The 245,922-nt window shown below is 40.4% G+C and overlaps 2 protein-coding genes across 20 annotated transcripts; both read left to right on the top strand.

Annotated features, from left to right (window-relative positions):
• Positions 1 to 12,491: 12,491 nt before the first annotated feature.
• On the top strand, positions 12,492 to 58,101 carry RRAS2 (RAS related 2). Of its 2 annotated transcripts, none has more exons than XM_068944989.1 (6): positions 12,492 to 12,649; positions 45,585 to 45,672; positions 46,405 to 46,507; positions 48,232 to 48,340; positions 56,061 to 56,179; positions 56,641 to 58,101. In XM_068944989.1, the coding sequence occupies exons 1-6, from the start codon at positions 12,545 to 12,547 to the stop codon at positions 56,726 to 56,728; spliced, it is 612 nt and encodes a 203-aa protein (XP_068801090.1). In that variant the 5' UTR covers positions 12,492 to 12,544; the 3' UTR covers positions 56,729 to 58,101. The 2 variants fall into 2 exon arrangements, with proteins under 2 accessions (XP_068801090.1, XP_068801091.1); XM_068944990.1 differs by lacking the exon at positions 12,492 to 12,649 and adding an exon at positions 13,004 to 13,265.
• Positions 58,102 to 79,757: 21,656 nt separating this feature from the next.
• Positions 79,758 to 237,312, top strand: TUB (TUB bipartite transcription factor). Of its 18 annotated transcripts, none has more exons than XM_068944977.1 (13): positions 79,758 to 79,786; positions 80,133 to 80,218; positions 196,324 to 196,375; positions 197,846 to 198,008; positions 221,732 to 221,899; positions 225,568 to 225,639; positions 226,636 to 226,757; positions 227,652 to 227,843; positions 228,391 to 228,503; positions 229,617 to 229,731; positions 234,947 to 235,045; positions 235,454 to 235,625; positions 237,022 to 237,312. In XM_068944977.1, the coding sequence occupies exons 2-13, from the start codon at positions 80,163 to 80,165 to the stop codon at positions 237,153 to 237,155; spliced, it is 1,458 nt and encodes a 485-aa protein (XP_068801078.1). In that variant the 5' UTR covers positions 79,758 to 79,786; positions 80,133 to 80,162; the 3' UTR covers positions 237,156 to 237,312. The 18 variants fall into 18 exon arrangements, with proteins under 18 accessions (XP_068801078.1, XP_009683006.2, XP_009683007.2 ...); XM_009684711.2 differs by lacking the exon at positions 79,758 to 79,786 and adding an exon at positions 209,972 to 210,109 and having other exon boundaries at positions 80,035 to 80,218; XM_009684712.2 differs by lacking the exon at positions 79,758 to 79,786 and adding an exon at positions 209,975 to 210,109 and having other exon boundaries at positions 80,035 to 80,218.
• The last annotated feature ends 8,610 nt before the right edge of the window (positions 237,313 to 245,922 follow it).

Below are 245,922 nucleotides of genomic sequence, written 5' to 3' on the forward strand. Positions count from 1 at the left end.
TTCAATGAGGTAGCTAAGGAAAGCATCCCTTTAAGCACGTGAGTAACTAGTGAATTCAAAGCATGATGGATGACTGCATTTCAGCACCTTGCTGGTTCAAAGTGTAAAAGCTCCTCAATGCAGCTGTTTATTCCAGGTAACTAACAAAAAGATACATTTAGGCTTAATGGTAGGTTTATTGATTGACTATTTTGATTTATTCTGTTATAATTTTGATTACTACTTATTATTTTTTGTTGATATATTTTTCCCTTCATAAAAGATTTGATAATGAACCAAGGTATGTTAAAAATTTTACTTTACTGTCATTGTGAACTTTTGAAAATGAGAGTTGGAGTCACTAGTAATGCAAAATCCTAGGGATGTGTTTGTTCGATTCTTCTGAAGGAAATTTTTTAGCAAGTTGAACATTCGTCTTGCGCTATCCTTACCCGAGAAGACAGAATTTAAAAAATTTTATGTTGAAAAAAATAGCATCTGATTACATACAACATGTTCTGCCAGATATTCTGAGACAGCACCAGAAGGCACCGCATTTCAAGTGGCAGCAACATGTCATGGAAATATCTGAGAAGTCTCCTTTTTGTGTAAAATCTGTTTATCATGCACTTGCTATCAAGCTGGCCTGTTTTTTTCCTTAATTTCCTCACTCTTCATTCACTAGGTACACTTTCACTTTTCAGATGGATTTTGATTTTCAGTTATTTAAGAGCATAAAAAGTATCAGCAAAATGTAATATGATTTTTGATTTTTTTTTGTTTTGAAAGGTAAGATTTTTTTTTTTAAATGAATTCATTCTTACTGCAGCTATATCGATCTCATTGGTCTGTATTGACTCCAGTCCCTAGTTCTCAGGTATATGAACAGCAAGAACAAAAATAAAGTCTACTTCCACAGCTGCTTCAGCTGTGGTGCTGCTGATGGTGAATTAATAAGCTGATTTAAAGGAAGATATAGAGGGTCTGGAGAAAGAGCAAGTAGAGGGCTTGTCTTGTTTATTCCCCAACATGGCTCACATCACTGATAAAGGCTTCCTGCATATCCTCAGGGATTTTCCTTAGCTTGTCTGTGCTTGACTGCCTTGTCTGCGAATGGGTAATAATATTTCTTTTGTCTATTCAGCCCCTATCTTCCATGTGACAGGAACTGGGTCTTATGACACGTTTATACAGAATCCACCAGTGTGATCCTCTGATACTGGTTCTGTAGATTGACAGTAAAAGCCAAGTTGGAGAAATATGAAAAAATTATGTTATTCCTCAGCTGAAATCTCAATACGAATTAACTTCAGATTTTTGAACAAGTGCTTTTCTTCTTGGCAATAAGCCTCACCGGTCAAAATCTATCTCAGAGACATGATAGAAGTCTGGGGAAGCCTGCCAACATCACCTTTGAACCAAAAGCATTTCAAGTGCTTCTGGGGCCTAACGGAGGGTATTCTGAATATAGAGTATTGGAATATAGGGTTTCCTGAGGTTTGTGGACAGAAGGGAAGAGTAATAGAAGAGGAATTCTAAAGGTCTGAAACAGCTTCCTTTCTGACCTCAGCAATTCTTCTTCTACTCCTTTCCCCCCATGCCTAAATTGGAGCAACCCAGGAGAAACGACTTTCATTTGGGTACTGTCTATTGAGTTTTGGCAAAACACCCTTCCAGGTCTTTAAGCCAGCGTTGCGAGGTACCTCAGAATACCCTGTATCCTGAGAAAGGGACTCCTTGGCCCGTTGAAGGCAGGAGGAAGATGGAAAGGGATATGACTTCATTGTTGGTTGTGTGTTGAGATGTACCTGGCAGCGTGATGAGAATGCAGGACGGAAGGGGAGAATCTGAGGACAAGATCTGTGGAAGGAATTGGTGGAGAGAAGACTTATCATACAAGTAGTCCTCTCCTTGTTGCCCAGGAGACAAGGAGAATGCCCACAGAAGGGGAAATAAAACAAGAAGAAGGGTAAACGGGAGAAAAAGACACATTTTACAGGATTTTTACTTTGGCATCTCAGTTCTCTTATATCCAAAGAAAATGAACTGCTGAACCCTCTGCTGTTCACCCACCACTAACCCTTACATAATGAAATGACAGCGCTGAGGCAAATCATTATAGGCTGAGAAAACAGAGTTTCACTAAGCAATAGCAGTGATTTCAGTGAACAGTGACATTTGAAAACACAGACAGACTAGCCTTTCCTTTACTAGCAGTAAGTATACCCTGTTATGTTTAGCAAGCAGCCATGGCCGATAAAGTTGACAAAAATAGGAAGGGAAGCTTCAACAATTTGGGCAACTGTCATTATAGATCTTGGATCTTTAAGGAAATGTGGCATTTTGGTGATAGAATGCACAAAAAAAGAGAGTAGGCACAGGAAAAATATCTGCTTGAAAGAAATTCATGTCCCCAAGTAGCCTTTAGCCTTTAGCCAGACAAAGAATAACGTATATTTATCTGTGAAGCTGTGTAAGGACAGGACCTCACTGTACAAAACCCATTGCTAGCAACGCTGTTGCTTATAGGCTCCACCTAGGTGGAGCCTATTCTTAGCGCTGGAGAGTTCCAAGATGATATGACTATTTTGAAGGACAGTTCTTTTGACCCAGTGGATTCACTAGTGAACCCATATTATATGTATTTTTAGTTACCAAAAGATGGGAACTTAACATCTTGGAGGACGGCCACGCTAGTGGGATTAGCCCCAGCAGACCTCTTCTGAAGTTCCAAGAAAGAAATCCACGTTCCACTTAAACCAGCAGCACACCTTCCACTATCCTGAGGATGTACCTACATTGCACAGGTTAAGTACATGCTGTAGAGACAAGGTGGGTGAGCTAATCTGGGGACCAAAAGCATGGATTCACATATAAATATGCTTAGTTATATTTACTTCTGGTATCTGTACTGCAATTTCAGTTGTTTAAACAACTCTGAAGCACTGACTCTTTTAAATCTCATAATTTTGTAGCATCAGACATCTGGTAAACTCCATCTGTGCTATAGAACTATGCTATTTCAAGGTCATGCATTTCAGTAAATGGTTCCTAATGTATTTTGCTCCTACGTGGATTTAGAGTTCTCAGAATTAACTAGACAGCTCTCTGCGTCCAAGTGAGGTACTGAAATACCATGACGATAAATTCTAGAAAAATCCTATCAGAAAATTAATCCAGAAGAAAGAGTAAAGGGAAATAGAAATGAGGCTGCAAGTGAATGGCCTTATAAAAAGTAAGTTTATAAGAAAAGTAAGAGTTTGCAGTTTGCTGAAGAAATGCTAAGAAGCACAAGCACACACCATCTTAGTGCAAAAGGAGGACAGGAATTTTAGTAAGACCACCGCGCTTGAACTGCTAGCTCTTCTTTGATCTCGGTGTAAGAAGGAAACATGCAGAAACGAGATCTAGGTCATCATACTGAGGTTTTGTAGTAAATGATAATACAAGCATTTAGGGTGGAAATTACACTGTAGCTAGCAAGAGAAATAAAATGTAAGAAAGAAAGTATATACTTCTGAAAGTATATTTGTAAAGAGGAAGTTCAAGGTAGGTGTTATACAATACCAAGCAGGGAGGGAAAGCAATCAGTTGTGTCAGCCCTCGGTGAAGGTTAAGTAATTGTTTTGTTTGTTTTGCTTCAGTATTTTATAATATGGCTAGCTGCAGTCAGGTAGCTAACACATTCTTGTCTACGTATGGAACCGTGCATGTCTTGTTACTGAATTACAGTCTGTCTTTTTAGAACTTTTCTTCAAATTTTTTTTGATGATTTAAAATTCTCACCTTGTCCACCAGCAGGCAGCCTCTCTTTGCTGCATGTTGTTTGAAAATGGAGGAAGTATGCTTTTTTGTTTTGTCATTCAGGTTGTTACTGAAATATTTAATAATATTAGATCACGTTATATCTTCTGGATTGTCGTGTGATACTTTCCTGAGTTTTGACACTGAACCATTGAAAACCGGAGTCCACTGTTTCCACCTGTTCTATTCCCACTTGGTAGTACTGCTGTCTAATATAACCCAGGGAGATGAGAGCATCATGTAAGACAGTATCAAAAGCTTTACTAAAATCAAGATGTAGAACACCTACTGCTTCCTCCTACTCAAAGGCCTGTTACTGAATCATAGAAGAAAAATATTTTGATTTGACACAATTTGTTCTCAGAGAACATCATACTGGTTGTCAGTTTTCTCCCTGTTTTCTCCCAGGTATTTACAAATAGTTTAATTATTTATTTTAATATTTTTTCCAGAAAATGAATCAAGCTGATCCATAATTCCCTATCTTTCCTTTTCTCCCTCTTTAATATATTTACCATCTTCAGTCTCCCCAGACTTCTCACTCACCTTTTATAAATTGTTAAAGGTAGTCACCAGTGCCTCTGAGACTGCATGACCTGTACTTTACAATGAATCTTATCAGGCCCAGCTGATTTAGTCCAACTTACATAAGTAATTTCTCACCTTTTCTTTCTCTATGCAAGCTTAAATGTAATCATAATTAAGAGAATCTAGATGAACAGTATTGATGTGGGAACTTCCTATGAGTAGTGGAAATGTGGCTTTATGTGATAGCTAATCTCATGGCTATACTATCTTACTGACTCTAGTAAAACAAAAGAAATAGAAAAGAACTAAGATATGCCCACAAACTTCTCAGATTTTTTTTTTGTTTTTTTGTTTTTGTTTTTTTACAAAGTGAGTGGCAGAGGTTTCTTGAGGCAGGTGATAGAAGTTAACTCCCTCCTTCCATTTTGAGGCAGCAGGATCATGACCAAAAGCTGTGCAAAAACATGGCTGTTCCAAAACTTGAGATTCAGAGGCTGATTTGGATATCCAGGCATTTTTTAATCGTACAAACTATCTTTTTGTTATCCTGCCTCTCCGTTACTCTGTGGAAAGGTCATAGATGAGAGAAAGCAAATAGACTTAGGAGGATTAGGGGAAAATAAGGAGCTTTTTTACATTCTGTTTGAGGGGAAAGGAAACCAGTGGTGTTTTATCTTTTCATGGGAAAGAAAAAAAAGCTAATTTCTGTGGGGGAGAGACTCCAGTCTTGCTATGGTACTCAAAGTGGCTGCACACATTGATTAAGGTAGCTCATTTTCTGGCCATGAAAGTCCAGCTATGGTTTGTGAGACTGTGTTTAGCTGCCTCTGAGATACATGTGCAGGAATAACTCTGCACCCTCCCCTGCTGTCCCAGGATCCTGGGCGCTGCCCATAGCAATGCCAGGGAGGCACAGACAAACGGGAGGGCGCAGCCTGGATACAAACACTCCACGTGGAGCAGCTCTGTGCCAGACAGGCCCTGCTGCGTGCAGCCAGCTGGCCAAACGCACGTGCCGCCTTTGCCCTGCTGTGGCTCGGGGAATGGTTCGTGTGTGTGTTGCCTTGGATGTTGCTGTATGAGCCAAGAGAGCCAGACACATGTGGCACTGGCCAGGACATAGCCAGGCAGCCTGAGTCCCTGAAAGCTGATGTCCCCTGGGGGGAAGGAACGAACGCCAGCTCATTCCCATGGACTGCAGCAGATGAAGGCACAGGGAGTTTGGCTGCTGGGCACAGTCAAGCTGGAAGGTTTGTGCTGCAAAATGAGTGAACGGGAACCACATGGCTGATGTGGAGACATGAGCACGTCAGGCTGTGGAACCCTCATATTGTCCTTGCGTAGATGGTAGGTGGTGCCGTTAGGAAAATGCACTGTGACAAATATGGGGACAGAGGATTTGCAGGTGTTATCTCAGATTTGAGCCATGAACTCACCAGCCACGGGTTAACTGTGACAAGACAAAAGTTGCAAGGCTGTCCAGCACCATAGCAACCCTCTCATTGACAAGCACTTCCCAGTGTTGCATGGCAGCATCTGCCCCTAGGAGAAAGCCCTGGACACATGCCTGCATCTGGGAATTGCGGATGCACAGCTCTTGTCTGAGGCGTGCGGATGATGGCACAGGCTCCTCCATGGTGCTAAGCTCCCCCTGCCCAGAAATGCCTGCTCTTGTCCCATCTCTCTGACTCAGAGACTGGTGTCAGAAGATGTCATAGACCCCCGTGGTGATCTCATACTGCCTGAGCAGCAGCACAGAGGCAGCTGCTGCGAGCAGTGCTCAGCAGTGCCTGGACACCTGTGGGCTCGCCACCCTATAGCAGGGCTCTGCTGTAGCCCGCTATCACCACTAGCGCAGGGCCGAGGTGGGTACAGCAGACACCAAAGGCTTGCGGTGGGAGAGCTCAAAGGTACCGGTTTTCTCCCTGCGCTGTATCGGTGTGGACGTGCCCAGGCTGCTCCGGTGGGCCCTGGCTGTGAGCAGTGTAGAAAGGAGCCTGTCCATGCCATTCATACAGGAAGCAGAGCTTACTTTCTGGGATGGGCTGCGGAGAGCAGTTGGAGCTGTAGTTACACAGCTGATCTGGAAAGAGAGCAGAAAAGGTACAATTTCCTTCCAGTAGAGCATGGTGGTTCTTGCAAGAAGTAATTTAAAGATGATCTGTGGAGAATTTTTCTTTTTACTGAAGACGTGGGTGCTTTTAGGGGTCTATAGGTAAAGTCTGAAAAAATATTTTTTCTTTAGTTTTGAGTTTTTTTCCTGCTTGTGTTTTATTTTAGCAACATCAAGAAATTCTAAATGTATATATAAACAAATACCAAGATTGGTTCCCTTGTTTTGCTAGAGGATTGTCTGAATGTCTCTGTATGGAAAAACCTGACCTGTTCGCTAAATAAATGATGCTGCTGCATTCTCTCCAAAAAAAAAATTTTCTCACGTGTTAAACGCTCACTGCAGTTGCGCAAGTGTTAGCAAAAACATATACCAACAAAATTTAAACAGTCTTGTCCAAAAATCCCTTTCCTACTCAGTTACTCAGCCAGACTTTTACTCTTTTTCTCTTGGGATGCTATTGTTTTGTAATTGCTATTGGGTATTTTAGAATAAACACATCTGAATTTCTAAAGTAATACTAATAAAAATTTTCAAGCCCTATTTATAAATTATAGCCAAAAAGGGGGACATATTATTTTTCCTTTGTAGATCAATCTCAAGCCTCAGTGAAAATGACATATTCTGAAAAGTGCATGTGCGTGAATATTTACTACAGACCACTTTACTGGAAAAGGTAGATACAGAAATAAAAAAGTGGTGAACGTTTATAAAAAGCTGTAGCTGCTTGGCCGAAAATAAGTTTTGCTTCCACACAAAAGCAGAGCATAGCAGGTTTATGCTTCTTACTCAGATAGAAACTGGTAAGTACGTTGGAGGATAAATATTTTCTTGTCTTTTAGTTTCTGGGTGCTCATTATAAATGTAACAATTCATGGTTTTTATACACAGCAAACGTTATTATACATTTAATCTGAATTCAATGCTATATTCTTATCCCTAGGACAATCAAACCATTTATAACTAGCTGCTTGTATTATGACTTTGCAAAACCCAGTTACCTCCCATGTTCTTACACCCAGCAGCAGAGTTTTTGCTGGGAATCGCAACACGTGGAATTGGTTAGGTCACAACACCCACACTGTGTTAGGAATGATCTTTAAGGCCTGATTGAGCAAAGTAAACAAACAAGTGCCACCTTTAGGAGCATGCCTCATACTAAATTAATGGAATAAGTCAACATACCTAGTATGCTTACTCATGTCTTAAAGATTTTGTAAATTCTTTTTCTGTGATAAGCCCATGAACAAGTTTTCTATAATTAAGTTATTACTATCTCACATAGTACTTTTTAGCTTTTAGTATGTAACTTACCACGTACATGTCTTCTGCCTTCTAAGCTCACATCTTTGCCAGACTGCCAATGTAAAATAAAGTTCTGGATCATTTCCCCAAGCTCTTCCTGAAACCTTTTTTTCTGTCACTATATAAAGTGCTGTGGTACTCTGTCTTTTAAGCTCACCATCTGGATGTCATTCTTCATTTCGTCTCTCTTTAAATATATATATATTCAGGCTGGATCTGAAAGGATGCAGCTTCTTTCTATGCAACAGTTCTAAAAGCTGTACTTTCTTTTCAATCCACTTTATCAAAACTTTGGCCATGTCTTCATCATCTCATGTCTTAATATTGCAAATCCTTCCTCTCTGGTAGGAAACACTGCAGTTTCTTCCTCCTTAATGATATGCAAAATGGTACTGCAAAATTATTTTCCTGGCTGCATGGACCACACAAAACCCCTTTTGAATCATCTTCCCCTCCCAGCTTGTATCAGTCACAAGTTTCTTCTCTTTACCTCTAAGCCCCTGACTAATCAGCCTTTCTTAGGTTAGCTGATGTCCAAATCAGCTGCTGCTTCCTCTTCTCATACTTCAGTCATGTACTTCACAGACCTGTCTATATTGCCTAGTAGAGGAGAGAATCTCTGTATAAAGATCTGGGCAACTGCTAACTTGCTCATTCTCCCCTTCTTTCAGCTCTGTTTTGCCTCAGAATTGCACCTGGACCCTAGCATGTGTGCCTAGTCCCTTCCCGTGCTCATGGACCTGCTTTCACTTAGGAGTATAAAGAAAGGAGGTCATAATAACAGAATTGTGTATGCATCATTATTTGTTTATATATTGTATCCTCATCTTCATTTCTTTATTCATGCTTCTGTAAACTCCTTGTTTCCTGAAACCAGGGCTCAAAGGGTGCTCTTGTGGGGGGAGACAATACTCAGTCTCTCGAGGCTCTAGGTGCAGAAAGTAGAGAGATTAGCACTTGCGGGGACTAGTTCTGCCCCCGCTGCTCTCACGCTCCTCCGGAGGCCTCAGCTTCTCTCCATGTACTGCATAGGGAATGTAAGACAACTGTTTCCGTTATAGAAAATTACTATTACACATAGGTTTTTGAACACCCAAGATTTAGGCTGCAACTTCTCTGTGCTAGGGACTCTCTCTTTACCTATATTTATACAACACCCAACACAAAGACAACACAACTCTTACTGGGATCTTTGGATACAGTTATAAACCACAGTAAAATGCTGCTTAGTTATTGCTGTCCGTGTCTTGCTGTTTTGTGATCGCTGCCTTGTGTTTTGCAAGAATATCACTTTATTTGTGAAACCGGATTTCATTACCAAAACAACAAGTGCAAAGAATTGTAACAGTAATAAGTCTGTTTTAAAGATTTTAAGGTATTCTTGTGGAATTCACAAGGTTGGGTGGCCACATCGGCAAGAATAGCTATTTAAAGGATGTATAATGAAATTGAAACATAAAAAAAGACAAGGGAAAGTATAAATGTTTGTTTTCTATATATCTGTAAACTAAAGAATTCAAATATTCTGTTGCAGTAGTTTTTACAGAGATTAATATGTTATTAGAAATCTAATAGCTATGAATATGCTTTTCAATGAATATGCTTTTCATGTTAGTTCAGTCTCAGTTCCAGAGAGTATAGTTTACTGGTTACAGTACTAATAGCCAATTGTGAAATCTTACCTGTAATTTTTTTTTTTTTAGACCTAATGCTTGATAAACTAGCAGCAACTCGACTTTGTATATCCTTTCTCTTCATAGTAAACTTCATACTTTGGATTTTTGTAAATTAGAGAACATAATTAAGAATGAGAATAACTATTCTTCTGGCTTAATACTTAAACAGGTCTCTGTTCCTGACAGTGGCTACTAACTTAGGGGGAGTACAAGAACTAGGGCATGCAGAAAGTAACTTATTTCTCATAGCAAACCTATCTCCTGACTGTCAGTGTCTTAGAAACTTCCTGAATCAAAACTGTGTCCCTGATCACTTTGTGTAATACCTGCTCCATGACTTGGTCTACTCCTGCTGTCAGCTCAGATACAATTTTGTCTTCCCCAACGCATTGTGGCAGTGAGTTCCACAATTCCATAATTTTTTCCACTGCAGAAAATAATCCTTTTTGTTTATTTAAACTTGTTTCTTCATACTATCTCTGGGTTTCCCTTAATTCTCCTGTTATGAAACTTTATTCAACTTCTCTGTGCTGCTTAGGACTTTGTAGATCTCTATTTTCCTCTCACTTTTCTCCTTTCCAAGCTAGAGAATCCTAGGATATTTAATCTCTCCCTTGGAAGCTGTTCCTTATTTCTGATCAGCCAGGGCAGGGAGGAAAGAGATGTGCAAAAGGGGCTAATAATGACAGGAGTGTACTAAACTCCTGAGGGTCCTGAGTCCTAATATTCCTCTCCCAAAATATAGTTGTGAATCCTGGTGGCAAAGCATCTCTCTCATCTCCCTCTCCTACAGTTACCCCATTGACGCACAAGGTATTGGTTTGTGTCTTCCATGCGTCAAATATTCCTCCGCTCCAGATGCAGAAGGGGTGTTCACAGAGGTTATTCATTATGTCCTTTTTGTTTGTACACTTCCGTTTTTTAAGGAAAGGAATGCAGTGTAAGAGTTACAAAGTTCAGCTTGCCAAATTAGGAAATGATAGAATTAAGATTACTTGTACCTCATTGATTTACCCATTTGTGCAGATGGTATCGTGTTAGCTCTTAATTAGCTCCACAATATATGTTATTTTTCCATGGATTTCTGAGTTACTCACTGCATCAAATGGATAGTGCTGTGGGAACGAACCAGATGCGTAGAGAAGACGACTCCTGCCTATAGGACCCTTGCCTCATCTGTTGCAGAGCTGAAATGCATGTCAATTGCAGAAAGTCAGGTTTTTTGAGGTGAATAAGTTGAATGACACCTGGATTGCTATCCCTGCAAATCACTTTAGCAAAGCTTTTGTACATGGCCACTAATTCTGTTTTCCTTATTTTCTAGGTGAGAGGAGGAGTGTGTCTACACTACAAAATTTTGTTGGCGTGTCTATGCTGTTGAGGAATGTGATCACAACTGATTGTCATTCTGTGCTGACAAGAGGCTGCTCATATATGTAAGCGCTTGATTTTGCTTCTCCCTTTTAAAAGGGAGAAGGGGAAGAAGGAATTTCCTGAAATCAGGTATGCTGCCAAAATTCTGCTTCACTGTTATAAGCAAAGTGTATGCCACCTCTATTCATGGGTGGCTCCAAAACCAGTTGATCCAGCTGTCCCAGGTCAGATATACTGGGGATGCTCAACATAAGCCAGTCTGTGTATAACAGGTCTAATGTGATCTGGAACACTGAACTCATGAAACCTGTATAGAGCAATTTGACACTGCCTGTGCAGTAGCCATCTGCTTAGTGTTTTGGATGTCCAGAAACATGTCAGACAGTAGATTATTACCCAAATCAGTAGGGCAGTAGGTCATCACTGAAAGCAGTAGTTTACTGTAGCAGAGGTAGTAGAGAGACAGAGGACCAAATTTACCACAAAATGTTCTCCGTGTAGATATTGTCTAATATGCCTATTTCATGTCCAAACTGAACACATGGAGATATCTGCGCTAGCTTCTCTGCAGCTACGTTGTGAAGTATAGGCATATCCTTAGAGTCTGCAATAAGGAATGTATATGATGTATGAGGCTGATACTGCGTAAGAGAAAGGATAGCTTGTGCTTAAGCTGGTTGAACATTGCGTGGGGGAACTGGATCCCCTCCCTGCTGCTGCCCCAGAGCTCCTGTGGGATGTTAATGAATTCCCAGAAGCCAGCGTTTTCAGAGGTGATCCATCATTGTGCCTTACCTCGTTTTCTGGATATTTGACTTGCAGCGCTGGTGGCTCACTTGCAAGAGATGAGCGCTCCCGGCAGCAGCTGCACGCAGAGGGCTCCGACCACATGCACATGATGTGTCCTAGGCCGCGACACCCAGAGGTGGGTGATGCGGGGGAAGAATGTAGCCTTCATCTAAATGGTCTAAATGATCAAGAAGCCCGTTCGTGTGCACGGGCACAGGCGTATTCGCCACACAGCAGGGTGAGGCTTTGGCTGGTGGTGGCGGCGGCTACTGAAAAGTGGGGGAGGGCTGAGGTCTCCCTGCACTTACTTTCCCTCGCAGTAGATCCGTGCCTGACACTCATGATGTTTTGGCACTCTGTCTTGGTTCATCATCTCTGCTTTAGGGGTAACAATACCTCTCTCTCACGGGTATTCACGGTAAGTTCATTAACGCTTACGAAGCACTCAGTATCGTAAAGGACAAGTTGCCACAGTGAAGCCCATGAGGAAATGAACCGTTGTCTATTTGTGGGTGGTGGGGAGTAGATAACGCGCTCTGCCGTGCCCGCCGCAGTTAGGAGCGTGAACCCAGCCGCGAACAGCCGGCCGCGCCGGGGCCAGCGTCGGGCCCGGGCGAGCCCGAACCCCCGGCCGCCCCGCGCCGCCGCCGCCGCCGCCGCCGCCTCCTTCCCGGCGGGGCGGGGCCGGGCCGGGCCGGGCCGCTCACTCCCATCCTGAGGAGCGGCCCCGCCCCCGGCGGCCATTAGCGGGCGCCGCCCCCTGCCGCGCCCCGCCTGCGCGCTGCGGCACGGCACGGCACGGCTCGGCTCGGCACGGCTCGGCACGGCACGGCACGGCACGGCGCGGCGGGCGCAGCCGGCGGCTGGGCGCACACACTCCCTCCCGCGGGGCGCGGCGGCGGCAGGGAGGCGGCCAGCCGGCCCCGGCCCCGGCGGCGGCGCTGCCGCGCTCGGCGCGGCCCGGCTCGGCTCCCCCATGGCCGCGGGCTGCAGGGACGGCCCGGGGCAGGAGAAGTACCGGCTGGTGGTGGTGGGCGGCGGCGGCGTGGGCAAGTCGGCGCTCACCATCCAGTTCATACAGGTGAGGGGCCGGCGGGGCGCGGGCCGGCCCTGCCGGCGGCGGCGGCGGCGGCGGCGGCGGGGCCTGGGCGCTGGCGGCGGCTCGAGGCGGGGCGGCGGCGCTGCCCCTCGCTGCGCAGGAGGCCCGGCCCGGCCCCGGGCGGCGGCGGCGGCGACGCCGCGACCTTGAGGGGCCCCGGCGGGGGGCGGGGCCGGCGGCGCCCGGGCCGAGCAGCGCTGCCGGGTGCGGGGCTGCGCCGGGCCCGCCGCCGCCGCCGCCGCCGAAGCCGCCGCCCGCCCTGCCCTGCCCTGCCCGAGCGGCGCCGCTGCTCAGCTGCCCGCCCCGCCCCGGGCCGGGGGCTTCAGTCAGACCCTCGGTGCGGCTTGGTGAGCGGTGTCGGAGGGGAGCGCGCCGGGCCGGTGCCGTCCCGGTCCGTCTCTGTACGGCCTCGCTGAGGAGGCTCTTGCGGGCGTCTTATGGCTGAATAAGAGAAATATCTGCAAACCTGCAGAGCACGCTGTGCCAGCTCTCTGAACGCCTCTGCATCTGAATTATTGTTCTCGATGCGGGCTTAACCTTCTAAATAATTAATTTTTTTTTCTGTTGACTTCCACTATAGGGAAAAATGACAGGAAAGGTGAGGTAAATTGTACATAACAGTCTTATGAGGCAAGGTCCTTTTGCTCTTCTGCTCTCTTAATTCAGCAGCACCCCTGTTACTTACCTTTCCCTTCTGTACTGTCGCTTTTAGCATTGCTGCTGCTGCCGTGGGAGTATTATTAATCTGTCTCTTTGTGGTGGATGGAGGAGACCACTATTTGTGTTCTGTTTGTTGGTATTGTTGATAACAAAGTAACAAATCTGGAGAGAATGACTTTTTTCTGTTTACTTTTTAGTTCCTCTGAGGAGAGATCTTGATACTCAGCCTACCCTTAAGATAGGTTGTCAGACATCAAGACAAATCATTGCCTTTTAGCACTTAGGGCAATGATATTTTCAGGGGACGTTCTGTGAGGGCAGCTGATCTGGTTGAAAATAGACTCACTTTTTTATTTCAGAAGCTCTTTTCTAATCCTTATGTTCATTAGCTGTTATGTTCTGGTGAGAATTTAGGCTCTGCAGCATAGACTAAACAACTGCATGTAAAACTGCTTTCAAAATGTGGGTATTAGATAACTGAATGCTTAGAAAATGCAGTATATCCTGTAGGACGTTCCAATAACTGACACTTTAAGAGAGTCAGTTCTTGAAAAATTATTTAGAGGTGTTTGTTTGAGATGGAATGGAAGTATTTGTTACACTTGGGGCGTGTAGATAGCTAGCTGATCAGGTACCCTATTTAAGATATTGAGTCTCTGCAAATCTCAGTCCTGTAAGATATTGACTGGCTGGTCTTTTTGGAGGGATAGGACTAGAATAACTCACAGTTCTCCCGCTGTCTTGATTGAGTTCTTCCTTGCTTGTACAGGCGGATAATTAATTTCAGTGGTTGATTGAAGCTGAGGTTTAGAGTGCCTTTCATACTTAAATACATTATTATTGCTTTAGATGGTATTGCCTGCGTGTTCTTGTGGGCATCTAACTAATTCTGACAATAATATGTGCAGCTGAACATGACCTAACTTCACTTTTGAAGTGGTGCTGTCTTGGAAAACATTGCTGAGTGGATTTGTGAATAGTCCTTGGCTATGTTAAAAGCTTTTGAACAACTTTAACTTGACAGCTGGCTATCAAGCTATTGATATGGGCTATCAGCTACAGTGAACTTCCATAGGAGGAGTGATGCTTTCAGTACTCTCAGCTTTACAAGGTGGAATATTAGACTACTGGCTGTTTGGAAAAGACAATATTTTAAAATATTGACTGTTACAATGTCTGATGGAAGGTACTTATATTTGGATAGGTCTTGAAATCAATGAACTGTTTCATTACTGATTTTTGAAGGTAGAAAAATAAAGATGCTGTCATTTCTATTAAAGACATGAGAAAAAAAAAGTGAAGTCCGCATACTGCCTTGGTGCTTTCATTTACTTTAACAGCAGTAAGATTCTGCAGTATATTGGATCATTTTAGTGTTTCAGCACCTGTAGAAATTTGTTCTTTAAATAACCAATAGCTTGGGCTACATCCCTATAGAAATAAAAGTTTTGGTTCAAGTGCTGCAACTGATGCTTGTCTTTCGGACAAGATCTGCAAGCAAGGAACTTCCGTCTGTTTTGTCACCTGTAAGGATCTCTTCAATTTAATAGCAGAAAAAAAAATAGTTTAGTTTTAAAGAATAATCAGCAAACAACGCTGTAGCATTCAGCTGAGGTGTTGAGGATGAATTATTCAAAATAACTTATTGTCAGTTTGTATTAAATCATCTACATCTTTTTGCCCTTTGCTCCTTAATGTTGAGATAAAATCTTGCTACCACAAAGTGATCTTCAGCAGACAACTCAACCTTCTAAACAGGGAGGGAGGAAAAAAAAAAATCTGGGAATTAAATGCCTTTTGAGCACAGCCTCAGATGCTGTAGAGGAAAGTTTTGTCTCATTTCAATACTTGCTATGTAGTTATGGATAACAAGAGATGAGGCTTGGTGGAAATTCATATACCACCGTATCTTCCTGAGCTCTTAATGTTTATGATGTTATCAAGTGTGTGTGCTGTGCAAGTTCTGCCACGCAATCACCTCTGTAGCTTCTGTGCAGCAAGCATATGGCTGAGTATGTTTGTCTTTTAAAACTGCATAGGAACTGCTGCAGATTGTTTTAAAATTGATTACAAGCAAGCCACGTGCTTCATTTTTGAGATTTCTTTGGCTTAAGTAACAAACTCGGAGAGCTGCCTTCCTTAAAACATGGATCAGTACTAGATTTGGCCACGTGACAAATCTTAATATCAGTTAGAGATTTCAATTTGTTTGCTTCTCTGTTGCTCGTGTTAAAACGTGACTCTCACCATCTTAGTTCCGAAGCTTAAAAGGGAAAGTTTCTCCTTACTGGTAGTAGGAAGTATTTCCGCGTTTGGATCAGCTTTGCTACAATCCTGTATGTAACTTTCTGTAAATCAATGCTTAAGAACATTTATTCTATGTAAGTAATTTGTTTTCTCTTCCTTCTACCTTCAGTCCTTCTTAGTATTTTCCAGTAAACAAGGCTACAGTGATGATAGATCATGAGAAGGCATGTGGCTTTGAGGTTATTTGCTGATTTATGTTGTATCTTTGAAAGACGAAGGGGGATTCATGTCTGAAAATGAGAAAATTATTCCTTTATTTCAGATGAAATAAATGAAAGGGAGAAAAGAGGAACTGCGAATGCGGAGAGAACCAGTTTAACTTCTTTCTTTTTCTGGCTATCTTGTGTACGGAATATCCTTTCCAGCCTTGTTTAGGTGTTGGTAGGGAAACCAGTGGCATTAGCTCTTACAATAATAACCGTTGTGAAAGTGGACTCCTACTGTGGCACCCATCAGCATCTAGGTGCTCCTCTGTACAGAGTATCAGTTCCTGAAAATTGTTGTACTTAAATCTGCCCTGGAACAACAGCGTTCTTGTAATAAGGTTGTGTGAGAAAAACAATATCATGGAAGTCATGTCATATAATGGAAGTTGTTTTACAGACTGAGTTCAGCATCTTTGTGCTAATTAGTACATTGTGCTAAGAATGGTACAAGAAATGTAACTATTAACTTGTGTTTAATGGCATGTGATCTTGTGTTCCCTTTCTAGAAGTTCATCTTCCAACTTTGGGAAATTTTAGATCACAAATTAACAGATCAAAGCTTTCAGCAGTGAAATGACTAGCGTGTTCTGTCCCTCAAAATTCTTTCTCTGTTAGAGATAGATGGAGGCCAGTAGGGGTGTTGGTGGGCCAGGATTTCATCCTGGAAATTTTAAAATCTTTTTTCTTTAGATCAGGATGTGAAATACGAACTTACTGCCTTGCAGTCTGTGCACTAAGACAGAAAGTGAAGAAACTCTAATTGTGACAAATCTCATCTACTCATCTCTACAACTATGAACTTGAAGCAAGCAGTGGTGAACTGTAGTTAAACTTTATACCACAGTCATTTTAAAACCATGAGTGCTAGAACTAAGCATTCCTTCTCTTATTAAAAATAAACAAATAAATACTCCATTGTGCTCATATCCCGAAAGAGGCAGAAAACTTTTAAAATAACTTGCAGCCAGTTAACTGGCCCCTTGGTAAGCTGAAGGAGTTGGGAGTATGAGCTGTACCGAGCACACAGCTGTTGCCACAATAGCTTTTCTCCAGCTGTCATGCAGAGGTCTGTCACAAAATGCCCCGCATTCCCTTCTAACTCAGCCCTTTGTAACATTCAGGTTCCCTTGCTCAAAGGGAATAGAGGCTAGCAAATACTTAATCACCCTCTGCATTTTTTTTTAACTCGCAGTTGCCATTTACTTCATGCATTTTTCTGTTAAACTGAGCAATGTATAGTTAGTTTTAGCAGTACAGTGTAGGAGTGCCACTAATGTTTCAAATATCTGCTTTGCAAAATAGTGGATGCTTTAGATCAGAAATCTTTTTCCACGGATAAGAGATGTTCAGTGTCTCTGGAGAATGTTACAATTATTTATCACACTGTTTTGCCTCTTTGTAGAGCTATAGATCTTGTTTTGTGACAAATACACGTATAATTTTACATACTGAATAGATGCCAGTGACTTACAAGAATGTACTTGTTTATGTTGCGAGAGCCTTGAGATGGTATTGATTGGAAGTAATTCAGTGCAGCTGAATTGAGCTTAGTTGGTCAATCAACTTCATGTTAAATATGGTAGTGTAGCAATGAGTGTAAGACTGTTAAAATGCTTAATGTAAATATAAAATGTATATAGGGGTCTGTTTCATTTTCAGGTACTGATATCATGCTCCGTTTGTAAGTGAATTTTTTTACTGCCGGGTTTGCAAAATAAAGTACTTCTGCTCTTAAAACGGTCAATTATGAATTCTGATTACAGCTGAGCTGATTGTGATACTGATAACAAGTGATTAAAATGAGTGGATGTAGCTTTGTTGACTCTTTAATACTTATATCAGACATATGTCTAAAAGCAAGCATATATGACTTGCAGATGGGTCATGAGCAGGTGTTCAGATATCTGGTTTTTCTTTCTCTTTTCCTTTTCTAAGCTGCTACTTCCAGAAGAATGTTAGTTCTCATTGATTAGAAATAAGTTAAAGGTTGGTTATCTGAAAGTATGTTTCATCTCTGTTTTAGCTGCTGGGCAAGAAAATAGCCTGTTCTGAATTTTATGCTGAAGCTGTAAAGTAGAACGGTAAAGTAGATTGAAAAGCAACAACTGAAAATGCAGCTGGTCTTCAAGGCGACATACTGGATGTTTGACAGACCCTGATGTCTGTGGTCTGTACCACTTTTGTATGCTATACTTGGTGAATATGTAAATCCCTCTGCTTTTTCTAGGTACTCTTGACTAAAAATTGCTGACCATCTAGAAAATGTTCTTCAAATAAGCCCATAAAATTCAATGCAATAAAATGCCATGAATTCCAGCCTGCAGATTCATGTAGGGCTATGCCAGGACTGGTATGCTTACATTTTGATAAAGAGTGGAGCCTTTTTACAATGTAACCCAAGAACACAAAAAAACACATTTCAGGAGAGTGACCAGCTTAGTTTAGTTTTGGCATCTATTGAGGTTAAAGGTAGCGTGCGTGTGCGTCAGGAGGAGGGAGGAGAGAAATAAAAATCCTGATCAGCCCAAAGCACTTGCGACGTAGTCACCTGGAATAATGCGGGCTGGTGGTTCCATTTCTTGTGAAACTTAAACTGTATGGCTCCTTGCTTCCCGTAGTACTGCTACCGAAAAAAGCTCTCTGGCTTGCGCTAGCTGTAGATCTGCAACCTGTCTGACAAATGTAGCAGATAACTTCTGGCTTAACTTGCAGGCAAGAAAGAAGCATTGGATTGCACGTTAGTGTTCTGGTATAGCTAATGTTCAGAGTTGAAAATATGCCAAGAGTTGCCAAGTATGCAGTGTGATACATTAATGTCATGCATACATGACAGCTTGTTCAGAGGACTAAGCCATGCAGTTGCCCCAGGGGGCTGTCTGATATTATTGACTAGGTGTCGCAAAGAACAGCATCAACTGATGGAGGGAGTTCGCCGACTTGCTTGGGCTGTCTGGAGAGTGTGGGAGGGTGTGCAGAGCAGAGATGTTTAAGCTTAAGGGCTTTAGCAATGGTGTAATGCATCAAACTTGCACAGCAGAGATACTGTACGTTAATGTACGTTTAAGGTAGAACTGAGCTGCGTTCAGAGGCCAGGGTACATTCTGAATAGGGCTTTAATTTTTAGATACTGAACATTCCTATTTTGAGGAATTTACAGTCCTTTTCCAAACTGAAATTCTTTTAAGATATTTTAAACCGACCCTTACTGCGGTCAGGCAGCGCCTTTCCACGTATTAACCCCTCGTGGCAGTTGCTTATATAGTAAGTCAATATTGACATACCTTTTGATCCTTGCCCAGAGTACTGGCGCTGCTTCCGGGGTGACGGACTGCTGTGCCCTTTGCACTTTCAGGGATGAATAGGCAGCCGCTGGCAAGTAGCTCTGTTCCTCCATTCCTTGCTAGAGGAGAGGCTCCCAGTTCTGGTTTTGTCTGGGGCTCTGAGAGCAGTGTCCATTCCGCTATTTAGCAGTGGGAGCAGAAGGTGGCTTGGCTCGGTCCAGCTCTTGTATTGGGAGAGTTTTGAAGGACCTAAGTGGTTCATATTTGCATAGTTTAAAGTTGTATAACTTGTCTGTATTTGCCAAAAGCATTACTAGCACAAAAAAGGTTGCGACTTAACTCCTTGAAGTACTCTGAAATAAATACTAGCTTCATTAAGTAAAAGACAGTGGTAGCTTGGCTAGCTAGTAGACAGCTAGACTTTTTGCAGGCCTCCCTAAATTATTCACTTTTCAGGATTAGACTGGTATAACACAAGTGGATAACTTCTCAGTTGGTTTTGACAGCTGTTGCAATGGTTCAGACTGCGTAACTGCACTGATTTGGTGTCCTTATGTTCAGTTATGACTGTAAGTATTCAGTGTAATGTAAAATTCCAAGTAAATGCAGCTTTTATTGTGTTATATTTCAAGGCATATGTAAAATCAATATTAAAACACACAATTGTAATTGTAATTGCTTTTAATTTTTTGACTTTTCCCAATTGCTTTGCATATAATGTGTCCCAAAGATATCTGAGTGTAACTTTGGCTAACCTTTGCAAATTTTTACTAAAGGGGGTAGAGTGTGTGTTCAGATTAAATAATTTAGTCACAAGTAATATTATTAGGCAATATTTACCAGAGAAATGGTTTACCGGGCAAAGCTGCCAGAACCTTGTTTTAAAATGCTGACAGATACGTAGTGGTAACCTATCATTACAAATCTGGAGAAGTGAATTGGATCCTAGATGAGGGAATTATTCGTATGTGAGCAGAGAGTGAGGCCCTACCTACTTGTCTTGAACTGTATCTTTCTTGCCCTGAGAGATATACCCTGTGATCTTGAACAAAATCTTTTTCTCAGCTCCTTTTTTATATTCTTTGCCATTTTTATGTTCTCACAGCTTCAGTGTGGTTGCAGCTGCAGCCTGGAATAGCCTGTAAGCTGCTTTCAGGGAACAGGTAATATGAAAGAAAATATTTCTTTCCTCTCTTTTATAACATAACCGCTTGAAGCAGGTAGCAGATAAAAAGGATGTTTTCTAGCTCTGCTTGCTTTGTCTTTTCTTACTTATTCTCCTCCAAGGACATACCATATGTATGCTTAAACTAGTCACATACCTAAGTCAGTGCCAAAGTCAAACGTGTAGACTATTTGATGTGTATTACTGCTTTTAGATGGAATTCCATAGGATTAAAATTACTTTTTTTGTAGATTGCTTGCTTTTACTGGATTACTTCTAAGAGGATTGGGGTAGAATGCAGTGCACGGACTATTTACAGTTAACTTGAGGGTAATGTCTTCATGTTTTAAGTGCTTGATCTTATGAGTAATCAAGTGTTGTGCGCAACACTGCCCCTCATTAAAGTTGATTATAGTTTCTTATCTGTCTCTGATAAAAGGCTATAGAACTTGCGCTTTAGCTTCCTGGAAGTATACGCAGAGCCTCAAACCTGAGTTGGGGAAGGGCTACTGGGGGCGGATTTTAATGCACTTCTCTGGTTAGGTAAGGAAGTGCATGTAAGTTCCAGTTACGGATCGAGATCCTGTTGGATGGCGAGTTCCTTGGTAACTTCTGTGTAACACGCAGCTGTACAGGCATATAGCAGAAAGCCCTAAAGAGGCAGTATGGTGGCGTGGACAGAAGAAGCGGGGATCCAGCTCAGTGACTGTCTTACCTTCGTGTTGATTGTAGCAATGGTGAACGTTCATAAAGAAAGGTTTCGAAAGAGCAAGTGCTTTTCCAGGGAAGTATATAGAATCCACCTAATGTGCAAAGGAAAGCAAATGCTGTGTGTGAAGACATGAGAAACATGTTGAAACTGTCAGCAGGTAGGAGCAACACAAGGGAGAAATTGAAGCGCCTTGAAAGTGAGGTCAAGTTGATAATTTGTTTGCCCTTTGATAAAGGGGACAGACACTGGGGAGGTGCAAGGCTAGGGAAATGATGTTTTTACATTTCAAAACTAAAGAACCAGGTTTTGCTGTGATTAAGGATTTCATTTGATAAGCTAGTATTACCACTAGGGAAAAATGCTCTGCTTCATTGCCACAGCAATTGTACCAGTATAGCTATTTACTCCACCTGGTTCACTGAAGCTCCGCAGAGTTAAAAATAACCAGGGAACACTTTTATCTGGCATCAGTTCCCTGTCTAGTTCGCTTTGCAGCTCTGCAAACAACTTCATCTGGCAGTAGTGCTAGTTTAATCAGACCTGCAGCAAGTTCTCTGTTGTGTCAAGAAGTTGTGTTCAAACTATAGCATGTGGTGAATCTAGCTAGTAGTTAGCGCTTTAGATGGTAAAAATCTATGCAGAAGTACTCTATTAAAGGTAGTATGAAGTATCAGTTGCTAGGACCAATGTGCATTAGTAATTAACTAGATGTTAGCACGTGAAAATGCTACAGTTGAAGCAAAAAATTTAGTCCAGGAATAACAACTGAAATATTCTACAGCAATCTTTATGCAGAAGATCTATGAGAAGCTTTATTTTTCAGCAGAGTAACCTTAGGTATATGTTCATAATTATCATGTGTATTGCTTTCCTCAAGCTTAAGTTTTTTCCTTTGCCTAAATGACTAAGTGAATTATTTTTCCAGTCCTGTTCTGAGTATTCTGCAACTGTAGTGATTTAAAATGTTGAGTTACTAGTTATGTTTGTTAGGAAAAAGTGAAATTTTAAAATCACTTCTGTTACAGGGTGTTCAGTTTCAGCCCTTCTAGCAAAACTAACTTGCTCAGTTCATACCACAGAGCATCTTCAGGATTCCCAATTTAAGCAGGTACAAATCTGTAAGCCTGCAAACAAATCTGAATGTTACTTCTTACATGGCAAGTAGAGCGTGAAAAGGTAGGATGCAGTGGTAAATCAGTCTGAAGAATCTAGCATTTTTGGATGGAGTAAGTCTCATAATAGAAGAGATCGCTTTCCTATGTAAAGAAATGAAATGGGATTACAGCAATATGTACTGCGTGTGTGAGTGTTTCAAAGCTGTACGTTCGGAGTAGTGTTTCTGTGTGTATCTTTCCTTTTAAGAAGGTCCTTCATAATGATGTGGAAAAAGTAACTGTTGACAGTATATGTGTGTGTATGCTGCCAACTCTACTACTTAAGAAGGAAATACTGTTAAATCTGCAGTAGAGGAAACCCTTGTATAGCTCACACTAACAAATCCTTGTTAGCAAAAACCAGTAAATAAGCAAGTGATGAGTTTACAGGACTTTGGCCATGCATGACCAAATCCAGCATTACTGAGAACACAATTATCAGTTTGTTTTTGTCTTGCAATTGCAGTTGTTTCTTAAGATTTCTTCTAGTTGTTTGTCTGCAAAGTCTTCAGAGACATACTGTCCTTGCATGTTATTCTCCCGCCTTTCCCTCCTAAACCTAAAACAAACCTCTCTGAATCTTGACTGCATTTCCTGATTGAGATTTCCAAGACACAGAGGTACATGCTGTACCCTTCTTGCTTTCCCATGCTCTGACTTCCCTTTACTGATGTTCCTCATTAATGAGAGACAGGTTCTCACCTTGCTGGGATTTCTCTGATTGAGATTCTGTTTTGGATCTCAAAGTATTATGGGGTGGAGAAAATATCCTGCTCTGCTCCAGCTCAAGAGTATGGACTTTCCATATTTCCCAAGGAGTGTGTGCTTTCCACCTGCAGGGTTGGGTAGTGGTCATCTAATAGTCATTTGCAGTGTGATTATTTCAAGGCCGGGAGCTTTTACATGATCATTGTTTGGCAAAATAATGATAGGTTATGCAGTGGCTCTTAATCACTTTGGTCTACTAGCTTTTATAAGATTTGTCTTCTGAGTATTGAAATGGCAGCCTGAAAATCCTTTTTTTTCCCCTGATCTTTGAGAGTTTCTGAGGATGCTTGGGTATTGCAAGATTTTGCAACACAAATTGCATTATTGACTTTTTTGAGGGTGCGACGGATTTCAGTGCTCGTTCTTTCTTTCCAGCTGTGTACACCCAGTTAAGTGCAAAGTCAACAGGCAGATCAGAGCCTGAAGGGTCTGCTTCTGTTTGTCTGAATCACAAGCCACTTTCAAAGCAAGTAAAGGGCTGAATATTCCCCGTCTTGTTTCTGTGCATGCCTACTTACTGACCTTCTTTTTACACGCAGGTTTCAGTTTGATGTTAGAAATACAAGGTAGCAAACGACGAAAAAATTGTCAGTCAAAGGTCATGTCCAGACTCATTCACCTGTGTCGATAATAGGTAATTGGTTAGTCACTTAGGGTAATCCTATGAAGTAATTGCTATAGCTACCTGCTTTTTTTTTTCTCCCCTGAAACACCTATTCTATAAACTAAAATACAAATCTTAAAGTCAATATATGAAGGACAACTCAGCAGCACTCATAGTGCTTCCATGAATTCGGAAAACTTAGCAGTAGGTTGTTGAATGAAACAATTTTCAGACCCTCATGTTGGAAAATATAGCTATGAGGTGAAAATCCTTCTTAGCATTAGGTTTAATGAATTAGACTCACATGCAAGGCAAAGCAATCCTGTAAAGCCGAGTGTGTCTTGTCCTGTAATCTAAGGATACAAAAATGAGAACTCTTAAACTGTGGAAATATAACTTACTTCTGTCTCCATAGGGTAGATTTTTCTTTCCCTCAACTACTGAAGTGTTCTGTTCTCGACACAGAGGCAGTCCAGGTAAAGTAGGTGGAACGCATCCTGCCTTTTTTAATGCTGGCTCTTAAGAGGTAGTCACTGAGTGACAAGAGTTGTTTACTGATTACCGTTGGTTCAGATGCTTGTGCTTCTAGCTGTTTTAGGTCTAGCAGTCCCTTTTCATAAACTAAGGGAAAAGGCATATTAAACTTCTGAACAGTTTTGTATATAGTGCAACTACTTTTCTAGCTGCTAGTGCAATATTATTTTAGGTTGTGTAAATGATACTGCCAAACCGTCAAGAGTACCAAACCTTAAAGCTCTCATCTTGTTGCTTGATTGCTGCAGTGACTAAACTTGAAGTTGTTTTCCATACCTGGGTTGTTGGAGGAGTAGTCATCTAGATCATCTGGGGGCGTTCTGCTAAGGAAATCGTCAAAAGGGAATTGTGCTGCTTACTCTAACTTCTTGAGGTGGTTTAGTATTAAATGTTATGTTAAAACAGGTCTTCAGTAGCAAGGATAGTTTAGGAGGCTTCTGCTTGTAGCAGTTACGCAGTTCATAACTCCCTCAGCTGCATCAGTTCGGCTGCCTGTGGGGTAGTGCTGTAAACGAGATCACAAAAATCCAGGTAAAATTCTTCCATAGCTGACGTGGACCATCCTACTTACACTGATACGTATGTGTAGGCAGAGCGAGTGGGGGAGGGCTAGGACGGGGTTAACCACTGGAGAAGTGTGTGTAGGGTTACGCGAAGTCTTGTGCAGCTAAGGGAAGTCAGCCTGTTTTAGCTCTGCTCAAGATAGAGAATGAGACTTGAGAGCAGTTGCTCTTATTTAGAGCAAACGTAAGACAACTTGCAAAATACCTCCTGTATGTAATACTGATGAGCGAATTCTGTTATCGTCTGATAAAAGGGTGTTCAGCTGATGTCTTTTCTTCATACCGTGTCAGATCAGCTCACAGAACAAGAGGGCTGATTTCATTCAGGTTGGGCTGCAAAAGTCAAGGCAACTCTGAGACATCAAGCTGTTGTCATCGTCTAACTCATCTAATTAGCATAAGTGTATGTGCATCTCTGAGACCACTAAGCTTGAAAGTTAGTTCATTGTCAGTGAGTGAACTGTTTGATTCCCTAAGGTATTAATTCTGAGAGCATTACTTTCTGGGAGGAGAGAGAATTTTTTAAACTGATTGTGTTCTGATTTTCATGAGGATGTTTAAAAGCTGAAAAACTTATGAATCCCTGTACCTGTGGCCTAAATCTACTAGCTACAAGAAGTGTTTTATCTCCTTTGCAGATACTTTTTTCTTCCACCATCTAGAAGTTTTTGCACTTAACTAGGGTGGATACAGTGTGTTTCAGGTTATCAGAGGACTTGATCAGTTTTTTTTTTTCTGTGAAACTAACTTGAAGTCATGTTTGTTTTACAAATGTCCGTGAAAGTAATGTTTGTAAAAAGTCGAATATCTGAAACTGTCTAATATCTGTTGGTGGAGGCTGTATGGGAAAAGAGCCTCTAGCTCTTAAGTAGCCTACATCCTTGTCTGATGTTATCTACTTCCTTCTAAGTAAGTTGCATTCCACACATTTCTAATAGTGGCTTCTGCTCCTCCGTAGCTGCTTTGACTTGTTTTGTGGGAGGACTTGAATATTTAGATTGATGCTCCTCACAAGAAGGAAACTGATTAAGATAGTAGAATTGTTCAGTTTTTTCCCATATGCGTATGTAATACACGGATGCAAGCTATGGGCAACATTTGAAAATAACCTAACCTGTGCTAACTTGATGTCTGTATAATTGTGACCTGTGATCTTAAAATCCGGCTGAATTTGTGTACCTGAAATTTGGGGATTTTGCTCAAAGTTTAAGGTTATAAGAGGTGGAGTGTGGTTTTTTTTGTTGGTTTTTTTTTCCCTTAAGGGCTAAAATTGCATGTTGAAATTCTGTGATCTATGCATTTCATCAATTTAAAAGTATTCTTAAGTTCAAAAATTTCTGAAAATAAACAAAACCCTTACATTTCTTGAAATGATCTCCCCCAAAAAGATGCTGGCTGCCTCCCTGTGTAAGGGAAGGGATGGTGATCTTGAAGACTTTGTTCAGTCTTAATGCAGAAGTTGAATAATTTAAGCTACAGCTGTTTGCTTCAGATTGAGACTTTGTTTTGTAAGTTGAATAGCTTATGTTAAAACTTTGAAGTATTACATATGCTTCAGCTAGCTATTTTGTACATGTGAGGACTTTTATGCTAATTGAATAGCCTGAGAAATTTAAAGCATCTCTTTCAGATTTCCTAGTGTGAGTAGATGTTATGAGATGTTAATGGGATTGTTTAATACTGTTCCACCAGGCATTTACCATCTTTCTTTAATTTCTTTTTTTAATGGATTACAAGACCTCTCTTTAGTCAAGGAAAATACATTGAGGGCAGCTAGTGAAAGGGACTCAAGTTACTCTGCTCTTCTGGACAAATTTCCGTGTGTGTTGTAAGTTCTTTTCTTGCTGACTGAAGACCTCAGAGTTGGAGAGGTAACTTTATGTCAGCTTTCGTGTAGTACCTTGTGTGGGCTGTTACAAACCAATTACGACCTGCTATCCTAGCAGTGGGCTAACACGGAGATTGATAGGAAGGTGTTTCTAGATTTGCTTTTATGTCTTCAGGGTCTGACAGTCATTTCAAAAAGCTGAAGCAGATAGTTCCACAAATTTGAAATGTATGTGACCCATCTAATTGGTTTTGGTAACTATGAAAGGTTGCTTTTAATACACACACAGGAAATAAGTTAGGAAAACTTGGACTTAAATTGAAACATTCTCTAATGCTGGCAGAAAGCTCAAAAGAGAAACCACTTGCGTTGAATTGGTAGCATCTATTCTGCCCTCATAAGTATCTTAAAATTGCTACACGATAAAAGCTGACGCAAGTCTGTGGCGGTAACGCTATGTTTAGAGATGTTCAAATGTGACTAAGGAAGAGTTAACTAACAAAAAGATCAGGTGTTCCAAAGGCTTTCTTCTTGGATTGATGTACTGGCTGTCCTGAGACTTCACCTGTGCTTACTGGAAATCTGAATAACACTGAATAGTCTATTATTCTAAGTATGATGAAGTTGAAGAACCTGTTTCTAATCTATAAAAATGAGAGAAACTAATGTGCTTTCCTGTGGTTTTTAGTGCAGAAGGCTGGTTGCTTGTGCATTCCACGCTCTGTTTTCTCTTCACTAAGTACTTTACCACAAGATCACTACTCGGCAGAATATGAGAGCGGAAATAGCAGTGGGTTTTTGAAAAAAAACAACAAAAAACCCCTCAGATCAACCCTCGTATATTCTAAAACCTTCTGAAGGTAAACAAATTGACAGTCTTTGCACACTGCTCATACATTTTTAAGACAGCATTATTGTGTTGCTGCCTCTTTACACCTTTTAACTGAATGCTTGCATGGGTTCCTATTTGCTCAAGCAAACTATCAAATGATGGTATTTGCTGTTTATTGGAAGCCATACTTTACTGCGTGGGCCTGTCTGATCAGGGAAAAATATCGCTTAGTACAGTTTAAATTTAGAATTTCTTGTAGGTGACTGTGTGCTCTCCTTCAAGACAAGTTGTTTTAAGCAGTCTTTCCCACTAGGTATATAATAAAGCTATTTTCCCAAGTGCAGCTAACTTGTAGTGTTAACTAGGGGACTGCAGCATGTATCCTGTGTACATTTTATGAATTGAACTGGGTAGTTTCTTGATCAGTTGCTCAGTTTTGATGAATATTAACTTGCCTGGGGAGGAGAGAACTGAATTTGTTTCACTTCTAAAGTTTTTGCTTTGGGATTTTATAATTGCTTTATTTCATGCTATGGAAACTCTTGGATTATCTTTCTTCTTGCCCTTTGTATGGGATAGCTAATTCTTCTGTTGCTGTGCCTTCTGTACTGCAGCATCAAGTGTTACGCAGATTACGATCTGCAGAAATGAGGTGGAGAATGTATGAATTGCTTTGCAGGGGCATGTGAAAGGCAAGTAAGAAGAGAAAGCTTGCTGCTTGAGAGTAGCTGCTTCCCTCCTGGAAAATCTTATGGGACTGTAAGGGAGAGGCTGTAAACGAATGTCTTATAGCTGATCGTGGCACTTGATAGCCTGTTTAGTTTGTCATCTTAAGTCAATAAACAATATGGAACTTCTGGTAGGTTCCTACTAGGCCACTCTGTTACTTCTGTGCTGTTAGTTGGATTCGTGCCAGAATCCTCTTTCTAAGCCTCCTGTCTGCTTTGAGTTAGAAAAGAATATTGGCGTAAGTACCTGTTTCTCATCAGGTTTTTCTATGGCAAAATATCTTAATAATGAGCAAATTGCTGTTTTTTTGGGTTTTTTTGTTTTTTTTGACAGTCACTATCTACAGAATCTGTCCTGAGGAAGGTAGCTTATTTCATTCAAGTTTTGTTTCAACTTAGTGATTATACAATCAGAGATTCGTAATGGCAAGTAGTGGAACTGACTTGTCTTAAGTGAAGAAATATGACTAGCACGACCAGGTTATTTTTCATAAACTTTTGTCTTTCCTCATTTGATCAGCATGAAATATGTACACCTTCATGGTTTAACTAACGTGTTTACTGATGCTTTTCATGACCTATATTGATATGACTCGCCCCTGTGTTTTCCAGATGGTGTTTTCCAGATGGCTTTTCTGATGTCTGTAAAGGAATATTATGTAGAGAACTCATCCTGTATCCTCTGCTGTAATTAAATAAATCATGTGATCTGTCTGTTCTGTTCAGGCTAAGAGCAGCTTGTAAGTTTAGAAAACAAGCTTATTTGAGAAGTTATGTAAATTTTGGTAAGCATGAGAACACATAGGGGACAGAAGGGAAATCACCTTACTGGAAACCCCCTCAACAGATTGTTTGACTAACCATATAGTGTTGTAAAACTGAAGTGTCTGAGCGTATATTTGAACTTTGAATTTACAGCTTTTTGAAGCCTAAAACCAGCTTTTGAACCAGTCTTGAAGATGGGAGGACAAGCTGGTCCTTTAAAACTTGAAAACTAGTTAGTCTGCTGAAATACAAACTTGTATTTTATTCAGAACAGGAATTGAGGGGCAGAGGAGAGAGAATATTATGAATCTATTAAAGTGAATTTTGGTGAAGATCTGTACTTGAGGGTTAGCGTGGACATACATGTGTACCTCTGAAGATTTTAGTTTGCTCCTAATGAGGGAAGCCATTAGCAAAATGGGTGCAAGTGTGTTCAAGTTCATGATGTTGCAAAAGGATGAGGAGAAAATTACTCTGATGCTTAGCTGCATCTAGCTGAGATTTGTTCCAGACAAAACTGGTGGTGCTTTCACCATTTTCTAGTTGAGATGAGGCAGTTCACTGAAAGGAAGTATGTTTAAAAAAAGAAGGGAAACAATGGAACAGAAAGACCTTTGGGTGGGGGGAGTCTATAAAGCTTTGGGACACTGGCTAAAACAGCACTGGAAATATCCTCTTCAACAGGTTTGCATCTTTCTCACGCAAAAAGTCCCCCATAGATTTTCTGTGTGAGGGTTATGCAACGGGCAAAGGAAAAATAGAGAGAGAGAGAGAGAGAGAAGAAAAAGGATTAGTATTTATTGATTTTTCTATTTTGGGTTGTCTTGATTGTCTTAAGTTCTGTAGATTCATTTATTAGTCTCCAGAGAAGTCACCCTATATTAGGGGAAGAGGATTTTGATGTAAAAGCCCTGTTTGCAGTATTAATGTATTAGTCAATTACTTAAGCAAAACTGCATTTGCAAGCGTGAGATGGTAGAGGCGACGGGGAAGAATGCCTTTCTCAGTGTTGTGCTATCGCACCATCTGTGGCTGTGTTAATGTTTGAAGCACTTGTACTTTGACCAACAAAATACAGCACCCATAGTTTCATGAGAAAAGCTCTTCACTGGAGAGAACAGGTTTTGCCTGAGCATCCAGCCCTTTTTATAGAACTAAGGGTTAAATAAAGCACTGTTACCTTTTTAGTAGCTTATGTGTGCTTCTGAATGGGACAGTCCAAACCTTTTAATCTAAATTTGAGCTTTAAGTTGTCCTTCCCCTTGGAGAAAGCTCAGCAGCAAACTGCGGGTAGGGAACTGTTGTGGAACTTGCTTTAGCATACTGTTAAACAGCATGTATGAGAAGAAGGTACTAGTCCTCAGCTTTCATTGATCCTCAGGGCTGCGTGACTTGTCAGCATATGACTGTGAAAAGTGCAAGTGCTTCTGGCTCAAAACTCTGAATTTCCTAAACAATGAGGGTTAGTCTGTGATGTAGTGTTTAATGTAAATTATCATTTTATCTGTTGCTTAAAATCAGCTCCATCATGGAAAGTGATGCTACTGAGTGTAAAACGGCTCCAATCTTCTATTTGCCTTCTTTACTGCTACCATAAATGGTTGTACTGTAAAAACATTTGTTGAGAGCTTGTGGTGTTGGATTATGTAGAGCCTCAGCTGAATGTTTACTTGCAGTTTCTTGATGTGGTTCGCAATAGATGTGGCTTTTCATAGTGTGAAAGTAGGTATTTGCAAATAAAATAGCGTAGTTTGTGGCATAGCACAGTGTTAGGCAGATCAATGTGAGAGCAAGGCTGCTAACTCTTGTCTCTGGCATGTTGTGTTGCTGGTTTTTGTTAATTGAACGACAATGATGCCTTCCAGGAGGTGCGTTTATTTTTCTGTCTCAGTTATAACAATACTTGGGTTTGGGGATAATTGTATTCTCACTGAGGTAAAACAATTCTTGCAATAAGGTCACTCATTCTCTAAAGGTAGAAAAGACAATATTAATGTCTAACTGATTAGGTCCTCCAGCTCCAAAGTTCACATGAAATACTCATCTAAACATTGTTAATGTTGCAAAGGTTAAGTAATGTTGATTATCCATATTTTTTTTTTCTGTTCCATGCAATATCTGTGGTAATTCCAAGCAACAACTAATCTCCCTTTGAGTTACCTACATGCTTTCCCTCTTTCTCCTGCCTTGCAATTTGGAGTGATGCTGACTAAGAGTGGTACTACACCTGCAGGTGCAGAGATGAGGGGGAAGAAATATTGTGGTTGGTTTTAGTATAAGCAAATGTTTTGCTGGTAAATATGCTTTTTTTAGATGAAAAGTGATGCTTGCTTGAAGGCTGAATACTGAAGGCAAAAACTTTTTTGTTAAAATTTGAGGACATAAGCATGCTTCCATTTGACATTATCTCTTTTGACTTGAAAAGCTCAAGTTGCTATGGCTGGAAATTCTGGCACTGCTTAAAAGAATTCAAATAGTGCTTACTGTGGCTTGAGGATCTCTTCCTTTTCCCTATAAATGAGCTAGGAGGCTGATGTCAGCAAGACAGTGCTTGTAACCGGGTCTGCGCTGTGAAATCTTGCTCCTGTGTCAAGATTAGCAACTGTAAAGCCACTTGACTGCTTCTGTTTCCTGGAACTTGAGTCAGTACATCTTGCCATATATAAGTTGTGACAATATAGGTTAGTCCCTCCCATTGTGCTTTTAAAGTCCCCCCTTAATTGGAAAGATAATTCCACTCAAGAGCTTGCTTCAGTCAACATCCCTAGTAAACCCTCCTGATGTAGATAGTATTGCTTCACGATAGCCATGCTCCCAGAAAGGGGGTACGTGCGTGCGCACGCACAGAGCCAGTTGGTTGGTGGAGCTAAAGGACGGACCATCCTGACATGCTTTTCCAGAGACAGATGTGTCTCCTGCTCTTGTCACGTGTCACATGATTCTAGCACTGAGCAGAGTTTGCACACACTTTAAAAATAATTCAAGTAAAATAATTACTGCCCAGTTTGACATTAGCTAAGCACAAGCAAGTACAGTTGGGGAGGGGTCAGAGCGTGCTAGGTTGTACATAAGCTTTAGGTGGCCATCTACAAATTCACTAGTTAAAATTGAATCTGAGCAACCTTGTGCCACTGAGGTGCTGGATATGATTGTAGCATAGGCGTGTATACAGACTTCTAAAAGGAGTAAGCCTGAGGGTCTGGAGCTCCTGAAGGAGAATATCTTTCAGATTTACTTCTGAGGCACTGACGCAAAAATATAGAACAACATCTTTCGAGATTTCATAACCAAGAGCCTGTTTTTTTTCTTCTACTGTAGGACACTTCTGACTACTTAGGACAAAAATTCCCCTACTATCCCCCCTAATAGGAGGGGTACTTCCCTTATTGGGAAGTATTTCTCTATTATTTCCTATAAGAGCTTTAGTTGGTGTCTCTAAGTCAAAAGTTCCAATACAGTCATCTTTGCTTCTGAAGGATCAGAGAAGAAGTAATACATTTCCTAGTATATATCTGCAAATAAACAACCCGAGTGCACTGTCCTCCTGCAACTTACGTATGATGAAAAAAAAGTCTGAAATGACTATGAAGACACTTTCCAGGGACATTAAGAGATTAACTTCACTGCAAGCGCTCATTAGGCTGGACAGAAAGGTATTGCACTCTACTGGGATCTAAGATGGAAAATAATAGTATTTTTTCAAAATAGTTTGTCCAATTGAAGCTTCATTTCAGTTACACAAGTCCATACTGTAGGCTCCTTGACCTCTGTATTCTGAATTTCTGATCTTCTGTGTTACAGAAACTTGGAGTTAAAAATGGTATTAGTTTGAACCACTTTTTATGAAACAGTAATGTCTGCATCTGTGAGACTGATCTATTTTAATTATTTAGGCTTTTCCACAGAAATCATTCATTGTCATGATTTCAGGACAACCTGTAGTTCTGAAATCTGCCTCTGTCAGACATCTCTGCTGAGTTGGGGTCAGATTTCCCAGGTCTTTCTTGTAGACGTGTTCAAGGATGGAATAATTGATTGTTCTATTCAGTTTGTTTGACAGTGATCAAGTTCAGTCTTTTTTTCCCCGATGTCCAAATCTGGTTTGTGTAATGCCGTGTTCAAAGGGCCTAATAAAATGAAGGGACTGCTTGTGTGTCTCAAAGCTTCTTAGCGCACTGTCCTTAATACTAAAATGTCTGCACAGCCTCTTTGACCTGAAGAGATCCTTTCTTTTCACTCTTGCAGCTTGGTGGGTTACCCTGACGCCTTAGGTTAGAGACAAGGCAAAAAAAACCCTCTTAAGCTTTTTCTTGTTTGTCTCTCTCAATTCTAAACTAAGGTTATGAATACTTCTCCTACACGTGTCTGGGTTAAAAACCTGCCACTAAAATGTCAGTCTCTTTTCAGGCTTCTTTGTAGACAGGACATTTAATTTTGTGGAGCTTTTTGCTGGGCTCCAGGAGTTACTGGAAAGTAGGTGGTGTTTTCTTCTTTCCGTTCACTTCAGTTGCCTTTGTGCAAGCTCAACAGATAAATGCCGCTTCTGAAAGCATAGGTCACTTGGAAGCAATATTTCAGTCAACCAGTGTAAATTCTCCCTCCACCTGAGTTTTTACTGCTTAGCCATGCGTTTCTGAGAAACCGTTTCAGAATGCAGAAAGCATGTTTTCATTTTAAAATGTGGAATGATGACTGGTGCGGGTGCGGAAAATTACCTGGTGTTAGCGAATAGCGAGTACTCCAAACTACTGAACAGCCGCAACTGGCGGTGCTGTGGAACGGGCTTCATTCGTGTTGACTTGATCAGCCGCGTTTGGTAGAGTTTCCAAACCTTGCCTCTTCTAGTGTGAAGAAAACTTAGGAAGCTGCCTTGTTAAAAGTGTGCGTTTAATACATTATCGCTAGTGTTGCTTTTTCAGCATGAACTTTTGGGGATTTGGGAAAAGGATGTTTCAGAGTAACTAGCCTAGCTGGAGACTTCTAGTAAAAGTGGATGACTAAGTAGTACTTAAAGTTGCCATTTCAGCGTCCTTAGCCCTTCAGCTTATGGCACTTTCAAAACTTAAAGATTATAATAGTTGTCTGTAATCTGTGAAACACATCTAGACAGTCCAGTCTCAGGCCAAAAGGCTGGAGTTGAATAAATACATAATTTGTGCAAATAAAGCTATTAGAACTGTGCTTGTCTCCTGACACGATAGTTCTTACTAGATTTAAATGCTGTTTTATATCTTTTTCCTAAATAATGAGCTTCTAATGGTCAGTCAATAAATCTAGGAAAAATAAAGTACTGTAGACTTTGCTGAGGAAGCTGAATTGTCCCATGCTTTCATGTTGGATATTGTCCAGGCCAATATTTTAAAAATCCAAGGGATTAAATGTGGTGGTAATAGGAGAAATTAAAGGACAGGAACTAGTATATTGCTAGCTATGAATCCAGTGATCTCATAATACAAATCGGGTGTGTTACTGGCTCTTAATGAGCCTTCTTAACTTTTAGTTATACATGTGCTAATGATTTTGTGTATCTTTTGTGTTTTGTTTTTTTTTTTTTAACAGAACTAGTGGTAAGGTGAAAAGTTCTGGAGGCTTTTAATTCTTGGTTTAATCCTTGTTTGGCACTTTATCTTGTGGAGGTGTTTGTTTTTGTTTTTTAAATATATACTTAATATTTTAGGGGAAAAAAGAAATCAGCTAGTGATATGCTGTAAGATCCCTTGAAGTATCTGGACATCTAAAGGCAGATTTGCAGTTAACTACTATTTGGAGGTGTGATTTTTATTTATTTACTTATTTTAATTTTAGATAGCCATTTGGACTGTTTCATCTTCTGATCCTGCTGCAGGCAGCAGGAGGATACAGGTTAAGGAGGTGGGGGCCGTGGCAGCAGTTGGGGGGAATGACAAAACCTCCTTCTTCCACTGGTAGCAAGTTGCTAATGTAGTTCAGTTGTATCGTGAAATATTAGACTAATAATGAATCCTAATTTGAATCATTCTGGAAAACTATAGTCTGCATGAAACTACATAATAAAGTTATTTAAACAGAGCAGCTGTGGTTCCCTGTGTGCGCTCCAACCTTCCTCCTTGTTTCCAGTTTTAATATGATCCCGTAAAGCCTGGTCAGGGAAGGAGGGTAACTTAAACTCATCACTTCTCTATCAGGTGAGGTTTAGGCCAGTCTAACTGTGTGCACCAGCTTGTCCAGAATTGGACAAAGGTCACTGCCAGCTTGGGAGCAGGAGGGTGTTTTGAGAAGCTGCTTTTAGTTGCTTAGCGTACATATTACTCCCCCCCTCCTGCAACTTGAACGTGCACCTTCAGTTATGGTGACTTGACTCTGAACTGTAAAGCAATCTGTGATTTAAAGGTAGATTGTTCTATGCAGACTTTTTTGCAGTGGTGATTAGCCAGGCCATGCTAATTATTAAAAGTGTTAGCCATCATGCTCTACAGCTTTAAGTAAGGCATGGTACTTCTATTACCTGGCATTGCTGAAAGGGGAAAAACAGGCAAGGTTTCTGGTGCCCAAGCTCGCCTTCGGATTTCTTAAGCATAGTTAATGCAGTCCTAGTATGCTGCTCTCTTTTTTTCTTTTTTTTTCTTTTTAATAAGGCTGCATGTGGATTCCTAAAGACGGTGCACTCTTTTGTGTTCTAGAAGACATTCATTTCAACATATGCTAAAAAATTTTTTTTTCTCATTTTGTTTGACAGTCATTAAAGGGCTGTCTCACAGTGGCTGCCTAACCTGTGTGGAGAAATTTTTTGTAAAATTGTTACTTCGCCTCAGGGCTAAAGTGAGAATTATAAATCCACAAGTTATATATTTCCTTATTAATTGGATGTTAGTATTTAAATGTGTTTTAACTTGGAATCTATAGCTGAACTCTTCATGAATAATTGTAACCTCCCTTAAGGATGGAGAACTAAGCTGAATATTTAACGTGGTTAACAAAGATATGGTCATTCTGGTTATGCATTTAAGTGTAAAGGCCTCTGTTTCTTGGTTCAGTTCTGAATTAAAGAATTCCTCTTCAAAGTTTGTATTAACGCTAAAATGAGACCGACTGTGGATGTGCTGTGTTGTTTCAACATTGACGACTTTACCCTGAATTGACAGATAACTTATTCGCTTCCCAGATCTCCCTGAAGAATGATGGTAATTATATCGGGCTTTGGAAGTATTTCAGTCTCTTGAGTTTCAGTGGACTACTTAATCTGGCTGTATCTCTCTGTCAAACAAATGTTTTAAAAAGGAGAACGTGGAGAACTTACTTTCAGACTTTCTACCTGACTCTGATGAACAGGTCACTGTCTGCTTCCAAGCTATAACCAACAAACACAACTGACAGTAGATCTGGTGTTGTAGAGAACTGAAATGTGATGATGATAAAGGTAGGAAAAGGCTTTTACTACTTAAAACAGATCTTTACATATTGCTTTCAAAATGAGAAATCAGTTAACTTCAGCTTGACTTAAGCTTGCTGCAGAGTCCCAGGGCTCTGAAAAATTTTCTGGCACTTTAAAGTGTGAGTTAACTTTACTAAAACATACTTGACTTCTGAAGTGAGCCTTTGTTTTACTTGTTTGTTGAGGCTTGAAGAACTTCTTGCTGCTTTAATGTAGTTGTACAGATCCAGACGTCCACAATCTAGGCTAGACAATCTGAAAAGTCCAATTAACAAGGAATTTATTTGCAACTTGAAGACATCTTAAAAGTTTTGATTTGACTTGAATGCTTACATTCTCCTCAAGGGTCTGTTTTTTGTGGTGGAATCTACTTTTCCAGTCTGTTCCAGTACTTAGAACCTTTTCCACCACTCCCTTTTTCTTAATAGACTTAATACGTGCTCTAAATGTAGGTCTCTTCATAGCTCTAATCTGAAGTCGTCTGTTGCTGACTATATTTTAAATAGGTTTAGGTTACTGAAGTGAATAGCTGTTTTAATTGATTCTAAGTCTTTCCCTCTTACTGCACTTAAATTTATAAATCAAAACCACTTATCTTACCTAGTATTGTATCTTGAGGTGTTTTAATGAGGCTATATATATGCTAAAAGGTATGCCAGTAACTCGACTTCTTTCCCTGAAGGGGATTTTTTTGATTAACCTTATTTTCTTTTCACTTATGGCTGTATTCCCATTTACATGGTCATACGCATATCCTAAAATCAGATATTCACTTAAAAAAAAAAAAAGTCATGCTTCTTGAGGTAAAAACTAAGGTTGTCCAGAAGAGCTTGTATAGTCTACTCTGTTTAAAAACTGATCCTGAAAAATCTGATAGATGAAAAGATAGTGTAGTGAATATTTTAAACATTCCTTGAATTGCAAGCGGCCAAGATTAGGAAGACTGAGTACTTAATGTGTTCATACCTTTTGCAAATGTTTGTCTTGAAGCAAAACTCAAATTCAGTGAAATCAAGGTTCATCTTTGCTTACAGGATAGAACGCGTTTTATAGTCAGACATGTTTAGACCTGAGGAATTGCACAGTCTCGGAGAACTTTGTAGGTGCTTTCTGGCATTAAAACACACTAATTAAAAGCATTACAAAGAAATCTGAACAGACAGTGAAAGTCTGTGTTTCTCCAGTCTTGAGTAATGAAAAGTGCATCCCCAATGAATTGTCCAAGTCTGAACTTTAATGTTTATACTAACTACTAATGTGTATACTAACACAAAGTATACTGTTAGGTGTTGCTTGATTCTTAGAAATTTGATGAGAGTAGTATGAGGTGAACGTTCATAGTAGGATAACAAGCTGTTATAACTCAGTTGATGTAAAGTGTGGATGGTTGTAAACTAGTAACCGAACAAACGTAAGCACAGTGGATATTCAGTTTGAACTTAACATTTGAAAGCTATTTTTAAAGAAATAGTGCTGAGCTGCTCTTTTCTAAGGAAACTAATATTTTTAAAAGATGCTCATAGGCATTTCAGCTTTTAACTGAAACAAATGATGCTCCCTTCAAAAAATGCATCCAAACAAACCCAACCCTCAGTAGTATTCATGTTATACGCATGCAATCACTCTACCCATAACTCAAGTGTTGAGGCTGCATAACATTTTGCAAGAGTTATTGTAACAGTATATTTAAACTTAGGAAGGAGGCTAGGAAAAAAGCATGCAATCTTTTTCAGTAAAGTAGTTGTAATAGTTACTCTTTAAACCTCTTATGTCTTGGGCATTCACTCAACATTTGTCAGAGGCTGCTTTAACTATATTTCAAAAATGCTTTCTTTTCTCCAAGAGAATTTGCCATTTCTTGGCACATTCTTATTTTTCTTCACAGTCTTGTAATTACCTGGTTAGCAGTTCTCTCTAAAGCTTGTACTTTTAGGTCTGGCTAACCGTTTTGCCAGTTGTTAGTTCTGTGCCAGATTCAAGGGAGAAAAGAAGAGCGAGTCTTTCCTGCGCTGCTGCTGCCCGAGCAGCGCAGGAGAAGATAAAACTGCTTTATTGTCAATAGTAATTAGGGGAAGGCCAAAAACTGATGGGCAGTTTTTAGAAGTGCTGAAATATTTAAAGCATTGGTAGATGTTCCCTTTCAGAGCACGAGAGTCAGTTTGACCTCAGAGTCGTTCATCTTCCTGAGGCTTAGTCTGCTGTGACCTGCAGAGTAAGTTGCAACTCCAGTACCAGTGTCGCTCTTCTATCCCTAATACAAGCCAGTCCTGCTGAATTGTGCATAAAATCTGTGGAATTTCTTCATGTTTGACCATCTAGAAACGTCATCAGAAATGAGGCTGTTTATGAATGCGAAGTTCAAGTGCTCTTTTAGGAAATATCAAAATTAAGGGATGCAAAGACAGAATTCAGGTATGCATGCATGTATTTTCAAATTGAAAACACTTTTATCCTGTACCCTGTTTCTCCCCTTCCCTTTCCCCTCTCCCCTCACCCCATCCCAACTCACATTTCCTGTGACCTGTGAGGGGAGCAAAGTTGATTTTGATCTGTTGCCATAGGTACTGTGGTAATGACCGCTAAGAAGCCCGTAGGGAAACCAGCTGTATTATAGTTGACTATGCAAAATAAATGTCAGTGCCCTGAACACAAATGACTTAGTTTTTTTGCTAATGTGCTTGTTCAGGGATCACTGTACGTGGAAGAGCCAGGAGTGGAGAAAGGGAGAAAAGTAAGAATATGTAGCTATGTTATAACACTACATCATGCTTTGCTTACTATTGCCAAACCAAGCACATGCTTTTGAGACTGCTTGCAAGCTGTATACTGTTTAACATCCCTCTCCTCCCCCCACCACCCCCAAAAAACCTCTTAGTTAAGAAGACAACTTACTTAAACTTAACCTTAAGTCATGTTTATTTTGGATGCTACTGTGTCTTATTCAGAAGTCAAGATTTGTACTACTTCTGTCTTTGAAGTATGTATTGGAGAGGTAGTCTAATGGATGCATCGCTCTTAAGCCACTATTTGTTATTTAAGAACTTTTTTTTTTCTTCAGATGCTGCCTTTAAGATTTCAGTAAGCGGGTGCTTAATGTAATATAATGCTAGTTCTTCAAGAACAGATAAAAGGCCTTTTAGACTTGTGTATTAATTTCTAAAAGTGATACAATGTTAAGATAAAAAGCTGCATCTGTTACTGTCAAGTACTGAGAGGAGACAATAAGAATTGAAGATGGTGCTCTATTATAACTGATCTATTATAACCAAACATATAAAGGGGTCACCCTGTATACAACTCATGACACTTCACTCTTGTTTTCACTATAACTTTCTTCAATTTAATCCTCTTTTGTCCTTGCATCTAACTTTCAGTCTTACAGTGCCTGATTACTGTTGTTATGGTTCCTTAGGGAAATAGATGTTGTTTGTAACTGCAGCTACTACAGTTATGTTGCAGGCTAGAGTGGCAGGAAGCACTGTAAATTGAGGAAAGCATCAGTGGTTGCTTAGAAACACTGTCTTTAATTTAGATTTTTTGGAAGAAAGGAGCAGGTGCTTTTCCTGTTTCTAGAACTAAAAGAAAGTCACTCTTAAGGACCTGTAGGAGCGTGAGAAAACTGGAGGACGGTATACCTGTCCTTCTGTAGCACAATCTGGAGCTTTTATAGCTGTGTCTGCAGTCTGATATTTATCTATAAATGTAATTGCACACCTTATTTCCCTACTCCCCCCTGCCAGTGTTCAACACCAAAATACTTCCTGTAGTTCTGCAAAATAGCTATATTTATGCCAGCAGAGCATATTCAGTGCTATCTAAAAGACTTCCTTTTAAGAGGATGGGTAGCTCCACCAGTCTTTTTGGTCATTTTAGTATTTTCTGCGCAAAATGTCTCAGCCTTCTGCAGAGATGGCACTCCCTCTGCCATTGATCCCCAGCAGTGCTAGTTCTCCTGCTCCCCTAAACACCAGTTGATTTGACCTATCTGTAAGCATCAAGTCATAGGAAATCACCCCTTTATATACCTGTCCTGAGAGCTATACGTCAAGTATTTAGCAAATTTGTCAAAGGCTCGCTAATCAGTTAACTTTTTACTTTTTTCCATGACCCAAGTGTCAACAAAATAATAAATTGCTCAGCTTTGCCCTACGTGTTTCATTATTCTGGAATGCTGTCTGGGTTTAAGTTTGTTCCCATAAATCAGTTTGTTTTTTTTCCTTCTGCCTGTTTTTCTTGTTTTCTAGCCAGCCAACTCTAGTATTTCTAAAGAACATAGTTTAGGAGCCCCCCTCTGTCATGAGAAAGGAGGTTCTTCTGTTAACCTGAGGACAGTGGGTCTCTTCAGGTGCTGGGGCCGTAGGAGTTACTTTAACTACCAGTTCTCCTCAGCAGAATAGTTCTAGGTCAGAGTCAACTTTGCATCTGAGTGAGATGGCAGGATGTTGCCACTCATCCTGTAACAATGTATTGGTGGAAACATTGAACCTGTCTGCGCTCCTCTAGGGATTGGAAGGGAAGTGTAGAGAAAAGTTGAAATTATCTCTAACTTTCCCTGCACTCTGGAGGAGGGTAAAGTATGACTGATTTATAGAGTCAGCTGTTCAGATCTTAATGCATAGTCTGTGTAGGGTTTTTATGCTATAGCCAAGTAGCTCAGGCCGAAAGCTGGCCGCTCATCTTCCTATGGGCTGGCCAGGACACTATATAATCCTAACCTTAAACTGTGGCATTGACTTTGTCTAAGACTTGGAACAAGCACCAGGAACGCTCACTTAAATGAAGAAAGCCTTTTAGAAAGTAACTTGGTCAGATTTCATCCTTTTTCTGGATTAAATATTTCTGATCAACCTATTGTGTGAAAAGCCTGTAGTTGGTGGTATTATTTATTTTATGCCCATAATATGAAGATGTGCCACTGCGTCCTTCAAGTGGGACAGGAACAGCCAGATGTTCCAGGTGAAGTGGAGAGGAAACGAGGAAAATGGTGAAGAGAAAGATCATAGTGTTAGAGAGAGTCAAAGGAGAAGCTTCCAAAAGAAAGTACTCTCATGTAGTACTGAGCCAGGGAGATGTCTTGGTATCGTGGGTTTCAGACGTTTGGGAGTCAACTCAAGTTTAAAGCTGGAGCTTTGGTGTGTAGTATTCACTAACTTGTTTTTTTTTAAACTGTAACTTATAATTTATAGCTGGGAAGGACTTCTGGGCTATTCACAATGCTGAAATTGTAGATGTTATTTAAATCTAAAGCTGGCTTGTAACTTCAGCTGGAGGGTGGAAACCCTTCTATTTCCTTGCCTTCACTGGGTTGGAACCAAAAACACATTTGAACATGTGGAAAAAATTTAAATAAGCAACTAGTAACTCTTTGAAACATTAAGCATATATTTAGTAAATACAAATGGAGATTATAGATGTAGCAAGGATGAATATGTATTTTGGCATGTACCACTCCTTTAACTTAGTCATAGTGGTATGCTTTCACTGTACTGGACTGCCTTTCTTTGCGTGATCTTCAAGTTTTGTGTAACGATAAAAGGGAGCAGATGATGCAAGCAGGCTCTGGACTATAGCTTACAGTACCCTGTTAATAGTGTCTAATTTCTCCTTCACCTTAGAACTTAAATTCTGGGGCAAAACAAGGTAATCCAATGGGTTTTTTTTTCAGTCTGTGGACTGTTGATAGCACTATGAATAGTAAATAAAAAAGCTGCACAGGAGATGTGAAACTTGACTGTGGATCTGTGTCTTTACATGTAAAATATCTTCATTTGGGTAATTATTTTATCATTTTAGGGAGAGGGAATCCTGAGACTGCAAGTTCAGCTAACAAAGAAATTCCCTTCTGTATATTAAAGGCAAAAATCAGTGAATGGGGAAGGTAGTAAGCTGAAAGCAGATTTTCACAGGCTCTCCCTGCCAAAGGACTTCAGTGTTTAGAGCAGTGATTTAAGAATTCCTATCATCTTAACTGCAGTAAGGCTGTAAGAATACTATTAGATATAGTAATCTCATTATTGTGGAACACTACTCATAGGAATTCCTGGGTAGGTGAGAAAATCGCTATTGGAACACATTTAAAGATGACAAGTGTGTGTATAGGAAGGGATGGTGGTGGTGGGTTGCCCAGTTGCAAATGGTATAGGTTTTGCAGGGTTAACTTTCTTCTCCACAAAAAGGCTTGCATCCTTGGCAAGGTTTCCCATCTCTGGACTTGATTGCCCTGCAGTCTTAGAGGAAAGCTAGAAATCTTATTGCATAATACCTTGCATAAACAGAATGGTTAACTGGAGTACTGGGCTCAGCTTCTCATGTCCACCCTAGGAGTTGAGTGGAAACAATCTTTATGTTTACAAGTGGTTAAGGAGGGGTCTAGTGATAAAGGAGATTTAGTTTCTTCTGTTTCCTGTAGCTAGTGGCCGACTGCATTGGAGGCAACTGACTGAGATTTGGCTCCCCAATTCATCATAAAAACTTAGCTACTCCTGGAGGAGCAGATCTGTACACCAGGTCTCTCCACTGGTACTGTAACGAGTCACCCTAGAGAGTGATCTAGTCTGTTTTGTACCAGTTGGCATCTGAGATAACTGCTGTAGCTTTCTGATATTTCAGTGCTAGATATTTTGTAGTTCAGTAGGGCACCTGGTCTGAAAAGTGTTCAATACTTTATATATACAGTTTTCGCGAAGAAGACAACAGTAAACCAGCCTGGCTATTTAAACACTGGAATCGCACCATACTGCTGTGCTAAGTGTGTATGTGCTCCTCTAATTTGTCTGGACTCAGCTTCAGTATAAACCAGTAGGTTGACGGTATTTTGCATCTACTCACGTAGTGCTCCTGTCTTCTAAGAAGTTTGTCACAAGCTCTGTGACTGCCTCTACAAAATCATGTGTGCCACTGTATGGTTGGGCTTGTTGAACGTACAGGAGGCTTCTCACTAGTGCAAGATGGCGTTTGGAGGTAAAGGTACGGTGTCTTGGCGTGTTTTGAGACATGCTTAATGTTCCTTCATTCTTAAAAACACTGACTGTCATACGGTAGCAATAAGGTCCGTTTCTGCCTAGATTGGTGAATTGCTGCATCTAATTTTCCTGAATCAATCCTGACCAAATAAGGTCTGAAAGCTGTGGTTAACATGCTCCCTGTGGCAAATAATCACAATGCAATTTGGGAAGACTCCTTCAAAACCAGCAGCTATTTCAAGCATGTTAGTTTTGTCCACTGCCCGGAGGTAAACCACAATGCTAATTGCCTTGCAAACCTCTACTGTAGTGGCTGTGACAGCAGATTTGGCAGTGCAACTCCTTAGCAGGGAAGAAATTGTTCATGTCAGGCTTCTTAAATAGGGGAGCTCTGGTGTGTGCTCACTCTGAATTTGAGATGCAACTGACACTGGAAAGTCAAAATGCTTTCGTTGTACACGTTGGGCCAGCACAATCCTGTTACCTCTTTTGAGGGAGGAGCCCTCTTCCACGTCTCTGAACCTAGCCTGACTCTTATTTTGTGTGTGGTTTTCTTTTAAGAAAGAAAAGGAGAGCAGGGGTGGGGGGGGGGGAGGACATGGCAGTGAAGGAAGTCAGAAAAATGCCCTGGAGAGTCCAGAACCTGCTACAGTTCTTGGCCATTGGAAGGATGATGAGAGAAAGATGAAGACTCCCTCTGAGACGGTTAAGATTTTCTTTTCCTGACTTCTCTTAGTGAAAAATGTTGTACTTGTTGGATATAAATCTGCAGCTTTGGGTGATCTACTAATACTGATTCATGAGAGTAGAATAAATTGATTCCAGACTGTCCCTTTTGTTTAAAACTTGGCATACTTTACCACTTCATGTATGCAAAGGGTCACATAGTAATTTTGACTTCTGCAGGACAGAGAAATGAAAATCTAATATAGTTATTAAAGCTGGAGAGGGATAGAAAGCAACTTTAGTGTGCTTGCTTAGTCTTCCAAATCAGACTCCTGAATTTTTAGATACAGTAACAGTGACACTACATTTTAGTCACCTAATGCCATTTCTATAAATACCATTTTCTCTTTCCTTAATGAAACATATCGTTTAGACTCCCTTCCCTGTGATCTTCCCTTCTAAAACCAGTTTCTTTAAATAATTCTATTTACATGTTTGCATATCTGGATAAATGAATTTTTCTCTTCCATCTTTCAAAGTCTGTTAATGGCAACAGTAGACTTGAGACCTAATACAGAGTTTATGATTAAATTTGCAAAATTAAGAACAGAAAATCTGTTCGTAAGCTGCTAGATGATGCTTTGAGTCACAGATATCGGCAAGAGAAAATGTTTTTGTTTTGAATACAAGAGCAACCCCTCCTGCTTTTTTTGCTTCATAGGAGCCAATGTGTAGATGTAAAGTATTCTTATTTGCCTGTTGACTTGCAGATTGATTAGCATATGCAAGTAGTACTCTGTTGCTGTAGTGTTCATCTGGGTACGTACACATCTATGTTCTTCATCTCTAAGTAGTCAGAGTAGTATGCGCTGCCAGTTCAGAATCAGCACGCTACTATGATTTAGTTTTGGGTAAAGATACTTCCCTATGGCTACACACAAACTAGAAATTCGTATTGAGAAATCTGAATTTGTGTGTTTCTTTGGACAGTGTTGTTACCCATGCTATTTGGTATCTGGTCACCCGGTCTCTAGAAAGAGGTACTTCATTTGGTGGTTCAGGTTATAGGTAACATGTGATGGTGTCTGGCTGGAACCTTGGCTTTAGGCAACAGGAGATGCAGGTGTTTTATAGCTTATTCTGCTTTGAGAAATTGCCTTGGGGAGGAGTGGTGCTTAAAGCCGTTAAAAACACCAGCTGAAGTAGATAAATCCTAGGAACGAGGATAATTACTAAAGTCTGTCCAGTTTAAAAACTTAAATGTCACTTGTTCTGCATGGAGCCATTGCAAGAAATAGAAATAAAACTTCTAGAGAATTCTAGAAATTGATAAGAACATGCTAGCACTTCCTAGAAACTGCGGGAGGGAGGATTCTGGACACTTGTAGGAATTGTCAAAAAATTCTAAGCCCTACCAGAAGTTGAGAGCTCCCTAGCGGTTACTAGAAGGCCTTAAGATCTACTTAAATTGTAGTTTCTGGGACTTCCTGCTGGGAAATTCTAGGGATCCTTAGAAACTTCTAGAAAAATGCTAGAAATTCTCTAGGAGCCCAGTAAATTCTGGTAATCTGCCATTAATTTCTAGAACTTATGAAGAGTTTATCAGGAATAGAAAAGCTATTATAGCCTATCTTCTTGGATAAAGTGACAAACTTGTATATGGGTAACAACCTCCTCACCTTTACGAAGTCATGACGGTTACAATTTTAGCTATCTTGCTCAATGAGCATCCTATATATACTTGTCTTACGAATAAAATTTTCTTCTGCAGTCCTATTTTGTTACGGATTATGATCCAACAATTGAAGACTCCTACACCAAACAGTGTGTGATAGATGAAAGAGCAGCACGCCTGGACAGTAAGTAGCCTAACTAAAGCATAATATGAAGTAGTCCATAGCTGTCAGGGCCTGTGTTTGCATTTGTATGCGTAAAATGTTAGCACAGTTGAACAACTATGCAGTATGTGGTTTTATGTAAGTTTGCAGCTGATAAAAGCTAGTATATTGTCATTTTTTTACTGAGATACTCATGATTTGAAATGTTTAGACCTCGCATATGTTTAAGTGTCTCTATTTATAGTAGATTGGATATTTTTAGAAGACTTATTCCTGCAACCTTAATACCTACAAAACTAGGAGAACTTATACAACTCCTGTCAGTTACTTGGGTGACACAGTAGAACGAAAAGCAGATCTCCCAGCTCTCATGTTCTCCCAAATAAAATACAAATGCTTTGCGTTAAGAGTTTCAGTTCCCCCTTGTCAAAAATTTCTTTAAGGAGAAAACAGCACCTCTGCCCCAGTCTCTGTACCTTTTCCAGCTATTTCAGCTGGTCATGAATTAGTGAAAACCTGCCCAGACTTCGTCTTTCAGTTTGGTTTTTAGGTCTTGAATTCTTGAATCAGTCCGAGAACGCATGGAAAATCTCATCAAAAATCCTGTAATGTCTATAGAAAGTGATTTTCGTGTAGCTTCTGATGTACAGTAGAGGCTATTGCAATAGCCTCTTAGGAAGGATTTTTTTTTTTCCTGAGTCTGTATTCTAACAACATAAATTGTAGTAGTTAACATTTTGCATACGTGTTCAGTTCTAGATACAGCGGGACAAGAAGAATTTGGAGCCATGCGTGAACAGTACATGAGGACAGGGGAAGGTTTTCTGCTTGTTTTCTCAGTCACCGATAGAGGAAGGTAAGCTTGATGTCTGCTTATTTAAAACAAAGAAACAAAAACAATCCACTTTTGAAGCTGTAATTAAGTTGTTGCTCTAACCTTTACTGAAATAACCTCTAACAGAAATCTTAAGGGATACAATCACTCTTATGTTCTGAGGCATTAACATTCTTTCAGCACTGATGAAAATGCATTTTAAACCACTACTTAAGTGAGCATCTATCCTTTACAATAGATTACTTTAAAGCATAAAGAAAAAATGATGACTCTATTTAGGAATTTCATTACACTTAAAATATTGTCCAGAATATTAGTTTCCTGCAAGTAAATGAGATTTAAAGCAAGTGCAATGTGAACTCCTTTGCCTTGACTGAAAATTTTAAGCTTTTGTTTTGCTTTTCTGTCAAAGGATCTGCCTTGATTTTAAGCAGTTGTTGATATGTTAAACTTGCGTATCACTTTCTTCTCTGAAGCCCTTAAAAGACATCAGATGAAAAGCAGAGTGTTCGTTTTTATTCTCATATTCATTTAATTAAAGATTTAATTTGCATATCTATCAAGTATCTGCTGGTAGTGTCTGTTCTACTTGTGTAGGTGGAAAGTAATTCTGAACAAAGGAGTAATATAGATGAGTTAGTAGCTTTCAGCTCCAGTTAGGACAACACCTAGTTCCTCTTCCAGTTGCTACAGAATTCTGAGCAGGGTGTTAAAGCACCTTATCCAAATGGAGGTGCAGGTATGCTTGGTAGTATATCTTCCTTCTAATTCACCCTTCTGATTGCCAGTCCACCTTACCCATATAAACCAATGTCATATCTGACTCCATAATTTTTTTTTAATGAAACTTCCTTATTGGTGGTGATTTTTACTTTTGAATTTTAGTTTACAGATCTAAGTGTAAATGGCTTCAGGCTGTATGCCTGAAGTTAAACATAATGGCTGGGACGCCTCTGATACGAAGGACGTGCACTTGTCTCCAGCATTTGTACTGAAGCTCCCTGTGTAGTGATACAGCTGTAACAGTGTTCACTGAAAGCAGGATTTTTTTTTTTTCTGCAGAGGTCCTTGTTTAGTTAGTTAGTCTGTTTTATATTCTGCCTTTGGGGAAGCTTTCTGCTTTGCTTACCTTTCATTAAGCACCACTGGAAATATTCCTCACTGGCTAAATATCATCAGTACCTGAAATAACTTGATTGGCTGTCCTCAGCATGCATGAAGGACACTGGAAAGCTTTCTGCTCATTTAACCGTACCATTTTTTTGTTCTTCAAGGAATATAATTTACCAACTTGATAACTTGCCCAGAAATTCCTTAGAGCAGCTGTAGAGGCTTTGGGGATACCAGCTTATGTATTTGTCAGCAGCGTCTCTAGACTGAAGTTTGAATATTCTAACCATAGTTGATCTCCAAAATCAACACTTGAAAAATGGGCTGTTTGCTCAGGTCTCCTTCAACCCATGGGAATCCCGGTGCCTCTGGAATGGGACAAAACAAATGTTCTACTTGCCCTGTGGCGCAAACCAAGTCCAGTTGCATAGTACAGTGTTAACTTGAGTCAGAATTTTTTTTCTAGTTGGAGCGTTGACTGCTTCTCTTAACTGGTCATGCAGTGTCCGCAGCTGTCTGTGTTTGTGTGGCATGGCAGGGCAAGTCCTAATAGATGATTCATCATTCCTGAACTTCTGCAGAACTTAAGAATCTATGAATTAGTACACTGATACTCCAACTTTGTTCTTTTACAGTTTTGAAGAAATCTATAAATTTCAGCGGCAAATTCTTAGAGTGAAAGATCGTGATGAATTTCCTATGATTCTAGTTGGTAATAAGGCAGATCTGGACCATCAAAGACAGGTAAGCAATTTGATATCAGTTACTGCTTACTGTTACTAGTTACTTACTAGTAACATCAGTTACTTACTTTCTTCTAGAAACTTTACAGGTTTCCTCCCCAAAATAGAGTGGGAACAAGAAAAAAAAAATGAATAAGTGGTATTATATTAACTAATCACAATGCAAGAAACACAACTATGCTCACTTTCTATACTTGGATAATCTTAGAAATGTGATGGCATTCCACATACCACAGATTTTCTATCTGACTCGCTGGGGTGATGTTGAGACCAAATCTATTGACATACGGAGTTGAGAGCTTTCTGTCATGACTTGATTACTCAGGCATGAACGTGTCTAATTCCTCTGTTCTGTTACTCACCAAAGCATGCTATGCCAAGCAGAGCACATTCCAGTGCTAGCTTGCATGATTATGAGACTGCACTGATATTGCTTTTATTGTTCCCTGCTGTTATATGTAAATGAGTAGTCATTCGTTGTTTTCTTTTGTTTGGCTATTTAACTTCTGCATAACTGACTTAAAGCTTTTGAAATTGGAGGTACAATGACAGAATTTGTACCTTATTTGAATGACTTAAGATTTTGAAAATAGTAGGTTTCAGCCTTACAGCTAGTTGTAAGAGAACTTAAAAGATTTGGTTTAGAATGGTTTAAAGGAGGAACTTAAATTTGTTTTCCCTATTTACACTTTCAAATTTCATGCACCAAATTGCTGATTTGACCTGAAGTGAAAATGACCTTAATATGTCAGCAGAAAAGGATCAGTTGTCAAACTTGTGTTGTTCTTCAACTTATTCAGAAGTTCAGTCTTTTCTTGATTTAGTGAGATGACTCTTAAACTTTGGTAGCAAACGCATCAATTTTTTTTTTTTAATGAAAGCAAACTAAGAGTTACTTAAATTGTAATTATTCTTAAGAGCTTCACAAGGAAAACAGCTTTGAATAGTAAGAAATTCCCAGATGTGATCACCAAGAAAACATGAATTAATTTCTGTCCGCAAGCATTCACATAGGTTTTGTTCTTTGCTAAATAGAATCTTTTCTGTATCAAGAACTAGTTGCTGGAACAAGATAAAATAAGGCCTGAAATAAATAACATTAAGAGATATGGTGTTTTAGGTGTTTTTTTGGCTGTTGTCATTGAAAGAGTTTTTCTTGAGTACCACCTGAAGTCTTCAGTACAAAAAAGTTCCCTCTGATTATACTCCTTTGATTGTCACAACCTCTTAACCCTGGAACCTGAGCAGGAAGGTCATTAAAAAACTAAAACCTATGTTGAAAGATATTATCTGGAAGGAAATTTTCACATTCAGCTCACTACGTTCATCAGAAGTAACTTTGAATAGTCAAGCGTGCCCAGAACTCTCTAGCCTCTTCCTGAGACAAAAATGAGACTTGTTCACACTTAAATTACCATCATTCCCCATCAAAATTCCTGGTTTTAACTATGCAGGTCCTGGAAAATAATGTATTTTATCTAATACACGCCAACAGGACATCAGCGTGTAAACTGTGTAGGTGAAACTAAACTCTTCTGCACCAAAGCAAATTAATTACTAAAGGGTAAATACCCAAATACTGTTGGAGGGAAATAGCTTCGTCTCAGTCAACTCTTGATTCTCAGAGGATACCTGTAAACGTAGATTGTAATCCTGTAGATGCATTTCTAGAAATAGCTGTGCGTTGTGTTCTCTTTCCTCCATTTTCCTAACGTTATTTTACAGCCTGTAACTTACCCGTTTCTCCCTTAAAGAAGGAGGTGTCTATCACTCATTCTCCTACCACAGTATCCTCTGTACTCGGTCCCTAGCTTCTTTTTCAGATGGTGATGGGCTGATTCAAACTTAAGCTCAAAGCAGCAATATTCAAATGGTTTAACTCTGAAATTTTGCTGCTTACAACTTCTGGGATGTATAGCTGAAATAGTACGTCTAAGTTTTCTGAAATAGCTGGATACCTGTTTTTAACTCTTATACGTACATGCGTGCACACACACTCTCTTCTTCTTCACATGGTACAATCCAGCCAGTGTTAAGTCAATCTAAAGGAATGATTGCGAGATGCTGAGCTGACATAATAGATCTGCAAAAGGGAGAGGTTCCCCTCAGTCTTGCCTCCCCTCCCTCTGGTCTTCATGTTCCCACACTTTTGTTTGCTGGCCATAGCACTCGTCTGAGGCACTTTGTGAGTTGAATCATCTCTATAGACTAGGAGGAAAAACAAACAAGCTGGGATGACTTTCTGATACTTTAGTGAGTTAAATCAGCTCACAGAAAGGTTGAGTGCCAGAGCTTGAAGCATGGGAAGGGGTGGGACTGCGGCTAGGAGCGGAGCAGGGAGGAGTTGGGGTGGGGGGAGAGAGAGTGAGACCTCGCCTTTTGGCAGCAGCAGCACTTAGATGTTATCAGCTGGTGTGAAACGGCAGCCAGAGCCTCTGCTCGTCACTAGGGCTGTTCCTGCTCCATCCAGTGAACTCTAGATACAGATGTCTGTGCAGTAAGTTGGATCAGCTTGCTGATCTGGCTGAAAACTAGTACTGCCACCACACTTCCCCAAATATGGGAAAACTTCAGTTGGACAAGCAGCACCCTGGCTGCCTGTGTGCGGGGACGTGCAGGGCAAGTCTGGGGAAGAGGCGAGAGCGTTCCCTGAGGGAGTTCTCCCTTAGCTAGGATGGGAGCTCTCTGGGGAGTGAGAAGAGCAAAGTGTCTCCAGGCTGTAGCTTTTATAGGCAAAGAGAGAACTGCTAATCTTCTAAACTTGCCCGTTTTCAGTCTGCGGGTCTGTCAGGCATTGTTTGAGTTACTCCATAAATCTAATTGATCCGACTAGAATATAATACCACAGTCCTTTTTCTTATCTGTCAGTTCTACAAAGAATCATCTTATTCTTTTAGACTTGTATAATCACAAATATGTGCTTTTCAGCTTCAGAATGTATAAGTAGTATTTTTTGAATTCAGGAAGTTGAGTATAAGTGATGTTTAGAACAAAACTGCCCCCACCAGGCATCTGCTTTCTGTTTTTTTGAAAGCTAGGAGGCAAATCAGTGAAATAGCAGAGCAACATGTGCTACCTGTGAGAGCATAAAACTAAAGTAAGTCACTGTTTGTTTTGAACAGCAAAGCACGCTTGGTAGCACTAACACAAATCTTCCTGGCGCCCGAGAGAGTTAAACATATATGAATGTGTTTTGGATGTCTCAAGGGTCTGACCACACCTTTATGCGAGTAGCTATTTTGTAGTTGTACAAAGTACTGTCATTATGCTACCATAAGTCTGGAAGCAAATTATGTGCAACTAATAATCCTGGGTGGTGGCAACTGCTTCTCAGCACATACTTAAACTGCCTTGTGCTGCTGAAGTAATAGAAAGTATGTGGAAATGTGCAAGCATTAATTTTTAGGATTTCCTCCCAGGGTAAAGAATGACATTACTGATATTTCCAGGTTTCCCCACTCAGTCACAGGCTGGTAACTGAGGCTGAGATTTAAGCACCTTCTCTCTCGTTGCTCTTCCCTTGAAGTAAGTGCAGTATGGCATTTACTTCTCTTAAATGGGTTAACTCAGTACAACTTGAACAACATTGGATGTTTCTACAGTAGCCAGTTCAATGGAACACCTGATGTTCCAGCTGTAACGGCTACTAGCAGAGGAGTAGGCTTGTCAGTGCAGGGTATATATAATTTTTTGAAGATAAGTGCTAGCTAAACTGGGTCAAGTCTGATCATTTCCCAGATGGCAGGATTTCAAGGAAAATCCAAGTTGCAACAGGAAAGTGCTTGAATTTGATTAAATGCTAGTTTTTCCTTTTGCATCATTACTGAACTAATACAATGGCATAGTGCGAAGATTTTGTATGTTACTAGATATCTTTAAAGCGAGGTCCTTGTGACTTTAGTTATGCATCAGCAAAGCTGACCCCAGGCAAGCAGTCTTGTAGTTTGAACTTAATCAGCCTCGGTCTAGAGGCTCATTCTAGGGGGTGGATGGGTGCAGGGATCTGGGGGGTGGCCTACCTTAACGTATGTAGCTCTGGCCGCTCTCTTCACTGTGAACTCCATATGAAAATGTGACAATAACTTCTTGAGGTACTAGCTTTTCTTTCAGGGAAAGTTGGCCTAATGCATATATTATTTGTAACTGGCAAAACCAGACCAGTTTTCTATATAGTCCTTTGAGTATTTCCTCTAGTACTGTTGAGATGCAGGTCTACAGAACTATTATTCAAAAATTTCTGGTATACTAATATAGTTAACTTCTGTCTTCTCTTTAAGGGTGAGAATGGCCATATGCAATGATGCTTCTGTTATTACAGGTGGAATATCTCTGTGCTTTCTTTCCATGGCTCGCCTTATTGCTAGAAAACTGGAATTTGAGCTGTGTAGGCAACTAGTAATCAGTCATTTGATGCAGTATTTGAATACAGCAAGTCAAGCTGAATACATATCAGTGCTGCATAACCACAATTTGTGTGCACCAGTGTGACTTTTTAAATGAGAATGTGGCCAAAATGCATGTAATGGGTAAGGAACTACCACTGCAGAAATGCATTGTGTTAGCTGACTTTAAGCAAGAGCTAGCAGAATCTGTGAGTGGGCTGGTGAGGCAAAAAAGGTGACAGATCTACTTCTCAGGAATGATGGAACTGTCTGCAGGAACGGAAGAACGTTTTTGGGCAGGGAGCACTGTAGACAGACCATGAGGAAGGTGAAATGGATCCTGTTGAACTTAAAGAAGCACTCAGTGGTCACCACCTGATGCGCGTACAGTGTGACCCTTAGCTACGTAGTTATGGAGGCAGAACGCGTATGCACTGGTGAAGTCAGGCAGCCTTGTAGAGTTTCTTTAGGTAGAGAAAAGAATAGAAACTTGAGAAACGAATACATTTCTGATGCTTCTCAGATATCGTAATGAAGAGGGAGGGCCATGTAGGATACTTAGGGGAGTATATTCGTGGGATTCTTCATGCAAACGTTCAAATGAAAGCTGTTTCAGTAAGAAAGACTGTTACTTGTGCGAAAAGGATTTCCATGTTTGCCTTGCTTGTTTGCGTTCTTCTGTTCTGGTGCTTCATTTGAGAAACTCTCACCAAATGCTGAACAGCTTAAGCAAATGGTATCTGAAAGCAGACAATAAATTATTCTAAAACAAAGAATAAGCATCATAAGTGATTTCTATTCATGTTCATCCTTAAGCTTACCAAAAGAAAGGTATTTTTGCACGCACACACGCACGCACACACAAAATCTGTTTACTTCTGTCAAAATAAAATATAGTGTTCTTTGAAGAAAAAGTATACAGTTTTTATTTTGATAGTGATCTTTAATAAGCGCCCTTATCACCCTTACTCACAAGTCTACCATGGCACAGGATTGTCATACTTGAGGAGGGAGAAGGGGATGTGAAGATGCAAATTTATAGTTTTGTTCTCAAGTGTTTGCTGTTTGTACTTGCTATATTTCCCTCAGCCTTAAAAATTGAACTGGTATGCTCTGGCCCCTGATTTACTACTTTGGCATTGCAAACACTTCTGTAGCGTTCCCAGCCAAAATTGTTTTCGGACTGATTGTGTTGAGGTCACTAAGATTGACCACAAGCTACTTGACAAGACACTTGTAAACTTAAAATGATGAAAACATTATTTGGATTTAAGCAATTACAGGTATTCATGCAAATGTGATAAGGGCTCTAATGCTGCATCTGTAACATTTTAAAAGCAGAATATTGTGGAAGTGTAACTTAACTTTATTACAGTGTAATAAAATTGCATTCCCTACAGCTGCATTTGTCTTGTGCCTATAACATGTCTTAGATACAATAATAGATAGTAAGCGTGTACATTTAAAGACTGGGTTCATTTCTCTTCGGAACTATATATTCCTTTCTGTTTACTTATTTTTATTAGACTTTAGTCTGTCAATGTCTAGGGCTGCAGTAGTTTATACAGGGATGAAGAAAAGTAAAAGGAATTTGGTTGTGCAACAATTTCCGTGTCCATGCTTTAACCTATTTTCATCTGGTCAATGAGGCAAGACGCGTAAAAAGTTCTGAAGGTTCTGATACAAATTTCAGGGGATTCTGCAATATCATTGTCTTACCAGAAAATAGATGTGAATATTTCTCAAAATGCATCCTTCATAGACTTTGGAAAAAGGACATTCAACATCTGGGATTGGAGGGGAAGATTGAAATATGTTTTATTCAGCTAGAGCAAAAATTTTAAGTATCATTCAGTCCTCAGACACTAATGGAGAATTAAGAGATCCCAGTCACTTTTACTTTTTAGGCCCTTCAGCTCCAGTGAGATCAAAGTAGTTGATCTTGAGTTTTTGGGGTTTTTTTTTTTGTTTGCTTGCTTGCTTGTTTTAAGGCTGCACCAAACTGTGACGGTTTAGTGAGAGCTGCTCTCAGTTCAGCAGTAGATGTTTGAGCAGAATTTAAGTGTGGGTGCCAGTGGCACAGGAATTGAACAAGTTAAGGTGCCTTACTTGAAGACTTCAGGTCACCTGCGTAGCTATATTTTGCAAGCTAAGATGTACTTCTGTACCTTGTACTGTGGTGAATGTTCTCAACAATGTTTTTTTGTTTTTATTTCCATGTGTGTTCTCTGTGTAGTTCTCTGTGTTTCCATGTTCACTTCTAATGGAAGTGAATTTCTAACTGCCTTTTCAAAAAACCAAAAGTTTATATTTTAGTTATCACGGTATCAGTCATGTACATGCCTGCTTGACAACATTTTCCTGTTAAACCAGCGTAATCTTTGATATTTCTTCCTCTAGCCACTGTCTTGCCAAGATGTGTTGCTGCTTCCTTTTATCCCTCAAGGCTGCCCTTTCCTCCTTGTTCGTATGGATGAACTTCCCGTTGAAGCCCTTTCATGTGTTGCACTGCTCAAGGCATCCTTCTGTTGGCTGACCTCACTGCTCTCTACATCGTCCAAAAATAGGCAGCAGTCTTTGGTTTTGCTCTGTGACCAGCTTACTCCTCTCTCCTATAAAGTTCCACTAGATTCCTGCCTTCCACCTCATCCTTTGAAATGTTATACCAACTTCTGGTGTAATGACAGATTCTTCTGGAAATAATGACATTCTCGCTCTTAATCTCCCTTTCCTCTGTGGTCACAGGGCGACAAGAGGAAGACAGGATTTCTTTAGTGTCCCTAAACCTGGAGACAGATTTCTTATGACTTCTGTAAAGAGTCAGAGACTAAACGTCACTTTTTGTATTTTAAGTAACAATTGTTTTTTCTTTTGCTCCAGATTTGGCTGAGACAGGGGGAGGGTGAATTTAGCAATTAGTATCCACAGTTGTGTTAGTAATCCGGGAGATTTTGTTTCGCCGAAACACTTGCTTTGAGCAGGAGTGAGGGACTCTTGGCTGCTTATGAAGGAAAACTTGGTCTTGTTACTGCAGAAGTGAAGGGAAGGGATGAGCAGTGAAGGAAATTCCTTGAAGGGTTAGTCTTTATCCGTTGCAGAACCTTTTTTAAAAAAATCTTCACTTGTATTTGAAATGATATCTTAAGTGCATTTGTTTTCCATTTTTATTACGTGGATGGTGTAGAAACTATTCTGTGGTCAAATATTATTTATTGTATTAAAGTGCAACAGTTACCATTATTGTTTGAGGGAAGTAGACTTTTAATGCGCACTTGTAGCATCTACTGATCTGAATGTGTCTGCAGAACCCTTGAGCTTAATGGTTAATTTCTGTTACAGGTGACACAAGAGGAAGGTCAGCAACTAGCACGACAACTTAAAGTAACATACATGGAAGCCTCAGCAAAAATCAGATTGAATGTAGACCAAGCTTTTCATGAACTTGTCAGAGTTATAAGGTAATATAACTTAAGTCTAAAAAAGTTTGTATCTTTTTGTTAATGGGTAGCTGCAGCAAATGTATGGGGGAGACCACTAAGAAAATTCTACCTTCTGTTTTCTGTAAACTTCAGCTAACGTTATCCATGTAAGACGTCCCCATGTATTAGGAAAAAAAGTTTGTGACTATTATATGGATTTGAAAGAGAGCTTTACCTTCTTCTCTCACATTTTATTGATCATGTGGTAAGCAAGCCTGATGAACTAAATCAGAGTATTGGCCTTCTGTTTAAAAAAAAAAAAAAAAAAAGGGAAGTCTTTAAAAAAGTAAAACCGAAAAGCTATTGCTCATTAAACAATAGTTTGGATATCAAAAGTAATCCCATCCTCTAGGGAGTGTAAAAATGATAACTTTTAATACAATATTTTTTATTTAACTGGAAATGATTCTATGAATTTAATCTGAAATATTTATTTTCAGGAAATTTCAAGAACAAGAATGCCCTCCTTCACCAGAGCCAGCACGGAAAGAAAAAGACAAGAAAGGCTGCCACTGTGTTATTTTCTAAGAATCCCAAGAACCAAGCTATCAACTGCCAGATTATTTTTTCTTTCCATCTTTTTACATCACTTCTGGTATTGGTCTAGCCTTATATGTGCATGTCCTAAAAGTGGTCACCAGAATAGCCTTAGTCCAAGAAGCTGGCAGAATAGTTCTTGAAGAAGACTCGGTCATCTTGGGGTAGACTTCAAAACAAAACACTAAGGCTGCTTCTTTAATACCACAGTTCCTTCCTTCTCTCCCTTAAGAGCTTGCACCTTGTGGAGTTTTATTCGCAAAGGAGATGAAACAAAACCGTGTAGGACAAGGTGTTGAAGTCATGCATAAGTTTTCTTTTGTGAATTAATTTATTTTTACTTCTGACATTTCATTAGCTATTACAAAGACCTATATTGCAGTATAGAATATACTTTAAAAAAGAGGTGGATTGGCTTTTTGCCCTCAGTTAAATTAGACTTGAGTATTCAGCTAGCCTTAAGAAACCTACACTGAATTTCATTGTCAGCAAAAATGTTCATCTCTTTTTTATGCTGCAGTTTTATTTCAGTGGCCAAAACAGTCTACTGTATTTATTTTATGAATCCAGAGCAGCTACAGGATGATTACTACTACTACTACTATTAGAATATGGCCAAATACCTGAGCTCATTCTGGATGGAGGCATTTCAGCTTGTCATGAAATTTCACATCATTGTTTGAAAAAAAATTAATGTGTCTTCCTTTGTATTTCTGGGTAAGGGATTGAGGAAAACTTAAAAAATTGTAGCTGTTTTTTGTTTTATGTGATATAAAAATGAATTTGATCTTTCCATTGTCAGAGATGATTAAATGTTTTTGCTATATACTTTTATACATTATTTTCTTATCAAACTAGTTAACAAGTATTTTTATATGTTTGTAAGCAAATATGCTTTCACAGCATAACTTGTGTATATGTAAAGATGAGTATTTAATTCTCACAGTTCACTTTTAACTGACAAAATGTGGGATTTGCCAAACTGTGGTAAACTTCTTCTTACTGTTATGATTATACCCAAGAATGGCCCATTATGTGCCTGCCCAACACACCCATAGAGTAAAATCTAGTGTTGTGTTTTAATCAGTTTCAGTATCCCTTACTAAAGACTGACCATTATGTGAATTATTAAACTGTAAGACTTTTAACTGATTGTTTAGTTAAACTGTGGATGGTTGTTTAATTTTTGAGTTCTGTGGATTGTGTTTAAACAATTCAAGAATATGTTCCCTGATACTGAAATACTGAGTGGTATTGCACAGTTGTCACCTTATTGAATGTGTCCAACAGTTCTTTGAAACTTGATTATTAAGCAAACCCTTGTATAACTTCAGGTGCTAGAATTAAAGATGATCTAACCATTATCAGGAGGTAAGCATATTGCCTCTTTCTGCCTCTCTCTTCTAAAAACTTAATTTTTGGGGGTGGTGGGAAGGTGGGGTGATGCAAGCTAGTTAGGAGACAAATATGCATGTCTGCGTGACCCCCCCCTTCATGCTTGAAAGTAGCTTGAAGCTTCCTCCTTGAGTGGTGACTTGACGTGCTTCTTATTCAGTTCTTTTAAAAAAAAAAAAAAAAAAAAAAACACGCTGAGGGCGCAAGCTATGTTAATTCAAATTGTTGTAGCCAATAAAAGCTGGTGTTTATTTTGACTTAAAATATGTATTTAAAAAATGGCCCAATTAATTCTTTTGTGTTTCAGGCTATGCTGACTGTCAGTTGCTCTGCCATAAATCTGTACGTGTCTGCTGAGGAAACAGTGTTTAAACAAGTTCCAGTTACCTTCACTGTAGCAAAGCATTAATCCTAGAAGTAACACTTACCACGCATAGCAGAGGAATGTAAGTTTTTTGCATAATTTAGATTAGGTTGTGAAATACTGTCTATGAGAGATTAAGTAGCTTCCCTTCTGCGCGCCGCCCCCCCCCCCACCATTGAATGCTATTGGTTGGCAAATGGCTAGTTAAGATTTGAATAATATGTAGAAAGTTCAAAATAGAAGTTACAGTGGAAATACATTTGGGAGGTGGATTACATTCTTCAAGTCTAATGTAAGAAATTACAGCCTGTAGTGAAGATCATGTGTTTTCTTGTCTTAAATATGTAAAGCTCTCTGGAATTAAGTCACTAAATGTGTGGCATTAGAATGAGTTAAGACAAAAAATTACAGCATGCCTGCTGAGACTAAATTTGTGAGGTACAGATATGCTTATTACTAAATTACTTTTTTTTGTTCTTTTTTAACCATTTATTTACTACTGATGTTGATTTTTTAAAATAAAAGGGTGACTCATAGATCTCTTAAGATGTAACTCTTTGTAATTGGTAGAGAAGGTGGAGAGCACCACACCCTTGCTTTTCCTCCTGTGTCAAGCATTATAGCTTTGAAGTGGTGGGTGCTGAGCAACCTACTCCAGTCTGCTGAGCCACATTGTAACTTTTTAAACAAATTTAACAGAAATGGGACCACCAGGTGCTGCTATGGCAGTCTGCTCAAAGTTTATTACCCAGGACAGGATACTCTGATGAACATGTTTTTAAGCCTTGTGCTGGGGAGGAATATGCAGGGAAATCTTCATATGTAATGTTATGGTCTCTTTTTGAGACTGGTTCATACATGCCAATTTAAGCAGCTGTTGCAGGTAGGTGTGTCACCCAGGATGCAGGCCTCTAGTCAAACAGTGAGGTTTGATACAATATGGTAGTTATTCCTGCTGTCGGGACACGTGTCACTCCCACATAGCAGCAGTATGCTCTTGTAACAAGTAGCTCTTTTTACTGTTGTTTAGCAAAAAACCCCAAACTGTTTAGCTGCAGCCGCTGAGGCAGAGAACGGATGGATATCCAATAAAGCAACGTGCTTGAAGTAAGCTTTTAGTAAAGTAATACCGCATTCTGTGGCTAGTGTTGATCGTCTAGGTGGTTGTGAGTCTAAACGAGCTAAAGACATCTCAAAAATTTGCTTTTCTGGTTGTTGTAACCAAAGATAATGAAAAATGGTGCTTTTGTCCCTAGTGCTCAGCTTGCAAATTGCAGTAGGGACCTTATCAGGCTTCTCAAAAGTTGTAGCTCCAATCTTTATGACTTTGATTATTTGCGAGCTCACAGTATTGACACCTTGTCATAGGCTCACGTTCTCACTGACATAAGAGCATACGTGAAGAGTTTCTTGAAACTTTATCTGGCAGAACAAATGCTTAGAAAATTGTCACTTTCGTTTGTAGTTATTTCTGTTCAAGGCTGTTTCCCTAAATCATTGGAAGTTTGACGTTAAGGAGTTTGGGGTATTTAAAGTATACGTGAATGACCTCTTGCTCCTCCTAGAGCACAGAGGAAGGTCTGGATCTTTGTTTCCAAGTGCAAAATAACCTGCCTTTCTCTGGAATCACAAGCTATTGAGCCTATTACTCTTCTAGATGAGTAGAATTAACTTGCTCAACTTTCTCATAGGTAAAGTCTTTTTATACAATTGGTGGCATTTTGTGCGAAGCCTGGAAGCAGGGAAGAATGCTGCCTTTTAAGCACATGCTGCTACTTTACACTTGCTCTAGCTAATATATTTGACCTGTTCCTTCCCCCCCCCACCTTATACAACATAACTCTTTTGCATCTGTACTTACATGCTAACTAGCATACAAAGGTGAAGATGTGAATTTTGAGAAGTACTCCATTACCTTCTATAAAATCTCCTTTTTTTGGTTAAGTGGCCTGTTTGCAGGTGAGATGGAGCCACTGATATTGATAATTATGAAGTTATTTGCTTGTGCGGAAAAGGGAGGAAAAAGGAGAGAAAAAAGAAAAAAAAAAAAAGACAGGAGAGGACTGTTTTCTTAGTCTGTGTCCAGCCTATTGCCCAATGCCTATTGCATTGGGCAGCTGCCTGAACCGTGATCACTGCAACAAGTCAGTCTTTCTGCTGCAGATTAAAACTAACCTAGTGTGGTAAAATTGCAGAATTGTGTAGGAATATGAGGTGGATGATCTTCCTATCCAAGTTGTTTTCCTTTCACTTTTCTTATTTGCACTATCCTGCAAAGTGCAGGACACTCTACAATGCGCATTTGCACTGTTCTGCATCTTCCTGCAAAAAAGGAAGGCTTTACCACCCCTACCTCTTTATTCCATTGAATATTATTGCTGGCCCTGGAGTGCTGCTGCTCTCAAAGCTTAGCATCTGTCCTGGGTGTAGACTATCGGGCAAGAGCGAATGAGATGCAATGAGACGAGCGTCTATGAAATGATTAATAAAGCAAAATATAGTTGGAAGGAGTTAGCACCCACTAGCACGAAAGAAAAATTTGACTTTACGCATAGCTGTATGGTTGGTTAGTCATCAATGATAAAATTTAGCTCTGGATTCAAACATAAAATTATTGGTTAATGCTCTTCTACTATCATTTTGTGGCAACACTTCACTTGCTGCATGGTTGTAGTCATCATTGACTGGCCTTACCTCATAATCTCATTACAAGGCTTTAATGAGCTTAGTTCAGACAGAAGACTTGGTGTCGATTATTAGGGTAAGCCCTGCTAAAACAGTTATCTGGACTTATTAGTAAGTTTGACTGAAAAAGTTCAGGAATCTGTTAAACAGTAGAACTGAATGCATGCACTGACTTAATTTAGGCATGGATTCTGAAAGCTGTTTACCCTCGTATACCAAAACTGTGGCGGAAGAAACACTCAAACTGAATTTAGAGGAAAAATACAAGCTGGAATTCCAGAGGCATGAGTGTGCTTTGTGTGGGTTGACCAGCTAACCCACTTCAGAGAAGCAGTCTTTGCCAAAACTTGGAACTCTTAAAGATTTTTAAGATAGCACTCTTACTATTTGGGATCCTCTGAGCAAGTGCAGTGCTTATCACTTTTGTAAATACAGCTTTCCTGCCATACTTGCCAAGTTACATTGGAAACCTAGATTAAAGTGGTAAGCTTGAAGTAGGTTCCAAAGAGGGGTAGGTAGCAGCATGTTTAAGGTCTTGAGACCTGTGTTTTGTGGCACAGCTTGTAAGGCCAGAAGACTGTTAAGGGCCATTTATTGTGTATGCTCTCTGTATTATGATCTTCTAGTGGAAAGAATTGTTTGAAAGGAGTTCGTTTTTGTTCTTAAACCTTTTGTGGCTGTCCAGGCCACAGTCTCCCTGCTTTTCAGGTTTTTATTCAGGCTATCCAGGGAACAGCCGGAAGAGTGGTAGGAAATGGGAAGAGTCACCAAAGAATGGTAATAAATGGAGGAGGAAAATAATGCAGCTACTTGCCTATTTTTTCTAGCCTGAGTATACACAACAGATCAGGTACAGAAATGAGGATTGCTAGGACTGTCTTAGCAGCCTTTAGCTAGGAGGATAAAGAGCTTTAAATGAGATGAGGCAGATGTGGAAAAGGCAGTGGATTAAACTAAAGAGAGCCTAATGCCCAGTAGCAACACACTGCAAATGCGTGCTGTGCCTGCTTCGTGCAGAAGGTGGCTACGAAGATGTTGCAGTAAGACCACAGTTGTTTTGGAGAGCTAGAGAGATTTCTTTGTGGAATAAACATAAAGGGCAGAAGACTATCCCTCACAAAAACTAGACTGGATTAATGCGTGTAATATACCCAGTCACGTTCCTGAGCCAGCCAGCAAGTAACGTGCAGAACTGAATGTATCTTCTTGCTGCTGGAAAGCAGATACTAATCTGCTCAGCTACGTTTTATAGCTGGATCCTGTGAACTGTAGTATGATGTACCGAGTATTTGGTACTCATTAATTTGTAATGACATCTAGCACTTCATCAGTATGCTTTTTTGAAATGCCCCTGACATATCAAAGTATTGTAGAGACAGAGATTAATGGAGAACAGTACTGGTACCAAAACTTTAAATAGAGGCTGTGATGAAGCCTCTTAGTTCTTTGCTTCTTAGTCCTAGGCAGGAATTACTTCTAGGAACTAGAAGAAAAAATTTAATTTCGTTTGAGCGTGACCGCTGAAGAGCGACAGTATGGTACAGTTACATTTCTCTGAGTGCATTCTATGTATCTCATGACAAATGTAAAAATGAGCTTACTCCCATGGTATGAATATCTTCTTTAAAAGTGTTTGGTGACTGTGCTCTGCTGCCTTTCTGCAGCTGCCTGTAAAGGCTGAGCTGCAGGACACTTTCGCCACGGCTTTGAGGTGGGTGGAGGGAGGTGCTGTCCCTGGAGTGGGTCTGAAATAAATTCTGAAAGAAAGGTGAAATATATATGAAGTGTTTTATTGACAACCACAAGGTGTCAGTATTGGTAGGCATATGTATATATTTAGAAGAGTCTTTACACAAGCTGTAAAATCTGCCTAGCCTCTGTTACTTCAGGAAAGGATATCATGTTCCTTGAGTGGTGGCTTTCTGACTCATCCGAAATGGTGTTCCTTCCTATCTGCTCCATCGTGCAGCTGAGCCATTCTGTTTCTCAAGGTGATTTTTATTATTTACAGCATGATCAAGTACCATAACACAGGTACTGTACTGCCAGTATTAACTGTTATGTCTTACGCTTACAAGCTCATCCCTCAGTGATTCTGATAGCTGCTTTTTCAAGGTTTTAGATAATACTACTTCTGTGTGGTAACTTTCTGTTCCTTTCTAAAAACACTTTTAAAATACCCATTCATCCAGTTGTACTTCATGGAAAGGAAAGGAAGTAGGAACTATCTGTTGAATTCTGAATGTGTTGGTACTTTTTTTTGTGTTGCAGATTTAAGCAGGTTGCACATTGAAGCTGCTCACTTCTCTAGTGCAGTTATCTTTATAAACTACTCTGAAAAGAAGTTAAGAAGTTTAAAAAACTTCTTAATCTTTCTTTTTGGAATTAAAAGGAAGTTGGACCTATCCTGTTTACCTGTCTGTGAGATAATTCAAACCCTCATTACAGTAGCTATCCTTATGACGCTATGTCTCTGGCTGCCAGAGTCTAATAGCACATTTTTTTGGTTATGTATGATGTCTGGGAAGGCCTCTATCACTGTCGAGTCCTGAGATCTGGGCTCTATCATCACTAGTCTCTTTTTATGCAGTGTACTTCCAGGAACAGCCCTGTGATGACTTCTTCCTAGTAGTATTAATTTATGATGTTTTTGGAGGGCTCTGAATGTATATACAAGTAGAGAAGAGACACTTGTATCTCACTCCTAGTGCTATCAGTACTGATTGAGTTATTGCTTGGGCCTCTTGATTCTGACTTACTCCTCCAGAGTATTCCATAATTTGTGTTGCGGATGATTCCCCTCTGTCCTCTCATTTTTTCAAAAGCTGTGCATAACTTGCTGAACAAGGACAATGTGGGACTGTTGCTGAAGGGGGAGACACTGAGAGCGGACATAGATAAAGCTGAGGTAGCCAATGCTGCCTTTGCCCCAATCTTGACGAACAGGGTCTCTCAAGCCTCGCTGATTAATGCAAAGGTACAAGAAGCGCTGCAAGCAGTGAATGAGGATGGAGTCAGGGGTTACTTGAGAGCTCTCAACACGTACAAATTCCTGGGACATGCCAGGCTGCGTCCGAGGGGAGTCGGGGAACCAGCCGATGTCCTGGGAAGGCCGCTCTGTCATCTTTGAAAAGTCGTGGAGATTCGGGAAATTGCTGGTGACTGGATGAAAGCAGATGCTGTGCTTATCTCTAAGAGAGGCCTGAGGAACAAGCTAGGGAATATAGGCTGTCAGCTGTGCTTTAGTGCCTGGGAAAATCATGCAGCCAGCCCTCTCAGAACAACTTTCTGGGCATATGAATAGGAGAAGGTGATTGAGAAGAGTCAGCATGAATTTACCAAGGGTAAATCGCACCTGACCCACATGATTGCCTTCTATGATGAAATGACTGGATTTGTGGGTATAAAGTGTGTGTGGGGGAGAGCAGTAGGTGTTATTTACCTCAGCTCAGTGAGGCTTTTGCCACTTTCTCTCGTGATTTTTGTATTGAATGTAGGACCTTGTGGTTTGGGTGGATGGACAGCCAGATGGGTTAAAAAAGAAAAAATTGCCTGAGTGGCTGGGCTCAGAAGGTAGTGGTTAATGGATTGGCCTCCAGGTAGAGTACAGTAACAAGTAGGGATCTATCCTGCAACCTATCCTGTTAAACACCCTTATCAATGACCTAGCGGAGACGACAGACTGCGCTCTCATCATGTTTGCAGAGGACACCAAGATGGGGGGGACCAGATGATACACTCGAGAGCAGGGCTGCCATCCAGAGGGACCTAGGCAGGCTGGAGGAAGGGGTCAGGCATGCCCCTTAGAAATTCAGCAAGGACAAATGCAGAGCCCTGCACCTGGGAAGGAAGAGTTCCCCACAACGATACAGGCTGAGGACCCACTAGCTGAAAAGGACTGGGGATCTTGCTAGGTGGCAAGCTGAATGAGAGCCTGCAGTGCACCCTGGCAGCAAAGAAGGCCAGCAGCATTCTGGCTGTTGTGTCTGCAAGGCAAATTACCGATGACTCTCATTTTGATACTTCTTGGTTTCTGAAGAGCTGGCAAAATAGATAAGAATTTGTCCTGAGGCCAAATTGGAATAACCTTAGGTGCATGTCAAGGTCTAACATACCAAAACATTTTCGCCTGGCCTGTGACAAGCAACCATCATGTGTTGTTCTTAGTTCTCTATATGTCGTCATACACCTAATCAACTGGAACAATAACTGAAGCATATCTGTAGCTTGAGCTCTGAAAGGTGTGACTCCTGCACTTGATCACAGGTATTGTTTGTGATGTACCAAATCACTGTTCAGCCTTGTATCTGAAGTCGATGTGGGCCCTAAAGAATGTTTGAGAGCACTTTTATCAGTTAAAGAAGCTTAAGGCTTCAGCTCAACAGAGTGCTTGCGATTGTGCCAAATCCTGACTTCAGAAGGACTGCAGTAAAGCCCTCATGCACACATGGAAGGATTTAGTTATACTGGACTGTGGCAGTTGTACAGGACGCACGAGGTTTGGATCACTGGTTCAGATTCATTCATGATCTAGAAAAAAAGGAACTAGTAACTGTGAGTGGTGGCTTGTGCACCTGATGTGTTTTGGGGGGAAAATCAGCTAACTTCATTATAGCATTTAACAGATACAAAACTATTTCTGTCAACAGAAATAAACTGTGTTTATTGGCCAGAAATAGGTTGTCAAATGGAATAACAAAGAAATAAACAGTTGTGTTTTGCAACTCAGTTTCAAAACTTCTAAGAGAGCTGTGGACCATGAATATTATAGCTTGTCTGTCAAAGAACAGGGTATTTTGGTCTTCAAATTGTGGGCTGCTGCTTATGAACTAGAAATCAATACATTTAAAAGCTGTCAGTTGAGTTTCCAACTGATCACCTACTAAAAGGTCCTACTACTTGATACCCAGATACGGGTCCTGTACAGTCAATGTCCTGGATAAGAGTAAGTCTCTCTTATGAATTAAGTTTTAGACGCTAATGAAGGATTTTGCAATTCAAATCTCTTTTCAGCCAGAGCAGGGTTAAGTTGAAAGAAGTGAATTTTGTTCTGTATCTGTTCAGAATGATGTTAAAAAGCTAGAAGGTGTAATTGCAGTAAATATGTTTTCCAGCATGAAACCTGTAATTCTGTTTTACAGAAAAACTTGCGATGTGGTAGGACTGACAGATGTGTGGAGTTTATAGGTGCTTTTTATCAGTTCTTCCAAAGATGGCACTTGTTTGAGGTGTGGTGGCCAAAATCATCTTTGACTTGTGTTTGCGTTGACAAAGTACCGCAGTAGAGGGGGGGGCTCGAAAGTAGGTGTGTATGTGTTTGTGTATGTGTGTATGCAAGCGTGTCTTGGATTTCATTGTAAAATCTGAAATTGGCTTTTTTCTTGATATCTTTACATACTTCAAGTTCAGCTGTTATATTACATTTTAAAAATAATCCCAGTTTACCATGAAATTAAAACAAACTAACTTATTTTGTAAACATGAAAAATTCATTTTTAGAAAGGTAAGTTGGTTAGTTCGCTTTGGCTTTTTTCTTTCCAGTTCTTGACATAAAAAGCCTGGGAGGGATCCTGCTTTAATGCTTCTAATATTGGATTTTGTCTCTAGCAAGGTGTACGGTTGCTTAAAAATTCCCATATTAGAATCAGAAGCCAGCCAGTGACAGTCCTTATTACTGCACTACTCTAAGGATAGGTCTGCCTTAGTATCTAATTTATCTTCTAATTTGTCTGTAACAGTTAGAGAAATCTGCAAGAGCTGCAGTAGTTGTATTCAGGAATACAATCACAGGAAGTAGTAAGAGTTTGATTCTGAACCACAGAGCTGGCAGGATCTGTGAAGGAATAGCAGATAATACAGGATGGAGATTTAAAGTGTCTTTTGGCTGTGAGATACGAGGGATTGATGTACTGGGATTGATGTACTGGGATTGATGTACTGGGATTGATGCAGTAATTCCTGTGGAACCCCCTAGTGCCACAGAACATCAGTCTGGGATCTCCAGTGGCGCTAGTGCCAGTTTCACCGCAAGCTGCCGTTGTGACAGGTTCCTGGTCCGAGACCTTTTCTGCAGCAGTGAAAGAACTACAAGCTAACCAGAATCAAATAACAAAACTAGTACGATACTACAGATAGCCAAAAACTTAATGACCTTTAATGGCTGCCTTGCTGCAGTACCAGTTATTAAAAATTCTCTGTGCTGATTGTGTTCAGTTCTTAATACCTCAGTCAGTCTAATGAGCGTGCCATGGTTGTGGTAGTCCTGTAGCCAGGTGATGCAACTGCGTGACTGTTGAACTCTTTACGCTTTCTACTAACAGTTGCCAGAAATGGAATTGATACTTTAAGAGTGTATAGTTGAAGCAATGTCTGTCTACACTTGCAATTGTAATTACTTTAACAGAGGTCATGAGGGCATAGTTCACTAGGTTACTGATCCTTCAATCATAAATTCTTGGTGAGTTTTTCTTTTCTCTCCTTTGAAGAGGAGGCTATAGGGGGAAAGGATTTAAGAATGCTCTGAACATTCAGCGTCTGAGAGGGTTCAGCCAGGCAGTGCTTCAAGCTTGTGCCCTCTCTTTGCTGGAACCTATCTTTCTGTTTTAATCTCAGTATTGCTAAATGACATCCTAGATACTCATTTGCCTCCCTATGTGGAACTTGCTCAGAATAGCTAGGACATTATCTGGTTTAATATTTTTGGAAAACCGCATGTATAAATCAGCCATTTACTGCTGGCGCGCGTGGGGAAAGTACTCAGCAGTCTTGGGGAGTGAAAGAGCAGAACAGGGTACAGAACAGTAACTTTATTTGACAGGGGTCAGCTCAAAGGAGTATGCCTCGTTGTTTACTGTATTATGCATATATGCGTGCACAGATGTTCCTTTGCAGTTGCAAAAGGGCTGTGTGCTTCAACATAGCTATAACGAAGTCAGTTATTTTTTCTGATGCTTAGATTTTTACTTCTGTGCCAGAATCTGGATCACTGTGGGCATAGCAACTATTTAATCTATGCCTTAAAAAAAAAAAAAAAAAAACCAACCTTTTTTGTTTGAACCCGAAGTTCTGTTGCTAAAGCTAGGAACTTAACAAATGGGTGGTTAGAAGTGCAAATGCCAGGATGGCAGTCCAGAGGATGAGTGTAATATGAAAATTCCCCAGCAGATGGGGACTGAAATCAAATTTTTTATTTATTTATTTATTTATTTATTTTGGTAAAGAATAAAGGTGACTTCAGCCCCCCTTTCAGTCTTCTCTTCATAGTCTCTAGAGCTGAAGTCTGATATACCTACTAGCCTTCTAGATTTCAGTGGTTTTTTGGGGTCTTGCATTATTTACCTGACTTTTTCTGTGTTGCTGCCTGCTGCAATTATGCATGTTTTTTCTTCGCTTCTCCTGTGTCATCTCTTACATCTTTTGCCTTCCTCCTCCCAACAAGCATAAAATCATCCTGAGAGCTCCAGTGTGTAGCCTAGTGTTACACATCCTTCCTTACCTTCCACAGTGTCTTTTTTATTGAAAGAATTGCCCTGTTTTGGCCTCTTGCACAGTGGTACAGTAGAGCTGCCCCCATGCATGGCCAAGCCACCTAGCCTCCACAGTTGACAAGGATGCTGTACGTAACCCTCTCTGAATCAATGCCAGGTTCTGCACCTATGGGTGATTTTTGCATTCTCAGTGAATGAGAATGCAGGCTTTGCCCTGTTCTCCGAAATACAAGTGGGGAAAAATCTGATGCAAAGGCTTATTTTAGAAATACAACAATGTGAATATTAAGATTTAATAAAAAGGATGCTGGTGCACTTCCTATATAGAGACAAGGTTTGAAGAGGTTTGGACTGAGTTCCTAGTTCTGATTAGATATGTTGACTTACTTTTTCTTCTGAAGTGACTTATAAAAATCTACCTCTCATGTCTCTTCTGTTCATCTGGTCCATATGGACTATTAAGGTCTACAAGAGCAAAGCGTTGCATTCTCTAATAACGTGTCCATATAGATTTTTAACACATTTAGGGCCTCTAAGTAATAAATATGTTTTGGAAATACAAAGCCTGTATGCGCCAGGCACCAGACTGGTTAGATGCTTTGTGAAAAATCTGTGCTTTCTCTAACAGAGTTGAACTGCATTCTCTTGGAGGTCTCGCATACTCTGCTGCAATGAGACTAACGCATGTGTTATTGCCCAAGGTAAAAGCCAAGGAGTCTCCCGCAGCCCAGAGGAGGATGATGCTGTTGAATGTAGTATCTGTGTTCTATTTATCAGCTGCTTCCAGTGCTCTCTTGGCTCCTTGTTTCTCTGTGGTCATTTTATTGTAGTTTTAGGTTTATCATCTGCCACTGCTGAGCCCACTGAGGTGATGTTCAGTGACACAGTGGTCAACTTCAACCATATCTTTGGAAACAGCTATAAAACGTAGTAATTTACTCAGGATCCGAGTGAGCTCTACTCAGAGGATTGAACAATTGTGTAGAAGTAGCCTCTCTCCCAAGACTTCTTTTTGGCAAGGTTTTTGCCGTTTGGAGAAAAAAGCAAAATGTAAAATATGGAAAAAAAAAAAAAATCCCTTGCGTTTTGTTAAACAGCTACTGCTGCAGGTAGGGAAAAATCTTATGACAAAAGAGCGCGAGAAGGAGGTGCCATGAGATGGTATGTCTTCCAGCAGAAATTGTGCTGACAAGTTGAACTGAGTGCAAGGGGAAACTTGCAGAAATGTGGGGTTCCTGACAAGATTTAGGAGAGCAGCTTTAGGCGTCACTGCTGCGCTGCTGGCTAGGGGAGAACAGCAGTCTCTGAAAGTAGAGGAGGAGTGGGTATTTCTGACTTGCGATGGTAGGGAACTTGTTACATTTGCATTGCTTATAGAGGAGCTGCTTTGTTACTCTGTTTAAACCTGAAGATAACTTTGATCAAAACAATTTTTATATTTCATACTGAAGGCTGCTGTGGCAATCCATCGGCACAGTCTGGAGCTTGACATACTACAATTTCTGCAAGTCTGGGAAACTAGCAAATATTACAGAGATGAGTAGGGGATGAAAACAGATAATAAACCACAAGACGATTGCGTTAGGACTGTACAAATGGAAAAAAAGCTAACATGCAGTTCTTTCATTAATGTGGTCTGTGAGGAATCTGTAGTATAGATCAACACTCATGCTATTTTGGACTTTCTCTAGGGTTTTAATAATTTTAGTATATTCTAACCACTTAAAAGGAAGAAAGAAGTGGAAGTATCCATGAGCATGGTGCCAGTGAATGTGAATAGGAATAGCGCTTCTCACAGCAAGCCCGGTCTGTGCCGTGCTCCTGGAGCGAAGTGCTGGCTGTATGAGAAGAGCACTGCTTAGTGTGCTTGTTACAAATGTTGGTGGAGTTAGCACTGGTGCTGTTAAATCACACACATCATGTTTCACATGCATCCTGGCCAGGCTGAAAGAAATAGATTTTTGATCCCTGTGCTAGCAGGTCACAGAAAGTACTTTATTTGACTCTACCTTTTAAGCTTTGCTGGCAGCGTTAGGCAGATGTGCCAAAGCAGAAGAGGGCAGTTAGACTAACGGCTTCTCACGGTATCAGAGTCTCCTGCTGAAAATGCTGGAAGCGGCAGTGGCTTGTTTTCATCAGATCTGTAGCAAAAGGGTGTCCAAACTACAGACATTTCTGCACAAAAGAAACTTTCAGTAAAGCAATATAGTACTTCTTGGTGCAGCATGTCCTACTGCTAATGCATCTTATTTTCAACTTGTTGCTGATTCAATTCTTTATTTTCCTGCAGGGATTCCAGGGGAGAAACAGTCTTGAATATTTTTTCTTCTTTGTCTGATCTAATTTGTTTCAGGATTTTCTAAAGTAACTGGTATGATGACAACTAAGAAAAATGCTGTGATGTTAGCATGTGATTTATTTTGATATACCAATCTCATGAAGTAATTGTTTTATTTGAATGTGGAAATATTTAATTCCTTATTTACAAATAAGCAACACTTGAATATTGTTTCACTCAGATGACTAATTTTTTTTACCCAAGTCCAGTCTAAGTCTGTCCTATCTTTAAAGAAACATTAACTGTATTCAGTGAAGTTTGACTAGAGACCAAAGGTCTCATAATGACGAGCTGAGTCCGTATTCCAAATAGGGGCTTATCAGGACTTACACTAATGTGGTATAACCAGCTCCCCAGTCCTAAAGATCCAAATAAAAAAAAAGCAAATATCCTATATTTGTAAAGAGACGGACTTTTAAGCAAACGTGGGCTGTGCTACCTGAAAAAAAGAAGACGCGTTTCTAAACACTTCGCACAGAGATTTTTAGAGGGACAGTGTTGTTCTGTTTAGGTTTAGGACTTGGAGGCATTGCAATGTGTAGGAGATTGGAGTGGGATTCAGGAGAGCGACAGTCAGCGTCTGCCTGTTGTTTCTTGGTTGTTGTCATTATGGTTCAGTTTCCTTTCTGTGAGATGTAGATAATAATGCTGACTTCTTTGCAAAGTGCTTGGAGACCAATGGATGAAAATATTATATCAGAAGCAAACTAAAATCATAATGACTTTTGGAATATTTAAAAGCTGTATTTAGCCTTATTAAAGGAAGTAATAATAATAATGAGCTTTTGTGGCTGTGGCCTGAACAGTGCTTTAAGGTGCAGTTCAAGGCTCATCTGATATGAAGCAAGATCCTAATGATTCACGACTTGAGTACAAGTCCCGGTGGAGAGATTTCTGTAGCAGAAAAGTGAACGCTGTAATCAACTCTGACTAGGACCTTTCTTGGCAGACCGACGCTGCCAAATTCGGGCTGGGTAGCAATAAATTGCTGAGGAGCTTCTGCTGCTGCAGGCGAAGGTCTCGGCTCTGTAGGCAAACAGATGGCTGGTCATGAACATGATGTTTTGTTGGAAAAATTATTGTCTGAGGTTGACCAAAATGTACTCTTAAACCTCGTGTTATTTCAAGAGTACCTAACCTTCCCTCATTCTGTGTTGGTTTTTTTTTTGTTTTTTTTTTTTACTCTCCTAAGTTAAACATGCATGTTAGACATCACCTAGTGACTCAGCAGGTACTACTTCTTCTCGTTTGCAGCATGGTATATACTGACAGGAACACCGTCTATCTGCTTCATCACTGTTGCCAGTTTAATGTCTGCGTTTCAATAGCTCCAGCCAGTATTCCATGCCAGATCATATTTCCTTGGGTAGGAAGGTCACTTGCCAAATGCTAAACACCTAAAAGATAGATAAGCTTGTGCTTTTGCAGTATTCTCTTCAAAACCTTTGCCCAATTAGCACTGGGGTCATTGCTCTTTAGTGCAGTTCTTCAGTGTTTCTAAAGAAGGACTGAAATTTTATTATTTTTAATCAAGAAATCTAGCCCCTCTGTTTCCCTCGGATTAAAGGTGCCCGTTGTGAGAACTTCTCTGAAGCAGGAGATGCCGCTGTATCTGCGTTGTTCAGAGGGAGACTTTTGAAATAGGGAGCAGATGTGTCTCACTTTGGATGTGTGTAGATATGCCCATGCAGAAACACATGTAGGTACATGTCTTGTGGCAATAATAATAAAGTGACTGCATTTGAAAGTGAATCTAATTTGTGTGTGTATGTACACGTGCCCTGGCTTTCCCGTCAAAGCTCTGTGGAAAATTTCAAGTTCCTGGTAACAGTGTTAGTAAGTGCACGCCGTTCAGCGAGATGGCAGAAACAGTCAGGGCGCTTGGATAAGAAGGCAGCCCAGCATGAGTTGTAGATACTAACAGTGAGGCATTTGTCTGTGATTATTTGTTGAAGACAGCAGCGTTTATTTTGAATTAATGATAGAAGCAAAAATTTTATAACCAGTTCAGGGTCAGGTGGCAACTTGAAAAAGTGAAATTTCTCCCACTATATGTTGCAAATAGTTCTCATGTCTGTTGTGAGTTATGAGTATAATGCACTTGTTTCAAGATGAGAGAGCTGCCTTTCTAGCTGTTCCACAGATGTTTAAGCAAATGAACGTATTAAAATCCAAATGGTGTGATATAACAACTAATGTGCTTGTTCATTACAAATAAATGATCGGATGAATTAACTAACGCTGGATTCTTAGCATGTGGATCATAATGCAGCCCGTGCTCCCACTTGATGTGAGAGAGAGGTGCCTCAGAGCTTGCGCTGAGCCTGGCAGCTCTCGCCAGCAGCTCCTGGCCTGGCAGGTGGGCTGTCCTGCCGCCAGCCCCAGGGCCTGGCCTGGCTGCCTGCCTCCCACCTGGGTCTCTAAAGCTCCAGGGGAATTGCACCGATCCGGCTGCTGAGGTGGATTGATAACCGCAGCCACCGGCAGCCTGTGCTGGGGCAGGAGGCGCTCGGAGGGTCTGAAGCTGGGGCATGTGGAGCCCTCCCTTGTTGGAGGAAAGAAAGGAGCAGGGAAAGATTTGTGAAACTACTCAGCAGTAAGAGGAAAAAGGTTGGGAGGTGTTTGCATACCCATATTTGGAGACTATTGTCTTTGTGTAGAAAGTAGAGAGACACTTGTGTCCTAAGAGCCAAGTCCAGTGAGTCCTTCTGTCACGTAGAACGTTTTCTGAGAAATGCTTCTAAGAAATTTTTCTGAGCAATCTCAAACCTTTGTTCACCTGCAACGAAGTAGTGCAGTAGTTGCACTTGTTTTTATCCTTGAGGGTCTCATGTAAGAGTGTATGTGCATTGTGGGTCTCTTGAAGCAGTCACACTCAAGTTTTCAAAATACTGGTTTGTCAAAATAATGTTATATTTGGAGCTGGGGGTTGTTCTGTTTTTAATCCCATTGTTTCTTTTTGTTTGTTTCATTGCTCTCCGTTCTGAGAGGCTGTACTTGTGTGAGATTAGGCAGGGTCAGTTTGAAAGCTTTAAAATCCAGTCGTACTGTAGCATGCAAGAGTAGCTCCTGCCCAAGCACAGCAATGTTGAATGCTGTGAACTCCCACGGACGGTGCGTCTGACTGCTGGACCCAAGCGGTTTTGATTCCAGACCCCTTTTTGGGTGGGACTCTGCCCAGCTTCCTACCACAGAAACGCAGCTGTGCAGCCTCCCCCCAGGCACCTGTGAGCACAGCGTGCCCAGCTCCTGGAAGGGGCTGCTAGGTGGTTAAGCTGTAGAGGAGGCTTTAATGGCTTCCATTGCTTTGGTTGAGCTGATCTGGAATATCAGGGGGTTTAGCGAATAACTCTGAGATCTGATGTTGAACCGTTTGGGATATCTAAATTTGTGGGGGGAAGCAAAATCATAAAAGCTTGTTTCAGTGGTCTTTTATTTATGCTGATAGTATAAGAAAACAAAACTATATGGACAAGACAAACTGCGTATACAATGATGTCATCTTCTGTCACAGATTTAATCAATATAGTTGACCTTGTCTTGCTTAAAGCTCCAAACCAGAATTAAGGAGCAGGGGCCTAAGATGCTGACAAGTTGTGTTTTCCGTGCAGTGTGTGCAACTGAGAGCTTGGGTTCCTGTAGCTGAATCGTGTGTGTTTTTGTTAATGTGTCTTGAAGTTTGTTTCTGATGGAGGCTTTGCTGTCTTGCAGTGACTAATCAGGATGATTTTTTTGCTGCTTCATTGCAGAAAATGTTCTTCTGTATAATTGAATAGTTAAGTGAGTATTAAGCAGCTAAGAAAATGGTCAGTTTTTAGTGTATCCACTTACAATTTTCCTAGCGTGAGCACGATTGCACATATGCATGCATGGGTGTTTTTCTTGGTTAAGATTTTGAATAGTAACACTGCAAAGCAGCAACCTTGCTTGATCACCCATCTGTCCTATATAGGTGCCCTGTCCACCGGTGTGTATTTTCAAGGAGCTGTCCTTCTTTTGTGCCAAACATCAGCATTGCTCTGTGTCGTTTGCAGGTGATTAGAACAACTTTCTATTGCCCTGTTTGCAGTTTTAGTGTTTCGGAGCAGCTCTGTCACAGCCAGCATCATGCAGCATCATAGCTGAGAGTAACTGTGTCTGAATAGTGATAGTGCACTGACTGAGGGACTGGGACTTGTTACCCTCTCCTTGCTGGGCACCTGCTTGTTTTCTGCACTGTTTTCATCATACCAAGCTTGAGCAACTTAGCTGTGAATTCTTAATAGATGAATGCAGGATGTGAAACTTAAATTACCTCCTAGGTCACAGTCCTGTCCTTTGTATGTAACCCTAGTCAAACTGTTGGTTTTAACCAAAAGACCCGTTACATTTAAAAAAAAAAAAAAAAAAAAAAAAAAAAGGCATGACAGCTGCATCTCCACAGCTTATACTTTAAAAGGAAAATAAGCCTTCAGTTGTTTGGAAGAACAGATACGGGCAACTGGACTACTGAGTTGGATCCCAAGTGGATGGAGGCAGCCAAAATCCTGAAGACCAGTGTGTCAGGTTCATCTCTGTACTTGGGGTTTCGGAGAACCTAAGCTGGTTAGGCTTTGGGCCCAACCCAGACATCTCACTCAATCCATATTGCCACATAGGGCAACTAGATGCATAATGGTAAATTCTGGCTTCCTTTCTGAGGGCTTGTTTCCTAAAACCTTTTAAAAACTAGAAAAGTGTCCTGGAGTAGTTCCTGGTAGTTTACACAAACTAAAAAACTGTAAGTTGATCCATTCCTGTAGTAGCACTGAGGACTGGAGCACACTGTGAAAGAACTGTGGTTTGCATAGGCCTTTTTTAGTTTCTGTAATCTCTGTAGCTCTCTGAAACTATTTTTTGTCAAGCACAGGCATTCCTTTTTGAGGGAGGAGACAGCACTGGCTAAAATGGAAAAATGTTGTTGCCAGGTCTTATCAAGTTTGCTAGTGACAGTCACTGAATAACTGTAGTTTGTTGTTCAGTGCTAATAGTTCCTTGTTACAGCATACTTGAAAATCCCATGATTTTCAAGTATCATCTGAGTGGCAGGTATAGTCTCAACACACTATTTTGTTGTCATATGAATACAAGATTTGAATAGTCATGGTGTGAAAGTTGCATAGCAAAACCTTTCCTCCTTATTTGTGGAAAATGAGAAAAAGCACAAGTATAACAGTACAGTCTGTGGAAAACAGGCTGTTTCTAACAACAGTATTTTTTTCCAGGTATCATTCTTCATCATCCAGTGCATCTTTTGCATATTCTTGCATCGTGATTTCATAGACTGTAACAGCCTGTTCATTTTGTTCGCAGAAGTTACATGGAGTGCTGCTTTGAAAGAGCCTACTCAAACTAGTATGTATATACATATGTATATTCATATATTTATATGCACATGCACGCATACATGTAGTATTTCATTTATGTGCTTGTGTGTTTTCACCTGACAAAAGTAATAGTTAGGTGAGGGAATTTGCCTTCTGGAGAATTGCTGTTTCTTCAGTGTATTAAACACGAAAATCATCAGATTTCTAATATCTGAGTAGAAGGAGGATGTGGACTTGCCTAAATGAGCAAAACCCTCCCTTCATCATGTGATTTGGGTTAAACTTGTTGCTGGGAAATGTTGTCACTCATAGTTGCTGCGGAGGGTGCATAATGGGCAGTTAAGCCGCAAGTAAACATTTCGGCTTTACCAAAAGGATAGGCATGAAGCAGCCATTAGTTTCACAGAAGGGAGGAAATTTCTCTCTTCCTGATTGTCAGGTAGTTAAACTGTGTCTTTCCAGAGTGGATATTAATTGGTGAGGTGCTAATTCGGTGAGGACACAGGAACAGTGAAGAGTTTAAAAAACAGAACTGTAAACGTCTGAATCCTCAAAAAGTAAGTGATTTCATAAGAAATTTCTTTCTTGTGTCGCTTGGCTTAAACTAACCCTGAGAAAAAGCATATATCTTTTTATTGACTTAGTTTTCACATTCATGGTTGATAGAGCTTAATTGAATTAATATCTATTGATTTTAATCCAGGGAGTTCTTTAGTGCTGTGATTATCTGAGCATCTGCATGTACTAGTAGGCAGCTTTGTAAGACCCAGTGGTCCAAGCAGTGGGAAATAATCACCGGAACTATCAGCCTATTGTTTCTAGTCCTGGTAAATTAAAACTGCTTTGTTTTTGTAATTTATGCTTTAGTTGACATTGGTAAAGTATCTCTTTCTAAAGGTTTTTCCTTTATGTCTTTGCTTCCATAGTCCACTGCCCTTTGTTTTCTTTTGTCGGATACTTTACAATAAAAGTCACAAAGAATTGAAAGTTGGAGGGTCCCGTGAGCCACCCTGGGACTGAGGTGCCCTGAGGTGGCCTCAAGGGTCCTAAAAGCCACTACTGGGTATGTGAATAAGCCTTTAGGTTAGTTTTGTGTTCCTGTGCACTCCTGCTAGGTTAGTTCCGCTTATCCAGACGAGAGGTTAAGGGGTTGAGGGTTTGGCCCATCCACCGTTGCAAAGTAAAGATTGAAGAAATAAAAATATTGATGGTAGATATCCAAGAGAAAGATGATTTACGTGAGCTAAAGGAATTGAATGATCAGAGAACAACGGGATATCAGATAAACTGGAGATCAGAATACCTCTAAGTGGGAAATAGAAAAGTTTCTGGCTGTGTGCAAGATGAAGCTCTAGGAGGAGGGTTTTTTTTGTCCTTCACTAAGAATGCCTGGAGTTTCAACCTAAAACCACTACGCACATGGTTGCTTGTGAGATGAGGGCCTGGACTTCATTAGACTAAGTCCCTTCCAGTCCTTATTTAGGTATATTTGGGATTTTTTTAGTCATTTGTGCTGGGAGATCTTGCCCTTAGGAGTTGGGGGATGGATCATTTAACTAAACAGAGAGGACAGGGGCATGACTGGAGGATCAGGTGCATGTAGGAAGACAAGGGGTCAAGAGCCACTAACTGGGGTCTGAGAGCTGAGGTTGGCTGGGAATGGCTTGTAAGCAGTCTTCCCCCTGCATGTACATGTGCGCGTGGACATCCCCTGTCACCCTAGGGGCTGACTGCACTGAACTGACACAGCTTTGGGGACCAGCTGTCTCAGCCAAGATACAGTCAAGTCGTTGCACCAGGCTGCCGCACTTGTGGTGTTAAAACAGCTCAGTTATTGGGTGTTCAGGCACCTCCTGGCTCCGCAGCCTGAGCGACCGCACTTCATAAATATGTGGCATTGGGAAGCTGATGGCAAGCAAGTATTTTAAGAGGAGATGCAAGAAACCACCACCTTATGGCTTATCCCTAGGTTGTACACAGACCAGTTTAATAGTAACGTGGAAAGGCAGAGATGCTCTGCCAGTTCTGTTGAACTTGGGAGCAGAGCAAGCAGAGCTCCTGTCTGCAGTTTGTAAGGGTGAGAAATGCTTGTTCGTTTCCGCCTCTAATCCAGAGGCTCGCTGCTCCCGGGCGCAGCCCAGAGCACCCAGCCCCTCGCATCCTTGCTGGGGTAACGCACGTGGGAGCCACCAAAGCCAGCCTGGCTCTCGAGTCCTTCACCTGTCTGCAGGACTTGCCTTCAGCAAGGAGCGACTTCTAAGCTGGACGAACCTGATGTTGGAGCCCTTGCTGGCTGGCAAGCAGCGGCGGCTTGTGGGCCACCATGCTGACTGCAGTGAGCCTGGTGCTGCAGGTGGGAGGTGGGGGCTGCTTACCCAGGCCCTCGAGGCCAGCAGGGCTGGCCGCCTTCCAGCCTTTTGATTTCCGAGGTGCTGCCGGTCCCCTGCAGTTTGCACATGACCTGCTTGGGCTGGGAGCCAGTGGAGACAGGAGGCGGCTTGGCCTGACTGACCTGCCGGCTCTTAGCCGCACGTGGGCTGGGCGCTGGCAGCTCGTTATTTTTGTACAGCCCTGTTGTGCTGTGCTTGTCGGTCATTATAATGTATCAAAATGATTGCTTGGAACCTGCAACGTTCCACACAGCCCTGGGAAGCAGTTTGTTTCGGGGAAAAGCATTTTTGACTTCTGGTGTTTATGACACCTGAGGTGGTGCCTACCATTTCTAGATTCTTAAAATAGGCACTGGATGCCGAAAAGCCATCTATTCTGTTTGCTACTGCTTTCTACTGCATTAGCTACACAGCCATTATTAATGACATGCAAAAAAATGGCATTCACACCACATGCAATAGTATGAAATATTTAAAATGGATGGAAAGAGGTGTTTCAATTGGGCAAAAAAAAAAAATTCCTAGACGAATAAAAATAAATATTTTTAGTAAGTGCTCAGTGCTCAAAAGTGCAATGAGTGCTGAAGCAAATCTTAAAGTAAATGGACCGTCACAACTCCTGCCTGATGAAACGGGGATGGGAGCTTCCCCACTGGAATAAATGGTGCGTCGTCACAAGCTGGAGTCTTGCTGATCCCTGGTCAAGTTTCTGTAGCTCGCTTTAAGGTGCACGTTAATGAGAGGCTCTAGGAGACCTAGGAAGAGCACCTTCCTGCCAAGCCCACCCATACGGTGGGAAACCAGCAGCTGAAATACAGTGTGCAGAGCATTTTTGCAGTGATCCGAGTAGCGCTGAGGGATCCCTTTCTCTCGGTGCGAAGCTTGTAAACCTAATTCTCTCCAGCTGCGGGAGGTTAATCAGACTAGTGTGATTAGGTAAATTGGAGGGGGTGCGCTCTGCCGGGGGCGGGGGTGGGACACGATCTTTGCAGAGCTGATGCGCTGCCCGCCCGCCCGGCGGGTTGGATTCGCCTCGGTCTGCAAGGTGAGGTGTGCAGGAGGCCGGGAGCTGCCGCCGGGCCGGGCGAGGGGTGATGTCAGCGCGATGGAGCCGTATCTGTGGAAACGGGAATAAATAGACAAAAGAGAGCGGAGCGGGCGGCGGCGGCAGGAGGCGCTCAGGCCGCTGGCGCTGCAGCCGGGCTCGCCGGCCGCCCTGGAGCGGCTCCGCGGGGGCCTCGGCCGCCGGAGCGCAGCGGGCGGGGGGGCGGCGGCGGGGGCGCGGGCCGGGACGGCGGCGGGGGCGCGCCGAGCCTCGCTGCCCGCTCGCCAGGCCGGCGGGGTCTTTCCGCGCGCGCGGGCTCGCTGTCAGGCGGGTGTTTCGTTTTTAGACGCCCTCCCGGCGGCCGCCGAGCCCGAGGATGGAGAGCGTCGGCAGCAGCAGGACCATGTCGTACAGCAGATGGAGTTACAACAGGTACTGGGTGGCTTGGGTTTTGTGTTCTCTTCCTGATACCGTAAAACGAGCAAGGTATTTATATAAGCGGAGACGGAGAGCCCTCTCCGGGGAAGCAGAAGCCCTTGCTGGTGCTGCTTCTGCACCCTGAAATACACCTCAGGAACATATAGGTTCTCAGGTGCTTAAGCGGTGGTGTTTGCTGTTGTTTGGAGAGCGAGATGTTTATTTCATCTCTCAGCTCTAACAAAACGGAGGATTGTTTCAACCACAGAGCAGTAAGATGCAAGCGTTTCCTGGACTCTCTTCTCAGAATAGTTTAGTTTAAATCCAGCGATTAACCGACAGTTGCCAAGACTTACAGAAAGGTGCTGTCTGGTCAAAGCTGGCTCCTGGAAATTTTCTACAAATCAAGGCTTGGGAAATGACGGGGCCGGGGATTCTCAATGTGGGTAACTAGCGACGTTTTCAAACCGAAGCTAAGAAGAATGCTGTACGCTGTCTGTGCGCCTCAGAGCTAAAAGGGCCGAAGTAGGTCTCTTATTGAGACAGCTGAAATATCCATCCTATATTTATATTAAGATGCAACTATATATGCATTTTTTTTACTCTTTCTTGGAATGTATAATGGAAAATTATTGTACCATTAGTTGTGCTTTTGTGATTCACGGTTGTGATTGACAGGTTCTTGAAGCCTAGTTAAAAGGTACAAACTTCACACTCTTCTTTTTGTCTATGTAAATGTTACACCTGGAACGGCATTACAGCATTATTAGCATCTAACTGAATCACTACTGCAAGCCACTAAATCATCTGAAGAAATAACCTTTGGAAGTGTTTTTCAGTGCTTAAACACGTATTCAGTGTCGCCCACATTGCCTGGGTGTGTAGGATTATGTGGTTTATACGTGTATCTGGAGAGTTGCACTTGCTTTCTGTACGTTCATATGCCTCAGCAGAAAAGAGGTACAAATGCATACTGTGGTGGTCGTGGGGACTGTGTCTTTTAAAAACAGGTATACATGCATGTATATGAAAAGATGAGTTATACAACAAGCCATGTTTTTTATGCATATATTCTCCCACACAGAGGATGCTGTTCATCAATGATGCCATGTCCTAAGTAACAGCAGTATTAATACCCTGTTGTGTTCAATTCTATTCCATATAATCCACGTTTGCAGCTGTTACAATGCAGAAGCTTAACCTGCAGTAAACAAAACAGAAATGTCATGAAAACTCATCCTGGATGCTTTATCCTAGTGCTATAACCTTTTGATTTAACCTTGTTTACTGCTTAAGATCTATTTCTCTGGTTCTCAGTCTTCATTACTGTGACAAAAGAAATCTCTAATTACTCTTTCTTAGCATTGCACTAGTAGAGATGCTGCACTTGCTTCTCTGCCCTATTTGGGGTTTTTACCTGAGGGGAGAAATGCAGTATTTCAGTGCCCAATTTCCAGACTATGAAATTCTTCATAACAAATACAAGCTACATGAACCAAGGCCTCTGTAATTTAACTTTCTTTCAATTGCTAGTGCTAGAAGGCTAAGGAATGAATTGTTGCTTTTACTAAGTCTTCCCTTTCTGAAATGGTGCCGAGTTGTTCTTGTACAATGAAATCGTCCTCCCACATCCATCTTATGCCCAGTCCTATTATATGAGAAAGAAGAAACCCTTTTTATCTAACCCCTTTTTGCTTGTATTTAGAACGTGTTCAGCTGCCTCAATCTTGATCTTGCTGAGCAATGACAGAAGAAAGGTTTGGGGGAACTTTACGTTGGCAGGAATTCACTTCAGTAATAAGTGAATGCCGTTTATGATTTAACGGCAATAGTACACGTGTGGAGAATGTCCTTTCTTACAGATGTTTTTGTTTTTCTTGATGTTACAAGTATACTAATTTCAGGCTTGACAGGTGACATGTAAGGAAATTCTCAGTGTAGATCTTTGCAGTTTCCTGGCTGTTCTGCGAAGTGTGGAATGCACCAGCCAAAGGTACGGTCTGCTCAGTATTTCAAACACGCTTCCCCCACTTTCATAAACAGGATTTCTCAAGTAAAACAAGTGAGGGAAGGGGTGAATGCTACTCACTGTGTGTGTTTAAAACTCAACTTTCTATTGAGACTGGAAAAAAAGGGGACATGCTTGCCTTTCTTTGAGCACTTAAGGTGCTCTCAGAAGCTTGAGGACATGAACTCATCCCCTGGTGCTTTCATCTGGTGGTAAGCAGTGTGTGGTTCAGACCTGGAGACTGACTTAAACCCCCGTGAAGACTGAGATTCTCATGTAATTACTTATGTGGCTGTTGGGCCTTTGACAAAAACAGGAAATCATTGTAAGACTTCATGAACATTGCATATTAGTACAGTGGGATGTGGGAGCTTTGCTAGTCAAGTTAAATAACATAATTGGCTTCTTCCTCAAGCAGAACTTACAATGTTGTGCATGAAATGAAACTGCTCATAAAACAGCATTAATGGTACTTAACCGCATTTATGAAGTACTGTGAAATCAAGTGATGATGCTTGTATTATTCTTTCTCCAAATAAAGCAGAACTCCCTGATGTTTGTCAGGAGTGAGGGGACAGCTGCAGTGGCAATGCTGTCACCAGGAATCACAAAATGGTGCAAGCGCAAGCAGGGTCCTTTCTCTGTTGCAGCATGTTTGGGGCCAGGGCTCCTCAAACACAAGCTCGTGCCAAAGGTAACGCGATGAGTTGCCAATGCTTTGCTGTTCTGTAAGAGGGATCCTATTGTAAATAAAGTGTAGCATGTGTCACAGCATTTCCAGAGATGGAGCGATACCTGCGCCGGCTGAAGGTCCTGAGAGGATTAGCTTATCTTCACGATGACCTCTAGATGCCAAATATTGCTTTGGTGCCTTTCATTTGTACTATTTGCACTGACTTTTTTTCACTTGAATGTTATGGTTTTGGGTAGGAGGTCTTTTAATTTTGAAGGTGAGTGACTTAAGAGTTGGAGAGGGAAAAGACCTCGAAAGGCAGAACTGAAGGAATAACGCACATTTAAATTTGCGGGTTTTTGCTAACATCTATTTTAATTATAGAAATGTTCCTCCTGTACCTGTCAACTCTGAAACTCTGTTGAACAGGCCCTGGGTCACCCTACAGGTTTGCAGGTGGGGGAGCCCCTTTAGGAAGGAGGGAAAAGGGTCTCGGAGATAAAGGGGGAAAGGAGATATTGGCTCCAAGTTAAAGCCTTGGAGAGGGGAGAAGTTTGCCCCTTGCAGCAGGACTGACAGTAGCTAGATGGGAGAGCATAACTCATTTTCTTTGAGTAAATATTTAGTCCTAGTTACTGGGTGATCTGGATGAGTCACTTTGCTTTTTGCCCATTTCCTCCTCTCTTTCCTAGTGGCGCAAGGGGCTTAGGCCATATATCTGTCTATATTGAAGTGTTTTGCAGTACTCTGGACAGGCCAAATACTGTGTTAAAGCTGATTACTGCTGTGTTCTTCTCCAGACACGCATTGAATTTTTTTCTATCTTGGAGTTAGCCTCTATGAATCAGCATTATAGTTAGATAGATGGGGCTGAAGGAGCAGGTTCTGGCTCCCATAAATACTGTAGCATCTATCATTTTAGAAAACGTTCATAGTTGATTAAATAGGGTGAAGGGGTGGGATGGAGGGCAATACGGTTACGGAGTCCAGGCTCTGTAAATTGCATGGTGGTGGAAAGCCATAGGAAAAGGAGGAAGTTACTGTATTCCTTACTTCCAAATGTTCAAGCACGTGCCTTGCTGACTAAAACACTTGTTTGTTACAGAATGCAGACGTTTTTCTAGTGGGGGTTTAACGTTTGTTATGTTTCTCAGAATTTGACCCTGTCATTGAATTCTTTTCTTTGACTTCTTAGCCATTGCTGTGTAAGATTTCTCTATAGGGAAAAACACTGCTCATTCTGTAGGCAGCTTATGGAATGCAGAAAAAGTCAAAACACTGAATATCAAACCCTAGGTGAGGGAAACCCCATGCGATTAGAAGAGACCATTCAACAAAGTTCACCTCAGCTGCTCTTTGTGGCAAAGGAAAGCTTTTTTTTTTTTTTCTCCCTACTAAAGCAGGTTTGTGTGTCTATGAAAAAGAAGTGGCTGCACTATGAAAATGTTCTTAATGAGCAAGTGTGGCATTTCCATGTCTCATAATTGGCCTTCCTGAAAGGCCAACTTTATTTTAGACATATCTTTGCCTTCCTCCCATTTCGGAGTTGTGATAATTTGTTTATCACTCTGTTGACTTTCTAAAGCAGAGGATAGACAGTGATTTAAAGAAAAACTGGGGATACTTCCAGTATTCTAGAAATACTTGGGATTTCTGAAGTAATTTGGCTAATTCCTAGAGTGAAATAATTCTCTTCTTTCATTCTTTGCGCTCGGTGAGAGATTACTTTCTGGTAGGGTTACTATTTCATCTCTATTAAATTAATGTTCCTCCTGAGCTGTGTGCTATCAGCTAAACATGCATGTGGCCTTCTGATGTAAAGAAATATTTGTTCTCAGGCACAGAGCTAAGCTTACTCTTTTTCTTGTCCTCAGTTTTCAATGCTGTGCATGTTCTTGCAGCTGGGCCTTTGCAAGCATTGCAGCCTGCTCGTCCTTGCTGACCAGTCTGGAGGCACCCTGCTGACAGAGGGTCCTGTTTTGTCACTGGCGCTGCTCAGTACCTGGCTCTCAAGGAAGCAGCCTTTACAGATCGTGCTCCTGGGGAAAAAGTGCTCTGATCGGTGACCTCAGTTCGCTCATTTCAGATTTCATCTATGCAGGCGTAATGGCTTTTGTGAAATATTCTTTGGGTTAACCTGTGATTAGTCTTAGTTAGGTTCAATATACTTCTATAGAAGTTCATGATCTTTATGTAGGGAATTGTAAATTTAAGAGGCTGTGATCTGACCTATCACAATTGTTCCTGGTACCCAGTGCTGATCAGGCAGGCCTTGAATGCTGAATGAAGTTGACTTCCCCTAGGCTACTTGCACTAAGAGTGGATGAATGGAGTATTTAGAAGCCCACCTTGTGCTGAAACTCTCTGGAAATTGAGACAAGAAACGGAGACTTGACATCGTGCTTCCAGTTACGTACTTGTAGAAATGGAAGCCATGTGAGAATGAGTTTTTAAAACGATATGATTGGAAGGCAAAAACACAGAATAGTTTGTGGCTGATCTAAGACTGAAGACCGTTCTTGTTAGATGGACCACCTAATTCTTTCATAGTACTTCCAACAGTTAGAGAGCAGATGGACAAGACAGAGCCATTTCAACAAAGCTATCCGAACTTGAACATTGAAGGTTGAAAAGGTGATTATGAAAGCTTGAGGGAGGTCTAATGCCAAGAGCGTAGCAGAATCCAAGCTCTGAGAAGACATGAGGTAGAAAAGCATGCAAAATTCGATCAGCCCGTGCATAAAGGAGACTAGTTTGAAATCAAATATAGGGGCAAATACTGCAAGCTGTGAAACTATGTACTGCATTTAGAGAAACTGTTGAAGGCAGTGGTGGATTGCATAATTCTAGAAGATTTTGCAGATGTTTGCACAAAGGACTGTGCATGGCTTGTATGAGGAAGATCCCAACTGACAGGCTAGTCCAGAAGAACTCGCTATAGGACCACTGGAAAGTTTTTGCAGCAGGGGAAGCAGTGGGTAACCCCCAGGCAAACACGCTAAGTTGATTACAGGCTATGCATGTTAAGTTGGATCCATATACACAAAGACAACGTGATATGTGAACAAAGATGCTTGCTTCTTTTTGAAAAAGAGGCTATGGAGGCAGTAAAAGGATAAACCTAAGGCATTGCAATAATAGGCCTTTAAGAGGTAAGGGAATAACATAGATATATACAGATGGTACCTTTTTGTATAATCTGTTAATGCCAGACTACAGAATTGTGCTAATACTCTTAGTTGCCTTACAGTTGGCACCCTTTGACACACACCTATGTCGTAAGAGGAGCTTTTAGCCAAACGTTTTAACTAAAACTATTTCAAGTTAAAACACTCAAGCTCATGTTTCCTCAATGCTGATGGATTAGGACTCTGAACACCAGATGAAGTCACCCTTTGTCAGTCTCCTGGGGCTAAGTGTCTGAAACAATGTCTGTGGCCTATTTTAACTGATCACCTGATAATCTTTGATTACTAAGACTGCTACAATTAAGCCTTCCCAGAGTATTTGTTTCTGATGGAAAGCCATGGTCTTCTCAGATTTTTTTGTAATACCTGCTGTCTGTGACAGTAGAGATTCTCTGCAGGCTATGTAAGAAAAATGCTTATTTTCCTGATGTCTGTCGTAATGGTAGATGGAAAAAAAAATCATTGGAGTGAATGATATATCTCCCTTTCTAAGCATTGACGTGGAAATATAAAATGCCATTTCTTATGTATGTTTTGTGTAAGGCCCTGCGGTCACTTTGACTTGATTTAAGGAATCTTCAGGGAGGAAGCTCAGAGGAGTTGCACACAGCCATGTTTCAGGGACGTGTCCCTTCTGCCCCCGACGCTTTCATGTCCTGGTTTAAGTCACAGTTGTTTTCCTCTTTCTTCACTTTCCTTCCTGACATTACTGTATTCTCAATCTCTCTTTCCTATCCTCCCTGCTTCATTTTCATATTTATTTTCAATCATTTTTTCTGGAGGACTTTAAAACAACCATGCTGGGCTCATAAGTTACCACATTATGATTAATTCCCCTCCCCCACCAACCCCGTTAGCCTTTGGAAGAATATTTTGGGAAATTTATTTCCAGGATGTTTCAACTGATGTAAACAGCTGAAAACTTTTTCTATTGATCTGTCTCTTAGGTCTATTCTGGATATCAATGGTGTTCCTGACTCTCCTTTGAAGCTGCTGTTTTTGTCTTGCCTTTTTTATTCAGCGTTGAAAAGCTGTTACTGTGTATTTGGGTCGTGGTATTGGAGGGTTTCAATCTTAGATCTCTTTTTTGAGGGTTTTTAATCTCCTTTACTTTGGTCTTTTCTAGGATGTGCTGTTATCAATGAGTAAATAGGGCTTATCCTTCAAACTTCTGTCCAAAAGGGCTTTCTTTGGGAAATCATAATTTCTTGTTACTCCCCTCTCTTCTTTGAAGTAGCAGCTGTGAAATCCTGAGACGCGTACCCTCCTTACCTTGCTGCAGCAAGTTCTCTGTGCGTACACCCGGGACAAGTTGTGCCATCTCAAAACCCCATTCTTTGATCCGTTATCAGAAGAGGAAGGGCATACGATGCTCTGAATTCTCGCTAACAGCGGTTTCTAAGGCCACTCTTGAGACAAAACAAAACTCTTCTTAGAAATTTCCTAGTACCTCCTTTGGTATGTGTCCCAAGGAACTGCTGCTTATTTCTTTTGTCGCTCTTTTTTTTTTGTTGTTGTTTTTTTTCCCCTGCTCCCCAAGTAACCCATGTGTTATGCCTCTGCTCCTTATTCAGTGCTCCTACACCAGTTCCTTTCTAGTCAGGCTGCCTCTTCCCTGTGTCATAGTTCTTCTTACCACTGTGGAGGATCTGGAGGACCTAAATTCAGCAAGAAATTGCTCATCCTCTTTATCCTTCTACCAGGGAGTAACCCTGGTAGAGCAGGTACCAGCGCAGTGACTGCTGCAAACCTGCTTGCCTTTCAGATGCTGAGCCCTTTCCCGACGTGCAAATGGGAGGTGGGCAAAATGGATCAGAAGATAAGGAGGGGGATTCACATTTTCTTAGCTTACCCACTCCTTATCCTATCCTCTGCCATCGTGGGTCATTATGTGTTTTTCTCCTGGTGTAAATACCTTTATATAGTTGTAGCCATCAGCCATTGGACAAAGTAGCTGGGGGGACCAAGAAGTAGAAATTGTTCTAAGGGATGGAGGAAGGGGGTAAGAGCAGCCAGCTCTGAACTGAAGCCAGAATGAAATGTTTCTGTAAGTGTTAAACTTATGAGGATTTATGTATCAATGTTGTGCATTTAGTTTGCTAGACATCTGTTCTTTGCCTTTTTTAAAATCATAATATCAATTACAAAAGAGAATCTAGAGTTTGGAAAAGATGTTTTCCTTGAGTCAAAACACTATGAATTATATGTAGATGCATTCACACATATCCTTTCCTTGTTTAGAATCAGTATTTCACATTGGTTGGTGGCATATCCTTGTGAGTGTGTGAATTCTCCAGAGACTAAATGGTGATTTGTAACAGCCTGACAGCGAGAGGTGTGAAAGAGGAAACTTCTGTTCACGTTTCACTGAAGAAGAAATTTTAAAGCTGCTTAATCAAGATCATCCTAGGAGTTTGTTAACCATACTTTACTCACTTATAGCATTGCAGCTCTAATGAACATAAGGAACCCACAGCATATAACCTTAAGAGTTTTCAGTAAGAGATGAGCACCTATGAGAGTTAACTCTTCCTCGAAGATGTCACCTTTGTTCTCTGAGTCATTTTGTTCTCTTCTTTTATATAAAGTGCACAAGTTGGGCAATAGCAATTGATAAATCTCACTGGTGCGTAAAACTCGATACCCTGTCTAAATTCTTCAGTGGACCCCCTTGCAGGGATGATACCAAGATGTCAATAGTGGCTAAAGATTTTGTGCTCTCTCTTTTTTTTTTTTTTTTAAAGAGAGAGAGAAAAAGAAAAATTGGACTGTGATCCTCAAAGTCTGCACTAACAAACCTAGAAAAGAGAATTTGTTTAATTAGTGGCTTGCTTTCTCATCTGCCCATGCCTTAGACTTGTTTTACTTCTCACTGAAATTTAGCTCTGAGCACTTCTGGTTTTGTCTCAGTACCAATGTTATTACTACTTCCAGATATCAATAAAGGGGAGTGAAGAACTTATGTCGTTAAAGCTATTCCCATACAACATAGATCTGCTTTTGTAAATTTTTCTGCGGCAGGTAGCTATTGAAGTGGAGCGTGACATAAATGCTGTCACCACCTGGAACAAGCAGTAGCTTGGTGATGGCGTTGATGTGCTGGACCATGGGAATGGTGCCAGGAGCAGGGCACTGTTCTGACGCGCTGGGTTTGGGGGCTGGTGGCCTGCTCACCTCGCCCACTGCCGACAGCGCAGGTAGCCTCTGGCAGAGCCTGGCTGTGCTGTCACCAGTAAATCAAAGTGGTAGATGGCAAACACTAGCTCTCTAAAGGAAAGGTAGCCCACCGTGGACTAGCACCTACCCGAGCGAGTAGCCTTGCCACTGAGTGGTGCTGCTACAGCTACTAGACTCCTCTTTGCTTTGAAAGTAGCTGCAAGGGGCTGCAGTCGAGACTAAACACCAGCATGACAGGGTGCTGTGCAGACCTGTAACAGAGCCCGAGGCATAAGTAGCTTCTGATTCGATCCTGCTGCCAGCAGGAGCAGAGGTGACTGCAGGCAGCTGGAGGAGGGTGGGTTGGGTGGGAAACCTGCGGCCGAGATCGCAACCGGTGGCTCCAGCACACTGCCTCCTGCCCTCTTGGGGAGTGTCCCTGTGGGGCTGTCTGTGGGCAGGCTGGGCTGATTGGCAAGGCAGGCTATAAGGATGGCAGCAAGGGGAGTGGTGGGGCCTTTTTTGTTTCGAGATATTTATGGGGAAGCTTCTCCTTGCAGGGGAGCTATTGCTGAAGAAGCATGATACACATGCTTCAAAACAGTGTAATAAATGAATGGTGGAAGTTGGCCTTGCTGGCCAAGTGGGTGAAGGTGCCAGCACCCTGGTCACTGTGGGATAGACCCTGGGGGACTTGGAAGAGGATACAGATGCCTTGTGCTTGCAGGGAAGAAGCTGGTGTTACTCATCCTGTGAGATGCTAATAACCACCATTTCAGATAATTATCTGGATCATTTAATTGCAGAAAGTTTGCCTGGAAGTGAAGTGAAGGGGAGAGCTCAAGTACAAATAGTGGATGGCTTGCCCAGTAAGCAGAAATGAGAAGGAACAGGCCAGTGGGGGCAACAGTAGTTTATATTTAATGCGGGAGGTTAAGCATATAAGAAAGGAAACTGGCAGAAAATAGGAGGTTTAAGAAAAGGACACCTTTTAGGCTTTTGAAGGCCAAATAGGATGGCTAGAGAAAAACCCTTCATGAAAATATTTCACTTAGGAGAGGAATGTAATGCATCATCTGGAGAAGATGGAAGATGTGAAGGAGTAGGGCATAAATGTGTAGTGTGTAAACCAGTCTAATCTCGGGATTTCCAAAAGAAGGAGCCCAGTGCAGGACCTGCAGTGAATGTTGAGTGTGAGCCAATGTTGGCAGTTAACAAATTGGATCAGTGGAAGAATTTGAGTGGAGTGAAAAGGGGAGAGTGGATAAAAATGGATAGTGTTTTGAAAAAAAGCCAATATGTAAATTGTTACTTTAATGAGAAAAAGCTTATAATGAGATCATACGCAAGTTTGTTTTTCTGAAGGTTTTTATTCAATAAAACATTCAAAATATCCATATTTTGGATGATGGGGAAAAAGTGGGGGTGTGTGTATATATAAACTTTCAGATCTGCAATTAAATACATTTCTGCTTCTTTAGCTATAATTCTAATATCAAGACAAATACATTTTTGTCCCTCCTTTTTTGTCAGTTACAGAAACTTTAAAGTGTAAACTAGTTTTTAAAAGGCATGCTATTAAAACAGTAAATTTTTTTATTTCTTAAAGATGTTATGTGAGCAGTATAGTCTCTAAAGATGAAGAGTTAAGGGCGATACTGCAAACTTATCTCAGCTTTGCGTTGACCATTGCTTTCTTCATGCTCAGTCTGCTACACTGGGTTCTCAGCAGCTTGTGGCAAAAATATTAGGTGTAAAAGCATGTTAAAGTAAGCATGTACCATGTCCCCAAAAAAATATTCACTAAAATAAAATTAAGAGTTTGAGAGCTCCTTAGCAGCAGAGCATTTGGAAGGGTGTCTTTTAAGGGGGGCAAAAGTAGACAATTACTTTTCAATTATTCGTGTTTGTGGAATAATGAGTTATCCATGTGTTTATATATTTATAGTCTGAAGATCTAAGCACTATCAATAATAGCCAAGGTTTCTAAGCAGTTTTGTGAGAGTCCTTGGCACAGGGAAATTTTGTGGTATCTGAAACTAGGATCATAACCACTGGGATTTAGGTTCTTGTTGTCCATTTGTTTTTGAAAGGATTCGTATCATATAACAGATGCTCTTTACTTTCTCATATGAAAAATAATGAGGAGCCATGTGATACTATATTATTTTTGTTGGTATCTGAATTGTACCTTTTGTTAAGATGCATTCCTCTTACTAGCTTCTGGTGCAGGTGGAATGCCCTTTTCAAGGGATTTGGGGCTAAGCGGTTATTTCTGTTCAGGATTTTTGCACTCTCTTAAAATTGAGCTTCAGTCAGACTACAGGGGATTATTAAAGATGTCATCTTAAGTATGTTATCATTAAATATAGATATACTGCCTTCTATTCAGGAGGTGAGGAGGGTGTGCAGTGGTATTTGGCTGAGGCTTTTACTGTCTTCCGTAGGCATTGGCTACTGGCCACCTATGAGGCAAGGTGAAACTTTGGCCTTACTGTGGTCAGCCATTCCCATGTTGAGGAAGCTCTGCCTTTGGACTACAGAGAAAGAGCTTTCTAGACTGAATGAGAAGGATCTGTAGGAACTTGAAAGGTTTTGAGGAAGTCTGTGGCTAGAGCTGAAGATAAATATAAGTGTAAAGTCCTGGGCTGAGCCCCTTGGGACTGTGGGAAGATACAAGTCTTGGCAGAACTAGTGCGTTACCTCCTCTTGTGAAACTCTGTGAGCTAGGCCTTGCCCAGGGATAGTTAAAGACTCTCTCTCTACTGGAATTTTTTTTACCTGAAGAGTTAATGAAATGGGTGTCTCCAAACCTGCATGGTGAAATGCTCAAAGAATCAGAAATTGAGATGATAAGGCCTCCTACTATGGGAAGGCTGTGGCTGTGGCTGTTGCTGTGCACTTAATGCCCCGAAAGAGGGGAGCTGGCTTTATGGGGACCCACATTAAATCTAAATCATTAAGTGCGGAAACCTGCCTGGCTAAGAGCAATGGCCTGAAGTGACCAGAGATGAAAGGAAAATGGGGTACAAGATGTTTGTGAAGTCAAAATTTGTCTAACAGCTATCCTCCTAGGCAGGATGGGACTGCAAGTATCCAGAATGAATGTTTTTGTGCCTGTGTGTGGAACCGAAGCTTAAATGTGGTGACCAAACTCTGTTTTGTTCACTATAGTGTCTTTACCATATGTTATTTACATTGGATGCGTTCACTGAAAATTCTATATGGACTAACAGGATGTTTTAAAATTTAATTAGGGTAAAACGTCTGCAAAAACAGAAGCATTTGCTTTTTTTAATCCATTGCAGCAAGACAGTTCTGTTCTGCTGCTGATTGTGTTGTTGCTTGGCTAACGTGCCAGGGAGATGCTGAATTAAGATTGAAACGTAAGGTTAACGTAGGTGTGGGAGGCAAGTTGCGTAGGCAGTTGTTTGGGTAAGTTCTCCTCTTTAATTAACGAGTATGGATGCTCTGTTGTGTCTTCTCTGCTTGTCCTGCATGAAGCATTTCTGCTGAGGCCAGAGAGAGTCCTGCTTTGGGAACAGCCCTCATCCATGGGTGCGCAGTGATGCTCTGAGTGGTGTTCCTGCCGCAATAACGCTGCTCTTCACTGGAAGCTGTGCATTTATCTTTGACACAGCTTGATTTTTTTTTTTTTTTGCATTGACAGTTATCTTTCTGCCAAGAACCTCCTTTTGTTTTCCCAGGTGCCCTGGGTCCATTAAACTGTATGACTGTCTGCATGATTCTGATATGCAGGAACAACTGCTATCCAGCACACTTTCTACGGCAAACCCAGGCAGCACCTGCCTAAGTCCCTTTTCTCTGAGTCTTATGAATCTTGCCAAGAACAATATTCCAAAGAATATTAATTTGCCTCTTATATATTACATTCTCAGCTGTTTGGTTGGTCCAGGTTCTGTCACAGATAGCATCTGCTAGTATTTTTAAGCATTTATTATTCCAATATACTGAGCAACCTAAAAGTGCTCGTGCCTCCAGTAGTGGTATGATGCTCCAGCAGTGGTGTGACGCTCTGAGTGCGTTTGCAGTTCTCTCACTTCTTTACCCCAGATGATTGCTCTTATTTTATAACTGTAATATATGAATTTACCTTTTTAATGTCATCTCATATATGTCTCCAGAATTCTGGACTCTGCATATGGTAAATGAAATAATGTACATCCGGGTAGGAAATGTGGTGAATTGATTTTCTTACTAAGTTTTTCTTTACCACTCTTGTGCAGGCTATTGGAAAGTTGGGGCAGGTGACTGATAAGAATAGGCAAAGAGAGAGGGAGTGATGTAACAGATCTGTTTAGCAGGCAGCAATCTAGAAGCCCTTTAACAATCCTTTTGTGAAGCATCTAAGATTTGGGTTTTTAATATGGTGAAGAAATTATGCAAAATGTTTTCTAATGTTGCATGGATTCTGTCCACATGTGTCGTCAACCCGTCTTTAAATGTTTCTGTGCATAAGATACAGCAGTCTATAAGTTCTAACTTTCTTTAGTTTGAGATAATTGAAAAACCCATCCCTAAGCAATGAAATGTTCAAGTCTCTACTAGTATCCTACTGACGGCAATGTGATGAGAATGTTCTTAAATGCTTGTTTGGCTAAGTTAAAATTCAGCTTCACCTGAGTGTTACGCAGCACTTAAAGCAGAAGTCAAATTTAGTGTTCTAATGGGGTACAACGAAGTCCTTACTAGCAAAATTTTGAGTGAAAGCTTGCCAATGTTGTGTACTTCCTTAGTTCAGAGCAGGCTGTGGCTGAGCGCTGTGCGCCTGGGGCCGAGTCCTCCCCTTGTGAGGCGGCTGGCATGTGGTCCCCCCCTTAGCTTTGCTGTCCTGGTCTGCTAGAAACAGCATGAGAGAAGAGCAAAGATGCAAGAGAAACATCTCACTGTAGCTGTACTGCATTGGTTAAATTTGAGTTCGGTTTTGTTTCAGTTACAGCCTTCTGGGCTGACTTTTAACTTCAGCTTAGTGCTCCCCACCCCAGCCCAACCAAGATGGGCTTATAAATAACAAAGGCCCTGATTTGTGAAATCATCTTGTGCATACCTAAGGCCACCGCTAACTGTATTCCTGATGCCTTCTGTGAATTAAAGAATGACTAAATCTTGGACTTGGTATTGAACCAGCCCAGAAAGAGCAATTATTCTGAAATATATGGATTGTAATGAATATTATAAATATAGAAAGTTGTAGCTTTCTATTTGACTTTTGTAGGATATAAATCAAATTATTTTGCACCTACTGGATTTCCACAAAGTAGTTCAGAAAGATTTTCAAAAACCACATAATTTTGTTTGTAAGTTGGATCTATACTAAATCCTATAGCTCCTCTCCGTACAGGAGCCATAGCAGTACTAGGTGTATTATTGCCTTTAGTAATAACAGGTGAAGAACAGAAATGCTAATTGAAGTCCTATTACAAATTTCTGTTGTTAAGTCACTCTTTTGGCTGTTAAGCCATGAATTCCAACTCTGATCTATAGATTTAAAAAGAAAAATAATCTCTTAATATATTAAGACACAGAACATTGATGAGGAAGCAAGAAGTGTTATTCCCTATGTTTTGGAGGATTTGGTTTGTTGAAGTCTCTCTGTGTCTTGGACTGGTGGCATGAACGGAAAAGACTCTGTGCTGCCTGAGCAGGGGGCACTTTCTCCACTATGTTTATTTAGTGTTGGAAGTTTTTTTCAGTATATTTTAAACACTGTGCTAACTAGATCTTTACATATTAGTAATACAAGTGCCGTTGTTTCTTCCCCTCTCTGCCCTTTGGGAGCCCCTTTCCCACCACAACTAAAGCTGTGGCTGCAGGACAGTGCCAAGGGGCCTCCAGAGCAGCCCTGAGTGGCTGGTGTCCCCCCGGCCTCGGGGTGGAGGCAGGTGCTGGGATCACGCTGAGATCACCTCGGGGCAAGAGGAAATGCTCCCCATAGTGATGCTGCAATAGCCGGCCGGCGTGTTACTGCAGAAACGCTCCTCACCTCCCTTTCCCTTTCTGAGGAAGATGAAGATGTGTCAAAGAAAAAGCAGGGCAATGATGACTTCGTTGCCCGAGAAGGTGATTAAATAAGAGATTTATTTCCAGCTGATTGACATTCTACATCCAAGGTGGTTTCAGTCTCCAAAAAGGCCAACAGTGATGCAGCCTCATGCTATGAAATAGGGGGAAGAGATGCTACAGCTGCCCGAAGGGAGGAAAAACACCACTTGTAGGTACCAGATGAATCAAACCCAGAAACCTGCCAAGCTTGGGGAGATATTTATCCCAGAAGAGGCTTTGTAAGTGTATGTGAGAGTAAATAAAAATAATGAAGCCTCATTAAGCCGAAATTGGAAGCCAATCTATAGAATATTCAGGGTATTTGCTACTAATTGCACTTTGGTGTTTTGGTGTGTGCCTGTGCAGGGAATCCTAAAAGCATCCTGTGTTTTGTAAGCAGAGAAGGGAGCCGGGAAGGGGGCAGAGGGTGATGGCTGAGTAGGGAAGCTGCATGGGGGGCGCTCATTTCAGTGAGTCTGAATTCCCATCTTCTGTTTTCATACTGGAGGTTTGAATGATGCTTGATGCCCTTCACTCACCCAGGTGTTAGAGGAACGTTTCTCATCAGAAGTCAAAAGATGAAAAGTCTCTAGAACTAGATGTTTACTATGAAGTTTATTTTGTGAGGCTCACTGAAAGCTGATAATGTGCTCTATGTTATCTTTGCCATCCTGTGTGACCTGTGACTTCACCCATCCAACAATGCTTTTCTGACAGCCTCTGGGTATTTCAGGAGACCTTTAGGGATATTAGGTCAGTTGTTTTTAGCCAACTTTATATTCTTATTCTTCAATCTAGAAAAGTGTTGGTGCAGGAAATGCCTCTTTAAAAAGACATGAGGACTAGGAAGATACTTTGTTTTCCTACATTTCTTTCAAGTCCTCTCCTTTGTATTCCTTTTGTCTGCTACTTCATTGCCTTGTTGTTTCTTACTGGTTTTATTGCTGTTATGTCCCTGGGTGATGGACCGTCAGAGGAAAAATTAGACATTATTTTTCTTGGATCTTAGCAGTGGATGAGCCTGGAGAAAGCGAGGGTGGATCTTCACAGCTGTTCACTTGGTTTAGCTCTTGAGTGAGCTGTTGCATGGAGGATTGAATTGCCTTCTGAATTAAATCTGTGCTGTTTCACTAGCACATTAACTGACAGTTGGCCAAAGCAATATGAGCTGTTATGTTGAGGTATTAGTCATGTTCTGAAATAATATCACCTTGTGGCGATTGTGCAGCTGCAGTAGGCTGAAAGCTTTGCATGTCTAACCGAAGGGTTGCAATCAGGCATCTCTAGCAGGGGAGACTAAATCGTGACTGACCTTTTTGCTTGTTTTTTCAACTAGAAATGTTTCATGATCACTCAGTAACAAAGAGTAATCCTTTTCTTCTTTTAATAAAGATCTTTTACAGTATCCAGCAGGCTTGTTTTAAAGGATGAACCAAAGGAATTCCAGTTCAGAAATAAGCTCTAGTTCCTAAATGCAAATTTTGCACTGTTGAAACTTGTACATCCCTGCTACGATGCTTGTGTTGACGTGGGTAAGATCACAAGGAGGAGCACTCCCCATGCTGATGGCCAAATTCTGCAGGTTGCAGGAACTGGAAGCCCTAAGTGAAGCCTTAGGGAGTTGAGGGTGCAAGGAGCTGCCAGGTGAACGCTGCCAAAGGCCCTGTGCGGGAGGAGATGCTGCCTGGCAAAGTACGTGAGGGCATCCCTTAACATAACTCTTTGAAATACCCAGCGCTGGGCACAGTTGGAAATAGCAGGCTGACCACAGTCACCCGATTGCTTCTTAGTGGTGGGGGCCATGGGCAGAGCAAGGTGTGATGTCGTTCTCTCCTGAAAAGCGTTTCTGGGAGCGGAGCTGGAGCGTCCCTTGCCTCCAGATTAAGAAAAATCTCGGTGTTGCTCCTAACAGCCGCTGCAGTCCTGCATTTGAGCGTCCTTTTCTTTAAACAAATACCGTCCTATTGCTGCCTCCTGGTGCACTAAGTGAATCTCCTGTTTTAAAGCAGACAGGAAAATGAGTGTGTCGTTACAGCCTGGCTGTGATTCTCCAGGGCAATGCTTTGAGCACTGTGCTTTTGGTATGCAGTACGATGCAGGCATCAGCTGTGACTGAGAACTTGACAGTACCTGTGGAGCTGGAAATTTCTGTTTATTTCATATCACTGAGTCTGATAATTCATCTTTATTTGAAATACTTTTTGTGTTTCTTTGCTTAAAACAAAATTTGCTCCTGTGGCTGAAGTGGCTGTGTTACAAACTCTCTCCTTTATGGAGAACGGCCCTCGGTGGGTTCTGTCTGAAGAGCTGAATGAGGATGTACTTCTGCTGCTAATTGCATATGACACCTAGAGCCACTGGGTGGGTCACTTGAAGGATTAGTTTTACTCCTTATTGGGCTCTTAGGAGGATTTCAAATATGCATGTGGGGAATTGCCTCCCTCCTGTGGGTTGGAAGAGGGTGGGGGCTTCTCCTGCATCAAGAGTTTCCAGCAGCAGGAAAAACGCAGTACCTTTGCTGTGACAAATGGTGTCACTCTACTGTCCCACCAGTCTGCTGCTACTCTCACAAGTCATATTCTGATCTGTCCTCAAATTGTGGACAGAGTCCACACACGTGTGGTTATCTGCACTGGCAGGATCCACAATGCGTTTCCCCCAATTTGCTGCTGAGCCACTGCTCTGATTGTGGTGTCCTGGGATTTCAGGTGTGTTTCAGTTTCATGTTTACAGTTTAGTCTGAAATAATTTGATTGCATAGTGGCAACTAATTAAGGGCATAATGCTGATGGCACATGCCTTAGATTGAACGAGCTCTCTGAGGAAGGCCTGCTTTTAATGAAAATGCCTCCTAGGTCTTGGGACCAGGCTGACCCCACTAATTGCTCTCTTCTTATATGTGGCCATTGCATGAGCTGTCAGCCCAGGGCAAGCTTGTTTTTGAATCAACTCTTTTGCAAGGATGGAGGGGAGTGTATGCATTGGGCATCTTTCTTTGCAATACTATTCTTTGAACCAGGGCATGCGATATTTGTCATTGCAGAAGGGTTTACTCTGAGGCAGAGGAAGTATCAGCTGTAAGGTCTGCAGAAGGTGAGCCTTTCTTAACCACACCATCTGAATTAGAGCATGAGCAAGAAAAGGCACCAGCAAATAGTAACTGCCATGGGAGGGCCTGTAACAGTGCAGACGCTGACAATAAAGCCATCTTGCAAAGATCCAACTCTAGTGCCTATGACAAGCTTAGCTGCTTTTCAGATTTTATCTTGCGCTTATTTGGAGAGCTGCAAACTGTTCCCTGTTCTAGAGCACAGCCTCCTGCACAGCCTGTCTGGACAGGAATACTTACTGCATTATAAGTGTTTGTTTCAAAGGAAATACTCATTAAGGACCAGTTCCTCAGTTTAGGAAATTGGGTGGGGAGAGATGCTGAAGACTTTCTCCTGCCTTTCCTCTCCCCCACCCTCAAATACCTCCCTGTTACCAAGGGACAGAGGGAATGGAGGGTCTCCCTCGCATATATGTAGTCAAACCTGACTTACATATCCCACTTACCTAAGCGTACTACTGTAAGCTTAGGTAGCTCCATTGCCTCAAACCCTGCAAATGTGTTCTCTTCCCCCCACATCTTCAGCGGTCCCGTAAACTAGCAAATAGTCAGCCTGTTCAGTACATGGCATGGCGGCTGGTGAAACTGCTCAGCAGTTTTTGTAGCAGAGTTGCCTGGAAAGTTAGAAAATGTGTATATGGAGAATGTACTATGCTTTACTCTCTAGCTATCATGAAGTTTTGAAGAAGCCAGTCCTGGGCAGTTTTCCTATACGTTCCCTCCGTTTCAAATCTGTTTTAGAAGCAAGCCACAGAGATGCTGTGCAGTTGCCAAGAATAACTGTTACCAAGAACTGTTACTCTGGAGTGCTCAGTCATAGCTGTGTAGAGCTCCTGTGACAAAAAATAGCTTTATGTAGATTACATTAGTTACTGAGAGGAAACTGAATTCCCTAAGGCTCTTGTGGGAGGAAAAAAAAAGCTTTTTTGTCTAAATATGTCATATTCATGCAGTAATGTTAAAGTACGGTGATGTACTTCTAGTGCTTTCCAGAGGCTGGTCTCCAGATTAACGACTTCTCTTCTGAGAACAAGGTATTTGCAGTGATTATTGATGTTAACACACTTTGACCCCCTCCCTGGAAACCAAGCCTTCAGGAGCAAGACAGAGAAGGCTGGGAACATAGGTTGCAGAGGGCTGGGATTTTTTTCCTGTGACCTGCCAGATACAGAAACTTATTATTTTTTTTAAACGGTGCACTTTTTCCCTTAATAGAGACTGTCATCTGTAATTGAGACTATTGCATTGATATGCAAGGATAGAGCAGAAGTGCATGTGATTTAACTAATTCTGAGCATAGACTATACCTATTAGTAGCCCTATCCGTTGTTTCCAGCCAACAACGTTTTGCTGTAAAAGCAATGCAGATCTCCATCACTTTTGAGTATGTATCCTTCGCCCCATGCTATAGGGGCGTTTGGAGCACTTTGCCAGGGCCAGAGCCTCACCGTGTTAGGTACAGTGCAATCTCTTTGCCCCAATTGGTCTAACCAGAGAAAATATATGAAAGTAGAGACTGCTTTCTATGAGTGGTGGAGGAAAATAAATTTGGCTAGGGAAGCAATTAAATTGTTTGAACGGGGACAGGCCCAGGAATTGAAATTGTCTCCTGATTTCTGAATTGCCACCAAGCCAGGTTTCCAGCCAGGTAAACTGAACTGTGAGCTAGAGGCAGGATGCTGGAGGCTATCTTCTCGCTTGCAGCTGGGGTAACTTCTGTTGTCCTTTTTAAGCATGCCAGACCAGTGATAGTGTAGGTCACTGATGCTCCATCTTCACATGGCACAGTGACCCTAGAGCAAACTTAATGATTTTTAAAATGTTCTTGCATAGCATGGGGTTTGCTTCCTGTGAACTGGATGTGTTGGATTTGGGTAAAGTGCTTTAAAATGCCTCTTGCTGAAAGTGATTGGATTTGAACTGACTGACTTAGATGCCAGTAAAATGCTGGGCATTTGCTATGCCATGTACGAAAGAACAGGGCAGATAATTTAGGTGGATCAGTAATTTGGGTGGATCTAAGACAACTCTGGTATTTATGTCCCAGCTGAGTTCTTATGGCCAGGCTTTTCTTTGTAATCCCCCCTGAGGACAGGTATGGAAAAGATCATTCCCTTAATCAAGGTTTTAGTGTACTTCAGATTTCAAATAACCAGTTTTCTAAATCCAGTTCTGCACTGGCTGCACAAAGACCATGTGTTACTAACTCATCAGGAAGGGGCTGAAGATAACTCACACATATTCCTCTTGATATACCTTGTAATTTTGTAAATACAAAAGGCAGAAATCTCAGGGTAGACAGAAGAAATACGGCTTTGTCTTCAAGACCTGATGACATTTTAAAAAACCACTTGTTTTAATTGTCACAAAATAGAGATGCTTCTGAAAAAATTTTTCAGCTTGTACTCTCTTAGATGTTGGATGTAAGATGGCTCCTGTTACTAGCAGCTGTCTTTTGCTATAAATATGTCTCTGGCCTCGCCAAGGCCTGTTTGCCGGATATATGCAATAACACCGTGTTTGTTGTTTAAACAGCAAGTTGATGAGATGTTAGCCTGGTTACTTTAATGTCACAAATAAAGTAATTATTTCACCTAGGAGACATGATGCTTGTGTTCTCCAACCTGATTTTTCAGATCAGCTGAATTTAAACCCAGGTCACTTGTGTTTACTTTTTGTCATGGATGGAGTCAAGTCTGTAATTGCAGACCCCTTTTACATAACATAGGCAAATACCCTGCCTCCTTCTGATTAAGTTGTAATTTAAGCACAGTATCAGTCTAGTAAACAAATGCAGATGTGTTTTCCAAATGATAATCCTGGTGTATTGAGAGTGAACTTAGTTGGCCTGTCTTCAGAATCCTTAACAGCAGAAGCCCACTTAAAAAATCAAAGCAAATAGGAAATCTAGCCTTTGAAAAGTGTAGGGAAGTAATGGCATTTTGTTTGAGCGTTGAAATACAGTCTCAATGTGTTTAGAGAAGTGCTGAAATTCCTTGGCCTCCTTTAAATCTTGCATGCAGCTTTTCCTTCCTGTGTCATTCCAGATCTTCTCATGAAAAAAGCTTAGCCCAGGATTTCCATACATAGGCTTGGAAGGAGAAATATAAAAATAGCCAGAGGTCCTGGCAGAGAAGTGAAAGGATGGTGGTTTTCTAGCCTGTGGCCTGTCAGAAGGATGATGGGGCTGATGCTGTGCTTGGTTGCATTTGGCTCCTGAGTCTGGCTGGTAAGATATCAGCCTAGAGCTGGTTTGACAGGGGGTTCTTGTACTCTCTTGGGTAACATTGCCCAAAAGCGCTCTGTGTAAAAAAATAAAAAATAAAAAAATTTTAAAAAGACCAGAAAATGCCTGTATAAAAATGATTCTGTAAACAGATATTGCCTCATAACTGGACATATATTTTTTCTGGGAGATTCAAGTTACATGATCTATGGCAGAAATCTCCAAAAGACTTCTCTTCAAAGAGTGGCTCCCAAAATATTCTAGCTGATACTTGAACACTACAGAGGCATCTAGTTTGGATCCCAAAAGCCAACTGTTTTTTACAGCTAATAGCAATTGTAGCTGATAAATGTGTGTGTAGCTGAAGGCAGGAAAGAGTCCTTTCAAATTCAGTCTGTAGAAATTATAGAGATACAGTCTTCAAAATACTTTGTTTGCACTTGGTTTGCAATGCAGGTGTCCTGCTTTTCAGAGTAGAAGCCCTTCTTCGCAGCTACGTGCTTGGGCAACTTTCCAGCCCGCGAAAAGTGGACGAGAGCTGCCCTGAGCACAGCAATGGGAAAGGATCTCTGCTGCTGAAGCACCTGTGAGTGTAATGTGGACGCTGATCCCTGCTCTGTTGCTAATGTCTGTGTGTAGCAAGCGGAAAGAAGAGGAGCCATGTTTGCAAACAGCTGGGGAGTGTTGCATCAGGGAGGAAAGCGGCCCTAGGTGGCTCTTGGACTAATTGTGCCTTGCACTGAGGCGAGGTACGCAATACACGGATAGAAGGGGGCAAAGAACAGGCCAAAACCGCAGGCTTGTGAGTTGTTCTCCTGATCCAGCAAAGTTGCTGTTTGTACCAGCCTGGTACGTATTGACCTTTTAAACAGCCACCTCATGATTTTCCAATAGCAGAACAAATCAGCTTTACAAGTTGTTGGCAGCACTGATTTTATGTTAACTTCAGATGAAACGAATTGAGGACACTTAGAAAGGATTCTGATGTTGTACCTTGAGGAGATGATTTCTGGATGCTGTAACAGATCCGGACTGAATCTGAGAAATAGATATTGGTGGTGGAAGTAGATCTAGGAGGCAGAGAGAAAAGTGCTTTTATAAGTGGGTGAAGCTTCCAGCAATTTAAAGTGAGGATGTCTGGTTTGTGCATTGCATCTGTCATGGTGGAAAGGCTTACCAGGGCGTTGCACACCAGTTTGCCTGTCTCGGTCTTCGCTGAGATCCTGATGCATGCTGAAGCTTTTGAGCAAGAATTATTGCATTTTATTTTAATGGTTCAGGATGGGCTTAAGGCTGCCCATCTGAAACAGAACCCCCAAAATGTAACTTGTCCCCAGGTGCCAGGGAGAGTCTGAGGTGCACAGAAAGGAGGTGCACTCCTGAAGCACTCTCTGCCAGAAGCAAAACAGGCTACGCAGAGCTAGCCTGAGGCTCAGAGGTGCAGAGGGGTTTTGTAGGCGTATGTTTTTGTTGTGAAACATGTGTGTTATGCAGTCATTTTACAGTATTGGTGAAAGCTGGCACAGAAGAGGAGAGTGTGAGTGCCTGGCATTTTCAGAGTGGGACTTGCCAGGTGCCAGGGTTTTAAGCATTTTGCTTGAAGTGTCGTCCGAACAACTGGAAGTGCAGTGCAGTCTGCATCATAGCAGTTGCAAATGACTTACGTACAGGCAGAGCTCACTGTTTCACTGTCACGCTCTAAATGTCACATCTGTTTCCTGCCCATACTATCAAGGGAGGATTTCTGGAGCTGTATCCTTGTCACAGAGATGGCAAGAGCTAGATATTCCCAGCAATGCTGCTTTTCATGTTTTGACACCTATTGAATAAATGAAGGCCTTTGGGGCAATCGGAAACCACACAGAACATGGTGCAGCATTCTTAATTTTCAGAAGAGCTGACACTCCACAGTAAAGGAACTAGTAGGGGCATAAACCCACTTGCCACTGTTAATTTGGAAGAAAGCCTAGTCTCGGGATAAACCTTACTACTGCTAAGTAATGTAAATAATAGATGACCACGCGTTACTGTGGTCTTTACACACACTCTATAACACATCTTTGTATGTATTCATTTTCTGAAAATGCAAATATTCTAATAGAAGAAGTACTGAAATATTTAAAACTGGAAATTAACATCAGTGTCTTGCTGTAGGCTAATGGAGAGCAAAGTCTCCATGAAACAACAGAGTGAACTTGCTCCCGCACATTACATCAGTAGTATCTCCCAAAAAGGTGGCGATAGTTGACAAAGGATGTTGTGTACAGACAAGTGAAGGGGCCGTACATCGTTATGTTACATGGATATACACCTTATGCTGTGGTAGGTGTATTTCCCTTGTCACAAAATTCCAAGTGTTTTTTTTCCTAATGTGGATAGCTATCATCAGTTTTTTTGATGTGAACCCATGTGAAGTATCTGCCTTTGGCTTAGCAAGCAAATATCCAAGTGGAAGCTTTCATCTTCCTAACTTGTTTTTTGGGGTAGCCTTGCATGTCCGAGGGCTGTTTCTCATAGCCGGTGGTGCTGTTCAGCACGTCCCAGCTGTGGCTGGAGATGGTTGCCCAGATGATTCACTGCTGAGGGATCAGACTCGTTGTCAAGGCAACTGCCTTCAGCTCTAGCAGGAAAATGAGGAGTTAAGATCATGGTCTTAAAACTGCGAGGCTGCCAAGGGTGTCCTCATCACACCTAAGACTCTTCTAAGCCTTAATCTTTATGGGCATATGCTGTGAAGACACAAGCCTGAGGACATAAGGGGGAACACAACATCAGTGGGACACGACAGATGATTTTGTGCAAAGGTGCTTGATAACTGCTGCCTCCCCCGGCGCAGCAGCTGGAGGTCTGACGCGATGGCACGGGCTCCAAACTGCGGCGGAGGGCGTAAGAAGGGCAGAAGGGCAACGCTGGGCACCATTGCCAGTGCCACCCTGTGCCCTGCAGAGAACTGGCGTTTCATTAAGTGAGGCAAAACGTCAAACTGGTCCCCTTGTTCCCTGTTGTTAAAATTGCAGTGCAAGGCAGAGCAACCTCTTCATAAGGTCCAGCACAGGCAGTGCTTGGAAAGTTAGGGGAAAGGGGACTGCTTAGGATAGGTTGTGCCTGATGGATGGGAGGTGCTGCCTGTTCCTCTGGAGGATTGTCAACGTGTTTCTCAAAAAGCAAAAATGCTGCTTCTGGCTTCTTGATAGAGAGGCATGCAGCACCCTAACTATATACAGTGCTTTATCGCCTTTAAGCATCAGCTTCCAGACCTAGTCTAGGGGCTGTCTTGGTGTGAGGGAACAAGATGAAGTGCACACACAGATTTCTCTGTGCATCTGGGATACAAGAAGACTTGGATCTTTAAAAAGACTGCAAATAGACTAGTTTCTAACACGTTAGTGGCTGAACTTGCTCATTCAGAATTACGTGAAATCAATTCTGATGCGAGAACCTTATCACACAAACATGAGAGTGCACAGCTTTGCAGCTACTAAGTAGCCTGAACCAGGAGTATTGAATCTGGAAAATGCACAGTGAGGATGTATTTACACTTGACCATTAATAATTCTGGATTGGTTTGAGCTATATACCAATGTGCTGATCTGAACTGATAAAGTTATCATTTCAGGAATTCATTTAAGTAATGGAAAATACTGCTTTCCTCACCTCAGTCTATGGCTTTGGTGAATGTGTCTTTTCTAGGCCTGGACTTTACCTGCGAGTATGCAACAGAACTATCTGTTTTCTAAAGCAGACTCATGTTCTTGTTACTCTTCAAGTGTTATAAATTACCATGGGAACTGTGGTGGTCATTATAGCTGTACTGGGAAAGTTAGGTGGAAGTTAGTTAGGGATGATGGTGGAAAACAGAGGTTTGATGAAGCCAGCAGTCTGAGGAATTAAATGTAGGGAGACCCATAAGTGTCTCTTGAATTACATCCATTACATACATTAAGTTACGTCTCTTAAATATTGCGTTCTGGCTTGGCCACGGTCACACAGTTATTTCCTATTTTCCATCTTTCTTCATGAGCCTGCTCCTCTTCTTTGCAAAAGAAACCATTCAGCTTAAAGTTGTGGAAATCTGATTATTTCCCCAGTGTTTCAGGCCAATAAACGCTCTGCCCCTCTGGAATCCCTCCTCAGGCTTGTCAACACCTCCGACATGGCGCAGTTTTAACATAGGCAGGAAGAGTCTGCTCTGTGTAGAAAAAGGTGAGACACATTGATGGATTTACTGTCACAGAAAGGAGATGCTGCACAGCCTGTGGCTTGGGAGAGGGCAAAGACAGGGAGCATCACAAATGACAGCCAAAAAGTCATATCCAGTATCAGCTGCTAGAGGTTAAATGCAGCCCCCTCCCTGGGAGACCTCTGTACGTAGGCCATCCTGGGGACGCGGCTGCTCCCTCTGCTCCTCGGGAGTGTGGTTCGACCTGGCCTGGATGCCAGGGGATGATGAGGAGCTGACTTTGGTGTATTCGGGAGATGCAGAGCCTCTCTGCATCTCATGGGAGTGTGTTGTGTTCGGAGGGAGCCACCATGCCCTTTTTTCATTTTTTCCCTGTATCAGTGCAGGAAGGACTCCCAAGATTCATTTTTGAAAAGCCTTTGCAAGTCCCATCTGTCGGCAGGGAATGGCCTGGACGATAAAATAGATCTGCAGTGTATTCTAGTATTTATATTCTGTGATGATGAATTCGACTGAAAATCTTGTGTGTATTGTAAAGGTGGGTTTAATGCTTAACTTTGGAAACAGAGGAAATGCTATTTTTCTGCTAAGAGGCTGATCTGGCTATTGAGTGGAATTTATAAGCTTTTCTTATGTTTTGTCACAGTTCCTTAAGTATGAAGTACCTGCCTGTACTTATGAGAGCTGCCAAATGTCTGTCTTCTGTACTTGTGTTGCAAATATGTGTGGTCAGATAGAGACTATGTAGTATGAGCCTGAAAAGAGTAGTACAAATTTAGAAAAGGATAGCTCTTGGGAATATAATGTAATTGAAAGGTTTGGGGGTTTGTTTTTAATAGAGCTAAGACTGTTGCTTATGCCTAGTTGTCCTTGCAAGTCTGTGATCTGCATTCATGAATACTGCAGATGTTAGCCTAGCAAGAATTAATTTATTTGAAGCTTCTTCTGTTGCAATGCTGAATTTTGTAGACTGGAATAAATAGTATAAGATCTATCCACTGCTACCTGCAGTAATAACTTGTGTTGCCATGTAGACAGATGAAATATATTCTGTATAACACTTAGAAAAGGTCACCTGAGACATCTGGGAAAGAACAGCTTTTTGTTGCAGTGCTTCTTTCAGAGCCATCAACAACGTTGACAGTTCTGCAGTTTCAGGTGAAATTGAAAGGTTTTATGGGAATAGATTAATTACTGCTAATGAACTTGACAGAGAGCAGACAAAACATGTTGTTTTGATTTGTATGGGATACAAAGCATAAATCACTCATGCTTGAAACACTTTGGAATCTTACATTTAATATTTTCAATTCTTCATTAAAATCATTCTGTGGCAGAAACTGGAATTTGACATGGAAAATTTTGTTCACAATCAATTCCAGCTCATAGACGACTTTCCTTTTTAACATATGCATTAATCAAGTATATCCAGGGCACAGAATATCAGTAACAGTTTTCTTTGTTAAAATTGTGATTATTGATGTTTATCCTCTCAAAAATTATGAGTTCAAAGTCTATGCGTTATTTTGGAAATTCTCTATATTAATTTACTGTTGTTCATATAGCCTTAGATTTAAAGCCGTACATATACTACATAGTAACATGTTTATCACATTTTAGAGGGAAAAAAAACCTTGGTGTTCATCCTTTTCTGGATCACATCTAGTGAAAATCTGGGAGGTCCTACGTAGGAAGGACACCCTACATGTGCAATACCCAAGACACAGAGAAACACTTTCATTCTGCTTACAGCAGCTTACTAGAAATGTCAGATTCTAACCCCGGCTTTTTCGTCTAGGAAAAGATGCTTTAACAAACCTTCTTGAACGTGCTGCTGACTACTTTGTCAGGTTAATGCAACCTGCTGTGGCACAAGATGCCAGCCCTGCCATAGCTCCCTGCTGTGGTTTAAGAGGATCACATGGGACCTGAAAGCAAAATTAATGAGGCCTCCTTTATTGTACAGCATCATGTTTGGTTTGTAACAAAGTTAAGTGCAGAAAGGAGTAGTGTGACTAATATTGGAAGAGGAGGGGAAGAATAGGAAAAACTAATAATGGGTGGAAATTTGTGTGCAGTATGCTATAAAATATCCCAAGATCTACATCCAAGGTCACATTATGCTCTTCTCAGGCGAATAACTGGCAGTAAGATATACAAGCGTGCTTAGGCAGCCCGGCTCAGTGCCAAATTTCAGGAAAGATCTGGAAGTGTAATATGGGCATGTTTTTTTAGCACTGATCACGTTGTGAAACGAAGATCATTTCAGAGGAAGGCTGCAAAACGTCTGTATATCAGAATCTGTTATGCTTAATATTAAAAGATATTTCACATTTTGCAACAGTGTGTTTGCTATAGAGACGTGAATATTGTTTACTCCACGGGGCTAAGATCAGGCTTTTTGTGATGATTTGCTTTAGGCTTCCAAATGAAAGCTACAGAAGCACCTGCCTGTTGCCTTTTTTTTTTTAATCATCATAAGAATTAATTATTGCAGCATTTAATTATAACTATCAATGAGATTTATTCAGCACCTTTACACCCATTTGCCTTTTTTTTAAGATTTGCTTTATATGGTATCTTTGCATCTGTAAATATCCTGATCTGGTTTTGTGGACTATGAAGCTTATATAGCACTTCAAGACTGCTCGTAAGGGCAGCTAAAGAAACCTTGCTAGTAGTTGAGCAAATACGTTTAAAAATATCGCTATGGCTCATAGAGAGAGGAGATCTGCAAGCACAACAGAGCATGCATTTTATCAACATGTTACTTGATATTTAGCCTGTAGGCTAATGCAACCGATGGTTAGGAATTGTTACTGAACTTGCTTTCCTGCTGATGTTAAATGGATGAGGGAGCTATTTTGGAGCACTTTTATAAATGCTCCAAAACTCTACGCTCTGTACTAAGGATTCCTAAGGCTATTGGTGGTAATCATGGAAGCCATCGTTATTTACATTCAGTAATTGCTTTTCCAAGTTTCACTTAATTGCTTTACAGCTTTATTTACTTGCTATTTTTCTGTGCTACTTTCTATAAATGTAATGAGCACTAAGGGGTTTTCGATTGTTGGTTTAAATTATTCTAGCAGAAAAACTGTATGCAAAGAAAAATTAAGGGTGGAAGCATCATTCATTGGCTGTAGTATCCCATACAATAAGTGAAGCTACAATGTGTGATGTGAGAAATTTGCTGTTTGTAAAGTGAAGAGGAAACATTCAAAAATGTAAACTGCACTTGGAGGCGACTATTTGTGTTTTCTGCGTATTCATACTGCAAGATTAGTAGACGCTGTTTTAGTGACTAATAGAATAGGGAATGCAATTTGCATTCCCTGCAAAATTAATATGTTAACAGTTCTATTGATGGGGAAAAATGCAATCCTAGTTTACTGTCGGAGGACTAGAGATGTGGTATTGAAACAAATAATTAATATCTAGATTTTGAATCTCTTGATGTCTTCAAGTTCTCCTGTAACACCCCAACTTAAAACAGTGTCTTTCATTTTTCTAATTGAAATAAACAGCACTTGTCAGTATAGACAAGATGTGCTACCGGAAGGCTTTTAGTTGGAGTGTTTGCCACCCTTTCCCACAAACTTTGGTTTCGTGATGCGGTGAAGAGATGCCACTGAATAAACAGTCATGCAACTTAGTGCATGTGCTGGTTGATGACAGCCCTATCTGTGAAGTCAGTCCAGCTGAGACCTCTGCTTCTGGTGGGGACGGCGGAGGTGGGGGAAGGAAGGAAAGAGAAGTTGCTGCAGGATAAGGAGGTGAGATGTGGCTTGGCAGCAGCAGGGAGTCCCTGCCCCAGCCCAAGGGAAGGGGCTGTAAGTGGGGGCTCTATGGGGGTGCTGCTTTTCAGCTGAGACAAAGAGCATTTGGGAGTCTGAACAATTATTCTGGGCGTTAAAAATGCCCTCTGTGTGCCAGCTTGTTGAAAAGCAATATTCTGACCAAACTTCAGCTCAAGTAATTGAAGAGGATTTTTCCCTCCCTCACTCTTTCCCCTTAGTGTTTTAAGAGAGCATAATACCTCATATTTAAACATTTTTTTTCCAAAGGATTTTGGGGTTTTGCAAAGAACTGTTTTCCTCTCTTATCTGGGTGCAAGAAAAAGATAAAAAAAAAAAAAAGCCCAACCCCAGAGAAGGTAAGCCTTAGTGTTTCCTCCCCTTTTACGTCCTTAAGCTGCAGAGCATTTTGTATCACAAGAATTAGGAACCATCAAAGGAAGCTAGCGGGAGACGTGTTCAAAACAAGCCAAAGGAAGTGGTTGTTCATGCAATAGGTGAGAGACATTTAACTCCTTCCCAAAGAAAGCTGTGGATGCAAAAGGTTGTTACATGAATTCAAAAGATTTGAGTCACACAGTGCCCTGAACTGAAAATGACAGTGTGTGTTTGCTTTATTACCACCTATTGATCAAGTGTACGTAAACAGTAGCTGGCAAAAGATAAATGACTTATTAAACTTTAATCATAAACTCAGTGTCTCCATTTCCTTGTTAAATTAAAATACATGAAGAGTCTATTCCTTGTTGCTGTCTCAGTTCTTATCTGATTTAAAATTGATGCAGAATTATGACTACCAATAACTAATCAATAGCGATCTTTCATATCATAGGTAAGAAGAAATGCTATTTTCTTCTCATTATTTGTTCTGCTCATAGAAGTGAGTAATCTTCCCGAGACTGTATTGAGATAATTATTTGGTAGCTGCATAAGAAGCCTAGAAATGTCCTAAGATAGATCTTTTATTATCCATCAGAGAAGTGCAATCCTTAGCCAGGTTAAAAACAGACCCTGCTGTGAGACCTCATCAGCTCTTCTGTGAGACTGTTTTGACAGCTGTCATTTTGCTGCCTCTCCATCTTCTTTTCTAGGCATGTTTGTGTGTATCTGACTATTTGAAATCTTGATCTGAGTGGAAAGGGTAGGATGAATGGATGGCTACAACGGGTCATGGAGTGAGATAGTCAGTGCTGTTCTCCAGTATTTTCCTGAAAGAGCTTATGAATGTTATACCACAGCAGAGCTCCTTTACTCCAGAATGCGAGGCTTAGAAGATTAGAAGATGCAAGGTGCTAGTCCTTGTGGTTGTAAAGAAAGTCTTACTGCACTTCAACAGGTATTCTCTTTCCTATTTTTCTCATTTCCTACCTCCCACTCCCATTCTGGAGTTTGATTCTTCCATACAAGCATACAGTACACGAAGGAAATCAAGTAATTGTTTTTTGTGTTGCTATTTACTCTTGAGCAATTTCATCTGATCTATAATCTGTTAATGAATTATAACTACACCAAGGGTCCTGGGCTACCGAAGAGTTGGACAAATTCCTTTGGTGGGGAATTAGACTCCTTCCTCTTGCTGGTGTGAGAGCAGGTATATTAGTGTCTTGAAATAACAATATCATTCTAAGAAAATTGTCAATACTATCTATTCCTCATCCCTGTATCCAAAGTAATATGCTGTATTGACTTCAGAAGCTGTTGTCACTCACTTTCAGCAAGGGATTTATATGTGTAAGTTTTTTAATCATGTGGCTATTCCCTTTATAAGGTCTTTGTATTATAGCACTAAGGTTATAATGCTGCATCTGAAGCAGAACCTTGGTGTGCTGTGTTGCATACAAATATAGAGGAAAAGGGACTTTTCCAATTCATGGAGCATACCAGAGGCTCAGACTTGCATCTGGACTGAGAGATACGAGTCTAGAATAGAAGACCACCTTCCTGATGGTGGAGCTGGTGGGTGGCTAGGCTTTTGGGAGAGGAGGCAGAGGCAAGAGGAGCAGGAATCTGTGGGGTTGCTCTCTAGAGTCAGGTGGTAGGGAAGGACATGCAGGGTCCTCCAGAGGAGGTGAAACGGGAGTGCTTAGGAACTAGAGGAAAACAGAGGGATAAAAGGCAAGGCTGCAAACACAAAACCGGCAGGGGGGTATTGGCAACCACAGGATCAACGAGGGTGAAGATTGAGTACTGTTTTGGAGGCTTGACTAGTAAGAAGTTACCAGAGATTTTGCTGGGGATCTACTGCAAAGGATGAAAGTTGTACTGTAGAGATGGATATGAATTTGAAGTAACTCTCTTCAGAGAACCAGTAGGCTCACAGTTTTACTTAGACTTCTGTTGAAGTGAAGAGCCTTTCAGATACAGGGAGTGGATGATAAAATTAGCAATGTTGATGCTTCCCTCATCCAGGAGCACGTTTTGTGTTGGGAGGGTGAAGGGGAGAAGCACTGCTTTAAATTTTTAGGAACACAAAAAGATTAGGATTGTACTTATGTTCCTTTCCCCCGTCTTCCCCCTCCCTCAAAAAGAGTATGGCTATAAATGTATATCTGGAATATAAAATCATGCGCAATTTGTATTTGTGCAAAGCAGCATCAAGCTCTCTGACTTTTAGTGATCTTATTCCTAGGGATGGGATTTATTTAAGATCTATTTAAGAGGGTTTTTTTGGATTTGTTATTTAAAACAGCTTTTGAAATGAAAATGTTGGACAACCATCATTCCATCACCAGAGAGAGCTGAAAGTTGTTTTAAAGGATACATCAAACATTATTGTTTTTAATTTAGTGATGTAGGTACGTATGTTCTCACAGAACTAATTCTCCCACTGTCTTGATGTCATCTAATGAATATTGATGTAAAATTGAGGTTCAATTTTCAGCCACCTTACAGCAAAGCTCTAGTTCTTGCCTGTTTTAAATCCTGCCTAGGCCTGGCAGCTGAGAGCACTGTATCCAGTGAGCAGGCAGTGGGGTCTGAGATGGCTCGGGAATCGAGGAAGTACATGGAACCTGACAATAAAACTTAGTGAACTATTACATTTCCTTAATGACAAGGTGAGGAGATACCAGGACTAGAGGACCCCAAGAACACAGGTAGGCACAGACACGGTTGTGAGCAAAGAATGCTGATTCCTGAACTGCCATCCCTGCGCCTTGGCTTAGGGTGGTATTCCTTTGTGTCTCGCCATGTTTAGCTCAAATAACTATCTGTATAAGCACGAGAAGAGGTACGTTTGCATTTTCTTATCAGCTCTAAAAGTTTAAACAGAGACGTTCAGGATTTGAGCGCTATTCTGCCATGTTGTTAGTGACAGAGCTATGCTTTCGTTTAGCAGTATATTGGTGGTTATTGTCTATCATCAGTGAAACTTTGCTTGCTTTTTTTGTGCGGAAACCTGAATGTGCTACTTCGTCTACCCTAAGCATTGCAGACAGCCATTAAAAGGACCTTTTTTAATTGAAAAGGGAACCATTTTCCAGTCAAGTTCAATAAACCTAAGCTAGGGAAACCATCTGCTCTGGTTTGATAGTAATGAGAATTTGACTAATTTAATAGTATAAAGTTTTCGTAGTACTTTTTTTCTTGGATATAAAACATACGCATTAGCCATTTGATGGTAGATAAAAGCTTGAGGAGATGAAGCTTATCTGCTTGTGCTCAAACCAGGGCATCAAATTTGATACCACAATTTCTGAAATATATCTGGTGTCACCAGGCATGTGATTTAAATAGGCTTCAGTGTCACTGTAAGTAAAGATGTAGGTCTAGCTCAGCATAGCAATTAAATTAAATTCTTGACCCAGTGGACCTTTAGCATTTGATTTAGCGTGTTTCTGAATTAGGACCAAAAGACATAAAACCCCGAAATGTTTCTTATCTTGATTAAGCAAATACCAATTAGTCTTCTAGTCTGTTGCAGCTCTGATTTAAATGTTTTCTAGACAAATGGCAATATATAGCAGCTGAGCACCTGTCTCTATATTCTCCTGCAGAAACATGGACATTTATTGCAGGCCTATTCTGCAGTCAACTGCTCTTAGAGTTGACTATGCTTTATTATGCTCCTTAAATTAGTCACAGCTGAACTGGCCAAGGCCAGTACCACCCAGGTGTCAAGAAGAAGCTAACTGATTTGGTCTTTCTTTAGCTCAAGAGGAAGAAGAAAATACAAATCTGCTCTGCCGGTAAACAGTTCTTTGAGCTTGAATTTCACTGGGATATTACTCTTCCATCTGGGTTATAGCACAGACCTTGTACCACTGATCAGATGGGCCTGGGTATTAGGCAAATAAAGCTGCCATAGTGAGAAAGTTTCATGAGAAAGTAAGAGGAAATCTTTACAGGAAAATGGAACTAGGTAACTCTCTTACCCTGTTGTCCTGTGACTGTATCATAAGAGGAGGACTGGCTGCGGAGGTGGCCCTGCATGTAAAAGCTTAGACTTTCAGAGTGGCCGCACTGTATGGCCGTATCCTACTTCAGAAATTGTCTGGGGTCTCTTAGGGAAGACAAGCACAACAAATACTGTCCCATACCATACTAATACTTTTTAGCAGTAAAAATATGTGGAGAGAACAGATGATTTTTGCAGGCAAGGTATTGCTGGTCTTAGATGTTCTGGAAGGTTTTCGCACTTAATTCAAAGGACTTGTTGCTTATGCCTTTTAGAATTAATTTACTTCCTGAAGAAGTATTTTCCCCCTCTATCTTGAGTTATTACATGTGATGCAAACTCAGTGAAGAGAAGCTATCTTTGTTTTACTGCGAGGTAAACTCACTCAGGGCAGTTCTGTATTTTTTACCAAAGAATGATGTTGGTAAATAGATGTGGGCAACTTCGTTGCATTTTCTGTTTCGGGTTACCTAACAGGTATTAAACTAACTGAGGTGGAAGAGCACTGCCAAAGGGGAGGCACTTCAGACCATGAAGATCTGTCCTTTGAACATGTGTTATTGCACAGATGTAAGAGAGTGTTTGGAACTGGAGATTCAGTCGCTTCCACTGTGTGCATTTCAGCACTTTCTGTGTGCTGAAGCTGCACGGAGTATAGAATAATGCTCTAGCAGATTATTGTGGTGGTGATGTTTATGATTCAGGAGCATACTTCTATGCTGTGAATTCATAGGGCAAAAAGACTGCCTGTAATGAGTTCTGCAAGAGCTGAATTTGTACTTAATGGCTCTTATAACTTGATAGGAAACGTTGGTGAAACTACAAAAGCATGGTAATGCTGCATAGAGATGCTTCAGCATGGAGATCTGGTGTTAGAAGTCAGCATAACAAACAACTTTTCTTGGCCTATATTGTCTGGAAGCGCAGGAGGGTGGAAGGAGCAGACTGGGATTGGAATAAATCTTAGGGCAACACTGGTGGTGCCCTCGCACCCTTGAGGCAGGAGAGAAGTTCCAGGAAAAGCTAGGGCATCTTGATTTTTTTTTTTTCTTTTTTTAAGGTAATCTGTTAAATTCTGTGATTTGGAAAACTTCAGCTGTGAATCTATGCAACACACACCAATGTTTTTCTAGCTGCTTATCAGAGAAGCATTTGTCCTTCAAGTCACGCTCATTTTCTAGTTGTGGATGTTGTAAAATTGCACCTTACAGAGACTGCTGGTGACCCTGGAAGTTGACTCGGAGACCCTCACAGTCAGGGCCCTTACAGTTGGGGCTATTGCAGGGGTCAGTCTTCTGTTACCTGCCCAGCAGTGTGACTGCGGGAAATTTAAGGAGGATCTGTCTCCACTGTACGTGGTGGTGGAGGAAGAAAGACTGTAGATGGTTGCTGCCTTGTGCATATTGTGATTTGAATAGTCAAGATAGATGCATGGCAAGAAGGTGCAGGAAAATGTGCAGCCAACTGAGATAAAAATGGGAATGGGTTTTTTTTTAATCTGAGCTTTCTTGGCATGAGGCAAAAACAGTGAGCTACAAAGAGGGAGGAGGTAGGCATGGGAGTAAACAGAACAGGAAGAGGAGGATGATAAATGAAGACAGGCAAGAAAGCTGAGGTGAGGGAGACTGAGGTGGATGTGGAGGGACCGGAGTAGCCAACCAGTCACACAGAGAAAGGTTAAATGAAAATTACTTTGTTACAGGTATTCTCTGATGCCCTCCTGGTTATGATTTTCCTGCAATAGCTGAGTCGGCTTTGCTTCCTGTCTGGTTGGTGGTCTCCCTCTCCCCTGTATCCTCATCCTGGGGTTTGGACCCTGTCCTGCCCCTCTGCCAGTGTAGCAGCACTTGTTAAACTGCCTGTGACCACTGATGCCACTGGTCACAACTCTCTGGCTGTAAAATTGTAACTGGGATTTAAGGTCTCATTTTTGAAAATGGTTTATGGGAGTCTTTCACTTGAATGCTTTTGAAATGTTACTTACAATTCTCATGACAGAGTAATCTATGGCAGGAGATGTTTGAAAAAGCCTTCAGCTCTGTGCATGTTCTATAGGTTGATTTTATAGTCCAGCTGCAGTGACAATCTGTCCAGTGAAGATTCTAGCTATTCATCAGCTATCTTTGTAAGAATTAGACCCTTACAAACATGATTTTTTGCTTAAGTTTTCTAATTTATTCTTTTAAAAATCCAAATTTACTAATTACTTCCTCTGATATCAGAGCCAAATTTCAGCATTAAAGATTGACTCTGTTGGAATTTAACCTAGCTTATTACTAGCTCAAGAAATAAGTTTATCTTTGCTGTTTCATTTGGGATACAATTTTAACCAAGTTGTCAGTTTTTTTCAGAGTGTAAAAGCTTTGGCTGTGATGAGTCACAAATACACTTCTGCAATATTATACCTGTCTCTAAGGATTTGAAATTATACACTCATGTCAGATTTCAGTACTTAGTGACACTTCCATTTTATATTCTGTAAATATCAATAGTTTTTCTCTTTGAATACAGCTGCAACTTAAATGTATTTACAGTATTTTCCCTTCTAGTCCTTTTATGCCAAATAAGATAATTGAAATTATTCCCTTCTTCCATTCTTCTTGTTAGTCTGGAAGTATTTTCATTAAAACAAATGTCTGTCCTGTTGGTATTTTTGTTATCACAAATGGATTCAGAGGTACTGATGTAATCAGGATAGGCATTGCCAATTACAATCTTGATGTCGTCAATAAACATAAACAGGGTTATCTTTGCTGTTTAGGAAACTTTGTTTTCTCTCTGTAAGGGAGAAAGACTGAAGGTCTTCAGTCATCTAAAACAGGCATAATACTCAAAGCACGTGTTTTCAAATTCGAAGCTAGCTAGACTGACAATGTGATCGTGAAAGTATGTGGAGCACTGCAAGTGTAATCTTTGTCCCTGATTTATTTCCAGGCACACCCCTTTTTTTGGTCTATTTGCCTTGCACTTTGTGTAATCAGAAGTACAGTGTGTGAAATAATGCTGTTTAAATTCTGTCCTGTTTCTCAGGGTCCTCACAGTGGGCTAAGTCATTGCACAAGGTAGGAAACCATAGAAAAAACATCTTACTGTTCCCAGTTATTTTGGGGCAGAAAGTTTCTGTGTGAACTACTCAGTCAACAGGAAAGAGACTGATCTACCAAATACACAGGGAAGCCACTTTATCCAAACTGCTGTCACATGCACAAAGGAAGCTAAGGCATGCACGTGGGGGAAAGCAAACTTTAGCCCTGGTGGAAACAAACAACAGATGGATGTTTTTGTAGGCAAATGAGATTTAAGCTGGCCATACCCTGGACCTTGGGAGTTTTAATGCCTGGAAAGAAACTTAAAGGTGTGATACAGCAGACATAAAATGTTAATGATAAAAGGGAGAGCAGGTGGCTCTTCTCTCTTGGTAATTCATAATTAATGTTTTCAATGCTGGAGAAAGTAGCTTTATTTTTTTTTTTTTAACTTGCAGAATTTTAGGAATATGGTAAACAATGAGTTTTCCATTCCAGTAAGCAAGCTGTTCTGGGCTCTCATGCTCTAGCTTTTAGCCCATTAGATTGAATCCTGCTGGAGTGATGGATGCTGCAGTCACCATTCATTGTTGGCAATCTGGTGTGTCTCCATGCTTAATTAGTCAGTGAAATCAGCTTGAAAGGCAGCAGTTGCCTTGTCAGAAGCACTAAGACAGTTTAGTTTTCATGTGTTGGGTTTTTGTGCAGTAAATGTTTGGTTCTCAGGGGATGAGAGTCAGCTGGAACCTGCAGCAACGGGGATGGAAGGAAGAAGGAACGTTTAGCCAAGCGGTATGGGAAACGCCTTGCAGTAAAAAGCAAACAGGATTTGGTGGTTCTGTTGGCACAAGCCTACTGACCGTAAGGCAGTATTTCAAGAGCTTATGGGAGCAGGCCTTGGCCCTGCTTGCTGAGCAGCTGAGTACCTGCCTTCCCTCAACACACAAAAAAGCTTTGAGATACCTTTGCAAGTACATAAGAAGATAATATTTTTAAATACTCCCAGTTCAGCTCTTGTGCCACACCCCAACCAGTGTTGGTGGTTGGGCTAAATGGAGGATGGATTTGAATCATGCATAATTTACAGTAGTTTCCCATATCCCATACCCACCTACTCCTTAGTTGTTTTTCAGAGAAGACTTATCTGCCCTAGCCCTGGAAAGCTGAGCATCAGCTCAGGTGACAAGAAGCTGGAGGTAACAGTTTACTCTCACCGCAGATCAGGCAAACTGCCTGCATATTGGGCTACATTAGGAGGCGTGCACCCAGCAGATCAGGGGAGGCTCTTATCCTCATCTACTGAGTACTGATGAGGCGACACCTGGAATACTGTGCCCAGCTTTGGGCACCCCAATGCATGAATGATGTCAGAAACTGGAGAGGGTGCAGTGGGGGGTCACTAAGGTGGCCAGAGCTGATGTTCTGTGGGATGAGATTAGGAGAGCAGTGTTTATTTAGTCTGTTAAAGAGGCGGTTAAGGAGCAACCTAGTGGCAATCCACAACCCCTTGAAGGGGAGTTACAGAGATGATGTAGGCAAACTCTTCCCAGCAATGGCAAACCACGTAAGAAAAGGAAATGGCTACAAGTTCAGCCTGAGAGGCTCAGATTGAAATTAAGAAAAGCTTTTTCACCAGGAAAGTAGCGCAGCACTAGAATAGGCTAACCTCAGCAAGACAAAGCAATGGCTGACTTGATCTAGCATTGAGGGATAGTCCTGCTTTGAGTGGATGACCTCCTGAAGTCCCCGACAACCTACATTCCTACAATTATGTGAAGCTGGCAAACTGAAAAACTTAGTGGGCACAAACATTTTTCATTAAGACCCCCCCCACACACCCCGCAAAAAGTCTTAGCTACTTTCTGTGTGTCTGAGCAAAAAACCTGAAATTGCAGGTGTTCACAGGAGGGAAACTAGGCTGAATCTTGGTCTGGCTGTAGGTGAAGTGCTATTCCTTCCTCCAACAGTCAGCAAGACCATACACCGAGATACCAGCAAACAAACCAGATAGATAGAATTTACCTGAGGGAATGATGTGGCTGTCTTAAGAGTTCAATTGCTAGTATGGACTTCTGAAAACAGATAGTAGTCTTTTTAGATCATTTTGTGTTTTCAAAGCAGCCTTCTTTCTGAGCCAGCAGGGAATTTTAGGTACCCTAGACTCCAATCTACGTGAAGGATAGGCCTAAGAAACGAGGCAGTTTCCCTGCCAGCTGACCAGTAGAGTCTAATGGTTAAGCAGACGTACTGGTCTGTGACTTTTCTAACTGATCGCTTGCTGCCGACGTTGTTACTGTTGAAAAGTTGATAGAGGAACAGGTCCTTCATGACCTGAGAGGGGATATCACATAGGTGCTAGTCAAGTGACTTATCTACACAGAGGCTAGAGAGCTCTGGGAGACAGAAAATACTCTTTACAGGTTTCAGCAGTAAATCACAATGCATTTAAGAATGGTGCCCAGTGTTTTCATTTTGCATCAGCCTGCAGTATTGCTGCCATCACAGACAGCAAGATGTTAGCTTTACAAATATACTTTTTGACCACAGCTAACAAGAGATGATGATGATAAAACACTGGCAACATGGAAAAGCATAGCTTCCTTCGGCCTTTAGGGAACTTCTAAAAATTACCTTTTTTTGCAGTAGTGAATCTAAGCATGCTTTCAGCCCAGCTGCAGATGTTGTGAGCACTGCTAACAAAGTCTAAAAAATATTAGTGAAACACTAGTGAAATACATTGCTAAGCTTAGCTCCATCCTCCTTTTTAATGGAGAGGAGTGTTTACCTGACAGAAGTCTTAGCTGTGGCATAACCAAGAAGAACAGCTTTGAAAAGGGAGTATTTCATAAGGATATTTCCTTTAAAATAAAATTCATCTTACCATTAATAATGCTTATGCTTCCTTTCCTTAACAGGTGAAAGCTTACTGAGGTGCTGTCTATAATGTCAGTTCATGTATCACAAGCCTGATATCCCATCTCTTCCCTTTAGGCCAAATAAGAGGCAGGCCTGGTTGCCACATCCAAGCAAGTGGATTAGAAACATATTGAACTGAGGGGATTACTGAGCAGTTCCTTACCTGGTTCTTCTCTCTGCTGCTGTCTCTCCTCTTGTCCTTTTTACCATGGACAGCAAGTCCCCTGCAGTTCAGACATAAAGGGTTGAGTTTTACACCTGTTGTAAATTGATTTTTGAATTTAGCTGAAATTTTGTAAGGTTAACTTTCAAGTCTGTATTATTACAGTATTAAAATGAGGAAGTGGCAAACTTTAAAAACAAAAACAAACATAAAAGCCTCTTTAAAAAAAACCCCATACTTTAAGAAAAATGGCTATCTGCTACTGATTCATTATTGCTGCATTAATTAAAAAGTTCTTTGTCAGAGTGGGAAAGGGAGAAGAGTGTTTTTAGTCTCTTTGGTGCTGAAGGCGTTCAGGTTTGCTGTCTTCGTTTGAGAAAACAGTGTTTGATGGTATTTACCTATGCACTTTCTGAGTTTTGGGTTGGTGACTACTGGTTAATAAAAGACTTTGTAGGATTGGTAAAGCAGTGTACATAGTGACTGCAGTAGAGGGTCTGCACTTCTTACTTCCCTGCTGTGGCCAAGGATGCTTCTCTGCAGCCTGAAAAAGACTTGGATGAGCCTCCATGTCTAAAGTTGATTCCTCAGCTAGTTGCCTCTGGCTGTGACTCCCTCTCCTTCCCTCTCTCTCTGTTTTTTGGGTTTTTTTGTTTTTGTTTTTTTGTAGCTCAGCTTTTACATGCTTTGTGATGAATATTTTTGCTTGCACTGGGCTCCTAGAGGGAGCATGAGATTATTTTGAAGATTATGTAAAGAGCTCTGTTTCCTGGCTAGCTGTTGGTTTCTGAGCTTCTTTTCTTACCTGTCTCCATATGAATTTTTCCATAGAGACTTTCAACTAGCCACCAAGGTGTGAGACCTCAGTGGCACCAACTGTTTCACCATTATTTCATTAAAAGAAATTGGCTCCCTGGGCCCAGTCTCTGCTTGGAGATGTTGCTGTTGGGCACTACATAGTAGGAGGCACATCTGCAGTCTGTGCATGGCAACAGATCTAACAAGCATACTGATTCAAGAATCTTCCAGAGATGTCTCTGTAGATAGCCCTCTCAGTTGACTCTGTTATACTTTCTCCATAGCAATTCCTCCTAGAAAGGACTTCCTTCTAGCTGTGGTTTTCCAGAAGAATGGCTCTTTTTAGGATTGGTAGACATTAAATTAGAAAAAGCTTCTTGTCCATATTCTCATAGGCAGTTTACCTATTACTAAAAAGGTCTGCTAAGGTGCATGGGGTTTACAAGCCCATCAGGCAGGGAAACAGCGATGGGGGTCTTGATGCAGCGGACGGGAGGAAGCGCAGCTGCAGTTTCCTAAAAGAAAGCTTTTAAGAGATGCCTACAAGGAGAGTGGGAGAAGCACTAGATGAGGCAGGGAAAAGATGACTATTTGAGAGAGTCTTGTGAGACGCACCTGATACCCAAGTCTGAACAATATTGCTGCTTTTCTATCATTCTCTAATGTCCTAGATGTGTGAGTTCTGCTGAATATGAAAACACCCTACCCAATGGTGTGAGGTTTGTTTGGTTTGGCTTTGCTTTTTAAACTTTATGAGATTTCAAGCCATTTTAACTGGGTTTCTTTTCAGATGAGTTGTCAGCCTGAATTGGTAACAGTAAGTATCAAAGCAAGAGTATACAGCTGGGGAACCAGGAAACTCAGGAATTATTTCTTACTTGGGCAAGATTTCAAGCCTAATTCTAGTGATTCAGGAGGATTTACATACCTCCAGTACCTTGACCAGATCCATACTGGAACATCTAAAAAGAAGTCCTGAATTTCTGGAGACTTGATGACTGACTAGTCAGCATTGTGATATTTTCCTTCTAATAAAGATGCTTGTTCTCTTACTTTCAGTAGATTTAGTATTACATATTGAATTAGAAGAGTAGTTCTCTTCAGCTTCCTGCGTCCTCAGCAGAAGCGAGTAGGCAATTCAACCCACCTAAAAAATATCTCCCCAAGTCAGATTTCTTCCACTGATTAAAATGTAGGTGGGACGAATCCAGGTTGTAGCTGTTAATCCTGAAGCAGCCCTTGATAGCCGCATTACTTACTTTTCTTCATTGACCTACTGTGTTTATTAGCCTACCTTGTATATCTTCCTACTGCTATTATCAAGACATCAATTGTGTAAAGCGGGGATTACCGCTTACTCTGTTTTGTCCGCAACTTAACACAATGACAGCCCCACCTGAGTGACGCTTGTCTGGGTGTCTGTCTGTGTAAAGACTTCTTTCCTTACAGTATCAGGAAAAAAAAGTGCTTTGCTGCTCACTAGTAAGGTAGCTAAAGGTCATGGAGGGCTTTGTACCACCCTTCCTGGTGCTACAAAGGGCCAAATGTCATAGAAGTCTGCGCAAAAGCTGTAGACACATCATGTTACTTTAGATCATGAGCATGCATATATTTGTTTCACTTTACTGTTATTTATTGAAAATCCGGGAGTGGGACAGTATTTGCTTGACAGGTGTGTTTTGGTGCACATTGTGCTTCAAAGGCACAGTAAAATGCAAAGGGTTTCTAGCAATTATCTCTAGCTTTGTCAGACACACAATTCAGAGAGGAGTGCATTTTGTTAGACTTCAAGCCTAATGCTAGATGCAGTTTTTGGTCAAGAGCAAATCTGAAAGGAGCGTTGATAATGGTTGTTATCCTGTGGTTTGAAATGGTCCCTTAGTATTTAATACAGATTGTCAAGTCTGTCTCTCTCTCTCTCTCTCTTTTTTTTTTTTTAAATTCAAACAGAACTTTTATTTGCAAGTAGTACCTATATGGTTTTTAAAAAAATTTTTGGGTATTTTTCCTTACATAGAAATAGACCTGAGTGGATGTGGGGGGGAGGGGGGAGGTTGGTTTGAATTTTGTTTGTTTGTTTTTTTGTAAAACCTTTTCAGTATAGTAGAAAAAGGTCTGTGGATGAAATTTCAAAAAATAAATTGGCTTTTGGACTTGAGAGTATGAAGAGAAAACAAATGCATTTTTCAGAAAGCTGTTTTTAAAAAAAAAAACCCTTTTCTAGTTAAAGTTCACTTTTGTTTTACTGAAAGGTGTAAGATTTTTCTAATGGCAGTTAAGCACCTTTTATCAGAGTTGGATACAGACATCTGGTGGGCAGATACCCCTTAATGAGCTCAACAATAAAGTCAGTCCACTTTGTATCCTTCTCTGGTAACGGCTGTCAGGCCAGCCTCTGAAAAGGGAGAAAGAGCTCCATCTTGAGGTTACTATTCCATATAGTGACTAAAATAATGCAGTGAGAAAAGTATTCGCTGCAACTAATTAAAATACCTTCAGTTCTGCTTGAAAGGTTCTGATGAAACACAGGAATAAAGTTATTGCAATAGAGAATTTGAGAGATACTCCCTTATCTTCTTAACAAAAAACATTTATGAATAGCGTTTGTCAGACCTTATGAACCTATTAAAATAGCAAGCATTCCTTTGGTAAAAACTGTACAGAGAAAGAAGTCCAAGTGTTATTTTAAAAATATTTCTTTATTTTAAGACAGCCTAAATACCATGCCTGCCTTCATACAGAAATTCTATGTTAGTTTTTACAGGAATAACACCATGGTAGCTTCAAGTTCTTAATCAATAATGGGTTGCTTTACCTAAGTTTGACTGTACAAGTCGATTCCCTTTTCAGAATTGTAACTGTGTGTGGCAATTCTACTATGCTAAGGACCAGACAATAAAAATCTTGTTACAATTCTACCTTTTTTTACCTTGACGTGGATCTATTTTTCTATATATGTGGATGTCACATCATAGTATCACCTTACTTCAAGAGGAATTCTGTATTTCTGTCATCATAATTGCAAGCATATTTTGTACTATGTTTACAGTTTTCTTTTTAATGGTTTATACTAGAAAAATAGCATCCAAGCTCTGAGACCAAGTCTACAGAAAAGCATTTTGTGGAAATAACTTGTATTAGATTTAACAGTGGAGCAACTCTTCTCCTTCCCTCTGTTGTGCAATCCTGTCAGTTGTACCTGTTAACTACAGTGATATTTATTTTTAATGGAGAATGGATTTTTTCAGTGTCCCACTTAGTACCTCCTTTTGTGTTTAAAAAAACAGCTAAAAGACAGTGCTCAAAACAGAATGCTTCAGGAGTCCTGACTTCTAAATGTTTTGGTTGTTTCAGGTCAGGCCAAAGGTCTGGCTAGTCCAGTAACTTCTCTGACAGAAGCCAGTAGCAGATGCAAAGGAAATAGTATAAAAAGAAGCCAAGAATATTTCACTACCAGTTTTTTTCACTCAAATTACTAGAATCGTGGCAAGTCTAATGTTAAAGAGTAATATGACATATTTGTGCATTTATCTCTCTTTATACACACAAGATTCGGGGTTAGAAAAATAACTCGGCCGTGCCAGGAATCTGCCCCCTGGCATGTAATTCAAAGAGTGCTGGAAGAAAGCATTACCACAAGAAGCTGCTGTCAAATATGCTAGTAAAAGGTAGGAAAATACGTATCTTCATAACTGGTAGCATTACATGCCAAGAAAGGAGGTTATAACCCCTTAAAATGGGAGCAAGCCTGACATGGGAAAGAAGAAAGCCATTTATTTGGTATCTTCCCTCTGCCATGGCATCTGAACGTACTATACGGCCAGTGACAGTAAATGTGAATTTCCATTTTCTAGCAAAGCAGCAGTGGCTGTGCTTGCGGCATTGAGTGGTGCCGGCATGCACTGGAAGTCACCCATGGTTCTCTGCAGAACACTTGTTATTTCAAAGAAAAGTGATGTGAATGGCTCTAAACAGAACGCAGCCGCTCCCAATTCAGAGTTATGGTTTTTAAGCTTGTCACTGCAAATACAATGACAATTGTGTAACTATCTTAGGCAATGCTTGGCTAAGATTACAGCCATGGCTGTACAGGTGGGAGTCATTTTTTTCTTCTAGTCCTCCCTTTTGCTCCTAGAAATCAAAGAGAAGCAGAACTGCATTGTGGGAATGGGATAACAGAAATTTCTTGTAATGTGAGGAGAGGAAAAAAACCACACAAAAATGAAAAGAAGAATCTGGCTCTTGGTTACTTCCATGTTCCTGATTTCTTTGCTTTCAGGGGAAGTTGTGGGTCCATAGCTGTTCTAGGACTGGACCCTCTAGATGGCAAATACTGTGATTTAGTGCTAACCTGCAGCGTTGCCAGGTCTAAGCATTTACGTGTCACCAGTAAGGATTTTTCAGAAATCAGAGTTGAAAAATTAGTTTCAATACTTTATTTTGTTCCAAGATTTTTGAGCGTTTCAGAGATCACAGTTTTCAAGTTTTCCTGCATGAGCCTGAGTGTCATTAGTCTTTATTGGAAAGTGGGTCGTCTTAACCCAGAAGCCCCTCTTCAAGAAAAAAGATAAATTTCCTGAGAATGTGAATAAACACATTGTTATCCATTCTAGTGACTTGAGTGGGCTTTCACTTTACCCCTTAAAGGAAACGACACATGCTCCTCATGTCTGAGACCATCTCTGCTGCAGTTAAAACTGACTTGGCACTCACACGTCTTTCCATGTTCTTGGTTCTCCCATTCAGCACAAAGACCATGGGATATGAAGTCTGTGCTCAGTGCTGGACTTCAGTGTTGCCTTGGTCAAGTCCTTCAAGCATTTTGTCTGTGCTTGATAGAGAATAGTGAAGATGTGTAATGAGTTTTTTCTATGCAATGGTAACAGAAGCCATTTTGGCTCCTCAGCAGCTTGTGCCTTGGCCTGAGATTCTTGTCTCTTACTTCTGGTAAACCAGGCAGGGTGAAGTAGTCCTCCCTTTATATTTGGAAAGATTTCCAGTATGGGGGCTTTTTCCTCTTGAAGAAAGGTAGATGGAAATGCAACTTATTCATAAAAGTGAGAATTTGGGCTCGTAGCAGTATCAGTTGTGCAACAAAGGTAGGAGGTGATGAAGAGCTGAGCTGAGTGAACAGTGCTATTGATAGCCTTTTCCAAGCCATTGGTTTTGATTTTTTTTTGTTTTTTTCTTGCCAAATTATAGATCAAAGTACAGGCCGGAATGTGCGTGTTAGCTAAAAAGCACTCAGATAACTTCTACTTATGTTACAGCCAGTTACTGCATTAAGACATAGTTGTTGATTTCATTAGAGTTAATTGCTGAATTTTTAATGTCACTATCAAAGTAAATATTCTAGTTGGAAGAAGCAGGCCATAATCTTCTATTGTGTAATGGCCGACACGTTACCACATGCCTGAGATGAAGATTTGAATGTCTTCCCGAAAGAAAGATTCGATTCAAACAACAAATGATTGGGTTTGGCACAGGAATTAATGGGTCAGACTCCACAGCCTCTTTAAGCAGAAGGTCAAAATGGTTCTCCAGACCTAAAATGTCCAACTGGTAAAGCTTAGATACCTGTGTTGTTTTTTTTTAAAATTTCTGTATATATTTTTTTAAGGGAAGCCATTTGTCTGCACTAATGTGGTATAGTATTAAGCAGTTGGGCAAGCAGCCCTCAAATCTTTTCGTAGATATTAAATTGTCTTGAATGGTTTTGTGTTCCCAGAGGATGTGTTGTGGCCACCTTGCTTTTGACCGATACTTTATCCGTGAGTACAGGGTAGACTCTCTGAAATGGATGTCTTATACAGCAAAAGCTCTCTCTGGCTCATCATGTGAAATATGGAGTGGTCTGTTGCTTGCTTCAGCATGCTTTTCTGAGTGGTTGAAAAACATAGTGGAAACAAATACATGTGTAATTTAGGCAGCTACTATACATCTGTGCAGTTCATCATTATATTTTAAGACCACATCTTTTACTTATTTTATAAATACCTTTTTAGTACTGTTGATCTCTCTACAAAAGACAGAAAAACCTAGATGTTATCTTTACTAGAGTCTACTGTACTACTGCTTAAGCTTCTTTACCAGGAGGGGAAAAGATCCTAAATATGATTTAGGAGGTACTTCAATTTGTATAGCAAAGATGCTTGTAGAGAAGGCTGTGATAAGATAGTCACTGAAGGCTAAAATTAAATGTTGTATTTCAATAAAGGCTGGAAATCTATCTTCCAACAGCTTTTAGTGCCCGTTTCCTCCTCAACTAGGCAGAGGGACAACAGAGAATAACTAGAAAATCCTATTCTAAATTTTGTCTGTGTCAAGATGGAACAGGTTTCGTGATGGGTATGAGGTGCGTGTGTGCGTATAACTTTCCTTCTGGCTCCTTTCAGCACTTGCTGTGAAGGCGCGTGCCCTTCAGGGAGGCCCCGGGAGGACGCGGGCGGAAGGGCGCGCGGCGTGTACGCCTCCCGTAAGAGGAGCTCATCGGCGGTGGGGGCGCAAAGCCAGTACGTTCTCCTGCGGTGAAATTTGATTCTGCAGGAATTTCAGTTTAAACTGGGGGATTTAATAAGAGTATCTGGTTTTTCTGAAGGGCCCATGAGCGGTGCTTATTCGGTGCTCCGTCTGCAATGAAGAAAGCGTGCGCCGACTTTTCAGTGGAGAGGCGGTCGCTCGCTGTTGAGCCGGGACGGCGCCGTCCTTGAGGCCTGACCATCACCCCTCTGGCTTGGCGGGCGGGCGGTGACGGCTGTGCGGGCCAGCGCTGCCGCGGCTCGCTGTAACGCGTGCTCTGCGACTGCAGCCGGCTTCGCGTGCGTCCTTGCGCGGGCGGGTAGCGCCGCCTTGCTCGCCCGAGGCGCTTGCCTCGGGCGCGGCGGCCGTTGGGCGCGCGCGGCGGCCGTTAGCCCCGCGAGACCGGGCGCCGCGGCGCGTTGCCATGGGAACGCCGCGCCGTTGCCAGGGGAAGGGGAGCGGCGGGGCCGCGGTGTGGGCCCGTCCGGGGGGCAGAGGCTCAAAGCCCCGGAGCTCCAGGTAGTGGCGGGGCCTCACCTGCCTCCAGGTGTACCGAAACCACCCGGCGTCCCCTCTGCGGTCTGTGTGGCCGCCCCGCCCCCCTGCAGCAAGGAGAGACGCCTTACAGAAAAGATGATCACCCTGCCCGTTTTACCTAACCACGGGGACCACGGAAACGGTCTGACAGCTTTGGAAGAGCTGCTTTTTGCGCCTCGTCCATCTGCAGGCGGGGATGCGTCCCCCGCACCGCGGGAGGCCTACCCCGGCTTTCGGGGTGTGCGGCAGGGGCAAGGGGTGCGACCAGCGCGCCTGGCCCCGTCTGCCTGCGGGGCTGTCCGCCCGGCGCCTGCCCCCCTCCCTCCCTCCCTTCCCCTTTGCGGCCGCCCCAGTCTCGCCCCTTTGATTGCTGCGCGGCACCCCGCTGGCGGCTCTGTCCTTCATCGCGTGGGAAGAGCAGCTGATGAAGTGAATTCTGGCTTTCTTTTTCCACCCAGCTCAGCAAAGATGAAGAGAGAGGGAGAACCATGTGACTAGTCAGCCTTAATGGAAGGTGGGCACCAGCTGAGCCCTGGTATCGTCCCCCCGCCATGCCTCCTATAAAGTTTTAGATGCATCATTGACACGAACAGTCCATCAGAGAAAGAAACAGCAATGTGAGTCATTCTGGTATAAGGGTATGTAATTCAAACCGAGGCACTGTTGATGCTGAGGCCAGTTTAAGTAGTGCGGTGAACAGATCTTGGGGAAGTGAGGCTTGATTTTAAGGCGCATCTGGCTTAGAGTGTTTTCAGACATAATTCAATCAAAGGTCAACCAATTATTTCTGTTCAGTGCAAACTTGCTTGCTCTTTGCGCGTGGTGTTGGTGCACACATGAAGGTGCAGTTTCCTACAGTCTTGGCTAACGAGTCTATGTTACGAGAGCCATACAATGCACAATAGCAGATGCTTAGAGAAGGGCACAAGATCAAGACAGCATTGTTAAACTTGGGCAGTAAAAGCTTCTGTTTTACAGCACTAGCTTCTGAGCTGCCTATGGCTGATCCCAGGTTCTGGTCTACTGTTTTACTGTTGCTTACAGTAGTGGATAACTGGGAGTAAAGCTTAGTTGTACTAGGCGTAAATCTTTCCTTGAAATAACTATAATCTAAAGAGAAAGGCTGAAAGTAGGGAAAGAAATACCAAATTGCTTGGCAAAATGCAGAGCCTCTGGTGTGAGATATCACTGGCTAACTAGTGAACTGTACAGATTTTTCCTACAGCTCTGTGTGCTTGTTGCATTTATTTCAAATGAAACATAGCACTGCATGGAGTTTGTCGATGCCATTTCCTTATAAAAAGGCTGGATTAAGACAGCATAGTTTTCTGTGGCAGAGACACTGAGGTGGCCTTCCAAATGGGGTTCATGCCTGTAGCCAAATGAACTCCTGATTTCACGTCTGTGTATCACTCAAAGCTTCAACATGACAAGAGCAGAAAAAAGTTACGTATTGAGCCTTGTGGGAATATTTTAGAAGTTTATAACTATTTAGAGGGAGGCAAAGTAACTTCCTCTTGGCAAGCTGGGAAGTCTGTAAGAATATTTCAGATTAGGAAACAGCAGTGGAGTAACAAATCATGTCTGTAATTGGCAGCAATTGTCGTCATCCAAAACAGCCCTGACCTAAATGGTCAAACGTTTTGCAGCATGTATTTGCATTCTGCAGTTCCCTTCAGCCGGGGCATCATTCATTACCAAAAATGTTCTGTCAGCAGCTACGCGAGCACCCAGGGATGCCAACGCAAGGAGGAAAATGACATTTTGAGAAGGATGTCATTTCTTTTTCAACAGTGCAAAACATCTACCCATCTGTCACAAATGTATGTCATCTTTCCCGACACTCCAGCATCTCCATATCAGTCACACACAGAGTACAGCTCAGTACAAGGGAATTTATCAAATTAGTGTTATCAATCATATGCCAGTGCACGTTACTTACAAGTGCCAGAACCTCCTCCTTTTCACCCCTTACCATCAGATTTGGGCTTTTATTTTAAGAAAAAGAGCAGGAGAAAACACGACCAAAGAGATGGTGCTGAAACGTCTCTCGAAGACCAAGCTGGCTTCCAGACAAATTGAATGTCTATATCCCGAAAGGAATCTGCTGTCAGATCACAGAATCAGAAAACTCTTAAAGCCATATATAGCTGATTGCTCTTCAAATCCTGCTGCTTGTTCTCATTTGAAACACCAGCCTGTTACCTTGTTTCTATATTGAAAGATTCTGACTCAATACAAGAAAAGAGGCAGTGTGAATTGCCCAACTAGTTTTCATTCTAATAGCAAAACAAATAATTTTCATGCTATTTCTTTTGGCAATCATGTTCAGCCCCAAGTTCATAGTAAAATACTAGTTGCAGTTTTAGTTAATATCTTGGGGACCGGTTTTCGATGGTTTTCGGTGTCACTCTGTGTCATTTAATAACAGTAGTTCTAAAAAACACTCAGTTAACCATTGGAGAAATGTGCTTTCTGACCGCAGAGAAGTATCGTGTGCACAGTGATTAGTAACATGCTGCAAAATTCTTGCTATGTAAAAATATAGCATCAGGTGTGCACATATTACCAGAAATACTTTCTGAGTTCGGATTGGCTTGAAATTTTGGTTCATTAAGCTGTCAGCAACTCGCAATAACTATAATAAGGAGAAAGCATTGTTGATTAGTAGCTTCAGAAGTTGCAGGCATGTTTACAAGAAAATTTTACTTGGCTGTATGAACACAAGCTGGCTGTAAATTTTAGGTTTAACTGTTTATATACTCAATGCCATGTTGATCTTTTATGAAATTCAAAGAAGTCCAAGTCACAATATTTCTTCAAGCCATGTTAGAAAATGAACGTTAGAGCCTCTTTAAATATACTGAAATAAAACAAAATCCAGAGAAAGGCCAGTCTAGTTTAATGTAGACTATTACACATTTTGTCTATAAATTTGTATGTATGGAGTTACCTGGAGCAATTCTGTTGTTAAGCTGTTTAAGAATAACTGTATTAAAAAGGTATGAAGAGTACATGGGAGACACTTTGCTGTTTTAAGTCTGAGAATTATTCACTTTTCTCAGATACTTCTACCACTGTCTTCCATCCATCCTTATATTTGCCACCTTCAGAAATATCTCATTCTTTGAGGCAACAGTTTGATTTCCTTCATCAGGCATTCATAGATGTGTCTTGGGTATCTGTGTGTCACGGCTGAGTTAGGAATCAGCCTCAACAATACTGGGGAAATTAATTCTCCTTGTGTCTCAGTCAGTCACCTTGAATGCCAACTTCTAGAAGAGAGATAGCATTTGTCATTCTGAAAGTTCTGGTTTTTTGTCAGACAGATAAGATGAAAACTGGGATTGGTAAAGCATGCACATGGCTTATCAAGCCATTCAGTGGTTACATTTTAGGGTGGGAGGACTATGGAAGACTAGAAAAGTTAGGAACTTTATGCTTAAACCTCTGCAAACTTGAAGATGAGAGGGGGGGGAAAGTGCCTGAAATCCCAAACCAGCTCCAAAGGTAAATTTTTGTGAAATTTATTGAAGCTCCTGTATCTATCCATTAAAAAAGGCGTTTGTATTTTATCCCTCTGACCGTTCCTTAAGAAGATGCGAAACTGAAACACCACTCTTTAATGGAGTACTGATTTACACAGGGACCTTTTTTTTTTTCAGGTCACTGGTGGCAAAAATGTTTTAAATGTTAATAATTTTAAATGAAGCTGTTTATTTGTTTGACTACAGAAGGTGGAGCCTTTTTGCTGTAGGCTGCTGGCCAGAAAGTGTGCTTGTCCGCTTATGGGAAGGAGCGCAGGAGTAAACGTATAGTAGCAAATACTGAGTGGCAAAGCCAACCTGGGTCGCTCCGTGTTTTGGTGAATGTCTGTCAAGGACTATGTATGTTTGTGAAGCAAGCTGGCCTATAAGGTAGCCTAAAGGCCCTAGGAAGCTATTGATTCCCCTGCCCCCATCAGCTTTTGTCTACTAACACATGGAGCACCCGTTTTTCCTGCTACAATACCTGAGACTGAAGGCTCCCTTCCATAGGGCAAGGAAGAGGCAATGATACCCTGAGGGTATGCCCATATGATACAGTGCTGAGCTCTTTAGAGATACTCATTTAGCACTGCAGGAACTAACTTAGATTATACAGGATAGTGGTATTCATGGTTTTGCTGCCTAGGCTCGTTTGTCCTGATGAGCAACAGAGTGTTTTAGTCTGGAGGACCTCATGATAACAGCACTGATACTCTTTTGGCAGCTTGTGTGCCTAAGCACCTGGAGTTGCATTGAGTTTCCCTGTGGTTTGTGATTAAGGAAATTTTGAAGATTGGGGAAGGGAAAAAAATAGAAATTGGTCTAAATTTGATTTGTCCAGACTGTTGCCATGAAAACTTCAAAAAGAGGAAGTTACCCTTCCTTTCTCCGTAATCACTGTTGCAACTGCCAAGGAATTCTGTAGCTCTCATTCCTTTTCATGAGGCGGCACCATCGGCCACCACCATCTCTTATGTGACTCTTGCAAGAGAACAGGCTTACTTCTGTTTTCCATTTTGCAGCTTGTTAGCTCAGTGACCCGTATGTAGGAAAACAATGTTTGATTATCCCCAGTGGAAAAGGTTCTCCAGCTATATAGCAAAGCTATAACTTTGTTTCTTCTTCAGCGCTCTGCCTTTCTTCCAGCCACCCATTAGGCGTCCATGTTAGAAGAGGAGTGAAAAAGAGATTCAGCTCTATTCCTTTGAGAAAAGGGGATTTCCCACCATGTCCTGTGCCCTGCAGACATGAAAGAGACACGTAAACAGAAGACAGAGATTTTACTTGCTCCTGTAGGATAAATACTGCTGGCTGAAAATAGTTTCTTGCGTCTCTGAGAACTTCTTCCAATGAGACCAGTAGGGACACTGAAACTGGTCGGAAAATTCAGACTGGATTGCCTAGAGGTTCTACTACTGGGAATTTGCTTGAGCTGGAATGAAGAGATGGACAGGCTGGGTTGGGATTAAATAACATGTGGGGTTAGTGAGAGTGCTCTGTGCTTCCTGCAGTGCTACCTCCAAGCATGGGGTCAGATCACCATGTGGTGAGGGTGGAACTACTTCAGCTCCTGGTCCTCTGCCCATAGGATAGTGATAAAACTAAGGGTGAATTACTAGACTATGTTGTGGCCAGAGAACGCTTATCAGCTGTTTGTAATTCAAAGCCTGTCTGCCCCTTAAATTGTCTTTTTATTAATAAAAAGAAAGTTCACTTTATCTCTAGGATTGTAATCAGAATAGCTAAGTTATGACCAGAATGAGAAAACAGGGTACTCAGAATTTGCTGCTTCCTTTGTTGTAATAGGACTATTCACAAACTGCCAATCAAATACTATTTGTTTCAAAGGAAAGCGTGATGACAGCTTTTCTGCAATGGAAACTCCATTATCCATCTCCTGAATATGCTACTTAAACAATACAACAGATTTTCAACTGTCCTGAATCCTTTAATATGACTTGTCTGTTTTTAGCTGCTTTGAAAATGGTTTCCTTTTGAGCAAACCATTACAAAAAATTCCTAGGAGTCTTTGCTAGCAAAATGTACATAGTTTTAACATGGAGAATAGGATGAGGCTATCATACTGCCTGAGAATATCTTTAAAAATAATTAAAATGCTTTGTGTCAGATTGCTGAATGCACCTTTTAATGAAGTGTCTGAGGGAAAAGCTTAGAGCGAGATACAGAAAGATTGATTGTGGAGGCTGATGTTAGGTAAATAAGCACCTGTCATGTGGAAAGCTGATGGTCTGGTTTGTATGTGGGGGGATGTTAGTTGTCTGGAACTGTTGCAGGGCTCTAGAGTGGAAATATGCAGAAAATGCTGGTTCTTAAAAAAAAAAAAAAAAAACAGTGAAAGACGGAATTATCTGATACAGGGAAGGGCCGTGAGTGAGAGGGCTTAACCTTGGGTGAGTTTCCACTCTCTTGTCTGCGGTGGCAGGGAGGCTCTATGAGCTGGACTTCTTCAACTGTTAATGCACTTCATTTTTGGCACTGGCTTGATAGTACCAGATCCCTTCCCTTTCTTTCTTAGGCTGGATGAGGATGGACTGCCACGTGTTCTGCAGTGGCAACGGTCAAGAATTAGTGTTTTAGCCTTTTTGCAGCACCATCAGAAAGGAGACTGCCCTGTGCTACATGTAGAGGGAATGTGTTAGCAGGCAGGATCCCTGCAGTGGGATGTACAGGGCCATCCTGCAATGTTATATTAGCAGACTTTTAGACCTCAAGCCATGGCCAAAGGACAGCCCACAGAGGAAAACACTGGGTTGCATAGTGATGGGTCTTGACTTTTTGGGAAGGCAAGCGGAGAAGTCAGTCTCTTATCTCTTTGTCCTGCACAATATCCAAATGGACCAAGGCATCTTGGTATTCTGTAACTGTGAAATATGAGGGAATAGCCTTGTACCATGACCCAGACAAAATTAATGCCTAGATATGCATACACAGTTGTTATAAATAAACTTTAAGCCTGATGACTAGTCCTGTTTGATTTAGATAAAATCAGAAGCCTGAAGGTCTAAGATTTAAATAGCTCTGAAGACTAGTAAAATAGAACTTCTCTTACAGTTTCTGGTATTTTTCCCCTTTCATTTGGTCTGGAAGTAAAATGCAAATCATCTTTCAAACAAGCAGCATATTTCCATTCCCCTATCTTTGTCCAAAAGTACTTAAGGAACATTTTCAAATAGAAATAAGTTTTGAATTTGCATTTTGGAGGAAGGATGGACTTTCTTTGAGAACTCCAACTTACTTCTGCTGAGGTAACTTGCTGGCTACCCCTAATGCTAAATGTACAACTTAATTTGATAATGACATCTCTCAGACAAGTATTTAAGAAATTATTTAAAAGCTCTGATCCACTTTTTAATTTAACAGTGAAGAATCTATTGCTAAGGGTTAAAATAAATTCCCCTGAAGCTTCAAACGAGATGGTGTCAGTGAGGCTAAGTGAGACAAGAAGGCTGTTGCGGGTGCAAGGATCTGTATCAGCAGCAAGAGGAGCATGTGAAAAGAGGTTCAACCAGGCTAGAAAAAGGGAAGGTGTAACATGGGAATAAAGATCTTTACATGTTCATTCAAAAAGTGGTATGCAAGAAGGAAGGCAGAAGCCTTCTGCAGACAATCTGGAATTACAAGAACTGCACTTGGGAGATAAGCAAGTTGCAAGGATAAAGTTGAGCGTGGTTAGTAAAAGTATCAGTAAAGAAGTTGATTTGGCTAGTGTCAGTTTAAATGTGGTGATTAATCTTAATGGAAAGGATAATGGGACCACAAAAGAGAAAGAGGGGGAATGAGACAAAATTTATACAGTCCTGTTTCTTTCCAAGTTGAGATCGTGTAACTGAATCTGATATCCATTTTGCATAATCTGGAAGACAGTAGGACTTAATGAGTCTCTTGATTATATATTTTTGTTTACCAGTAGCTTGAAATAGGTTTATCTGCATTTTCTGATTTTTAGGTCTATCTTATTCAATCTTGTCTGGATTCAGAAGATCTATTTCCATTTCTATTTCCATCAGTTCCTATGCACTCCTTCCAAGTTGTCTCTGTTCTTTCAAATGTACTGAAAATTGCTTTCTGTAAATACTTTTTATCTGGTTCTGGCCACAATCCTTAGTATTTTCTAAAACACAACCTTAACTAAGTAATCCCAAAGCAATCTGAAATATAAACGCACCAGGTAGGAATGCTTTCATTCAAAAGAATGAGGCCAATGGATTAGCCTCCTATGAAATACAGTAGATGTTGTTCTTCTAAACCTTTATTGGAAATGACTTCCTTAAATTTCTGCTTATGCGGCCTATATTTTTGCTTAACCTAATTATTTAATATTTGCCATAGCAAGTGATTATGCAGACACAAAGGAAATGGTGCCAAGAAGGCCGAACTGAGTACTCTGGGGTTGCAAACTTGTGACTGCTTGTGTTTGTCAAGCCTCAGCACCCAGTCCCAACCTCTGTCTTGCTCCTGTCAGCTGCTGTAGAGAAGTGTTGTTGCCACAGTTCCCCTTTGCCAGCTGCGTTTGGAGCAGTCTACAGCAGCTAGTACCTGCAATGCTAAAGGAGGCTCTTAGGTCTAGTCATATGCCTCGTGTTTTGGGCCACATCTTTTGTACTCACCTGTCAGGCTCAATGGTCAGAGGTGATGGAGAAAGCAAAGCTGACCTCTGGTGGGGCTGGACTGCCTCCACAAGGCCTGAAGTTCCAGATGGCACCAAGGCCACTAGAGCTTTTAATGTACAGCTGATGGGTTTCCTCTCTTCTTACAGTACACCTGATGTGCATTTTGTAGTTGTGTGTTCATGCTAGTTAACTAGTTACAAATTAACTTGTTTTACCTAAAAAGTGGCAAATACTATGTCTGGGCATGCCACAGACTTTTTGTCCTGATGCACTAACGTACGTGAGTAGAAACTGGCAGATAAACGCTAGCCTAGACATAGACACTACAGATACAATGGATAGGTGATGACAATCTATATGTGAATAGATTTAAGTTTATTCCTACTATGGATTTAGTCAGTTTGGGTAGAGCTCTGTTAAGAGTTACTTTAGTTCGTTCTGACAGTGAAGAATTTTCAGAAAGATTTGATTGTGCTTACTGAGAAGTCTGTGTGATTAAAAGCAGTTAGTAAAATGGTAGCATTTTTATATACCAGGTTGCAGAACTGTGTAGTCCATCATCACTGAAATATTGAGAGGGAAAAATCCTTATCTTGGAGCATCCTAATACATGCTATACTCAAGAAAATCAAGCTGTATAGTTTCTATGATTTTCTTCTAAGAATATAGCATAAAATGGTGGTGCGTTGCAGATCAGAAGTAGTTGTCATTTTTTTGTTTCACTTATATGATCTATAAGCAAAGTCTGAAAACTCAGCCTCTAAGTGTTTGGAAGGTAGGATAATAATAGGGATTCAGAGTGGAAGTTACTCTTTCTGATTCTGATATATTTTTTTCTCCCTGCATAGGTTACAGAGGAAGAAATGTAAGATAGGTAGTAATTTGCTGTCCTTAGCTTTATCTGTGAGTTTCATTCTTCCATGTAATTGTTTGAACAAACATTCTTGCTGAAAGTTGTTAACTGTGCAGAGAATCATAGCAGTTAGTTTATCTTACAGAACATCAAAATTAGAGATTGTATCAACTGAACGGTAACCAAAGGATGTAGGTACGTAGTTTCATTGTTGTAAACTGGGAAAATTAACATCCTTAAATTTAATTATTTAATCTACAGAGAGAAGTTTAAAAGAAAGTAGATGAAGAAAACCCCATAAGATTCCTAAAGAGAGAGAAATCAGAAATAGCCATCATTTAAACCAGTAACAGCCAGTAGTACTATGTAGGAAGGAGAACAAGCTCACTCATGAAAGTGTGTGTCTATTTTTTTGAGATGCCTTATTTTGCTTTCTTTCCTTCTGCCCTTAATTGCTTGCAATTTCCAAAGTTAAAGCTGTACTTCAGGGGATACTCAGATTTTTCAAAGTATTACATGTTTATGAAAGCATTCAGTATTCTCTGTGGCCAGTGGTGCCCAGCTGGGATTGAGGTTCTTGCCACTTCATACTGGAAGAACGTGAGAACAGCTTGGCAAAGTGAATCTTGATTTCTGTATGTATTTCAGCATTTCACAAGTACTAAAACATAGCATTTGCTTCTTTGTGTGATGATGCCTTAGCTAAAAGATATCAATTTAATTTCCACTGGTTTAGCGGATCTTGGATCATGCTTCTAGATATATTTTATAAATATGAAATAGTTTTATCACTCCACTGCCGTTTCTGTTGGCAGAGACCAATATACAGAAGTGAATATTGTTTTCTTCAATGTTTCTGTGCATGAACACTACCTGAAATACTATATATCTGAATTTTGCAATTATTCTTGGCAAACGGGGAATAACATGGCTCATCTTTGTGTCCAAATTGATGTCCTTAGCTAGCAGTTAACTACAGTTCACAGGCATGATTGCAAAGACCACTACGGACCAGCTTTGTAGATACCTTTTCATAAATGAGTAGAAAATGGAGTGTGGGTTTTCTGTTTATTTGCTTGTTGCAGAATCTAAATATTCCTGAAAAAACGGTGCTTTTCCTGAGGAAAGCAGAGCCCTCTGCATCAGTTGTTTAACATGGAGATCAGACATGAAATGGGAAGGAGAGGCTGCATTGTTCCTGTTTGCTGCTTTTCCAGCAGAAACCTCAAGATTTAAAATGTTGTGTTGTTTCCATGCAGGAACCAAAAATGCTTCAGTTTGTTTGACATTAAGCCTGTTTTTTTTTTTTTTTTCCTGTTGTGCCGCCTGATGGTGCCTCAAGTTGGGAGGGCTGAGCTGAAAGGATGTGAAAGAGGTGTGATTAAAATACACCACGGAAGTATTTATTCGTTGGGCTTAAACCAAGATGGAGGTTTAGAAAGAAACATCAACCAAGAGCTGAGTGTTAGGAGAATCAGTACACTTTTCAGTTTGAGGGACAGGGCAGTGTCATGGTCACCAAAATAGTCTGAATTTCAAGCTTTTTAGTTGACTGAATCACAAGTTTTAAGGCTTAAAAAAAATGAATCACATGTTTTAAGGTTTTAAAAAAATGTATGATAGAACAAACTCTTCTGGGTGTTCCTTATTTAGAGCTAATTAGGCTACCTTGACCTGCAAGGAAATTAAATTAAGTGTGGCTGGGAACCGTGAAAGTATTTTTATTTCAGTTTTTGTCTTGAGGGACAGTTCTTGCATGGCAGCGTTCTGCAACAGAATCTTAATCTTGCTGCATATATTATTTTTATCATGTATGTATCATTTTGATTTACTAATCAGATTACTGTAGGTCTAAGAGGTAATCAGGTCACTTGATTATTCAATTATGGCAGCAGAAGCTATTAGGAGGAAAGAAAAAACACCTACAAGCAATCCTTTTTCTTGTGCTCCCTACACTTTTTCTTGTGCTCCCTTTTCTCTTTGTAGTCTGGCAGTGATAAGTGGGCACCATAGAAATTAATGAAACTGGATATTTTTGAAAGCTTGCTAATCTCAAAATTAGCCATCTGAGATTGCTTAGTGTGGCAAAAATAGAAAATACTGAGTTTAAACTAAACCAGTTTTAAAACTGGAATCTCTGCACTGGCCACTGAAAAACATTAAAGGCTATGCAAAGGATAGATGTCCCCCCCCCCCCCCCCCCAAAAAAAAAAAAAAAAAACCCAAAACATTTAAACATTGTTAATAGTGTATTGGACTTCTAAACATACTTTTGTATTTGTTCATTCCTATGAACATTCATTGACCCATTTTTTAATTAGGAAATCAATAACTTCTTCTTAGGGGGGAGAACAAGTGAAAAGGTTTGTGTTGTTTTTGTGTGCGGTGTAGGAGGAGGTTTTTTAGTTTGGTTTGGTTTTTTTTACAAATGGCAGTGAGGTAGGAGGAATTCTCAACTTCATTTCAGTAAGTCTTATTCTGAGAAGTTAAGGGCACAAATTCACCCTCAAATATGTATGTTTTCCACAGCTGTCCTTCAGTGTTTTCAAGTGTAAGTGAAGTCTTCATGATTAACACTACTTTTCTTTTTCTTTAATAGATTTTCAGAAACAGAACTCAGAAACAAATGCTAACATTTTTCAACTCAAACATTTCTCATTTCTTGGACAAAAAAAAAAAAAAGATCATTTGGTGTGGCTCTTCTGAGCATGAGCATCTCTCACTGATGGGCCAAAATGATCTCTTTATACCCTGTGGTCGAGTGTGCTGGTTGCTGAGCATTTTTACCTGCCTGCTGCTCTCAGGGCATTTCCAAGGGGGGAGTTGTCTGTGTATGGGCATGAAATCTGGCTTTGCCAAGTCCGTGAGAGTCTGCCACGTGCTTTGAGGTCCTTCACGAATGTTGAAATACGTTTCTTAACCTGGGTGACCAGCAGGAGCTGGTCACCAGGAGGCTCTGCAGGGTCTGCCTGGAGATGCGCCCGGTCCCTGCTCCAGCCCGGCAGCGTGCTACAGCCGATGAGTAGGAAATGCACAGTTGCAGGATGTGTATGCTGTAATACTCTGCCAGCCCCCAGTGATTTTCTGCTTAGGCACTTCCCAAAACAGAGGTAGCAGCTTTGTGACACAGTGGATTTTTCATCTGTTACTCTAACTGGTTTTTGAATGTATAAACTCTTTAGCATGCTCAGTATCCTGAGGCAAGCAATTCCATCAGTTAGCTGCCTCTAGTGCCATGGAGAGAAAGCACATACTCATTCCCCATGCGTTTTCTCCACAGCAATCACAATTTATTAAACCTTGTTCATAGTTCATCCTCAGCTGTTTTTTTTTTTTTCTGTGCTGAAGAAGCTTGTGTATATTTAATATTTCCTTGTAGAGAGGGCATTTTATACTTTTGAAACATTATGAAAATGGGACTGTGTGCACAGAATTCAAAATATGGGGGCAGCATGTATTGAACTGTTGATGTAAAGATGTTTCTGCTTTGTGTTCTACGACAGTCCTTTTAATTTAAAACCTTCTATTTGGTTCCCTGCTCCACAGAAGTTCTTTGAAACTCTACTAGCCTATAATCATAAACTCTTAATTTTTAGCGCAAATAATGAACTATTTCTCAAAACTGAATTTGCTCTAGGACTCAGATTTGAGCTTGAATGGGCTGTTTTGATGCTGAGGAGACTGTACATCTTATTTTGTGCTTGCATGAGATTTTTATTATGTGTGATTTGTCTAAAAGCTTGGCTGTGAATTTACGTATTTGTAAAAGTGTTTTTGAGTCTATAAAATTTGTGTACTTATGCTTGATTTACATGAAATGACAGTTTTTAAGCAGAAACAATTAAGTATTTTTTCTAATGCTAATACAAACAGCAAAAGCTTGTAATGAATTTTTCACAAGAAATAACAGACCAAGAATGAAATTCTTGGCCCTGTGAGGTAAACAGTAATATTTTTATTAATTTCAGGGATTTAATCCCTATGAGCTTCTGAGTAATTTTAAAATATTGAATAGGTTTTAGAACATGGAGGTTTTCTTCCAGTTCTTCAACTCTTGAACAAAAATTTCAAATAGTTTGACCAAGCACTCCTTGCAGAGGTTTATCTTTTCTTCTTCCTAGGCCCTACATGAACACAATGACAAAATTAAGCAAAAGCCCCATGGGTATGATAGATATCTTTGTCTAACCACAATCACAACTTGTCACACTGCTACCTTTTTCTTTCTAAGCTCAGTAGCCAAAAGGCTCATCCCTCCCTATTGTAAGACTGAGTCAAATTAGCTGCAAATGACTGGGTGATATTTGTTTAGGGCACTCTTTGGATGTTGTTAATTTACATGCTCTACTACGTATGGATTTGCTCTTCAGTGAAAAGCAGGCTCATTAGAACGCTAGGTGAAGATTTTTTATTATTTCTTGAAAAATATTGAGCGTTTTGAATGAAAGACTAATGGTATTTGTTATAGTCAGCAGAACACTAGCAAGTAGTTTTACATGTTTTACAATGATATACAAGCACTTGCCAGTTTGCCATTCACAGGAACCTTTTAAAATGCCACATTAGTTACTTTCTAAATGCATAAATATTAAGTTACTGGAACACAATTGAAACAATGACATTCAGGGAAATACCCTCTTGCCGTTGGATTTTGACACAAAATCCACGTCGGAAAATCTGCCTATTTCTAGAAAATTATTAAAACCATACTGCATGCAAATTGTATTTCTTAGTTAAATGAAACTGATATCGAAAACCCTCAACAGCCACCCCCCCCCAGTCTTGCTATAATATTGTACGGTCCATTAGTATTTTACACTAAGCTATTTAAAAATGTAAGTAGAGTAGAATACAAAAATCTTATGGTAATGCATAAATTACAGCCATTATCACAACATGTAGGAAAAGCTGTATTTTGTTTCAATATTTGGATTCTGTATTTGCAGCAGCTTACTGCCTCGCAAAGGATCTCTGCGCTTCACTGAGTCATCATTGGGAAGTACTAGGGTATTGAGCCACTTTGAATGCAGCGTGCTAAGTAGTTATCCTGGTTATAAAATACCTAAATACCAAAATCATTGGCATCATGGCATTGCTGAACCTCACTTTAACAAGTCAGATATTGGTATACGATACTATCCATCTGGTGGTGGTTGTTGAAAGCATGTGCTATGGGAGGCCAGATTTTAATCCCCGTTATCTCTATGTAGATCTGGCAAAAGTTTGTTGCTTTCAGTAGGCTTCCTAGTGAGACTTATTCTTGTATAACAGAGCAGAATTTGGGTTATGTTCTCATTTCTAAGATCAGTACTCATACAGACTTCTGCACTGTTCTGTGCTGGCTGCCACAAATGCACAGCGCAACTCAAATAATTGTGTCCTGAAAGCAGAAGTGCACTTTCTCATGGGGCGTTTACTGCCTTTCTCCTTTCCAGCTTCTGCAGACTGACATGAACATTTGCTAAACTGCCATGTTATGAAAATAGACTAGTTACTAAGACATCAGTAGTTCATTTAATTTAGAATCAGTATATGGTGATCTGAGGGGAAGTGGGTAAATTTTGTGAGGAAGATCCCAGGGCTGAGTCTTCCAGCTCAGTCCTTTGTGAATGAAGCTGGGTATGTGAGAAAAGCTGCTGTGATCCTTTCTCTCTGAAACTCATGGTTCAAGGTCTTTGACTCTTATAGGATCTTTGCCAACTGCCTGCATAAGCTTGCCCAAACCATTATGTTTTTAAGTAATTTCATTGTATTGTATGTAGTTTTCACTCCAAACAGAAAGGAAGAATCACAGTCCAGACACCCAAACACTTTTGAGCAGTGTGCGAAGACATAGCTATCAGAAAGGTTAGAACAGGTCTGTATCTAGAAGAAATGTACTTTGAAAATAGCTTGCAGCTGAATTTTTTTCAGTGGCTGGCACTGTTAACCAGTAGGTCACTTCCAGTCAAATTTAACCCATGGAGTTAAAAAAGTGGAGCGTAAAAAAGTAGGGGAACTTGTCTGGGATGGAGGATGTAGGATGGCATCAGGAGAACCGCTTGCAAAGATGGTCCCAGTGGTAGTCAAGCGTATCTAACCCACGAGTACTAGGTTTTTATCTTGAGGAGTGGTGAAAACTTACTGGTATACATTTACATATGGGTGTGAGAGTGCTTCCTGAGGGACAGTAATTGGGTAGCTCAGATAGGATTGCCCCCAGGACTTAAACGGTTATTTCTTAAATTGCATAAACCCCAATAAATGTTGACCACAGAAATAAGGAGGTTCTTTGTGAAAACATGTAGGAAAGATTAAGATGGTCTTCACACTAGGAACCTAGAGCAAATTACCTAACACTCAGGCTGTTACTTAAAAGTCTAAAGCAAGGCACTGTGTTTAAAAGTACTAATCATGATATTAAGGATCTAATCTCTTGCCCTACAAGCTCAAGCAGCTTTGCTGTTGGCTGAATAGACAGATAAAAAACTATGCTGTTAGAGATTTATGCTCATGGTTTTCCTCTGTTAATTAGAGAGCCGCTTTAGGCTTTTTGATCATGTTTACAAAGTTGCACAAAATCCAGATTTGATTTAAAAAAAAAAAACAAAAAAAACAAAGCCCACATTGCTTAATCTTAGTTTGTGCCTTTTTTGGTTCCTGCAGAAATGGAGAAAGGATATGAGAGCTCATTGACTGAAAGAAATGGAAAAATTGGTCATACAAGCAAAAATAGAATATATTGAAGAGCAATGCAAGGTCAGCTTATGGCAAGGTCAGAAAGGTTCTCTTTAAGGGATTTGTTTGACAGTGATGTAAAAAAAACAAATGCTCCTAAGGAGCACTGAAGAATAAGTGTAGATTTATATATACAACATAGCAATTTTTACATCACAACCCAAAACAGTGCTATTTTTTATCTTGGGTGGGTGGTTGTTGGGGGGGGTAAGCAGCAGCACCTTTCAATGTGGCAAAATATGATTGTGTAACAGAAAGCTACGGAGGTGTTAGGGCATTTGTGGTAATCAACTGAAGAAGAAAGAAAGATCTATACTTTTAAACTGTAGCTTATATTAAAGAAACAGCTATATGGGGATTGCACTACAGCAAGCCTTTCTGTCTCTGACAGGCATGTGAAAGAACTCTTACTTTCACCCCCTCCCCCCCCCTTTTTTTAAATTGTTTCTGGAGAATGAAATGGTCAGTCTCACAAGTGTGCTCTGTGGGTGCATTTATGGAAGAGGAATGTATTCGCTCACCTGCTATTCTCTCAGTCCTAGATTTGTGCAGTGATATACTCCTGATCAGAGTGATTGTTTTGAATAAAATGTTACATCAGTTGCATAAAATGCATCGGTTTCTTTGGCTCAGGGGCCGGAATATAATAAAACTCCAGATTTAAGAAAGAGTATGCCTTAGAATTTAAGCCATGGGCAATTCCTTGAGGTCTAGCTTCAGCAGAAGCTTTCAGTAGCTACAATCAGTCAGGACAGCAATGAACCTGGCAACAGAATATAAGCAAATCGGGACTGTCTGTTGAAACATTCAGCATGTAGATAGAAAATCAGTAGCAGGGCAGTCAATGGCATTTGCGTATCTCTCAAACTTTCTGTTAGTGTATCTCCAGTTTGGGACATGAAATTATTAAAAAGAATTAAAAACTCCGCCAAGCATATGAACGCTATAACTTTTGAATGCTTCTTTAAGAAAATTGTTGCACTTGCATATCTTCATTATGTTGTTATGATGTCTGGTAATTATTTTTTTTCTAGCCTGTAGAAAGTTGTGCCATACCTACAAACGTGTCTGAAAGCATTGTTAGCTCTTTAGGAGCTAACAGGAGCTTTAGGCCCTGAATGAAGAGGAAATCAATGACCTTACAACACACTTTGCCACCAAACTCCCTTTCCGCTTTGTCTATCCTGAAACGATACACCCATAATTTGGCCAGAACACGGCTGGTGAATTGGTTACCTCTCTTAGCCATAGGTGCAGGGCACAGCATTGCTGAGGCCCTGGAGTTTATGAACTACAGCAGCAGCTTATGAGAGAGGAACGGATTCTCTCTCTTAAGCTTATAAGGGCTCTCCATTTTGTTTGTGATGCATGTGTTGTTGTTCCTCTTGTATATTTACGGGTTGTTTTACTGTGTTACATAAAGGCTGTGTTTCATAAAGTGCTAGGCACTGCATTAATAGAGGTACAGACTAAACCTGTCCTGAATGAACAAAACAGAAAAAATAAGGATGGAAAACTTGCTCAAGGTCACAGTGTCAGCCAGTGGCTGAGCTAAGAGAAGAATCCCGATGTCCTGATTCACGGTCCAGTGCTTTTTCCACTAGTCCATAATATCTCTGTTATGCAGATAATGGAGTAAAACAAACCAAAAAAAAAGAAAAAAAAGGATGAAATGTTAGCTGGACTGTGAGCCATGTCCTTTTCAGCACTAAACGAATAGCAAAATCCTGTAACAATGCAGTGTTATGCATGCCCATGATGTATATGTTTGTGTTATGGCTGGTTCTTTTTTAATATACCATAGAAAGGCCACGTAGAATTATCCTGAAGCATATGTTAATCTGCAGTTAGTCAAGTGCCTGTTTTAATCTGCCACAATTCAGCGTGTTGTATATGTATTTTTTTCCTCCTTTCTCAGAAATGTAAGATTTATCAGAATATCTCCTCTTGTAAAGCTTTACCCCAATTCTTTAGTGGGGTAGTACTACTCTCAAAATTTCCAGAAGGTATGCTAACATCTGATAAGAGCATATTCTTTCTTCCAAGTCATTAGAGAAATAGCCCCAGGCTTTTAATATAGCTATGATTACATTTAGCCAGCACTTTCCAGGGCCATATCCCTATCAACCTGGCACTCATATATTTGAGCAGAAATAGGACTTTTGCTTTGCTTTTCATTGAGAGGGTTTTTTTTGGAATTAAGTGAGCCAGACCCAAGGCATCTAAAAATGGTACTGTGGCAATTGAATCATCTGAGGCTCATGCGATCATGTGTTTGTTACAGAGGGACACCTGAGGCCACGTTGTATGTGTCCCTTATAGTTGTGAGGTTCAAAAATGTGTGTCCTGAAATAGTCTGACTCACCTGTATCTGCAACATTTGCCCTTGTGACCACAGGATTTTGTTATTTTAACATCCTTCTAACACAGTTGCCAGCAGTGCTTCTTCAGGGCTTCTCATTTGCTCAAAATGCAGCTGTCTGCTTCCTTGCTGATGTCAGCAACTGTGGCTGTTTTGCTATTAAGCTGACGGATTGCCTTTAGGTTGTCCCTTTGTTTTTTGCAAACCTTAATGGATATGCTACTTGTCTTTTTCTCTGAGCCTTGTACTTTGAGATTTGCGTTCCAACAGTGTCAGAATAGTAAAGATCCTACAGCCATATTTTAGCATGGAAAACATTTTAGTTTGTCTTCTGTTGTTTCCTGGAAAATTAATTTCCCTTCAAAAACTCTCTTGGTGTATTCTCTTTACTTTGCCGTATGCTCTCTTTTTCCCTCTTTTGAAATTGGTGATTGTTGCATATGGCTTGCTGAACGTGCATGAGGTTTAAGTGTAAAACTTGTAGTTTAAAAAATACAGTTGTTCTATTTCATAATGGTGGCGTACGCTGAAATAGTACAGGGCAACAGCATGGGGGAACCAGTGTTGTTGGTTTAGAAGGTGAGGCCATGAGAGTCAACATTGAGTCACGTTTCAAAGATGCAAAGTCCAAATGTCATAGTAGATGTGGACTTTAGTGTAGGAACTGGATGAATTCTGGAAATGTTTTATTCTGAGAAAGATTCAAGGTAATTTTAGAACATGTAGTTCTTCAGGAGAAATAAATTAAAAGTACTTTTGTAGTATTGTGATTGATTGGATAAGAGCCTGAGGCCTGGATAAAAGGGGCATCTGAAAAGCCTAATCTTGGTTAGGGGAGGAAAGAATTCACTGATTCAATAAATATTATCCTTGACTGTTCAGTAGAGGAAAACGTGATGGACATTGTCATTGTAGCCTTTTAAGTTTTTGCACCATGTGAAGCAAATACCTTTCATGTGTGATTTGTTTTCTGCATTCAGTTCAGTTCCTGCACTCAGTTACTGAAGCTTGCAAGTGTTTCAGGCACTTTAGTATCTAGACTATGTTAGCATGAAAGGCATATCAATGCAGTAAAGCATTTGAATAGGCTTGAATTCCAAGTTTAAAACAGGAACTCTGAATGCCAAATTTGGCAGCCATTGGGAGTTTGGAGGTAATGCCCTGGACTGAACTGCTCTGGGGGAGGCTGGCATTATCATATGGGTTTGACTGAAAACCCATCATTCGATTGACTGCACAGAGCAGGTACCTAATTCCCTCCTAATTAAAATTCTGGCTTTAACCTGAGGGAAGATGGGCCAGAGCAATTTTCTTATTTCCTTTCTACCTCCCTTCTGTAGTGTCTGTGCGATGTTTCTGTTTCCTCTAGTCTCAGGGGATCTGTTCAGTGATGGAGCAGGCGGGTGGCAATCTTCAGGGCCCAGACATGCGTTTTGTTTGGAAGTATTTCCAAGCGAGCAGAATTGTGTCTTATTTCATAGATCTACTGCAGAAGTTCCTAAGTCCACTTGCCTCTTAGGAAGAGGAAGAAAAAAAAAAAAACCAAACTGTGCAACTCATGTTAATCATGCTGCTTGATGTACAACTGAAAGATACTCACTTTGGTGGCAAAAACCTATAAAATCTCATGGATAGGACCACAGTAGGCTGAGAGTGATCACAGCAGGTCTACTTTGAACGTTACCCATTTTTTCGGACTTTGAGTAATCTCTTGAGAAGCTATGTGCTTACAATAGTAATCTCCATATTTCTTACCGCAAGCACAGGCTTGCTGAAAATAGAATCCTCAGAAAGGAAAAGTGAGAGACAGCGATTACAACTGCTCAGGGCCACCTCATACAATACATGAAAAGGATAAAACCTAAGCGTATGCTCAGCTGCTGGTACCAGCTGTTACATTCATTATAGTGATTGCTACCATTAGTGTGCTATTAATATTTGTCTTACAAACTTGTAAGAGAAACCAAATGAAAATGCTAAGTCGGCTCCATCTGCAACCATTTGGGTTCTATGAGGGTCAAGTCACAGAAGCGACAATTTTTAGCAGTGTCTTAGGACTCCTGTGATGAGGATGTTACAAGATTGGTCTGCTCTTAATTACTAGTATTTTAATGGGCCACTTGGATATTGCTATTGTCCCCTAAGGAAATGCTTCTAACTTGAAGGTTACTCATTGTATTTCCATTTTGTGCTGGAGCAGCAAGACAGCACGTAAATTTGGGAGGGCACGGATATAGTTGATAGAGGAAGTCTTCTGGGCTTATTCAGCCTTTGGTGTAGCTGTGTACAATGTGGAGATCCTGAGTTGATAGTGAATGCTAGTGCTATGAGCACCCTTTACCAAACATGCCCCCATGACTAGGTCTGAATGGATGGTCTGATTTGGGAATAGGAGGCAGCATGCAAACTCCTCCTCAGGCGCTGGCATTGGTGTGAATTTGAGACAATATTCTGACAATTGGGAGGTGCTCCTATATCAGCTCTCCACCACCCATCTTTTCCTGGAATAGGTTTATTATGGGCCACGATTTGGCCCTGGTTTTTTTCCTCTCCCCCACCCTTCTCCATTTCTTTGGGGAAATTATCATCTACAAAGTGCTGTTGAGTCAGCAGCTTTCAGCTCAGAAGTGACAACACTGTTCACAGCAAGTGGCTTGAAAAAATGTTTTCTTTTTCACATAAAATACCAGAATGGAGAATGTTGTTGATCTAAACAACACTCTTATTTGTCAGAATGATGGATACTGTAGCTGAGCAAAGGCTAGTTAATTCACATAGTTCATTTCAGAAGAAAATATAAAGTACTGTGAAAAGTTGCTATATTGATGGTTTGTCATCTGATCCATTTTCAACTGTTATGGAAAAATGACTGATCAAAAAGTATACTGTGGATGAGTTAATTATTTAGTGATCAGTAAATGACTCAAGACCATGTCAGCACTGTTGCCTGCAAGAGAAGTAATATGCGGCATAGATACCATTACAATGTATACTATTTCATGGTAACTTGTACACTCACTGTTGCATACTGAATACTTTCACTGAAATCAACTGGACTATGTACATACCTGCTGCACGTTACTGCTTGCTTTGCAGTACTTTGAGACTGTCATAGGATGCAGCCTAAAGCCTCAGTGCTCAATACCTTGTGATTTTGTAAGCCTGTAAATTTACGGGGAAAATACTTCTAGCACTCCCTATTGTAGAAGAAACGTGAAAACTAGACTCCCAAAGCTGAAATTCAAAAGGCAGGCCAAAATAGCCTCAGTTTATTTGGAAACTGTGGTTTTGGGATTGTTTGGTTTGGTTATGTTCTTTTTGTTTTTGTTTTTTCTTTTTTAGCCAATTCTGCAGTACTGGATGTGTGTGGCATGATTTTTGTTCCTAGTAGAGGTGCCACTTTCACAGAGCCTCCCAAGCAACTCTAAAAAAGGTTACCACTTCTGCACGGTAGTCCGCTCAGCCACTTTCAGGCCAAAGGTCTTGAAAATGCTATGGCTAAGCAGAGCAGTGAGATGGGCTGGGCTTCCACCCCAGCAGGCTGCAGCGCAGGCTTAAATATTCTCTCACTTCCCTACATGCAGGGGAAATCGGAGGTCTGCACCAAAGGCCAGTCTAGCCACATGCCCTCCGGGCGCTGTGTCTGGCTTCGTGGAGAATGATGGCAGATGGAGAGAAGATCGCTCAGAGGGGAGGTGCTGTGGTTCTAAAAACATTGTGAAGAAGCTAATGTATTTTTTGCCTTCCTGATAGGGTTGCTGCCCTCTTAAACTGCAGCTCCCTACAAGAGCAGGTGATAAGCTTCTTCCTACATGAACAGGTATGTCTGTCTGTCATTTCTTTAGGAGTACAGTGGGCAGAGCTGCTGTGTTGCCGAGCCACGTGAGCCGGCCGTTCTCTCTCTCTGCATACCCTTTTCCTTGCTGCCTGGGGGGCAAAGGAGAGGAAAGCTGGTTCTGGGAGTTATGTTTTTCATTGTTCTGGATTTCCCCTTCATCATCATCATCTAGTGGCAGCTTGTTCACCTTCTGGGCTCAGTGAGAGGGAACTTGTCTGTCCATCAGATTACCCAGCTCTCACACAAATTTCATGTGTCCTCAAAAGTGGAGGAAGGCTCTGCTCTCAAAGTGAGCCCGAGCCCAAGAACAGCAAAGACCTGACCGCGATGTCTGTCCCAGCCAAAAATCCATCACTTCAAAGAGAGATAAAATACAGAAGTTGATGGATTTGGAATCAAAGAGCAGTTTATTCCAGAAATGTCATTGCTACTCATTGAAGCAGCAGTGTTTGAGGGAGACCCTGGTTAACTTTTATCAACTCATTATTAATACTGCACCTGTCATGTATTATGAAGATTTACATAGTGTTATAGAAATAATGGACCAAGCCATCAGCCGACGTAAATCTTCATTGCTCACTCCAACGCAGTGAAGTTTTGCTAGTCCCTTTGGAAATTCTGACTTTGATTTGCAGTTCCTATTGTTACATAAAATATTTTTCCTGTTTCCAGAAGTTTGCAGTGTATATTTCAAGTGGCATAGACAATGTTAATAAATCCATCTAAATGCAGGATTTTCCCTGGAGATTAACAAAATGAGGTTGATCTCGCAGAAAGACAAGTACATGACCTTGCATTGCTAATGAAATTAAAAACACTGAGGAGATCTTGTTATGGTATCAGCTCTTAACATTGTAGCTCTACCAACAAAAGTGTAATTTGATGTTTATACTGCAACTATAAATTCAAACCTATTAATTCCCAAGTTGCCTCCCTTGCATGTGGGAATGCCCATTTGTCCTACAAATATCTATGCAGTGTCTTATGATCTGAGAGATATTGAACCAATCTGTTTATTTGCAAAATGATATTTGATGGGACCTCTTAACTGCCTCTGTTTCACTTTGGTCATTATCTTTTCATCCAACTTCTTCCTGCAGTTCCTTAATCTGAGTTAGGAAAGTGTTTTTTGATATTTAGGGCTCTCTACTTCTGAAATGCAAGGGCACAGGGAAACAGCCAACATGCTGCTATTTGGTCTACCTGGGGAGCAGGTCTGCTTTGGCAGAGAGCTAGGGCAGCAAACTGCATTCCTGGAGGGGTCCGGAAGTGCTGGCTGGGCCATGGAAACTGACGTTTAGGATATCATTTGGAGTAGGAGTAAAGGGGGAAAAATTCAGGAACATCCACACATTAGGCCTAAAGGAGAGACCTGGACAAGTAATGGTGTATCTCCCTAGCTATTCTTTCAAATAGATCATGCAGGTCCGGTTTGTGTGCCTGCAGTCTTAGGCAAAGAATTTTAAAAGCTTGAAATCTGATTTAAATTTAAATCATAATTGTTTTTTTTTCTCATTTTGATTTTTATGAACAGATGGACTAGCTAGCAGTTGCCCTTGAGGAGTCTTTAAATATGTAGCTCTGTGAGCTGTTTCCCTGAAGATTGATACAGCTGCTATTTTTCAGCTATCTCTGAATCATCCTCAATTACTATATGTCTTTATAAAATAATTATAGGTTTTATCCAGGAACTGAGCACAGCTCTGTATTTTTCATAAAACACTTACACAGTGTTGGTTAGCAAAAGAGATGGTTTTACCAAACCAAGTTTTCAATTATTTAGCTTTTGAAATTTTATTCTTTTATTTGATCCTTGACCATGCAGCAGCTGTATTCTCTTGGAGCAGAAACTGAAGAGCTTTTGACTGCTCTATCCATCTCTTTACACTTACTAATTTGTCTGCCAGATAAATCACATAAAGAATGAAGTTAGAGTTATTAGTTCAGATGAAGCTATTCAGACTTCAACCAATAAATAAATGATGACCTTGCCATGGAACGTCTCTGTGCAAAAGTTAGCCTGCTCTTTCTCTTTTGATGCTCATGTATAATGTGGAACCATTTTGTAGAAAAAGACCTCAGTTTTAAATGCAAGATGAGAATGGACTGAATGAAGGTATATTCTCTGATTGAGAGGATGATGGTGGCTCGGTGGTATCCATATGGAATTGTCATTGGATGGTGCAGTTTACAGGAGTTTTATTTAGTCCTTGCCCCTCTGTATCTCCAGGTACTTCTCTGCAGATGTCTTGGACAATGACAGATATATTGCAACAGGGAGAGCAGTAGATGAAACCACTAAAACAGCCAACCATCCCTGCAAAACAGCTCGTAACACAGCAAGGCTAGCAAGTCTCTTCCTTTGGGTGCCCAAAGATACAGGGGCTGGGAAACATCTGTAAAGGAAAGGTTTTATTCCCTCTGCATCTTCCACTTCTGCTGCCATTCCGGACACCTTTTATCTATTGCGGAGATCAGTCTAAAGTACTGATCTTTTTTTCTGGAGAAACATTAGGAATTGAGGAGCCACATAGCTTTCAGTGCCTTTATATAATGGCTCAGGAGAGGACTCTTCCTTTAGTATGAGTTAGCAAAGTTATAGATTATTAGAAGTATTGTCAGTAAAATAGATTTTCTGCTCTGTAGAAGTTAAATCTCCATCTTTGTTTTCTGTATTATTTTGATGCACATAACCTATAATTTACACATACTGCTGTAGAGGATTGCATGCGTTAATCTTTTGTCTAGAGGAATTTTCAGTATGTATGTCACTGAAATGAAGTATGGATGGAGTCCAAATCCTAATTTGTCTTCAGTCCAATGTTCTCAGCAGTTACTGCTGGAATTTTGCAAAGCTTCCTAATAGAAGGTGCCATTTCCAAAACGATGCCTCACAGAATAACCTCTGAACTGTGGAGTTTCCAATGTTGATAAACTGTAACAGTCAACAGCCTGACTCTTCTTTGGGGATATGATTAAAACCACTGCACTCATTTTGGTTTAATCAAGTCAGTTGTTTGTTTGTTTGTTTTTAAGAGTGCACAATCTGTTGTAAGCTGATGAAAAAACCTCTCATTTAAGGCAAAAAAAAAAAGTGGATTAGAGCCTCTGTGCTCTGTTTTCTTAAAATTCTCTGCTGAAGATGCTTATTATTATGAGGCAGATGAGAGAAATTCCTGTCTGTGAGGACTGATTGGGTAAGTGGCAAATGCTCCTGTGATGGCAAACAGTATGTTTAGTATCTCAAAACTGAGTGCTCAGTAGGCACTTCAGTGACCTGGCTTTCTTAAAAACCCTACACATTTTAACTTTTCATAAATACTACAGCAAAGTATATGGCTTGCAAGTTCAGGTTAGTGTAAACTGATTTAGATCTCCTTCTGTGTTTGCTTTTTGCTTTTTGGGTTCATACCACAGAGCTCCCCAACCAGATAAAGGTATTGTTGGGGAATACAAATACCTTTACAGGCTGTCCTTCTGCACAGCACTTGCCTTGCATGTTTACACTGTAAACATTGCTTAAGGAAAGATAGACTTAAGGGTGAAGTGACTCCTTCAAAAATCATGCAATCAGGCCCTGGACTGAGAATCTCGCTCTGTTGAAACTCAATCTCATGTGCCCTTGATAAATTGCAGTTTCTTGTTTTGATGCCTCTTTTGATGTTTTGCTTTGATGCCTGGGGTTCTCTTGTTCTTCAGGGATTACAGGTGTTCATAACGTTACCTTTGTTCATGAATGTTTTATTTTAAATAACAGGTGATAGATGGCTTCAGGGATGCAGCTGATCAGAGGATAGGAAATGTAACTTTGAGCATCTCTGGAAATAACTTTCTGATGCGAAAAACTGACATTCTTCAAGATAAATATATTTAATCAGTTCTGTTCTTGAGATTGCAAGTGGGACAGAGGTGCCTCTCCCTTTTTACCTGCTTAGAATGCAGTTTGTGTCAGTGGGGAATTAAAATAAATTATACGCTATGACATAAATCATTCACTGGTAGGTGTTAAAAGAGCCCACAGTCTCCATTATATGTTTGGTCAATGTGTGCCTGTGTCACTTAAGCAGTCAGGACTATTGGTACTCCCTGTTATTTTTCACCGCTGCTGTACAGAAAGAGAGAAAACTAGGCTTATTGCAGAGTAGGGGGAGCATCCATGGAGGAACCTCTGTTTCACTGCATCCTTAAAGTTTCTTCTGTGGAGAGTGAAGTTTTTTAAGCAGAATGCCAATATGAAGAACTAAATTTTTTCCAGTATTCTTTTCTGCTTTACAGTTAAGTCGCAGGTGTGGTTCAAAGGAAATTATATTAACTGATTCTTTCAAATATTTGAAATAATAAACAATTTTCTTTAAACATACAGATAGATTTAATTGGAAATAATTAAAAGTTGTATCAAGGAAAGCTGGCACTTACTGATATTAGGAGAAAATGGTATAATGCATCTCAAGTCTGGCTAGTATAATTGTTTTCCTCCCTTCTGAAGCCCTACCTTGATCATATTAGACTGACTGTAGAATAAATGTGCAAAAACACTTTGACTGACTCCAAAAGACTTCTGGAAATGTCTATTTATTGCCAGTTATTTCCTTCCAGAACATAACTGGCATCTGAGCCACAAACTGCCTTACAATAACTTATCTCAGGGTAATCATATGTTTAGATCTGTTGCAAAGTCTGTGCACAGAGTGCAGACAGAGCGCACACAGAGTGAGGAGTAAAGGGAAAAAAAAAATCAAACTACTTAACTAATATTAGCTAGCTAAGGCATATGGCAAGGGAAATGCATAATCTCCAAGAACAGAACTCTGTGAGGCTGGGTGCTTTGAGTATAACTTAGCACCATAGTATCTTTTCATACAGACTGATTTGTTTTTAGAAGATGACTTGAAGTCAAATCTGCCATTCCGAAAACTATGCAATATCTGTTTCCTTTCAAGTGTTGCTCATTTACTGTATGGCTGGCATGTTTTGTGCAACAAAAATTCATTGCCATCAAGTGGTAAGCTGTTGGCAAACAGAAAAAACATCTCAATAACCACCTTTTGCTGACATTTCAGGTACTGCATATCTTTGTATATTTCATCTGTGCCTCATTTCTTAATCGACCAACTTACTCCAATATCCTATTACAGTATGTGATTTTTTTGGTGACTTTTCATTGTTGTGGCATTTTTTCCAACCTGCTGACACAAGCACCTTTTGTGTGTAGTTTTCTTGGTATTCAGACTGTTAACTCCAGCTCTGTCTTCTAGACTTGAGTCTCCTATTCTCTTTTTTTTTTTTCTCCTTCTGTTTGTTGTTCTCTTTTTCCACATCAATTTGCCTATTGCCCTTTAGTGAACTTTTTCAAAGCTTTCTAGATCGGCTATGTTTTTTCTGTTTCTCCTTGACTTCATTTCCTTCAGTGATTCTCTGTTTCATTTGAGGCTTCTATATAAAGGAAAGGTCTTACTGTTAACTCGGGCTGCTTGAGAGTTAAATTGGAAAACATGCTGAGAGGCACAGAAGGGAATTTCTCTAGGTCTTGGGAGTCAGTGTGTCTCAACACATCTCTTTGCTACTGCAGTACAATACAGTATTGGCTGTTAGCAGGCTGTTACATTACCACCTTCTTAATATAAGGGAAGACGGCGTAGACAAGGATCAATAACTAGCAAATGCTAGAATAAGGAAACTCGGGAAACTGCTCAAGAGTTCCTGAGGAAAAGGCAGGGCTCTGAAAAGTGGATTGTCAAGAGCTTTGTTACAACTAGGACTCGGTGAGCGGGAGCAAAGTTGCACAGCAGGTATAGTAGCAAAAAGTCTGTGCCAAATATCCAGTATTTATACTTAAACACAATTCCTTCATTATGGTTGCTAGAGGTATAACATGTATATACTCCATACATACAAACAAAATATCTAAAGGTGCTAGTATTCTTGGGGGAAAAGCCCATCAGTGATTTTGAAACAAACTCTTAGAAAATGCTGAAATCTCATACGTTTCTTCTTATCTCTACTCAGAAAATGCTGAAATCTCATACATTTCTTCTTATCTCTACTTCCATTTCATAAGATTGCCTTCCCTCCCGGCTCTTTTCTACTTCTTTCCCGTCTTGGGATTCCTTCTTGCTTATCTTTCAAAGTGTGCTGAACTTCAGAGATTTAGCTGTGCCATCCAGGAGAAGGTGGGGCAACGCTGCAGAAACAATAAAAATCCCTTCCTTAAGACTTGACCCCTGATCTTTTGAAAAATCTTGCTAGGTTTTTTAAATACAGGAAGGAGATGGAGCTGAAGGAAAGTGTATGTTCAGCTTGGTCTTTTTTTTGATTTAGTCATATATCATACATTTTAGGTGAATCTGGAAGTGTTCCTGTACTCAGTCAATTTGACTTTACACCTTGCTGCTCCTGAAGGAGGTGATTGAAGAAACTGGTTACAGTAGTATCCCAAACGTATGATCCAGAGCTGAACTGCGTGTCTAGCAAGTGAATGAACCAGGCACATGAACCCAACTGACGGTGCAGCTAGAAAAACAGAGGGGAAAATATGGTTATCAGTGCAAGGAAGGTGGATTAAGCGGGATTTGGCTTAGAAAGAGAGCACAGAACTGTCATTGATAAAGAGGTGTGCAGAAATTTAGGAGAAACTAGGCGTTGTCTGAAAAAGGGCAGAGAGGCCAAAAGAGAAGACTGGTTTGTGCAAAGCAAAGAGGAAAAAAAAAGTAGTAGTCACCTCCCTGTATGAAAATCTGCACAGGCTCTATTTTGTATCCATGTAATTTTTATAAAATATTTGCTTCAGAGATATGAATCTACTTCCAGTATTTGTTTTATTTTCCTTTGTTTTTATTCCTACCCCGAAACTACATGAGAAATGTTGCTTTGCCTTATCTTTTGCCTTGCAAGAAAACTCTGCTCTTTGTAGAATTTAGTATTTTAAAGTAGAAATCTCATTTTAATGCATCCTTTTTGTTTTCTTTACAGTGCTCTTTGAAGGCATTAATATATGTTTTGCTTAGTAATTAATTGATGCTTAAGTACTTACCATTTCATGTCTAGAAGGGAAATTTTAAAAGCTTATCTTCCTGTCTGGCTGCCAGGAAAGATATTTTGCAAACAATAGCTCCTCCAACTTTTTACAGAAAAGTAACAAACAAAACGGCTTTGATTTGTACCTGCTGGTAAGGGGAGCCTGCTCAAACCATCGATGAAGTTAATGAGGAAAATGTGCTTGTGGTCTACCAGGTGCAGCAGATACGGTTCTCACAGAGGAGTTCAGTAGTGGGCAGTTCCCCTCTGGCTGAAAGCTGACTTGAGTGTCTCACTGAGGACTGCTGCGCAGAGGAGTTGGTGTCAATGCAGATGCTCTCCCTTTTGACGGCTAGGACCTCGCCTGGTCCTGTATTGTACTATGGGTTGCCCTTTTAGAGGGCCTCCACAAACCAGTACAAGAGGACCCAGCCAAGGGCAGGTATGAAATGCTAGTGGGGACATGTGTTGGGGTGGGAGGTGAGCTGCACAAGGGCTGCCGGCCTGCGCAGACCGGCGGCCCCCAGACTGGGGGTGGGGAGTGCTCACGTACCCATGTGGGAGCGCCCATGTGCCCACACAGGAGCTACGTCTTGTCCAGCCTGATGTCTCTGACCCAACCAAAGAGAAATGGCCCAGCATCCTGGGGCCACCCGGGAACTTTGTTACAGCCAAATTGCCAAGAAACTGGTAAACGGTGAACTAAAACATTTTATAAACATACTATCCAGAAAAAAAGTCCTTAGCTGGACCAGGTTATTGTACACAGTAGCTCAGATTTAGCTTCTGTTGAGCTATTTGGCCACAGCTTTAGTCCTCTTATCCATTGAGATGAGCTGGATAAATGGTGTGGTGAAATCAATAACATTAATAACTTGCAAACAGAAATTCTCAGTCAGCTGTGTAAGTTAATGTAGTATATCTATTTGAAATGAGTATCAGTTGCATTAGACTGCACTTCAGAGAAACACTGAGTAAGCCACACACTCATCCTGCCCTTGTATTAGCAAATATGGAGGACTTGGAAATTTGGCACCTCATACTCAGAATATGCTTTGTATGCCCTGTAGATGGATGTTTCAGTGAAGAGCTACTGATCAATTCCTAGCGTACCCAGAGACATTCTATATAGCTGTAAGCAAACTAAATAATTTTGTTCTTGCCTCGGTTTATCATCTCTAATGTGAATGTGACATTTTATTGTATTACAAAGATGATGTAAAGCAGCTGTATTAGGAATAGTGTCATATATGGGCCAGAAGTGCACGTGATTGCAGTAAGTCAAGCTAAGAAGTTGCCTAAATTCTGAATGAAAATTAGGTATTTCCATTGCAAACTCAAATGTATTTAACCCATCGTATTGGGGAAAGAGCAGCAAAACAATAATTTAAGTGCCCAGTTTCACTCTTTGCATGAAGTTTTACCAGCTAGACGATTTTAAGCAAGCAAATGAAAAGAAGAACAGAACTTGATACTATTTAATCTTAAATATCATCTAAAGACTTTAAAGGCTGTAGCATGTTTCCTGATTATACAAATGCTCAGCTGTTGTGAAGGCAATCTGCTATTTTTCTAGATGCTTTGACTCCAAAATTATTCAAATCTTTTTTTCCTTGTACATTGAACTCAACCTCATATTAATTTGATTGCAACTCTTTGCTAAAGTGTAATAGAATGTTAATTCTTTCAAAACTTGTGGCTCGTTTTTTCTGAATAAACTGGCTTCTTTTAGTAATCGTATTTGATGGAAGAAGAAATCTGAAGGGTATAAAATGAGAAGGTCGTAATATTGATGTTCAGAATGAACACCTATGGAAAAGCAATTCTGCTTCTACTTACAAGTTCTGCTTGGGAGCATTTAAATGTTCTGGCTCATTGTTAGGTGAAGTTAATGGCTTTTAAAGGCACCTAAGTCATATCTGAGTTTGAAACACTTGTGGCTTAGAAACATCTTTGAGATTAGGCTTTTTCAAAACTGTTTGTTTTCTTTGTTTAGCTCCCCAGTAGCAAAGCATGAACATTTAAAGCTATATCCTCAGCTGGTGTAGACAGTTCTAGATCTATAACGTCAATGGATTTTTTTGTTTTGTTTTGTTTTACACTAACCTGAAGTAATGCCTATGAATGCTTTTTCAGAACAGTTATGAAGGATGTACTTAGCTTCACTCTAATCCTGAAGCTTTGCAACATTAAGTACAGTTGCCTACTCACCATGCTGCAAAGGAAAGACTGTTTAACATGAGAAACAGTTCTGGTTTTATCCTCTCAGCAGACTAAGGCGTGCTGCCATTTGTAAACAGCTTATGAGAATCTCAGTCTGGTTTAACCAGTCTGAGCTGGAGGAGCCTATTTTCATCCTGGAGGGATACATGTGGGTGCTCTGAACTTGCCATGAGAACAAAAGGAAGTACGATGGGATCCCTTCTCTTGCTGGTTGAGTGTGGAATGATGCCTCTCAGCGCAGAGGAGCAAAACTAGTAATGGGCACAGATTGAAATACAGGAAATTGTATTTAAACATAAGAAACTTTTCCACTGTGAGTGTGGTCAGAACACTGGCACAGGTTGCCCAGAGAGGATGTGGGGTGTCCATCCTTGAGATGGTCAAAGCTCACCTGGGCCTGGCCATGAGAAAGCCAGTGTAGTTGAGCCTCCTGTGAGCAGAGGGATTGGAGTGGATGATTCCCAGAGGTGCCTTCCAGCCTCAACCATTCTGTGATTCTGTGGAAAAAAAAAAATAGAGCCAGAACTGAAACCTATCCTTGATTTTTAGTAGGGAAAACAAACAAACAAAAAAGCGACTTATAGTTGTTATGGACAGCAAAACAGCATTTGGTTTGCTATGAATATAGCCCCGTTCTACAGCTACTAGGAGAGAGAGCGGTACTTTGGCAGGGACAGGAGGGCTCTTTTTAAAAAAATATGTCTTTTTGACATGGTATTCTAACTGCCTTGAGTGACATGTAAATAGAGGGAATTGTTCAGAAAGGTTCAAAAAGCATCAGTGCAAGAGAAGAGAGAGCAAGATTACTGTGTAAAATTTGGTTTAATAATAACATTCAAAGAGAAGACTCCTTTAAAAGCAAAACTTATGTGAAATACTATGCTGAAATGAAACAGGATTATCCAATTTTGTATTTAAGCACAATCATAGGAAACACATTCATCCTACACAATCATTTTAGGTATTCAGCATGCAGGAATAATGTTAGAGGGCAGTAAAAAGGGAAGTCTGAAGGGACTGTATAACTGAATCCAATTGTAGTGGTCCCATTGGATTTAGAAGATTGTTTGGGATGGCAGTTCCAAAGATGACAGGCACTCAAATTATGATTATACTAATTTCTTATTCAAGTTTGAATGACTTTATGTACAGCAGTTTAATAGGTTAGTCTGTCTCCTTGCAAGAGACGTTGTTTTCACCTTAGTACATGGGTTCATTACTTACAGTGGAGAATCAGAGCATCGGATATATACAGTACAAGATTTTGAGAGAGATGTTAAGTGGTGTTACATGATCCACTATCAGACTGAACTAAAAACTTAGTAAACGTTGAAAGCAGGTCGCCAGTGGCAAATACTGGGACAGTAGTGTATGCCTGGTTTCTACTGCTGGTAAAGTGAGCTGAATGATTTTCACTCCTCAAAAGTTAACATTTTCTCGTACTTGCTTCCTTTATGGGAGTATGTAAATATAGGTGTCAAGAGTTGGTATTAGACAGGATCTCAGTGGAGCTAACAAGGTGCAAACTGAAGTGGCCAAAGTGGAAAATTTACTCTATTTGCGTGGCTAAGGAACCCTGTTCTGACTTTGCAGTGTGTTACTGACTGGTACTTACGCTTCACAGCCTCACAATAAAGAAACAGAAAGGTACTTACTGAGGATAGATGAAATATAGTAAGGAAAAGTGAACTTTCATGAACACGTGGAGAGGATCAACCATATAAAGACTGCAATAAATTTATCATACACCAATTTGTATCCTTCCCAGAGTTTCATCTCCAAATTGTTCACTTTTACCACAAAGTTTTCTTATTATAGGTGAAAACCGGCAAGCATTTTTGTCTTGCTAGGAAAACAAGAAGATTTAACTGGGGCTTTCTGCTCAAAGACACAGGGAATGTGAGCTTGGCATAAACCTCATCCAAAGCCCACAACAATGAGCAGAATTATCTCTGATGTCTTTGGTATGACTGAAGTGTTTATGGCTAAAATTACCATTCAGTGCTTTGATTTTACTCGCTTTATGTGAGCAATTTCTTCTTTTGATTTGTAAAACTTTTAACGCCCTTACTATCATCCCTGGAGCTTATTCTGAATTTGTTTCAACACATTCCAAAACTCACTGCTTGGGAAGAAATCCACTGAACTAATTGAATTTCACCTTATTATACAAAACCTCAGATACTGCATCTGGTCTTGGTTAATTGCACGGTTTGATTTTTAAATCAAACAAGCACAAAATATCCTAGATGCACTTGTATCTGATCTAAGCTTTATAAAGAAGAGTTCATGAACCTTGTTAGAAACTCTGAGTTTGTAATGAAAGCAGATTATTTGGCATGGTTTTAATTCAAACCTGATAGCTTGATTTTAGATACACTGGAATGGAAAATCTAAACATAACTATTTCTGTAGTTATGCCAGCACAAACATATCCCTTTTCCTTGTCATTTGGAGCTTAAAGTTAGAAATGTCCAAGCTGATAAAGGAAAACCCAGAATGCTTACGCATTTATGCCAAATCCGTCCTGTTTGAACTATCTTATGATTTCAAATGCTGAACAGAAGTGTTTTTCTGCACTATGCTTGAACTGATCCAGAGACTATAGACAGTTAGCTTTTGTCCTTTGAAAAGACACTAAAAGTAAATATCAACTTAGTCTCTTGAATGTCTTATGAATGAGTTAGGAATCTTGCCACACACATCATAGCATAAAAACAGGATGGATCCACAAATTGGTGGTGTTTGTTATTTGTTTACTTTTCCTTTTTCTGTCCTTCTAAAATCAAACCTCTTCAAGGTCAGCAAACGGGGCAAATGAGACTGGATCTTATTTCAATATATATTCTGACCCTACTGTAGCAGCCCTGAGGTATGGCAAACGTTCCAAGCCACGCAACATGCAAATGTATTTATCTATAGCACACAAGCTCTGACCAGTGCCATGCTCACTAGAATAGAAGCAACAGAGAAGCAAGTGGCTCTGGTAAGAGGAAGAATAAGGATATGGATAAAATAAACATTTCTCTATAAAAAATATCCTGTGCACTTTTCCAAATTGGTGTATACATTTAATGCTTGATTTTTCATGGGTTCAATTATCAGAACTTAATTCCTCCATGACTGCAAAATTAAATCTCTCTTAATTATCACCATACTTTCAGTAAAGAGCCTACATCAATTCCTTATTTTACAGCTTGCTTAGGATTGTCCCACTCCCTTTCAACAGTCTTCATGCTTTGATGTCATGTTCTCTGCCCAAATTGCCAGAAGGCTTTCTGTGGCAAATGCAGGTGTTTTCAACTGTTAGACAAAGCTGTGTTGTATTATTCATCATCTCAAAGTGTATTAGTAGGACACTTATTTTACATAGAGGACAAAATAGGAATAATTGGTGAAGTAGCGCACCGTACATAGAGAAAGATGGTACTCAGAGCTTCAGCAGTGGACGAACTATGCTTGACTCTGCGTTGCTGCTTTCACCTGTGTTTTCTATATATGTCGTTTAACCTTTAAAGTCCTGTTTTTTCTGTCTAAAAGTCTATCTTGTCCAGTAGCTTGATAACTGAAACTAATTAAGCATGGATTTTGAGGGGTACAATTCTCTTTATAGATAGCACCTAGAAATCAACGTTATCTATAAGGGTTATTTGTTACATGCAGATATTTTTTCCTAGTCTTTGTAGTAGTAATACGTGGGGAAACTGGCACCCTGCAAAAGCCAGGTCTGCGCTGAGCTGCTGAAAATGATCAGAAGCGTGACTGAATGCTTCTGCACCTCAAGGGCAATCTTGAGGCTTGTTACACAGAAAAATTAGCACCTGGATCATCCTCCCAGCAAGGATTTCTCTTTAACTCTTGCTCTGTCGTTCTGAGTTAACTCAGTGTGTCATAGAGACAAAGCAGGGTGACATCACAGGCGACTGGTGACTCAGGACATTGCTCTGAGTTACAAATGTGCAGTATTGCCCTCGTGCAGCCAGCATGGCTCCCACTTCTGCTCAGCTTGCCCACTCCAGAGACTGGGACAGGGTATTGCCAGTGAGGAAGAACCAAAGCTGGAAAATGAGGTGCTATAGAGGTGTGTGACCTGAGACAGTAAAAGGATGATGGAGGATCAGGGTTGGGGAGGATGAGGAAGAGGGTTGGGGGCATAGGTAAAAAGGGAGTTAGGGACAGGTATCAAAGAAAAGATAACTTGTTTTCCTTTTCCTTCCCCCCCTCCCCATGACTTTCCTGATATTTTTTTTTCCAGCGTATCAGCTCACCCCAGATGGATATTATGCCATGTGCACCCCTATCTTCCAGGACGCCCTGACAGTCTTCCATTTTGAATGTCTAGTAACTCTGTGCTTTTTATTTGTGAACACAGACTTGGTCTTGGACTGTTTAAATGACAGTACACACTTCCACGATTCAAATAACCCAAAGGTTCAGAGGGATCTTTTTCATGACTCGTAGTTCATCTATCAGACCTTATACTTGAGGCTTTTTGAAAATATATATTCTACTCATCAATCTTGAGAGCTTTTGACTCTGAAGACGTGAAACTCTTCTTGTTTTCTCCTTTCTTTTTCTCTTTTCTACAGAAGCCTCAGTAAATGGCCATGGTTAAAAAGCATACAGCATAGTACTGAGAGATGGGCATCTGGGCTAGTAACTCTCCTATGCAGGGGTGCTGCCTATTGTTTTACAGTTGCAGAATGTGCCCCATGGGAACTGAGATTTGTCAAGTCCAGAGTCTGATGCTAATCAAGAAAGCAGCAAATTACCTTCTAGCACATAAACGTGGGATAATTCTTCTGTAATGTTAGCTCTCATTTGGGCTTCTGGAGAATGTTTATGTTTGGGTTTCTGGGTTTAAAACAAAATAGCCTTTCAAAAGTTTGTGACAATGAATGATATGGTAACATTACTGGTATGTGTTAAGCATCCCATCTTCTGAACTCTTGCTGGCTTCCTGGCCCCAGCCATGTTCTTTAGTAGTGAGCTCTACTGTCCAGTTCTGTTGTGTGGAAACAGTATCTCCTTTAATCTGTGTTTGATTTGCTATATTATAATGTCATTAAGTGCCTCCTTGTTATAGATGGCTTATTTTTAAACTCCCTGTCTCTGTTTTCTCTGATAAAACACTTTTTCCATTCTCTGCTCAGATGTGCATCCTGCCATACTCTTAATCATTCATCCTTCCTTCTAATTTTGCAGTACTTTGAAAGGGGATAAGCTGTAGTGTACACTACTTCCACATGAGTTGACACCATCAAGCAGAGGAGCAACGTGACAATTTGGGGATGGATTAGCAAGTCACATCTCTCACTTTGGTGCTTGTCTCTATCTTAGCCTTTTCCAGTTGCAACTTGTGCCAGATTTAACTGTTTGACTGCTAATTCCACAATGCCTGTTCTGTGTGGAAAGGTGACTGCAGCTAACTGGTAACAGTCTTTGTCAAGTCTCTCCTCCATACATAGTACAACCATTACCTATAGAAATTATCCAAATGTTAGGAGCCACGTGGAGATTATTCAGAACAGATAGATATAGATTATTATATTTCATTAATACCTAGCTTTCATTAATTCCTTCTTTCTTCAGATTGCGTGTTGTTTTTTTTTTTTTCCTACGAGGCCAAGGAGGATTTCTGTATGTATATAGTAGACCCTATAGACTAGGGAGAGGAGGAGGGACTTACATGGTGCAGTTAGAAATTTAAATGGGCTTTGTTTCTGCTCTTGGCTGGGGAAATGGCATTGAGTTGTTTTTGCTGGGATAAGTATCTAGCAGCCTGTAAGAAATTTGCAGGGAGAAGGCTTGGATGGCTGTGGAGAGCACGGACTGCGCGCTGTAGGAGGCCAGCACTTCTTGAGTGCCACTGTTAACTTTTCTTTGCCGTTTCCCAGGGATAGCTGATGGCATTTCGTGGTCACGCAGGGCCAGGCCTAGGTGGATTAAAGCCATCATTTTCAAACGGGTCTGTGTAACCCTGCGATGCTGCTCTGGCACTGGAATACAGAAAACGTGACTTTTATTTTCTTAATAGGGACGTGGAGCTTTTACTGCCATGCACCGGGCCGTGACTCCTCAGCCATTGTGGGCAGATTTCCTGGAATTTTTAACTGTGCTCGCGCCCCCAGGTCCGGTCGGGGTGGCCCCGACCGTTAACGCGCCTCGCGCCGCTGCCGCCCGGACCGTTAACGCGCCTCGCGCCGCTGCCGGCCCGACCGTTAACGCGCCTCGCGCCGCTGCCGGCCCGACCGTTAACGCGCCTCGCGCCGCTGCCGCCCGGACCGTTAACGCGCCTCGCGCCGCTGCCGGCCCGACCGTTAACGCGCCTCGCGCCGCTGCCGCCCGGACCGTTACGCGCCGCGGGGGCGACAGGAGGGGCCGCCGGCCGGCCGCGGCGCCATGCCGGGCCGCTGTCGGCCGCCTGGCGAGGCACCCCGGCGGGGCCAGGCCCTCGGCGGCCGCAGCGCCCCGCACATGCCCAGTGCTGGGGGCGGGCGCCGGCCGTGAGTCAGTGGCGGCGCGGCTGACGGGTCAGGGGCGGGCCCGGCGCGGCCCGCCTCGCCCGGGCGATGCCTCAGCGCGCCGGCAGCGGCAGCGGGGGGGGCGGCTAGCGGCAGCGGGGACGCGGCGCTGCTGCCGCCCTGCCTTTCGCTGCCCGCCGGCGGCCTTTCCTCCGCCCCCTCCCGCGCCCCCCCGCTCCGGTCCCCGTTTCAGCTGCCCCTCCTGGGCAGGGAGGGAGGGCCGGGAGCCGCCTCCCGCTGCCCCCCGCACCCTCCTCCCCATGCAGCCCGGCCCGGCGCTGGGAGCCCTCCCCAGGGGGATGTTTCTGCGGCCGCTGCCGGGATAACCGGCGCCCCGTCCGCCCCCGCCCCGGACGGAGGATGCTGCCCGCGCCGTGGCGGGTTCCGACTCGGGCAGCAGCGGCCTCGTCCCCCCGCTCGACTCCGGGCACCGCCACCTGGGAGAGATGACTTCAAGGTACCAGGCGGACTGGATCCCTTACAGGTACGGGGCGACCGGGAGATGGTGGTGGGCGGCTGAGGGGAGGGGGCTGCCCCGCCCGCCCGCCCGCCCGCGCCGGCTGCTCCTGCGTCTGAGCCCCTTCCCTTTGGCGGGCTGCGGGGGATTCGCTCTCGGCGCCCGTGTTTCGATGGTGGGGCCGGGACGGCTGGACCCTGCCCGGGGGCACGAGGCGGTTGGGTCCGCCGTCAGGAGTCATCCCCGGAGGCCGGCTCTCTGCCTCCCGGCTCACGCGTCCTCTTGCGGGCGGGATGCGCCGGCGGTGGCCCCGGATCCCGCCTCCAAACTTTGAGCGATGCTGCTCCGGGAAGTTCAGGGCGGCCGGGCTCTGCGGGCGAGCTGCTGGGCCCGCTGCGGGAGGGCAGTGAGGAGCCCCTCGGCTGCGGGCAGTGGGTGCGGAGCCGTGGGGAGACCCGTTCGCGCTCCGGGCGCGCACGCCTTTCTCCACGGCTCGGCCGCAGGCGCCCGTGCGCCGCCGAGGGCCCCTGGGGCCGGGGAGGGACCGCACGGGCCGGGGGCCGTCGCCCCTTCGCCGGTGGGACCGGCTTGTTCCCGGGTGCCTCCCCCAGCGCATGGCCGGGCCCGGCGCGCAGGGCGGCCGGGGACCCCGGGGGCGCAGGCCGGGGCAGCGGGCCGGGCATCGCGGGGGCGCGGCCGGGCCCCCCGCTTTCTCGGGGCGCGGAGCGGCCGCGGCTGCGGAGCCGCCGCCGCGGAGCCGCCGCCATGGCGAGCAGCGGGATCGCCATGGCAGCGCCGCGGCTGGCGGCTGCCATTGGCTCCGCCGTTGCCATAAGCTACGGGCGCCGCCGCGCCGCAGCTCCTGCTGGAGAGCCCCGCGCGTCAGAGGGCACCGGGCAGCGGTGGCCGCCGCCGAGCCGGCCGCGGGGCTGCCCGGCGCCGGCGTCCCGTGCTCGTGGACTGCGCTCTCCCTCGTTCGCCTTGCAGCGCCTGCTTGCTTTAGTGTGCCCTCCCCGTGCGCGCTCGAGCATCTCCGAGCAGGAGGGTTTGCTGCTGATGCATGAAAATATTTTGTGACTTGTCGGTAGGTAGGAGAGAGAGCGAGCCAAAGAACGTACAGCTCAGGGCAGGACGAGCTGTGCTGTGGAACAGTAATACATCAACTACTGAATCTACTATCAGTACTGATTTTAACAGTTTATTTAGTTTTTTTTTTTTTTTACTGAAGTATTACAAAAAGAAATAGATAACGCAGCAAAACACGCTTGCTTCATTCCCTTCCTTGCAATTAAAATTGTAGCTACAGTAATGTAGATCAGTTATTTTTTGTAGAGAATCGCGAATTTAAAAATTTACAGAGTGTATTTTAAAACAAAGGTACCTGTTTAAGCAGTTTTGTTTTGCCCCATTCTAGATGACAGTAGCTGTAGCGACCAGGTGTTGTGAATGCAGTATAAACGCAAATAAATCATTCCCTAATACAGAATAAAAATAGAATGATGGGTACACAAGTGAAAGCCTTCTTGATCTGTATGCATGACAGTTCTAATCAGTAGAAGAATTGGAAAGAAACAGAGCTTATTACAGTGAACCTAAGAATATTGCCACTGACTCCTCAACAGCCCTTTCAGAGCATCTATTTTAAAAAGATGCAAGGAATTGGCAATAAAGCTTCAGAACTGACAAGCCAGTGCGTTCTGGTGCAATTTGAAGCCATGTAATGAAGGCAAAAATACTGTAAGAACAGCTGTTCCATGACACTCTTCTCTGCAGTTTAACTGTTTTCTTATTCTTTCCCTCTATGCAAGGCTGTGTAGAGGCCAGTACCAGAACTTTGCTTAGAGGATTTTTAGTATCCTTTCCCTGAAAAGAAAACAAAGCATCCTATCTAGCTGTTTCTGTGCAGTGCAGGTCACAGAAGCAAGTGGGTTCAAAATGGTAGATCTCCAGAGAAACACAGATGTGATGATTCTCACAGTTTTTCTAATTTAATATTCTCCACGAATGGTAACCTTATGTTTACGGCCAGCAACTGCTAAGGAACCTGTGCCCCTCCAAACCAAAGGGCAAACAAACCCAGCTCCTGCTCTAAAGTCTTTTTGTTTAGGTTTCTAGATAATTTCATTTTTTTTCAAAGAAGTTGACTTTTTCTTTTGGCTACAGAGAGCTAATTTCGGAGATAGAGATATACACTTGTAAATCTCATTGAACTTGCTAGTTTTCAGTATCTTCCAGGATACCCTAAATGTATTTACCCAGGAAACATGAGTCTCTCTAAATGAATGTGTGACTGTGATTTATATATGAAAGCATTTTATTAGTAAATTAGGTTAAAGCTCAATCTTTTCTAGGAGTGAAATGTGCATGGTGCAGGGGAGGCCTGGTGTGTGTGCACCCCTGGGAATACTTGATCTCTCTGGGAGCAAATGCCCCTTGACTGATCTGCTCTATTGCTTTGAACTGCTGTTTGCTGTAGTGATTTCAAGGGTTGCTGACTCTTAAATCTCAGAGGCCTGTTTTCCACCTCCTTTACGGCCTGGGTGGCATGTGACAGCCAGCAATGTCACTGTTAGCTTGGGGGACAGAGCACAGGATATTTGGCATGCTAAAGTCCGTAAAGAAGTATGTGACATACACATACTGATACACAGTGTGCTAGCAAATGCTGCAAGCCCTTCTCTGAGCTTGGGAAAGCTGTTTCAATTTTAGCATGGACTTTAAAACGGTGGCATGACTCTCAAACTTGCATTGTTCCGCTTAGCAGTCTAATTAGGTGTACATGCAAATATATACCTGAATTAATTCAAGCAGAGAAGTGCTGTTTCTTTGGTAAAATATCACTTACATACATACATACACATATATATATATGAACACGTCCTTACAAGTCAAATGAGCCAGAGGGAATCAATTTTGCATGCAAATTGCACGAATTACTGAGCAATCCACCTGCATGTCCAAAAGTCACAAAACAGATTTATATACTTCATTTTTAAGACACTGAGAATGTTTTGGGTGAGTTTACCAAAGAAATATTAGATGCTTCTTTCAGTGTCAGTGCTAGCTTTTTCATGCTGAGATGGATGAAATACATTCATATTATTTGTGGAACAGAGTTTGCACTATTTCGGCATTTTGCCTTAAAGCCCTTTTCTTTTCTTCTGTGCCCTGCTTTTGAATCACTAATACTTACAGTATGAGATTTGAATTCTCCTATATTAGGAAATACAATTGAGAATGATGCTTTAAAAGTAGGTATAATTCATTTATTTTCATTAAACTATTTCATAGAAAGAATTCAAGTATATGATTAAGTACTTACTCGTATGAAACCGTATAGGTGGTACAGATATACTTTATTTTTTAATTGAGCCTATTTTGACAGCCTCTGTCCTTTATTATAATCGAAAAAGTTGAGAACTTAGCTAAAAAATCAGTTGCAGCTCACATACCAAAAAAAAGGTTCCTTGTGCCAGTAAGATGTAGCTCCTTTAGAAATTATGTTTATCTGCACAGTAATAATTTTGATTGCATATCCCTTAGCAGTTTTCAGCAGAAAATACGAAGCACAATTTGACCAGAATCATTCCAAATTCACAGGAGTTTAGTTTTCTAGATCACAAATATGTTTCAAATCATTTTACTGCACTCATTTTAAATTTATAGAATTTCTGAAATTACCAGCAAAAAATAAAACTGATTATGTTATGCCTTGAATAAGCAAGCACATTCCTCACACTACCTAACTGTGGTTAAATGAAACTTGCTACTTAAGCTAAAAGTATCAATTCGTTTCATCCAAATAAGGCCTCAGTCCCTATTATTAGTCTCACCTGGTTCTTTAAAAATACGTCTTAATAGCGTAAGTTCTAAAGCAGCATTTATAAAAGCATATAAACTGTTTAATGAGAAAAAGATAAATGTTGTCAGCTGAAAGTGCAGTACACACAGGAATAAATTTGTCCTAAGTCTCCTGAGTTTTTTTATAAAGCGTCAGTGTAATTCTCCTGAAACTTCAGGTTTGTACAGACAGTCCTACAGTAGCCCAGCAGGAACCTGTGAACTGCACAGTATAGGGGTCTGGCAATTGGAGTAGAAGGCACTGAATAAAACCAAATATACAGCTTGCATATGCAGTGGCATAATATGTCTTCATATGAGTAGTAATATGCATTATTTTATTTGTTATATTTGTATTATGCTCTTCTTTGTAGTTTTTATGAATTTGCTTGGAAGTTTTAGGTTGGGTGCTTAGATATTGCAGCTATAACAATCTCTAGTTATTTATTTGCAAGGTGAAGGATTGCAGTTGGGTGAAAATTGTATTGGGGCAGCGCTGCATCGTAAGTTCATGAATCATGGCAATTAGAGTAGATAAGATTTCTTGAAAGTACAATGTGTAAACAAGTTCTGGAACCGGAATTTCCTTGAAGACCAGAGGTGTCCAAAACTCATTTCTATGTATTTATTTGAAATATTGGTATATTATTTATCTTTATGCCTCAGTATTCTAAGGGCAGCAATACAGGTAAAGTGCTCACCCCCTCTGCAAGGTGCTTTTTGTGACTGTGAGTGCAGTGCAGGCAGGCTCGCTCTTAGCTGTCTACTGTGGGGGATGGCATTGATAATTTATAAGATAGATGCTTTTTCTTAAGAAAAGGGTACAAAGAGCATGTGTCTGCTGTGCTCTAAATTAGGCTGCCTTCTCTCAGGTTTTTGCAATGTATAAATTAGCCTCGTTGTGTGCTGTTAAAATCTTTAAGTTAGAGCTTTCCCTTAATGGGGGTCTGTCCTCTGATACAGGATGTTAGAGTTACAGTGCACAGACACTCTAGTGGAGATCCAAGCATTGTTGTGCTCAGCATCAGTGCTGTAGGACTGTACAGGAGCATCGTCAGAGGCGATTGCTACCCTGAAGCTGATCAACCAGGCAGCAAAGAGAGAGGAAGAAAATAAAGTATTACTTTGGTTTTACCAGTAGGGGAAATAGAGACCAGTTGAAGATGTGGGAATTGGCTTAAGTGGAAATGGGGCAGGGCTCAAGGGAGATCAGTGAGAGAGCTGGAAGTGAAACCTAGTCTTCTTGTGCTTTGTGTAGTGCCAAAGGTGGAGTTAAGTCGGGGGGGGGTGATGGAGAGGCTGAAGGGGCTTTGCCACCTGTTGTAGCGTGGGCTTTGGGCGATGTTACAGATAAGTGGCTGCGCCAACTGTCCTATGGTACTGCCCCCCCTCCCCCAGCCACCTTTACATCATCAACCTCCAGACTGAGAGTAACAACTCATTTCATAATAGGCCAAGGAGTTTCTGGCAGTGACATTCGCTTGCAGGTTTCTGGCAGCGATGATCATTTACAAGCCATCTGTGCCAGATTTGGACTGCAGACGGAAAGTGGATATGAAATTTTATGTCTCCTCTTGCAGTTTCCTGAGTCAGACAGTTTCCTCTCTTATGCCCGAGGGTTTGGACTTCCCTTAAAGCTGCTTTCATTTAGACATGCACAAAGTAGCTTCTGTGGAAGGTGGTACTTTCTATTAGTAACTAAAAATTGACCTTCTTGAGAGCTGGATTCTTTTCACACTTCCTCCTCATTCCTCTTCTCCTCATACTGATGGCTTATCCTATTTTATTTTCTAATTCATGCTTTTCTGTTCTTTCTCTTTATGAACACAGATTGGCTTATGCTGTTTTGACCCTGTTTTTTGCTCTTCTTGACTCTCTTCTATTTCCTTCTCTCTTTCTTATTTATGAACATAGAATTCTATCTTGCCAGCTCTGTAGTGCCTTTAGAAGATATATTTCTCTGTAACGCTTTCTTTTCAATTTGTATTTTATTGCTTATAATTTTTTAATAAATTAATCCCAACTTCTTATTGTATTACTTCAGTAGATAGCACTGTTTGTGGTTTTTCAAAGCTGAAATTATTTTCTTGCAGGTTATTGAGAATTGATTTCAGTACCTGCAGCAGATTATTCCAAGACAAATTGTTGTAAACATGCAATGTTAAAATTGGTGTTTATTTTATGTCATTTATTGCTAAAGTTTGTGTCACTGCGTTATACGATAGCCACTGATTGGGATCAGGAGATGCATCGTTACCATTTAACTCAGGATGCTCTTATCAGTGATAGTCTGTGTCTTGCAAACGGGTGTCAATGAGAAACTGAAGAACTGTCCTGCCACAGTTTTGCAACCTCCTATATCTCACAGTAGTGGTAGGGCAATACCTGCAAGTTCTGAGGACTTCTTTCTGGGCTCTGTTATTTGTATTATGCTAAGGCTATGCAGATATATGGGAAGACAGTTCTCAATCTGAAGAATTTGCAATTTAGAAGAGAGGTACGAGATAGGGACACAGAATACAAGCAAAGAGATCAGAGTGATTGTTGGCAAGCTTATCATTACTTTCATTTTTATTGTAGACATACGATCATCAGCTTTTTTTGACTGTCTGTTCTGATCTTAAGAAAATAGGAAAGGAGGGTAACTTAAATGGATTTGGAAGTATGCCGTCGAAGAAGGGTGGACAGAGTGTGCAAAGGTAACTCTGGGGAAAGGGGAAAGACCGGAGTAATTGTTTTGGAATGAGTGAGGACACTTGATAAAAGATGAAACCAGATTCTTCTGCTGACATAGTTGATTTATACTAGTCTGCAGAGATTTGTTTTGTCTAACACTTGATGCTAATGTGTTTTTTTTGCTTTATATGTATTCAGTAACCATGGGTGTATAGCGGGTCATCTATTGAATAATTTTAGTACATGTCAACATTCTGTAGCTTTGTGACATTTAGAAAAGTCTTTAAATGCTCAATTTACTCTGAAATTAAATAGTTTACTAGACATATATGTATTTTCTTCTTCTACATTAATAGGAAGGTGAAATATATCCTTACTTGTCCCTTTCACTGATTAAAGTAGAAGAGGCTTTCTTTTCTTTGGGTTGCTAATAAATTGGGAGATTACAGCTTTATTATTTATCCTTAGAGGGAGGAGGCGACCCAGTTCAGGACACTTCCTTTGGGGAAATGCAGTAGGGCCTTACACAGCAGAGGATAGCAACTGCTGCTGTCAGTACAAGAACTTTGCAAACCTTGGATGCTGATTCTGTGCAGTCAGACTGCTATCCTTATATCCTGAGACAGAAATGCAGTATCTAACACCACATTCTGCTTTACGTGCAGTTGAGTGGGTGCTTGCAGGAAGGAGGCGCTAAGAGGTGCCACAAGAGCCTTTCCGTTGACTTAAAAGGAAATGGGATTGGTTCCAAGACCTTCTCTGGGCTCATATTTTAGTTGAAGGAATAATGGAAAGCAGTCTATCATACATTAATATGAATGTGGCAGAGCACTTTGTTTGTTTTTTCGAGTGACATGCTTATGCTTACTCTCTGACTGCTTGAGTGGCCTAGTCTTTCTTTCATGACATTGAATTTTAGTTTGAGCTCTCAGATTTTTACCTAATTAAGTCTAGAATTGAAGATTTCACTGGAAATCTCATGGTTCTTGTTGAGGTGCATGTTAACACAAATCTGTGAATATTGTAATTCATAATTAATACAACTCATTTGACACAGGTAATGAAGCCACAGCTTGAAGTTTTTAAAGATAATTTTAACTGTAATCGCAGTTCTAACTACCTGCAGGTGAGAGATAACAAGATGAGGAAATTCCTTGATTAACTTCAAATGATGTCTTAAGTTGGAAATTTATTTGCAAGTAAAATACAGATACATCAGGATTTGAGCCACATTTAAGGAAGAGATCAAAACTATTCTGTCTTCCAAATTTGGTATCAGTTTAAAAGCAATAAAAATGAAGTCAAAGGCTGAGTATTTCTCTCAAGCGGTAGCTGTGCCACTGGAAAAAGTCTAAGGAAAATTGATCTTCCTTTTTTCCAAAGTAATGTGCTCTAACCAGTCCTGGTGCAGCAGTATTTTCATTGGTTTGCAGTAACAAAAGTATATCACAACAGCATGTTGTAATTCTCCTTTCTGAAAATTTGAGAAACTACTGCATATATCACAGAAATTAAAAAAGAAATAACTCATCTGAATGAAGACTTAGAGCAACTGCTCAGGTCAGAGAGTGGCAACTGGAAAACTGAGATGCTTACTGTACCCTGGAATGCATCCCACTATTTTTGGCCGATATAAATCCCAAGACTCAAGCCAGGAGGAAGAACTTAAACTTTTGCACGTCAAGGGATTGCTTGAACTTGTATTTGCCTACCTAAAACTTCAGGTTAGGTATATGGGGAGATAGTCTTTTGGGATCTGCAGAGCATCGTTAAATAGCACTAAAGATGTCTCCACATCTGAGTCAAACCCTGATAATAGATTCTTCCAAATTACTGAATTTTAAGTCTTTTCACTGGCTGTTGCTGTGGATTTTAAAAGTGAAGTAGAAAGTCTTAGAGAAAGTTTTTTTTACTTGCCCAAGAATAACACTAGCTTTGTTTTATTGCCACTCCTTAAGGTAGAGTTCAGGTCTCTCTGCATAGTGCATATAACTAAATATGTGCCATGATGCAGACATGAAGAGCCCTGTAGCTTTGCTTGGTTTAGTATTGGTTAAATATCCTCTATGTTTGATCTCTGTGGTAAGTCCATGCTGCATACTGCAGTGCAGTAGAGAGATACTTTGGCCTGCTGCATATGAGCTAACACAGATAATGAAAGCAGTACAGCGACATCAGAAATGCAGAAGTGATTTATTCCTTTGAGGAGCAGTGCAGTTCAGTCTCTAATGAGCTATGTGCTACATAGTTAAACTATTTGCAGTGTATGTGTAAGCCTGTTTACAGCTAGCTCAGTATCTATCATATCACAGTTCGCAATGTGGATGTAACTTTTAATCTAAATTTCATTATTTGATTTAAACTGAGAATATTAATTTTTAGCTGTTTAGCGCTCTGGCCGCCCTATCATGAGCCACCTAATCTAGGCTCTGGCTTTTCAGAGTAATAGGATCATTCTACTTTGATCTGCCAGATACATTTATTTTAGAATACCGTATTAGTACCTGGAGAAGCTGTGTCATCATATCAGTGCAAGAAGATCAAATATCATGACACTGCTAGATGTTGGAGGCATCCTGGACAATGCCCTTTAAATGTTAGCCACTAGAAATAATAATATAGTTTGGTATTCTGGCACTACCTAAGTAGCTGGAAAAGCTCCTAATTGCTTCTTTGGGGCTGGAATATCACTCACAGATTTTAAAGACCAAGAAAAAACAGCATAGGAGAAATGTAAATGAAAAGTCTGTCCGTCCTTCCTTCTCTTTCTGTCCTTCCTTCCATCTTTCCTTCTCCTGCTGTTTATTCATTTAGTACTATATGTTTGAGGCTTTGCAGAACATAAGTTGTTCTGAGCAGTACTGAAAGGGAGAAAGGTTTCCTGTCCTATGCACCATGCCCCAGGAGCAGTTCCAAGGTCTTTCAATTGGGAGAATGTGAAATCTACGTCTGAATAGCCTAGAGGGTGGCATATGCCAGTTCGAGTCCCTACTCTGGGTGTTTCATTCCTTTAGAGGGTATTTCTGATATGCCCGGGGGGTACTCGAACTTTCGGGTTACTTGTTGATGTGGGCTGGGCCTGTCCTTTCATTTTTTGTTAGAAATTTTACCTTGAGACTCTGGAGGTTGTTAGGTTTGCATGAAAAGATTTAGATTTGATGAACAGGCATTCTCTTACAAAGACTTTTGGCATAGAAATCCAGTGAGCTCTCGACTTGGTCTGGAAGGTTTTATGGCATAGAGGATTAATTCTACTTGCAAGAAATTATGATTTCTGAAAGCCACAGTTTCAATGGAGTGATACCGAATAATAGCAATAGTAACAAGAATCAAAGGAGGTAGTAAGGTGACTGGGAGCTCATTGAAAATGACTACCCAGTTGCTGGACTTCCAGCTTACCAGGTTTTGTTTGTTGCGTTCTGCTAAGATATAAAGATTTTGAAACAGAAGATTTAAGAACACAGAATAGTTGTATTTTAGTATTAGGCTGCTGTTGGCCTACAAAAGATAGAATGTAATAAAACACAGTAAGCCTTGGACAGTTTATGGCTGGATTTTCAAGCGTGCTCAGGGTCACTGTAATTCTCTGCTCACGTTATTTCCTGATCATGAGTCCCTTAGAAAATATGAGGCTTCTGTTGAAGATGCTTATTACTGTGGTGGAGAGGGAAAGGAGGAGAATGACTGTTGTGCTGACTAGTCAAAGTGACAAACAACACACGTTGCAGTTTTTATGCGTTCTTTGGCAAGAACAACTCATTCTCATCTGAAAAAGATTATTCTGAAGAAAAACTTACAATACATGAGAGGCACAGAAGTTTTCACTGCATTGCCTGATGAACTGTAAATGCACCCAGTTAACTGTGCTAGGAGTCCTCAAAGTAACTGTGTGTATTAGGATGGAAATTCAGCCCAAAGGGTCTTGGTTTACAACTAGCTTTGCAATATTGCATTTACAGTGGACTAGCACTTGGGTTAATGATGCTATACATGACTACATATGCAATAAATAGTAATTAGAAAGATGGTCTTGTTTGTGGTTTTTGCTTTTGAATTTGCACTTGATGATTGCTATATAGTTGCTATTTTTCATCAAAATGGCTATGATATTCTTTCCTTTTTATTTTCATAGGTCTATAAGTAATAATAATTGAATTACTATTAATAATCCCCAAGGTATTTATTTTCTGAAATGAAAAGCATTTGTTTCCTTTTTACTTCACAGAGTGCTTACCTCTGTGTTCTAATGATACTTAATACTTACGGAAATTTATTCAGCTTGTTTCTGTGGCTGTTTCCTTTTTTTCATATGAGTCCTGCATATCTGGAAGTGTGATCTATAGTGTTCTGCTGAATGGGCTGTCAAACACCTGATGTTGTTTTTGGGAACAGTAGTGCATATGTTGCCAGGTTATTGCCTGGACAAAAGGCAATTAAGGTTGAGTTGAATTTGTCAGTAAGTCAGTGGCAGTATTTCCTTATAAGCTTTCAGCTCCCCATAAGTTATCTTTTAATAATCATAAAGCAGATAAAATTTTGATCAAGATTTCAGGTCTTTGCTACCATTCAGAAATTTTCATTCTAAGCATTTCTAAAACAGATTTCAGATTCAAGCAGAGATCCTTCTGTCAGCACCTGGAAGTAGAGGGGAGCAGACATATTCCACAGGGAGCAGCATAATGTGTTTGTGTGCATGCAGTCGGCAATGCAGCTAGTGGTCCGTGCTTGCCAGCACGGTCACTACAGCGAGAAATCCAGGGAAGCATGCTGCACGCAGTCAACTTGCTGCAGGTAAAGATTACGCCACGTGCACTGTTAGCAGTACAGTGCTATTCCAGAATGGTAAACGCTTGTGAAGGGTCACATCGATGAAGCTGTTGCTGTCTTATGCATTTCTGGCATTTCTCATGCATTTCTGCTTGTGCCAGCCAGCTTTTTTTTTTTTTTTTTCATAATTCCTGGGCTGAATTTGTCATCATCCTGTTCCACTTGGGGCAGGATTGTTCACTGGCTGATCCTGCAAGCTGAAATGGCTGACCTCGTATCCTGCAATAAATAGTTGTGGCACACTGAAACATGAGGGACCTTCTGAGGTTGAGAAGTGCTATCCTTTGGAGGTAAAGAAGTATCCTCTTTTTAATAATTTTTAAAATAATTTTTAAAATAATTTTTAATTAATTTTAATAACTTATCAGTATTTTCAGAAGAAATCCTTTCATTATAGCTGTTAAGAGATGCAGGTTGGAAGGCAGGATCTCATGCTGAATGTTTTCCAAGGCTATATAGCACATCATTTTCTGGTCATGTGGTATTAGGTCATGGTACCCTAGAAGCAAGAGACCACCAGTGGTGGCATTGATTCATACTGCACACATTGTGCAGCTGCACTGGCACGCTTGAGAGGAGCATGGTGATGATAGTCTATATTGGGTGCCAGGCTTTTCTGGTTTTGTTTAGTTGCTGAGTTCTGGCAGTTTTGGAAACTGAAATCTAAGTATTTCAGAGGGATTGCAGAAAAGAGGAGAAGGCACAACAGGAGGTTAAACTCTAGCAAGTTGTGCCCTGAAATGTTAAAGCTGTGACTAATGTGCATATAACAGTGATCACATGCTACATTGGTTAGACTTTTTGGGCAGTGGGCAATTAGCATTCCATAAAGAAACTGGAAGATATGCAGTTGTATATATTTATATGAGAGCAGTAGCCAAACCTGCTGGTGTGTGAATGCTGATTAGAGCAAAAGGGGATCTTATTTTCACTTTTTTTTTTTTTTAAATGATCCAGTATCCAAAATGATACGGTCTTTGTTACTAAACCACATTTGGAAATAGCCTTCCACAGTGTCAGAAGAGGCTTAATTATATTGGGTATGATTAAAGGGGTCTCCAGCTTTGTCGGATGTAACTCCCTCTACCTGAGAGTTATGCGTGCTTGCTTGTTACTCCTGCTGTTGTGTCCTCCTTTTCCTGGCAGGCACCTACCTAGTGATTTATGGTATGACCACAGGTTGTGAGCCCTGCATGACAGGTGCTTCAGTGGTCTGGATGTGATGGTGCAGCTTCTATTTTAGGCTTTGTTTGCTTGGTGCCCTAGTGCACTCCCCATCTTGGGTCTCACCCTCACATGCCGCATTTTGTGTGGTGCTCTGGGGCGTGTTGCCAGAGTAGAGGCACATTACCCTTGTGCTATAGGCAAGAACACTGCATGTGCAGCGCAAGTGTGGCTTTTGCAGGATTATGTAATGAATCAGTAACAAGGCCAGGAAAGGAATTATATTTGTTTTATCTTCTATTTCCATCCTTCTTGGATCTAAAACAGATTTCCTTTCTGTGTTTCTTTTGCCTGTTTATAAAGAAATCCAAATAAGGATAATGAGAACTACGCGTATGTAGGCAAGAGAAAATGAACCTTACAAACTTTCTTCACAGGGTGTGAGGTTGGGAGGGCGTCTCCAGTATGTATATATAGCAAGTGGCTTTGGATCAATACAACTTCTGAAGGTAGATTTCTTGTAGCTGTTACTCATAATGTCTCCCTATGAGGAATTCTCATTTGCCTAATAATACTGTTAAGCCTGAAACCTTTGCTCCAGGGAGATGCTAATTAAGGTCTTTGCCTCTACCCAGCCACCACCTTTTTCATGAAACCTATTGGACTTAGTGTCTGTGAAAGGTTTACCTCTCTTTTAATTTTAGTTGAAATTAATTTGACTGGACAAAAACATTTATAGACATTATGGCTGTATAAGTCTCAGTTCCTTAAGGAACCAGGCAAATATACAGATACTGAACTGTCAGTGAAGGAATCAGAAGTCTGAGTGCTCTGGTCAAATTTTATCACAGAAGCACTATGGAAATGAGAATTTTTCCTGAAACTTTCAGAGATATACTTGTTCATTGTTTTCTGTCTTGTATTCTTATGGAAAGTTAACGTTAGGATTAGTGCTTGGCATGAGACAGAGAAGAAAAGCTTAAATACTTACAGTTTTCTGACAAGAGAACTAAATACTTGAAATTTCATTTTTCTTGCATGTTACGATTTGTTTCCCATTCTAGAAAATTAGCAACCACAGGCTGACATCAGGCATTTCTATCCACATTCTACCGACATTTTAGTTGAAAATGTTTCGTAAGAGGGAGTTAGCAGGCACAGAAGTGTGTGATAGAGCTGTATGTGGAGCTTCAGCCCCCAATGGAGAATTGCTTTTACTATAATTGTTGCTAACAGGCATTATAGCAGGTGAAGTGGAATGACTGAAATGGTAATTTCAGCCACATATTAATAAAATATGAAAAGGATGGTGAAAAGCCTTTTCCCATAATGGTTTGCTACTAACGTCACAGCATCTGAACAGCTCTTTGTTCAGTAAAAACCCTGTATGTCTTATTCTTCCATCCTTCACTCTCAACAAGTTAAATGCAGGTTTATGACAGTGTAGCAGCAAATAAGTTGATGTGTTTTATTGTGCTTTTTCTATCCACCAAGGAAAAGTGCTGATAAACTTTTTATATGCTGTTGGTCAATACAATCTTCCTCTGGCAGTTAGACTCAGGCAGTTGTGATCATTTTAGTTCCATAAAACCAAACATGGTTTATCTTTAGACTTCTTCAAAGTTACACTGGAGCAAATGAAATGCTTGTTTCCTTTGTTGAAAAATGGAAGGCACAAAAGCCTAGGACCTGTAGTGTCTTGGATTACCTCAGGACCTGCTTATGTTGTGCTTGAACAAATCTGCTATAAATAGCAGAACAGTGATATCTCTTTAAAGCTCTGTTTTTGAAATTAGAAGCAGAGATGATTTTATATAGACTTTTTTAAAGCATCTAAAGACTTTTTAAAATTAAAATATTTGGGCTGGGAAACAATTTGTGCTTTCTCTGAATACATGGAAAGTAATAAACGACACTTAAAAAAAATTTAGGTTCTGGATATTCTTTCCATCTTGAAGCTATTATTGGCTTCATGTAAACACTTAGGAAACAGCACTTCTCATAATATAATTGAGACTTGAGGATTTGTTTAAGCTCTGTTCCCTAAATCCATGGGTTGAAATTCAGTGTAGGAGTGCTGCCATTTGTCTTTCCCTTTACAAAACAAACAAAGGTGATAAGAAACAAAAAAAACCCCAGAACCAGTCATACCCAATTTACTGTATGTCTGAATGTTTTTGGAATGTTTTCAAAAAGGAGAGTGTATCTATTTTGTGTGGTAAAGAAAGATTCAGCAGTTTTTCCTGTGTTATTTCTGGCCAGTAAGTTTACTTGTGTCCCTGCTGTTTCATAATGTGCCTATATCTTAGTGAAAAGAAAAGTAAAAGACAAGGGAGACAAATTTTGTCTAATTAGTAAATGAACTGCAATGTTTTCAGGATCTGTATTTAGCATGAAAACACGCATTAGAATTGCAGATTGTACTTTCTGCTTTGTTCCTAGGAACTGATAAACATACAATTTGCAAGCCTATATAATTATAATGTGATTTTAGAGAACTGTAATTTCTACCAATATCTAGCATATATCATTTGAGTGTAAATTTTCAGTACACTGTGTGCAGGGATTAACAGCGCAACTTTAACGAGAATTATGCTGTCTAATCCCTTGGTTACCATGCTGGTAATGTATCCCCTTTAACCATCTGAGAAGTCAAATTATACTGAAAATCTGTAGTTGAAAAGAATGCTTTGGTTTTATATGATAGCTATCGTTTGGTTTGTAAAACATGATACCCTGTTTGCTCAGCATTTTTCAAATGATTGAAGAGAAAAATTATGCCTAGGTAATGTAAGAGAAGAGTTAAAAAATAGTAGACTGTCATTGATCTAAATGCCTTTGGATATGTTACAGTTTAGGGATGATGATAACTGCTTGCAGATTTAAAAAAAAAAAAAAACTCTAGAGTTGACACACCTTTTTTGTAAACCTAATTTTTTTATGCATCTATTGCTTTAGATAAAAGCATACTCTTCCATGTAAAATATTTGGGCAAATTTTATAACAACTCATTAGAAAAGGAATGTTGCTCTTTTTGTCTCTTTTTTTTTTTTTCTTCTTGGTTACTGTTTGATGGAACTGGTAAATACTTAACATGCAGTTCAGAAAACTGAAAGATGTGTTTTCAGCCTTTTCCTTTAGTGTTCCCAATTTCACATGCTGTAAGCTTTTATTTTGCAGATCCATAGCCATTTGAGCAGTCCACCGCTCATAAGTAGTGCCACTCAGATGGCAATATTTATGTCTAGCAATAACAAGTTTATAAGTCTTTTGAGGGTCAGAACACTTAAACTTAGTTAACTGGCATGCGTGTACGAGACCCTATATTCAGTATTCTTCAAATATACTGAAGAATGGGTTCAGGAGTCTGAAATGTCTTATGCGGGTGACCTATGGAAAGCCTCATACGGTAGCACTCTGGGTGTTTATATATAAATTTTTTTCAGACCTAGAACAATAATTTGGAAAGGATAGTTGCAGTTAGAAATATGAATGAGTTGGGTCATTAGAATTAACTCCTAATTTTCCTGTAATTCAATAACTTTGTCAACTATAAACTATGTACTGCTGAATTCTTAACCACTAACCCATCAGAATGACAACTCTCAAATTAAGTGATATATATTCTGTGCTGATAATTCAGCAGAAAAATGTTATTAAGCATTTTGAATATCTTTTGGAGATTTTGCATCTTGAAGAGAATAATTTCAGAATGAGAGAGGATAAAAACATGATTCAAAAAGTACACTGTGTTAACCACTGAACTATTTCAGAGGAGAGGAGGTTTTCAGCTGGCAATCCAAAGCTTTTCAGGAATATCACTTCCCAGTTCTCTGAAACTACAAGCCTGCTTACTGTCTGACTTCTTTTCCACAGCCCTTACCAGAATTCTCATTTCTTGCAGTTTTGTTTGTGTGCATATGTGTCATCTGTGTTATAGAGCAAAGTTTTATGTCTTGAAATGAAAGATTGCTATATCAATTAATGGCCCAATGCTGAAAAAAATCCAGCATTTGAGTCATGCCAGTGGATGATGACAGTTTTCTGAACTGTCTTTAAAAAAAAAAAGTAGTTTTCCAGATTTTATCTCCCAGTTTATTTCTTAGTAATTCCAGGCTTTCTTGTATGCTACCATTTATGTAGCACTGCAGCAAGGCATTCCACATAGTTTTGTTGTTCCGCACAATATACCAAAAAGTATTGAGAGAACAGTCCAGAGTAATTATTAGTCTAAGTGATAACTTCATTGGAGGCAATCTGAGAGAACCAAATGAAGACAATTTGGTAATTCTAATCAATTAGAGGTAGCATTTCCAGGGTATCTTGGTTGTCTTGTTTCTGAAAATATTAACAGGAGACTCCAGGAATGGTAGTAGTTCATATCGTATATCTTGTATAACACTGGGGAAAATCCCTGGGAGTAATCCCCTCTCTGTATTTTACATACTCTGCCTTCTGTCGTTTCCCCTAATTTTCAGTTTGCAACTCATGCTTTCCAATGCACTCATACTTTCTAGTACTGCCCTCGTGAACTAAACATTTTTCAAGAGTGCTGCATTTGCCATGAGTTTCTTATTGAAGAGATGATTAAAGACTTCCTGCCTCAATATATTGACTTGATAGTTGGTCTGAACTTAAAACTTTATACCTCAGAAAGGTTCATATCTTCAGAACAGATAATTCTGGTTCCTGGAATTATTCTTATGTTAGGAAAGACTGCTGGCAACCTTGAATACAAAAGCTTTGCATGAGGAAGTGTCAGAAATAGAGTCAAAAGATCATGGAATAAATCATTTCTATTATCGATCAGAATTTTTTGAATGGATAAATACTGTTTTGGGTTGTAGTTTTGTGACAGAATTTTGATAATAGAAGTAGGAGACACAAATAGCCTCTGAAATCTGTTAGCTGAGCACTTGGAATGATCCTATTGTGTTGCATGAGAAGAGACCAGGCTCGTTTGTTTGTCCTAATATTGTTTCCTCCAGTATGTCTATTTAGGAAAAAGGTGCCACGTGATTCCAAAATGTAACCAAAATGGTCACAGACAAGTCATGAATTATAAATTCAGGACTAATGTGATTCATAATGAAGATGGAAATAAAAATATTCCAGTAGCAATTACTTGTTCTGTTTTACTTTTGTCTAATTTATTTGAAGTATTTAAAATAGACATGCTAAACTAGGCATATAAATTCAAATTTTTGAGCACAGTTAATATTTATGAAAATATGGGGATTAGAATTTATGCCGTGTACGTATTTTAATATACAACAAGAAGTGGTATGTTGCATAACAATATTGAAACTGTTACTAGATATGATGCTTCCAAGTACTTAGAAATGTTGTGAACGTATTTGATTATTAAAGGGGCTATTTTTTGCCAATCTGAAACACAAAAATGTATGCCGGCATAGTTGGTGTTAAATAAAGAATGGTCAGATTACGGTAGTATGTGCTGTAATAGCACAAGTCAGGGTTTTATCCTAAAATATGTCAAAAAGTAATATTGTTGCTTTTCATAACATGTCCCATAAGGTTAGATTCTATGTAATAGTACTTGTTATGTTCCCCCTCCTCCCCCCCATTTATTTTCTTTTTACAAGTATTTTTACTAGAAAATGTTAGAAATTGGCACAGGCTGAAATTTGCCTGGGTTCAGCTTTGGTGACTGGTAATTACACAAAAAGGTGGAGATAGTCACTTATGTAAGGAAGAAAAAAGGTGATATGCCTCCAAATAATGCATACTTTTACTCTTCCACCCATAGGGAATGAGTGATAAATGAGGCAGCTTTAGAGGCTGTGTGCCACAGCTGTGGCACTCTGCCTGGCTCTTGCAGGGCTGCTGGTTCCTGCTCTCCATCACTGCATGCTGACACACTGACCTGGCTGTCTTGGAAAGGGAGTCGTCTGCTGCCAAAGCTATACTTGAGGTCCAATGGCTAAAGTTGTGGTGCATGGTATGTTAATAATCTTAAACACCCAGAAAATCTAATGCAGGGTGGACATTTTGTTGACTCTATTATGGTTAAACAGTTTTCCTTTTTACACTTTTAATAATTCCAGCTACCATCTCGTTATCTTGCATACTAAAACACAAAAAGCTGTTAACAGAATTTGCTGATCTATTGCCTTGAAATGCTTCCTGGAGAAAACTTGATGCTAGAAAGGTTTTATTGAGCTAAATTCCTTTAAGAATTTCCTTGGTAGCTTACCAGCCAGCTTGCAGCCTGTACCACCCTGTCTGGGTGATACAGGTCCCATGTGCTTCTCTCGCAGGACTCTCTAGTTACCTGTGTTCCTGGGGCCTTCCACGTTACTGGTTTTGGCAATCTGGCAGGTGGACAGGCTTAGGATTAGAGATCCCAGGGCTGCCAGGAGCTCAGTCTGTTCCACAAATAGTTTGAAAGCTTTTGATTTCCTTTCTGAATTAGAGCAAATGTCAGTTTCAGGACATCAGATTTCAAAATCTAGAGTCATTCAATCTCGTGGAATGACTTTTCTCTAACCAGTCCTATGGTTAGTGGCAGTGATTTGCCACAGCCCTGCCGCAGCCAGGATTTCTGAGTGGCAGACGAGAATGTAGGATGGACTTAGGGGTTTAATTCACGTCTGCTGCACTGAGAAGTGTATAAATGTCACTCCTTCAGGGGGTTCCTGTATACTGGATCATATACTGTAAAGGAGTCGCACACACTGCGATGTCATCTGAATCTCCACCATGTCGACATTCACTGTAAACTCCCTGAACAATGATTGACTTAGGTAATTAGGGAGACCAGTTTTCACAGGTCAGTCATTAATATCCTCATTGTGAACAAAGCTCCCTTGTTGGTTATCTGCCACTGCTTCTCAGTAGCTGTTTCCTTCACAGGTACAGAAAACTTTTCTCCTCACATCGTAAAGTTTTCCTGTTGCTTTTCCCAAATCTTGAGTAGTTTCTTCTTACCCACTTTGGAAGCAAAGGAAAGGGACTGGCTTAGTTCTGAGAAGGAGAAAAATGCTTTTTAGGTTGTTTAGTCACAAGATCATCTTTTCGTAGGGGGACTGATAAATCAGAAAAGCTGAAATGTGTAATTTCTGTTGAAATTCTCCGTGACTCCTGTAGACATTACCATGTTTTAGAAAGAAATGAATACCTCTCTCTCATTTAAAAATAATAATGAAGTCCAACCCTCAAACATTATTATTATTCTTATTATACTTTTCTGAGATTGCCTCTGCATTAATACCTGGATGACTCGATTGGAAAAGGAGTATCTTTTATGTGGGGCACTATATACACACCTAGTGAAAAGAATTCTGTGTTGCCAGGATTTCATTCAAAACTCCATCCAGAACTCCAGACTGTTAAAGGGTTTACACACATGCATCATTTTTTTGCCATATGAAATTAGTGGGAACACTTTCATGAGATTAAATTGACTTTGTACAGGATCAGGCTCAAATATGTAGATCAGGCTGCATTGAATACCTCATCTGCATAGAGTACTATTAGAAATAATGACTTAGCGTTCACTGATAAATACAAAGCCTAGGCCAAATGATGTTTGTTACTTTTGGCAGCTGTCAACATCTTACATACCTTGAAATCTATACCATGTACTCAAGCACCAGAATATGATAAACTTATTTTTCTACTGAAAATGCTGTCCAGTACTGTCAGAATTTTCTACTTATGTAGAAGATAATTATGAGAATGAACTCAAAAGCAAAATGAAAAAACTGCTTTCTTCAGTTCCTGAAGAAAAATACTAGATTGGATTATAAAGATAGCGTGTGCGTGGGAAAAAGTGACAAAATATTTTGTTTCAGAGTTAGTATTTTATCATAAAATGACATGTCTTCCCTTAGAAACTGTACTCTATGGAACTGTATTCTGTAAAAAAAACCTTTAACAAAAAAATAGGAGCTTGGCTGTTTCACTTTGCTAACCTATCAGAGTTGTAATTCTTACTTTATTTTTCTTTAGTTTTGATTGTTAAAGCTGCCAAGGGATTCTAGCTAGTCTCACTCCTTCACATTTTCAGTAAATAAAGCAATAACTTATTTTCCCAATTCTGCTAAAATCTAATAAATGTATCTTTATCCTTTTCCTATCCTGTCCTAAATGCATAGGTAGGCAGTGGGATCTGTTAATGGGTTGCTGTGTTAATGAGTTGCCTCAGACACCATCTTCAGCAGCACAATATTTGATCTATGTGCCTATGTTTATATGCCTACTACTGGGAGAATCCTCACTGAACACCTACAGCTTTTGTCCCTGTGGCTTGGATGTTTTATTTCTTGAACACTTCAGGATAATACTATTATTTTAAAGGCCAGCATTGTTTTGGGATTGGTTATTATAGCTGTAATGCTTCACTCTTGCATCATAAAGCTGTTTCAAAGGGAAGTTAAGAGTTGTTAATCTCATTTTACAGGTTTCTTGAAAGGTTATACTGTTTGATGTAAAATAGGTCCTGTACGCTACCAACTGGGTGAAAATGTTTCATAGAACAGGCATAAGAGGGAGAGAGAGAGAGGAGCCAGCAGTCTTACAATGCAGTTTTTTTTCTTGACAGCAGTGTTTCACAGTCTTTTCCATATCAGAATCGCAGTGGTCTATTTTAGGTGGCATACTTTTCCACCGTGGCAATGCTGGAATGGAAGAGTAGTCACGGCCCTCTAAGGTCCAAACTGAGAGCTCTTATTCTACAGCATATGTATAAGTTTAGTCTCCTTCTCCAGACAATACTTATCCCTAGTTTCTGCTCATTTAATTTACTACTTGTTGTGATGGGGATGCTTTGTACATTTATGGGTTGATTTCCTTGTTATATGTATTTCACTGTTCTATTCCTTGAGACTGTTTGAATTTGGTATTGAAATAGAAATCAGTTTGACTGTTTGGACTGGATCTGTCCTGTGGCTGGCAGCGCTCTGCTGATGTTAGTTTGTACTTTCAATAAGCATAAACCCAAAGGCTGTTCGGTGTTTGTTCTCCATCGCTCATGTTTATTATATTCACCTCTCTCTTTTGGGACATAGATTTTCCTTTCTGACATTATGTTCAGAGTTTGTGTGTGTTGAGGGAGGAGAAGAAATAGCCCAACCATACGCTCTTCCCTCAGGTGTTATTTCCATTACCTGTAATTTACTGCTGTGTGCTATCTTATTCACCTCTATTATAATTGCATGGAATGAATCTGTACAAATACTAGTTCAATTGATCTTTCCAGGGCAATAGTGGCAGTCCTGTAGTTCTGATTATTTAAAACATGCAGATGTGATTCAGGGAGTAATTTTACTTTGCCTCTTATTAGATCTTTTCCTGGTTTCTTACTGTCTTCACTGAAAGCTGTCAGTCTAGATATTTCAAATCCTAAACTGTATCTTCTTTTTCCCGGTGACTCCTATTTTGTCTTTAGAAGGTGAATAGCGGTTTTCAGGATTGCAGTCAAAGCCAGGAGATGTTATTGATACAAAGTGTATCTGTAGTATTTGAAGTTCTCTTGCTGTTCTTTTCAGCCCTGAGATTCTGTTGGATGGCCTTGCCTTTGTCCAGGGCTCGATTATGTGTATCATGTAATACATCCTTCTTCCATTATATTTGTACCTGACTCTGATTTTCTTCTTAAAATCTGTCCCGAGTGAAACATTTAGAAGACTTCATTTCTATAATTCCTTTCAGTTTTATGTGCTCCTGAACCCATATCAATGGGAGATCTATTCTGATGAATAGTGCTAATTAAACTGAAAGAAAAATGTGAGTTGTGTGGTTATCTTGCGGATTTGGCTGGCATTTAGTTTAACAGTTATCTAAGTAGAATAAAGAAAATAATTATGGATGCGTATTCTTCTTGCTACATTTTCTTTCAGTTAATGTTACTGGTGACACAGTCTGCAGTGTAGCTGAGCTGGGACAGTGGCATTTCAGTTCCATTTTGTGTGACATCCAGAATATTCATAGAACCCTTCAGGCTGGAAGGGCCCTCAGGAGGGCTCTTTTCCAACCCCCTGCTCAAAGCAGGGTCAGCTATGAGGTCCGACCGGGTAGCTCAGGGCTTTATTCAGTTGAGTCTTGAAAACCCCCAAGAATGGAGACTCCACAGCCTCTCTGGGCAGCCTGATATTGCAGGGTTGCTGTTAGGTCCCCCTGAAGCTGTTGCTTCTCCAGGCTGAACAAGCCTAGCTCCTTCAGCTTTTCCTCACGGAGCAGATGCTGACCATGCTGGTTGCCCGCTGCTGAACTCGATCCGGTTTATCAATGTTTTTCCTGTATTGGGGCTCTCAAAACTGGATGCAGTACTGTAGGTATGGTCTCACAAGTGCTGAGTGCAGGAGGATAATCACTTTCCCTGGTGTACCGGCCATGCCCCTGTTAATAAGGCCCCGGATGCTGTTGGCCTTCTTTGCTGCCAGGGTGCACTGCAGGCTCCCATTCAGCTTGCCACCCAGCAAGATCCCCAGTCCTTTTCAGCTAGTGGGTCCTCAGCCTGTATCGTTGTGGGGAACTCTTCCTTCCCAGGTGCAGGGCTCTGCATTTGTCCTTGCTGAATTTCTAAGGAGCATGCCTGACCCCTTCCTCCAGCCTGCCTAGGTCCCTCTGGATGGCAGCCCTGCTCTCGAGTGTATCATCTGGTCCCCCCCATCTTGGTGTCCTCTGCAAACATGATGAGAGCGCAGTCTGTCGTCTCCGCTAGGTCATTGATAAAGATGTTATAGTTTCTCAGGTGCAAATACTGAGCATATGACTGAGTGATGATGGAAAAGAAAAATAACAACATGTGTGTGTCCTGTGTTGACTTACTGGAAAATATAAGATGCTAAAAAGTTTTTTGTTGCTGTTTTTAAATCCCCGAAACAGAATTGTTGGACATGCCTAATTAGTGGCATGGATATTAATGAGTGTACAAGGCACATTCAGATAAACCTTACTGAGGCCAATGCTTCTGACAGTTCAGAAAGGTCTCATTCGTTTATGGATTTTTTTAAGCTATTTTGCCAGCCAGGATTTGAAGAGAAAATAAAGCATTTGGTTCTGTAATTATTTGTGCAACTACAAATTCAGTCTCTGCTTTCAGCCATCTGCCCTGCAGGCATTACTTTTACGGCCATTTAGAACATTGGCACAGTGTGCGATCTCTGCGTCGTCTTGTGTTTTATGGCTGGCTTGAGTGCTGATAATTCTGACACAAATATGTGTTCATATTTCTGCCCCCCCCCCTTTTTTTTTTTTACATCCTTCTGCTTTGTCTTTTTTAGTCTTTTTAAGGGTCTAAAGACCAGCTGCACAGGAAAGAGAAGCAATGCTGTATTCCTGAACAGGCATTCTTTTATTTACCGTGTGAGATGCATACTAGAACAATTTTATTCCTATTAGGGTTCACAGGAAGAAATGCAATCTTCCTTTCTGTTCCTGGTCTCAGTAGTTCAATGGCCAGTTCCGTGGTAACTCTGATATGCGTACCAGTAATGGGAGACAAGTACCTGCCTGTTGCCTGAATGCTTGAATGCCTTCTCTCTCTGGTATGTGCATGGCATGGGAGAAAGCTAAGAGCTTTTCCTGTTCCTGCTGTTGGCATTAGTAGGATAAACTAAGTTTGAATGTTCTTGCTGAATGAGTTAGATGGCAAGGCTTTTACTTGCTTACATGGCCCAAGAGAGAAGGTACTCATTTTACTCTAAAGATAGTAGCTGCAGGTTTTAGACTAGATCAGATGACTGAGCAACTGCTTTGGAGTTAGAAAGCCTTGATGAATCCTAGCATGAGGGCAGGCCTCACAGTCTTTCTTTCATTTAAAGGTCTTGGCAGTGTTGGCATATGGTGTACATGCAGGAACAGATCTTATTTTATGTGAGGACTTGCTGGTGTTAGTTAGGACTTTGTAGAAACCACTAGCCTCACTGGTTGAGAATATATTTATTTAAAGTTGTTTGAAGAACCTAACTGTGTACCATTCCCTGTGGAACATAACTTCAGTTTGGGGAGTTCCCTGATCCTGTCAGTGGGCTAGCATTTCAGTAGCATTTCATCAGTGCTGCTGGAAAGCTCATTCCTAAAGACTTAACGGTAATATTATTTAGAGCTGTTGGTTTTAATGGAAGTACAGAGGTTTTATGAAAGTACAGAGATTATGCAGAGAAGTGTAGTTGGGTGAATATGACAGATGGTATCCGGTAAGCCAAGTGCTAACACTTTGTAGGGTTTTTATTTCATATATATTTACAGAGTTTGAAATGTTCAAATGGCACTCTGCCCCCATTCTTGTCCTTTTCAGTAAGCCTTAATCTAAAAGATCCCTTAATCTACTTTTCTTGACACAGTGACATGCTGGTCTTCAGGATCACTCAGATCTTGAAGACTAACATGGGGTGCTTCTTTCTTTTTCCATCTGGTTGAATCCTACTTTGTTTTTGGCTTGCAGTTGACAATATGGGAGAAGAAACTTGAGACGGAAGTGTCTCATTTAATCTTCCATTGCTTCGTGTTCTGTCTGGCAAATGGGAATAATATTTTCTTATTCAATCCTTATCTTTTTATAATGTAAACTAGTTGGTTCAGGAATTTTCTCTGACTATGTATGTTCATTCTGCTTGTACAAAGGTCTATGATTTCATGTGGAGTTTTTGGGTGCTGCCACTAGTAATGCATTGTTATGAAACAGCAGAGGAAGAAAATGCAAGGACGATGCTTTGAAACAGTGTATAAAAGTTTAGTGATAGTACAAGTGTAATCTTGTTTGAACAGGAACATTTCTCATTGCAGTCAGTGCTGGACTCCGAAGATGTGATGGATATGATTTTGCACCTTTCTCTTGATAAAAAGTTAATGTCAAGGAAGATGTTCTTTATGAAGCAGTGTCAGCAAGGAAAAAGTACATTGCCTCATTTGCCAAGCAGAAATGATAGAGCTGCTTTAGCGTGTCAGAGGCTTCTTCATGCATTTTGGATATTCTAATCAAAAATATGTCTCATTATTTGTTTTTTTTTTTTCTTAAAATGGTTAATTGAAGTGTTAGCAGTTTGCATGTTTGAAGAGAAAAGTTGAAGTAACTGCTGTGAAATGTGTTATTATTTGAATCAAGGCTTTTCCAGTTTTACTAAAATTGAAATAAACCTATGTGGAATTACAGTAAATGTAATAAGAGGCTGATTTACAGAAACTCCTGCCTTTATCTCAGAAATAAATTGAAGCGCTTCATGTAATTGTTTTTAGCTTTTATCCTTAAAAGCTGATTATTTTGGGGTTTCTATCCAAATGTTTTTTAAGAAATGCCGATTCTGAAGAAGAGCTCAGAATATTAAAATATGTGCTTATATTTTTATCTTCATTATGATATGGAACATTTTAGAAAGCTTGGTTATTTTTGTGTAAATTGAATTTAATTTTGAACCTTTCTCTGCAAAAGAGAGTTTTTTTCTTAAAAAGTGGTTCAAAAAGATGACTGTTCATTTAATATATTTTCCACGTGGAAAATAGGAAGTGGGGATATCTGAATAAAATGCCGTGTTTAAAATTTGAAAATAATGCACTCTAAATTTAGTACTCAAGTCTCTGTGGGCCTTGGATGAAGCTGCTAATGTGAATCTCTAAAATATGTAACTATAGGCTGGAATTCTTCTTAAGCCAAACATACAGTAAGCTCTAATAGGTGGGTTACTTGAGTTGAGCATGGGTGGATGGGTCTTCCTGAATAATTGTCTACGAGTGAATATGTACAAGGTCTGACTAGTTAACTGAATATGGACTAGTCTGTATTACTGCAAACCTGCAGTACTGTTTACAATATTATATGCAGTGTAAAATTGCTTTCCCTTTTAAGCAGGGTCAAAGCCATAGCAAAGATGCCTGGTAGATAAGTGATACTTGATCAAATAGGAGTAAGGGTGAACCTTGCTGTGTCTTCAGGTTGCTTCAGCAGATTGCTAACATGTATGTATTCTCCTTAATAATTTAACTTTTATGAATTATAAAATTGTATTTCTGTATTACAACTGACTTAGTTTCATGCTGCTGCTGGGATTTTCTAACATTGCATCAAATGCAGCCAGAATTGTTTTAATAGCCTCACGCTGTGTGAGATTGCTTCCTGTAGTGATCCTGCCACGTTACAGCTATCAGTTTTCCCATCGTACTGTGCCGTTAGTCTCTGTCCGTGCCAGTCATTTTGACCACTGAGTAACAAAACCATTGCCACTTGAGAAACCGTACCTGTAGCTGTTGGGTCCTCTGCACGGACGCAGCCTGGGGCACAGAAAATGCTGTTGCTCTGCTTCCCTTCTTTCAGGGGAAGAGCAATCGGTTTCTCTTCTTTCCAGAGACCAGGAAGGGCAAAGCCTCAGCTTCTGCTCCTAGACTTCTATCCGTTTTGTCTATTTTCCCAGGGAATGGAAAGGAGAAGTTTTCTGTATTTTAGCTGTTGGAGCCTGGAGCATCTGCCAGGGTACATGGACTGGCAGACACTATGGCAAAAATGTCTGCTAGATCTTTCTGCTAGGCTTTCATCTGAGTCTGAGAAAGGGTCATGTAAGCGCTGCTAACACATTTACATCTGCTAACACACTTGCATCTCAGAGTCCCCAGCAGGTGTTTTTAAGGCAGCAAGAATGAGGGCCTGATGCAATCACTATGGAAACAAAGCTGTTTTTTAAAAAAGTCTGAGATCTCTTCATGGTAAGCCTGAGGAGCCCCCCAGCCTCGGGAGAGTTGTTAAATTGAAAATCAGGGAATGTGAAATACTGGGCTTTAATCAGTAGCTCCGAGGTCCACTAGTCCCATGGAGAGTAATAACAAAGTACATGGTCTCAAACTAGGGTATCTTGCTATTATAACAGAAGATATAGGCTAAATGATCGTTTCTTTGGGCTTGCCTGAGGATTATTTAGGTATCAAGAAAGGACAGAACTGCACCTTTTCAGTGATGCTGGCCCTGAGTAACTGTTAAAATAAACAGATCTGGTGGTAATTGACTATTTTCTGAATCCTTCACAGTGTAGAAAAGGCCCTAGAAGTGTGGTGTGACTGGCCAGTTCAGAGGGAAATAGTATGGCTGAAATAACTGTCTTCCACTCAACTTCCGTATCAGTGAAGAAAGCTTGAGTTCAGTTTTAATTGTTGAAGGTTGCAGCCTAAGTAATAGAAGGACAAGGCTTGTAGTTAATGCGTATTTACAAAAGGATTGTGGAAAACAACCTAGAGGTTTATAACATATCAAGTCACAGAAAGAAGGACTTGGAAGTTACAAAAGAGGTTGTAAGCTTCTGGTGCACTGCTTTGGGTCTCAGCTGTGATGGCATATATTCAGAGGCTTTAAACACAATGTGTTGCAGTAGAAAGGCAATATGGAGAGGTGTTTTAGCAGTACGGCATCCCAGCTTTTGGATGGAGATTTGTTTTTCTGGCGCTCCTTCAATACGTCTGATAGTCACTTGGCATTTGTGGAATGCTGAATCAATGCGAATCGCACCCTTCTGGCTCGTGTTTGCTGTGGTGTTACTAAAACTGCCGTATTTAGAACGGTGAGGTTAGGCATAAAGAAATCTGAGGGAGCTGTGCTTGTTTACAGAAACCTGAGTTTAGCTTGTCGTGACTTAGCTGGGGGATTGTAGATAAGGTTTAGAACAGGATTGAGGACATTTTACTGCTGTCTTGTTCCATGCAGTGCATTATGCCTGGATACTGTATGATGGCAAAGTACAGGAAACCAGAGACGTTCTGAGTGCTTAGTCACCTCATCCATGATAGAGAATTTAGAATTACAGCCGATCCAGCATGTTACTGAAAGCGTTATGTTCATAAGAAGATAATTACTGAACTCGTGATGTATGGGAATGTCTGAGAAGTATATATAGCTCATTTAACATATCATCTGAAGGAGTCAGCACAGTCTGATTTATAAAACAGAACATGAGAGATCATCTCTCCTTAGCTGTGCAAATAACTGATGGAACGAAGCGATGTTGGCCTTTAACCACTCGGGGTAACACAGAGTTGTATATACATTGCTGCCTCTGCATTTCTGATGGTCTGGATTAACATCATTTCTTCCGCCCCCCAGCATTATCTTAAACGAGGAGGTTTTGTTCAGGCCATTAAGCCTGAAACGTTAAACTTATGCATCTGTTATTCAATGGCCTAAGGTACCTGTGCGGTGAGTTTCACTTTCTAACAGTGTAGCTTATACAACATCAGGGTTTTTTTTTCCGCAGGAGTACTTCATTATAGCTGCAATACATATACCATGGAGTAATATGTATCGTCTTTTCATAACTTATTTTTGTAATCTATCAAATGAAGAATACTTGGTATAAAGTAGAACATTTTTGTGGGTTTATTTCTTTTCTGTAGTCTAGCACTATCTTGCTGCTGATTTCCTCTGTCTTAGGAAACTAGGATATTTCTTATTTCCTCCAAGACTTGCATCAACATCCTTAATTCTGACTTCAAGTCTTATGTGGACTAAAAATAAAGCATTACCTCTACAAGAGACCACAAAATTTCATATTCCAAGTACTTGTAGATCGTAGTTTCATTCTGTGCAGCATCAGCCTCTTGTAACATGTAACCACTGTATAAATTATGAAAGGCTGATGCTACCAATAATGCCTCATTACAGGTCTTAATAACCTTGGTGTCTGAAAAATGATATTCTGTATGCCTTTTTTAGATCTCCTGTTTACTGTAATGCTGATTGTCTTCTAGAGCATGTATATTAATATGTATGAAGTCACATATGTATGACATTTCAGTTGCACTAAAGTTTAGTTGTATTTAAATCAGAAGCCAGTTTTGGCTGTCCTGGATTGTTTTGTTTTGCTTTTTAGTTAAGAGTGATTATAAAAAAGGATTAATCTTATAAAAGAATGTGTTGTAAGAGGAAATTAAATGAATTCCACTTGTAAGAGGCCTTTTTCTGTGCACTATTTTCCTTGCAGTTGATATGATATAGTTTAAAAGATTTAATTATCTATGTTCAGTGTTTAACCATAATGTTCTTACAATATAGAGACCTTTGTTCTCTGGAAAAATAAATTGTAGTCAGTGGTTTGATAAAATACTTAAAAAAAAAAAATAATAATAATAATTTTCTCATTTCACTGCCATTAGTTTTTAACATTTAATTAGTGGAGATGATTGAATGTGGCAGGAGCTAATCTCCCAACTCGTAACAATTTGAAGAAATGAAATATGGCAGTGCGCGGTACTGTTTGTTTTGCCAGTCAAAAGTCGAACTAAATAGCAATAAGTGTGACTTTTCAGATATTCAGGAATAAATTCTGGGTTTCAATGTGCAAAAGATTAGACAATTAATATTCCTAAGGCAATTTTGAATACTACTGATTTGCTAAGCAGCTCCCTAACACCCTTCACTTCTTACATGCTTTATATGCCAATTTTCAGTCAAACGTCATTGCTGTATACATTGACGTTTTCATTAGAGAGCAGTGGAGAAGAAAGCAAGCTTTGAACTGTGGATTTTGCATCTCTTTGTGATCTGGCTGAATATAAACTTTGAAGTTTATGTGAACCAGAGTTTTTCTTTTTTTTCATGGACTGCATTTGAATTCTCTTCAGCCAACTTCTGTGAGTTAGGGCAGGCAGACTTCCATGGAACATAGTGGAAGTTTTTTCCTAAATAAATCTTGCAAGAATTGGCTGCAGTGATTGCTGTTTGGTGTTGATTTGAGTGATAAACTCCTAATTGTTTACCCTTTGTCTTTGCAGTGTTCTGGATGATGAGGGGAGTACTTTGCGTCAGCAGAAGCTTGACAGGCAGGTAAGATTTTGGACGCTTCTTGCTTTCTGAAGTGTAGATCTTGGAGCAGGGAAATCGCTGACACATATCTGATGTATATACTGATAGATGTATCCTGCCAGAAAATTACATCTACTGGTTAGGGCATGCAAAAGAGAGGTCTGTGAAGGTTACAGCTTATATTAGAAGTCTAACTTCCCCTGAGATTTTTCTTATGACTGAAGTTAAAGTGATTTTCACTTCCACTGCCTAGCGATTGTTTTAAGCTGACTTGCAACGTGTTGCCCATCTGAAGGGACCAGAAAGGACAAGAGGGTCTGGCAGGCATGTTAACTAACAGAAATTTACCACCAAGTTTTTACATCTTTTCTTCTTCATTGCCTGGATTTAGCCTTTGTGGCTGTAAACTAATCGTATTTTGTGCTGTGTTGTCTATTTGCTGCTGTATTCCTACGTGACTTATTCAACAAAATGATTCTCATCTGAAATCTAAGGGAATTTTGCCATTAAGTTTCAATAGGGTTTAGGGATTCCACTTTACCTTTGATTTTTCTGTGGCCCTGTTTCTGTGAGCCTTTGTCATGTTTACAGTTAAGCCTTGTGAGTTTAGTTTTCTGTTATTATATCCATTTCTTCTGCCATCAGCATGTCTATCAACCTGCATGTCATTTTCAAATTCAAATACTTTCTTCTTATGCCACAATTTTGAACTTGATTCTGACCTTTCTGAAGTCACGTTGGAGTGTTCCACACAACTCATGGAGCTGAAAGAGTCCTGCCTCCATTCTTGTTCTTCAGTTTTAGTGCATCTCCATTCTAAAAGGAAAAATCCCTGCACAGGAGCAGGGAAACAGTAAGGTAATGGATAATTAAAATTACCAGTTCAGTTCTCTGAGGTTATGGAAAAGGGCTCAAACAGAGAAGTCCCTGTGGTGCCATGAGATGCTGAACCAAAGCATCTGGAAGAAGAGACTTGTACGACTGGTAGGATAATTTCCTGCCTCCCATCAGTGTTGCTTTGGTTTTCATCAGGTATAACTGAGAAATTCAAGTGTTTAATTAAAGCTTAGCTTGTATAGTTGTTAAATTAGGTTCATGTCCAGTCTTATCACTTGATTCTAGTTTACAGATTATCTGCTCCTGATCTACAAAAACTTAAATTGGCACCTTTGTGCCTTTGCTCACCCTCCCATTGCTTCACAGCCAGTGCCCTCACACTGTTGTTTTCACAAGGGTTATTTCCAAGTGAGCTCTGACAGCTGGTAGACTGCTCAGAAATGTCTGTTTTAATTATTTGATATTTTCAGCAGGTGTTTTAGTAGTGGATTATTTTTTTTTGAATTTTTTGTATAACGTGATACCCGGTATCCCACTTGCATGTTCTCGCCACTGGAAAAACTGTAGAAGGTGTAAAGCTATCCGTTCTGTTTCACCAGAGATTGCTGCTGTTCAGAGTCCAGTAACAAATACTTTTCTTTGCATTTCCCTCAGCGAGCATTGCTAGAACAGAAGCAGAAAAAAAAGCGTCAAGAGCCATTAATGGTTCAGTCCAATGTGGACAGTCGCACAAGAACGCGCAGAATGAAACATTCGGAAGAACAAGCGCCATTGGTTGAATCGTATCTCAACAGCAACAGCAGCACCATATATCATGGTATATGACTATAACCTATTGCATGTGCATTTATTGCAAGTGTGATGCTCTCAATGTTCAATGTATGCTATGAGAACAAAGTCATTTTTAGTAAATAATTGATTACTTAATTTATATTTGGGGGTGAAACATCAGAACTCCTAGGGCTGGTCTCAAAGGCAGAAACCAAGGTAACTAGCTGCCATTTCAGTGCTGTGGGAGAGCGGGTAGGTTGTCACTTTTGCAGGGAATATTTAAGTGTCTTCAGCTTTGGTTCCTAATAAAGTGAGGCTTATGCTGTTCTGCTTTGTGAATGTCTCTGTGTGTGCACACCTGTGCTTAAACCTGTCAGTCCTCGATGATAAATTTGGAACTTGTTAACTACTTTCAGCTAAGTTTGGGTGTAACAATTTCAAAGATACTTTGAAATACTTGCATTTCTGCAAGTTTCATTAAAATAGGTGACTAGGTAGAGAAGAACGTTCCGAGCTTGTACAATGTGGTCTTCGTTATTTTATTAGAGCGTATAGAATCCAGAATGGACAGAGAAACTTTAGGTATTGTGGCCTTGGGTTAAAAAATTGTAAAACCATTTATATATTGGTAGATTCCAAAGAATTCTATCATCAGAACTTAATCCCAAGGAAACCAGTTTCTATTTAGTTCCGTGCTCATGGCCCATGCTTGTAGACCCCTGATGAGAGTAGGTGCATGCTTTTCCTCAGAATTTCCTAGAGGGAAGCTTGAGTAACCTTTGCTCAATATTCTGTCTCTTGTGGATCTTATTCCAGGCTGCTAACACCTCCATGAGTTTTAGGGAACAATAATTTCCCACCTTTCTTGTTTTGCAGATCCTTAAGTTGAAATTGATTCATAGGGGAGTTGTACCCCTTAACAGCAAAAGGCTTACTTTCCTTGAGTATTTAGAGGTATGTGGGACGTGAGCTGAAAACTACAAGTGTAGGGAGTGCAGAGACAATTTTCAGGTTAGAAATTCTACTAGGTGGCAGAGTACCTTAAGGTTTAATGTCTAAAAAACAAAATCTAAGATGCCCTTCTGAATTTAACTCTTGGGGGAAAAAAAAAAAAACAAACAGTATCTGTAGTCTTGGGGGAAAAAAAAAAGGCGAAAACCTTTCAATGTTCATTCATCATTCAGTTCAGATCTCTGAACACTGCACGTGCTGTACTTTTCATCTGCCTTGTCATTTCATTTTCAATAGGAGGTGGTCACATCTTTTAACGAGGTTATGGTAGGTTTTTGCTGGACTAACGATGCTGTGAGAAATGCAGGTTTTAGAGTCTCTACCTCCACTTGCAAATGGTGGGTTATTTTGGTATATTTACTCTTATAGAGTTCGTTTTTACAAACTGGGAATTGTATTGGTTAATTGTTAAGATTTTATTAATAATCGACCTTTTTATCTTACTTCTTCAAGCAGTTAGACTACCATAATGATTTCAGAGGAAGAATATTTTTTTCTGTTAGTATTATTTTAATAACACTTTTCTAGTAACTGTTATCAAAACCATTAGGTATATTTATCTCTTTTTAATACCTTCTTAGAGTCAGGGGAAACAAAATTTGTAAGCTGAAACTAAATTTCTTTCCAGGCTGGCATAAGAAGGTGATTTAGCATAGAATTACAGGATTTATTTTTTTTAAATCAGAGAAAACAGAAATTGTTTCTCTTCTGCTTATGTTCAAAATAGCTTATCACAGGTACAGAGCTATAGTCTAAGAAATGATCCCTTCTGTACAAAGGTGCCGTTGTATACTAACTCTTCTGTACTGTCAGTTGAACAACAAGGTTTTAATTTCCACAGATCAGGGAAACCAGATGTTATCTACCATAAATGGTAGCAAATTTCTCATGTACACTAAATGAGCTAAATTTTGCAGGTTTGCACTATAGCGGACTTTATGACATAAGTGAGATTAACTGTGCTCTTAAAGACAAAATTTGACCCTTCATATCATGTTATATCACACTAATTACTAGAATACTAGCTTATTTCTTCTCTTAAATCAGTTTTGTTTTGATTTTTTCCTCTCAAACCCATTCAGTATTTCACTAGCTTTCAGAGAAGCAAAAGATACAGTAATGTTTCTTGTAGTCAACGCAGAGTTCGTTGATCTTTTGGGGACAGCTGTCGTTGTAATAAACTATGCAGTTACCAAAAGCCAACTTAGGAGAATTTAGTTACCTAGTAAAGTGTTTTATTGCTTTGTAAAATCCTCCGTTAGGAACATTACTCTTTAACTATAGGAGCTTCAGAAGTGTCCTTTTTTGGTGTGGTCTTCTCTGGGAATGTGCTTAGTGTCTCAGGATACAGTGTTCTCATGGTACGTATTTAGGTTGATGGCGATTTTAAACTATGGTATTCAGCTTCAAGGTTTGTGCTTTTTTCTCCCTTCAATGAAAACATTTGTATGTAGGAGTGTCGGATGCATGAGACAGCTGGGCTGCTTCTAAAGAACTATTCTGCTCTTTTCCGTTCATTTGTTTCTGTTACAGGCATGCTGATTTTAAGTTAAGAATGACTCTTTGATGGGAGCTGACAGTCTAGTGAATGAACTACATTGCTTGGATGAGCATGTTTGTGAAATCAATTCCTATGTTGCAAATGCTACAAAAAGACCACTTCTTTCCACCTATCATCCACTTCCATTTTTTTCCGTATATAATTTCTGTGTAGCACAGATTCTTATTGATTTCAGTGAATAACTGGATGCCCATGTGGAAATATCGCCATAGTACTTTAAGCAAAATAGGTCAGTGGTTGCAGTTCTCAGATAGTAGGCTTTCTGCGCTGGGAAATTGTCTTTCATACACTGCCATCATTTACTCTAATGCAGTTATCTATGCTGAAATGGTTCCCTGATGGGCAACTCTATTCTGGAATAAAAACTGATTTTATTCCAGAATAATTATCAGACAGTAGAGTAAAAAAGTCAAAGTCACTTTTGTCCTGGAATAGAAGAACATCAACCTGGGGAGCTGTTTGTAGATAGATATAGTGGAACAGCATATTTTGTTGGTTAAGCTGATCATATATTTTTTTCAATATAAAGGAGCCCTTAGCTGCTCTTGAATCTCTGCAGGGAGTTGCAGGGTGATTGCTGTTAGTCCTCCCTTTGCAGGTGTATTCTGTTTTATCCAGTTTGAAGCTGCAGGGAAGAGAATAAATCTAAGATGCAATAGGATGGAAGGATGTTAATTAAGGGCTGTGACTGAGCTCCGCTGAGGCAGCTCACAAAGAGGATAATACAAATGTAGCTTTCCTATGTTTCTCTTGACTAGGATTGAAGATGCTGGGATCAGTTTAGCTATCTGTATGAAACGGAGCAGTCACGGGGCTCTTTTAGATTTTCATTTTATTAACATAATAAAAGAGTGAATGGATTGCTCTGCTAAAGGCCTGTCTTCACAAAGTAAGGAAGAGAGTCACCAGCAGCACCCTATTTTTTCCTAGATACCTTCAAAGCAGAGAGCTGACATGGTAGGATGAGATGGTTTCTCTGTTCCCTGTCAAGTTTTAATATTAATTCCTCTAGGTGCCTTCAGGCTTTTAGGGAGATAGGTGCCCTGCCGCTGAGGAAATGGATCAGCACTGCGTAACTCACTGTGCCAAATTCCCCAGACAGATGATTTCTTCTCAGCTCCTGCTTATGTTACAGGCCAAAGTTTTCAAATCCTGTAGCTTGTGAGTTACTTGCATGCAGAAGTAAGAGGTTTGTTTTGTTTTTTTTTTTTACCTTTTGGTTACTAGTGTATTGACTAATTAATTAATAACACTAAAGTCTTGAAGTTATCTGTGGGAACGGACATGAATCAGGTCGAACAGGCCAACCTGAGATAAAATGAAGCCTTGGCACTCCAGTCCATAAGAGTGGCTAGTTTGAGCTGGAGTATTAGCCAGTGGTTATGCCAGTTAGCCACTCCAGTGAATATATTTCCCAGCACTTGCCTTTCAGTGTCTGCATATCAGGTAGGATCAAGCATGCAGGGAACTGCTTTAATTATTTGGAAAGGATTAAAGAGATATTAAATATGAACAGAATCTCTTGTTTTATAACCCATGCACGCAGGAGCCACAAGCATACTAGTAGGAGAAATGGTTCCATGCAACATTCTAACGTAAGTCTGGGGCAAAGCTGAATATAGGGAGGTAAAGTGTTTATATAAAATGATGAATGAAGTGTTCTTTTTTAGGCTGAAATGAAAGTAGTAATATACTTTTGGGACTACACATATAGTCTAGACCCTGAACTGTCTGGCTGCTATTTCAAGCAATAGGCATCTTTCCTTTAACTTCCGTCAGGTTTGGCTCCAGTTGTAACTATCACAAATAATGCCTGTTTCTCTTGCGGCACCAAATACAAATTCATCTCTATTTCATTATTATAAATAGCTGAATAAGAACCCATAGCAACATTTTGTATTTCCATTAAGTTTATATTATATATAAAAGAAAATATTGAAGTCATTTATTCGCATGAATAAATTTGACCCTTCTGTGTAGAAGAGACCACTTTACAAATTGCTTTGGTCTTCTCTGTCTTTTGTTCTTGTTTATTTTCTCTTAGGTGTCATTGCAGCCTGTTTGTTTAAAATGTTTATTAAATTCTGTTTGCCATTATATAATACCTCAGTCACATCTGCTGGTTTGTTTTCACATATCTCTACACCCCTTATTTTGTGAAACTTCTTGTGAACTTGAACAAACATCTTAGCCTGAATTGAGATGGCAAGATTCTGCAATGAGCACGGTTCTGTTCAGTCAGGATTGCAAATATATACTCGGCATTCCTGGAGCTAAGTAACATGCAGAGATAAACTAGTTACCGCAACAATTTAATTACATTATTTAATTACGTTTAATGTAAATTATGAAAGTGCATTTTTATAGGGAAGAAGAGTAATTGTATTTCTCTGAAAATGGTACATTTCCACTGGGGAGAGATTCTCTTTTCACAGGACTGAGTAAGGCAAAGATTTGAACAAGTGCCAGATAAGCGTTCATTAATATTTCCATACTTTGTTGCAGATGTGGCTTTTCTTAAAAGCTTGGAATTAGAAATGTTTTGAAATAGAGACTCTCAAAATAATTTTCATGGCAACTTCCAGTGTAGAGTTTTGGATTAACCATGTGTAAAAAAGCAAAATTACTTTCCTGTTTGACATTTGGCAGCACATCTAGATAAAATGGTTGCGTTGTGCAGATTTCTGATGACAAGTCATAGCTCTGAATTGTTATATTTGACAGGTCATTCTGCTCTTTTACCATGAGTGATGAGAGTTTTCTGATGAGTATCAAGCTATCAGCTTACAAGATGGACATCAGTTAACCATGCATTTTAAAAATACTTGTGCATGTTCATCAAAACACTTTCTTGCATCCCTGTTTCCTGACTGTGAAAGGAGAAGGTGTTTATGTATTTTTTTTTAAGACAGCGAAAAGTATGTTCTGTGCATAAGACTGTATTCTTAATTCTTGGAATGCTGCCTGACCTTTCAATATCATGTGGGTAAAGTACTGTGCTTCAAATAAGCATATAGTCTGAGATCTCCCTTTCAGCCACGATCCCTTTGCCTTCATGCTTTAAAACATTTTGATTTATCAACAGTCTGTATTGTGCTAGTGCATTTATAAAAGAAAAAAACTAACCTGATAACAAACACAACAGCAAGTAGTAAGTATTTTAGGGGTCTTTTGGAGCATCTTGGTACTAGAAGATTTGAGGAGAAGGTTTGAAAGCAATTGCTGATAATAGTTTGAAAATCTCCTTTTTCTTTGCTTTAATATTGCACATAAACATATTTGCTTAAAGTTACCATTTCACAGGTAGCCATTATTTTTGGTCCTCTGACAATCTCAATGTTGCAGAGCAGCGGGCCAGCTGCTCCCAAAGGGGAAGTGAGCTGGGAGCTGAGGACAACCCCAGCACAGGCAGTGCCCTCACCAACAGGGTGCTGTCCCACAGAGCTGGATGCCGCAGGCAGAGCCAGAGGCTGGTAACAGGGTCCATCGACAGCCCCAGACACAGCAAGTGGTGAACCAGGGCCAGGGTCCTGCTAGGGCTCCAGTCATGAGCAAAAGGAGGCAGGGCTGGAGACACAGCTACAACATATATATGGGGTTCTCCATCCAGGAGGTGAGCGTAGGGCTGAGAGCATTCAGGAGTCGGGCCTGGAGTCAGACCCACCTACAGTGTAGGTCAGGAAGGGGCTGCAGGCCCTGGGCTGAGCTTAATTGGATCCCTGGGCCCATGTGCAGGGGCTGGGTTGGAGGTCCCAGGTGAGGCTGGTCAGGGCCATTAAGGCCTATTGGTGCACTCAGGGCCTTGACTCAGTTTTGTTACTCCTTACTGTGTCCTTAATCTTTCTGCTATAGATTTTTCCACAGATAACTTTAGCTTTCATTATCAATTGTCTTTCCTAAGGAGTCTGATTCATTGTTATCAACTCTCCATTTCACGTGTTCCCATTTCTTCCCAACTCTGCAGTCAGACAACAGATGCCTGGGGGTGAAGGGAGATCTGTTTCATTCATTCCTTTGTTCCTTCTGAGGAAGTCCCCTTGTAACTATGAGGTTTTGATACTGTACTTAAGCAGCTCCAAATTATTGTGTATACTTTTTTGGTTTTTTGCAGCCCACTCACGTTCAGTTTCATTTATGAGTATTTTCACCTTTGTAAAATCAGCCTGGTCAACAAATCAATGTTAGATACATAACCTGCAAGGAGCCACAGTGAATTTACTGTCAATATGAATTTCTTTAAGGGATCTGGAATCTCTTGGTAAATTACTAGTTGCAGGAATAATATTTTTGATTCTAAGCATTTTGAAGCAGAAATCAAGTCTTCATATGTGATTAAATAGTATCTAACATACCACAACCCTTATCCTAATTTAGACCTTTGTATTTAACTATTTTTATCCTCAATATGTCCTTTTTTTAGGTCTTCTATACAAAGCTAGTAAAAATATTTCATCATAAATACAGTATTTTCCCATCTTCACCTTACTAAGAATGTTTCTAAGAGAATCCAGTGTCTTTTAGATGATTGCAAAAAGGCTGGTCTAGCTCATAATCTGAAGTTGATCAAATAAAGTAATAATGAGTGACAGCCCAAATAAACATTAATATTCACTAATGCTAAAAATGTTACAAAGAAAGGTAGCAAGCTGTTTTTATGATGAAACACAAGAGCATCTCAAACAACAGTAGGAAGAGGCTGACTGCACTAATTTCCTAAGATGCCCCTGGTTTAGCTTTCTTTGTTTGATAGTCATTCAGGCTTTCACTTTTACTATGAGAGGACATTGATAAGTAGAGTGAGTATTTGCTTTATACACTTGAGCCAATGATTTGTAACACATGACTTATCCATCTGGTTTAGCCTCTTTCTACTTGAGGTGTTTTTCAGGCAGACTGCACAATTTTTTAATGTATTCATTTTTAAAAATTTTTTTTTTGTGATTTTTTTTCCTCCCTTCATTCTTCACATAATGTGCTGATCAAGAATATTTTTTCTTTTAGCGCTTGGCATTTTTTATGTGATAGGGATTGGTAAGTTATGATTGACAGATTTTTTTTTTCTTATTTTTTCCTCTAAGATCATAAGAGTGTGCAAGCACTCCTATCAAGAAATATGGTATGCAAATGAAAAAAACTACATTTTTTATGAATGCTGCTTTAAAATTAATTTCCTGCGTGAATTTGTGATCATGAGGGACAGATAGAAAAACATCCTTTCTATTTTTATTCACTTGAATACGTTCAGACAATTATCTTTCAGTATTTTTTCGATTTTGCACTGTCTGCATCACAAGTTATTCACTTTCTTACAACTTGCATCCTTTTCTTTGCTTGTGAGTTATAGCTCTATCCTGTAAAATGCGATATTGTTCAACACACAAATCGTTCTGAGGGAGACTTCTTTTCCCCGCTTTCGGCAGTTAGAACGTTGGCAAAGCAAGGGAAAGCCAGGACACTACCTTGTTCTGCTTTCATAAGTCTTCCTACGCTCACCTACTACTATGTTAATATACTGCTTGTTTGTTGTCGTTCTTTTCTTTTTAGTTAAGATCCTGAAATAATATAGCACTCTTTTCTGTTTTCTGTTCCTTCAAAAGTAATTGTTACATATTACAACGTTGAAGTTAGTAGTCAGTACTTGATTTAATGAACATGTATGAGTAACACTAAAATTAAAATCGTGTCATTGTATTATTTGGAAGTGTGCCATTTATCTTATGATTTATGAGACCAAAGGAGAAAGAGACATCAAGTTTGACAGTCTAGCGTTATTTGCTGTTTGGAATTCTGTTCCATCATGATGGATCCTGCTTGCATTTTTGTCTTGCCTAAGTGCAAATGCTAGTACAAACAAGTAATTCTAACAGAAAAGGAAAAAAAAATTTTTAAGTGAAAATTTGAATAATTTGGATAAGAGTATATGGAATATTGGGCTAGATTTTGAAAGCAGTCTCCTAATGGTTAAGGTAATGGTTACCTAATGGTAACTATCGGTTGGGATTTTTAAAGTTACCTAAACCTTTTTTGTAGTGAAATGAATGTGTATCTGGGTGATTGAAATTCTTTAAAATCATCCCTGTAAGTGCATTTAAGGTATATGCATTTTTGTTCTATGCTAGTACCATCGTTATTTTAAACTTTTTTGTTCAACTAAGGACACAATCATACTGTTATATCTGTAAATGTTATCTGGGGAGGGCAGTTTAACTCATTTTCCTCATTCAGGCTTTCTTTTGGGGATCTGTGCATTGCTTTATGGGGCTATATAAGGTTTGTGGAAAATGCAAATTTGAGTTTGCCTTGAGGTTCCCGTCCTGCTGAGATGGGAAATTCTTACACAAGACTGCACAGAGATCTGTGCAGAGGTGTTGTCAGACTGTGGATCTAAAAACAGGCGCTCTTGCATTTGCTTAGTGATCCAAAGATGTCGTAAAGAACAGAGGGAAGGATATGTGATTCCCTGGCTACATACTGGGTGATGACCATCACCTCTGCAAATTGTTCAGTTATCCCTTCATCTCCACAAAAACCAACTAGAAGCGGTGTTGGATAGATAAGTTTAAAGCTCCGCACGGGCTGCAGAGTGAATATGGAGCTTAATGGAAATGGTAGTTCTTTTCTTGCAGGTATTCGGGGTTGGAGAAAGCAGGGGACTGGAAAGAGAATACAGAATTTTCTGTTTTGCACCACAGCTAAAGCTGTTGGACTCACTGAGCAACATAGGTCCACAGAGCTCTCTTTTGGAGGCCCACAGACTTTGGAAAATAGACTTTTGTCCATCCTCTGCAAAAATCAAAGTATTGGCCCTGTGTGACAGGAAATGCTGTGCTGCAAAAACTTCACTTCCTAGCACACTGCAGTGGTTAGCTCTAATACACGAGGTATTGAGCAAGGTTAGCACTCAGAAGAGTAGTGATGTACCTGTGTGCTTAAATGCAGAGCTGAGTCCCCTGGAACTTAATGTTTTCCTGACTTGAGTTTGTACAGCCAGTAGTAAAACTGCACGATTTCTTTGATACCTGCAGTCACCAAAGAAAGTATTAGAGAGTAGATGAGCCTTAGCCAAGATCTGCTGTTGTCTGAATAATTAATAGCTAAGAATAAAATGGTGGGTTTTTTGTGTGGGAGATAGTATTTTTGGGTTAGGTTTGGGTTTATTTTAGATGTAGTACTTTAAATGAAATGTTATGGCTCAGAAGAGCGTCCTTTAGAAACAGGGCGTTCCATGTTAACTCCTTTCATGAACCCAGCTGTAAGTTTTGTGTATGTATGGTTTAAATCTTATTTGCAGTCTCCATCACTTATGTCTGAAAGTCCTGTCTCCGGCACAGCAGTGACGGTATATGTTCAAAACAGCCGTTGGACTGAAATCTTGCCTTAGCCTTTCAGATCAAAATAACAGAAATATTCCTTCTCTCTCCTGTGGAAGTCCCACTCCTGTACTTATAATCAGATATCTCTTGACGAAAGTTGTGAGACAAAAATAATTCATCAAACTTTGGGCTTTTACGTATTAGATCAGAGGATGGCTGACAAGATAGTGAAGATAAGTTTTTAATTTTTCAGTTAACAATGTCAGAGTGTTTCATCCCTTCCTGATTAATCGTTATTTTGGGCTAAGTAAATGATGTTTCATCTGAATGAATGAGTATGGCCATATTTAAAAGGCTTTAGAGAGCTAACTGATCGTTGAATGTAGGTCATTTGAAAAGTACTGAATTTCACTTATAAACTGAATTTCATCTTTGAAACAAGGAAAAGGACTTACCCTAATTATTAAAGGGAGACTGAGCTACGGATATAGGACAGATTGCTGGGCTCGCAAATACACCTATTGAAAGACAGCACAGGCAGGGGCTTTTTGCCCTGCTTAGTTAGAGGCTGCCATGCTGCCTTTTATGTACCATTTTCCCTGAGGTTCTGTGCACTCACTTCTTTGTTTATGTCTTATTCATTATCCACAGTGCTCTCTGACGCTCAGCAAAGGGACTGCAATCTTGTGATTAGTGTTTAATAAGACAGAGGAATGAGGAGTCGGGCGATGACAAGCCGTTTCTTTGGGCCACTGATCACACATACTTCTGCCAATTTCATGCATGTTCTCTATAGAAGTTGAGTAATAGTAATGCTATTTATAATAGATTGCTGTGCCAGGGGAGAGTAGCTGTGGGTTTGTAAGCTACATTTCACAGAGACATGGCTAAATCCATTTCATCTTATTCCTCTGAGGATCACATTGGTGTTCCTATGGCTGTTCATGTAGGTGAAGGATTTGGTGAGCAGGGATTTTTTTAAAGTGATCTTATGAGCAACCAGTTCTTTCCAAGAAGGTTCCTTAGTGGACATAATTTTTTCTTTTAAAGAAAACACTTTAGTTTCTGGTAAAAGAGAAGGGGATGATGGGAGGCCCCAAGTGCCAGAATCGTATTGCTCTGTGATAAATCCCTGTCACCATGTGAGGCTAGGGGGCTTAGCAATTAACAGAGACTGAGCAGCTGGTGCCAAAATCCCTCAGTGCCCACCTCTAGGTTGTTTTGCCTGGAGCTGGGAAGTTGGATGACTTATGTATGCATTTCACAAAGGTAATTGCTTTTATGCCTTTGTAAACTCATTTTTATTTCACTTCAAGGCTTGCCCTGGCCGGAAGAATGAGTTATTCTATGTGTTGCTTTCCTCGATTTCAAATATTGAGCTCAAAGTATGTAATGCTTTTAAAAAGTGATAAAACCTCTTTTTACTTTGAAAACAATTAGCATGTTATGCTGACGGTCACAGTTCATGCAATGTATCTTATGCTGAGATTTCAAAAGAATGAATTAATTTGCAGACATTACAAAATGAGAGCAGTTTGTAAATTCAGCCTGGGCTTTTATTTCTCCGTAAATGCATAGCACTTCTACTAATCATAGCATGGTATATACAATTGTATAAGATGTATGTTTTGAAAATAAAAGTTCTGATGAATCTTTGCTTATGGGGTTAGGATGTAGGTGTAAGCACATTCACTGCAAAGTCTAAATTAAGTCATTCCGTCTTCATGCTGCCACTCTTGATGGTCAGTCTGACAGAGTTTTGGTATGAGGAAATGTGCTGCTTACACTAGCTCAGCAGCACATTAATATTCTGGTGTTATTTTTGGCCTGAAAGATAGGAGGTGATGCATTATTGGAAAGAGAAAACAAGTCAGGAAATGCATCCCATCTAACCTAATACCTTCAGTTTTTGACTATCGCTTTGCAATTTCTGGCTTGTTCGAGTCTCTTCTCTGCATGAATTATCTGAAATACCAAGCAAACTGTAGACTCTGCTATGTCTGCTTACTCCTTTGTGCCTTCACAGAGTTCTCAATTCATTCTCTCGTCTCTCATCTCTCTCTCTCTCTCTCTCTGTCTCTCTTTGTTTTTCTCTTTTGATGGGGGTACCCTGAATCTCTCAAGCAGTGCAGGAGGCCGAACAGGAAGATGTAAAGGTGGTAGTGGACGCCCAAGCTCTGAAATCAACTAAAAAAATCAAGGCAGCAGCTGCAAGCTGTCAAACTGGCAACACCAGAAAGGAGAAAAAAGGGAAACACAAAGGTTAGCTGCATGCTGTTAAATGTCAAATGTTGAATTGCCTGCAAAATGCTCCTATTTTACTTATTTATTTATTTATTTATTTATTTTTATTTCTTTGAATACCAGTGAATTTCTGATAGCTGGAAATTGACTAAAATGAATTGATTAAAATTTTTATGAGACTGGAAAATGTGGGTGACTTGGGTCCTGTCTCAGCATGTAGAGCCTGGGAGTGAAAGGGGGCTGAAATTTGTAAACCAAATCTTTTCCAAAACAGCATGTTTATTTATATTCTATATTCTAGAGGAGGAAAAAAACACTGATGCAACAGACAGCTGTGTTTCATGAGTGTGAAGGAAATGAGAGCCATCTTACACCAATGTGTTTTTTAGACTGTCTGCATGTAATGTAATTTGGAGGAACAGCCTTAAATTGCAGTCGTTTCTGTCCAAACTGTTACTGAAGTTTAAACTTAGCACAAATTAGAAGTTAATTGGAAGTTTTGGTAATGGCTTCAAAACCAATATATCATCCTCAGTGGTGTTCTTCCAGTTGTTACTTCATGGTTACTGTATCCTACCTGGTCAGTGCAGGTGAGGTGTTTGTATAAAAAGCTGTCTGCATTGACTTTGGTAAAACTGAGTAGACAAAAGAAAATGTACTATTTATAATGACAAATGAATAAGTAGAAATGACATTGCCATTATTAGCTTTACTACCTGAACTACATAGAACAGATGGAAGAAGTTGTTCCATGAACTACTTTAGAGGTATGCTGGTTATTTTTTTATATGCACGCACGCACAGACACGCACACGCACAGACACACACACACACAGATTTTTGTAGCAGGACATACATATCTTTTTATTTGATGCCAGATGACTAATCAAATTAGTCAATGTCTTTCCAGTGACTTTCCACGCTTGTTGGATCAGGCCACTGTAACACTATTTTGCCTGGACTGGACTGCATTCTCGTCCTGTGTATGTCCACCAATCTCTCCATTATTGCTTAAGTAAGAAAATAGTGTATATCCTTGACAAGTCTGCTTAACGGTAATAATGACTAACAAAGGTAATTATTGAGATCAGAGTACTGGGGCTTGTCTACAGGGATTTTGCAGGACCTGAGCCTACCTTATCAAAAGCCATTAAACCATATTGCAGCTTAATTTTTGAGATCTGAATCTACAACTTCTCTGTCTGTAGTCCTTTTAACCACAAAGGAAGATCTAGGTCAGAGGGGCTTTAGATTGTAGCCCTGAGATGAATTTATTTATTTATTAAAAAAAAAAAAAAAGTGTACCAATATCTGGCTTAAAATAATAAATAAAAGTTAAAGGTAATTGAATGTAAAAATTGTTGGCAAGATAAGTGAACAGAAAGCTTCAGAACTTATGCAGAAAGTAATTCTGCTCCAGCACAGAAGTACAGATACCACATTTTATTTGGAAGTGCATCTTATAGTTTAAAAGAAAAAAGACACCTGATTTAGGCTGTAACTGATCATTTTGCAGGATAATACATCATTGTTACTGCTACTGTTACTGTTAATACTGAGCCTCTCTTTCAGCTCCTCAAGTGCCCGTTTTCCCTGTACGGGCACTCAGTGTAAGTATTATATTTTGCACAGAACATTAAATACTGTTCTAGTCAGTTACAGTTTTGATTTGGCAAATCTATGTTGTATGACACCAGCATACATATAAATTTACACATTTTCTAGGCAGTTTTCTGAGTTCCTATGCTGAAATACTCCATGAATGAAGTCCTAGCTCCAGGCCTGGTGAAGTTTTTGGGTTTTACTGCACATAGGAAAAAATAATAGCATGAATGTATGACTGCAAATACTGTTCTACCAAACAGTTTTCATTTGCATGCTGGAACTGAATTTGCTGGCTGATTGTCTTTGAAATTGTTTGCTATGTAGGTGACTTATTCCATGGGCAGCATGCGCTTACTATGAAGGGGAAGTTACTCAGATTTTTATTATCTCAGAGCAGGTAATAAACTAGTATTTTTCTTACATGCCAATAACATTTTTCTTCAGCTTCTGAAAAAATCCCCAACAGACAACTGTCAGCATACTTTAATGGAAGCCAATTGAGGCAAGTGAAAGTAAAGTCATTTAATATGTAGGCAGGGAACTTTTGCTAATTAGGTATTCTAATCTCTTTTTTTTGTAGGGTGGTAGTGAGACTTGCACAGGTCACCTGGGCATCCTGATACTGCTATATGTGGTGGAAGTTAATTTGTTAACTACAGAAGCTTCTGCTTCTGTAGCAATTCTTGTTTCTCCTGCTGTGCTGTGCGTCATCTTCCTTGGCCTTCAGCATTGCCCATCATTTGCAGCTTACATCTGTGATCCCTTAGGTTGGGGGCGTCATTCATCAATTATACTAAAGCAACTTTTGAAAATATCTGGGAGTACCTCTTCTGGAGTTTATATTGATGATTAGGAACAAATTTAAAGTAACCAAAATCCCTTTCAGTTAAAGTATGTTCAGAGTATGGAAGCAGCACCTTCTGATCCAGCTAATCTCCTTTTTCCACACAGTACTATTTAACAGTTCATTCATCTCATCCATGGAATTCTCTCTAGTTTACCTTTGATAGTGTTGTAAACCTGGAGTATTTGCAGGGGTTTGTAATTTCAGTCTTGCGTCTTAGCAAAGCTGCAAAATATTTTATTATTGGATGAAACAGAAAAATGAAGTGTGACTTTGAAATTCCAGAGGGATTTTACTGATGAGTCCACTGCAAGCACAGCTAACTTGTGTTACATGGGAGTGAAGAAAATGCAAGGGGTAGGGGAACCTTTTAGTGAAACTCATGGTATCAGTTTTTCAGTTACTTCTGAGAGTAAGCATGATTCTTTAGAAAACAGTCTTATAGGAATGCTGAATGGATTTGCTAGTAAGTTCAGATCGAACTAATGAAAATGGGTGATAAATGTTTTATAGGTAAGGGGAAAAGATACTTATTTTGAGCGTCACACTTCTATATAGCTCTTGGTGTTAATTGTGGAAGAGTATATAATATTTCCATACTCTAGGTGAGCAGAGCACTATTCTAAGTTTGAATTTTTTCAGACACACTTGGCTGTGTGTATATTCTCTGTTGTTGGTAGAAGGTGAGAGTGATTCAGTTCTTGAACTGAGTTTTTTTGTAGCACAACAGGTTTTGTTGGAGGAAGAACAGAATATTGGTTATTAGATCAAAATCGTGGAAGTTAGAGGTTCTGTTTTCAGCTTTGGAGTTGGTTTAGTTGTTGTCCCCTCTCTGACTACAGTGTAGGGAAGGATATCTCACTCAAGTTGTGAGACTTGCTTTGTGCTTAAAAAGGTCTTCAGGATTCTAGAAGGAAGGGGACTGTCAAACTGTCTATACCTGTTTTATTCCAGTGATTCAGAACTAGTGTACAGACATATTTATTGAATTTATTTTATATATGTTTAGGTGTATAGTATTGATGAAATTCTTACCCTTATTTTGCTATACCAACCTTTCTTCTAGGAGTTACTCTTTTTATTTGATCTGATTCAGTCAGGTCTGACAGCCGTGTTTTATTTTTTTGCTTTTCTTTGAGTTGTTACAAAACTAGTAGCAAGGAAAGAGAGTCCTGCAGTTTGAATTTTCACCTGAACACTGTAGGTCACCTTGGAAGGAGCTGGTCAGGTGCTAGTTTTCTTTGACTCCCACTGGGAGCTACAGTCAGTCACCAGGAGTTGCTCAGGTTCTTGCCTGACCAAGCTCATAATAAACATGAGCTACGTTTGTTTGGCTGCATCCATGTTCATGCACTGTGTTTAGCTGAACCATGTCCTCTGTAGCACTTAGAAATCTGGGAAAGGCTGGTATAAGGGCGATGAGAGTGGGGAAAAGCAAAAGCATGAAGAAAAACTGCTCAGATAGGTTAGCCTCTGCACCTCACGCGTATCATGGGAAGAGTGAATCTACACAGTACCTTTGACAAAAGAAATCTGGGAAGATGGTCATTTGAAAGCAGTATGAAGAAGCTCTGGGTCTGAAAATTTAGAGATCAGTCTGGTGACCAGAAGAAGCTGAAGGAAACGATGTGGACGGCTGTGTCCGTGCTTCCAGTCCTCGACAAAGTAGTAGTCCCAGAAGCTTTCACAGGGGCGAGCAAGAAATTTAAGCTTCTCACAATCTGCAATGAGTTTTATTGCCCATATGGACTGCCCTCTAGCCTCAGGAAGGAAATAGTGAAGTTTTCTTGTAAGCTTGGGAATTGCAGAGTTACCTGAATCTTTGAAGTCTCTTCCATTGCCATTAGATGACTGAGAAAAGATTTTGCTTGGTTTTGTGGATTATTTGGGGGGAAAATTCTCCCCTTGTTAACATTTGAGCAACCTAGATTTGTTTCATGCTGTAACTTTTGCGTGTCCTGTAAACGAGCAGGATGGCTGCTAAAGGGCTGAATACACTTCACGCGCTAAAACAGCATGTTAAAGTTTCTTCTCTGTTTAACGATAGTGAATGTTACCTTTCTGAGCATAGCTGAGCCCTTTGTGCTTTAAGAAAAGAGAACGTTTAGATCTGATCTTATGGATAATGGGCTAATTCAGAGTGAAAATCTTTGAATTATACATGAATAGCTCTTGAAGCGGTGGTATAATGATAGTGCTCTGAATCTTAGATGTGTAAGTGGCTCCAAGAATGATGAAACTACGATCAAATAAATGTGAGAGAAACGCTAGGTCTAATGAGGTTACCGTGGCATAAGGCAAGAGAAGAACATGGCTAATTGCTTATGTAGAGGTGATTGTTCCTCTCAAGGTAGGGGTCAGTGCATTTTGTAATTCTGTGGTGGGTAGTATGGTGCTTAGCAACTCTTTCTAAATCTGTGATTATTACTGGTGTTTCACTCTTAATGATGCTATCCAGTACATACTATGCCTATTTTTAAAAAGAAACATACGTCATTTTTGTGGGAAGGAGACCGCAAATGCAGTAGATTGCTTACATTTTGTAGTAGCTCAGCTGGTTAAACCGATATTTCTGAAAACTTTGGTTTCCTAGTTTATTGTTGGATGTAATACTGAATATTGGAAAAAACAAAATGAAACAAATGAATATGTACAATGCTTACCTTTCCAGTGGAGACAGTGGATCAAATTCTGGCTTGATTTGTAACTTTCATGATGGTAGAAAGGTTTTGAACCTGGTGTACAACATTGCCAGATGGTCCTAACAGAAAAATAACGCGGACAAGTAAAAAGTTACAACAGCAACCCTATGAAAAACATGCACTCTGCTTAGTGTTACAAACACAAAATCATAGCATCTGTAATCTTTAGATATCAAAAAGCTAAATTATTCTTTCAGAATTGAGATTCCTAAAGATTACAGGTGCATATTAGTGTGGGGTTTTTTTCCAGTGTAGGTTTGTGAGTAAATTAATAAACATATCTGGTAAAGTTATTTTTTGGAAGGGTGCATGTACAAGGAATTGGGCAGACACAGATCAGGAAGATAAAAATAACCTTTTAAAAAAAAGCATGCAAAGCCAGGAGCTAATTCAAAGTGAAATCTGATAGGAAAATTCAGGAATCATTCTGTGAAAATGTTTTTGTTATAACTGAGCATATAGCACATATAGCATGTAAATATGTCCTAGGAGAAGAACCCTGCTTTGAACTGCACTGGTTCATTCACTGCCATGGGCCATATAAATGAGGGTGTTGGCACTTAAATCTGCAATCTGGAAGTTTAAGTGTTCAAATAAATAATACCTCTCCTGTGATTTTTCTTTTATGTGTTGCGTTACATTTATATAGTATGTTGGACATTCCCTACTGCATTTATGAGATTCAGAAAGCAAAATGAGCTGCTCTGACGCACAGCACTTTTTCTGCCAGGATGGCTATTTCATTTCTTGATTTGGTTTGCTTCTTCCATGTTTCTTTTCTCTCTTTCACGCCTGTCTGTCTGTTTTGATTTGTGCATCCTGTCCCATTGTTATATGCAACAAGCAACTACATTAATGCTGGCCAACTAAGAAAGCAGCACCATTTGTTGGGCAAGAAGCATCATTTCTCAGCATAGCACTTCCACGTCTGACAGGAGAAGAAGAGTTCATGCACAGTAGATATATCTTGGTTTCCCTGCACATTACAGAGAAAGGGCAGAAGGAGAAACAAATGAGTTTTAGCCAAGAAAAACCTCGATCTGACAACGCTTTCAGACTATGCTTTGGCAACCCATGAAATTTCTTGTGTGGAAGTCATTTTGGCTTCCCGCAAGATACAGATTTATGAAAGTATAGACCTTGCTATGGTTTTCTTGTTTTCATCAAGGGGAACACAGAGCTTGTTGTTGAATCAGAACACTGTATAACTATACTTGCTCTTAGTGACCTAGTCTGGTGTTAGCAGTAGTCCCTCTTCTGATAGAAGTTTGGACTAAATCACCTCCAGAGGTCCTTTTCTACCTATATTTCTAATTGTGCCCCTTCCCTATAAACAAATACCTTTGTGATTTTTGCGTGTGCTTGCACCCACATTGATGGACGCGCCCATCCTTTGGAAACTGAAGTTTTAAACAGGCATGGTGTGGTACTATAAAATGCGTGAAAGCTTAGATTTGTTTATCATGCATCATGAACATTCAGCAACATTTTCCCATTTTATTCCTTTTCCAAGGCTTTTAGTAGCCGCTCTCCTATTCTTTATTTATCCCATATCTTTTTCTCCTTCCCTTGTTTCCGTCCTGGATCTTTTGAATGTTTGTGTAGATAGTTGACACTGTGGGCATTTAAAGCAAAGAGAGAGAGAGAGAGAGAGAGATCAAAGTTCAATACATATCCTCCTAAAGTATTTTAAATTTCTTAGCATTTAAATGAATTTAGATGATAAAATCAGATTATCCACATTCTGCATGGTAGTTTAGATTACAAGCCTCTAAGAGCAAGGTTCTGTCTATTTATAAACACTGTCTAGGACATTTTAGGTGCAAACAGAATACAGGCATTGATAAATACTCATTTATAGGATGGAAATGAGAGAGATTTGCAATTTTTGGTCATCTCTTTGTTTTCATTTCTGTCATTTTGTACCTCTGGGTTTCATCTGAGACATTACCATGTCAAAGTTTGCCAGAAGATATTCACTGGAGAAGCTGGTGTTCTGGGGGTTGTTTCAATCTTTCTCTTTCTTCCTTGTCCTCATTCACGGTTGCCTAGTGAATAATATAAAGAATTCATTTTCTTAGCAGGTGTGCAAGAGCTTTTTCATCAGTTCATCTCTGCCTGACTTTTGGGAAAATCAGTAGAAAACCATGACACTGGCAATAAAGACTTTCTTTTTGTCACAGCCTGCTCAGCTTCTTTGCCTCTTTTGACCCTGTTCTTTAACCAGGAAACTTATAACTGTAGATATGGCTAGTTTGTTTTTATTGCATGGTGAACCATCCTTCCAGTAGGTGAGCGGAAGGACAAGGAATCAGTGAGGCAAAGAAAGTGAGAGCGTAGGGAGAGATCCACCTGGAGTCATCATAGTTGCACAGGTTTGAAAGTGCTTTCAGATATTAGGTGGGGGTTGGTAAAATCGTTTTTGAACTGTGGCTTGCAAAGATACACACACACACACACACGTGACCATATATATTTATATATATGTGTATATATATATATATATATATATACACACACACACGGAGAAGTGTATGTGTTGCTTGCATTTTACATATGGATACATAGACAGATTTGTGCATGCTCACACACACAAATGTTAAATAGCTAACAGTGTATTTGTCACAAACCATCTACAGCATCAAGAATCTTCACTGTTTTTGTACAGTATTATAATGCAGCAAAGGTTTACTTTTTGTTTTTTCTTTTTTTTTTTTTTCTCTCTGGCTACATCTTCCATTCCCTTAAGTGGGGTCACCAGTGGAACCATTCATAATAATACACTTTACCAACGATGCGCTCTTCAGAATGCTGAAATTGATTTTTCTTCTCTAATATGTGACCTACCAGTGTAACCTTTGTCCTAATGCCTAATAATACGTGATGTTCCTGACAGCACAGGATGTGAGCGCAGATGTTCTACAGGCGTCAGAAACAGCAGCCTCAGTGCAATTAGCTTGGACTGTCAAATGCTGTTGGAGGCATTCAGTGTTGCTGCAGATCTGTGTCTGCTTTGAAGTAACTAAGGTGTTTTGTCTTTTTGATATGGGTTCTCAAAGTTATGTTTGTAACTGTGAATGCCCAAAAGTTAATAAGGGGCTTGATATGCACAAGGCGTGAGCATCTTGCTTGCTTCATGGGTGCTTAGCGCATTTGAAATTCAGAGTATTAAGGTAAGAACCTAACTTTAAGCAGACATTTTAAAAATTATGGTTAATGTGGATAAAGTTATTAAAAATATCACACTGGATCTGAGCAGTTGTCAGTCTGTTCTAGTGCACCTTAGCTGGAGCACGTATCTCGAAATAACTCACTTTTAGGAAAAATGCTATTCTAATCATTGTCATATAATTTGCTGTGTTGCAGATATAATACCAATTCAATGTGTATTTTGTCCTTGCTAACGTACTGCAGCTATGGATATTTTTATTTCCCAAAATATATATGTCAATCTTTGGATACCATGAGCCCCTTAAGTTCCTTGTGTCAGTGCTTCTGTCAGTGTTGCTGCTTGCTTGTTTGCAGTGATTGCTTTTTTCAGGTTGACATTTCTTGCCTTTCAGTACAGTAAATGACCTGATGAAAATCCTTATTCCTGTACTGTGAGGGAAGATAAATAGAAAGTCAAATTTCGCTTGTCTATCTCTTTCATTGTTTACTTTTCTGGTGTTTGATTTTGACCTGTGTTTTATTTTATTTGATTTAGGCTGCATGAGATTAAAGTATGGTATCTGCAACATCAGTGTAACACATTATATGAGTTAGAACATTACTTATCTAAGAAAAATGTAAGTAGTAAATAATTGCAAAGAGATCTTGTCTGTTAAGGGCCTAATGCTTTTCAGTACCTTTGAGCAATAATAATTTGAGGAGAATTTAAATCTAGGCTGGCAAAGCTTGCTGAAGAAAAAAACAGATTTGTGGAGTTGTGAATAACCCCGTTGTTTTTCCATAGCAATCTGGGTATCCAGTAAACTAGAATTAATCCAGACAAAATACATTATTATGAAACTAGATACAGGTTTTATATTTAGTAATAAAGCATGTGGATCACACTTGCAGCTTGGCAGACTGTATCCTGGGAAAGAATGGCTACTGAAGACAGACAGTCAAGGAGAGGGGCTCTCTGTTATGCCTTATATTGCATAAAAGGCCATTACTGAAATACTCATGTTCCAAATTTCAAAGAGGATATTACAAACTTTTGAAGAATTCAGAAATACTTGAAGGGCGGAGGATCTGAAGGCCGGGAAAAAATGCAGAGATATAAATAGTTCAGTTCGTTTAACTAATCAGTGATAAGGTTAAGAGGTGTTTTGATGAGGACTGACTTCTGAAAGAAGATAACTGATAGTATAGAAGGTCTATTGACGAACTGAAAAAGGTGTAAAAATAAACAAGTAGCTGGAACTAGCTAGGCTAGTTCAGACTATAAATCATATACATTAAAAGGGAGGGTAGTTAACCACTGGAACAATTATCACGGGGTTGCAGTACATTCCACCTCACATGAAGTGCCTGTCTGAAATTGTCATCCTGCCAAGTTGATAGAAACATTCCCATGGACTTCAGTTAGTCCAGGGCTTTGTTCTTTCAAGATTGGATGGATAGATTGTTTATTTGTTAATATTACTGTAACTAAAGCAAATGTGCAGGGTTGGTGCAGAAACAGCCAAATAAAGTTCTGCGTGCTGCAGAGGAGTCAGTAATTCCTTATGACCTTGACATCTTAGAACTTGTGAAATGTCAGTCACATCTCTTATTCATCTCTCTCTTTTCCTTTTAACCTGAAAGCTTTTAAACACTTCTGCAGTGTAGAGCTGCACCTCATTAGGTAGTTGCACAGACAGTGCTGTTCCTGGGGGTGTTTCCATTTGTGCTTCGCGTCACGGTGGCAGTGACAGCCAGTATGGAAAAGTATAGCTAAATGTACAATTCAGTTGTATTTTGATGCAAGTTGACAGCTCCTAGCAGAGGGTTGAAATGGTATGTTCAGAGACTTCTGCTACAGATCACAGTCTGAAAAAATCCCATTCCCCCTTACAGCTCCCTCTAACAGGATTTACTCAGCTCTGTTTGGTGTGAGGAACACCATATTCTGTTATTGAACTAGCTCTTTGTAATGCTTGTTAATGCTCCATCGGATTGCTGATTTACAGGCATTTCAGAACACCAGCAGTATACAGGCTTTTATTATTTACTATATCTATAAATGATAATATTACCATTTATATTGGTGCAGAAATGCATTTTTATATTACCAACGTAGTAATACATATCAGCAACTGTATCTTAACTAAGAGTTGAAGTGCATTTGCAATCTGATGTTTTAATTTGCTATCCTGAAGAAAAAAAATGTTATTAGCATGTATTTTCATTTTTCCGTCTTCACAGGCGATTTACAGTAATAAGGAGGTAAATTGTTTCTGACTGTGGAGTTCAGAACCCAAGGAATTTTTATTATCCTTTTTATAGTTTACTGTGATCTTTTAACTGTATGGCAATGTACTAACTCAGCAGACATTTTTAGGCTTGTTAACCTGCTGTTCTTCCTTATGTATACATTGCTAGATCTACATGTGAGTTTCCCAGGCTTCTGAAATTTTGAAGCGTTGGTTGGCAATGGCAATCCCTGTGTATTAGGGGATACAGCATAGTATGGGACGGACTTAGGTTTATCTGTTTCTGAACCAGTTGTGTCCTTGGGAAAGCTGCATCCATTTTCTTTATCTCTCCAGTGACTTTGTTTAGTTTTCAGTGTCTCTGGGGCATGGACCTGTGTGTTTGGTGGGCAGTAGTGAAATCATGGTTGTGATCGTGTTGATTATGGTTGTGATCTCTTGGAGATTCTCTAGTGCAAATGAATTATAAGGCAGTTCCACTTATTAAAATTGGCACATAAAGATGAGCAACTGGCACCTTGATTCACATGTTTAAACACTCATTTAAGGCATCCAGGTGCTGAATGATGTGCCTAAGAATGGCACCAAGTGCCTTACATAAATAGATTCCTCTCTGAAGGAGAGATGAAATCTGCTGCTTGTTTGGGTCTCAGTGACAAACTGAACAACTCTGAAATAATAGACTATAAAATAAAGACCCAGGAAAGTTGAAGAAGTCCACAAGTGTTAACAGTTTAAAAATGCATCTGCTGGAAATTTTTAATGAGCATTGTTATGATTGTTTTGCTATGTGGAACTCAGAACAGTCTCTATCATATTTAGAGTTTTATATTCTAAAATTTGTGTGTTCTGATTGCTTGGTATCCTCAGAGCGCACTGAAGCGAAGGTGTCTCGCAGAAACGGAGATGCTGCTGACAGAGGTGCGAAGGCTTGAAGGAGACACATGTCTTGCCCTTCTCTCTTACTGCTAATATTTTATATGAGCCACTGAGCTTTGTTTCTTAGAAAAGATATTTTTTGCGAGTGATTCTCTTCTCAGTAACTCCTTGACCCAACGACAGCTAAGTCTTTTGCTGTTGTCTGAAGGGATTGATGGCCCAGCTGCTTTTCAAGAGGATATTCAGAAGATAGGAAGTCAAGTGCAGATTCTCACTGTTGGACAATCAAGCCATGATGAAGATGATGGAGAGAAAATGGCTAGTGGCCAACAACAGCAGAACAAACAGGATCTTAGAACAGCAATGCAGAAAAAGGGTAAGTAGCCAAAGCTGCCTCCTTATTGTTGTTGCTTGCTTTATATATGCCGATGACTCCCCCTATTCTCACTCTCAACCTTATCCTAAGCAAAGATTGGGACTCTCTGTTTCTTCTCCCTTTCAGTTTAGGCACTGAAAGGGAGAAGAGTACTCACTACTACAATAAGCAGTAGTCAGTAATATTGTCTCCTTAACAGCAATGAAGTTCTTTTGGCCCCAAAACCAAGAGCTCTGCAAGCTATCAGGGATGTGGCTTTCACATCACTACTACTATTGAAGTACAAGGCAAATGTTAATGCTTATATCCATCTGTTCACATTTTGACATTATACTACTCTGGAAATCACATACTTGAGGGTTGAGGAAGAGTCTGGAATAACAACTTTTAAACTAGAATGTTAGTTTTAATTTTGCTGTTAGTTAAACTCTATTCTTGTTTTCACAACGTATGGTGTTGCTTGCAGACGTGAAAATGACAGAACTGTGTATTTTGCAGCATTTCTCGGAGGTATACGTTGTTCTCAAATGTGCTATTTGTTTGTTTGTTTCTTTCTTTCTTTCTAAGGGCGTGCGTGATTTGGGAGATAGATTGTGTGTATATGCATTCATGCATCTGTTCCTTCCTTCCTGTTGCATCTTTCATCAGACATTAACTGTAGGAAGGAAGAAATCATAAAATCTTCACAAAGCTTTTTCTGAAGGAAATTGCTTAGGAGTTCTTCTTCAGTGTATAGCTTTTGAAGCTAAGATGGCTTGAGCCAAGACTGCTGTGATGCTTTAAGAATAAACTCTTTGTGTATAAAGAGCAAAATATAAGTGCAAACTTGACTCATCTAGAATACGCTATTCATACCTAAATGCTAGCCTTTCGTCTGCAGAGCAGCTCTCACTAGGATTCATTTTTTCTGGGACATTGCTCTGCAGATGTGAGCAACTCCATCTGAAATGGGCAGGTTTTCTCCAAAAGTGGCACTTCCTGGGTATTTGAATAGAAAGCATGTTGGCATGACTAACAAGTTCTGATCTGTGCAGTGATTGTGTTGTCTTAGAGCATGGCTCAGAATATTTATTCATCAGGCATGCTACTTACTAGTATCCCAGTTGACTTAAAAATTCTCAAATTAGGTCAGAGCTCTCTGATGTATTGCTTTGGGGGACATTTCTATTTTTGATGATTTTTTTTTCCAGGTTAATAAATATTTTTATTCTCTCTCTTTTTGGTTTATTTTCGGTGGAAGCAATTTTTTTCTCCTTGGTTGTTTATTGTTCTTAAATGTACAATACAGCCGTTTCTTACTGAGGTCTAAATATACTCCTGGTCAGAACAGACAGACCAGCTAAAACTGGTCCACTCGTATGCTTAGAGTCTATGTGGGGACTTTTGTTTTAACTGGGAATGCTGGGATTTACTTATTTTTATTAACAATGGGGCTGTGCTCTGTGGGACACAGAAAGGTATTTAGACAAAAATGCAACTAGTGGTGTCTCCGTAAAGTATTTTTACTGATTATTTGGCTTGCCCCTTGATGCCAGTGGAAGAGGCTTGGCAGACAGTTTTGAGTATTCCAGGATTCATGGGAACCTTCGTGTAAAGCTGGGCTTTTCACAGGGACTCCCCGTGCTGTTTCACAGCTTACAGCACATCCTTACAACTGTGTCCCCATTGGTCTAAAGAGTGTTCAGAGTTGTTATCACCCATCATCAATCCTTGTCTTACATGGAACAGGAGCAAAAGGAGAAAACCACACAAGGGAGCACTAACTGGCCTAGTGGGAAAGGCCAGGTCGATTCCAATTAGATGTGCACAGCCCTGATTTGTTCCCATTCTGCTCTTTAACGGTAACTTTGTGGAGGGAAATTTTGTACGCTTCTTAGCAGAATGTAGCTCTGCTCTCCAAAGATCACCTAGAAAGTCCGTTTCTGTTATAAGACGATGCAAAGAAATATGCCATTTGCAAAGAGAAGATGCCACTTGCAAGCAAATGCCAAATGTTTTATTTGATTTCTCCATCTGTTGGAAATTGCCATAGCTAGAATCATTTTCTTCCTGCAGGAAATATTCATCCTTTTGATTTCAGTAGTCTTAACATGTAGAATTCCTTGCTGGCAAATGAGTCACTAGGACAGAGCCAGACTTCCTTAAGTTTTAACACTGAATAACTAACATTTAGTCTTCGCATTTGTCAGTTTCGTATATGCCTCTGCAAAGACTTGGAATGCAGCAATTTGGTCTTAGTTCTTTTCCTCCTGAAGCTGCAGCTGTTTTGAAATTTTAGGAAGTAATAGATTTGATTTCCGGGTCCAAGAATTAAAACAGGAGCTCTTTGAAGCATTCTTCCCGCCCGAGAGTGGGCTTTTCTAAGAACGGCACAGAAGTTTCACCACCAAAAAAATTAGTGGTGAAATTGTTAGCACAAATATAGAAAGTAACAGATTATGGCTGTGCATAATAGCTTATGCAAGCACCAGCTTTTCTGCACAGATGCCAGCCGAGAAGATGGATTGCCTAGATTAACCATGCATATTTGGCTAGAACATGGTTGTCATTATTAGGAAATAATGCTTATGGTTAATGAGTGAGTTGTGCAGACTTTGAAAATGTATCTGTTGACCCTAGAGCTCAGGCTTCACTTGCATACCAGATTCTATTGAAAACTTCATGCTGCCGCACTGTGTGGTGTATGTCCAGAGTAGGGAACTGAAAAAGTGGATAATGGGACCGTTCATGTTGCATCTGCATGAAATACAAACATTGCATATATGTGTATTTCACCTTTATACTCTTCCCTCTTATTAATTTGATGTTGTTTCATTATCCAGTATACATCTGGTGTCAAAAGCTGTTTTAAAGGGATATGCGTTGAAGTTATTGGAAGCAGCAAAAAATAATTGCATGAAAATAGCATAAAAATAATTACAGGCTTTTTAATGTTGTTTTTCATTCAGTGCCAAAAATTTGAACTGAAGAATTCCATTATTGATACTGACTCCAATATTTATATTTCTGTGCATTCATTTGGTTCAGTCTCTGTCTGTTGCAGACCAAGACCATATTCCAAAAAACTAAATTGCATGTAAGTCTCTCTGTCCATCCCTGGAAATACCGGAAGGACAATTTAAAGAGCCTGAGAAAGACAGTGAGCAGCAGCTGCCTAGCCAGTGAAGAGGACACGCTGGGCAAAGGGATTTAGATAGAATGTAGGCTGTCTGAATATGATTCTGGATACTTTTTTCAATGTTACTGAATAAGCATTTGTGTAGAACTTGGGTATATCACTTGTGTCTATCAATTTGTATTTCTGTGTGTTAGAATTCATAATAAGGCCAAAAACTTACCATGAAGGACACACAGCACACAGGAAGGTTTGCAATGAAACCATTTAGCGTGGGTGATGCCTTATGAAGCTTCAGTTCTGCAATTCAGGTCTTTTTTACTTAATTCAAAGTTCTAAAAAATAAGATGACAGCAGGTATAAGCAGGTGGAAGGTAAATTTGGTTGTACAGAGAAATAGGATTTCCATAAGGCATAAGGAAAGTTCTGGCAGCAGCATTATGGCCCCATCCAGCAAGCCCTTAGTCCTGTGAGGAGTCCTGTTGACAAGTTAGGCTTGTTTGCACAAATGAGGGTTTGCAGAACCAAGCCCATGGATTTTTTCCTTTCCCAGATCCCCATGCAAATACATCCTGGTCCACTTCCACCTCCCAATCCAGTCTTGTCGCCCTGGATCATGTTCCTGGTAAGTACGGAAGGAATAAGTTAATTATGCCCAGGTTGCCTGGCTTCAGAAATCTTTCTGTTTCATTTATCCTTCTGCATCTAACTTAACCACTAGTGGAAGTTCTGGACTAATATCTCTCCCCCCAACTCTGCCCCCCTCTCCCCACCTCTGCCCCCCTCTCTCCCCTCTCTTCTCTCTCTCTCTCTCTCTCTCTCTCTCTCTCTCTCTTTTTGGAAAAAAATCTTGTATAGTCTGCCTCTAATATGTGGAGTTTAGACTTTAAGCTTAAGTACAGGGTGACTTCCCCTGCATGATACTCCTTGAAAAACTAGGGCTGGCAAATGTCCCACCATTGACACCTTCTGCTGCTAAGTGCTCTTTGGTGTTCAAAGTTCTGTTCCCTTTGAAATATCTGACTTCTGAGATTCTTGTAAAGTCAAATTTTTAAGTGCTCTGTGGCGATTCCTTTGGCCTGGGCTGATGTTCTGATTTTTTTCATTAAATAAATATACAAGAGAACATTTCCTTGATATGAATGTTTTTTCTCACTGCAAGACCTGCTCCTCATGAAATTGCACAGGATCAGGTAAGCGTGCTGTTAGGAGGGTTCATATTTTAATTGTTAAAATTTCCATGTAGCTGTGGTGTGTTGTACACTCAGCTCCAATTTCAGATTTAAGATGTTGTGTTGTGTTTGAAGCACTTGCCTGGAAAAAGGAGGTTTGAGTTTTAATTCCTAGCTGAGTATTGTTTGTGTTTTGCTGGGTAACTCAGTGCTCTCTGTAGAATGGAAATCATGATATTTCCTTTCTCATTTGTTGAAACGTTTTAGCTCCTCAGGGCAGGTACCGTCTCACCCATGTATGTACGGTACCTTATGCAAGGAGTCCCTCCCTTCACCTTGCCTCACCTGTAAGCCTCAGGGTGCAACAATATAATGAATGATACTTTGCCTCCAGTATGTGTAGCTTTATTATATTAGTATTTCATGTAAGTGCATTGCTTTCTCCGCAGGCATTTCAAGCAGCATGAATTTTGATGAGGAAGAGGACGAGGAAGATGAAGACAGTTCCAGTTCTTCACAGTTAAACAGTAACACCCGTCCTGGTTCTGCCACGAGCAAGAAATCCAATAAGGTAAGGGGTCAGTACAAACAAAGGAGTAGTGAGGGTTACTATGTGCTGTGTGATTGCAGAGCGCAGTCAGGATAGGCCTGGCTTTCTTGTTTCGTTTTTAATATGCGCTAAAGTATCTCGGGTGATTTGCTGTGATAACTCTCAAGGTTCACAGAAGGAAGCAAGGAAAATAATGACTTGGAGAAAAGCGTAGCAAATATTGTCTGGACATGAATGATGAGGAAGGTAAACAGTAAATATTTACCTTTCCGCGTTGCGCAGGTGCGCAGAAAGATCTTTTGTCTCTATTGCCTTTCTCTGTGCAGTTTCCCACCCTGTTTTCACTGCTACTGTCCAAAGATAAAATAGAAGTTTGAGATGTTTAAATATTCTAAGCCACAAACACTAGCTAAACTACTTGATGATGCCCCACTGTTTTCTGTACTGTACCGACTTCTCATTTCTCTTACAGCCTTCTCTGGCTTAATCTGTCTCTCCCCAGCCCATTTCTTCCTTTTGTCAACAACCAGCACTGTCCTTCATTGGTATGACTTCTCAAAGGAAGCATGTTGAGATGAGGATGAGCCAGAGTTTGCTCTGTGCCATTACAGCACTCTGATGGTGCAGCTGCCCTGTTCCACTCTGCCAAATGTGTCCTGAGCACTAAGCATCCCAAAGCCTTCCACAGGCCTTCAGTAGCCAAGAGCCTGACCGACTGGAGGGAGAGAGTTCCTTAACTTGAGAAGCTGCCCTGAAGGCACTGAGGCCACTGAGGAATTGGAACAGAAAAGACAATATGTCTTTTTTTTTTTTTTTTTTTTTTTTTGAAGTGCAGCTGTTGTCAAATGCCATTCCTTTGTAATTATAACAGTGTGACTTAAGTTGAGGAAATCTGAATGTTGCTTACTGTTCTAGGAAGCAGCCTCAGCCCCCAGTCCTTCCACGAATGAGCCTCTCATTGATGTTGATGACCTGGAGGAATTTGCTGTAAGACCTGCTCCACAAGGTGTCACCGTCAAATGCAGAATCACAAGAGACAAGAAGGGAATGGATCGAGGGATGTACCCTACTTATTACCTCCACTTGGAAAGGGAGCATGGTAAAAAGGTCATAAAATAACTTGAATGGCATACCAGTTGCATCTGAATATAAAAATCATTAAAAATCTGAAGAAATCTGACAAGGAAAATATAATCTTATATTTTAAATATATGTTCCTGTTCCAAAAGCAAAACAAGAGTATCACTTTGTTCCACTTCCTTTCTTCATGTATATCTAATCTTTGGCCTTAAGAGAATCCCATGCATGGCAGCTTAATGTGACAGTCAGCAGTTGGGGCTCTTTGCATTCTGTGGTTTGAAAAGCTTCTGTTTTCAATCCCACTGGAAGAGCCAGTGCAGCTTAGAATTAAACATTTAACAAAATAGTTCAGATTTAATTATTTAAACCATAAATAATGGACTGAGTGGTTAAAAAGTCACTTTCCCTTTCTGATTTGTATCTATTTTTGCTAAGTCCCAGGTCACCTTCTGTGACTTTGGTAATGATGCTGGAAGACAGAAAAGTTGCCTCTGGTTTCCTTATATCAAATTAGGATGCAGTGTGAGCTAACCCCTTTGGCGTTCTAGAATATGGTTCTTTTTGCACTGCTTAGGTGTTTCTGTTAGCTGGAAGGAAACGAAAGAAGAGCAAAACCTCTAATTACCTCATCTCCATAGACCCAACTGACCTGTCTCGAGGTGGAGAGAGCTTTATTGGAAAACTGAGGTAAACACTGATACATCTAAGGATTTTTTTGTTTTTTGCATAATACAGATTTAATCCGAAATTAAACCTATCAGGCTCTATGACCTCTTAACTAGTCTTGTCTATACCATCATGTGGTAATTGTCTTAAAGTTTTCAGTTATCTGCGGTAAGTTTTCAAAATGTCTCAAGTACTTAAGAGGTCACATCTCATTAAAAGTCAGGAGGACAGATGCTCTTAAAATGCCCAAAGGCCCGATTCTCACAGGGGTGTACGGGCACCTGAAGAGGCAGACAATCTAATGGGATTTTCAGAGCGCATGAGCAGACTTTGTCTAGCCCCTTTTGATATAAACACCTTTGAAGTTCTTCTTTTAGTACTCTGAAAATCTCTTGCCTTTTGCCTAAAGGCCCTCATTATTTACAAGTAATGCAGTTCTTTCAGAACCACATGCTTCTTTTCTACCTGTCACCCCATCGTACATCAGTCTGTTGTTCGTATCTACCTGGTATCTCTCAGTGTATGTTTAGATTGTCTGTGCCTGAGGAAAGGGACCTTACTACTCCTTGCTGTTTGCCTGCGTAGATCTCAGAACTTTGTGCGCTACTGCAGTATAAACGCAGGATGAGGATAATCCAGTTTTAATATACTCAAAGTCATATTTTGCTCTCATTTGTATGATTTCAATTTAAATAGTAAAAGCTGACCTTATTTATAACTTCATGAAAATCACTGTCCATAGTCTAATAGAGCTAGTAGTCAAACAGGTAAGAGAGTAAATGTTTTGTTAAAGAATAAACATATTCTTGAAAACAAAAAACAAACTAAAACAAACAAAACAAAAAAACCCACCTCAATGCTTCCTTATTGCCTTCTTGAATTTACTAGTTTTAAGATGTCATGAGAAACCTTTGGGGTAATTATAGGGACCTTTACTGTACTCCACCGTAATGTACCTTTACATTTTTGTTATGGCCTGTAATCTAGGAGTTGCCATTCAGTTGTGATTTGAGGAGGCAACTATTTGTACTTGATATTCTTTGTCTTTCTTTTGGGGCTATAACACAGTGAAGAATAGATGGTTAAGACAGTGTTATTGACAAAAGGTAATTTGTTTTTCCATTTTTTTAATAGATCAAATCTTATGGGAACCAAGTTTACAGTTTATGACAACGGAGTAAATCCAATGAAAACAACAGCAAGCCTGGAGGCGAATATCCTGCGTCAGGAGCTAGCTGCTATTTGTTACGTAAGTACTGCTCACAGGCAAAATATGCAAGAAAGAGCAGTTCAGTTTCTGAAATAGCATACTGAATTTCCTTCTCACTTACAATTATGTAAATCAGCGTTCGTGCTTTGACGCAATCAAACACCTGATCTTTGCAACAGAAACCAGGAATTTCAGCTGAAAGTAGAGGTGAAAAATTTTGTGTGCAGAGCCAGGTTGCCCAGTTCTCACCTTCAATCAGAAGATGCTGGAGCTTTTACATAATGCTCTGGAAGGGGTAGGATGCTTTACAGTCATGCAGGTACCATCTGAGAAGGCCTGCTGACTTGGGAGGAGCAGTTATACAGATGGATTTACTGCACTAAGGCATGATGCAGTAACATTTTAACGTTGTAAGGCAAAATGTAATGATGTTTTGGAGGAGGCCTCTCTGATCCAAAACACAGGTAGCTGGATAGCCACATCTGCAGCAGTGGCTGAGAAACTCAGGATAAAAGCTCTGGAACTCCTTTCTACTAGGAAAAAGAAGAGAGAAGAAAATCCAAAATGCACCTGAGTAAGAGAAACCAGCCTACTACTGAAGGGCACTTGTCAGGGATAATGAAGGCAGCTGTGAATCAGGACTTGAAGCACAGTTCTCTTGTTACATGATCATTGGACTACTCTTTTGGTGAGGGTACTCCTGCCCAGAAATTTCTGGGCAGAAGAAGCTCTTCCAGTCAAAATTGACTTCTACGTGCTTCTACAAAAAGTTTTCTATTTTCACAAATCGACAACCTCCAACAAAAATACCCCCAAAAAACACTTTTCTGAAAAGTTCCTGCTCCGCTCTCATCAAGGATGCCTGGAGCTCTGGCAGGTCCATCTGTCACAGCGTATCCTGTACAAATCCACATATTGTGTTCTTGGAAAGGTCAGCCTCCAGGGCCTTTCACACCTGGAAGCTTTCAGGTGTGAAAATTAAAGCAGAGAGCCACCTTTTCCCATGTCAAGTGCTGAAAGCACTGAGGGGCAGCAATATTAACTGTCAACTTGTTCTTTTCCTGCTGCTTAGGTCTTGTGTGAGTATAGTATAAATGGTATATTTCTCCCATTCAGGCACTTGGCCTCTGGATTCATACACCCCTGCCCTGGTACCCCAGGGCATCTCTGAGACTCTCAGGAGGTCTATCTAGCAGGACAAAGTCCATGATCTCACATCAGCTTACAGCTGGATGGAGGTTTCAGTAGGAATGTAAAAGAACTTACATGTTTAGCAAAGTTAATTTTACTGGTTTATATAGGAGGGCATTCCCTGGAGCCAGGCAGCTAATCTTTTGGGGCAAACTGGAAATACAAGGAGAAAATAAAAGCAGTTTAAAAAAAGAGTTATATGTTGAAAAATTTAAGCTTTGCTTGTGCACATCAACAACAATGACATTTGAACCGTTAACGTTACCAAATCCAAAACTCAGTTGCAGTTCAGTGGAGGTAACTAGAAGTGTGACATGAGTACTGGAAAGAACAGAACCATTGCCACTGTTTGGAGAATGTGGCTAAGACTAAGGATGTTTATATATGCCTGTTCTGAGATCAGCAGTTTAAAACTTGCACATTTATATAAGAAAATGACTCATTCCATTGATGTTTTAATGTTTATGGAGTAAGGTAGCAGGATTGCAGGTGTGCTCTGGCCACGTGACAAAAGAAAATCTTAATGATATTTCATTAATAGCCAGACTTGCTAAAGTGAGATTGTTCCTGTCTGTGGCAGAACCACAGCAAAGAAGAATGCCATAAAGACCATTCCCCAAACACCCTTGTCCTTAGGTAACCTTTTAATTCCTGCCCTGATTTTTTTTTCTGCAGCAGAAACGATAATAAACGGTATGTTGAAAGTACCACTGTGCAGCTCGCTGCCTTTCAGCAACTCTGATCAAATACCCACCTGGAGAGTGAGTTGTGCCCAACATCTCAGCAGGTCTAGTTTATACAAGGAGAAGCTGGCGATGCACACACCGTTAACTGTGTAGTAATCGTGCTGAAATCTCTCCTTGTGGAGCTCACCTTAGGGCATGTTCCAAGCAACACGGATAAAGTTAGTGCAAGGACTGCGCTTCATCAGGTGCTCTGAATTGTTTTTACTCTTCCTCACTGATGGCATGCTAGCAGATTAATAAACCTGCAGCAGCACCTAATGGCTGATTCGAGAATCGCTGTGGTTTTGTGCATAAATGTGAAGGAAAATTTATCCAGAGCCAGGGTGCATAACTGTACCATTTGTACCAGGACATTCTGCTGTGGGTTCCTTTATATCCACAGAAGCTCACACTTCAGTTTGCATCTGATTCTGCAAGCCTGGAGCTCAGCTGATAGTCTGAGGGGTGACTTGGATTTCTTTAAAGCAAAAATGAAATCACATATTTCTGTTCAGGCCTTAATCGTTTGCATTGTGATGTAATGTACTGGGTTTTGTGGGCTTGGACTTTCTATGGAATGATTGTTTCTACAGACTATGTTAAGGGCAAGGCACACTGTTGTGTGAGTCAAATCCAGAAAAGGAAGTGGCTGAAGTCAAGGAAAGCTTGGGGATAACTAAAGCAATCATGGGTCTCCTAGAGAGCTGTTGTCAAGCAAGCAGCGGAGATATACGGCAAATAGCTTTTATCATGGCAGCTATTGCCGTCCTAGTGAAATGCTTACATAATTTCATGACAGTGCATAATATTTTAAAAACAAAACTGAGGAGAGGTTCTGTGCTTTTTCAGTCAAGTTTGTTGCGATGCCTCCTTACAGGATCAGCTTTCTGGCTGGGCTGAGACAGAGTACGGCTTCCAAGTAATAGTGGGCCGGGTCTGTAGCTGATTCAAATTATTAGAGCGCTGGTCAAGTCAATAGAGCTCTGCCAGCTAAAAACACTAATTTTGAGTCCCTATGTAAATCAAGATGTCAGTGGCATTAAAATGCTGTGAAATCAGAATTTGGCCCATGTTCCCCTAATACTGCCATTTGTAGTTCTGAATATACACACACAAAATACTGGAGGGAGGAAATAGAAGAGAAGCAAGGAAGGGCACAGAAGATAAGGGGAATTAATTTCATTTGGATGCAGATCTATTGGAAAGATCCACTCCTAATTAAAGCTCCTCTTCTGCCCCTACTGTTTTACTTATGTATTCCATATTTATAGAATTTTAATTTTGTACTTTGATTTTAGCAAATAGTTAACATTTGCCAAGAAAACATTTGATATGATTGGAGATTAACGTAATGTGCAACTAGAAACCTTTCCCTTCCATTCCCATATTATTTAACAGAAGTGTTGATTTTAGTGTTTCTGAGTAAATCCAAAGAATATGGTGCTCTTGTTTCAGAGAGATAATACTGCTTGTTGGGAGGGAAGTGATTCACCACTATTATTTAATTTTGCTTGGAACAATGTTTTTAACCAGTCAGCATCTAAATGAATTGTATATAGCATAACTGCAGCTTGACGAGAAGAGCTTTTAAGCCATTGCAGAGGAGACCGAAATTGACAGTCGTTAGTTGAAAATATCCATAAACATGAATCTTTTCTTAGAAATTGTCTTTTGCTGTGCTCAGTCTCTCCTGCTTATAAAATCTACTGGCAGTCATTTCAGTTTGAGTTTCACCATGATACAGAACCAAGTAGCTACTTCCAACGGAACTGATGACTTTCGTTCAGTCTGCCAAAGGCCTTGATATAAGTGCTTCAGAAAAGAGGTAGAACATTTCCCATTGATGCATACAGTCTTGAAGATGTATAAATGTAACTGGACTGCTTCAAGAGTCTTCAGCAAAATAACTCAATGGGATTTATCTTGCATGCATGAAGCTCTTGAGTAAGTTGTGTAAAATCTCCAGATGGTTTGCTGAAACAGCCAAAGAAATTTCAAAGATCTGACAGATGGCAAAACTTTTTCTGCATGAGTAAATTTTAGGCGTGTATTTTCAGATGTTTTTAGCGAGTGGAAAACCCTCACCGGATGCGTGGATTTTTGCATGCAAAAGTAGAGATATTGTAGAAAGCTTTGTGTTCCAAGTAAACATTTTAGGTAAATGTGTAAAAGGAGAGATGTCTGAACCACTTGTCACTTCTGAAAGTACCAGTGGTAGAGCCATACCAGCTGTAGCCTGGAGGTGACCTGTTCTTGGCATCTTGCGGTAGGTCACTGGGATTATCACCAATGGGAATTTTCTTCCTGAGATTCCCTAGCAGGTGTCCACAGCCCTTCACCTGGGAAGGGCAGAGGGCCTTGTGACCAAAAAACAAAAAAAGGCACATAACATGAAGGGATGAATTTTCAGAGGTGTCACTGATCATCTCTCTTTCAAATACTCAAATTAATGCTAAAATATACAATCAGATTTTACTGAGTGAGTTGGAAAATAACAGCCTTTATTTTTTTTTTTTGTTGGGATCAAAGAAGATGACTTACTGAAATACATAGCCCCAGGTGGTTCAGTGAAAAATGTGCCTCGTGTGAAAAAAAGACTTCAGGTGTATTTGGATTTTAGTGGTTGTTTTTTGAGAGGATAGTACAGTGCTAGATGGTTTGGTGAAAACCTGGCTAGAAAGGAACCAAATCATGTTTGATGGAGGAATTAGTATTTTCCATGGATATGTTGTTGGTGCCTATGTTATTTCTCTGCTGTCTCTGCCTTTATAGCTCATAAAATTTGCATTCATGCTAATATGTTTGTTTTTTTACCATCCTCATCTCTAAGCCCAACATATCTGAAGACTTTGAAAACCACAGCACTGCTAACAGATGCTCTTACTGGCAGCTTCTGCTTATTTGCTTTTATGCTGGCTATGGAATAAATGGAGTTGGTCCCCATATATTTAATTTTGTTTCTCATCAAAATATGTGACTGAACTGTATGGTATTTAAATTACAACTACTGTATTTTGAGACTGAGTATCCAAGCGATCTGGTTATATATCCTTTTTTAACAAAGAGAATTTTTTTTTTTTATTGTATTAAGGTTACTGGCAGCCAGTTATAGGAGTGTTTGTGGAAACACTCTCCAGTTCTGTTTTTCCTGTTGTCGGGGCTTCTAAGAGAAAGCTAGAATGTTTGGCAGCGTCAGTGAAGGTAGGAGTTTCAAGATGGCTTTTGAGATGGCTTTGACTAGCAAGTAATTTCCCTGGGCTGCCAATGTATCTCTCTTGTTGAAGAAGTTAACTTAAAGAAAAACAGAACATGATGAATTCTTTTCTAAACATTTTTAGGAAACAAATGTCTTGGGGTTTAAAGGACCTCGCAAAATGAGTGTGATCATACCAGGAATGAATATGGACCATGAAAGAGTTTCCATCAAACCACGAAATGTAAGGCATACCACCAGTCAACAATAATAACAACTTGAATTATTTTTCAGTTAGAGTTGTTGTTTTGCGTCTCTGAAGGCTTAGAGGTTAAAAAAAATCAGTCTATGTTTGAACAGTTGTAAAACAACGGGATGTGTAACTGGTTCTCTGGCTCACAATAGCAGTACAAATAATAGAATGTTTTGATAACAAAAGATACAGCTAAGCTTTTCCAAGCTGTGGAAAGGATTTAAATGCACAGTCTCATTCAGATACCTCAGAGTTCTCTGTTTCATTCAGTGATGCTTTGCTGAGAAATGAGGGGGACAATTTTGTCTTTGGACTATGATTTATGAACATTTTTTTTGTGTGAATGTATTTTTTGCCTTGTGAAAGTCTTAAACTGAAGCGTGTATCTGGTGTGTGCAGGAACATGAGACACTTCTTTCAAGATGGCAGAACAAAAATACAGAGAGTGTCATTGAACTGCATAACAAAACTCCAGTCTGGAATGACGACACCCAGTCCTATGTTTTAAATTTCCATGGTCGAGTCACGCAGGCCTCCGTGAAAAACTTCCAAATTATTCATGATAATGACCGTAAGTATAGCTCCATTAGCGAAATGTGTGGAAACAGTACTGCATACGCAGCTTGACAGTGATTCTGCCCTTATTGTTTTCACTTGAATGAGTTTAGTTACTTGGGTCCAACTCGCTGCTCTCTGCCTTGTGTGGCCATTAGATTTGTGTAAATTGGGTGCTTAAAAGCTCCTGTTTGATACCTACTAGAAGTGATTCTGCTATGTGCTACCTTAGCTTTCTCCCTTTGCTGCCCAATTTGTGAACCAAGGAGCAGTACAGACTCCTTTCTGCTCTGTGCTGCATTGCCTGCTTCCAGCCAGCAGGACTGTGGGGCAGTATCGCTCTGTTCCAGCACTTGTTGCGCACGAATCCTTCCCAAGTTGGTTGTTTGCTGTGGTCCCCATACACTGTCCGCCTGGAGCTGGTGCGGTCAGACTGGTCCTATCCTCTTTGCCATTACTACTCCTAGCCCTGCAGTACCCAACCTGAAAATATTGGGACTACCTCTCACACCACCACTAGGACCTCACCTGTACGGTGCTTTCCTCCAGCCTCGTATGGCCCCTTAGCTCTCAGGCTAAGGTACAATTGTTGGAGCAGGGGAAAGACTGATTTCACACCACTTGGCACTTATTTTAGGCAGGCATAAATAGGCACTAGGTGCTGGACCACACTGGGTTAGAGCAGTGCCATGCTTACACAACAAGAGAGCATTGGAAATTGTGATAGGAGTGGCTGTGCCAGTCTCTGACAGCTAGACTGAGTTTGAAATATTGATTTATGCATTTGCTGCATTTTCTAAAGGAAAATTATTAGGTCTGGTCCTGGAATGAAACCACGTGTTTCAGGCTATGAATGAGGCTGAAATTTCCTCTTCCTGACCAAAAAAAAAGTACAAAAAAGAAAATAAGTTGAGGAAAAACTTCTGAATTTCACATAACTAGGAGACATGCTTAGACCTAGATTGCAATCACACGTTCTCTCCTTCCCTTTTATCTTTACTTATCCACTTGCCTAAAGTAAGTAGGAATTGAGTTAGTCCATTCTTGGTACATATGAAATTCAGCACTTGGTCTATATAACAAGCTTGCGAATTTTATACAGAAGCAGTTTTCTCTCTGTGTTTATGAAATTTCATGCCTATAAAAGCAAAGACCATTTTTCTCTCTGCGTAATTTTTTTTTAAAAAGACAGTACAAGTTTTGCAATCCTTAATCGTTCAGCTATTCCTCACTCAAGATATCCTTGCTTGTCTCTCTGATGTCAGCACATCTACTGCCATGACTAAGTGTTGCAAAGTTTGATGTGTGAGTAGTGTTCTTCCGGGGCAGAGGACGGTGTTGAATGCATGCTTATTTAGTAGGGGCTGCAAACGACAATAATGCTCTGTCGCTTTTTATGACCTTTCTTGCAGCTGACTACATTGTGATGCAGTTTGGCCGTGTGGCTGAGGATGTGTTCACCATGGACTACAACTACCCAATGTGCGCACTACAAGCCTTTGCTATTGCCCTTTCAAGCTTTGACAGCAAGCTGGCTTGTGAGTAAAGGGGCATGGGAGAGCATCCTCTCAGAGGAAGCAGTTTGCCATATGATTCCCCTTGCTGGTGTCACTGACAGTCTGTACTAAACAGGTCAGGGAAAATGCAGTTCTGGAGGAGCACTATATTGCTGTGGAGAAAATAAAATTAATCTTTTAAAAATTCAGGACATTCAGGAAATACTGTTTTCCTTCTTTTTCTCTCATATTTTTCTGAAAGTGGCATCAGGTTTGTGTAAATAGAAGTCTTATCTCATGTTCTTGATTATGTTATGGAGATGTGCCATGATGTACTGTACCGTGGCTCTAGTAGCACCATTATAATGGTGTGTCTTTTATAAATCCAGAAAGCACGCTCTCAAAAAAATTCTTTTTACATTTAAGAATAATTCTGAGGCTGCAGTCATACCTCACGGTTGCATTCCTGCATTGGATAATCTGAGCTCCACATCATCCAACGTAAAAGAAAGATCACAACAATGATGCACTTTTTTGAATTTGCAAGGAGGATCTCATGTAGCATAAAGCCAAGTCTGAGGGTTGAAATCCTATACTGGACTGAACTTGATGCATTGCTATTGTATATGTAGAAGGGCATGGTGAATTTTAATTGCAGGAGGAGGAAATGGAGAAGTAGAAAGCACAAAATAATGTTGCACAAGTCACTTGAATTCTAAGTTGTCATTATGTATGTTTTAACATCTACATGCTTTTTAATTTGTTTAAAATGAAAACGTAGTGGAAATACAGCAAAGGAAAAAGAAAACCCTCGAGATGCCAAGAAAGCCTAACTTATGTTGAATTTGGCATGTTGCGTGTTGGGAACTTATATCCTTGTATTGCTGTGGTAATTCAAACACATATTTGGTATGAAGTGATACAAACAGTTGGATAAAGGCTGTCTGCACAGAATCTCATTTTAAGCAGGCTATGTGAAGCTGAGGAAGGTAAATGGAAATATTTTATTAAATTTGTCTGGCCTTTTGCAATTTTAAAATTTGTTGACTGCATTTTTTTGAACTTTCAGCAACAACGACTTTTCATATTTATTTACCATTGTAAGAATGCTTGAAATCGATTGAAACTCTGTATTTCATTCTGTAATGTAATGTCGTGCCAGCTACTGAGCTAAATCATTCTAGGCAAATCTAGTGCATGTTGCATACAAATGAGATATTGGCAGGACACTGAATAGCTTGCAATAGTGTTTTCTTTTGTTTTGTTTTGTTTTTCTGATTTTTCTGGTGTATATATAAACAAATACCATTTCAAAACACAAGCAAAGAGCAAGCCGTTCTCTCTTCTTCTAAATATCTCAAAAGCCAAGAGCTGCACCTGAAAGCACAGCTTAAAACACCTTTAAAAATAATGAATCTTTCTATATTGTTCTACACAGTATTATCCCAGAAGGCACACAAAATAATAGAATTTATATGTAGTTCACCAAAAGATTATTGAAATGTGAGTGGAGTGAAAAAGTAATTGTGTTTTATTCTGTGTGTATTCAGATCCCCCCTTTTTACTCTTTATAGCCTCTTGTGTTGCACAACCAAAGATTATATAATGAGAAAATGAAATCAAATCTGCTTGTCTCATAGCTTTCAATCCCTTTTTGACTGTAGGGGACAGGCCGTAAGGACAGGTTGTGCCATTTGGATTGTGTAATTTAATAAAAGAAATAACGCTGTCTTCTGTCATTTGCCTTCAGGTCACCTTCCAAGTATACAGGCAAGGAAGTTTCAGGGGACTAATATGCTTGCCGTTGGTATTGTTCACTTCACAGTGAACAATATTTGAAAGTTTTTTCAGATGGAGATGGAAATAAATAATTGACAGCTTTTTTTCCTAATTGTCTTTATGGGAAAAAAGTCTACTAGCTTTGAACTGTTTTCTTGAGGGACTCAGCCTGTCAAATGTGATCTTTAAATAACAGGAGGCTGTCATTTTTCTTGAGCCTTTTTTGCAGGAAGCATTTCCACGTAACTGTATAAGCTGGAAAGTCACCTCTGTTTGAGGTAAATGAGCAGTCAGATCCTTCAGAGAAGGATCAAAATGATGAGTCAGGAGCTGCAGTCTGTTACGTAGTGCTTCGTATGTGGATGCTTTGTTTCCACCCCTAGTTGGTGGTTTTGTACTGCCTCGCATCCCCATCCATGACCTCACTTTGAATTTTAACACAAAGATGGCTCTTATGCCTTTAGTTACCTGTCATCAGTCTTTAAACACTAGTGCCAGTGATGATCAGAATTTTTGTTTAGCCTGTTGCAAAAACGGGAATTCCTATTGCTGGTATTTAGGTCTGATCTGGATATCAGATATGCTGCAGCATGGGAATGGTTGAATCTGTGTGGCTTTAATTCTGTGGATCACCAGTAGTACGTTTTCTTTATAACCCAAGAAAGTGGATCCTAGCATAATTTTCTGCCTCTCTCTGTGCACAAAACTGTATCAAAAGACCTGTATCATAAGACTGCAAGTCTTATGCTGCAAATACCCAATCTGTTGGCTTGAGTAGTGAAGTTGGCTTAGGAAGATTTTTTTTTTTTTTAACCTGGATTATAACAATGGTCCGACTTGCATCTTGGCCGCACAGGGAACTGGCACAAAATGGAAGCTCACATGTAATGAACTTCTGCCCAAGAGTGGGAATGAGGAGCTGGGGAAAGGCAGAGAGCTCAACTTCTTGGGATAGTTTTGCTACCAGCACATTGTGCAGCTTCACTCTTACTGCATGTTCTTTCCAGGCCAGTTTTTTTTAATCTGTAAGCATGCCAGGAGGAAAGCAATGACCTGAATTCCCATCATATTAGCAGAATCAATCAGCCACAACAGCCAAGGAACTGTCGAGGAGAAATTCCCCACCGTAAATTCAGGTCACTAGAGGGGACGTTAACTTGGGGCTAATAGGAACGAGAAGCTCTCATGAAATCTGGTGTCGGTTACGGCAGGATTTGTGTCTAGGTCCCTTGCCAAAATGCTGATTCCTCACTGGTTTTGAGCCAAGGTCCTGTGTTCTTTTGATTCACCTACTATCATCTGGCCCTAAAAAGCAGTTGCTTTTAATTTAGACTGGCATCTGTACAATTTGAGAGGGATACTTGCCAGTGAAGGGCACTACTGCATATCAGTGTGAAGTGATATTACTAGTTTTCCAGCAGCTCTCCACATTTTGTTTTCTTGACTACTTGATGAATTTGCAGGTTCTGCCTGAACGTACTTGCAGGTTCCATCTGAGCATATCTGAGATTACACAATCCTCATGAAATTAGATTCTCCTGCACACCAGCAGTAAACTCTTGGCACCAGTACAAATTTTGAGAGATATATACATACTACAATAACCTAGAGTAGTTGGTGGCACAGCCATATTAGTAGTAGCTTCTGAAGTGGCTGCATGTCAGTGTGCAACAGGAAATAAACCTTGTCCACTCGGTGTGACTTACATGAATGGTACCAAGCCATATATTTCCTTCACGTAGTTCCAGTGTGTATTTGGAATACAGTAGCTTTAGTATTATTTAAAATCTCAATATTGATGATTTTTTTGCATCTGCTGTTGATTTTGGCAGTGTTGTAAACAAACTCCTTGCCTGAATTGCTTATAGGCAAATACTCCCTGCTTTAATGAGAGTTCTTAATCTAACTTGTCACTCTGTTTACATTAAACAGTTTCTTCCTAATCTTTTATCTAATTTTCTTCATCTCTCATGTGCTCCTCTTCATTCTCTTCACAATCCCTTTATCTTTTCTTTGAGGATGTGCAACTCAAAAGTGTTTATTTTGACAATATTACTCAGTGATTTCTCTACAGATGGATAATGCCTTCAGTGCACATCCAGTGATGCTCCTACAATAGAAGCCTTATCAGAGGGTTGAATTTGGCCCTTTGGCTTTTCAGTAGAGTAAATTAACACATTAAAAGGTAGTAGATAAAAAAAGCTTGACTAAAATGTAATCAGAATTTCTTTCAGTAAACATTCAGTAACTAGTTTCCAAGCCATTGGTTGCAGTCAATGAGCAGAACTGTCCACAAGCCTGGAGGCAAACTGTTATACAAATTCCCTTTGTAGTCTTGCCTTATTTTTTCGTTTTTTCAAGGGTTTGAAAGTGATTCTGTGAACTGAAATGTGCTGGTGCCCTCAAATAAGAGTTTATTTCTAGGAACAAACTATCATTCTGCTCCTCTTGTAGGATACTATATGGCACACAAAGGTGCATTCATCCCATAAAATAGTAATGTTGCAGGCCATTGTTATGAATTCTGATGCTCAGAAGTCTGCAGGAACGGCTTTCTAATAATTACTGGGCAAATCTCTCGCTATTCAAGTTGCCTTACAATAGTACCAGAGTTCCCAGCTGGCTCTCCTCATGAGGTACTAGAACAGAGAAGCTTTAGTGAAAAGGGCTCTGTAATAAAATCTTGTAGCTCCACGACTGTGGGCCCAAATGACACCACAGAGTTTTATCGGTCATGGTGAACTAAAGCCATCATTTCTAACTTCCTGGCTTTTTGCTGCCTTTTGATGAACAGAAGACTTAAGAGGCACTTAGAAGAAGCATAGACATCAGAGAAACATCTCTGAAAGCACTAAGCATTAGACCTACTTTTCTACCTATAAAAATCTCACCCTATGTGAGAGCTGCCCCTTAAGAATGAGATCACTTTGGTCCTTCAGTAAAGAAATTCACTCCCAGTCCTTGCATCTTAGCTTTCTGTGATTTTCTTATTATTTATTTTACATAAGGATGCCACAAGGACGGGATGCTATACAGTCACACAGCAAATGAATTCTTGCCCTGAAGAAATGAAGACTCTGAACCAGTATCAGAATACTTTGTCTTTGCATTAGTAGTACAGGAGAGCAGGTTGTCAGGTGTTTTAGGCAGAGAGTGTTTCTACTGACGTTTGGCAGATGTCAGAGGGAAGATTTCTGGTTTGATCCTGTGGAATTCCAGATAGTCCCCCTACTATCTTGTTTTTCTCCTGCAACAACATCTGCAGGATTTTTCCTGTTTTTAGAGAAACGTGTGCTCACCAGTAAAGTGTCTTTGCTTGGCTAATAAGGACAGCACATGTAATAGAATGGCAATCACATTTATTAGGGTTACAGGCTGACAGCTCTCAGATTTCTCACACAACCTTGAACTGGTGTTCACATAACTGCAGATCCAGGCTCCTCTCAGATGTGCCACTTCATGAAAGTGGTTTTGTGGTGTTCACCATGTATGAAATGTTCTTCTTAGGGTTCTACTCTGTAGGTATTCAAAATGAATTGTGCAGAGATTTTTCAGTTCTTACAGTTACTAGCCCAGGAACTCTGAAAAAGATCTGCACAATTGTCTCAGTGTTTTGGTATTTTGCTATGAACTATATAGCTCAGTAGCTGATACTTGCAAATGCCTGTGTATTGGGTGAAAATGCATTAAAATTTATTTTATATGTTGTATTTTTTTTTTTAACTGCCTAGAAATTACGGATTTCTCTTTCTCAATAAGGGTATGTTTCTCCCTACCTTCAGTGAAAAGACTTGAATTAACTGGCTCTCTTGAACTCTTTTAAAATGGAAACAGTACACTGCTTTTGCTAAATTGCTTTAGGAAGATGACACAATTCAGAAAAATTACACTTATGTTCCTGAGGGAAAAAAGCTTTCTATTCACTTTATAGTTTAGTTACTCAATAACACAATGAAAGCTTATCATTGGTTTTATTTAAGCCTTCAGCGGCAGTTTGAAAATTACTCTGACAAAAGCTTGCTTGCACATGAACTGGAATGTTTTGAAGTCCTACTTGAGAGACAGCCTACTAACAATGAACAGTAATGCCTCTATTCTGTGCTTAGGTACTGCTTGCCAAAGATGTCCCTACGAGCCAGAGATTTGTGTTAAAATCAGCCTAAAAGAAGAGTGTCAAACAGTTCTTAGAACACAGGCCTGGGGATAAGGTTCTAATCCCTCCTGTGTGACTTTGTGCAAGGCATGTAAACTCTATGAGCCTCAGCGCCCACGAGCTGAGTGGAAACAATATGTAGCAGGGCCCATTGGTCTGAGGGGCCGAAGGGGAGTGTTTAGAGGCTGATGGATGGCAGGCACTGTCCACACACTAAATATCCTCTTTAATTGTTACTGATGAACTGCAGTAAAATAAGAACAATTATCTGCTCTAGAAACTGAATAGCTAACTGCTTCCTTAGGATAAAACCTTGACACTGTTGAACTTGATGGAAGTCTTGCCAATGATTTCAGTGGGGCTTGAACTTTTTACCTTCTCTGTCATCCTGGTCACAAAATGTACAGAAAAGCAGTAAAGACAAACAATCTGTTTTACTTTTCTTTTTCACAGTGCTGTACTGGTTGTGTTTTAGTCTGCACCACTATTTGTTTTAAAACTACTATTCCTGAACGTGTTGCAGTGATTCAGTTAATCTAGCTGCCTATTTATGCTTTTATGTAGCAAACTGACGCACGTGGTGATTGTGCTGCAAATTGCCTTTTGTACTACTTGTCTTTTTTTTCCTTGGATGTGACTCAGCTGTTCAAAACTGTTGTTACCGCAGACTGTGACTCTGTTATGCACATCTGACTTAAAAACACTGAGTCTTAGGATTTATGACTGCCTTTATACTCTCATGGGATGTTTACAATGCAATTCGCTTCTCAAATTTGACCCCATAACTGTGGGCTTTTCTACTGAGGTTATCCCAGTTGGCACAATGCTCATTAGAAGAATCGGTAAATTATAAAACAAACTTTAAGTAATAGAATGCAAGCTTTAAACTGTGTTTATAGATTTTAGTGTTAACATCTAGCTGATTTTAATCCTCACAGATAGATTGAAATTACAAGGAAATTATTCATTCAAAGTATTATTTCCTTAAGCTTGCCTTGAAGTTTGAGATCTCACTTAAGTAGTAAGCTTGTGATCCTGCAGATACATCTGTGCAAATGGAAACAGCTTGGCCTACACAAACTCCCAGAGCCTTTGGCTGCAGGAATCTCTCAGAGTTTTCAGGACACAGTAAGTGATGGGATTTCCAAAGTCCTTACAGGACTGCGCCTCCTAATTCTCTTAGGCACTTTTGCATGTCCCCTAAGAAATGATGTACCTTTCCTGTGTTAACTTACCAAACACGTAACAGCAGGAATTGTGTCATTCCCTTTGATTTTTGTTTTAGGCTATGCTTCCTGTCTAGGAAAGTATTTTATGAGACATGTAGTCTTGAGGTCTGAGCAAATTATCTCATGAGATCAGTTATTTTGCCAGCGGAGAAAAATCTCCCAAGTATACGAAATCAGAGTATACTTTGCCTCAACAGTCAGGCTTTGGGCACCGCCTATGCCATGTAATTTCAGTGTTCAGTCATGTTTGTGAAATGTTGCACTTTTTAAGAGGAGTTTTTCATTCCAGACTGGGCATATTAGAAGATAACACAAATTTTACCATCGTGTTCTCTTCCTTAGGGAGGATCTCCTGTCCTCACTGGCTAGAAGTAGAACTATTTTGATCCTCCTGTGTCTTCAAGCACTGGTATTTGTGAGCTATTCTTTTTAAAACATTTTCAAAGATGTAGTTTGGGCTCAAAGAAAAGAGACTTTGAAGTAGCTGCACACAGACCAAAGTTCATTCAGTTGAGAGGGAGCTGCCTTTTCCAGAAGTTTTTCTCAGTTGACATATGAAACGAAATTGCTAGTCCTGCTGGGAAAAAAGTAAGGTAGCCTTTACAACATGCTTTTTCTTGATTCCCTCCCTCCCTCCCCCCCCCCCCCCCCCATGCACCTCTATTTCTGGAGATTTTGCTAACCAAACAAAATAGATTGTATCAAAAAAGCAGCTCTTCTGCTGCCTCTAAGTTGGAGGTTGGTAGATGGTGTTTGATTCTAAAAATACTAACTTTTTGACCTAAAAAAACACAAAGAAAAAGGACTTCTAGGCTAAATAATCAGTGCTTAGTGCCATGACAAAAATTTTTTCCTACAAGCAGTCTTATTACTGGTAGCAGCACAGCGTGTGCCATAAAACATCCAATGACCCTGTTGCATACTAAATTTGTGACTCAGCACTAGGACCTGGCCTGAACATACAGCCCTCTTTTACCGGAATGGCACCGCTTTCCTTTCCTCCTCCCCCCCTTATTTTTATTCTTATTGCAGTACTTTCCGATACATCTCGGGGTCAGTCTGTAATTAGGCCAGTAAACATCAACCTGAACAGATAATCAGAAACTAAAAATAGTCCTTAACAAAGATGATGCACTTCAGCTAGGAAAGCCTTACAGCAATTCAGAAGCAGTAGGTAAGCAGTAGTATTCTTTCAATGGCGAGGAGGTTTCCACTTGCCATTTATTAAAAAAAAAATCAAAAATGTATTTGTGGAGCGGGCACGAGAACTACATTCTCCGTCCCCAAACCTGTGTTCATCTGTTTACCAGAGGTGACTGACTAGCGAGCGGACAGAGGATCTCAGTTTTGAACGACATTCTTAAGACTAAGCTCTTTCACTTTAACAGGGAATACTGGAAAACCAAACACTACTACTACAGAGAGTTTTAATCAGGCAACTGAAATTACACTAAAATCCAAGTTTCATTCATGTTAATTTATGTTAACGGCCCAGAAGAGACGTTAGGGTGTTGTGCAAATGTCAGGAACTGAAAAGCTGCTCAGCAAATAAATTGTATCAGACCCACTGAGGTTTTCTAAGTAAAAAAACATTAGGGTTACATTTAATTTCTAACCCTACTTATTTGGCGATTCAGTGTTTTATAGTGGGCACTG

Source organism: Struthio camelus, chromosome 5 (assembly GCF_040807025.1).
Source record: "Struthio camelus isolate bStrCam1 chromosome 5, bStrCam1.hap1, whole genome shotgun sequence".
NCBI classification, from domain to species: domain Eukaryota; kingdom Metazoa; phylum Chordata; class Aves; order Struthioniformes; family Struthionidae; genus Struthio; species Struthio camelus.

Bases quoted from the DNA above. Each gene is read 5' to 3' on its own strand.
- RRAS2 (XM_068944989.1), top strand. From the start codon at position 12,545: ATGGCCGCGGGCTGCAGGGACGGCCCGGGGCAGGAGAAGTACCGGCTG. The intron at 46,508-48,231 runs GTAAGCTTGATG...GTTCTTTTACAG, and splicing joins TCAGTCACCGATAGAGGAAG to TTTTGAAGAAATCTATAAAT. The intron at 48,341-56,060 runs GTAAGCAATTTG...TTTCTGTTACAG, and splicing joins ATCTGGACCATCAAAGACAG to GTGACACAAGAGGAAGGTCA.
- TUB (XM_009684711.2), top strand. From the start codon at position 80,163: ATGGAGAGCGTCGGCAGCAGCAGGACCATGTCGTACAGCAGATGGAGT. The intron at 80,219-196,323 runs GTACTGGGTGGC...TTGTCTTTGCAG, and splicing joins AGCAGATGGAGTTACAACAG to TGTTCTGGATGATGAGGGGA. The intron at 235,626-237,021 runs GTAAGTATAGCT...CCTTTCTTGCAG, and splicing joins AATTATTCATGATAATGACC to CTGACTACATTGTGATGCAG.